This window comes from Melanerpes formicivorus, unplaced genomic scaffold (genome assembly GCF_026170545.1).
Source record: "Melanerpes formicivorus ecotype bairdi unplaced genomic scaffold, bMelFor1.0.p_v2 SCAF_19, whole genome shotgun sequence".
Taxonomy (NCBI): domain Eukaryota; kingdom Metazoa; phylum Chordata; class Aves; order Piciformes; family Picidae; genus Melanerpes; species Melanerpes formicivorus.
This window is the reverse complement of record NW_027142371.1, coordinates 14,320,981-14,531,233: the sequence shown is the minus strand read 5'-3', so window position 1 is coordinate 14,531,233 and position 210,253 is coordinate 14,320,981. Positions and strand designations below refer to the sequence as shown.

General features: G+C 62.0%; 9 protein-coding genes across 13 annotated transcripts; 7 read left to right on the top strand and 2 right to left on the bottom strand.

Annotated features, from left to right (window-relative positions):
• Nucleotides 1-954: 954 nt before the first annotated feature.
• Nucleotides 955-9,707, top strand: XKR7 (XK related 7). Its single transcript, XM_068150414.1, is given in 4 exon segments — nt 955-1,409; nt 7,827-8,026; nt 8,522-9,117; nt 9,119-9,707. Coding segments are annotated over 4 exon segments (1,620 nt in total). The 3' UTR covers nt 9,488-9,707.
• A 3,356-nt stretch (nt 9,708-13,063) lies between these two features.
• Nucleotides 13,064-18,413, top strand: CCM2L (CCM2 like scaffold protein). 2 transcript variants are annotated; one of them, XM_068150413.1, is made up of 10 exons: nt 13,064-13,250; nt 13,460-13,627; nt 14,001-14,084; nt 14,231-14,390; nt 14,960-15,414; nt 15,941-16,076; nt 16,204-16,267; nt 16,538-16,685; nt 17,104-17,242; nt 17,454-18,413. In XM_068150413.1, the coding sequence occupies exons 1-10, from the start codon at nt 13,221-13,223 to the stop codon at nt 17,726-17,728; spliced, it is 1,659 nt and encodes a 552-aa protein (XP_068006514.1). In that variant the 5' UTR covers nt 13,064-13,220; the 3' UTR covers nt 17,729-18,413. The 2 variants fall into 2 exon arrangements, with proteins under 2 accessions (XP_068006514.1, XP_068006513.1); XM_068150412.1 differs by having other exon boundaries at nt 14,207-14,390.
• A 1,308-nt stretch (nt 18,414-19,721) lies between these two features.
• On the top strand, nt 19,722-28,993 carry HCK (HCK proto-oncogene, Src family tyrosine kinase). Its single transcript, XM_068150208.1, has 13 exons — nt 19,722-19,792; nt 21,220-21,337; nt 21,446-21,488; nt 21,751-21,850; nt 21,985-22,083; nt 22,234-22,337; nt 22,627-22,776; nt 23,062-23,214; nt 23,612-23,794; nt 24,089-24,165; nt 26,239-26,392; nt 26,645-26,776; nt 27,542-28,993. The coding sequence occupies exons 2-13, from the start codon at nt 21,221-21,223 to the stop codon at nt 27,742-27,744; spliced, it is 1,515 nt and encodes a 504-aa protein (XP_068006309.1). The 5' UTR covers nt 19,722-19,792; nt 21,220; the 3' UTR covers nt 27,745-28,993.
• Nucleotides 28,994-29,880: 887 nt separating this feature from the next.
• On the top strand, nt 29,881-52,344 carry TM9SF4 (transmembrane 9 superfamily member 4). The gene is made up of 18 exons (XM_068150206.1): nt 29,881-29,903; nt 34,983-35,096; nt 37,586-37,685; nt 38,577-38,745; nt 40,083-40,212; nt 41,187-41,310; nt 42,694-42,812; nt 42,967-43,078; nt 43,563-43,633; nt 44,718-44,850; nt 45,371-45,452; nt 45,532-45,607; nt 46,533-46,616; nt 46,805-46,980; nt 47,199-47,262; nt 47,823-47,942; nt 48,646-48,735; nt 50,002-52,344. Exons 1-18 carry the CDS (start codon nt 29,889-29,891, stop codon nt 50,149-50,151), a joined length of 1,929 nt encoding a protein of 642 aa, XP_068006307.1. The 5' UTR covers nt 29,881-29,888; the 3' UTR covers nt 50,152-52,344.
• A 1,787-nt stretch (nt 52,345-54,131) lies between these two features.
• On the bottom strand, nt 54,132-63,529 carry PLAGL2 (PLAG1 like zinc finger 2). Of its 2 annotated transcripts, none has more exons than XM_068150204.1 (4): nt 63,447-63,529; nt 61,656-61,765; nt 59,031-59,426; nt 54,132-57,607 (listed from the first exon to the last, which is right to left on the bottom strand). In XM_068150204.1, the coding sequence occupies exons 3-4, from the start codon at nt 59,291-59,293 to the stop codon at nt 56,386-56,388; spliced, it is 1,485 nt and encodes a 494-aa protein (XP_068006305.1). In that variant the 5' UTR covers nt 59,294-59,426; nt 61,656-61,765; nt 63,447-63,529; the 3' UTR covers nt 54,132-56,385. The 2 variants fall into 2 exon arrangements, with proteins under 2 accessions (XP_068006305.1, XP_068006306.1); XM_068150205.1 differs by lacking the exon at nt 63,447-63,529 and adding an exon at nt 63,135-63,197.
• Nucleotides 63,530-63,577: 48 nt separating this feature from the next.
• POFUT1 (protein O-fucosyltransferase 1) lies at nt 63,578-69,710 on the top strand. Its single transcript, XM_068150203.1, has 7 exons — nt 63,578-63,735; nt 63,990-64,111; nt 64,275-64,457; nt 65,043-65,155; nt 65,794-65,986; nt 66,501-66,743; nt 67,902-69,710. Exons 1-7 carry the CDS (start codon nt 63,615-63,617, stop codon nt 68,088-68,090), a joined length of 1,164 nt encoding a protein of 387 aa, XP_068006304.1. The 5' UTR covers nt 63,578-63,614; the 3' UTR covers nt 68,091-69,710.
• A 334-nt stretch (nt 69,711-70,044) lies between these two features.
• Nucleotides 70,045-85,136, top strand: KIF3B (kinesin family member 3B). The gene is made up of 9 exons (XM_068150202.1): nt 70,045-70,097; nt 74,254-75,692; nt 76,879-76,980; nt 77,531-77,653; nt 77,764-77,882; nt 78,876-78,989; nt 79,919-80,024; nt 80,985-81,163; nt 81,585-85,136. The coding sequence occupies exons 2-9, from the start codon at nt 74,310-74,312 to the stop codon at nt 81,676-81,678; spliced, it is 2,220 nt and encodes a 739-aa protein (XP_068006303.1). The 5' UTR covers nt 70,045-70,097; nt 74,254-74,309; the 3' UTR covers nt 81,679-85,136.
• Nucleotides 85,137-85,990: 854 nt separating this feature from the next.
• On the top strand, nt 85,991-112,158 carry ASXL1 (ASXL transcriptional regulator 1). The gene is made up of 12 exons (XM_068150198.1): nt 85,991-86,260; nt 94,078-94,160; nt 99,670-99,778; nt 102,186-102,306; nt 102,381-102,478; nt 103,218-103,311; nt 103,598-103,750; nt 104,818-104,981; nt 105,068-105,164; nt 106,121-106,226; nt 106,636-107,239; nt 108,828-112,158. The coding sequence occupies exons 1-12, from the start codon at nt 86,201-86,203 to the stop codon at nt 111,669-111,671; spliced, it is 4,533 nt and encodes a 1,510-aa protein (XP_068006299.1). The 5' UTR covers nt 85,991-86,200; the 3' UTR covers nt 111,672-112,158.
• Nucleotides 112,159-116,585: 4,427 nt separating this feature from the next.
• NOL4L (nucleolar protein 4 like) lies at nt 116,586-188,219 on the bottom strand. Of its 3 annotated transcripts, XM_068150199.1 has the most exons (11): nt 187,699-188,219; nt 168,513-168,668; nt 164,092-164,203; nt 158,581-158,690; nt 140,508-140,649; nt 127,126-127,397; nt 126,362-126,547; nt 126,068-126,259; nt 125,836-125,958; nt 124,573-124,774; nt 116,586-122,034 (listed from the first exon to the last, which is right to left on the bottom strand). In XM_068150199.1, the coding sequence occupies exons 1-11, from the start codon at nt 188,005-188,007 to the stop codon at nt 121,835-121,837; spliced, it is 2,004 nt and encodes a 667-aa protein (XP_068006300.1). In that variant the 5' UTR covers nt 188,008-188,219; the 3' UTR covers nt 116,586-121,834. The 3 variants fall into 3 exon arrangements, with proteins under 3 accessions (XP_068006300.1, XP_068006301.1, XP_068006302.1); XM_068150200.1 differs by lacking the exons at nt 158,581-158,690; nt 164,092-164,203; nt 168,513-168,668; nt 187,699-188,219 and adding an exon at nt 146,538-146,816 and having other exon boundaries at nt 121,306-122,034; XM_068150201.1 differs by lacking the exons at nt 158,581-158,690; nt 164,092-164,203; nt 168,513-168,668; nt 187,699-188,219 and adding an exon at nt 140,931-140,942 and having other exon boundaries at nt 121,306-122,034.
• Between the last annotated feature and the right edge of the window lie 22,034 nt (nt 188,220-210,253).

The following is a 210,253-nucleotide window of genomic DNA, read 5'->3' as shown; positions in this document are numbered from 1 at the left end:
GCAGATTTGTCCTGGCACTTCGCCCGAGGTTGTGCGGCTCTTCAGGTCCATATGGACACCTTGGCAGCGGCTGTGTGGCTCCTCAGGGACTCCCCCAAGGCTGGGGCTCTCCCTCCAAAGCTGGGCTCAGGTCCAGCCCGGCAGGTCCTTGCTAGGACTTCCTCGGGCAGGAGCCTGGTGGCGCTTGGGAAGCTGGGCTCGGGGGGCGCCGCACCGCCCGGGCCCCGGGAGCGAGGTCTCGCCTGGGTTGAGACTCGGGGCTGGGGGAGCTGCGGTCCCTGGCGAGCTGCCCCGGGGGTGTCTGCCGGCACCCGGGTGGGCTGCAGGGAGCCATCGGCTGGCAGCGGGCGGGGACCGGGCGGGGAAGGCGCCGGTTGATCCTCCCGGTGGAGTGAGGCGCCCAGCGGCACCGTGCGCGTCCCTGGGACCCCCGCGGCGGCCGCTGGGGGGGATCGGGGCGGGGGGAGCTGCCCTTACTGGAAGGGCAGCAGCGTCGGGCGGGGCGGGGGCTAACGGGACCGGCCGAGGTGGGGTTCGGCCGGCGGGCGCCGGGCCGGGGAGCGGCGGGAGCGTGTTGGAGGCTCCCGGTACCGGTCGGAGGGGCGGTCTCGGCGGGTGCCGGGCCGGAGAACGGCAGGGGCGGGCCGGGAGCTCCCGGTGCCGGCCGGGAGTGCGTGTGTGTCGCGGGGGGGGGGAGGTCGGCGCGGACGGGCTAAGGGCTCTCGGGGGCAGGGAGGGTGGGGGGAGCTAGGTGGGTGCCGAGCCGGGGAGCGGCAGGGGCGGGCCGGGAGCTCCCGTAGCCGGCTCAGAGGGTGGGGGTCTCGTCCGGTGGCGACCGGCGGGCGGCGGGGCGAGGCCGACAGGGGCGGGCGCTGCCGGGGCGGTCTCGTCGGCTCCGTCCTCCCTCCGGAAGTCTCTCCCGCTCCCTCCTTTCTCCTCCTCTCCCCCGACAACATGGCCGCGAAGTCGGACGGCGGCGGCGGAGGCGGCGGCCCGGCCGTGCTGCTGGAGAGCCCGGAGGGGGGCGGCGGCGGCGGCGGCGGCGGGAGGCAGGCGGGCGGCGCTTCCCCCCCGGCTCGGCGTTACCGGCTGCGGGACGGTTGCTGGGTGCTCTGCGCCCTCCTGGTTTGTTTCGCGGACGGTGCCTCGGACCTGTGGCTGGCAGCCCATTACTACGTGCGGGGGCAGCGCTGGTGGTTCGGGCTGACGCTGCTCTTCGTGCTGCTGCCCTCGCTCGTGGTGCAGCTGCTCAGCTTCAGGTGGTTCGTCTACGACTTCGCCGCCGCCGGCACCAAGGACAGCGCCGGCAGCACCAAGGACAGCGCCCGAGGGCCCCGCGGCTGCTGCCGCCTCTGCGTCTGGCTGCTGCAGGGCCTGATCCACCTCCTGCAGCTGGGGCAGGTCTGGAGGTACGGGGGTGCGGGGTACGGGGTGGGTGGGGGCGTGTGTCAGAATGGGGCTGCAGGGCCTGAGCCGCCTCTTGCAGCCGGTGATGGTCTGGAGGTGCAGAGAGGCTGGGATGTGGGGCCACCAAGGGTCAGAAAGGGGCTGCAGGGCCTGATCCACCTCCTGCAGCTGGGGCAGGTCTGGAGGTGCAGAGAGGCTGGGATGTGGGGGCAGTGAGGGTCAGAAAGGGGCTGCAGGGCCTGATCCACCTCCTGCAGCTGGAGAAGGTCTGGAGGTGCAGAGAGGCTGGGATGTGGGGGCAGTGAGGGTCAGAAAGGGGCTGCAGGGCCTGATCCACCTCCTGCAGCTGGAGAAGGTCTGGAGGTGCAGAGAGGCTGGGATGTGGGGCCACCGAGGGTCAGAAAGTGGCTGCAGGGCCTGATCCACCTCCTGCAGCTGGGGCAGGTCTGGAGGTCTGAGGGAATGGGGGCACAGGGGGCAGGATGGGGCTGCAGCACCTGATCCACCTCCTGCAGCTGGGGCAGGTCTGGAGGTGCAAGGGAATGGGGAGACCAAGGGTCAGGATGGGGCTGCAGGGCCTGATCCACCTCCTGCAGCTGGAGTAGGTCTGGAGGTGCAAGGGAATGGGGAGACCAAGGGTCAGGATGGGGCTGCAGGGCTTCAACTGCCTCCCCTGGCTGGGGCAGGTCTGGGGGCACAGGGGCCATGGGGCCAGGTTGGGGCCATGGGGCCAGGTTGGGGCCGGTGGGAGGGTTCAGCAAGAACATGGTGGGGGGGAGGGGAGCTGGGTACAGCACAGAGGGCACAGAGATGGCAAGGGGGGTCTGGGTGGGGTGGACATGGGCACCAGTTCCTCTGGCACCACAGCAGGATGGGAGCTGGGGGTGAGAGTCCCCAGCAGGGCCCAGCTGTGGGAGTGGGTGGGTGTGGGCTGGAGATGTGGGTGAGTGCAGAAGCTGGCATGAGGATCCTGCAGCCCAGCTGGGTGGCACAGGCCTGCTGGGTGGCACAGGCCTGCTGGGTGGCACAGGCCTGCTGTCCACACAGTCAGGCAGGGCTGGGGGTGCTGCCTGGCCACAGCAGCCAGGTCCTGGGTGTGTGAAATGCTTTTCCCAGGCCCCAAACATCTTGGTCTCAGATCCTCCTCCCTTGCACCTCCCTGTGGTCCTGCTTGGAGCTCGCTGTAGACTGCAGGGTGGCAGAAGAAGAGGTGCCAGAGAGGCCTGGCCAGGGGCTGCTGCCTGTCCCTTTCTGGTCAGGCTGTGTGGGCAAGGGGTGGGTGGCAGCTTGGCAGGCTCAAGCTCAGGGCCCTTTTCACAGGGCCTCTGCAGACCCTCCAGGAGCCCCAGCTGATGGCTTACCGGCACCTTCCCACCCTGTGCTGTGGAACCAGCCCCACTCCCTCCCTGCTCCACCGAGAGCCATCCTTGGGATGAAGAGGGAAGGCCCCGGCGCCGACCCCGAGCTGGTGCCGGGAAGGGAGCGGAGACAATGGCAAATTCCGGGAACAATGCAGGGAGCAGGCAGCGTCTCGGGTTTCGGAGCTGTTTCCCTTCCCGAGCCGCTGGGTCCGGAGGCTCCTCCACTCCCTGCCGTTGTCTGCACGCCTCGGCCCTGCTGCTGCATTTCCCGGGCTGCTCCCGGGATGTCCAACTTTGTTTGCTGGTGCTGGAGGGGCTCTGCCTCTTCCCTGCCTGGCACAGCCATCCCCTGGCCCTCCCCCACGGCAGCTTTCGGGGTTCGCAGGGGGCGGGGGGTGGGTGCAAAGCCTGCCTTGGTGTGCTGGGGGAGCTGCTGAGGGAGAGGAGGACAGCTCCGGCCTGCCGGCTGCCGGGCCTTGGCCTCGGTGCCCAGGGGGCAATTACCTGATCCTGGGCTGAGCTGGGGCCGGGCTGCGACCGGGAGCTTTGCTCCGGGTGGTGTCAGCCACGTTCTGAGCTGCTGCACCGCGGCTGCTCTTAAGCCAATTAAAGCTGTAACTGCCAGCACTGACCCTCCAGGACATGCTGGGCTCAGGCTGCAGCTGAGGCTCGCTCTAATCTCGGGATTTGGATTAACTGGGGCGGCCACTTTAATGCAGTTTGCTAAGCCCATTAGCGCCGCTGGATCCGGTGCAGGTGGATGTGGCAGTTAAAGAAGGGTGGAAGGGAAGGCTTTGCCTTGGCCAGGGCAAACGTCTGCCCCTTGCCCCTGCTCCCTGGCCTGGCAATCCACCCCTGCAGGTCTCAGCCCCCGGCTCTGGCAGCGACCCCGGAGCGCAGGAAGGCAGCCAGAGCCCAGCTGTGGGGCAGCTCCCAGCTCCGGCCCTGGGGTTATCCCAAGTTCCAGCTGCTGGGATCAGCACACTGAGGGCTGTGCACACCTGCTGGAAATGGTGCCTGGGTGCATGGCCATGTGCTTGTGAGCAGCAGTGACACAGCCCTGTCCCTGTCCCCCAGCCAGGGCCGTGCCACCGCCGTGCCCAGGGGCTGCTGCCCAGGTGGGTTTGCAGCTCAGGGGTGGTTACAGCAGGGAGTCACCCCCGTGGGCTGGCAGCTGCTGGCATGTCTCTGCAGGTCCCACTTTGCTGGGGACAGCCCTGCCCTGTCACCATTGTGTCAGCTTTGGCCTGGGGCCTCACCTGGTTGGGCTGCCTGGGGGTCACCGGGGGCCAGACCTGAGGTTCTCTGTCCACCCCCAGAAGTCCCCCACCAGACCATGTTCCCCCATCTCTGTTGGCTTGGGGACCCAGTGCCACCCCTCAGCCCTGGTGCCAGTCTCTGGGTGAGTTCAGAAGGTTGGGGAGGAGTTGGGACCCACAAATTTTGCCCTCCTTGTGCCCCTCTGTGGCTTTTCTCTCTCTGCCCTGGGAGCAGCCAGACTGGGGGGTGAGCTCCCCCCATCCAAGTGCAGGGGTCCCTGCCTGGTCCTGGGGTGCAGGACAAGGAGCCAAGGCCAGAGCAAGCCTGAGCATGAGTGGCCTTGGCTGCTCCTGGCCACCCTGGGGACACAGGGCCTGCCACGATGTGGGGACAGGGAGGTGCAGCTCTCCCTGGGGACCTGCTGGGGCAGGATGTGTGAGGGAATAAAAAGGCTGCACCAGGGAAGTGATTTTCCCTTTGCTCAACAAAGGGATTAGGGAATGAGAGCCCCAATTGCCTTCTAGGAACATCACAGCCCTGGCACTTGCTCCTGGGCCAGGAGGGCCTCATCCCTCCCCAGCTGAGCACAGCAATGAGCAGCTTTGGTCAGAACCAAACTGTGCTGCTGCTGTCCCACCACTGAAAAGCCTGGGGTCAGGAGCTGGGATTTGAGTGCAAATGGTGACCCTGGTGGTGGATCTGACTGTGGCAGGGCTCTGGCAAACGTGACCATGGTGAGTCTCCTGCAAACCCAGCTATGGCAGAGGCTTGGCAAACCCTTCCATGGTGGGGGTCAGGCAAGGCTGGCTGTGCCAGGGCCCTGGTAGATCCAGCCATGGTGGGGCTCAGGCAAGGCTGGCTGTGCCAGGGCCCTGGTAGATCCAGCCATGGTGGGGCTCTGGCAGAAATGACTGTGGTGTGGCTCTGGTAGATCCATCTGTGGTGGAACTCTGGCAAACCTGGCTGTGGCAGAGCTGTGGTAAACCCATCCATGGTAGGGCTTTGGCAAAGCTGGCTGTGGCAGGGCTCTGGTAAATCCACTCATGGTGGGGCTCTGGCAAAATTGTCTGTGGCAGGGCCCTGGTAAACCCTTCCACGGTGGGGATCTGGCAGAACTGGCTGTGGCAGGGCCCTGGTAAACCCTTCCACAGTGGGGATCTGGCAGAACTGGCTGAGGTGTGGCTCTGACAAACCTGGCTGTGGCAGGGCCCTGGTAAACCCTTCCACGGTGGGGATCTGGCAGAACTGGCTGTGGCAGGGCTCTGGCAAACCCATCCTTGGCAGGGCTTTAGCAGACCCATCCACACTTGGGCTCTGGCACCACCTTCCTGCTGCAGGGCCTTGGTTGGATGGCTCTGTGCAACACAGCAGCAGCAGCAATTAGCCTGGAGAGCTCTTGCTGGCAGCTTCTGCCTCATCATCAGGGTTTGGTTTGTTGGGGATTTTTTTGGGTGAAAATTAAATGACTTTTTGTTTCTTTCCCCCTCCCCCCTCCCCCTCCCCCCAGTGATTGATTTGGTGCTTCCCCTGCAGCCTCGGCGGCGCTGGGTCGGCAGGCGCCGGCCGCAGGCTCTCAGCGCCGGGATGGTTCCCAGGGCTGGAGCCGCCTCGGGATGATCAAATGCAGAACAAACGAGAAGCAACCTCTCGTTCTGGAGATGAGATCTTGGGTTTAATGAGATCTGTGGAGCTGATGGGGAGACAGGAGGGGAGCTGCGTCCTGCTGGCAGCAGCTGGGGCAGGGTGCGAGCCGCTCGCCAAGGAGCTGGGAGGTGGTTTGAGGTCACTGCTGGCTGTGCCCTGGGGATGGGGAGCTCGGGGGTCTGGGGGTAGGGAGGGGGCTGCTGTGTGCTGATCCAGTACCTGGAGGAGCTACAGGAAAGCTGGGGAGGGGCTTTTGACAAGGGCTTGGACTGACAGCACGAGGGGCAATGGCTTAGAGCTGGAAGAGGGCAGAGACTGGAGATGAGGAAGAAATTCTTCACAGTGAGGGTGGGGAGAGGCTGGCACAGGCTGCCCAGGGAGGCTGTGGATGCCCCCTCCATGGAGCTGTTCAAGGCCAGGCTGGATGAGGCCTTGAGCAGCCTGGGCTGGTGGGGGACAGTGGCTGAGACAGTGCCACGATGGCAGCAGTGGTAGCCTGGTTGGTGCCACAATGGCAGCAGTGGTAGCCTGGCTGGTGCCACGATGGCAGCAGTGGTAGCCTGGCTGGTGCCACGATGGCAGCAGGGGTAGCCTGGCTGGTCACAAGCAGATGACAGCAGGGTGTGAATCTGTGGCAGGAGCTGGGTGGCAACAGCCTGTTCTCCCCAGCAGCCAGGGATGTGCCTTAGCCAAGGTTGCAGTCAGCTGCCCCCTGCCCCACGGGGGACATTCGGTCAGCATTGTGACAGCAGCACAAAGGAGCTGTTGGGGGCTGGGAGCTGGGCTGGCCATGGGGCCCTGGGCTGGTCCCCACAGCCACCAGCACCTCCTGAAACTGGGGCAGGACTTCTCCACTGGTGGTGTTTGCTGACAGCAGTGTCTTACCCGGCCACCAGCTCTTGGGCTCGGGGGGGGGGGGGTCTTGGGGGCTCCCAGTGAGGTGGTGGGAGGGGATGGGCAGGTGGCAGTGGGGCTGCTTGAAGTGGGAGCAGATGGCAGCAGAGTGGCACAGGGGCCGCGGTTGCTCCAGCTGATGGCCCCCACCGTGGTCTTGGGGCTGTGCAGCCCAGAGGTGGGAGCAGCCAGCTGTCCCCACAGTGGCAGCAGGGCTGGCTCCTGCCTCCTCCTGCTGATGGATGAGCTGAAAGTGCTGGGATCAGGCTTTCTGCGGCGCTCCCGGCTGCAGGGCCCGGCTGGCAGCGCCGGCTGGAGCTGACAGAGAGGCCACAGCTCAGCCTGGCGGTGCTGGGAGGAAGCTTCGTGGCCCAACATCCTCTTTTTTGCTCTCCGTGTTCTCCTCCTGGGGATCTCCTGCCCTTCTGGCCCCGGTGTCTCCTCCCATCGTGCCCGGATCTGGCCCCGTGCCGCAGGGAAGGGTCTCTGGTGGTGGTGACTCAGCTGCCGCCTGCGTTGGTGCTACGCACACCTCCGCTGACCCCCGGCCGACCACCAGATGGCCAGGGCCGGCCTGTGCCTGTGCCCACAGCTCTGCCAAGAGCCGCGGCAGCACCGGCACCAGCACCCCAGAGCTTCCCGCGGGCACCGCGGCAAGACCAGCTGGTGCCTCCCTTCTGGCCGGGCAGGGGCCGGCAGGGTGGGCTCTGTGCCGGCTGCAACCAAAATATCCCTCTGAGAAGCAGCCGGATGCGGGGCTGGGGTCTGGGGACCCCAAATCCCTGAGTGGCCAGAGAGTGAAGCTGTGGGATGAGATCCCAGGCTGTGGGGGAGAGCGAGGCAGGGGCCACGCTGGGTGGTGGAGGGATGGGGTTGATGCCTGGGTGGGCACCGTGGCTGCCAGGTGGACACTGTGATGGCCAAGTGAGCATCATCATGGCTGGGTGGGCACCGTCATGGCTGGGTGGGCACTGTGGTGGGCCAGGTGAGCACCACGATGGCCAGGTGGGCTCCAGGGCAGCAGAGGGCTGAAGTGGCTTTGCACAAAGCTGCCCCTTCCCGGTGTCCTGTGGCGGGACAGGGATGTGCTCAGCATCACCACTGCCCTCTGCCCCCAGCCTGAGGGGCTTCCTGCGGCCCCAGGTCAGCGGGGAGCTGCTGGCCTGGAGTGGGGGTGGCCATGGGACATGCCAGAGGGAGGTGAGCCCAGCTGCTGGGGTCGGTGGGGGCTGCTCTCACCCTGCCATCCCACCCCCGCAGGTACCTCCGCACGCTGTACCTGGGGCTGCAGAGCCGCTGGCAGGCTGAGCACCGCCGGCGCCACTTCTACTGGAGGATGATGTTTGAGAGCGCAGACATCAGCATGCTGAGGCTGCTGGAGACCTTCCTGAAGAGTGCCCCCCAGCTGGTGCTGCAGCTCAGCATCATGGTGCAGCAGAACAGCATCGAGCCCCTGCAGGGTAAGGCAGGGAATGCCCCAGGCCCAGCGTGGAGGGGTTGGAAGGGACCTCTGGAGCTCACCCAGGCCAAGCCCTGCCCCAGCAGGGCCCCCACAGAGCCTGCCCAGCAGCACAGTGCCCAGGGGCGGTTGGAAGCTCTCCACACCAGGAGACTCCACAACCTCTCTGGGCAGCCTGCCCCAGGGCTCTGCTCCCTCACACCAAACAACTTTCTCCTCAGGGAACTTCCTGGCTGCCACTCTGTGCCCATTGCTCCTTGGCCTGTCCCTGGGCACCACTGAGCAGAGCCTGGCCCCAGCCTCTTGCCCCCCACAGCTCCTTTAGCTCCCCTCTGGGGCTGCTCTGCTGCAGGCTCTCAGCCCCAGGGCTCTCAGCCTTGGCTCCTCCCAGAGCTGCTCCAAGCCCCTCAGCAGCCTTGTAGCTTCTGCTGGACTCCCTCCAGACCCCAGCCCGTCACAGGCTCTCACCGCCCCTTCCCCTGCTTGCCCCCCGCAGGGCTCTCCGCCTCGGCCTCGCTGGTGTCCCTGGCCTGGATGATCGCCTCCTACCAGAAGGTGCTGCGGGACTCCCGGGAGGACAAGCTGCCCATGTCCTACAAGGGGGCCGTGGTGCAGATCCTCTGGCACCTCTTCACCATCGCCGCCCGCGCCATCGCCTTCGCCCTCTTCGCCTCCGTGTTCCAGCTCTACTTCGGCATCTTCATCGTCACCCACTGGTGCGTCATGACCTTCTGGATCATCCAGGGCGAGACGGACTTCTGCATGTCCAAGTGGGAGGAGATCATCTACAACATGGTGGTGGGCATCATCTACATCTTCTGCTGGTTCAACGTCAAGGAGGGCCGCAGCCGCTACCGCATGTGCATCTACTACGTCATCACGCTGGGGGAGAACGCCGCCCTCACCGCCCTCTGGTTCCTCTACTACGACCGCCAGACCACCTCCGACTTCCAGGCCTTAATCCTCGTCTGCCTGCTCAGCTCCAGCTTCGCCCTCGGCATCTTCTTCATGTTCATCTACTACTGCCTCCTGCACCCCAACGGCCCCATCTTCAGCCCTCGCACCGGGGGCTGCATTTTCCGCCAGCCGCCTCCCCCCCCCCCACCCCGTGCCGGGGTCTCCCGCGGACGCCGCCGTCACCAGCCCCCCCCGCTCGCTGCCGCGGACTACAGGGGGGGAGCGGGAGGGGGCGCCGGGGGAGCGGGACAGCTGCGTGCCGGTCTTCCAGGTGAGACCCTGCGCCCCGCCGGCCCCAGCCGCCCGCGCCCCCCGGACAGAGGGCCCCGTCATCCGCATTGACCTGCCCAGGAAGAAGTACCCGGCCTGGGATGCTCACTTCATCGACCGGCGCCTGCGGAAAACCATCCTGGCGCTGGAGTACGCCTCGCCCACCACCCCGCGCCTGCAGTACCGCACCCCCGGGGCCCCCCAAGAGGTGCTGGAGTACGAGACCACCGTGTAGGGTAGTGGTGGTGGTGGGCACACCGCCGGGGTGGGGACCCTCCCGCCCCGTGCCATCCCGGCGTCTTCGCAGCTGTTTGCCTTTCTGTTGGGTTTGCCGGCGCCGCCGCCGCGCCGCCCCGCGGGCGGGGGACGGGGAGGTCTCTTGGTGCTATCCCCCCCTCCACCCTGCGCCACCCTCCCGCAGCCGAGACCCCCCCGTCCCACCCCAGGGTGGTCACCGCGGCTCCCCGCCCCGGGGCTTGTCCTTGCCAAAATACCTCACGGTGCCTGAGCCTGCAGTGGGGGTTTGCTGTGGCCCGACCATGCCGGTGGGGCAAGGGTGGGGACCAGGGACACCCCAGGCTGGGGGCTGGCAGATGTGAGGGGCACGGTGGGCAGCGCACGGGGGCATGGGTGCCTGTGCCATGGCAGGGCGGTGGGGCTGGAGTGTGGCTGCACCGGGGGGTGTGTGGGGCTTGTCACACCTGGGCAGGGGACAGCAGGGCTCCAGCCAGCCTCCCCCCACCCCATATCTCCTGCTTCCCCCATACTCTGCAGTGCTGGTCCCAGGGGAGCCCCTTCATCTCCACCCTCAGTGTCCCTGCCTCAGGGTCAAGCCATGTCCCCAGCCTCGTGGGGTCGCTGCTCACCTGCGGGGTGCCATTTGTGGGTGGGCACAGCCTCTGTTCCCCCCAGCTAGAGCTGAGCCGCGGCTCTGGCTGTGCCCCATCCCCCCGGCGCTGTTCCATCCCATTGGGCTTGTTTTCACCTGTGACATTTCGTGTGACATTTTCTACCTCCGCTGTGGCCGGGGGGGGGGCAGGGCAGGGCCTTGGCTGGCACTGGTGCAGGGCAGGGCCTTGGCTGGCACTGGTGCAGGGGGGTCATGTGGGGTCACCGCTGTTCCCAGGGCTTTTCAAAGTGGGATTCACCCCCCCACACCCACGCCCCCCCTTCTCCCCTTCTTGGTTGGGCATCTCTTCCCATCCAGGAGCGTTTCCATTCACCCCACCATGGGCATCATCCCCTTCCAGCTCCCCACTGTAAACCTGACTGGGATCCTGCCCTGCCTCCTTCCTGCCAGTCCCTGCCTGCTCCTGCCTGCCCCTGGGCTTCGGGTCTGAATGTGTCCCTGGTCCTGCCTGGACCCAAAGGGCTGTGCTGAATGTACCCTGTGCCCCCTGGTGCCAGGCGTGTCCCGTGGGGGGTGCCCTCTGTGTGTGTATGTGCAGGGGGCTGGCAGGGCTCTGTGGGGCAGGGGAGCTGTGGGGCGCCCCAGCCATGCACCCATGGCCCCTGTGCCTTCCCTGCACCCCCTGTGCCCCCCCAAGTTGCCCCACAGGGTGCCATGGTGCCAAGCCCTGCCCAGGGCTGAGGAGCCTGGGCAGAACCACCAGCCCCGGGTGCCGTGGGGGCACCACATGAGGCATGGCACAAGGCACCGTGCCAGCCGCCAGAAGGGCTCACGCCGGGGGGCTGCCCCTGGGAACGGCTCTTGCTGCTGCCCGCTGTGCCAGGGCGGGTGCCCAGCCCCGGGGCATGGCTGGGGTGAGCAGCGGGTGTGGCGTTGGTGGCATCGCGCTGGGTTTTTTCTTTCCCATTTCTCTGTAGCTAGAGCGCTGCGGCGGCGGCAGGCTGGGGGGGGGCGTTGCTGGGGTCACTGGTGCTAACTGGTGCTAACTGGAAGCCTCAGAAAGCCTTCTGGAGGAGGGTCCAGAGCGTGACTGGGGCTGGGCAGTGCCCCACGCCCCCCACTCCTTCCCTGGCAGTAACGGGCGGGCACCGGCGGTGGGTGCCAACCGCGCTGGGGGCAGTGCCAGGTGTGGGGTGGCTCCGGGGGAGGTCTCTGCTCTGCGAGGGGGAATCTTTTCCTCAGGGAAGGTCGCGGGGTAGCTGCTGGGGAAGCTGGGCTGGGCCCTCACTGAGTCCCACTCGTGGAGCTCTGAAGCCACTAGGGATGGGGAGAGGTCGTGTGGGGACCAGATGGCAGCAGGAGGTGGCTGCTCTGGGCTCCCCCTCTGTCCCCTCCCCGAGGGCAGGGACGAGCCATCAGTTGGGGTGATCTGCGCTCCCCCTGCTGCCCTTCACCCCCGGGGCTGGCGTGGGGACCCCGGGGACATGCCAGCGGGACAGAGGGACACTTTTCTATGCACTCAAGCCACGGTACCCTCAGCCCTGGGCTGCTCCGGGGCAGGGCTCCCCACACCATCCCCTGTCCCGCGGTGCTGCCCTGCTCGGTGTGGGGACCCCGGCCACGTGTGGGTCTGGGTGACAGCCATGGGCCCCCCGAGCACAGATTTAGCCACCCTGCTGCCACCCCCCCAGCCTGCGCCACAGGGGAAGCCGAACCCAGTGGCCCGATGCCAGCGGCAGCACCAGGATGGTGACACCTGACCACGGGGAGGGGGCACGACCGGGGGCCAAGCCGGGCACCGCGGCATGGGGGAGCTCTGGAGGCGCTCCGGCTCCCGGCGGGGAGGAGGGTCCTGGCCCCTGGGGATGCTGTGCCTGGGGTGGCAGCAGAGCTGCCCTGGCTTCAGGGAGTGAGGAGCGGTTTGGGCCGGGGCTGTTCCTTCCCGGGGGGAGGGGCTGCCCGGGGGGGGTGTATCAGCCACGTCCCTGGTCCCCCCCCTTTAGCGCCGGGAGCTAGCAGCCGCTGTCACGTACTGTAAATACTCTGTGTGCCACCTTCTTCTCCGGGACCCTCGGCGTGGGCGGGGGAGGGGCGAGCGGGGCCGGGGGCCGGACCGAGACTTTTTTGTATACCACAAACTTTTTGTATATTTTTAATTTTGCTGCAACATGAGATAATTAATTATTAAATTCATTTCAATAAGCTCTGCCCGCGGGGGTCCCTCCTTGCCCGGCTCACGCCCCGGCCCCTGGCCCCTCGTCCCCCTCCTCCCCCTCGTCCCTCTCTTCCTCTGTCCTGGCGGGACCGGAGATGCTGGGAGGCGGAGCGGGCTGGCTGCAGCAGGGCGGTGGTGGTGGCCCTGGCTGCTGCTGGCCCTGGTGCTGGTGGCCCTGGCAAGGAAAGGGTGTGCGGGCAGGATCTGTGCCAAGGAGGAAGCCGCTGGACCCGGCCGGACATGGCCGCTGCCGGGCCAGCCCCCACCCTGCCAGGAGCCTTGATTCGTGCCCAGACCCTTGGAGGGCTTGGGCTCCTTGGGTGGCCGTGGGGACGGGGTGCTTGGGTGCTGCTGCATGAGGTCCTGCCAGCGTCACCGCCCGTGCCGGGGCCTCAAGTGGGCAGGATAGGAGCAGTGAGGGTTGGAGACCCCAGTGCTGCTCAGGGAGGATGGGGCTGGTGTGGGGTCACGGTGGGGAGCATGGGGCAGTGAGGGGCAGGGGCTGGTGTGGGGTCATGGAGCCAGTGAGGGGCACTGGGGCAGTGAGGGGCAGGGGCTGGTGTGGGGTCATGGAGCCAATGAGGGGCAGGGGCTGCTCTGCAGCTGGGCCCTGTGGCCATCCCCAGTCCCATCCTGGTCTACTTCAGCCCCAGCTTCTGCCCAGCCTCAGCCCAAGCTCCTACCCCGCACCAATCCAGTCCCAGCCCAAGCTCCAGCTCAGCACCGATCTAGTCCCAGCCGAGCCCAGTCCCAGCACCCCCAGGAGCGGCAGGAACTCACATCCCAGCCCATCCTGGTGGAGTTTCCGACACAGGAAAAGGTCGCGGCGCCGAGCGGGTTGGTGGGGGTGGCCGCACTGGGAAGCAGCTGCACTGGGAGGCAGCTGTACTGGGGGCCCCCACCATGGACGACGAGGCCAAGAAGGGGAAGAAGGTGCGTGGGGCTGGGGCCGGTGTCCCGGGGGGGCTGGAGGGAAGGTGGGAGCGGGCGAGATGCGCGGGGACACCAGGACCCCACATCCCCTCCAGCTGCCCTCCCGCAGCCGGTGCAAAGCGGGGGTCAGGGAGCAGGGAGCTGCCTGCGGGGCCTGTGTGTGCGTGTGCCCGGCGCTGAGCTGCTCCCGTGCCCGTTCTGGCTGCCAGGGCTTCGTGTCGCCCATCAAGCGCCTGGTGTTCCCCAAGGCTGCGCGGCGGCCCGCCCCCCGCGGCAGCGTCTACCGGCGCCCGCTGCACTCCGTGCCCCTCTACCCCCCCGACTACCTGATCGACCCCCAGATCCTGCTGCACGACTACGTGGAGAAGGAGGTGAAGGTAAAGGGGGAGGGGGGCTCCTCCCTGATGCCCAAGGTCCCTGCTTGGCTTGGGGAGGGGGACCTGGAGCCACCACTCCATGCTGAGAGCCACCAACCATGGAGGTCAGGAGGGTCCTGGTCCCCTCTCTTCCAAAGCAGTCACCCACGGAGGGGGGTGGTGGGCTGGGGGTTCAGGGACCGTAGGCTGGGGGTGCAGGGACAATCCCCATTGCATGGACAGTGGGCTGGGGGTGCAGGGACAACCCCCACTGCAGGTTCTCCCTGCACAGCCAGGGAGGAGCATCCTGCCCTTGGGGATGTGGGTGCTCCAGGGAGGGCTCTGGGCCATAGGGCCAGCCCCTCCCAGCCACCCTGGGCTTGTCCCCTCTCAGTTTTTAGGCCACCTGACGTGGGTGACATCCTCCCTGAACCCCTCCAGCCGTGATGAGGTGCTGCAGCTGCTGGATACAGCCAGGGTAAGAGGGGTCCCCACTCCTTGAGGTTCCCCTGGGTTCTGTCCAAAGGGTGGTCACCAGATGTGCCACCCCTCCACTGCTGGGTGCCCCAAGTGCCTGGCACACGCTCTGTGTCCCTGCAGCAGCTGAAGGAGCTGCCCCTGCAGACGACACCCGAGCAGGACAGCATCCTCAGCCTCTCTGCCCGCTGCCTGCTGCTCACCTGGCGCGACAACGAGGAACTGATCCTGCGCATCCCCACCCATGAGATCGCCGCCGCCTCCTACCTGCGCGACGACGCCCTGCACCTCCTCATCCTCAAAACCGGTGTGGGCACCCGGGCAGGGTCACCAGCTAGGCTCACAGCCAGCCCCGAGCACCTCGGGACCCCCAGGGCATGAGGGGCTGGAGCCTGAAGGGTGCTGGGGGGGATGCTGTGCGTCCAGCTGGGGAGGCAGCAGGAGCTGGGCACAAAAGTTGGTGCTGCCTCCAGGGCTGGAGGGGAGCCGGAGGCAGGTCCCAGCTGTGCTCCCAGCCCAAATTGCCTTTAATGGCAGGAGGAGAGGCGCCTGGAGGTGACCCCCGTGCCTGTCCCCCCCCACCCCGCATGGATTCCCGGGGGGGTGCTGGGCTCTGGTGCTTTGATCAGCAAACTGGGGCTCAGCTGCCAGCTGCAGGCAGGGTCCCTGGGGAGGGAACTGCACCAGGCTGGGCTCCATCTGCACGTGGAGCAGGTTCCTAATCCCCTGCCCCACTGTCCCTCATCCCCCTGCCCCAGCCCCACTGCGTCCAACCCAGCGGGGCTGCCCCTTCCCCACCCCATCACCCCCACCGGCGGGCAGCCAGGGCAGGGGCTAGGCACCAGACTGATGCCTGGTCTCTTGTCGCTGCCCCAGGCCTGGGAGTGGACCCCGTGCCCGCCGGAGCGCACCCCGAGATGGCTCCACTTGGCCTGCCAGAAGCCTTCCCCGACAAGAAGCGTCCGGGGGGGTCGTGGCCGGAGGGCGGGCGGCTGGGGGGCGCCATGGAGCGGCGCCACACCATCTGCAGCCTGGACTGGAGGGTGGCTCGGGGCGGGCAGGAGGCCCGGCAGGGAGGCAGCCTGGAGCGGCGGCGGGGTGGCAGCTGGGAGAGGAGGCAGCGGGGGAGGCCCTCGGGCAGCTGGGAGCGGCGGCAGCCCTGCGGCGGCAGCTGGGAGAGGAGGAGAGCTGGCACCGCGGGTGGCAGCTGGGAGCGTGGCACCGGCTTCGGCAGCTGGGAGCGGCGGCACGCTGGCAGCAACCCTCTGGACCCCCAGGAGCCTTGTCCTGATGCCTACTCCAACCTCATCATCCTTGCCGTGCCCAACAGGGTGAGTGGACGTGGCATGTGCCCACCTGCTGGCACGTGGGTGCTTGAGAGGGTCCGGGGAAGGGTCATGAGGAGCAGCTGAGGGACCTGGGGGCCTTCAGCCTGGAGAAGAGGAGGCTGAGGGGAGACCTTCTGGCTTGGTGCAGCTCCCTGAAGGGAGGCTGGAGCCAGGAGAGGGTTGGGCACTTCTCCCTAGACAAGATGAGAAGAAATGGCCTCAGGGTGCCCCAGGGGAGGTTTAGGTTGGGCATTAGAAGGAGCTTCTACCTTGAAAGGGTTGTCAAAGCCTGGCACAGGCTGCCCAGGGGGGTGGCTGGATCCCCACCCCTGGAGGCACTTCAAAGGCAGGCAGATGTGGTGCTGAGGGGCATGGCACCAGCCTGGGCAGTCAGAGAAGGGTTGGACTGGGCGGGCTCAAAAGCCTCCTCCAACCAAAAGAGTTCTCTGATTCTTTGTGCCCCCCTGCTGGCTCACGGCCACCAAGCAGCAGCCACCCACCTGCCCACGCTCCCTCCTTGCCCCTGCAGGACGCTGGTGAGGAGTCCTGTGCCCTCATCTGCCAGGTCTTCCAGATCATCTACGGGGACCAGAGCATCGAGTGCGTGGACCGGGCCGGGTACCACTACACCTCCACACCCACCCGGCCCTGGCTCTCCAGCAGGAGTGAGTAGCCAGGGGCGGGCCTGGGGACACCGAGTGGGGTGGCATGGGGTGTGTGGGCACAGCGTGGGCATCAGGTGCCGTGGCAGAGCCTTGGCCCCGCTGGCAGACCTCATTCCTCCCTCCCCAGGCGACAGCTGCCGCACAGATGGGACCTATGGCTACGATGCAGACTTCAGCTGCTGCAGCTCCTTGTGAGTCTGGGCCCCTCAGGGTGCCCTTCACCCCACTGGGTGCCCTTCACCCCACTGGGTGCCCCTGCACTGGGGTGGGTGCCCCTGTCCCGAGGTGGATCACAGGGTAACTGCCACGGCTCTGGGGTGGGTGCCCCTGCACCCACATGGGTGCCCATCCCTGCTGCAGAGATGCCCTAGACCTGCCTAACAGTGGGTGCTGTGCGGCGGCAGGGGCCAGCCGGGCACACAGGGGCGTGCCAGGGCATGCTGACCCCCATCCTCCTGCAGCAATGGCTCCCATGAGACCTTCGAGGCTTATTACAGTGGCACCTCCTCGCCCTCCTTCCACCGGTCCCACCACAGCCTGGCCACTGCCTGCAGCGGCAGCGACCAGAGTGGCACAGGGCTGGAGCAGCTGCAGGAATACATGGTGACGGTGCGGGCACAGGGATGGTGTGGGCACAGGGATGGTGTGGGCGCAGGGATGGTGTGGGCACGGGGATGATGTGGGCACGGGGACGGTGTGGGCGCAGGGATGGTGTGGGCACGGGGATGATGTGGGCATAGTGACAGTGTGGGCATGGGGACAATGTGGGCATGGGAGTGCAGGCATGGTGGTGGTGTAGGCATGGAGATGGTGTGGGCATGGTGACAGTGCAGGCATGGGGACAGTGTGGGCATGGTGAGAGTGCAGCCATGGCGAAGGGCAGGGAGCCCTTCTCTGTGCCAATGGATGTGAATGGGGCACAGTGGGCAGGTCTGAGCTCCCCACCAGCTGGTAGGGCACAGAGCGGGGGGATGGGGCTGCGTGCCACCGATGCCCCCGAGCCTGAGCCGTCCCCGTGCCACCCCAGCTGCGCAACAAGCTGTCGCCGCAGGAGATCCAGCAGTTCGCCCTGCTGCTGCGCGAGTACCGCCTGGGCACGCCGGTGCAGGAGTACTGCGCGGAGCTGCTCCGCCTCTACGGGGACCGCAGGAAGTTCCTCCTGCTGGGTGAGTGTCTGGGTTCCCACACTGCCCACCCTCTGCCCCCGCGTCACCCTGGGCATGGGGTACCGCTGCCGGGGGACGCTGGGGGGTGGGTGGGGGTTCCGCAGCTCGGTGGGGACAGGATGAGATGCGCCCCCACGGAAGCGGCAGGTGGGGCTGGCAGTGCTGCCCACCCCGGCCGGGCTGACCCCACGGCTTGCGGTGCCCGTGGCAGGGATGAGGCCCTTCATCCCCGACCAAGACATTGGGTACTTCGAGACCTTCCTGGAGAGCATCGGGATCCGGGAGGGTGGGATCCTGACCGACAGCTTCGGCCGCATCAAGCGCAGCATGAGCAACACCTCGGCCTCGGCCGTGCGCAGCTACGACAGCGCCTCCCTGCGCTCCGAGGCGGAGTCCTTCAACCGCATCATCACCGACATCACCCACGACATCGAGGCGCTGGCCAGGGATGAAGAGGAGGAGGAGGAAGAAGACAACTACCTGTGAGAGAGCTCAGAAGCCCAGCAGTCCTCTCGCTGCTCACCAACATCGAACCATAGAACCGCTTGGGCTGGGAAAGCCTTCTGAGAGCATCCAGTCCCCAGGTGCCATGGCCACACTCTTCTTGAGCACCTCCAGGGCTGGGGACTCCACCACCTCCCTGGGCAGCCTGGGCCAGCCCCTGACCACTCTTGCAGCAAAGAAATCTTTCCTCATCTCCAACCTAAACCTTCCCTGGTGCAACTTGAGGCCATTTCCTCTCGTTATATCACCTGGTACTAAGGAGAAGAGACCAAGCCCCATCTGGCTCCAACCTCCTTTCAGGGAGTGGTAGAGAGCAGTGAGGTCTCCCTCAGCCTCCTCTTCTCTGGACTAAACGACCCCAGGTGCCTCCTCACCAGACCTCTTCTCCAGACCTTCTCTAGCTTTGGACATGCTCCAGCAGCTCAATGCCACGGTGGGCACCTCCGAGCTCAGACTCACCAGGTGCCCAGCTCTGCCCTGGTGCCTGGAAATGGGGAGGAATCCCCTCCTTTGGCACCACAGGAGGGGACAGGGGCTCTGCACTGTCCTGGCAGCTCTGGGCAGGGCTGATGGCATCGCAGGACAGCCATGGCTGGGGGGACCTCTCCGGCTGGCAGTGCCATGTGATGAATTTCTGTGGATTGCAATTAAATGCCAGTGCAGGGAGTGGAGCAGATCCTGGGGAAAGGAGGAGCCAGGGTGGGAGGGCTGCTGGGGTGGGGACAAGCTGGGCTGGGGACAAGCTGGGCTGGGGACAAGCTGGGCTGGGGAGGCTGCCTGCAGTCCTGCCAGGCGCTCTGTGCACCCTGTCCACCCCACTGCCACATGCAGGTCTCTCCCTGATTCAGGCTGGCCTCGGGGGGATGCTCCTGGCAGTGTGGCACCCCAGAGAGCTCAGAGTAATGCAGGGGAGCCACTGGTGTGGGGAGTGGGGGCTGGGGGCCACTGAGACACCAGCCACGCTGCTGTCAGAAGCCCCCAGTTCCCAGGAGTGATGTCCCTGGCTCCCCCCACTGCTCCCCAGCCAATGTCCCATGGCCAGGGTCCCCAGGCTGATGGCCTGCAGCAGCTCTCCTCTGGCCAGGGTCCCTTGCCTGGTGTCCCATGATGATGGCCACTGGCCAGTAGCCCCCAACCACTGTCCTCTTGCCAGTGTTCCCCAGCCACTGTCCTCTGGCCAGCCGGTTCCTGGCTGATGTCCCCCAGCCCCTGTCCCTTGGCAGGGGCCTGTGCATGGTTCTGCAGATGCTGGGGGCTGCCTGCAACAATTAATCTTTGCTTCATAAAAATTTGCATATGCAAATGCTCCCGGAGATGCTCACCACTTCCTGAGCCACTCCTGAGCCACCCATGGTGGCCAGTGTCAGGGAGGAGCCACAGGTCCCTTTGCCGGCCCCAGCCCCACTTCAGGAATGCTCTGAGTCAAAGCAGAGCAGAGGCTGAGTGGAGCAGGGAGGGGCTGGGAAAACGCCTGGGGGGGACACGTTAGGCACAGGAACACCAGGGCCAGGAGAGACACAGTGAAGCCCTCGGACCCCCAAGGCCCCTTCAAGCTGGGGGGACACCCCCCACGCCCTGCACCACCCACAGGGTTTCTTTTGCCTTCCCTGGGACACAGAGCCAGGCTCATGCCGTGGCCAGCCCAGGCTCACCCCGTGCCCAGCCCAGGCTCACCCCGTGCCCCTGACTGCCCCCCAAAGGAACCAGCCCGGGGGCCAGGATGACTCTGAGGGGGCACAGGAGCCCTCGGAAGCTGGTTCTGTCCATGGGGGTCCCGGTGAGACCGGAGGGGTCCTGCTCGGTGAGTGAGGGGGATCCCTGCTCCCATCCCCTTTCGGATCCTCCGGGATCGGTACCGGGAGGTCTCGGCCGTAGCCGCCCAGCCATGCAGCACCGGCGGGGGCGGAGCGGGGCCGGTACCGGGGGGCGGGGCCTTACCGGGAGGGCGTTACCGGGGCGGGGTGGCGGGAGTGAAGCCGGGTAGAGCGCAGCGACGGGAGCAGCTCCGGCGGCGGGACCGGGACGCGCCCCGGGACGGCGGAGAAGGTAAGAGCCGAGCCGGGCGCTGAGCCCCGAGGGCGGCGGGGGTCGGACGGGAGGAGCCCTGGTGCCCGTACCGGGCAGCCCCGGAGGTCCGTTTGTGCCTCGGGACAGCCGCCGCTGCCTCGGTCGGTCTCCGTGCCGGTCCCTCTCGGTGCGGCGGCTCCTGGGTGTCCCGGGGAGGTGGCGCCGGGGGCTCCCGGGAGTGCACGGTGCAGTTCAGGGGAGGTCGTCCCTGGCAGTGGCCTTGCAGGGGCTGTCGGGGACCTGCCACCACCTGCCCTGGCCGTGGGGGGACAGGGCAGAGAGAGGACAGGGCAGCGAAGCGGGGGGGCAACGAGGGGACAGGGCGACAAAGCCAGCGAAGGGATGGGGACCCAGGCAGCCCTGCTCTGGACCGATGAGCTTGCCCCATCCCACCTGGTCTCCATGGCTGGGGACAGCCACGGGGCTGTGGGACGTGGCTCTCCAAAGTGGGATGCTCCAGGACCGGCTGCTCCCACCGGTGTGCCCTGTGCCAGCTTGGATCAGCCCGGGGCTGAGCCTGGAGCCCCTAGAGGGGAACAAGTAGTCCAGGGCTGCTCCTGCTCTGCCCTGGGGACAGGCACTGACTGGCCCAGGGTTTGGCATGAGTGACCGTGGGGCGGCTGGGAGGCAACACTGGGGTCCCTCAAGGGCCATGGCAGTGGGGTAGGTGATGCTGCTGGTGCCTGGCTGCTTGCCTAATGAGGCCAGTGGTGCTGTGCACCTTGTGGGGCCTCACTCAGCCCTGAGCTTCCTCCTTCACTGTCACCACCTCCACCTTCTCCCTTCTCTGCACTGAGGTCTCACTCAGACATGGGAAGGGCTCTGAGGGGCTGTGGGGGGTGGGTTCCCCTGTGCCCACTGCTTCTTGCAGCTCATTTTCCTGCTGCTGTTTCTCCAGGGGCTGGAAAAAGCTGAGCATTTGCCCTGTGCCCCTGGCTGCTCCTGGGCAGCTCCACCCTGGCACAGAGCAGCTGGGGAGCCTGGAGAGCAGTGACCCATGGCAGCAGGGGGGCTCTGAGCTGCCAGGGAGCTCCTCAGGGATGGGAGTTCCCCTGAGCCGAGCTGCTCTCTCCCCCCACAATGCTCAGTGCCCCTCAGCCCCACCTGGGGAAGGCCTTTTGGGGCAGCTGCTCCATGGTAGCGGTTGCTGCCTGCCCAGAATTTTCCTCCTGTGACTTCTCCTTTCTCTGCAGCAGGAGAGGTTTTTCTCTCCATCGTGCACTTTGCTGGGCACCTGAGTGCCCTGCAGCTGCCACTCACCTTGTGCCAGTGCTGGGGTGGGCAGGAGCTGCTGGGAGTGGGGCTGGAGGGGGGTTAGGGAGGGACTGGAGTGGGGTTAGGGAGGGACTGGAGTGGGGCTTTCACCTCTGTTGCAACAGCCTCAACTTCCCCTCCTGTGGCTGCAGGATGGGTTGCATGAAGTCAAAGGAAGCTGGGGTCCAAGAGAAGGTGATAAAAGCTGACCCTGACCCCAACCTCCCCCAGGGCCACTACGTGAGGGACCCCACAGCCCCCAACAGCAAGGTGAGTGGGAGCTGCCAGGTGAGCTGGGCACCTGGGCCGTGGTGAGCCTGAGACCCCCACGGGGTAGGAGTCTCTGCCACCCCTGGCAGCACTCTCTGTCCTTTCCAGAGCAATCATGTCCCCAGCCTGGCTGTGTCCCCGCCTGAGGATGGTAGGTACAACAGGAGGGGAGGGGGGCTGCAAGTGAGTGCCCAGGGTGGGAGTGTGCAGGGGGAACGTTCCTGGGTCCTCTCCAACCTCCCTCCCATGGGATGTGACCTCTGGGCTGCCTCAGAGGCCAGACACGGCCATGGTGTGATGAAGATGGAGGCACCAGGTGCTGGAGGTGCCCTGGCTGGTGTTGCTGATGTGTGGCAGGGGTGTCTGGGCACCCCAGCATGGAGAGGGGTGCCCAGGGAGCTCTCTCACTGCAGGCTCAGGGGGCACCACGGTGCTGGCACTCTATGACTACGAGGGGATGCACGCTGGGGACCTGAGCTTCCAGAAGGGGGAGAGGATGAAGGTGCTGGAGGAGTAAGTGCTGCCAGCCTGGGGGGCTCCTGCAGGCTCACGAGGACCTGGCTGGTGGGAGGTTGTCTGGAATTTGCCGCAGGGGGAGCCAGCAGCGCCCGGTGCCAGAGGCTGAGCCAACTCCATCTGTGGCACAGGTCAGGGGAGTGGTGGCAAGCGCGGTCGCTGGTGACAGGGCGGGAAGGCTTCATCCCCAGCAACTACGTTGCCCGAGCTGACTCCCTGGAGACGGAGGAGTGAGTCCATCCCGGCTCCTGCCCCTCGCCCGGCCCCCCCGGGCTCCTGCCCCTCGCCCGGCCCCCCCGGGCTCCTGCCCCTCGCCCGGCCCCCCCGGGCTCCTGCCCCTCGCCCTCCCCAGCAGTGTTTTTCGGTGGCTCCTGCCGCAGGTGGTTTTTCAAGAGCATCAGCAGGAAGGACGCAGAGCGGCAGCTCCTCGGCCCCGGCAACCGCGTTGGCTCCTTCATGATTCGGGACAGTGAGACCACCAAAGGTCTGCGTGGGGTCTGTGGCGTGGGCTGGGGAGCAGCTGCCCGCTCTCGCCCGGCAGAGGAGCTCAGGAGGTGCTTCCCCAGCCTCCGCTTTGCTGTGGGGTAGCGGCTGGAGGTCCTGCGTTCAGGCCCAGCGAGGGGACAGGGATGTGCCCCTCCGAGGCTGCTTTTAGCGCTTGGGGTGGGGGGGCTGCCGGTGTGGTGCTGCTGGGTGGTGGCACTGCAGCTGGTTGGGCGCAGGGGGGTCGTGCCCTCGGAGTGGGGGCTGGCAGCTGACCCCTCCCTGGCCAGGCTGCTACTCGCTGTCGGTGCGGGACGGGGACACCGTGCAGGGGGGCTCCGTGAAGCACTACAGGATCCGGACCCTGGACAGCGGTGGCTTCTACATCTCCTCACGCTGCAGCTTCCAAACGCTGCAGGAGCTGGTGCAGCACTACCAGGGTAAGCCCCGGGGTGCCCGCTCCTCCCAGCCTCAGCAGGGCAGCTGGGGGCATGCAGAGGCCGAGGGGCTCCTGCCTGTCACTGCTGTAGGAGCAGTGGCTCCAGGACCTTCTCACAGCATGCCGGAGGGGTCAGTGTCCCCACATGCCCCCGGTGCCCAGGACTCCCCCTCCCGGGGCAGGCTGGTGCCCTGACATGCCCCACGGCCGTGGAGGCTGCCGTGGGCTCTGCTCTGAAGCACGGCAGGTGGGGCAGGCTGGCTGAGGGCCGTGGTGTTGCCCACAGGACAGGGGGATGGCCTGTGCCAGAGGCTCACCCAGCCCTGCTGCGTGCCCAGACCACAGCAGCCCTGGGAGAAGGATGCCTGGGAGATCCCTCGGGAATCGCTGAGGCTGGAGAGGAAGCTGGGAGCTGGGCAGTTTGGAGAAGTGTGGATGGGTGAGAGCCAGGGGAAGGCAGCTGGGAGGAAGAGGAAGGTGATGGTGAAGAAGGAAGGGTGAGGGCTGGTGGGGAGGAAGTGGAGGGAGTGACCTGTGGGAGAGGAGCACAGGGAAGGATTCAAAAGCTGTGGTGCTGAGGGCCATGGCTGGGTGGTGCCCTGGCAGCTCTGGGATAAGGGACTCCTCAGGCTCTCTTCCAACCCAAACCATTTCACGACCCCACGGGGTGGAGGTGACCCTGGCCTGCATGCCAGGACTGCTGAGGGCCTGGGCTGTGCCTGCTCTCCAGCCCTCATGCAGCAGCTCCACCTGCAGAACTGGGTGCTTTAGCTCCCGACCCCAGTGCCCCCTGGGGGCTGGGCAGGCTGGGCATGGCCTGTGGTGCCCCTCCCCAGCTACCTACAACAAGCACACCAAGGTGGCAGTGAAGACGATGAAGCCAGGCAGCATGTCCGTGGCTGCCTTCCTGGAGGAGGCAAACCTGATGAAGCTGCTGCAGCACGACAAGCTGGTGAAGCTGCACGCCGTGGTCACCAAGGAGGAGCCCATCTACATCATCACTGAGTTCATGGAGAAAGGTGCTGGTGGTCACTGCAGCTCAGGGAGGGCAGGATCCAGCCCTCCCTGCATCCCGGGGCTCAGCTGTGGGCCCTGTGCCAGCTGCTGGGAGCTGGGTTGGCTCCTGCCACCCAGGGGACAGGCAGCAAGGATCCCACCCCCAGCAGCCTCTCTGCCTGGCCCACACGAGTGGGGTCGGGGGTGGGGGGGTCGGGGGTGTTTCTTCGGTGCTGGGTGATGCTCAGCTCCCCAGAGCCCTGTGCCAGCCCGAGGGTGGGCACAGGCTCAGCCCTGGTGCCATTCCCTGCCCACAGGGAGTTTGCTGGATTTCCTCAAGAGTGGTGAAGGGAACAGGCAGCCACTCCCGAGGCTGATCGACTTCTCTGCCCAGGTGAGGAGGGAGACCACCTCCCCCAGCTCCCCCTTACCCTCAGGAAGCGTGAGAGGGGGAACTGAGGAGCCCAGGAACTGACCTGGGCAGTGCCAGTCAGGAGCCTGGCTTGACCTGGCTGACACTGGGAGTGATGCTGGGAAGGAGCCAGGTTCCCTGGGGCACTGTTCAGCAGCCCCATCCCACACAGCCCCCTGTGGGAGCAGCTCCCTGGGGAAGGAGAAGTGGTGGCTTCCTCCTCATTAGCACCTTATCAGGGGCATGCAGCCAGCTGGGCTGTGCCCAGGCAGTGCCCTGCTGGAGCTGCAGAGGGCCTGGTGGCAGGGAGAGGGTTAGCCAGGCTGAGCTCTCTGAGGAGCTGTGAACCCTGTGTCCTGCAAGGGTCACCACGGTTCTGTCCCACGGCTGCAGCCCCTGGCGCCGCTGTGCTCTGTGGGGTCCAGGGGCGAGGGTCAGAGCTTGGGTTTGCTGCTCGTGTTTGTGGATGTGCCTGTGGTGCTCCTGGCCTCCAAAGCTGCTGAGGGGCCTGGAGCAGCTCTGGGAGGAGCAAAGGCTGGGAGCCTGCAGAAGAGCAGCCCCAGGGGGGAGCTGAGCAATGCTCAGCAAGAGCTAAAGGAGCTGTGGGGGGCAGGAGGCTGGGCCCAGCCCAGGGACAGAACAAAGGGCACTGAGCACGAAGTGGAAACCAGGAGGTTCCATGAGGAGAAAGTTGTTTGGTGTGAGGGAGCAGAGCCCTGGAGCAGGCTGCCCAGGGAGGTGGTGGAGTCCCCATCCCTGGAGGTGTTCAAGAACCCTGTGGCCGTGGCACTTGGGGCCAGGGCTTGCTGCATGGTGGTGCTGGGCTGCTGGTTGGACTGGATGCTCTCAGGAGGCTTTCCCAACCCAAGCAGCTCAAGGATTTCCAGGAGTGGATGTGAGCAGGGCAGAGTGTGCTGATGCACAGCTGGCTTCATGTGTGCCTTGTCCCTGCTGCCTCTGACTGCCCCCAGATGCTGGCCAAACCCAGGCACCCTTTGAGCCAAGTTTGGTATGAAATAATTTCCAGAGCTACCTGAGCAACAGGAGACCCAGGATGGAGCCCAGCCCCTGGGGACTTAGCCCGGGCCACTTGCTGCTCATCCCAGCTGTGCCGATGGGCTGCTCCCTCACACACACCATCTGCTCCCTGCCTGCTGGCTTCTGCCGCCCTCGCCCCGCCGGGGCTGCTCCCTGCAACCCCTCAGTCTCGGCTGCGAGGGGCTGCTCCCTGCTTTCTGAGGAGCAGGGGCCGAGGGGCTTCCCTCGGCAAGCAGCAGGCAGGGAATGAGCTGTCCGCTGGGGCTCCTGCTGGGGCTGAGTCGCTTGGAGCCAAGCTGTGGCTATGGAGAGCATCCTGCTGCGTCCTGACCCCTTCAGCACGGGATTCCCTGCGTGGAGAGAGGATCCCACACAGGAGTCAGCCCTGTCTCCTGCTGTGACTCAGGCTCCTTTCACCCCTGTGCAAGCACTGCCCAGACTCATAGGATCACAGAATGGTGGAGGTTGGAAGGGACCTCTGGAGATCCTCCAGTCCAACCCTGCTGCCAGAGCAGGGGCACCAAGGGCAGCTCACACAGGAACACATCCAGGCAGGGCTGGAAAGTCTCCACAGGAGACTCCACAACCTCTCTGGGCAGCCTGCTCCAGGGTTCTGCTCCCTCACACCAAACAACTTTCTCCTCAGGGAACCTCCTGGCTGCCACTCTGTGCCCATTGCTCCTTGTGCTGTCCCTGGGCACCACTGAGCAGAGCCTGGCCCCAGCCTCTTGCCCCCCATAGCTCCTTCAGCTCTTGCTGAGCATTGCTCAGCTCCCCTCTGGGGCTGCTCTGCTGCAGGCTCTCAGCCTTTGCTCCTTCCAGAGCTGCTCCAGGCCCCTCAGCAGCTTTGCAGCCTCCTCTGGACTCTCTCCAGCAGTTCCCTGTCTCTCTTGAACTGAGGAGCCCAGAGCTGGACACAATACTGCAGAAGTGACCTCAGCAGGGCAGAGCAGAGGGGGAGGAGAACCTCCCCTGGCTGACAGGCTCTTTGCATGCCTCTCTTCCCCCTTTTTGCAGATTGCAGAAGGAATGGCTTTTCTTGAGAAGAGGAACTACATCCACAGAGACCTGAGAGCTGCCAACATCCTGGTGGCAGCAACCCTGGTCTGCAAGGTTGCAGACTTCGGGCTGGCTCGAGTCATTGAGGACGACGAGTACACGGCCCGGGAAGGTGGGGGACTGCTGGGGGCACCTGGATGCTTTCTGGGATGGTGAAGGGTGGTGGGGTCCCCTCAGAGCCACTTATCAATGCATGACTGTGGTGGCAGCGATGTGGGAACAGGCAGATGAGGGAAGCTGCCTTCATTTGCATCACTTCAGGCCTTCCTCTTCTGCTTGCTTGTCTCTCCTTCCCCGCACTGCACCGCCCACTTCTCAGCTGTTGGGCTGGAACTCACGTTTCCCACCGGCTCCCTTTGTCCAGGGGCCAAGTTTCCCATTAAATGGACAGCACCAGAAGCCATCAACTATGGATCATTCACTATCAAATCAGATGTCTGGTCCTTCGGGATCCTCCTGACCGAGATCATTACCTACGGGCGCATCCCCTACCCAGGTAAAGAGCTGCACTGCCTCCTCTGACCTGCTCCACCTTCCAGACCAGGGGATCTCCTTCTACATGACCTTTGGCCATCCCTCCCCACCCACACCATTCTATGAGCCTTTATTTCCCTGAGCAGGAGTTCCCTCCTTCCAACTCCTCTGACTGCCCTTCCCTCCCCAGTGACCCTGCCCAGAGGGTGGCTCCTTTGGGGGCTGGGTTTGTTTAGCCTTTAAATCATAGAACTGTCAGGGTTGGAAAGGACCTCAAGGCTCAGCCAGTTCCAACCCCCCTGCCATGGGCAGGGACACCTCACACCACAGCAGGTTGCAGCCAGGCTGGATGTGGCTGTGAGCAAACACCTCCAGGCAGGAGGCTTCCACCACCTCCCTGGGCAGCCTGTGCCAGGCTCTCACCACCCTCCTGGGGAACAACTTCTTCCTCACATCCAATCTCAATCTCCCCCCTTCTAGTTTTGCTCCATTCCCCCCAGTCCTATCCCTCCTTGACAGCCTAAAAAGTCCCTCCCCAGCTTTCTTGTAGCCCCCTTCAGACACTGGAAGGCCACAATTAGGTCTCCTGGGAGCCTTCTCCTCTCCATCCTGGACAGTCTGTCCTCACAGCAGAGCAGCTCCAGCCCTCTGCTCATCCTTGTGGCCCTTCTCTGGACACCTTCCAGCACCTCCGGATCCTTCCTGTAACAGGGGCTCCAGAACAGGGCTAAAGCCTCTAAACAAACCAGGGCTAAACCCTGGGCCATTCCCTGCCCTGCTCCTCCAGGGATGTCGAGTGCAGAGGTGATCAAGGCGCTGGAGCGTGGGTACCGGATGCCCCGCACGGAGAACTGCCCCGAGGAGCTCTATGCCATCATGCTGAGGTGCTGGAACACCAAACCAGAGGATCGACCAACCTTTGAGTCCACACAGAGCATTCTGGAGGACTTCTTCACTGCTACAGAGAGCCAGTACCAGCAGCAGCTGTGAGGCAGGGAGCTTGGCGCAGCCAGCGGGCACCTCGCTGGCACCCCTGCTCCTCCCCATCCTGCGCTCGCCTTCCTCTGCCAGCCTGGCCCGGGACTGAGCACTCCTGGTGCTGCTGGGCTGCAAGCAGGAGCAGGAGGAAGCCACACTCAGGCCAACCCCACTCTGGAGCCGGTGGAGGGAGAGAGAACCACCCTGGGACCAAACCTTGTGCCTTCCAGCGTGCCCAGGAGGCAGCCCTGCCGGCTGGAGGCTGCTTGCCCACACCAGCAGCACCCCCTGAGCGAGGGCAGAGCTGAGCCTCTTTCAGCTACAGTGGAAAGAACCCAGAGGACTCTTTTCAGTGCTCTGAGATCTTATCAGGGTCATTTGCAGAAGTAGGTGCTTTAGCTGGGATGGTGGTGGAGAAATACTTTTGTATGCCTGTGTTTCCCCCCAGTCCACGTTGGGGAAATCCCAGTGGCTTCCCAGCTGGGCCTGTGTTGGCTCATCCCTGCCAGGTGTTGGCTCATCCCTGCCACAGGAACCTGGGCTTTGAATGTCAGGTATGGCAAAAAACATCTCCCTCTCCTCACCCTCCTGGGTTTCCCTCCTCAGTACTCTTCCTGGTGCTGCATCACCTGGCTGGGTATGGACATGGTGCTTTACAAGGCAGCTCCTACAACCACAGCCTCATAGGCTCCTGAAGGCTGGAAGAAACCTCTGAGCTCATTCTCTCCAACACCACCATCTCCCACAGTGCTTTTTGGGAGGCTCCAGAGCTGGGGCCTCTACCCCTACCCTGGGCAGCCTCTTCCACTGCCTGACCACTCTTGCAGTAAACTGTTCCTCACCTCCAACCTCAGCCTCCCCTGCTGCAGCTTGAGACTGTTCCCTCCTCTCCTGCCATTTGTTCCTTGGGAGAAGAGCCCAACCCCACCTGGCTCCAGCCTCCTTTCAGGGAGCTGTAGGAAGCAGAAGGTCTCTGCTCAGCCTCCTTTTCGCTAGGCTGAACCCCAGCTCCCTCACCTGCTCCTCACCAGACTTTGTTCTCCAGCTTCGTTGCCCTTCTCTGGACGCACTCCAGCCCCTCACTACCCTTCTTGGAGTGAACTCGGAATGGGAGGTGTGACCTCACCAGCGCCCAGCACTGGGGGACAATCCCTGCCCTGGTCCTGGGTGCTTCCTTTCCCTCAGCCCCAGCCCAGGAAGCCCTCTCCCGCTGTGGCACAGCTCCGCTGCTGGGCCCAGAGGCAGGAGTGGGAGCCCGCAGGGGGGGGCTGCGCTGCAGGGGGGGCAGGGAGCAGGGCGCTGCGCTGCAGGGCGGGCAGGGAGCAGGGCGGGCAGGGAGCAGGGCGCTGCGCTGCAGGGCGGACAGGGAGCAGGGCGCTGCGCAGCAGGGCGGACAGGGAGCAGGGCGGGCAGGGAGCAGGGCGCTCCGTACCCTCGCTCGCCGCCGCCGCTCACCGCTGGCGTTTAACGCTGGGGCGGCGGCGGAGGAAGTCAGCTTGCGGTAAACCTCGCCTGCTGCCTCTTCTAGCTGCTGGGCCTGCCGTTCTGTTTCCCTCACCCAAAGAGACAAACCCAGTCGCTCCCGTGCTCTGGTGCCAGCTTTGGAGGCTTCTTTTTGTAATCAATAAAGAATTGATAAACCTCTCGGGTTTGGGGCGTTCCTCTCCACCCCCTGCCCCGGTGAGAGGGGAGGCGGATGGGGTGAGGCGGAGAGCCCGCAGCATCCCTCGGGCCAAGCAAAGCCCGCATGCCCGTGAAACGGAAAGGCAGGACCGAAGGGACCGGGCCGAGCCGTCCCGGGCTTCCCTGCCCCACCGCCTCACTGCCCGCACCAAACATGGCGGCCGCAGCATTCCCACCCATACCCCGCGCGACGGCAGCTGCCCTCAACAAACATGGCGGCGCCGGCTCCCCACCGCCCCTCCCCTGGCAGCCCTGCGGGGCCGGTGACTCTCTGAGGAGCGAAGCAGCGGCGAGCCGCGGCGCGCCCGGCAGCAGAGCAGGGCCGGGCCGGGCTGAGCTTGGTCCCGGCACCGCCAGCCCCGGCAGCGAGGAGCTGCGGGGCCGGCCCGTTCCCGGCGCGGTCGCTATGGCGATCACCCCGCAGCCAACCGGCGCCGCTTCCGGTGACGCGCGCCCCGACACGTGGATCCAAGATGGCGGCGGCGCTGGTGAGTTCTGCGGCCCCGGGCGCCCGCCGCGGCCCGCCCGCCTCCCGCGCAGCCCCGGCGCGCCCGGCCAGCCGGCCTGGCCCCGCTGGCGGCCAGCTGCGAGGGGGCCCCGCGTCGGGCCTGCCCCGCGCTGGGAAGGGTCGCGGCGCCCTGTCCGCAGCCCCCGGCGGCCTCCCCTCGCTCCGGTCTCTGGCTGGAGAAAGCTTCCCCCGGTTCTGCCTGGGGCCTTGGAGCCGTTCAGCGGCTCCCCGTGGGCGCCTCCGCGGCCCGGGCGGTGTCAGCGGAGGAGGGCAGGGCTCGGTGCCTGTGGGGTCCCTGCCCTGCCCGGCAGCGCAGCCGGCTCCGTGTCCGTGTGTGGGCAGGGGGGCCGCGGGGACTCTGCTGCCGAGGGAGGGGCACCGGGCAGCTCCTTCTGTCGGAGGGGGACGGCAGCCTGAGCGTGCTGCCTGTGCCCGGCCAGAGGCTGCTGCGTCCTGTGCGCTTTGCACAGGTGGTGAGGAGCGGGGAGCGAGCGGGCAGCGAGCGGGGGGCGAGCGAGGGGGCAGCGGGCGGCGAGCTGGGGGCGAGCGAGGGGGCAGCGGGCGGCGAGCTGGGGGCTTGCGGGCAGCTCCCCTGTGGCTGAGCTGTTACTGCCGGAGCAGGGCAGCAAAGCTGGGGAAGGCTCTGGAGAACAGACCTGGTGAGGAGCTGCTGAGGGACCTGGGGGTGTTCTGGAGGCTGAGGGGAGACCTCACCGCTCTCTGCAGCTCCCTGGAGGGTTTGAGCCAGCTGGGGGTTGTTCTGTTTTCCCAAGGAACAAGCAACGGGACAAGAGGAAACGGCCTCAAGTTGCTCCAGGGGAGGTTTAAGTTGCACAGGAAGAACAATTTCTGCCCCTTGAGGGTTGTCAAGGCCTGGCCCAGGCTGCCCAGGGCAGTGGTGGAGTCCCCATCCCTGGAGGGGTTTGGAAGCCATGGAGCTGTGCTGCTGAGGGCCATGGTTTGGTGGTGGCCATGGTTAGACTCCGTGATCTTGGAGGTCTCTTCCAGCCAAACCCATTCTGTGTTTGTCATTGAGTCAGTCCCTGGATCCCTGGAGGGCTGAAGGTGTTTCTGGGGGTGGCTTTGCTGGGGCAGGCAAGCATCAGCACCACCTCCCAGGGAAGAAGATGAGCTGGTGAGATGTTAGTTGTCTGCCTGAAGTCTTGTGGCAGACAGCTGGATTGTCCTGGGTGCTTTCAGCAGAGGCTGAGAGAGGAGCTGTGAGAAGCAGTGATGTGTGTGGAGGCAAAGGTCACTGCTGGCTGGGGAGGGGGGAGGTGACTCCTGTAGGCTGGCAGAAGCTGGAAGGGAGATTGTGAGGAGTGGAGGTTTGAATTGCCTTAAGCATCTTCACACTCTGCTGGCTTTCCCCCTGGCTGGGAGGAGAGAGCTCTGAGCTGGCTTTGAGGGCTGGAGCTGCTCCTGCTGGGAGTTTTCTTGCAGCCTGCTCCTCTTCTGAAAGGCAGAGAGGGCTGGGAGCAGCTCTGGGTCTCAAAGGAGCTCTCTGCAGTCAGTGTGAATGCAGCACTTGTCTCCTTGCTGAGGGCTGACTCCCCAGGCTGGGGGGGAGCTGGGCTGGAGGCCATAGAGATGAGCTTGTCCAGGCAGTCATGGGGAACACCCAAAGAGGCAGCCCTCAAAGAGGGGGACAGGCCTCAGGCTGGCAGCCTGGGGGTGAAGAGCAGCTCCTGTTGGCCCTCTTCGTGTGCCTGAGGCTAGAAGTGGTGCTCCACGTGGGAGAGAGTTTGTTTGATCTCTTGCACTTGGAGGCTGTTTGGCCTTTCCTCCCTTTCTGTCACCATATTTAGGCTGGAGGTGAGGGAGAAATTCTTCCCAGCAAGAGAGGTTGGCCCTGGGGATGTGCTGCCCAGGGAGGTGGTGGAGTCCCCAGCCCTGGAGATGTGTAAGAGGAGCCTGGATGAGGCACTTGGTGCCAGGGTTGAGTTGATCAGAGGGTGCTGGGTGAGAGGTTGGGCTGGATCATCTCTGAGGTCTTTTCCAACCTGGTTTATTCCACTCCACAAAGGTCTTCTTTAAAGTGGATCAGCTTTGTGAACCCTGCTGGCTAAAGGACCCTGCACAGGTTGGCTTTCCCCCTGCTGTTCAAAACAGCCTTTGGGGAGTTAAAATCTCTTGGTTGTGGCTGTTTGATGTCCCTCAGAAGACAGGAGATGCTGCCAGCCCTCTCATTCATGTGAGCTCCATCCTTGTCCCTTCCTCCTTCCCTTCCCTCTCCTCCTTGCCCTTTCTCCTTCCCTTTCCTCTCCTCCCTGTCCTTCCTCCTTCCCTTCCTCCTTCCTTTCCCTTTTCTCTCCTCCTTGTCCTTCCTCCTTCCTTTCCCTTTCCTCTCCTCCTTGTCCTTCCTCCTTCCTTTCCCTCTCCTCCTTCCTCCTTCCTTTCCCTCTCCTCCTTGTCCTTCCTCCCTGTCCTTCCTCCTTCCCTTGCCTCTCCTCCTTGTCCTTCCTCCTTCCCTTTCCTCTCCTCCCTCTAAGCAAACATGATCATGCTGAGTGGGTGATGAAGCTGTAGGGCTCAGCCCAGCCCAGGTTCAAGAGCAGCCCTGGGAGAGCACTCCCAGAGTGCCTGCAGCTGCTGTGAGTGGATGTCTGCCTGCAGCTGGGGTGGCTTTATGGCCCTGTGTGTTTGCTGTGCTCCTGGTTGCCTCCCTGCAGGATTTCCTGGCACCTCAGCTGCAAGATTCTCATCCCAGAGAGAGGTTTTCCTACTGTGCTGTGGTTTGGGTGCATGTGCCTTGAGATATCCCTGGTCCCAGAGGTGCCATCTGCTGTCTGCTGGAGTCCTGGGGGTCTGCCATGGGGGGGGACTGAAGCAGAGCTCTGTCCTGCAAGTTTGGAGCATGCAGAGGGGTGAATGTGGCTGGCAGGCAGCTCCCCCATGAGTTGGTTGCCTGGCCCATGAGTCCTGCAGAGGTTCTGGTGTGGCTGTGGGGGTGGTGGTGCTGAGCTGCTGCCTCCTCCTGGGGAGGATGAAGCCCCTCAGGCAATAGGAAAGCCAAGAGCCTGCTGAGGAGGGTCCCTCATGCTCTGTAGGCCTTAGGCTGCTGGGTTCAGGGCCTGTATTGGAGCAGTCTCCTCCAAGTGCCATGCCCCAAAGTTGCCTACCTGTTGCATGGCAGCTTGCCCAGCTCCTGCTCCCACCTCTCCTGTGTCCCTCCCTCTGCTGCTGCCTGAGTCATCCTCCTCTGGATGCACAGAGCCTCATGCCTGCCAAAGGGCTCATCAGGAATGCCATCCTCTGTGTCTTGCCTGGCTCCTGAGTGTGCTCCCCTTGGAGCTCCCCAGGGCAGGGTGGCACCAGGGTGGGTTGGGGTTCATTAGGTGGTGTTGTGCTCTGTGCCTGGCACTGCAGAGCCCAAGGGAGGCAACTGCTGCAGGCCCAGAGGGGAGTTCCCTTCCTTCCTTTCCTTCCCCTGCCCAGGAGACCTTTTCCCACTCACTCAGAGTGTCCCAGAGAGCTCCTGCAAGATGAATGAAGGCAAAAGCTGGTGAAGCACAGCAAGCAAGCCTCAGAGGGTTTTGAGGGAGGTCAGAGCTGAAGTGCAGGGTGAGGAGGGCTGCCCAGCTGCTTTCCTGCTGCAGCTGCAGGGAGCTGTGCTCAGAACAGCTCTGAAGGTCTCCCTTGGCAGCTGAAAGCTGGGGCTGGGAATTTGGTGTCAGTAGCTTCCTGCAGGTGCCTCACATCTGAGGCATCTTCAACCCATCTGGGGTTGAATATCCCCAGTGTTTGTGGCTGGGGTTTGAGCCCTGCTCAGCTCCAACCACTCTGGGTGCTCTCTTGGCCCTCCCTGGTGTCTGGGCCACATGTGGCCTCAGGCTGAGGCAAGGAGGTGGTGGTGAAGAGGAAGGGAGGTGGGGGCAATAACCACAGGCTGTGCTGGGTTTATCTCTGGGTTTCCTTTCCTCCCTGACCTGATGAAGGATCCTTGTGACAGAGCTGCTCTTGGTGCAGCCCTGCACACTGTGTGTGTGCTGACCATGCTCTGGTGCCATGAGGAGAAAGGCACAGGGGCTGCAGCAGCCTCTGCCCCTCCCAGGCAGGAGGAAGCTGTTTGTTGGCAGTGCCAGGAGCTTGTTTCAGCCCAAGCCCACCTCACTTGCTCACTGCATTCCTTCTCCCTCCTGCAGTTGTCCCTCACTCCTTGTTGCAGAGCTCTCCTGTGTGTGGGTGGACAGCCAGGAGGCCCCAGGGACCAGCCCTGCCAGCCCTGCTGAGGGCATGCAGGGGCAGGCAGCAGCTGGGTTCACCATCTCTGCAGCTCAGGAGCTGTCCCAGCCCAGACTCTCAGCCCTGTAGGCTTTCCAGCAGCAGGATGGGCTGGAGCTCAGCAGCACACCCAGCTCACACCAGGGCTGCCAGCCTCATCCAGCCAAGCAGCTGCTGCTGCTCTCTAAGGCTCTTTAGAGCTCCACTCCACAGCCTCCCTGGGCTACCTGAGGTGATGGCAGGGACGGGGAAGCAGCAGAGCCCAGCAGGTTCTGGCTCGGGTGGGAGCCTCCCGGGGCTGAGCGAAGCCTCCAGCCTCAGCTCCCTGCACAAGGAGTGAAAACCTTTGGCTGTGCTGTGGCATGGAGTGGGGAGGGAGGAGAAGAGGAGCAGGATGTGACCATCCCTCTGGAGGCAGCAGGTGGTTGGTTTGGTGTCAGACCTTGCTCTGCACTAACCACAGGGAGCAGGAGAGGCTGCAGGGTAGCTCCCGGTGCACGGAGCTGACAGGAAGGCAGTGCAGGCACCACAGCCCTCTTGGGTAATCCCTGGAGGGCTCCAAGGCAGGGCTGGGGGTGGGTGGGAGTAGCAGAGGCAGCTGTCAGCAGCCAGCTGAAGCTGCTGGAGAGGAGAAGTGCATTTTCCTGCTGGATGTTTCTCTAGTTGCAGCTGAGGAGCCAGAGCGGAAGTCACAAACCGAGAGCGGCTTCAGCCAGCTCCGTCCCCTGGCTCTGCAGCCTCCTGATGCCTGGGATGGACATTGCCTGCTCCTGGTGGCCTTCCCCCACCTTGCTTCCCTGTTTCTGGGGTGGTTCAATGCTGCTTCTCCTTGCAGGGGAGGCTGAGGGGCACGTTGGTGGTGCTGCTGGTGCTGCACGGCGCAGGCTCCTTCTACGTGCCTGGGGTGGCTCCTATCAACTTCCACCGCAATGACCCTGTGGAGATCAAGGTAGGATGGGCTTGGCTGAGGCCCTTGGCCTGCCTGGTTTGGGTTTCCTTCTCTTTGGGGGGTGTCCTGCTCTGTATCCCAGGAGCTGAGTGAGCCCTGAGGCAGGTTTGGGGATCCTGCTGCTCTCTCAGGGGTGAGCAGCCCTCAGCTGGGCACCACCCTGGCCTCGCCCTGCACTGCCATCAGGAGGCTTTCTCCCTCCCTTCTCTTCAGCCACATTCCTTCAGTGCCTGCACCAAAGCCCTCAGGATGCTTGGGAGAAGAGTTAGGGAGAGAGGGAGAAGGGTCTTCTCTCCCTGGAGTTCTGAAGTGAATTCAGGAGAGCTAAAGCACCTGCCCTGTGCAGACAGGCTGAGAGGGTTGGGGCTGTGCAGCCTGGAGGAGAGAAGGCTCCAGGGAGACCTCAGAGCAGCCTGCCAGGAGCTGAAGGGGCTGCAGGAGAGCTGGGGAGGGATTGTTACAAAGGCATGGAGTGACAGGGTGAGGGCTGATGGCTTCAGGCTGGAAGGAGCTGGGTTGGGATCAGACACTGGGGAGAGGAGGAGCGGTGAGGCTCTGGAGCAGGCTGCCCAGAGAAGCTGTGGAGGTTCCCAGCCCCAGGGCTGGCTTGGCTGAGGCCTTGAGCAGCCTGGCCCAGCAGGAGGTGTCCCTGTCCATGGCAGGGGTTGGGCCTGGGATATCTCTGAGCTCCCTTCCAGCTGGGGTTCTGTGTCAGAGTCTTTTCTGCAGCACTGCACTGACTCTCCCAAGTGCTTACAGAGGGTGGGCCTGGAGGTGGAGGGCAGACAAGGTTTGGCACAGACCTTCCCCACTCCCTCTCCTCCCCACTCTGCACATGTTGCCTCCTCAGGTGGAGTGAAAGGCAGGAGAAGCCCTTCCCAAGGGTAGCCTTTTGTCCTTGGGCTCCCTGGAGCTGCTCAGTGGGGCTGGTGGGGAACGATGGAGCTGCTTCCAGGAGGAAGCCAGGCTTTGTTTCCAGGCATCAGCAATTTATAGCCCATTTCATTTATGTTTCTGAAGCTGTGGCCTCTGCCTCAGCACAATCCAGCTCCCCTGGGGGTGCTGAGGTTGGCTGCTCCCACGTGGAGCCCTGCAGAGTCTTCTCTTTGGCCACAGCCTGCCAGACTGGGGCTATTTTTAAGCTAATGAGACTTTGCCTGTGGCTGCAGGCAGCTTCCCAGAAGGAGGAGGAGGAGGAGGAGAGGGTATTGGAGTGGCTGCCCTCAAAGGGATTTCAGCAGCCAAATGCTTCCTCAAGCCATCAGGCAAGTCAGCCTGCTGGCCAGAGCCCTTGCAGGCAAGCAGCTTGGCTCTCTGACAAAACCCTCCTGGGGTCCCTGGAGCACCCTTGGCTGTCCTGGTTGTGTTCCCTGCACTTCCCTTCTGCCTGGTGACCTGTGGGAGCCCTCCAGAAGCGTTTGGGGTTTGTCACCATCCTTTGGCTTCCCAGTCTGGCAGCCCTGGGCTTGCCCTGCAGAGAGGAAGTTGCTGAGCCCTGAGGTTCAGTGGGGCAGGAGGGCTGTGATGAAGAAATCCCCCCCAGGCTTGTCTGAAATGTGACCTTGGATCTCTTCTGAGCTCTCTGTTGTTTCTGAGAGCTCCACTGAGGCACAGAGTTCTGGAAGCAATCCACCACACTTCTGTCTTCCAAGGGCTGCTCTGGGGGTGAATGAGCAGCTACTAAAGCCCAGAGGAGGTAGAAGCAGGAGCTGTGCAGCAGGGGGGGAAGCTGGAGCCCTGCCAGCATCATCTGCCTCTCCACACCTTCCAGAAGTCAGCTTTGTGGGAGGTGTCTGGAAGGAAGCTTCAGCTCCTGGGTGGTGCAGGGAGGGTAGGAAACTCTCTGAGCTCTGCCTGGGGCTAAGCCCTCTGCCCTGCTCTGCATCAGAAGGGCTGTGGTGAGTTAGTCAGAGAGCTTCTCCTCCCCCCCTCCTCTGCCCTGCTGAGGCCACAGCTGGAATACTGTGTCCTGTTCTGGGTCCTTCAGTTCAAGAAGTGCTTCAGGGAGCTGCTGGAAAGAGTCCAGCAGAGAGCCACAGAGCTGCTGAGGGCAGTGGAACATCTCCCTGTGAGACCAGGCTGAGGGAGCTGGGGCTTGGAGCAGGGGAGCCTGGGGGCTGCCCTCAGGGCTGGGGATCAAGATGTGCAGGGCTGGAGGCAGGCTGTGCCCAGGGCTGGAGCCAGGCTGTGCCCAGGGCTGGAGCCAGGCTGTGCCCAGGGCTGGAGCCAGGCTGTGCCCAGGGCTGGCCAAGGGGCACTGGGGGCAAGCTGGAGCAGAGCAGCTGCCAGGGGAACAGGAGGGGAAACTTTGTCCCTGTGAGGGAGCAGAGCCCTGGAGCAGGCTGCCCAGAGAGGCTGTGGAGTCTTCTGCTCTGGAGAGCTTCCAAACCCTCCTGGATGTGCCCTGGGTGCTCCTGCTCTGGCAGGGGGGGTTGGGCTGAGCTCCAGAGGTCCCTTCCCCCCCTGACCTTGTGTGGTTGCTCCCCCAGGCTGTGAAGCTCACCAGCTCCCGCACCCAGCTGCCCTATGAGTACTACTCCCTGCCCTTCTGCCAGCCCACCAAGATAACCTACAAGGCTGAGAACCTGGGTAGGTGCCTGCTGAACACCACCCCCAGTGCCTGAGCAGGAGCTGGCCTGGCTGAGGGGATGTGCACAGGAGTGAAGGCTGCTGCCAGCTCTGCTGCTGCTGGAGAAGCTGCTTCCCCCAGCTGGCTCTGTGCTGGCCACCTGCAGGCTGGGATGTCCCTGCCCTGGGGAGAGGAAAGGCCTCTCCTGGAGGGAGGGCATGTCACCTGCTTCAGGAGTGGAGCTGGATGCTGCCAGCAAAAGAGTTCAACTCTCCTTGGAGCTTCTCTCTGTGGTCACAAGGAGGGTTTGCCATTGTCACTCCCCAGCTGCCAGCCCTGGGGCAGCAGCAGTGGTGAGAGGGCTGGGAGGCTTCACCTTGCCCTTGGGGTTTGGAGTCCTGGGTCCAGTTCTGGTGCCCTCAGCACAGGAGGGATGTGGAACTGATCAAGCAGGTCCAGAGGAGGCCACAAAGCTGATCAGAGGGCTGGAGAGCCTCCCTGTGGGGACAGCTTGGGAGAGTTGGGGTTGGTAAGCCTGGAGGAGGCTTCAGGGAGACCTCAGAGCAGCCTGCCAGGACCTGAAGGGGCTGCAGGAGAGCTGGGGAGGGACTCTGGACAAGGGCTGGGAGTGACAGCATGACAGACAATGGCTCTGGGCTGGGAGAGGGGAGACTGAGCCTGGAGATGAGGGAGAAATCCTTTCAGTGAGGGTGGGGAGAGCCTGGCACAGGCTGCCCGGGGAGGCTGTGGGCTCTCCTTCCCTGCAGGTGCTCAGGGCCAGGCTGGAGGAGGCCTGCAGCAGGCTGTGCTGGTGGGAGGGGTCCCTGCCCAGGGCAGGGGGCTGGAGCTGCTGTGGCAGGTTCCCTGGCTGTGGAAGGCTTCCCTGACTCCCTGCTCTTGCTTCCCGGCAGGGGAGGTGCTGCGTGGGGACCGCATCGTCAACACTCCCTTCCAGGTCTCCATGAACGTGGAGAAGAAGTGTGAGGTGCTGTGCCACCTGCCCAGCAAGCCCCTCACCCTCAGCCTGCAGCAGAGCAAGCTGATGGCAGAGCGCATCAGGGAGGACTACTACGTCCACCTGTGAGCAGGGCAGGGCTGGGCTGGGGCCGGGGCTGGGGGTGGGGCTGGGGCTGGGGCTGGGGCTGGGGCTGGGGCTGGGGCTGGGCTGGGGCTGGGGCTGGGGCTGGGGCTGGGGCTGGGGCTGGGGCTGGGGCTGGGGATGGGGATGGGCTGGGGCTGGGGATGGGCTGGGGCTGGGGCTGGGGATGGGCTGGGGCTGGGGATGGGCTGGGGCTGGGGCTGGGGATGGGCTGGGGCTGGGGATGGGCTGGGGCTGGGGATGGGCTGGGGCTGGGGCTGGGGCTGGGGCTGGGGCTGGGGCTGGGGATGGGCTGGGGCTGGGGATGGGCTGGGGCTGGGGTGAGGCTGGGGCTGGGGCTGGGGCTGGGGCTGGGATGGGGCTGGGGCCGGGGCTGGGGCTGGGATGGGGCTGGGGCCGGGGCTGGGGCTGGGATGGGGCTGGGGCCGGGGCTGGGATGGGGCTGGGGCCGGGGCTGGGGCTGGGCTGGGGCTGGGGCAGGGGCTGGGGCTGGGGGTGGGGCTGGGGCTGGGGCTGGGGATGGGCTGGGGCTGGGGATGGGATGGGGCTGGGGCCGGGGCTGGGGCTGGGCTGGGGCTGGGGCTGGGGCTGGGTTGGGGCTGGGGCTGGGGCAGGGGCTGGGGCTGGGGCTGGGGCTGGGGTGAGGCTGGGGCTGGGGCTGGGGCTGGGGCCGGGGCAGGGGCTGGGTTGGGGCTGGGGCTGGGGCTGGGGCAGGGGCTGGGGATGGGGCTGGGCTGGGGCTGGGGATGGGGCTGGGGCTGGGGTGAGGCTGGGGCTGAGCTGGGCTCTGTGTGTGTCTGGGGGGGCTGAGCTGGGCTCTGTGTGTGTCTGGGGGGGCTGAGCTGGGCTCTGTGTGTGTCTGGGGGGGCTGAGCTGGGCTCTGTGTGTGTCTGGGGGGCTGAGCTGGGCTCTGTGTGTGTCTGGGGGGCTGAGCTGGGCTCTGTGTGTGTCTGGGGGGCTGAGCTGGGCTCTGTGTGTGTCTGGGGGGGCTGAGCTGGGCTCTGTGTGTGTCTGGGGGGCTGAGCTGGGCTCTGTGTGTGTCTGGGGGGGCTGAGCTGGGCTCTGTGTGTGTCTGGGGGGCTGAGCTGGGCTCTGTGTGTGTCTGGGGGGCTGAGCTGGGCTCTGTGTGTGTCTGGGGGGCTGAGCTGGGCTCTGTGTGTGTCTGGGGGGGCTGAGCTGGGCTCTGTGTGTGTCTGGGGGGCTGAGCTGGGCTCTGTGTGTGTCTGGGGGGGCTGAGCTGGGCTCTGTGTGTGTCTGGGGGGGCTGAGCTGGGCTCTGTGTGTGTCTGGGGGGGCTGAGCTGGGCTCTCTCCTTGCAGCATTGCTGATAATCTGCCTGTGGCCACCCGGCTGGAGTTCTATTCCAACCGTGAGGAGGAGGAGAAGAAGAAGGAGAAGGATGTGCAGTTTGAGCATGGATACAGGCTTGGCTTTATGGATGGTAACAAGGTAGAGAGTCCCTGGGGGGGGGTGAGGCTCAAGTGTGAGCACCAAGTCCAACCCAGAGCCCTGCTCTGCAAGGCTCAGCCCTGAACCAGAGCCCCAAGCACCACATCCAGACCACCTTTCAACACCTCCAGGCCTGGGGACTCCACCACCCCCCTGGGCAGCACATCCCAGTCCCTGACCACTCTTGCTGGGCAAAATGTTTCCTGCTGTCCAGTCTGAAGCTCCCCAGTCCCAGCTTGAGGCCCTTCCCTCTTGTTCTGTCACTGATTGCCTGTGAGCAGAGAGCAGCAGCAGCCTCTCCACAGCCTCCTCTCAGGGAGCTGTAGGCAGCCAGGAGGTCTCCCCTCAGCCTCTTCTCTTCACACTAGCCATCCCCAGCTCCTTCAGCTGCTCCTCATCAGATGTATTCCCCAGGCCCTTCCCTGGCTCCAGCACCTCCACAGCTCTCTGGCACTCAGGAGCCCAAGCCTGGACCCAGCACTCCAGGTGTGGCCTCCCCAGAGCTGGGTCCCAGGGGACAGTCCCCTCCCTGCTCCTCTGGACACAGCAGTGCTGATGCCAGCCAGGAGGCCTTTGGCTTTCTCTGCCCCCTGGGCACACTGCTGGCTCCTCTTCAGCTGCTTGGCCATTAGAGCCCCCAGGTCCCCTTCTGCCAGCAGCCTCCCAGCCTGGAGTGCTGCTTGTGAGTGCTGTGACCCAGGTGCAGGACCTGGCAGTTGGCCTTGCTGAGACCAACCCCTGCTGCCTGCTGGGGCTGGGGGGTTGCCTTTTCCACAGCTCTGCTCTCCCTCCTCTCCCCCTTGAGGCCCTGGGCAGCACTGGGCTGACCTTGCCCTGCAGCATCTGGGGAGGGTTGGGAGGGAGCCTTTGGCTTTCTGCCCCCAAGCTGCTTTCTGCACTTGCTGCCTCTGCCCTGGGGGCTGTGCCTCCCCTTGGGGCTTGCTAACCTCTTGTTTGGTGTCCATCTGTTGTAGTTCTACCTGCACAACCACCTCTCCTTCATCCTTTACTACCACAGAGAGGATGTGGAAGAGAGCCAGGAGCCCACCTACAGGGTTGTGCGCTTCGAGGTCATCCCCCAGAGCATCAAACTGGAAGGTGAGAGAGAGACCCCTGGGGAGGGCTCAGGAACCTCCTCCTGCAGGGCCCAGGGGGTGCCCTGCAGTGCCCTGAGGCTCAGGGGTTGCCCTGCAGTGTCCTGGGGCCCAGGGGTTGCCCTGCAGTGCCCTGAGGCCCAGGGGGTGCCCTGCAGTGCCCTGGGGCCCAGGGGGTGCCCTGCAGTGCTCTGGGGCCCAGGGGCTGCCCTGCAGTGCTGTGGGGCCCAGGGGTTGCCCTGCAGTGCTGTGGGGCCCAGGGGTTGCCCTGCAGTGCTGTGGGGCCCAGGGGTTGCCCTGCAGTGCTGTGGGGCCCAGGGGTTGCCCTGCAGTGCCCTGGGGCCCAGGGGGTGCCCTGCAGTGCCCTGGGGCTCAGGGGGTGCCCTGCAGTGCCCTGGGGCTGAGAGCTGAACACCTCTGCTGGGGCAGGGTGCCAGCTGCTGCTTCCAGTGTGGTCTGAGGGCACAGGAGTGAGGGAGTCTGAGCTGTGAGGACAGGCAAGCTCTTTGTCACTGAGGGAGCACCCAGACTAGAGATCTCCTGGAAGTGCAGCCCATGGGGAGTGGGGGAATGGGAGGAGGTTGGAATTTGGGGCTTTGGAGGGTGGGGTTTGGGGTTTTCTTTGCACTGTGTTGTCCAGAACAAAGGCTGGGGCCTAGGCCTTGATGTGGCCCAGCTCTTGGGACACTGTGTGCCAGGCCAGGGAGCCACAGAGTGTTTGGAAGGGTGCAAGGGGGCCAATGAGTGTTAAAAATAATGGTTGAGGGCAAAACTGCCTCAGGGAGCCAAATGGAATGGGTGTTGTGAAGGGAAAGGCCTCGTGGTTTGAAATGAGAGCAGAGCAGACTGAGATTGGAGGTGAGGAGCAAGTTGTGCCCCAGGAGGCTGCTGGAACCCTGCAGCAGGTTGCCCAGGGAGGGAGCTGAGGCCCCAGGGCTGGAGCTGTGCAAGGTGAGGCTGGAGAAGGCTGTGAGCAAGCTGCTGCAGGGCAGGATGTCCCTGCTGAGGGCAGGGGGTTGGGCTGGGTGGCCTTTGGCAGCTCCCTTCCAACCCAACCCATTCCAGGATCCTTTGGTGTGTGTCCTCCCCTGCTGGCTGTAGGCTGGGCTGCAGAAGGCTCATTGCTCAGCATGGCCTCTTGAGGCAGAGGATTCATCCATGGCCTGGATCCTTGGCTTCAGAGCCTCTGGCTTTTACCCCCCCAGTTAAGGGAAGCCTTTAAAGTGTGTTAATGGTTCCCCACCTCTGATGGGAAGTGCACCAAGCAGAGGAGAAAGGACCAAGGAGCTGCTCCTGCAGTGCCAGGGTGCCTGTGCCAGGGTGGTCACTGGCAGAGGTGGTGCCTGGGGAAGGGCTGACCTCAGCTGTGCCCTGCTTTGCCTTCCAGACTTGAAGGCTGATGAGAAGAGCATGTGCACCCTGCCTGAGGCCACGGGCTCTGCCCCACAGGAGATTGACCCTTCCAAGGAGAACCAGCTGCTCTTCACCTACTCTGTGCACTGGGAGGTGAGGGAGTGCTGGGAAGCTGGCAGGCAGCTCACACACCCCCCACACCCCCCCTCCCCTCCTGCTGCCTGGCTGCTGCTCCCAAGTGTCCCAGGGGGGCTGTGGCAGGCCTTGGGACTGTGCTGGTGTGAGAGGAGCTTCCCTGCTCTTCCAGGAGAGTGACATTAAGTGGGCTTCCCGTTGGGACACCTACCTGACCATGAGTGATGTGCAGATCCACTGGTTCTCCATCATCAACTCCGTGGTGGTGGTCTTCTTCCTCTCAGGTGAGTGAGCTGTGGGCTGAAGGAGACCTTCACCCTTCTGCAGGCAGCTTGCTCTCAGCCCCAGCTGAAAGGGGGTGGCTGGAGGAGGAGGAGGCTGTGGCCACATCTGAGCCTGGGGGCAGGAGGGGGCAGGAAACCAAATGAGAGCAAAAGCCTCCAGGTTCAGCCAGTGCCTTGTGGGGGGGGTCAGGGAATTACCAGCTCTGCTCTCTGGCTGACTGGGGGAGCTGGGGGGGTGGATTGTGGTGGGCACCACCCCCAGATCCCCCCCAGGAAGCCCAGAGTGCCTCACTCCTGCTGGGGTTGTGCCCTCCCTGCTCCCAGGGGTTGTGCTTCTGTGCTGGGAGCTGGGGAAGGTGCTGAATGGCTCAGGGCCTCCTCTCTGAGCCGGGGCTGGGGGGTGGGGGCTGTGCAGATGCAGGGTGGGGGAGCAGCAGGGGCAGGGAGCAGGCAGGGAGCTGAGCCTGGCTGTGGCTGCTTGCAGGCATCCTCAGCATGATCATCATCCGCACCCTGCGCAAGGACATCGCCAACTACAACAAGGAGGACGACATCGTGAGGGCGGGGCTGGGCGGGGCTGCGGGGTGGGGCTGGGCTGCTGGGGGCCGGGCTGGGTGGGGAGAGGGGGTGGGGCTGGGCTGCGGGGCAGGGCCAGGCTGGGCCGGGCTGGGCTGCGGGGTGGGGCTGGGCTGTGCAGGGCGGCTGGGTGGGGCGGCTCGGCGGGGTGGGGGGGCTGGGCTGGGCTGCTGGGCTGAGCTGGGCTGTGGGGCTGAGCTGGGCAGGGCTGTGGGCCTGGGCTGGACTGCAGGGGGCCAGACTGGGCTGTGGGGCCGGGCTGGGCGGCTGGGCTGCAGGGGTGGGTGGGGCTAGGCTGTGGGCCTGGCCTGGGCTGCTGGGCTGGGGCGGGGCTGGGCTGTGGGGCTGAGCTGAGCTGAGCTGAGCTGCAGGGGGGCCGGACTGGGCTGGGCCGGACTGGGTTCGGGGGACTGGGCTGGGCTGGGCTGGGCTGGGCTCGGGGCAAGCAGGCCTGAGGAGGAGCCTGCCCCGTGGTGTCTCTCCCCCTTTTTGCCCTCCCCCCCGAGCATGGGAGTTGCAGCTCTGTCCCTCTGGGTACGGTGGCAGATCAGACTCAGGGCTGGCAGGGCTGGAAGGGAGCTCAGGGCTCAGCCAGCTCCAAGCCCCTGCCAGGGGCAGGGACACCTCACACCACAGCAGGTTGCTCACAGCCACCTCCAGCCTGGCTGCAAACACCTCCAGGCAGGAGGCTTCCACCACCTCCCTGGGCAGCCTGTGCCAGGCTCTCACCATCCCCCTGGGCAACAACTTCTTCCTCACAGCCAATCCCAATCTCCCCACCTCTAGTTTGGCTCCATCCCCCCCACTCCTATCACTACCTACTCCCTCCCCAGCCTTCTTGTAGGCCACCTTCAGATCAGATGTCCTCAGACCAAAGCAATGACTGCAGGGGGTGCCCTCACCCTGGCACTTCAGGTCTGAGCTGTTTGGAGCCCAAGGAGAAGAGAAGTTTGCTAAGTGGAGTGACAGAGTTCTGTAGAACTGAGTCCAGGGAGGGGAACCTCTTGGGCTGGCTGTGCCAGGGCCTCCCCTGTGCCTAAATAACCTTCCCTTGGGTTTGCAGGAAGATACCATGGAGGAGTCTGGCTGGAAGCTCGTGCATGGAGATGTCTTCAGGCCTCCTCAGTATCCTATGATCCTCAGCTCCCTCCTGGGTTCTGGAATTCAGCTCTTCTGTATGATCCTGATTGTCATCTGTAAGTGGCACCCCTTGGCATGGGCTGGTGTCCTGCTGGCAGCTGGGACAGGCAGAGCTCCTTGGAGCTCCTCTCTACCCCAAGAGGAGGAACAATGCTGGAGGGGCTTTGGGGCTCCTCTTGACTTCAGCCTGCGCTCGCCTGGGCTTGGGTGAGGTCACACAGGGCTGAGGCAGGGGCCAGGCCTGGCTTTCTAGAGAGCATCTCCCAGCTGAAGGCAGCTTCCTGTGCTGCTGTGTCCTGGGAGCAAGGTGCAGGCCCTGGGCTGGGGGGGAGGGGCTGAGGGCCCCCTGCAGATGTGGAGAAGCTTCTGAGCTGCACCTGACTGAATCTGAGGGGAAAGGGAGGCTGGACACGGTCTGTGGCTTGAGACCAAAGCTGAGCCTTCCTCTCCTGGCCAGTGCTGAGGGGTGTGGGAGTGTCTGGGCCTGGGAGGCCCTGGGGGGTGTGCAGGAGGCAGCTGTGGGCAGGCCCTGGCTCTCTGCCCCCCCCAGAGCTGCTCTTTGTCCTTCCCCTGCAGTCGTGGCCATGCTGGGGATGCTGTCGCCTTCCAGCCGGGGGGCCTTGATGACCACTGCCTGCTTTCTCTTCATGTTCATGGGGTAGGTGTCTCCACTGCTGCCCAGCCCTCCTCCTCCTCTCCCAGTGCTGAAAGCCTTTCCTTGGCCTCTTTCTCCCCAGGGTTTTCGGTGGCTTCTTTGCTGGCCGCCTGTACCGGACGCTGAAGGGACACCGGTGGAAGAAGGGAGCCTTCTGTGTGAGTGCTGCTGCCCTGGGCTGGGCTCCTCCCTCCAGGAAGGACACTGAGGGGCTGCAGTAGGTCCAGAGAAGGGCAAGGAAGCTGGGGAAGGGTCTGGAGAATAGCTCTGGTGGGGAGCAGTTGAAGGACCTGGGGTTGCTCAGTCCAGGGGAAGGGGAGGCTGGGGGGAGAGCTTCTGGCTCTCTGCAGCTGCCTGGAGGGAGGCTGGAGCCAGCTGGGGCCTGGGCTCTGCTCCCAAGGAACAAGGGACAGGACAAGAGGAAAGGGCCTCAGGTTGCCCCAGGGGAGGTTCAGGTTGGCCATGAGGAACAATTTCTTCCCCTTAAGGGTTGTCCAGGCCTGGCCCAGGCTGCCCAGGGCAGGGGTGGAGTCCCCACCCCAGAGGGGTTTCCAAGCCTTGGGGCTGTGGTGCTGAGGGCCATGGGCTGGTGGTGCCCTGGCAGTGCTGGGGGAAGGGTTGGGCTCCAGGATCTGAAAGGTCTTTTCCAGCCCAACTGATTCTGTGCTTCCATGATTCTCAGTTCCTGGTGATCACATCACTGACTTACTCTTTGCTCCTAAAAGGGAGAAGCAAAACCTCTGTGTCCTGCAAGGCACACAGTGCTGGGGCAAGGCTTGGGCTCCATGGCCTTAAAGGCTCCTTCCAGCCTGAAGAGTCTGTCACCCATCCAGGTCTGCTCATGGCAGGAGATGTGGAGGAGCTCAGCACAGCTGAATGCAGCCTGGCAGGGACTGGGTGTGGGTTGAGTCCCTGTGATGAGGGCAAACAGCAGAGCACCTCCTGGGGGTTGCCTGAGACCCTCCCCAGGGCCCCACCCCGTGGTGCATCAGTGCCCAGGAGGTGCCATGGGCAGCAGTGGCCTCAGCAGAGGAGGATCTGCTGGCTGCTGAGGCCTCTCTCCCCCTCTGCTTGCTCTTGCAGACAGCTACCCTGTACCCGGGGGTGGTCTTTGGGATCTGCTTCGTGCTGAACTGTTTCATCTGGGGGAAGCACTCCTCTGGAGCTGTGAGTAGCACCTTCACCTGGGCCTGCTGCTGGGGGGCTGGCAGGGCCTGCCCTGGGGGTCACAGGGTGTCCCCCTTCGGGGGGGGGTGGCAGAGCTGTGGCTGACCGGAGGAGCGTTGGGTGCAGCAGGTGAGAGCAGGGCAGCTGAGCAGGCAGAGCTGACTCTGGGGCTCTGGCTGTGCTTGCAGGTGCCTTTCCCTACCATGGTGGCCTTGCTCTGCATGTGGTTTGGCATCTCCCTGCCCTTGGTCTACCTGGGCTACTACTTCGGCTTCCGGAAGCAGCCCTACGACAACCCAGTGAGGACCAACCAGATCCCCAGGCAGATCCCAGAGCAGAGGTGGTACATGAACAAGTTTGTGGGGTGAGTGAAGCCCCCTCCCCACCCCTTCCTTGCCCTCCTCCCCTTGGCCTCCTGAGCATCCCCTGCTGCTGCTCTCTGCCCCTGGGGTGAGGTGGTGGCAGAGGCAGCCTGGGCAGTGCCCAGCACTGGGGGCAGCTGAGCCTTGCAGAGCTGCTGGGGTGCTGCCAGGGCACTGCTGGTGGCCAGGCAGCTGAGTTCTGCTGCTCTTCACTCCTCAGGATTCTGATGGCTGGGATCCTGCCTTTTGGAGCTATGTTCATTGAGCTCTTCTTCATTTTCAGTGTAAGCACCTCACCCTCCTTCCTCCTCAGGAGGCTGCTTCCTCTGCCAAAGCCCTTGGGAGGGGAGGGAGCTTCCTCCAGAGCAGTCTCCTCCTCCTGTACCCACTGAAGGGGCTGGAAGGGTCCTTCCAGGCTGCTCAGTGTTGGTTCCAGAGGCAGCTGGGCTGTGGGCCTCTGCAGTCTGTCCTTGTGCTGAAGGCTCCTGTGGGGCACTCCATGGTGCTGGAGAGGGAAGCTTGCAGCACTGTTGTGTCAGGGGGGTCCTGCTCTTGAGATGTTCACTGAGCCATTCCAGCTGCCTCCCATCTGTCACCTTCAGTGTGTGGGGAGGAATCTGCTGTCCCATTGCTGGGGGCATGGGGGTGGGATGACCAAACTACCTCAGAGCTGGCTCTGGACACCTCTTTGCAAGCAGGTTGCTCTGCAGGAAGGCTGTGAAAGGCAGCAGGTTTGTGGTTTCATCCCCACAAGGGGCTCCTTGTTGTCCTTTTGGGGCTGTCTTGTGCTTGCCTGGTGATGAGAGGAGCCTGGAGCCAGAGCTGTGCTGTGTCTTTGCTGCAGGCAATCTGGGAGAATCAGTTCTATTACCTCTTTGGCTTCCTCTTCCTGGTCTTCATCATCCTGGTGGTGTCCTGCTCCCAGATCAGCATTGTCATGGTCTACTTCCAGCTGTGTGCTGAGGTGAGAGGTGCCCAGAGGTCAGGAGCTCAGGGAAGCTTGCTGCTGGAAAAGCAGTGCTCCTGCTGCTGCTGTGGCCCAGCCTCAGAGTGTGGCTGCTCCCAGCACCTTCTGAGGGAGCATCTGAGGCTGTCTGCCAGCTGCTGGCCTGGGAGCTGTGGTTTCACAGCAGGAGGTTTTGAGCTGGCATTCTGATTCAGATTGGAGGTGAGGAAGAGATTCTTTCCAGTGAGGCTGGGGAGAGCCTGGCACAGGCTGCCCAGGGAGGCTGTGGCTGTCCCCTCCCTGGAGCTGTTCAGGGCCAGGCTGGATGAGGCCTGGAGCAGCCTGGGCTGGGGGGAGGTGTCCCTGCCCATGGCAGGGGGGTTGGAGCTGGCTGATCCTTGAGGTCTTTTCCAACCCAAAGCATTCCATGTGTCTCTGAGTCTCCTCACAAGGACACAGTTTCACTCCACCCATGCCCAAAACAGGAAGCAGGGCCCGGGGTGGGCTCTGCCCCTCAGCAGCAGGGGCTGGGCCTGGCTTGGCTTCGCCCTCAGCCCTTTGCCTTCTTTCTTTGGCAGCCTCTCCCCAGCCCCAGACTTGTGGCTGCCCTCTGAAGGGGAGTGGGTGGTGGTGTCCCTGCCCCAGCAGGGGCAGAGCTGCCCTGAGGCAGTGGCAGAGGAGCAGGGAGGCTGTGGGACGATGAAGCTTTTCGCCCCGGCAGGATTACCGCTGGTGGTGGAGAACCTTCCTGGTCTCTGGAGGATCTGCCTTCTATGTCCTCATCTATGCTGTCTTCTACTTTGTCAACAAGGTACTGCTGTTGCTGCCCCTGTCTGACACTGCTGCCCTGCTGGGGGGGTGGTTGGATCTGGGAAAGGAAAGGATGGGACCAGCTAGTCCTGGTCTGTGCCCCTGCTCCACCCAGGCAGCTCACCCCCAGCCCAGGTGAGCCTTGGGACCCTGCCCAGGGCCTTGGGACCCTGCCCAGATTACCTGAGTAGCATTCCTGAAGTCCTCCTTGGAATCCCAGCATGGGAGCCCTCTGGAGCTCACCCAGGCCAAGCCCTGCCCCAGCAGGGCCCCCCCAGCAGCCTGCCCAGGAGCACAGTGCCCAGGGGGGGTTGGAAGCTCTCCACACCAGGAGACTCCACAACCTCTCTGGGCAGCCTGCCCCAGGGCTCTGCTCCCTCACACCAAACAACTTTCTCCTCAGGGAACCTCCTGGCTGCCACTCTGTGCCCATTGCTCCTTGGCCTGTCCCTGGGCACCACTGAGCAGAGCCTGGCCCCAGCCTCTTGCCCCCCACAGCTCCTTTAGCTCTTGCTGAGCATTGCTCAGCTCCCCTCTGGGGCTGCTCTGCTGCAGGCTCTCAGCCCCAGGGCTCTCAGCCTTTGCTCCTCCCAGAGCTGCTCCAGGCCCCTCAGCAGCTTTGGAGCCTCCCCTGGACTCTCCCCAGCAGTTCCCTGTCTCTCTTGACCTGGGGAGCCCAGACCTGGACCCAGGATTGCAGATGTCACAACCCTGGGGCAGAGTAGAGGGGGAGGAGAACCTCCCTTGCCCTGCTGGCCACACTCTTCATGCCCCCCAGGGGACCATTGGCACTCTTGGTCACGAGGGCACAGTGCTGGGCAACTTGCTCTCCCCCAGCACCCCTGGGTCCTCCCCAGCAGCTGGGAGGGGATCTCCTGGGTCCTCCTTGGCAGCTGGGAGGGGATCTCCTGGATCCTCCTTGGCAGCTGGGAGGGGATCTCCTGGATCCTCCTTGGCAGCTGGGAGGGGATCTCCTGGGTCCTCCTTGGCAGCTGGGAGGGGATCTCCTGGGTCCTCCTTGGCAGCTGGGAGGGGATCTCCTGGGTCCTCCTTGGCAGCTGGGAGGGGATCTCCTGGATCCTCCTTGGCAGCTGGGAGGGGATCTCCTGGATCCTCCTTGGCAGCTGGGAGGGGATCTGCTTTCAGCTGGAGACCAGAAGTGGGAGGAGAGTTTGCTGCCTCGCCGGGGGCGCCGCCTGCTGCCAGGAGCTGCCTCTCCTTGGCCCTCTGCCTGATCCCTTTGTTTGCTCCTCCCCTCCTCTTCCAGCTGGACATTGTGGAATTCATCCCTTCCCTGCTGTACTTTGGCTACACTGCCCTCATGGTGCTGTCCTTCTGGCTCCTCACTGGCACCATTGGCTTCTATGCAGCCTACATGTTCGTCAGGAAGATCTACGCCGCCGTGAAGATCGACTGAGGCTGCAGGGAGCCCGGCAGGACTCTGGTGCCTCCCAGGGGGAATCCTCCCAGGCAGCCAAGGGCAAAGCTTCTCCCAGCTCCCTTGTTGGCTTTGGGTTGGTTGGTTTTTTCCCCCCCCCCTCTCTTTTTGGTTTGGTTTTTGTTTTCCCCAAGTCAACAACAATCCAATGGGAGAGCAGCAAGAGAAGCAAGCAGCGGAGCAGCAAACTCCTCCTGCGCAGCGGACTTGGCCTCTGGGCTCCTCCTGGGGGCAAAGGGGACTGCAGCTACCCCACCCCTGAACTTTCTTCTCCTCTTCCATGCTTGAGGGAGGTTGTTTTGGTTGTTTTCTCCTCAGCAGAGAACAATCTCAGTCCTCTGTATCCCTTCCAAAAGCCCTTTTGCTACTTCATCCTTTTTTGCCTTCGGGTTTGGGGTTTGGGTTTGGTTTTTCAAGGCTGATGCCCAATGGATTTGAGGCAGCAGCAGCAGCAACTCTCCTGGGGAAATGTTTCCTCCCAGCCCCTGGGGAGCTCCTGGGATTCAGGGAGAGACTCTTCAGACACATCCTGGACTGGGTTTCCTTCCTGCCTTCGGTGTCTGCACAGGAGAGGGAGCTTGGCTGTGGCAAAACCACAGCAGCCTGAAGGCTTCACCCAGCCGGATCCTGGAGCGCTCTGCCCGCAGAATTCCTGCCTTGGGCTCGTGTCCAGTGGGATGGAGCTGCCCTGTGGAGCCTGGGAAGTGCAATTCCCCCCCAAGAGCCTGAGGACTCCAACCTCCAGCATCACCTCTGCTCCCCCCCAGCCCTGGGGGCTGCTGCAGACGCCTGCTGTGGAAGGGGCTGAGGGAGGGTGGGATTCCCTCCCTTTGGGAGTGCTGCAGCAGGACGTGGCTGTGTGTGAGGTAACTGCCAGGGTGCTGTGTGTCCATGGCTCTGCTCAGGCTGCCTGAGGGAGCAGGGCAGGACTGCTCCTGGGAGCAGGGCAGGGACCGTGCGGAGCCCTGCGGGGGAGGCAGCGGCGCCGGTGCCAAGCGACCAGAGGCAGCCTTGGGCCTGGGCTGCCCTGGGCTGTGTGTGTGGGGCCTGCAGAAGGGGCTGGGGACAGAGGGAGCAGCCCCCAGGAGCTCCCCCACGGCCAGGAGCTCTGCTGCTCGTGCTGCTCTGCTCCTCCTCTGAGACTCTACCTCCAGGGAGCAGAGGTGGTTCACCCCCCAGGGCTCTTGGGTTCTTCCCCACAAAATGATCCAAGGCCCACCCCGGGGGGGGCTGCTGGGGGCTCTGCTGCAGCAGGTTCCCCTTCTGTGGCTCAATGCCTCCAGCAGCCCCCAGGAAGCTCTTTGTGAGAGGTCAAAGGGGCTTTTATCTCGGTCACTGACCCAGGAGGGAGGTTCCCTGCTGCAGGTAAGGCTCCCTGTGCCCCCACACCAGCTGGCTGCAGCCAGGGCTCCAGGGCAGGGCTTTGGCTTTGTGGTTCTCTCTCTGTTTTTTTCCCTGGTGACATCTGTGACATTTCTGCTCTTTGGGGGTTTTGTTTTGCTTCTTGCTGTGGTGAGCAGCAAGGTCTCCAAAGGACCAGCTGCCAGCATTCCAACCCAGCACTGGCCAAGGGCCTCCCCGGTACCAGCACTGATCTGCAGCCTCGGAGGGGCTTGGGAGGAGGGCTTGGGGCTTGGGGGTTGGCTTTGCATTAACTCCCAGTTGCCATAGAAGTTTCCACCAGGCCCTGTGTCTCTTCCCAGTGGCCTTGCACCTTCCTGGGGCTGGGGCTACCTGGGAGGCTCAGCCCTGGAGCCCTCCCAGCCTTGCCCCCAGCAGCTTTGGACACTTCCCACCCCTCCATCAAGCCAAAGTCTTCATCAGCCAGGAATGAAGGATGGCAAAGAGGAGCAGAGGCTGTGTGAGCCAAGCTGTGCAGTGGGGCCCTGGCAGTGCTGAGTTTTGAGGTCACTTTCTGACATTTTGGTTGATTTTTTTGTTGTTGTTGTTTGTTTCTTTGCTTTGCTTTGGTTGGTTTTTTTTCCCCCCTCCTCTCTTCTCTTTCTTGCCCCTGCCCCAGGGGAGAGGCTCAGCCAGCAGGGATTTCTCTCCCTCCTCCCCCTCCTCCCCCCCCCCAAGTGTTCTCTCTGTATCCTTTGTAATTTTTAATTAATGTATGTATCCTTTGTGTCCTACTGTAAATAAATCTGCCAATGTCCTCTTGTCCTGCTTCTCCTGCCTCCTCCCCAACCACCTCCTGGCTTTTTCTTCCCCTGCCCCTTCTGAGTGTCCTCAGCACCTCCCCAGCTGCTCTGTGCTGTGTGGCTCTATCAGCAGCAGAGCTTGGGCTGGGTTTCTCCTGGTGAACTGAGCTGGGCAGAGGCTTCCCCTCAGGGTGGTGTGGCCTGGGGGGGTTGTAGAGAGCTGGTTCTGCCACTTGGTTCTGGCCAAGTCCCCCTGTGGCTCCTCCCAGGTTCCAGACCCCCCCTGTGGCTCCTCCCAGGTTCCAGACCCCCCCTGTGGCTCCTCCCAGGCTCCAGACCCCCCCTGTGGCTCCTCCCAGGTTCCAGACCCCCCTGTGGCTCCTCCCAGGTTCCAGGCCCCCCCTGTGGCTCCTCCCAAACCTTCAGCAGATCATCTGCAAGCTGCTGAGTGTCCCACAGGCACCAGCCTGCCCTGCTGCCTCCTGTTCCCTACCCTGACTGAGCTTAGGACAGAAGGCAGCAGTGTGGGCTCAGCCCTCAACCTTGCTGTAAACCCAAGTCCCTCTCTGGGACAAACCCTGGGGGGTTTCCATCCCCTCACTGGGGCTCAGCTGCTGTCCCTTCATGCCCAAAGCTCCTGCACACACCCAGAGAACCACTTCCCAGGTTCATCCTCACCCTGTGGCAGGTTTAACACCAGCAGGAGCTTGGCCAGGCTGAGCTCTGAGGGTGTAGCTCCTAAGGAATGTGGGCTCCCAGGGGCTGGAGCTCAGATGCTCCAAGGGTTTTGCCTCTAAAGAGGTGAAATTGTTCACTGATTGGCTGCAGGGATGTGAGTTGTGACTGTGTGAGAAGAGCTCTGGGGAGGAGCAGCTGAGGGAGCTGGGGGTGCTCAGCCTGGAGGAGGCTGAGGGGAGAGCTCCTGGCTCTCTGCAGCTCCCTGAGAGGAGGCTGGAGCCAGGGGGGCCTTGGGCTCTGCTCCCCAGTCTCAGGTGAGAGAATGAGAGGAACTGGCCTGGAATTGCCCCAGGGGAGGCTGAGGTTGGAGATGAGGAAAGATTTCTTTGCTGCAAGAGTGGTCAGGGGCTGGCCCAGGCTGCCCAGGAAGGTGGTGGAGTCCCCAGCCCTGGAGGGGTTCAAGAACCCTGTGGCCATGGCTCCTGGGGCCAGGGTTTGGTTGGTGGCCATGGTGGTGCTGGGCTGCTGGCTGGGCTGGATGCTCTCAGAGGCCTTTCCCAACCCAAACAGTTCTGAGCTGTGTCCTTTCAAGCCTCAGCAGGTTGCTAGCTGCAGACAGAACACTTCCAGACTGAGCTCTGCTGGAGAAGGGGAAAGTGAATTCACTCCCCAGGGAGCAGCTGGCACTGGTTCCAGTTTGCTGCCCCTGAGCAGGGCTGAGACTGTGCAGCTCTGCTGGGGAGGAAGGCTGTGGGGAAGCAAATCACACGTGAGAGGCATAGCAAAATGAATCCATTTATTCTTTTGACTACTGGCAGGAGACAGAGGCCTGGCTCTACGTCCAGCTACTGCTGCTAAAGGGCTCCAGTGATGGCATCTGCTGGGGGGGGGAGGACAAGGCAGGCCAGAGAGGGGGGGCACAGTGTGGAGCAGGAGAGGTTGTGGGCTGGCATTGCATAAATCTGCTAATCCTACTTGCAAGGGACCAGTTCTGCCCCTTTTATTGCTCAGAAAGAGAGGGGAGGGAGGGGAGGGGAGGGGAGAGGGGAGAAAGGAAGGGAGAGAAAAATAGAAATCCTCTGAAGTGAAGGCAGGGATAAGGCTGCAGAGAGCTGACAGCAGTGTGAAACTCTTTCTCATTTGCACAGGGCACAGACCCAGAAGAGAAGGCTGAGGTATTCCATGGGGGTAGGAGGGGAGAGGGCAGAGGCCGAGCCGCCCCCAGCCCCTCTTCTACCTTTGCTGTGTTAGACGAAGGCACTCGTTGGAAGGTCAGAAGGCCACCACCACGTTTCACAGTGGAGAGGGAGGAAGTACTGCATCCAAAGTGGGGAGAGAGGAGGTCACTGCCGCAGGGCAGGGCTGAGGTAAATAAATCTTTATATTACATTTTGATACAAAAGTCTCTTCTGCAGCGCGGGCTGCCTGGCCCTGCCCCCGCTGATCCAGCCGCTGGAGAATCGACAGAGCTCTACAGACTCGTTCTGGGAGGAATCACTACGCCTACATTACCAACAAAAGGCAGCAGGGGCTGGGGGGGAGCGGGGGGGAGGCGAGCTGGGAGGGGGAGCAGCCTGGGAGCAGCCTGGGAGCAGCCGAGGCACAGCTCGGGGCACGCCGGGGGGCAGCGGCTCAGCAGGGGCTGAGGAGCGCTGGGCTGAGCTGGGGGAGCAGGCAGGGAGCTGGCTGGAGCTGGCAGACAGATCAGAGGTAGATTGGCATTCTCTGGCTCGGTGGGGTCCTGGCTGGGGGTCCTGGGTGGGGGTCCCGGGCTCTGCAGGCCCCGGGGTGGTTGCTCCAGGCTGAGGTACGAAGCGCTGCGTCCGGAGACAGGGCCAGATCGACCTCTGGCTGTGCCAGCACCCAGGGAGCAGAGCAGGAGCCAAGGCAGCTGCTGGGTGGTGCCACCTCCCAGTGCCACCTCCCAGTGCCACCCCTCTGCAGGCAGACAGTCCATGAGGGAGCTGGAGCAGGGCAGGGAGCAGGGGAAGCAGGACCTTAAGTGCAGGAGGCAAGGCTTGAGGAGGGGAGGCCAGCCAGGGCAGTGGGAGCGATCCTGAGTGGCTGGGTGGCTGCAGGCCCCAGGGCCTGCTGGAGCTGTTAGTGTTGGGGAAGAAGCTCCAGATGCCCTGCTGGAGAGCACAGGAAGCTGAGACCACTTCTTCCTCCCAAGTCCTGGATGTTACCCTCTTGGGACTGAGGTAAGAGCAATACCTTTTGAGACTGCTCCAAGGGTAAGCCAAAAAGGTACTGAGCTCCCCAGGCTCCTGTGGTAGGACATCCCCCAGGAACTCAGCCTCTGTGTCTCCTCTCAAGGGCAGCCACAGGGTGAGGCCTGCAGCCTGCTCTCAGCCCTCCCCAGCACAACAGGACCTGGTGCCACCAGCCCTGAGCTCCTAACCTTGCTTCCTCACATGCTTTGGTTTCCAGCACGGATGGAGAACCTGGGGGGAGATGGTTACCAGGGCTCCACCTGCACAGCACAAACCCAAGCAAAGCTGCAGGAGCTGCTCCTTCCCCTGGACATGTGGGGGGGAACCAGAGGGGAAAAGGGAGGAAGGAAGCTGCTGAAGTGGTCCAAGAGCAGAGCCATTTCCCCATGGGGGAAGATCATGGTGAGTGAGGAGAAATCAGTGCAACCTGACTTGGTTGTGTAAACAGTGTTCCAGCTGCACCAGCCAGCACCCCAGTGTCTGCTGGTGCCTCCTTGCTATTGTCGTGGCAGAGAGAGGTTTGGGTTGTGTAAACAATGAGGAAAACTGTGAGGAGGTTCACCTGGGGGAGAGGGAGGTGACCTCGCTGAGCTCCTGGTGTAAACGGTCTCCTTGTGTAACACTGACAAGTGGAGTAAGGGAGTACTCTGTGGAGTAAGTGGTGTGAGGTGCTGGGTGAGAGAGAGGTAGAGGGGAAGGCCTCAGCCTCTTCCCCGTTGGGCTTCCAGCGCAGCGGGGATCCAGGCTCCTCCCGTGGAGGTGTTGGCTGCTGGGCCACAGCTGCAGCCTGCTGAGGTGAAATGGGAGCTGGACTCTTCAGCAAAGTTTTAAGTAGCCCAAGGTGAGAGAGTCTCAGCTCCTTCTCAGGGACAGTCCCTTCCCAGGGGGGAGCACAGCTGCAGGCTCTGGGGGCAGGGCAGTGCTGAGCGTGGCTTCTGGTTCACAGACTGAAGAGTTGGCTTCGGCTCTCCCCGGGCTCGGCCGCGGCCTGCTGCCCGGGGCCGGGGGCTCGGCGTGGGGGCAGCTGCTGCTCCAGCCTCCCAGTGCTCTCCCTGCAGGGCTCAGGAACCTCCTGTTTGCAACAGCTTGGCAGAAGCTTTCCCCCCCCCGGGGCAGCTGTGGGTTTTCAGGGCTGTCCGGGGCGGGGGGGCGCTGCGCGGGGGCTGCCGGGCCGCGGCTCACTGGAAGGCCTGGTGGAAACGCGGCAGCGTGGTGGTGCCCAGCCCCGAGGTGAAGACGGGGGGCAGCGAGTGGAGGGGCCCAAAGTTCAGCGAGGCCCCGGCTCCAGGAGGCTCCTGAGGCTGATGTTGCAAAGTGGTGAGCAGGGGCTGCGTCTCCCCCTGCGAGTAGCCCATGACCAGGCCCCCCGAGGCCGCCGGCGGGGTGCAGGGAGGGAGGTTGAGGGGCAGGAAGCCCAGGAGGTGAGAGAAGTCCATGTTAGCAGCACAGAGCGCCTCCGAGAGGTTAGCAGGGCTCTTGGGCAGCAGAGCCTCGTCCAGGGGGGGCGGCTGAGGCGAGGAGGACTGAGGCTCGCCGGCCGAGAGGGACAGGCTGCCAGGGAAGTCTGACAAGAAGCTGTCCACCTCCACTTTGGGTAGCTTCTCAGGCAGGTATGAGGTAGATCCAAGCTGATACTTTGGAGGAGGCTGCGGCGGGGAGGAGATGGGAGAAGAGGACTCCAGGGGGTAGCTCATCCCCACGGGGAGGGAGTTGGGGACCAGGGAGTGGGGCACGGCCGAGCCGGGCACGCTCTGCAGCGGCGTGCCGTACATGCCCACGGGCAGCACGCCGGGGAAGCTCTTCCCGCCCAGCACGTCTCGGGACGCCACGCACAGCACCGGGCTCAGCTCCTCCTTCACCGCCACCGAGGAGCCGCAGCTCAGCAGCCCCAGCATGTCCACCGGCTCCGTCTTGATCTTCAGCAGCTCCTGGGAGTGGCTCTTCTTCATGTGCCGGGTGAGGTGGTCCTTCCTCCCGAAGCGCTGGGCGCAGTACTGGCACAGGAAGTCCTTCCTCCCGGTGTGCACCACCAGGTGCCGCCGCACGTCCTTGCGGGTGTAGAAGCGCCGGTCGCAGTGGTCGCAGGGATGCTTCTTCTCCTTGGCCCCCCCGGAGGCCCTCCTGGAGTGAGCCTTCAGGTGCTCCAGCAGCACCTGGGTGCTCTCGAAGGTCTGCAGGCAGACCTTGCAGCTGAGGTCCCCGCTGGCGGCGGCGTGCATGGCCAGGTGCCGGCGGAAGCCCAGCTTGGTGTTGTAGTTCTTGCCGCACTCGGGGCAGTGCAGCGCCTCCTTGTGGGGGTCGTGGGTCTGCAGGTGGTTGCGCAGGTGGTCCTTGCGGTGGAACATCTTCTCGCAGTACATGCACTGGTGGGGCTTCTGAGCAGAGTGTGTGGCCATGTGCCTTCGGGGGGAGGGAGGGGGGAAGGAAAGCAGCAAGTTGAGACCAGCAAGCAGCCCCCAGCCCAGCTCCCCAGCCAGGACAACGCTGGCTGCTGCTTCAGCCTCCTCCCTGTGCCCTACAGCCCTGGAGCTCCAGCAGCACAGATCACAGCAGGAAAGGTGTTTGGAGCCACAGAGCCTCTGCAGCTGGCTCTCTGCACAGCACAGCCTGCACTCTCTCCAGGGCACCACCTCCACAGCACTAACCTTGCTTGTCCCCTCACCTCCTGATCTCTCTGCTGGGGTTATTGAGGGGGGGAAATGAGAGAGACAACCCTGGGTGATGAGCTCAGCAGCAGGCACCAGCCTGTGGCAGTGCCTGTGGACAGCCACTGTGGCCTGAGCTCTCCTTGAAGATCTCCTTGGATCTTACACTCTCTGATGCTGTGGTTCATCCTGGCCTGGATCAGCAATGGTGGGGCCAGCAGGACCAAGGCAGAGGTTGTCCTGCTCTACTGAGCACTGATGAGGCCACACCTCCAACCCTGGGGTCAGTTTTGGGTCCCTCACTCCAAGAAGGGCATTGAAGGGTTGGAGCAGATCCAGTGAAGGGTAAAAAAGCTAAGGAAGGGTCTGGAGAACAGGGCTGGGGAGGAGCAGCTGAGGGAGCTGGGGGTGTTGAGCCTGAGGGAGACCTTCTGGCTCTCTGCAACTCCCTGAAAGGAGGTTGGAATCGGGTGGGGGTTGGTCTCTTCCCCCAAGGAACAAGAAGAGTTGCCCCAGGAGAAGTTTAGGTTGGCCATGAGGAACAATTTCTTCCCCTTAAGGGTTGTCAAGGCCTGGCCCAGGCTGCCCAGGGCAGTGGTGGAGTTCCCAACCCTGGAGGGGTTTCAAAGCCTTGGAGCTGTGGTGCTGAGGGCCATGGGCTGGTGGTGCCCTGGCAGGGTTGGGGGAAGGGTTGGGCTCCATGACCTTAAAGGTCTTTTCCAGCCCAACTGATTCTGTGGTTCCATGATTCTCAGTTCCTGGTGATCACATCACTGAGTTACTCTTTGCTCCATTTTAGTGCAGAAGCAAAACCTCTGTGTCCTGCAAGGACAAAGCTGCCATGGGAAAGCCTCCTGTGACTGGAGGCAGGGCTCAGGCCATGGCAGCTCTGCTCTGGCTTCTCATTCTGGTTTTCAATCTCTGACCTTCACTTTCTGCTTCCATTTCCTCCTTAGTAAAACAGAGAGCAGGCTGAGCTCAGGATAAAGCATGATCTGAGGCTCTCTAGAAGGTGCTCAGAGGGCTGCCAAGCCCTGGGAGCGAAGCTGCCGTGGGGCACTAGGGGCATTCCCCCTCCTCCAGCTTCTCAGAAGCTCAACTCAAAAACAGGAGGGAGGGGTTTTCCCCTCTGCCCTGGCAGGGAGCACCGTGGGCAGGGGCACTCAGCAGGTACCTACCTGTAGAGCTTGTACTTGGAGGCAAAGGCTTTGCCACAGTGCAGCTGGGGGCAGTTGTAAGGTCTCTGCTCGCCGTGGCCGAGCGCCTGGGCCCGCAGCTTGTCCACGCCGGCAAAGGAGGTCTCGGAGAGGTCACATTGGCATTTTCCCTGACTTTCAGCCTCTTCTCCTCTCTGTCTGGGGACTAATTTCCAGCCTGTCTCTTCCTCCTCCTGCTTTGCATCTTGAATCCAGTTGGGAACAGGGGGGAAGAATGCCGTCATGGCAGGCCTAGTGGAGCAGGGCCATGTCGAGCGGAACTGGAGCCTGCCGGCGCCTCGCCGCGGGGCCGTCCCGCCGCAGCTCTCTGCTGGAGACCTCCGGGGCCAAACTGCCTCAGGAGCAAAACATCTTCACCTGCAACCACAGGAGGCCTGGTGTTAAGACCTCCCCACCCTGCACCTTGCACCCAAGAGAGGTGAGCATCCAGGCAGAGTGGCAGGCGCACGCCGCCGCCTTCACAGGCACGGAAACTCCCCTCTGCAGAGCAGGGTTTGCTCTCCTCTGAGCTCTTCTCTGAACTGAAGGCTGGCCAACCTTCTCTGAATTGCAGGGTGGGGTTTTTTGGGCAGCTCTGAAGAGCCAGCATCCCTCCCTCCCCTGCATCTGCCCCTGAAATACTGCCACTGAGTGTCCCTCTGTGGCTCCAGACCCCTCACCTGCCCCGCCGTGTTCCGCGGCTCGCTTCTCGGCCCCTCTGCCACCTTCTTCCCAGCCTCTTCTCTCTTCCTCTCCATCCTTGCTCCCATGGAACTCCCTTCTAGTGCTCCCCAGAGAAGCTAAGGCTCTCTTGGGAGCTTTTTTCCACCCCCTCTGCTACCAGCCTGGTGCCACCAGCAAAGCCACCTCGCTGTAACCAGTCTGAGTTGTCGCAGACAGGTCAAGAGGGCCAGGAAAGAGAAGCTGCTGCTGTCAGCAACAGGAACCCTTGTTCTGGAAGGTGAGAGATGCTGCTGCTGCTCAGCAGGCTGTGGTTAGTCACTTGTCTACTCCAGGGTTAGACTCAGCCTCTCTGGATTAGCAAATTTTCTACAGCAATGAGCAATTTTGGGTTATTTTCTTCCTTCCCTGCTCTCCTCCAGTGAGAATGGAGGCTCAAACCATTTCCTGTTCACCCAAAGGCCCCTCCTGGGGGCTTGGCTGGCTCTCAGGGCAGTGAAAACCTGCCCTGAGCTCCCTTGGCAGGTTCCTGAGCCGTGTTTGTCTTGCTGGTAAGGTACCATGATTGGTCTCTGACTCCAAGGAGGACACTGAGGGCTGGAGTGGAGCCAGAGAACTGGGGAAGGGTCTGGAGAGCAGGGCTGGGGAGGAGCAGCTGAGGGAGCTGGGGGTGCTCAGCCTGGAGAAGAGGAGGCTGAGGGGAGACCCTGAGGCTCTATGCAGCTCCCTGAAAGGAGGCTGGAGCCAGGTGGGGCTTGGTCTCTTCTCCCAAAGGAGAAGGGACAGGACAAGAGGAAAGAGCCTCAAGTTGCCCCAGGGGAGGGTTAGGTTGGACACTGCAAGGAAACTCTTGCTTTAAGGTCCTCAAAGCCTGGCACAGGCTGCCCAGGGGGGTGGCTGAATCCTCCCCCCTGAAGGTGTTTCAGAGCCACAGAGGTGTGGTGCTGAGGGACACAGCACCAGCCTGGGCAGTCAGAGAAGGGCTGGACTGGACCCCAGAGGCCTTTTCTAACCAAGCTCACTCTGTGATTCCCTTGCTGGCTCCACCAGCACCTGAGCTGCTGAACAGCCACCTGGAGTGACACCCTCAGGAGAAAGCTCTTTCACTGAGCTCAGCTGCCTGAGAAACTCCTCTTAAAATAGCATCAAACCCTCAAGCTCTTTCTGCCTCCAGGATTGCTTCAGAGGGAGGAAGTTCCTGCCTGCACATCAACACTGAGTGCCAGTTGTGGGCAGGATGTGCAACCCTGAGGGGACCAAGCAGCCCTGCTGAACGTTGTGAGCAGCTCCAACGACAGGAACTGCAACCACAGCATGGCTCCCAGGGCCAGCTCGGGCTGGGAAGCACTGGGAACCAGGCCTGCTTCAACCCACTGTGGCACTGTGGGCTTTGGAATGCCCAGAAGGGGCAGAGTTCAGCCTTGGGGGGGTTGAATCAGAGCAGCAAAGGATTGATGTGCCACTGTGGCCCAGCCTGGGGTGGTGTGGTGGCTGCTGATGCCCTGGGTTGGAAGGAACCTGTGGAGAATGAGTCCAACCCCCCCTGCCATGGCAGAGTCACACAGGAACACATCCAGGTGGGTTTGGAATGGCTCCAGAGATGGAGACTCCACCAGGGCTCCAGCACCCCTGAGTTACAGAAGTTCCTCCTCATGTTTGGATGGAGCCTCTCATGCTCCACTTTGAGCCCCCTGCCCCTTGTCCTCTCACCAGGCACCACTGAGCAAAGCCTGCTGCCCTCCTCCTGCCACCCACCCTTGGAGCAGTGATGAGGGGTGATGAGTTCTCCCCTCAGGCTGCTCTCCTCTCAGCCTTTCCTCCTCACAGAGCTGTGCCAGTCCCCTAATTGTGCCTTGCAGGCATCTCAGACCGTGATCACCCCACCTCTGCCTGAGATGGGTGCTGCAAAAGATGAGTGGTGTCTACCTGCTGCCTCAGAGCTGCAGCTGTGTGCCAGGAGCCTCTGCCACCTTCACCAGGGAGCTGCTGCTTTCCCTCTGAACAAGCTCAGCCATCAGTGCCAGTTTCAGAGCTACCTGCAGGGAGAGAGAGTTGGAGTTGTGCTGCTGCTAACAGCAAGGTGCAGAGCAGAACCCCAGCTACAGCTGGGTGAAGCTATTGTAATCTCTGTGATCAGGATCAACTGTCATCAGTTTCCTTTCAAATCATAAAGGTGTGGCAAGCAAAACAGCTCTGCCTGTGGGGGTCTGGGTCTAAGTTCACCTCCTAGGTGGACCAAAAGAAGCTGAGGATCTTGCATGGGACCAGTGAAAGACAGCAGCTGTGGGAAGCCAACAGCACAGGATCCCAGAATGGTTTGGGCTGGAAGGGAGCTCCAAAGGTCACCCAGCCCCAAGCCCCTGCCCTCAGCAGGGACATCCTCCCCTGGTGCAGCTTGCTCACAGCCTTCACCTTGAACACCTCCAGCCATGAGGCCTCAGCTCCCTCCCTGGGCAACCTGTGGCCGTGTTCCAGCACCCTCCTGGTGCAGAACTTATCCTGGTAACTCAGCTCTTAATAACATTTCCCCCAGGAAGGTTTCCAAGGTGCTCCCTGCTCACTGTAACTCTGCAGTTACCAAAGGAAAGGTCACTGCTGTGTGTGGGAACCACCAGCACTTGTTCAGAGAACGCTCACCTCAGGGTGGAAAGCTGGGGAGCTGAGGAAGGTTTGTACTAGACCTGGAAATGTATCTCCAGCCCAGACAGCTCCAGAAATCTCAGTAAGTCACTCACAGAAACCACCACTGAGGAGGAATCTTCCTCTGCTTTAATTCTACAGAGGTTAAGAGGCTGGGAGGGGTGAATAAGCTGATGGGAAATGACACAACCCACCCTCTAAAGACAGAAAGGTGGACACCAGACCTGAATGCACAGCATCAGCCTTGCCAGTGCCAGGGCTGGGAGGTAAAAGTCACTCTCCCCTCTCCCTGCACCTCTCCTATTGACCCTTTCCCCCCAGTTTTCCTGCAGCCACAAACACAACTCTCATGGCACTGGAATGCCATTAGGGAAAGCAATCTTTTCCAGCACTAAAAACCTTTGTCTCCTCCTAGACACATGGGGTTTTGCACCCGAACTGACTCATTTCTCCAGCTGAGCTGCTCAAGCCTCAGCATCACTGTCTCCCCTTTGCTCACTTACAGATATTGGACAAGCCCTGCATAAACTTGGTGTTTACTTTCAGCCCCTCCTACCAACCCCCAAGCCCTCTGCACCTTTCCCATGAGGGTACAGCCACCCACCAGCTCCTCTTTCACCTCCTGTTTCCCTGACACGACAACAGAGAGGATTTTCCAAGCCCTGAGCTTCCGGGGAAGCCCCAAACGCGCCGCTATGATTTATCCATGATATAACCTCCCCCCCTTTCCCCCCTCCCCGGGACAGAGCGTAGAGTGCTGCTTACGAGCGACTTGCAAACATTGGGGCTAGCTGGGCGTCCCCGCCGTCTGCCCCGGGAAGGGCAGGGCAGGGCAGGGCAGCCCCGGTGGCTGCGATGCGGGGGGGACACACGTGCCCACCCCCACCTCCCCGTTCCCCGTTACCATGGCGCAGCCTGGAGGGGAGGGAAGGGCAGAGGCGGGCCCGGCCTACGCTCCCTCTTCCTCCTTCCCCCCCTCCCCCGCCCCCCTCTCGGCCGAGCGGGACGGTGACGCCGCCCCTCACACATTCCCCCTTCCCCCGGGGCCACCGCCCCTCCTCCCCGCCCCGCACTCACCCCGTTCCCCCGGGCCCCGCCAGGCGCGGCTCGGGCGCAGGCCGCGGCGGCCCCATTGTGCGGGGCATTGTGGGAGTGACGTCGCCCTCCCACTTCCGGTCCGGCCGTGGCCATTTCCGGGCCGCGGGGCAGGCCGGGAGGGGGTCGGCTCCGCTCCGCCGGGCGGCCATGGCGCGCTCCGCGGGCTCCGTTGTTCTCCTCGCCCTGCTCTCCGTCGCGCTGGCGGCGGGAGGCGGCGCTGCGCCGGCCTGGGACGCCGCTGGCTACCTGCTCTACTGCCCCTGCATGGGTGAGGCCCTCCCGCCGCGCCGGCACCGGGGCGAAGCGCTCGGTAGAGCCTCCGGTGGGGGGAGGCCCTGGTGGAGGAGCCCTCCCTGGGAGGATGCTTCGGCCTAGCCCCCGGTAGAGGCTGCCCTGGCAGAGTGCTCCGATGGAGCCCCCAGTGAGGCTCCCCGGAGCAGGTCCCGGTTGAGGTTGTGCTGGAGCCCACAGTCGGTGCCCGGTGGAGCCCCCGGTTCAGCCCTGCTCTCGCCTCTCTTGCAGGCCGGTTCGGGAACCAGGCTGAGCACTTCCTGGGAGCCCTCGCTTTCGCTCGAGCCCTCAACCGGACCTTAGCCGTGCCGCCGTGGATCGAGTACCGCCACCACCGCCCGCCCTACACCAACGTGAGCCCCGGGGCAGGGCGGGGAGGGGAGGGGATAGGAGGGGAGGGCACTGCGCTGGGCCCCGGACTGGCTCCGGGGGGCGAGGCTCGGTCCCGGGCAGGGGAGGCTTGGAACGCTGCCGGTGCTCCGTGAGTGAAGCTGCTCTGGTGGCTCTGGTTCTCAGCTGCACGTTCCCTACACGGAGCACTTCCAGCTGGAGCCACTGCGGCAGTACCACCGAGTTATCCCCTTGGAGGAGTTCATGGAGAAGCTGGCACCCCTGCACTGGCCCCCTGGCAAGAGAGTGGCTTACTGCTTCGAAGCAGCAGCCCAGAGGAGTGCAGACAAGAGCACCTGCCCCATGAAGGTGAGTTCCTTCTGTGTCCCCACAAGCACAGGTTAGTTCTGCTGCTGTTCCAGAAAAGAGTGACTGACCTGCTCAGGTTATAGCACTGATTGGATTTGTCAGGTTGGGAGTTATGCATCCCAAACCAGTCTGGGGGGCATCCCTCTTGCCCCTCACCAGCTGTGAGACCCCTTTTGCCCCTCATCATTGTGGCTTCCTGACCTTTATGCTGTTCCTTGTCAGCAGACCCTTGAGGTTCAGGAGGATTGTCTGTGTAAGGTTTGAACACTGAAGGCTTGGTCATGACTGTGAGGAGAGCAGACCTGTGGCTCCCCTCCTACAGCTCTGTGCTGCTTTCCCATCTGTGGTACAGTTGTCCACTTGCTTTTAAAGGAACCTCTTCTAAATGAGGTTTGTAGAGCTGGGGAGTTCCTGTTCTTTTAGTTCTCAGATAACTTTAACACCCTTCCCTCTCCCCATCCTGTCCAGCCCACATGCTGCTGTGTGCCCTCTGCTCTCCTCCTCAGCTGTGCACCCCAGGATCTTGCTGACTCAACCTTTCAGCTCACTTCATGCAGCAGATGAGCATTTGCCTTTCCTTTGCAGGATGGAAATCCCTTTGGACCCTTCTGGGATCAGTTCCAGGTGGATTTTGACAAGTCTGAGCTCTTCAAGGGAATCTCCTTCAATTCTGCATACAAAGACCACTGGATCCAAAGGTAGGGAGAAGATGGGAGGGTGTCAGCATGCTGCTGCAGAGTAACTCAGGGGTGTGCTGCTGACTGTGTAAAGCCTTTGGGGGCTTTTGGGGGAGTGTCTGAGGTGATTAATGAGCAAGGTCCTCAACACCTTAAAGCTTCTCCCATTCTCTGTTTGCTGGGCATGCCCTTCCTCTGGGCACTTTTGGCTGTGAGCTGTTGTTGGGCTGATTTCTGAGGCAGTGATGCTCAGTTGCAAGGTTTATTGATTGTGATGATTCAGGAGGAGTTTAAGGCCTCAGCTGCATTTTGCTGCTTGCCTTACAGCTTTGGATCCACTTCAGTCACCTGGGTGCCTGAATTGTTCCCAGTCTGGGGCAAAACCTCATCTCTCCTGCCTTGGTAGCTCAACTGCTGTGGGTGGGATTCTCCTCTTTCAGATAATCCCAGTTGATGTCTTGCCAGGTTTGAAGTCAAATGCTGTGCCTGAGTTTGGCTTTGATGTCCTGAGCAGATGGCAGAATGCTTAGGGCTCATCTTGAGCACATTTGGAGCAGCAGCTGCTGCCCAGTTCAGGTTGTTCAGAGTTCCCACTCTGTCCTGCAGGACATTTGTGCACAGGTGAGGTTGTGTCACTGTTTGGGTCTTTTCCTTTCTAGGTTCCCCCCCTCTGAGCACCCTGTGCTTGCCCTCCCTGGAGCTCCAGCCCAGTTTCCAGTCCTAGAGGAGCACCGGCCCCTCCATAAGTACATTGTGTGGTCTGAGGACATGGTGAAGAAAGGAGAAGCCTACATTGAGTCTCTGCTGGTCAGGCCCTATGTGGGAATTCATCTGAGGATTGGCTCAGACTGGGTATGGCTCCTGGGTGTGGCTGGTTGCTGGGGGCTGCTGGGTTAGTCCTTGCACTTGGTGATCTTAAAGGTCACTTCCAACCAAAGTGAGTCTGGAGAGGGACTTTTCCTCAGGGTGTCTGGCAACAGGACAAGAGGGAATGGTTTGAAGCTGAGGGAGAGTAGGTTCAGACTGGATTTTGGGAAGCTCTTCAGCATGAGGGTGGTGAGGCTCTGCAGTAGGCTGCCCAAGGAGGCTGTGGCTGCCTCCTTCCTGGAGGTGTTCAAAGCCAGGCTGGATGAAGCTTCAAGTAGCTGAGTCCAGTTGAGGTTGGTGTAGATGATCTCTGAGGTCCCTTCCAGCCCGAGCCCTTCTGTGCTTGTGACTGTGGATGAGGAGCTCTGCTTTGGAGGTGCCAGCCCAAACCCCGCTGGCATCCTGGGGGTGCCATGGGGATTCCTCAAGGGTGGGGGGCATCGTGGTGTTTTCTCACCCTGTTGGCCCTCAGACTTGGTATTGTCTCTTCTTCTGACAGAAAAATGCCTGCAATATGTTGAAGGATGGGACAGCTGGGCCCCACTTCATGGCATCCCCTCAGTGTGTGGGCTACGAGCGCAGCACCGCGGTGCCGCTCACCATGGACATGTGCCTGCCGGACCTCAGGGAGATCCAGCGTGCCCTCCAGCTCTGGGTGGAGAAGATAGAGGCTAAGTCTGTTTACATAGCTACTGATTCTGAGCCCTACACCAGAGAAATCCAGCAGCTCTTCCAAGGAAAGGTGAGTTTCAGGAAGTGGCTCTGGCAGGAAGGCTTCAATAAAGGCTTTCCTTGGACTGGGGCCCCTGGCTGGCACCGGCAGCAGGCAGCTCAGGGATTCACAGCCAGCCCTTGGCATCTCAGCAGGATTGTTCTTCAGAGCAAGAAGAAAACTGTAGTGTGAGCTTCTTCCTTTCCTAGAGGTTGAAGAGTGTTGTCCTGTGTGGTAGTAGTAAGTTTCTCCTTGAGAAGGGCTTCAATGAGCTAAACCAAAGAGCTCTCCCCAAAGGGTTTGACATTTATTGTCCATGAGTGAGTTACAGTCACCTAAGGCAGAATCCACTCCCTTTTTGTTGTGTACTCTCCCTTCTAATACTATTTGGGTTGTAATACCCATTGCCAGCCTTATGCCAAGGCATTTAAGTTATAATACAGGATTTTAGTGAAGGCTGGGTGAGGAGTGGCTGAGAGCAGCCATGAGGAGAAGGCCTTGGGGGTGTCAGTTGGTGACAAACTCCCCAGGAGCCAGCAATGGTCCCTGGCAGCCCAGCAGGCAGCTGTGTGCTGAGCTGCATCCAGAGCAGGGAGAGCAGCAGCACAGTGAGGGGATTCTGCCCCTCTGCTCTGCTCAGACCCCACCTGCAGCACTGCCTCCAGCTCTGGTGCCCCCAGCACAAGAAGGACCTGGAGCTGCTGGAGAGGCTCCAGAGGAGGCCACAAAGGTGATCAGAGGGCTGGAGAACCTTTCCTGTGGGAACAGGCTGAAAGAGGTGGGGTTGTTCAGCATGAAGAAGATAAAACTCTAAGGAGACCTTAAAGCAACCTTGCAGTACCTGCAGGGGCTCCAGGAGAGCTGGGGAGGGACTTGACATGGGCTGGGAGTGCCAGGACAAGGGACAATGGCTTCGAGCTGGAAGAGGGCAGATTGAGACTGAAGGTGTGGAAGAAATTCTTTCCAGTGAGGGTGGTGAGACACTGGAACAGGTTGCCCAGGGAGGTTGTGGATGCTCCTTCCCTGGAGGTGTTCAAGGCCAGGCTGGATGAGGCCTTGAGCAAGCTGTGCTGGTGGGAGGTGTCCCTGCCCGTGGCCAGCGGGTTTGGAGCTTTAAGGTCCCTTCCAAACCAAACTGTTCTGTCATTCTATGGTAACAGACAAGTGAATGAATTCCTTTCCCTGCAGGTGAAGGTTGTGAGCCTGCAGCCAGAAGTGCCTCAGGTGGATCTGTACATCCTGGGCCAGTCCGACCACTTCATCGGGAACTGCGTCTCCTCCTTCACCGCCTTCGTGAAGCGGGAGCGCGACGTGCGGGGCAAGCCCTCCTCCTTCTTCGGCATGGACCACCCCCCACGGCTGAGGGATGAGTTCTGAGCAGGCCAGGAGCAGGCTCCATGCTTCTCAGGGTGCTGAGCTCAGTCCCCTGCCCAAGGAGTGCTCAGGGTGTTGTGCACGCAGCGCTCGCCGCCGGGCTGCCCTGCGGTGCCCCCCACGGCCGCTTCCAGGCTGTCCTCTCTGACTTCTCCTCTGTTTCCAGGCTGAGGTCAGACAGAAAAGACATTTTAATCCTGTTTATAGGGAACTATAAACTCTGCTTAGTTTTGAAGCTGTAGTTTACACAGCTCTCCATTCTCCCTGGCTGGGCTTCAGCAGTGTGAGGGTGAAGCAGCTGCTCAGATTTCCACCTCTCCGTTACTGTGCTTTTGTTTCCGTTCAGTTTTCCATGGAGGCTCTGTGAAAGGTCCAAAACTTGACCAGGAGCTCTCTGGAAGTGCACAGTCTTGGCAGGAATAATCCCACTGCCTGGAAATGGAGCAGAAGGTGAAGGTCAGGACTTGGAAGGAGCTCTGGGTTCTCTCAATCGCTGCCATTGCCTTACCAGAGCCACCTTGGTGCCTCTGCTTCCATTCCCCTGTCAGAAGAGCCTGGGAAGCTCCTGGATCTCCTCAGCAGTGGTGGAGAGTCACAGCAGGGACATGTTTGAAGGTGGCAGTCTCTTCTTCAGCCCATCTTCCTGTGGAAGTGAGGAGGAGGAGGTGTTTGCAGGGCCACAGGCTCAGGAGCTCTTGTGGAGCCAGCTGTAGGGCTGGGAGCTGTGGATGTTGGGTTGGGGTCCGTGGTAGAAATGAAGCTGCTCTTGAGCTAAGACTTGGGGAAGTAGCTGTAGTGGGGTTGGTGTCATGCCTAGGTCTGTCTTAATGCTTTCTGCTTTTGGTGTGTTTGTACTTTGTAAAGTAACCTCTCTGACCACAGAGCCTTTTGCCTCTGGGGGGTGCTTCCTGCTGGAGGTAACTGTGGGAGGAGTTTGCTGCTGGTTGAAAGAGCAGCCCCCCCAAAAACCCTTTGTTTGGCCCAGTCCAGTTTAGTGTTGGGAGCACCACTGAGCTTGATGTGTTGAGTCTCAGCTTGACCAGTGCCTTTGGTATTCCTGTGACTTACATTTCACAGCTTTTGTCCCAAAACTACCCAGATCTCAACTGTTCCTCTTCTAAAAATGCCATTTAGGCAAGTCCATGGTTCCAGGGCTGGCTGCCTCCAGTGCTCCTCTGGTCTGAGCAAGTCTGGGTCCAAACCATGCTGTTTGTGGGGGTTTAGCTCTCAGTGTCATTTTGGTGCTGGGTTTTTTATTGCTTCTCAGAAATATTCCTCAGCTTTGAAGGAGTTTGGAGGCTCAAGGGAGTGAGGTAAATGTGAAGGTGCCCCAAGGGTCAGAGTGGCAAAGACTTGCTTCTGGTTTCTTTGGTGATGGCTTCCAGGCATTATGAGGTTTGGGGGCTTCTGGCCACCTCCCCATGGGGGCAGCCAGGTGCCTGCATACCTGCACTCCTTGGGCTCTCCCTGGGCTTTGTGATCTTGGGTGGTGCCATCAGGGCTGCCCCAGCCCAGAGCAAGGGCAACCTTTCCCCACAGCGTTGGGAACAGTATTCACAGACACAAAAATGGGGCTTTTGATATTAAAAAAAGAAGGTATTTTTTGTACTAATAAACCCCTGGTTTTTGTATGAGTTCCTGTTGCACCGAGCTTTCCTTCCTCGGCCGCAAGGGGCCCCAGCAGCGAAGCGGGGCCCAGCACCGCGGAGCGCCCCCCCGGCCTGCTCCGAGCTGCGCTTGGGGCAATCCCCGCCGGGGAGTTTGGCCCTTGGGGGGGGGACGAGCTTCGGCCGGGAGGAGGCCGCCGCGGCCCTCAGCTCCCGCGGAACGCGGCCGGGGCGGCGTCCCCTTTGTCCCGGCTCCATCCGGGGCCGGTCGCTAGGCCAATGGCGGCGTGGGGGCGGGCGCGCGCGTTGCCAAGGAAGTGCGTCACGGGCGGGGGCGGGGCCTCGGCGCCGCTTCCGGTGCCGCGGGAGGAGGCGGCCGGACGGCTCCATGGTGACGGCGCAGGTGAGTCCGACCCGGCCCGGCCCGCCTGGCCCGGAGCCCCCTTCGCGGCGTCCCCGCGGCCTCACCCTTCGCCCCGAGGAGCCGCCGCGGCCCGGGCCGCTCACCCCAGGGGCGGCCCAAGGGTGCCCGCCGGGTCCCGCCGCTCCCTCGGTGCCGCGCGGGTGTGACAGCCCGGGGCACCGGCTGCTGGGGCCAGGGGGGGTACCGGCTGCTGGGGGGGCGGGCACCGCCGTTTGGACGCCTGGGCGCGGCTAGGGCAGCGGGCGAGGGAGGCGGCAGGCAGGCGCGGCGGGTGTCCCCGTTTCGCCGAGCGGCCCCGTTCGGGCGAATGTCACCCCCGCTGTCGCCGCTCCCCGCCCGGGGCCGGCCCTCAGTCCCCGTCCCTCGAGCTGGGGCTCCAGGATTGCCCCGGGACCACCTCCCCCCCGCGCCCGGTTTCGGAGCCGCGGGGGCGGCGGGTGGCGCTCGGTGAAGCCGTGGGCAGGAGCGCGCTCGGGGGCCTGCCCGGGGCGGGGGTCCGCACCTGCTGCCTGCGCGGGGCGGGGGTCCGCACCTGCTGCCTGCCCGGGGCGGGGGTCCGCACCTGCTGCCTGCCCGGGGCGGGGGTCCGGCCCCTGCTGCCTGCCCGGGGCGGGGGTCCGCACCTGCTGCCTGCGCGGGGCCGGGGACGCTCGGGGTGCCGAGGGGACGCTGGTGGAGGTGACAGAGGTGACCGGGGGCGATAAGCGAAACGGGGGCAGGCCGGGACGGCGGTGGCAGCCGGGATGTCCTGCTGGGGCCGCGGTGCGTTGGGCGGGGAGGTAAGAGGAGACCGGCAGCCAGCGAGGCCTTGGCTGGTGAGGGATCAAAGGCAGGAGAGAGCGAGGCAGGACACGGCCAGCCCGCAGACACCTGGCGGGCCCAGACTGCAGGAGAGCGATGGAATGTCCTAAGTGGTAGCTGGGGATGTGCAGGGAGACGCAAGGGAAGGGTGAGGCAGCGTCCCAAGGAAAATCATCTTCAGATCTTTAACTCGAAGCAGGAGGTGGAGAGGCCTCAGGACTCAGTGGTGGTGGCTGCTGAGAGCCTGAAGTCCTCTGGGCAGGGCCAGAGCCAGCAGGTCCTGACTAAGGTTTCCACCTAGGCAGGAGGAGAAGCTTCTTTGGTGTGAGGGAGCAGAGCCCTGGGGCAGGCTGCCCAGAGAGGCTGTGGAGTCTCCTGGTGTGCAGAGCTTCCAACCCCCCCTGGGCACTGTGCTGCTGGGCAGGCTGCTGGGGGAGCCCTGCTGGGTGATCCCCAGGGACATTGAGGGTTCTGGACAATTTTAAACACGTTTCATTGTTGCTCTTGTGTGATTCTTTGCCTGGGTTTGGGGCTAGGAATATTCTGCCTCTTTTCTTAGTCCTCTAGCTCTGCTCCTGGAGCTCTGTCATCTTGTCTGAGAAGTTCCCCTCAGCCCTGCAGTGACTGAGTGGCAAAGCCACGGATGGGTTAGAGCAGGTCTTGGTGGGTAGTGGAACACAAAGAAGGTCCTGAAGAGGCCAAGCTGAACACAACCAACACTGCTGGGGGTTTCCAGCATGCATGAGGTTGATGTTTAGTTGCAGCTGGCAGCAGGAGCTTTGAAGCTCTTCCTAAGAGCTCTCTTTGAAAAGCAGCAGCTTGTTAGGAGCCTTCCATGAGCTGCTGCTGGGATCCTCCATGCGTGGCTGTGGCTGGAGCAGGCTCTTTCCATTCTGTGTGGGATGGCAGCTCACTGTGCTGCTGGCTGAGGCATGCAGCAGGAGACTGTCATGAAGGACTCAGGTCTGTGAGCTGGCTTTGAGAGTCCAGCTTGATGTGGATCTTATCAGCCTGCTTCAGCTAGAGACCAGAGCAGGAGCTGGAGTGTGCCACTGGGTTGGTGTGCTTGGGCAGAGCTGGTTCTGGGAAATCCCAGTGAAAGTATAATGCCAGAAGACAAAGTCATGCCTGAGTCTGTGTGGGGCTGCATGGAAGACAGCAAGGTGCTGGAGCTGGTCCAGAGAAGGGCACCCAAGGTGGGGAAGGGTTTAGAGCAGAAGCCTTGTGAGGATCAGCTGAAGGACCTGGGGTTGTTTAGCCTGCAGAAAAGGAGGCTGAGGGAAGACCTTCTGGCTCTCTACAGCTCCCTGGAAGGAGGTTGGAGCTTGGTCTCTTCTCCTAAGGAACAAGGGACAGGACAAGAGGAAATGGCCCCCCCCCAGCAGCCTGCCCAGGGGCACAGTGCCCAGGGGGGGTTGGAAGCTCTGCACACCAGGAGACTCCACAACCTCTCTGGGCAGCCTGCTCCAGGGCTCTGCTCCCTCACACCAAACAACTTTCTCCTCATGGAACCTCCTGGCTGCCACTCTGTGCCCATTGCTCCTTGTGCTGTCCCTGGGCACCACTGAGCAGAGCCTGGCCCCAGCCTCTTGCCCCCCACAGCTCCTTTAGCTCCTGCTGAGCATGGAGCAGATCCCCTCTCAAGCTGCTCAACACCCCCAGGGCTCTCAGCCTCTGCTCCTCCCAGAGCTGCTCCAGGCCCCTCAGCAGCTCTGCAGCCTCCCCTGGACTCTCTCCAGCAGCTCCCTGTCTCTCTTGACCTGGGGAGCCCAGAGCTGGGACACAATCCTCCAAGATGTGGCTTCAGCAGGGCAGAGTGGAGGGGAAGCAGAGCCTGCCTTGCCCTGCTGGGCACACTCTTGTGAATGGCCTCCAGCAGGACTTGGCTGGTGTTCTGGGAGCAGAGCTTGTGGCAGTGACCCACTTTGGTTCCAGGCTTTGGTCCAAGGACGCTGCCTCAGGGCAGGCCTTGTTCAGCTCCTCTGCTAGAGGATTGTTGTTGTTGTTCTTCCCCAGCCCTCCCCTCTCACACAGCTCAGGGAACACAAAACACAGCTCCAGCTGATGGCTCTGTGACAAATGGTCACCTGCAGACTTGTGACACTGGGAGCCATGGTTTGGTTAGCCAGGAGCTGTTGGGTGGCAGCTTGGGCTTGATGATCTCTCAGGTCTTTTCCAAGCTGATTGATGGATTCTGTGCTTCTGTGTGGTGCTGTGGCCTGGCCTCACAGCCTCACAGTCTCACAGTCTCACAGAATCACCAAGGTTGGAAGAGACCTCGAGGATCATCGAGTCCAACCTGTCACCACAGACCCATGACCAGACCATGGCACCAAGTGCCACATCCAGTCCCCTCTTGAACACCTCCAGGGATGGGGACTCCACCACCTCCCTGGGCAGCACATCCCAATGATGAATGACTCTCTCTGGGAAGAACTTTCTCCTCACCTCCAGCCTAAACTTCCCCTGGCACAGCTTGAGACTGTGTCCTCTTGTTCTGGCGCTGCTTGCCTGGGAGAAGAGACCAACCCCCACCTGGCTACAACCTCCCTTCAGGGAGTTGCAGAGAGCAATGAGGTCACCCCTGAGCCTCCTCTTCTCCAGGCTAAGCAACCCCAGCTCCCTCAGCCTCTCCTCACAGGGCTGTGCTCAAAGCCTCTCCCCAGCCTCGTTGCCCTTCTCTGGACACCTTCAAGTCTCTCAATGTCCTTCTTAAACTGAGGAGCCCAGAGCTGGACACAGGACTCAAGGTGTGGCCTAACCAGTGCTGAGCACAGGCCACAATGACCTCCCTGCTCCTGCTGGCCACACTGTTCCTGCTGCAGGCCAGGATGCCATTGGCCCTCTTGGCCCCCTGGGCACACTGCTGGCTCATGTTCAGGCAGCTGTCAATCAGCACCCCCAGGTCCCTCTCTGTTTGGCAGCTCTCAGCCACTCTGCCCCCAGCCTGTAGCTCTGCCTGGGGTTGCTGTGGCCAAAGTGCAGCCCCTGGCACTTGGACTTCATAGTATCAGTCAGGGTTGGAAGGGACCCCAAGGCTCAGCCAGCTCCAGCCCCCTGCCATGGGCAGGGACACCCCACACTAGATCAGGCTGCCCAGAGCCTCAGCCAGCCTGGGCTTAAACACCTCCAGGGCTGGGGCCTCAACCACCTCCCTGCACAACCCATCCCAGGGCTTCCCCACTCCCATGGGGAAGAGCTTCCTCCTCACTTGTTGAGTGCCATCCCGTTGGCCTCTGCCCATCTGTGCAGGCGGTGGAGGTCCCTCTGCAGAGCCCCTCTGCCCTCTCCCTGGCTAACATCTGCCCTCTCCCCCCTCTGCCTTGTGCCGCAGGCCGCGGGCCGGGGATCGTCCAGCAGCCAGGCCGCGGCCGCCCCAGCCCCGCCGCCATGTCCAAGGCCAAGAGCTCCGAGTCGGTGCGGGTGGTGGTGCGGTGCCGGCCCATGAACGGCAAGGAGAAGACGGCCTCCTACGAGCGGGTGGTCAACGTGGACGTCAAGCTGGGGCAGGTCTCGGTGAAGAACCCCCGGGGCACCCCCCACGAGCTGCCCAAGACCTTCACCTTCGACGCCGTGTACGACTGGAACTCCAAGCAGGTGGAGCTCTACGATGAGACCTTCCGGCCCCTGGTGGACTCGGTGCTGCAGGGCTTCAACGGCACCATCTTCGCCTACGGGCAGACCGGCACGGGCAAGACCTACACCATGGAGGGGGTGCGCGGGGACCCCGAGAAGCGGGGCGTCATCCCCAACTCCTTCGACCACATCTTCACCCACATCTCCCGCTCCCAGAACCAGCAGTACCTGGTCAGGGCCTCGTACCTGGAGATCTACCAAGAGGAGATCAGGGACTTGCTGGCCAAGGACCAGTCCAAGAGGCTGGAGCTGAAGGAGCGGCCGGACACGGGGGTCTACGTGAAGGACCTCTCCTCCTTCGTCACCAAGAGCGTCAAGGAGATCGAGCACGTGATGAACGTGGGCAACCAGAACCGCTCGGTGGGGGCCACCAACATGAACGAGCACAGCTCCCGCTCCCACGCCATCTTCGTCATCACCATCGAGTGCAGCGAGCTGGGGCTGGACGGGGAGAACCACATCCGCGTGGGCAAGCTCAACCTGGTCGACCTGGCGGGCAGCGAGCGGCAGGCCAAGACCGGGGCCCAGGGCGAGCGGCTGAAGGAGGCCACCAAGATCAACCTCTCCCTCTCGGCGCTGGGCAACGTCATCTCGGCCCTGGTGGACGGCAAGAGCACTCACATCCCCTACAGGGACTCCAAGCTCACCAGGCTGCTGCAGGACTCCCTGGGGGGCAACGCCAAGACGGTGATGGTGGCCAACATAGGCCCCGCCTCCTACAACGTGGAGGAGACCCTGACCACCCTGCGCTACGCCAACCGCGCCAAGAACATCAAGAACAAGCCCAGGGTCAACGAGGACCCCAAGGACGCCCTGCTGCGAGAGTTCCAGGAGGAGATCGCGCGGCTCAAGGCCCAGCTGGAGAAACGCTCCGTGGGGAAGAGGAAGAGGAGGGAGAGGAGGAGGGACGGTGGGGAGGAGGAGGAGGACACCGAAGAGGGGGAGGAGGAGGGAGATGACAAAGATGACTACTGGAGGGAGCAGCAGGAGAAGCTGGAGATCGAGAAGAGAGCCATAGTGGAGGATCACAGCCTGGTGGCGGAGGAGAAGATGCGGCTGCTGAAGGAGAAGGAGAAGAAAATGGAGGACCTGAGGAGGGAGAAGGAAGCCACAGAAACCCTGAGTGCTAAAATCAAGGTAGAGTTCCTCCTTCTCCTGCTGCCTGAAAGCAGCTTGCCTGGGCTGAAGGGGGATGGGAGAGGTTCACAGAATGGGTTGGGTTGGAAGGGACCTCAAAGCTCAGCCAGCTCCAGCCCCCTGCCATGGGCAGGGACACCTCCCACCGGCCCAGCCTCCTCAGGGCCTCATCCAGCCTGGCCTTGAGCACCTCCAGGGAGGAGGCAGCCACAGCCTCCCTGGGCAACCTGTGCCAGGCTCTCCCCAGCCTCACTGTGGAGATATTTCAGAGGACTTTCCAGGATAGTGATTGATGTTGAGCCTGGAAGCTTTCTAGACAGCAGGTGACATTCCCACCATTGAATGACAGAGTTTGATGTTGAGGAGTTCTGAGGTGCTGGGCTTGCAGAGGATCTTGAGCAATCAGCACAGCAAAATGTGGGTGATGCATCTCTGCCCAAGCTGTAGCACCGGAAATGCTTCACCCTCTGACAGATCACTGACAAGTGCTGCTCAGGAGAGCACAGCCTGGTTCTCCAGCTTTGCCACATGCTGCAGCAATCACAGGATGGGAGGGGTGGGAAGGGACCTCTGGAGCTCACCCAGCCCAAGCCCCCCTGCTAGAGCAGGGTCACCCAGGGCAGGGCACACACAACACACCCAGTGGGGGTTGGAAGCTCTCCAGAGCAGGAGACTCCACAGCCTCTCTGGACAGCCTGCTCCAGGGCTCTGCTCCCTCACAGGGACAAAGTTTTCCCTCCTGTTCCCCTGGCAGCTCCTCTGCTCCAGCTTGCCCCCAGTGCCCCTTGTGCTGTGCTTGGCCAGCCCTGAGCAGAGCCTGGCTCCAGCCCTGCACATCTTGATCCCCAGCACTGAGGGGAGCCCTCAGGCTCCTCTGCTCCAAGCCCCAGCTCCCTCAGCCTGTGCTCACAGGGAGATGTTCCACTGCCCTCAGCAGCTTTGTGGCTCTGCACTGGACTCTTCCAAGCAGCCCAATGCCTGATTCTAGGCAAGTTCCCATCCCTTGAATCCTACAGATTTGGAGGCACTTGAAGAAATGATCATCCCTGTAAGCAGCTGACTTGAAAGGCAACATGAGATAAGGGAGCAGCCAGGAGGCAATTGTGTGAACAGGAGGAAAAGTTACATTGTGAAGTCACTGAGAGAATCTTCTGACCTTGTTGGGGTTTGTTTTTCCACCTTCCAGGCCATGGAAAGCAAGCTGCTGGTGGGGGGCAAAAATATTGTGGACCACACAAATGAGCAGCAGAAAATCCTGGAGCAGAAACGGCAGGAAATTGCAGAGCAGGTACAGGGGGGGAGCAGTCCTTGTTCTGCACAACCAGCCATGGTGCAGAACCTTGGGAAGGTCTCCTTTACCATCCTAGAATGGGTTGGGTTGGAAGGGGCCTCCAAAGCTCATCCTCTCCAGCCCCCCTGCCCTCAGCAGGGACATCCTCCCCTGCAGCAGCTTGCTCACAGCCTTCTCCAGCCTCACCTTGCACAGCTCCAGCCATGGGGCCTCAGCTCCCTCCCTGGGCAACCTGCTGCAGGGTTCCAGCAGCCTTCTGGGGCACAACTTGTTCCTCACCTCCAATCTCAATCTGCTCTGCTCTCATTTCAAACCACTGCCCCTGGGGCTGTCCCTGCAGGCCTTTGGGAGCAGTCCCTCTGCAGCCTTCCTGCAGCCCCCTGCAGGTGCTGGGAGACTGCTCTGAGCTCTGTCTGGAGCCTTCTCTCCTCCAGGCTGAATAACCCCAGCTCCCTCAGCCTGGCCTTGCAGCAGAGGGGCTCTGGCCTCCTCTGGCCCCAGCCCCAGAGGTTCACTGTGGCCATGGGCACTGTGTCACCCTCTGCAGAAACGCCGTGAGCGAGAGATCCAGCAGCAGATGGAGAGCCGGGACGAGGAGACGCTGGAGCTGAAGGAGACCTACAGCTCTCTGCAGCAAGAGGTGGACATCAAGACCAAAAAACTCAAAAAGGTGAGATGACTCCAGGATGCCTGGTGGCTCAGGAATGCAATCAGCTTGTGCTGGGGGAGTGGAAGGAGCCTTGGCACGTTGTGACTTTGGCTCTTGTCTGCCTGCCACAGTTGTTTTCCAAGCTGCAAGCTGTGAAGGCAGAGATCCATGACCTCCAGGAGGAGCACATCAAGGAGCGCCAGGAGCTGGAGCAGACCCAGAATGAACTTACCAGGGAATTAAAGCTGAAGTAGGTCCCAGTGTTTCATCACCTGCCATTAGGAGAACTCATGGATGGCTCAGGTTGGAAGGGACCTCAGAGCTCATCTGCTCCAACCTCCCCACCACGGCCAGTGACACCTCTCACCTAGACTCAGCTGCCCAAGGCCTAACTGTGACCTAATTGTGGCCTTCCAGTGTCTAAAGGGGGCTACAAGAAGGCTGGGGAGGGACTCAGCTGCCCAAGGCCTAATTGTGACCTAATTGTGGCCTTCCAGTGTCTAAAGGGGGCTACAAGAAGGCTGGGGAGGGACTCAGCTGCCCAAGGCCTAATTGTGACCTAATTGTGGCCTTCCAGTGTCTAAAGGGGGCTACAAGAAGGCTGGGGAGGGACTCAGCTGCCCAAGGCCTAATTGTGACCTAATTGTGGCCTTCCAGTATCTGAAGGGGGTCTACAAGAAGGCTGGGGAGGGACCTCTTAGGGTCTCAGGGAGTGATAGGACCAGGGGGAATGGAATGAAGCTGGAGGTGGGGAGATTCAGGCTGGAGGTGAGGAGGAAGTTCTTCCCCCATGAGAGTGGTGAAGCCCTGGAATGGGTTGTCCAGGGAGGTGGTTGAGGCCTCAGCCCTGGAGGTGTTTAAGCCCAGGCTGGATGAGGCTCTGGGCAGCCTGCTCTGGTGTGGGGTGTCCCTGCCCATGGCAGGGGGGCTGGAACTAGATGGTCCTTGTGGTTCCTTCCAACCCTGACTGATACTATGAAGGCCTCATCCAACCTGGCCTTGAACAACCCCAGGGAGCCACAGCCTGCCTGAGCAGCCCATTCCAGAGTCCCAGAGTCCCTCTGGATAGGCACTGGAGGGGCTGCTTTGCATGTGCTTGGGGAACAAGATTGAAAGAGGAGAAAAGTGAAACCTTCCTCCTTTCCCAGAGCTGTTTGAGGTCAGAGGGAGAGGAGCTGGGGGGAAAAGTCATCTGCTCATTGTGTGTCTGATGTCTTGCTCATTTTTCTGTGGCTGCACCTAGGCACCTGATCATTGAGAATTTCATTCCCTTGGAAGAAAAGAATAAGATAATGAACAGATCATTCTTTGATGAAGAGGAAGATCAGTGGAAGCTGCACCCCATAAGCCGTCTGGAGTAAGCCTGCCCCTGAGATGTCCTTGGGGTGGGATTACAGAGGCAGGGAAAACCCTCTCCTAGGGACAAGAATCCCTCACAGAAGAGGGGACTGAAGGGGGCATTTAGAGCAGCCCTCCAGAGGTGGTGGCTCCTTGCTGCCCAAGAAATTAAAGCAAGCTCTTAGTGGGTTTGAGTGAAGCAGGGATGCACAGCCAGGGGGAGGCTGGGGGAGAGGAGGCTTGGCTTGTAGGGGAGCCAAATAATGAGGTGTAAAATGCACCTGATAGCATGGATTCCCCATGAAAATGGCAGCAAATCCCTGCCATGCTTCCCTCCTGTGAGGGGGCACAAACTGCAGCCCAGGAGGTTCCACCTGAACAGGAGGAGAAACTTCTTTGGTGTGAAGGTGCTGGAACCCTGCAGCAGGCTGCCCAGAGAGGTTGTGGAGTCTCCTTCTCAGGAGACACTCCAGCCCCAGCTGGCCATTGTGCTCCTGGGCAAGCTGCTGTGGGTGCCCTGCTGGAGCAGGGGGGTTGGATTGGGTGATGTCCAGAGGTCCCTCCTGGCCCAAAGCACGCTGGGATTCTGGGATCTTTCCTGCTCTGGGTCAGAAAGCTCTTGAAAATAATTATGGTGAGAGCTGTGGCTAGAGCCTGCCTCTCTACACAGAAAGGTCTCTGCAGCAGGTTTAGAAGGGTGGCTGCAGCTGTGGTCTGTAGAGTGAAAAGGTGCAGAAGTCCTTCCCTGTGTGCAGGGAAGAGGTGACACAGGGCCACTGCCTTCTCTGCTTGCCTCTGCCTGCAGAGAGCTCTTCCTGCCCGTGCAGCCGAGGTCCTTTCTGCTCCCTTGCAGCAGCTTTTCTCTGTGGAGTTTGCAGATAGTTTTAGCTCATAAATTCCAGGAGGAGTCTGCTTTTGGTGTGTAGTACCCCAAATAATTTTCTCTAGGAACCAGCAGATGATGAAGAGACCAGTATCTGCTGTGGGCTACAAGAGGCCCCTGAGCCAGCACGCCAGGACCTCCATGATGATCCGGCCAGAGACTCGGTACAGGGTAAGCCTGGATGGGGTTGCTCCCTTCATGTCCTCACCCTCACAACCTGGGCAGTGGAGTTCTGCAGGATTCTTTGTTCTCTGGCATGGGAATTGCTGGAAAGGCCCCAGAGGAGGCCACAAAGATGATCAGAGGGCTGGAGAACCTCCCCTGTAAGCACAGGCCTGGGAGAGTCGGGGCTGTGCGGCCCAGAGAAGAGAAAGTTTCAGGGAAACCTTACAGCAGCCTTCCAGGGCCTGAAGTGGGCTAAAAGAAAGCTGGGGAAGGACTCTTGACAAGGGCTTGGAGTGACAGGATGAGAGGGGATGGACTGAAGTTTGTGGAGAGGAGATTGAGACTGGAGGTGAGGAAGAAATTCTTTCCAGTGGGGCTGGGGAGACTCTGGCACAGGCTGTGCCCAGGGAGGCTGTGGATATCCCCTCAGTGAAGGGGTTCAGTGCCAGTTTGGATGGGGCCTTGAGCAGCCTGGGCTAGTGGAAGGGTTGAAACTAGATGATCTTCAAGGTCTTCCAACTAGATGATCTTTAGGGTCCCTTCCAACCCAACCCATCCTATGAGCCTATGAATCTGTGCTTTTTTGACAGGGCCCTGCATGCATTTGTGAGCTCTAGGAAGAGTGGAAATGGGACTCAAGTTGCCCCAGGAGAGGTTTAGGTTGGATATTAGGAACAATTTCTTCACTGCAAGTGTCATCAGGCTCTGGCCCAGGCTGTGCAGGGCAGTGGTGGAGTTCTCCATCCCTGGAGGTGTTTTAGAGCCCTGTGGATGAAGGGCTCAGGGACGTGGTCTAAGAGTGGGGTACAGGGAGGTGCCAGGTTATGGTTGGACTCTATGACCTTAAGGTCTTTTCCAACCAGGCCATTCTATGAGTCCATGATCACTTCAGACAGAGCTTCTGGAGGGAAAAGAAACAATTGTTCTGTAAATGAGCAGCCTTGGATCCTGCTTTTGCTGTCTCAGGCAGAGAACATTGTGCTGCTGGAGCTTGACATGCCCAGCCGAACGACGAGGGACTACGAGGGGCCAGCCATTGCTCCCAAAGTCCAGGCAGCTCTGGAGGCAGCTCTGCAGGATGAAGATGAGATCCAGGTGGATGCTTCAACCTTTGAGAGCACTTCCAATAAAAAATCCAAGCCCAGGTGAGTTGGACTTGGAGGGTAAACAGTCGAGGTGAGAGTAGAGCTGCTGCGTGGCAGCGCTGCTCACCGGCGACGTTAAGGGGAGCTGGGCTGTGAAGCAGAGACGTGAGGGAGAGAAGAGAAAGCTGAGAGTGGGCAGAGAATAAAGCCAGGCAAACCAGCTCAGCTCTTGGAAGGTGATTTTTGATGAGCCTCAGGTGACTTCAGACTGGGGATTAGGAAGAAATTCTTTCCAGTGAGGGTGGGGAGACACTGGAGCAGGTTGCCCAGGGAGGTTGTAGGTGCCCCTTGCCCAGAGGTGTTCAAGGTTGGATGAGGCCTTGAGCAAGAGCAGTCTTCAAGGTCCCTCCCAACCCCAACTATTCTGTGACTTTGTGAGGGGGGGTTGTTTAATTTTGTTTTCCCATTTCTACTTCTTCAGGCCTAAAACTGGAAGGAAATCAGGGGCTTCCTCTTCAGCAGGCACCCACAGTTCCCAGCTCTACCCACAGTCCCGAGGGCTGGTTCCAAAGTAAAGCCAGCAAGGTCCTCTCCGGGGCACGGACAACCTTTGCCTTCAGAGACAAGAACCAACCTGCAGAGCCAGCTCCCAGCCCCTTCCCTGGAGATGGCCCCTGCTCTTTGACTGCCCTGTGCTGGCCAGGCTGCAGCAGGCTCCTGCTCTGCCACTCAGCCTCTGTGGGAAACAGATTTTAGTTAGGAAATGAGAAATGCATGAGGTACGTTCAAGTGTGTTAGAAGCAACGGGAAGCATGGGGATCACCTCACACCATCACCACCCTCCTCCTGCACTGGCCCTCTTGCTGCACTGGGCTCTCCTTGCTGGTGGGCAATAAGAAGAGCTGGAAGTCATCTCAGCTGAGCTCCATGGTGAGAAGCCAGTGAGGCTAAAGCAAGCAGAGGACCTGCTCAAACTCGCCTGGGTGCTTAGCTTTGCCTCTTTCCCGCTCCAAAGCCTGGCGTCATCGCGTGGGGTGAAGAGGTGGACCTGACAGGCAGGCTCAGCAGTCAGTGTGCACTCCCAGCAGACAGCTGTGCCTCCCTCCAGAGCTGTGGGACACACAAAGGGTCTGGAAAGCAACTTTGTGCTCTCTAGAAAGGCAGCAGCAGAAGCTGAAGGCCTTTCTTTGTTTACAAGCATAAGGAAGAGCTTCTCTAAAGCGACCTCCTACAGACCTCATCTGCACCAACAGGTAGCACCTTGTCAAAGAACAGACCTGCACACCAGTGCCAGCTCCACCATTTCTTCTCCTCTCTTGCCTCCATCTTTACCCCTGGCATCTGAAACCAGTGGCCATGTGCAGCCTTTCAGCCATGGGCTGCTGCGTGGCTGTCTTCTCACCCCTCCCACTGCTCAAATGTAGCACTGGCTCAGAGCCTTCACCCTGGCAGGCTCCTGGGGCTGGCTCTGCTCCCCCCTGTGTGCTGGGCAGAGGGTAGAGCAGTGCCAGGGGGAGCTGCCTCTGAGTGCACTTGGCTGGTTCCTTCCCTTGCCTTCGAGGGAGGTTCAGCATTTGGTACCTTTTGTGCCTCACCCCTTCCACTTTGGGAGCTCTCCCTCAGCACCTCCCAGCCCGTGCAGAGCCTGCTGGGAGGGAAAGCTCAGGGGGCTGAGTCTGGGTGGTGGAATCTGGTATACATTCCAGGGGTTTCACTTGGAAAAACAAGGGAGGAGGAACTCCTGCTTTTGCCAGTCTCACTGCCAGGCTGCCCTAAGGCTCCAGCAGGCTCCTGGAAGGCTGGAGGCTCGTGGGGCAGGGTGGGGGGAGGTGGAACTGCCACACTGAGGTGTCCCTGTCTGGTGTCTCACAGCTCATTCCTTAAGTTTTAGTTCACTGTACATTGAGACCTGGGGTTTTACTTTTCCTGGTTGCTGTTGGCTGTCCCCCATGGAATTTTTTTTACCCATTTCCCTCCCTGCTGACTCCCTCCAGGCTGCCCTGGGCGAGTGAGCAAGGGCTTGGCCTGCTGTTAGAAATGCTCTCATGTGTGGACTCTGCCTTGTGAGCTCCCTGAAGTGAAGTCACCCAGGCTGGAGGATCCTGTCCTGGGTGAGCCCCACGAGCAGAAGGCACAGAACAGAAGGCTGGGCACAGCACAGCTCACCCCTGCACCCTGTGGGCACTGTGCCTTGGTGAGCTGGCTGGGCCTGCTGAAACCCTAAGCCAGCTGCTCAGCTGCTTCTCTGGACCACAAGATTAATATATATATATGTGTGTATTTTTACACACACACCTCTCCCTCTGTGTGTGTGTGTATATATATATTAGTTTTGGTGGAGGAAAGAGGAGTTTGCTTCTAATTGCAAGAGCAGGCAGCTGCCAACCTTCTTCCCCCCCCAAAGAAGGGACCCTGGCATCCCCTTCCTTTTTATAAAGCCCTCTTGGTGCACCAAGAGCCTTTTAACTGCTTCATGTTGCATAACCTAACGTCACCTTCTCTTCCCTTGCCTCCCTCCTCTCCCTAGCACATCACCTCCTGTCCTTGGCCATGTTTTAAATGATGATTGTATGGGGCTGAGTGCTCCAAGAATTGAAATGAAACAAGGGGGAGGGGTGGAGAAAGAGAGGGGCTGTGTCTAAAACCTGCAACAGCAACAATTTCCCCCACATCCACACCCAGGCAGCTGTGGTGTGGGTGAAGAATGCACAGGCAGAGAGCTCTGTGCCTGCACAGGCACACACTTCTCCTTCAGGCACTCCCAATTCATTCCCTAGGGAATTCTGGGTTGAAGTGACATGCTGGAAACTCCCTCCTCCAGGGCAGGGTTGGTGCAGTGGAAGTGGCTGTCCAAACCCACACTCCTCTCAGTTTAGTGCTGGGGAGCTAGGTGGTGACTGCCTGGGAGAGGAGCTGCTTCTAGTGCTGTTAGAAACTCCTTAGCAAGGTGAAAGAGATGTCCAGAGGAGTGGGGGTGTGGGGTGGGGGGTGGTGGAACGATTAAAGCTGCATCTTTAGTCGTTGTCTGTAAGGTGGAGATTGGGGTGGTGTGTCCTGGGCAGTCAGAGAAGCTTTGAGAGGTTCCTTCTGCTGGACTTGCACTGAGCCCCAAGGGGGGAAGATGTCTTAAGCTGCACAAAACGTGCTGAGCTCTGGGCTGAAGTTCTTTCGAGACAGCCCTGCCGCGTTTGCCACTCTCTGGGCTGTTATCTGACCCTGCAGCTTCCTGGCCGAAGGCAGGAAACCCAACTGCCTCCTGGAAGAGGCCCTGGGACACTCTGCGCCCTCACAGCCTCCTCCCGGGAATGCTTCGCGTCCTCCTCCTCTCTGCTCTGCTCCGTAGCACAGAGCTGCGTTTAGAGAGTGGCCTGGGGCAGGTGCTGGCCCTCGGCACCACGCTGAAGCAGAGAAATGAAAGCACTTTGTGAGCTCTGCCCGCGGATCCGGCGCCGCCTCCAAACGCATCTGCATGCTGCTTGAACCTCCTCAAAGCCAATACCTCTGCCACAGCACCTTGGGCTGCGCCGGCGCCTCACACGGAGCACGCCAGCCCCCTCTCCAGCAGGGTGCTGGTGCAGCAGAGCCTGCCCTCACTGCACACGCAGCGCTGCCCGAGCCTGGCTGTAAAGCTGGATCTGTCCTCTCCTCTCTGTGCCATCCGCACGCCCCACGCTGGGAGCAGATCAGCGCAACCCCTGCAGGGCTGGGAAAGGACAGCCCGCAAAAGCCATAGGGATGGAAGCGAGGGGAGGAGACAGCTCCAGGCACTTCCCACCCTCCTCAGGCCCCTCTCTGCCTGCCCAGGGCTCTCTCCCTCGGGCACAACCCGTCCAGATGAGACCCTGCAGCTCCTCCCAGCTACACCCCTCTCCACCTCCTCCCAGGTGATCTAGAGACAAAGGAACCTGTTGATAGTTCTGTCCATAGTTTTACAGCTTGTATTTATTTGTATCATCTCTTTTGTCTAGGAATGTAAAGTGAGCCTCAAATACAACGTGTTAATAAAGTCAATTAAGATTTATTGCATCTATCAAAAGTGGGCCTGGCCTTCGTTGTGGCTTTGTAAGCATGGGAGGGTTCAGCGACCTCAAGCTTTACAGAGCCCTACGAGCATTGTTCTTCCCAAAAAATGAATCTCTGGGCAAAGTGAATTATTATTAAGCAGTAAGAGGTAAGTAAGAGTTAAAAGTGCCGAACGTCGTGCAGCCAGGCGCCGGGCACATGGCACCTCGGAAGCTACAAGCGCCCTGCCCGGGCCCTGCAGGCCCTGGTGCTCCTCACTAGAGGGAGGCAGCGAGGGCAGCGGCGATAACGGAGCTCTGAGCTTAAGTCCAACAGCGGCGGCCTCGGCTCCGTGGGGGGAAGCACCTCCAGGGACATCACCCGGCTCTTGAGACGCCCAGAGCCGCAGCCCTCAGCCAGAGAGCGGCGAGAGAGCAGGGCCGACGCCTTCGCTTCCCGCAGCACCTGCCGGCACCGCGGGACCTCCCCGCAGGCTCTCCCGCTCGGCCAGAGCCGCGGACACCGGTCCCATAGCCACCTCCGGCCCGGCCGCAGCCACCTCTCCCGCCGCCGCCATGACGCGCAGCCCGCTCCCGGCATGCGCCGCGCCGCGCGCAATGCCCGCCGGGAGCTGCAGTGCGCCGGCCGCAGGGGGCCCCGCGCCGGGCCCGCCCGCCGGCACTACAACTCCCGGCAGCCCCCGCGCTTTGTTTTCCTTCAAACCGGCCTCGGGCCCCGCCCTGTCGCTGCCCGCGCGCGCGCGCGGGGTCCCGCCGTGTCCCGCCGCGGCCACCGTCGCCGAGCTCCGCCCACTTCCCCCCTCCCCCCCCCGCCCCGTGCTCCCGGCCCTTTGACCCCGTTGTTATGTCGGGCCCGAACTGCCGCCGCCGCCGCTTCCCGTAACGCTTCCCGGAGACGCCTCCTCCTTCCCCCCCCCGCCCCCACCCCACCCCGCCTCGCGCCCCGCCCGCCCCGCGCGCTCCCGCCCCGCCCCCGCCGCCGCCGCCGCCCTCCCGCCGCCCGCGCGCGCCTAACGGTCCGCGCCCGCCCGCCGCCGCCCCGCGCGGGAGGAGGAGGAGGAGGAGGAGGAGGAGGATGAAGGAGATGAAGCAGCGGAGGAAGAAGGAGCGCACGTGGGCCGAGGCCGCCCGCCTGGTGAGCGGGGCCCGGGGCGGGGCAGGGGGAGCCGGGCCCGGGCGCCTGGGGCGGGCCCCGGGAGGCGGCGCGGGGGCTCGGCTGGGCCCCGGGAGGCCTTCTCCCCCCCGGGGGGGCTCCGCTCGCCACCGCGGCCGGCCCCACCTCCAGCAACGGGGCCGCGGCGGGGACAGGCCCGGGGCCTGGGCTTCCTGGATGCGGGGCCGGTGCCGCCAGGTCCCCCCCGCCCGCGTCCCGGCGTCCCCTCCGCGGCTGTTTTCCTTCCCGGGCTGAGTGGGCAGGAGCAGAGCCCCGCCGGGGGGGTTGGGGCGGTTGAGGCGCAGCCCCCAGCCCGCCGGGAGGGCTCTGGAGGCAGCTGCCCGCTCCTGCGGGGGTCCCTGCGGCCGGCGCCTCCTTCCCCCGGCGTCCCGGGAGCGGCTCCGCCGCGCTCCCGCCCTGCCCCTCGCTGCCCTCGGCCGCGGCTCGCTGCGGGGAGGGGGGCTCCAGGCGGGGCAGGAGGCTGCGGCCTGGCCCCGGGGCAGGGCTCTGCCGCTGTCAAAACTTTCTGGGCTCTCCTCTGAGGCTTCCCTGGCTGCGGGCGGGGGGCAGGGGGGCGGCAGGGGCTGCCCGGGCCCCGGGGTCGGGACGGCTGTGAGCAGGCAGCGTTTGGTCCCTCGGGGCAGGGTTAGCAGAGGCAGCCGGGGGGACACTTCAATTCTTTGTTTGTCTTTGAGAAGCTACTTTGAAAGCTTCAACTCCCAGCCCCAGCTTTGTGCCAGGTCTGTTGGACACTGCTGCTGTTTGCCCGGGGCAGTGGGAGGAGGAGGAGGAGGAGGAGGGTGATGGTGATTGCTCTCCAGGAAGTGTCTGAGCCATGTCTGCCTTCAACCCCATTTATAAACTAGGAAATATCAACCCCCCCAAAACAGCTTGAGGGCTCCCAGGTGGTGAGTGGGAGCTGGGCAGAAGTTTTGGGTGGACTTGGGGGTGGTTGGGTTTGTTGCTTGGCACCCCCAGGTGCTGCTGGGCACTGCTGCTGCAGGGAGCTTGCTGCCTTCAGCCTCTGCCTGGGAGCTGGGCACTCCTGGGGGCACAGACCTGTGCTGGGGCTCAGGGTAAGGAAGGATCCCACAGCCTGTGAGCAGTGTGAGCAGATCCCTACAGTGTCCTCCTGCTGCTGGGCACTCCTGGGGGCACAGAGCTGTGCTGGGGCACAGGGTAAGGAAGGATCCCACAGCCTGTGGCCACTATGAGCAGATCCCTGCAGTGTCCTCCTGCTGCTGGGCACTCCTGGGGGCACAGAGCTGTGCTGGGGCACAGGATAAGGAAGGATCCCACAGCCTGTGTCCAGTGTGAGCAGATCCCTGCAGTGTCCTCCTGCTGCTGGGCACAGACCTGTGCTGGGGCACAGGGCAAGGAAGGATCCCAGAGCCTATGGCCACTGTGAGCAGATCCCTGCAGTGTCCTCCTGCTGCTGGGCACTCCTGGGGGCACTGATCTGTGCTGGGGCACAGGGCAAGGAAGGATCCCACAGCCTGTGAGCAGTGTGAGCAGATCCCTGCAGTGTCCTCCTGGAGCTGGGCACAGACCTGTGCTGGGGCAGAGGGTAAGGAAGGATCCCACAGCCTGTGGTCACTGTGAGCAGATCCCTGCAGTGTCCTCCTGCTGCTGGGCACAGACCTGTGCTGGGGCACAGGGCAAGGAAGGATCCCAGAGCCTATGGCCACTGTGAGCAGACCCCTGCAGTGTCCTCCTGCTGCTGGGCACAGACCTGTGCTAGGGCTCAGGGTAAGGAAGGATCCCACAGCCTGTGAGCAGTGTGAGCAGATCCCTGCAGTGTCCTCCTGGTGCTGGGCACAGATCTGTGCTGGGGCAGAGGGTAAGGAAGGATCCCACAGCCTGTGAGCAGTGTGAGCAGATCCCTGCAGTGTCCTCCTGGTGCTGGGCACAGATCTGTGCTGGGGCAGAGGGTAAGGAAGGATCCCACAGCCTGTGAGCAGTGTGAGCAGATCCCTGCAGTGTCCTCCTGCTGCTGGGCACAGATCTGTGCTGGGGCAGAGGGTAAGGAAGGATCCCACAGCCTGTGAACAGTGTGAGCAGATCCCTGCAGTGTCCTCCTGGAGCTGGGCACTCCTGGGGGCACAGAAGGATCCCACAGCCTGTGGCCAGTGTGAGCAGATCCCTGCAGTGTCCTCCCCCCAGCCCTGCCAGTGGCCCTGGCTGGGGCACAGGGCATGCTGCAGGGGCTGTGTGGCATGGGGACACCTGGAGCAGTGGATCTGAGCTCCTGGAGGCTGTCCTGGTCCCTTGGGCTTTTGCTTTTGGCTGTGCTGGGTTAGGTTTTGCCTGGCCAGGCTGTGCTGCTGGAGCACATAAACACTGCAGGGAGCCCTTGGGGGTGAGTCCAGCTGAGGCTTGTGTCTGGAGCTGGGGATCTTCAGGGGAGGTCTTGGTGCTCCTTCTGAGGGAGATTTGCTTGGCTGTCAGAGTGTTTTCCTAGGGCCTGCCAGGAGGAAACCTAAGCAGCCAAGCATCTCCCTTCCAGGGACTTGCATAATGCTTTGTGTGGCAGTGAGAGTGTTTCAGACCCACAGGGCTGAGCTGGAGGGGCTGGAGGAGGGCAGGGGCTGCCCACTGTGGGGCTCCCCTGCAGGAGCAGGTGGCCTCTGCCATGCTCTCTGCTCCTCTTGGAGCCCCCTGCCAGCCAAGCAGGTTGGCAGGGATGCTTCCCCCCAGCTGACCTGTGGGGCAGAGGCTGTGACCTGGCTCCAAATCACCTGATTGGAACCAGACCAAACAGCAGATGGAGAGAGGGGATCCTGCCCCTCTGCTCTGCTCAGGCCTCACCTGCAGGGCTGGGGCCAGCCCTGGGGCCCTCAGCACAGGAAGGACCTGGAGCTGATGGAGAGGGTGCAGAGGAGAGCCACAAAGATGCTCATGGGGCTGGAGCAGCTCTGCTAAGGGGACAGGCTGAGGGTGTTCAGCCTGGAGGAGAGAAGGCTCCAGGCAGAGCTCAGAGCAGCCTCCCAGGACCTGCAGGGGGCTGCAGGAAGGCTGCAGAGGGACTGCTCCCAAAGGCCTGCAGGGACAGCACCAGGGGCAGTGGTTTGAAATGAGAGCAGAGCAGATTGAGATTGGAGGTGAGGAGCAAGTTGTGCCCCAGGAGGCTGCTGGAACCCTGCAGCAGGTTGCCCAGGGAGGGAGCTGAGGCCTCATGGCTGGAGCTGTGCAAGGTGAGGCTGGAGAAGGCTGTGAGCAAGCTGCTGCAGGGGAGGATGTCCCTGCTGAGGGCAGGGGTTGGGCTGCCTTTGGGAGCTCCCTTCCAACCCAACCCATTCTGGGATTCTCTGAGTGGTCTCAGGTCTGGCAGGTGAGAGCCTCCCACTGTCTCTGGGCTGCCCAGAGCAGCACTCTGAAACAGCCTCCTCATCCAGCTCCTCAGCCTTGGGTGGTGGCAGGGGGACAGCTCCACACCTTTCCTATCACCTCTCTCGGGGCCAGAGCCTCAGGCAGAGTGGGTGCTCGAGGTGCCTAAGCCTGCACAGCACCTTAGGGCCGTGGATGAGCCAGAAATAGCCTCACCTCACAGCAGCTCATCCACTTAGAGAGCCCTGGGGCTGCGGAGCTGCCCCTGCAGGGGGTGTGGAGCTGCCCCTGCAGCTGGGGTGGAGCTGCCCCTGCAGTTGCCCCTGCAGCTGGTGTGGAGCTGCCCCTGCAGTTGCCCCTGCAGCTGGGGTGGAGCTGCCCCTGCAGGGGGTGTGGAGCTGCCCCTGCAGGGGGTGTGGAGCTGCCCCTGCAGCTCCCAGGCCCAGCTGTAAGTCCCCCAGAGCTAGCTCTGTAGTTCCCACTCCTCTTCCCTGTGCTCCCTGCCACAAATGCTTCCTGCCTTCCCTTCCTGCCACTCACCTCTGGGCTCTGTGTCCCCCTCAGCCTTTCTCAGCACCCCAGGCAGAAGTGGTTTGCAGTGTGGCTGCTCCTGCAGGGCTGAGGCTGTGCACAGGCCCTGAAATGAGCCTTTCAGGACCGCTTGGGACACCACTGTCAGAGCTGGGGGCTGGTAGAATGGAATAGAATTGACCAGGTTGGAAAAGACCTTTGGGATCCTTGAGTCCAACCTGGTGAATTCATAGAATCATTCAGGGTTGGAAGGGACCCCAAGGCTCAGCCAGCTCCAGCCCCCTGCCATGGGCAGGGACACCCCACACTAGATCAGGCTGCCCAGAGCCTCATCCAGCCTGGCCTTAAACACCTCCAGGGCTGGGGCCTCAACCACCTCCCTGCACAACCCATCCCAGGGCTTCACCACTCTCATGGGGAAGAACTTCCTCCTCCCCTCCAGCCTGAATCTCCCCATCTCCAGCTTCATTCCATTCCCCCTAGTCCTATCACTGCCTGAGATCCTGAGCAGTCCCTCCCCAGCCTTCCTGGAGCCCCCTGCAGCTACTGGAAGGCCACAGCTGGGGGAGTGATGCCAGCTGCCCCCACGGGGGTGCAGAAGCCCCTGGCTGTCAGTGTCACAAATGGGAGAGGCAGTGGGGGGGGGGGGGGGGAAGACTTTTCAGGGGGGTAAGGGGCAGCTAAGTGCTGAAGCTGTAGCTGCTGGAAGGCTGCTGTGGTGCTGGCAGTGCCAGGATGGAGGCTGGGCTGTGGGGGGGCCCTGCAGGATCATCTCTTCCCCCCCCCCTCAGGTCTCCCATGCAGCAGCCTCTCCACTTTTCCCCTGAGCAGGGATTCTTTTATCTCTATGTAAATGCTGCTGCAGGCTGAGTTCTGGGGCTGGCTGTGGCTGTCACTCCAGAGGGGCTGGCTGGGCTGGGGGAGGAATGCCTTTCTCTCTCCCAACATGTGGCTGCTCAGCTTGGGCAGGGAGGAGGTTCCCCCTGGCAGCTCCCTGCTCCCCTGAGTGGCAGGGGAGAGGTCGTGGGCAAGGCAGGAAGCAGCCCAGGCCCCAGGGCAGGGAGGTTGGATCCGTGGGGGGGGCCTGGGGGGGAGTGCTGGAGCTGGAGGGACTCAGAATGAGAACTGTTTGCTGCCTGGGAGGGAGGCTGAGTGCTGGCTTTGATCTCTGCTGTCCAGCCCTCGCTGGGCTCTCTCAGGGAGCTCCCACGCCTCTGGCCCCTGGCAGCCAGCTGGGAGCTCCAGGGGCTGGCTGCAGCTGGGCTAAGGAACTGCTCTGAGCAGAACACAGAGCTCACCAGGTTGGGAAAGGCCTTTGAGGTCACCAAGTCCAACCTCTCCCCCAGCACCCTCTGATCAGCTCAGCCATGGCCTCATCCAGGCCCTTCCCAAACACCTCCAGGGCTGGGGACTCCACCACCTCCCTGGGCAGCACATCCCCAGGGCCAATCTCTCTTGCTGGGAAGAATTTCTTCCTCACCTCCAGCCTGAACCTCCCCTGGCACAGCTTGAGACTGTGGCCTCTTGTTCTGGTGCTGGGTGCCTGGGAGAAGAGCCCAACCCCCACCTGGCTCCAACCTCCCTTCAGGGAGTTGCAGAGAGCAAGAAGGTCTCCCCTGAGCCTCCTCTTCTGCAGGCTAAGCAACCCCAACTCCCTCAGCCTCTCCTCCCAGGGCTGTGCCCCAGACCCCTCCCCAGCTCTGTTGCCCTTCTCTGGACACCTTCCAGCAGCTCAACCTCTTTCCTGACCTTAGGAGCCCAGAGCTGGCCACAGGACTGCAGGTGTGGCCTCAGCAGTGCTGAGCACAGGGCAGGATGAGCTCCCTGCTGCTGCTGGCCACACTGCTCCTGCTGCAGGCCAGGATTCCCTTGGCTTGCTGGGCACACTGCTGGCTCCTGTTCAGCTGCTGTCAGCCAGCACCCCCAGGTCCCTCTCTGCCTGGCTGCTCTCAGCCCCTCTGCCCCCAGCCTGCAGCTGAGGTGCAGCCCTGCAGTGGAGGCCTTGGCTGCCTCTCCCCTTGCAGAGCCTGGAAGTGGCCTGGAGGTGCAAATGGTTTCCTGCATCACCACTGGAGTTGGTTTTCCTCCTGCAAGTGGTCTGTGCCTGCCCCTCCAGAAGGCAGCCTGAGGCTCTGGGCCTCCCCACAGTGCTGCAGTGACTCAGGTCTGGATGGTGCTGGGGGGAGTGTGGCATCTGGGTTCCTCTGTGGGCTTCTGCCCCAGCTCAGAGCGAGAGCTGGCAGCCTGGCTGGCTCCTCTGCAGCTGGCTGCCAAAGGAGGTCAGGGCTCTGCAGCCCTGTGGCCTTGCAGCAGGGGAACCCAGGGCACAGCACCATCAGGAAGCTCCCAGGTGACCACCCCCTGGCTGCTGCTTGGCTGTCCCAGGCCATGTCCTGTGCCTTGGGGCTCAGCAGTTGTGCCCCCTCAGGCCCAGAGCCCTGCTGGGTTCCACCTCCCTGGCGTTCAGCAGGCAGCAGCCTGGCTGCCCTGGGAGGCAGCTGCAGGGGCACCTGGGGGCCCAGGGGGGTTTGCATCCACTGCAGCTTCTTTTGCTGCCTTGCTTCCTGCTGCTGTGGGAAAGCAGCAGCTCCACAGAGATGTCCTCTCCTCTCCTCTCCTCCACTCCCTGAGCTCCTGCTTTGGAGCAGGCAGCTGCACAGCCCTTGGTGGGAGGAAGGCCTCTTTGGTTTCCTCTCAGGGCCTGGGAAGGGATGAGCAGCTTCCTGCACTGCCTTTCTTTGTGCCTGCCTTCACTCCCTGGCTGTCAAGCAGCCCAAAGCTCTGCAGAGTGTCTCCAGCCATCATCCTTGCCCCATCCTTCACTGTCAGTGTGGCTCTGGGCAGGGGCAGGGCTGCAGCTGCTGCCTCAGGGGTGTGCTGATGCCTTTCCCTCCTCTTCCTCAGGCCTGAGAGCAATGAGGCCTTTGGGGATCTTTCCTCTGAAGCTCTCTAGTCTTGCCTGGCCAGCTGCTGTGGGTCCCCTCCATCCATTTCCACCCAGGGCCTGGAGCAGCTCTGGGAGGAGCAAAGGCTGAGAGCCCTGGGGCTGAGAGCCTGCAGCAGAGCAGCCCCAGAGGGGAGCTGAAGGAGCTGTGGGGGGCAAGAGGCTGGGGCCAGGCTCTGCTCAGTGGTGCCCAGGGACAGGCCAAGGAGCAATGGGCACAGAGTGGCAGCCAGGAGGTTCCCTGAGGAGAAAGTTGTTTGGTGTGAGGGAGCAGAGCCCTGGGGCAGGCTGCCCAGAGAGGTTGTGGAGTCTCCTGGTGTGGAGAGCTTCCAACCCCCCCTGGGCACTGTGCTCCTGGGCAGGCTGCTGGGGGAGCCCTGCTGGGGCAGGGGCTGGGTGAGCCCCACAGGTCCCTTCCACCCTCCCTGCTGAGGTTCTCTGAGCTCTGCCCTCCTCTGATCAGAACTCTGCCTCCTGCCCTTCCTGAGCTGCAGCCAAGCTGGATGCAGCAACCCAAGGCTGCAGCTGCTGCCCTGGGCAGTTGTTGTCCAGTAGCACTTCCATGGGCAGGGACAAAGCTGCTGGCTGCTTCTCCCCAGGGCAGGCAGGCCCAGGGCAGGGAGAGCATTCTGCATCAGCAGAGCTCCCACTGGCTGGGAGCCAGCCTGGGAGGCTGCCCTGTGGCAGCAGCTTGCTCTGAAACCTGGGGCAGAGCTTCTGCTGCTGCGGCCTCTGGGCTCCAGGCCGAGCCCTGCTGCTTTTCTCTCTCCTCCTTGTTCCATTAGGGGCAGGGTAAGGGCAGGGTAAGGAGCAGGGTAAGGGCAGGGCAAGGGCAGGTTTTGTGATGCTCAGCCTGCTGTGACCCTGAGGCAGTCTGAGGTTTGCAGGCTGCCTCCTGCAGTGGCTGACGCTGGGAGAGGGCTGGAGCACAGCGCCTGCAGCCCGGGAGCACAGGGGGAGCTCGCTGCTGACACCTGGCCCTGCCTTCTCTTTTCAGGTGCTGGAAAATTACTCTGATGCTCCTATGACCCCCAAACAGATCCTGCAGGTCATAGAGGCCGAAGGACTGAAGGAAATGAGGTTAGTACTGCTGGTGTGGCCTGGGGGAGGCTGCTCCTGGCCGGCCGCTCCGTGCGGCTGTGCCTCACCCCCAGCCTGCTGCTCCCCTCCTGCTGCTCCTCTCCTGCTGCTCCCCTCCTGCTGCTCCCCTTGCAGGCAGCTCAGATGAGGGGGGAGAGAGCTCTGCACAGCTTGTGGGCTGGGGCTTTGTGTTGGGTGCCTTTCTCTTTCTTGGGCAATAGCTGGGGGCTGCTCTTCAGGTTTGCTGCTGAGGGAGGGTCCCCTTCAGCCCCTCCCGTGGAAGCAGTGCCTGCTGCAGGCCAGGCTCCTGCCTTCTCTGGTGCCTCCCACCTCCTCCTGGGGGTCTCCCCTGAGTGGCTCCTTCCAGAACAGCTTTCTGCTGCTCTGACTCCAGTTTGGGCACAGTTGGATCACAGGCTCACAGCATGGCAGGGGTTGGAAGGGACCCAGAGAGGTCATCCAGGCCAAGCCCCCTGCCAGAGCAGGAGCAGAGAACCCAGCACAGGTCCCACAGGAACACATCCAGATGGGGCTGGGAAGGCTCCAGAGCAGGAGACTCCACAACCTCTCTGGGCAGCCTGCTCCAGGGCTCTGTGATACCCTTACAGTGAAGAACTTCCCCCAGGTGTTGGGCTGGAACCTCCTGTGCTGCAGTTGGAAGTTTTGTCTCCTGTGCTGCTTCCTTTCTGGAGCAGCCTTGGTGGCTTTAGGAGACTCCAGAAGGTTTTGTCTCTCTCTGCCAGCTTCTGCTCAGGGCTGTGAGCCCTGGGGCAGTGCAGCCCTGGGGCAGTGCAGCTGAGGGGGGTGATCCCTGGGGCAGTGCAGCTGAGGGGGGTGAGCCCTGGGGCAGTGCAGCTGAGGTGTGAGCCCTGGGGCAGTGCAGCTGAGGGTTGTGAGCCCTGGGGCAGTGCAGCTGAGGGTTGTGAGCCCTGGGGCAGTGCAGCTGAGGGGGGTGAGCCCTGGGGCAGTGCAGCTGAGGGGGGTGAGCCCTGGGGCAGTGCAGCTGAGGGGGGTGAGCCCTGGGGCAGTGCAGCTGAGGGGGGGTGAGCCCTGGGGCAGTGCAGCTCAGGGGGGTGAGCCCTGGGGCAGTGCAGCTGAGGGGGGTGAGCCCTGGGGCAGTGCAGCTGAGGGGGGTGAGCCCTGGGGCAGTGCAGCTCAGGGGGGTGAGCCCTGGGGCAGTGCAGCTCAGGGGGGTGAGCCCTGGGGCAGTGCAGCTCAGGGCAGTGCAGCTGAGGGGGGTGAGCCCTGGGGCAGTGCAGCTGAGGGGGGTGAGCCCTGGGGCAGTGCAGCTGAGGGGGGTGAGCCCTGGGGCAGTGCAGCTGAGGGGGGTGAGCCCTGGGGCAGTGCAGCTCAGGGCTGTGAGCCCTGGGTCAGTGCAGCTCAGGGCAGTGCAGCTCAGGGCAGTGAGCCCTGGGGCAGTGCAGCTCAGGGCAGTGCAGCTCAGGTGTGAGCCCTGGGGCAGTGCAGCTCAGGGCAGTGCAGCTCAGGTGTGAGCCCTGGGGCAGTGCAGCTGAGGGCAGTGCAGCTCAGGGCAGTGCAGCTCAGGTGTGAGCCCTGGGGCAGTGCAGCTCAGGGCAGTGCAGCTCAGGGCTGTGAGCCCTGGGGCAGTGCAGCTGAGGGCAGTGCAGCTCAGGGCAGTGCAGCTCAGGTGTGAGCCCTGGGGCAGTGCAGCTCAGGGGCAGTGCAGCTCAGGGCTGTGAGCCCTGGGGCAGTGCAGCTCAGGGCAGTGCAGCTCAGGGCAGTGCAGCTCAGGGGTGAGCCCTGGGGCAGTGCAGCTCAGGGCTGTGAGCCCTGGGGCAGTGCAGCTCAGGGCAGTGCAGCTCAGGGGCAGTGCAGCTCAGGGCAGTGCAGCTCAGGGGTGAGCCCTGGGGCAGTGCAGCTCAGGGCAGTGCAGCTCAGGGGCAGTGCAGCTCAGGGGCAGTGCAGCTCAGGGGCAGTGCAGCTCAGGGCAGTGCAGCTCAGGGCTGTGAGCCCTGGGGCAGTGCAGCTCAGGGCAGTGCAGCTCAGGGGTGAGCCCTGGGGCAGTGCAGCTCAGGGCAGTGCAGCTCAGGGGCAGTGCAGCTCAGGGCAGTGCAGCTCAGGGGTGAGCCCTGGGGCAGTGCAGCTCAGGGCAGTGAGCCCTGGGGCAGTGCAGCTCAGGGCAGTGAGCCCTGGGGCAGTGCAGCTCAGGGCAGTGCAGCTCAGGGGTGAGCCCTGGGGCAGTGCAGCTCAGGGGCAGTGCAGCTCAGGGGCAGTGCAGCTCAGGGGTGAGCCCTGGGGCAGTGCAGCTCAGGGGTGAGCCCTGGGGCAGTGCAGCTCAGGGGTGAGCCCTGGGGCAGTGCAGCTCAGGGGCAGTGCAGCTCAGGGGCAGTGCAGCTCAGGGCTGTGAGCCCTGGGGCAGTGCAGCTCAGGGCAGTGCAGCTCAGGGCAGTGCAGCTCAGGGGTGAGCCCTGGGGCAGTGCAGCTCAGGGCTGTGAGCCCTGGGGCAGTGCAGCTCAGGGCAGTGCAGCTCAGGGCAGTGAGCCCTGGGGCAGTGCAGCTCAGGGCTGTGAGCCCTGGGGCAGTGCAGCTCAGGGCAGTGCAGCTCAGGGCAGTGCAGCTCAGGGCAGTGCAGCTCAGGGCTGTGAGCCCTGGGGCAGTGCAGCTCAGGGCAGTGCAGCTCAGGGCAGTGAGCCCTGGGGCAGTGCAGCTCAGGGCAGTGCAGCTCAGGGCTGTGAGCCCTGGGGCAGTGCAGCTCAGGGCAGTGCAGCTCAGGGCTGTGAGCCCTGGGGCAGTGCAGCTCAGGGCAGTGCAGCTCAGGGGTGAGCCCTGGGGCAGTGCAGCTCAGGGCAGTGCAGCTCAGGGCAGTGAGCCCTGGGGCAGTGCAGCTCACACCCTCCTGGCATCATGGAGGAGATGCCCACCCCAGGGCTCCTTTCCTGGGCAGCAGGACCTGATGTGGAGCCTCAGACTCGGCAGGGGTGGGAGGCTGTGTCCCTTGGTGAAGCTGCTGTGAGCTTCCCTCTGCCCCTGGGGGAGCTGTGGCAGACACCCAGAGTGCACAAAGGAAGCAGGCAGCTGTGGTGCCCCAGGTGCCTGAGTGCCACATGGCCAGGAAGGGAAGGCTGAGCAGCAGGGGCAGGCAAAGCAACCTCTGCCTGCTGCCTGTGCTCTGCCTCTGCTCAGACCTCACCTGCAGCACTGCCTCCAGCTGTGGGGCCCCCAGCACGAGCAGGACCTGCAGCTGCTGGAGCAGGGCCAGAGCAGGCCACAGAGATGTTCAGAGGGCTGCAGAACCTCTCCTGTGGGGCCAGGCAGGGAGAGTTGGGGCTGTGCAGCCTGGAGAGGAGAAGGCTCCAGGGAGACCTTAGAGTAGCCAAAGGGGCTCCAGGGGAGCTGGGGAGGGGCTTTGGCCAGAGGCCTGGAGTGCCAGGATGGGGACAAGGGCTTTGAGCTGGGAGAGGAGACTGAGACTGGGGAGGAGGAAGAAATCCTTTGCAGTGAGGCTGGGGAGAGCCTGGCACAGGCTGCCCAGGGAGGCTGTGGCTGCCTCCTGCCTGGAGGTGTTCAGGGCCAGGCTGGATGAGGCCTGCAGCAGCCTGGGCTGGTGGGAGGGGTCCCTGCCCATGGCAGGGGACTGGAGGAGATGAGCTCTGAGGTCCCTTCCACCCTGAGCCAGCTTTGGGCTCTGGGATTTCGTTGGTGGGCTCCAGAGGCAGCTCAGGGAGATGCTGTCTGGTGCCAGAGCTTGTGAAGCAATGTGCAGAGCTGGGATGCTCCCAGGCTGGGGAAGGAGCTTGGGGTCAGCTTCCCATTTGAGAGGATCCTCTCTGGGAGGCTTTGGCTCCAGCCAGGCTTCACTTTCACTTGGGGCAAGGAGATCAGCCTGGCTTTAGTGTCCCCCTCCAGGTAGCTTTCTGCCTGTGGCTGGTTGGCAGACCCCAGGTGAGGGGACACCAAGTGTGGGAGGGGACACCAAGTGTGGGAGGGGACACCAAGTGTGGGAGGGGACACCAAGTGTGGGAGGGGACACCAAGTGTGGGAGGCCCTGCCAGCTGAGGGCATCAGAGCTTTTCTCTCTGCTAGGGCAGAGCCTGAGGCTTGCCAGGGAGGAGATCCCAGCAGCCCAGCCTGGTGGAGCTGGGAGCTGCTGCCACAGGGCAGCCTCCCAGGCTGGCTCTCAGCCAGTGGGAGCTCTGCTGGTGCAGAATGCTCTCCCTGCCCTGGGCCTGCCTGCCCTGGGGAGAAGCAGCCAGCAGCTTTGTCCCTGCCCATGGAAGTGCTACTGGACAACAACTGCCCAGGGCAGCAGCTGCAGCCTTGGGTTGCTGCATCCAGCTTGGCTGCAGCTCAGGGAGGGCAGGAGGCAGAGTTCTGATCAGAGGAGGGCAGAGCTCAGAGAACCTCAGCAGGGAGGGTGGAAGGGACCTGTGGGGCTCCCCCAGCCCAGCCCCTGCCCCAGCAGGGCTCCCCCAGCAGCCTGCCCAGCAGCACAGTGCCCAGGGGGGGTTGGAAGCTCTGCACACCAGGAGACTCCACAACCTCTCTGGGCAGCCTGCCCCAGGGCTCTGCTCCCTCACACCAAAGGAGCTTCTCCCCAGCACGGGTGGGGACCATGCTGCTGGGCTTGTCTTCACCTTTCTGCTGCTGAGTCAATCTGGGGGCTCTCTAAAATCAATCCAGCTCAAAGGTTCAGGCAGACAAAGGGAGGAAATGGGTCACAAGAGTCAGAAATGTCTGAAATGAGCTGAGAGCATCTCCTAAAGTGGTGTAGCATTTCCTGCCTGCTGCTGACTGCTTCACTCTGGGTCGAGGCTGATGCCAGGTCAGCAGGGAAGCAGCTCTGCTTGTCCCATAGAGCTGGTGAGCACTGCCACAGGCTGCCCAGGGAGGCTCTGGCTGCCCTCTCCCTGCAGGTGTTCAAGGCCAGGCTGGATGAGGCCTGGAGCAAGCTGTGCTGGTGGGAGGTGTCCCTGCCCAGGGCAGGGGTTGGAGCTGGCTGAGCTTTGAGCTCCCTTCCAACCCAACCCATGGATGGAAACTCCAGCACAGGAGCTTCCACCTCAACATGAGGAAGAACTTCTGGCTGTGAGGCTCCCAGAGGCCTGGAGCAGGCTGCCCAGAGAGGTTGGGGAGTCTCCTTCCCTGGAGCCTTCCCAGCCCTGTCTGGGTGTGTCCTGTGTGACCTGTGCTGGATTCTCTGCTCCTGCTCTGGCAGGGGCTTGGGCTGGAGGATCTCTGTGGGTCCCTTCCAACCCCTAACCTCCTGAGCTGGATTCTCTGCTCCTGCTCTGGCAGGGGCTTGGGCTGCAGGATCTCTGTGGGTCCCTTCCAACCCCTAACCTCCTGTGCTGGATTCTCTGCTCCTGCTCTGGCAGGGGCTTGGGCTGCAGGATCTGTGTGTGTCCCTTCCAACCCCTCGCATCCTGTGATCCTGCTCTGCTCAAACTGGAGTCAGAACAGCAGCAAGCAGTGGGAGGAGCCACTGTGGTCTCCTGCAGGCTGTGTCCCTGCTGAGGCCATGCCCTGAGGCTGGCTGTCTCTCTTGCAGTGGCACCTCTCCCCTGGCCTGCCTCAACGCCATGCTGCACTCCAACTCGCGGGGCGGCGATGGCCTCTTCTACAAGCTGCCTGGACGGATCAGCCTCTTCACACTCAAGGTAGGGGCTGGGCTCCTGCCCTCAGCTCAGCTGGGAGCTCTTGCTGTGCACCACTGGGTGCTTAAACTGGTCCCTGAGCAGCCTGGGAGCTGCCTGGGAGCTGATGGTGGCCGAGAGGGTCTGGCTGCCACTCCTCCGCCAGAGCTGCTGCCTCTCAGCTGCCTCCAGCCCCCTCCAGCCCCGGGGTCAGTTCCTGCTGCAGCAGCCCTGCTTGTCCTTGGAGTGCACAAGGGAGGGCAGAGAATCCTCCCATGGTTGGCATTGGAAGGGAGCTTAAAGATCACCAAGTTCCCACTAGCTCAAGGCCACATCCAGCCTGGCCTTGGAGACTGCCAGGCTTGGAGCCCCCACAGCCTCTCACAGCCTGTTCCAGAGCCTCAGCACCCTCCTGGGGAAGGGTTTCTCCCCCATGGCTGATCCAAATCCTGCTCCTCCCAGTCTGAAGCCATCAGCCCTCACCCTGTCACTCCATGCCCCTGTACAGAGTCCCTCTCCAGCCCTCCTGGAGCCTCCTTCAAACACTAGAAGCTGCTCTAAGGTCTCCCTGGAGCCTTCTCTTCTCCAGGCTGAGCAGCCCCAACCCTCTCAGCCTGGCCTCACAGCAGAGCCCTTCCAGCCCTCCCAGCATTGCTGTGGCCTCTTCTGGCCCCACTCCAGCAGGTCCCTGTCTGTGCTGAGGACTCCAGAGCTGCCCCAGCACTGCAGGGGGGGTCTCAGCAGAGGGGCAGAATCCCCTTCCTGCCCCTGCTGCCCACCCTGCTGGGGATCAGCCCAGGACATGGCTGGCTCTGGGCTATGAGGACCCAGTGACAGCTCATGGAGAGCTTCTCACCACCCAGCACCCCCAAGTCCCTCTCCTCAGCACTGCTCCTTAGCCATTCTTCACCCAGCCTGGGTTGCTGATTGGGAGCCAGCTGCAGCACCTCCTGAGACAAATCCTCTGGCTGCAGTACTTGGTGGCCAGTTCAGGTGGCTGCTTTATTGCTGCTGCTGCTTTAGTGCTGCTCCTTCCCTGCCAGGCAGGAGGCAACACAACCACCCAGCAGCTCAAACTGCTCTGAGGGCTTGGAGCTGCAAGGAAAGCCTTGCTAGGAAGGTTCCTCCTCCTGGCTGGTTGCTCTGTGTGCTGCAACTGCTGTCTGTCCAGCACCACCATCTCCCTCAGATCCTGCAGGCCTCTCTGGGCTCTTTATTTTGGGGTGGGTTTGGGGTTTGTTGTTTGCTTGGGGTTGGCTTTTGTGTTGTCCCAGCAATCAGAAAGGTTGACAATGTTCCTGGGCTGAGCTTTTTCTTCTGCTTTGTGTTGTGCTGCTGGCTTCCCTGCTGAACAGCAGCTCAGTGCAGCAGCTCAGTGCAGCAGCTCAGTGCAGCAGCTCAGTGCAGCAGCTCAGTGCAGCAGCTCAGTGCAGCAGCTCAGTGCAGCAGCTCAGTGCAGCAGCTCAGTGCAGCAGCTCAGTGCAGCAGCTCAGTGCAGCAGCTCAGCTACCTGCTTCCTCTTCACATCTCTGCTTTCCTGCTGTCAGAAGGGGCTGCTGAGTTGCAAACAGATGGAAATGAAATGGCTTTGAGTCCTACAAGTAGTAAACACATCTCCTAAGCTTACTACCTCAGCAGCTGGCTACTCAGATGCTGCTCTGCTCTTTCATAGTAAGGCTGAGGTGCTTCTCACAAGCACAGAATGGTGAAGGGTTGGAAGGGATCTCTGGGGACTGAGTCCAACCTCCCCCTGCCAGGGCAGGGGCACCCAGAGGAGGTCACCCAGAGCACAGCCAGGTGGGTCTGGAATCTCTGCAGAGATGGAGACTCCAGCACCTCTCTGGGCAGCCTGCTCCAGGCCTCCAGCAGCCTTCAGTGACAGAAGTTCCTCCTCATGCTCAGCTGGAGCTTCTCATGGCCCAGTCTGTGCCCCCTGGCCTGTCCCTGGGCACCCCTGAGCCAAGCCTGGTGCCACCCTCCTGCCACCCACCCTTGAAGTGTTGATCAGCCTTGAGGAGCTGCCCCTCAGGCTGCTCTTCCCCACACTGAACAGCCCAAATCCTCTCAGCCTTTCCCCTCACAGAGAGGCTCAGTCCCCTCAGCACCTCTGCAGCCCTTTGCTGTCCCCTCTCCAGCAGTTCCCTGAGGTCCTCCTTGAACTGTGGAGCTCAGGATAACTCCCTTCACCAGGAGCTGCTGATGTGTGGAGCAGTGCAGTCAGTACCTTGCTGAGCTGGGGTGTGTTGGGGTTCCTCAGCCAGGAGGTGCCTGGGAAGCACACTGGCAGCCCAGTGCAGTCCTGCTCCACCCTGAGCCCAACCAGGGCTAAGCCAGGGGGAGGTTAAAACCCAATTCACTTGACAAGCTCTGTGCACTCACCCTGTGGTGCAGGGGGGGGCTGCAGCCATCCCAGTTGTCTTTCCCCCCTCAGAAGGATGCCCTGCAGTGGTCCAGGAACCTCTCAGTGCCAGAAGGGGAGGAGCTGGAGGATGCAGCGGATGCAGAGAGCTGTGGCTCCAATGAAGCCAGCACTGTGAGTGGTGACAATGATGGTAAGTGTCTGCTGGCCTCCCCCTGCAGCCACAGGGCTGCCCCAAGGCTCTGCCTGACCTCTCCTCTCTTTCAGTGTCTCTCGATGAAACCTCCTCCAACGCCTCCTGTTCCACTGAGTCCCAGAGCAAGGCCCCTGCTGCTGCCAGGGAGAGCTACAGAGCTGCCTCCCAGGTAGGAGGAAGTGGGAGTGCTGGGGAGCACCAAGCCCCTGAGAGAGACCTTTCACTGCTGGGTGGTGGCAGGGAGCAGGATGGGTGCCTCAGGCAGTTACAGGGCCTGCTCCTCAGGTGGGGCTTGCAGTGTGGGCAGGGAGGTGATGCTGCATTCCCTGCTGGGCACAGAGGTGGCAGCTGAAGGGTGACTCCAGAGCCAGGCAGCTCTTCAGCCAAGCTGCTTAGAGGATGAGGGCCACAGAGATGATCAAAGGGCTGGGGAACCTGCCCTGTGCAGACAGGCTGAGAGAGTTGGGGCTGTGCAGCCTGGAGGAGAGAAGGGTCCAGGGGGACCTTAGAGCAGCCTGCCAGGAGCTGAAGGGGCTGCAGGAGAGCTGGGGAAGGGCTTCTGAGAAGGGCTGGGAGTGCCAGGCTGAGGACAATGGCTGTGAGCTGGGAGAGGGCAGATTGAGACTGGAGATGAGGAAGAAATTCTTTCCAATGAGGGTGGTGAGACACTGGCACAGGCTGCCCAGGGAGGCTGTGGCTGCCCTCTCCCTGAAGGTGTCCCAGGCCAGGCTGGATGAGGCCTGGAGCAAGCTGTGCTGGTGGGAGATGTCCCTGCCCAGGGCAGGGGGTTGGTACTGGATGATCTTTGAGCTCCCTTCCAAGCCAGACTGTTCTGTGAACCTCTGGTTTTACCCCTCCATAATGCCTTTGCTCCTCTGGTTTGTTCTTGGCTCCTTCCTGGGCTGCAGGCAAGCAAACAGAAGAAGAAGCCTGGGGTGATGCTGCCACGCGTGGTGCTGACACCGCTGAAAGTCAACGGAGCACACATGGAGTCTGCCTCGGGTGAGCCCTGCTCTTGGGGTGCTCCTCTCCCTAGTGACTGCACAGGCAGCTTTCCATCACTTCTCCCTAATTACCTGCTGAAGTTTGCCTCAGGATTGCCTTCACACTGGCTGAGAATGCCTGGGGCTGTGGGCAGTTGTGCTGAGCTCCATCAGAGCAGCAGCTCAGTGGGCGCCACCCTCTCAGGGTGCATCTGCTGCCAGCAGATCATTCTCGCCTCACACCTCGCTCCCAGCTGGGGTTCTGCTGCTCCTGGCATGGTTTTGTGAGGTTGGTTTGCTTTCAGGCTTCACAGGCAGGCATGCTGATGGGGAGAGCAGCAGCACCTCCAGCAGCAGCAGCAGCTCCTTGGCCCTCTGCAAGGCCTCCTTGCGCAGCAGGACGGAAATCAACAGGGATCCTCCGCAGCTGCTGAGGGGCATCCGGAAGCCCACAGCAGGTTGGTGCTCTGCCTGTGGTGCTTAGAGGGACAAATGGCCATGGGGAGGGCAGTGTTGAGGTCCCTCCATAGCTGAGACAAGAGCCAAGCTGCTTCTCCTTCTGAAGGCAGAGGATGATCTCGAGGCTCTCAAGCCAGACCTCCCTCCCTGAGCCAGCTGAAGTTTGTCTCCCCTGGCCTGTACCTGAACAGCATCAGGAACTGTACCTGAATGTGCCAGAGGTGTGCCCTCTTGGCAAAACTCTGCACAGCCCTTCATCAGTGTGCTGGAGAGTCAGCTTTCCTGGGGTCAGAGAATTGCCCTCTGAGAGCATCCAGTCCAACCAGCACCTCAGCCCCACGTGGCCACTAAGCTATGGCCCCAGTCCAGCCAGCAGCCCAGCACCACCATGGCCACCAAACCCTGGCCCCAGGTGCCATGGCCACAGGTTTCCTGAACCCCTCCAGGGCTGGGGACTCCACCACCTCCCTGGGCAGGCTTTCAGGAAAGAAATTCTTCCTCATCTCCAACCTAAGCCTCCCCTGGCACAACTTCAGACCATTTCCTCTCCTCACCTGAGACTAGGGAGAAAAGACCAAGAAGCCCCAGCTGGCTCCAGCCTCTTTCCAGGGAGTTGTAGAGAGCCAGAAGCTCTCCCCTCAGCCTCCTCTTCTTCAGGCTGAACACCCCCAGCTCTCTCAGCTGCTCCTCCCCAGCCCTGCTCTCCAGACCCTTCCCCAGCTTCCTTGCCCTTCTCTGGACCTGCTCCAACCTCTCAATGTCCTTAGAGTGAGGAGCCCAAAACTGATCCCAGGATTGAAGGTGTGGCCTCACCAGTGTGCAGCACTGGGCAATCCCTGCCCTGCTCCTGCTGGCCACACCACTGCTGATCCAGGCCAGGATGCTGGTGGCCTCCTTGGCCGCCTGGGCACGCTGCTGGCTCAGCTGCAGCCGGCTGTCAGCCAGCACCCCCACCTCACCCTCCACTCCTGCTCCTTTTGCTGTTGTACCTGGGCTTCTTGCCTCAGGTGCTGCAAAGCTTCCACAGCCCCAGTGTTCATTTTGTTTCCCTGCCCTTGAACTGCAGGGCAGATGAAGAGAAACCGTGGTGAGGACATCGACTTTGAAACCCCTGGGTCCATCCTGGTCAACACAAACCTGCGAGCCCTCATCAACTCCAGGACCTTCAACGCCCTCCCCTCCCACTTCCAGCAGCAGCTGCTCTACCTCCTCCCCGAGGTCGACAGACAGGTAGGAGGGGCTGCAGCTAGGGGGAGGTTTCCATTCCCTGCCTTGCCTCTGGAGGGCTGGAGGCCATGCTGGCTGTGTCCCATCAGGTGGGGGCCGACGGCTTGATGCGGCTCAGCGGCAGCGCCCTCAACAATGAGTTCTTCACCCACGCTGCCCAGAGCTGGAGGGAGAGGCTGGCTGATGGTGAGTGGCTTGGCTTCTCCTGGAGGAGAGCTCCTCATCTCATGGCATCTTTCTGGGGGGGTTCACAGGATCACAAGCTCACAGGATGTTAGGGGCTGGAAGGCACCTCCAGAGAGTGAGTCCAAGCCCCCTGCCAGAGCAGGAGCGGAGAGTCCAGCACAGGTCACACAGAACACATCCAGATGGGTCTTGAAAGCCTCCAGAGGAGACTCCACAACCCCTCTGGGGAGCCTGCTCCAGTGCTCTGGGACCCTCACAGTGAGGAAGTTCCTTCTCATGTTGAGGTGGAACCTCAGACAATGAGGAGGAGTGGCTGATGTGTTTTCATTTGGGAGCTACAGAGCCAAGCAGTGGAGATGTAGAGAGTGCCAGACTTAACCTTCCTGGAATGGTTTGGGTGGGAAAGGACCTTTCAAGGTCATCCAGTCCCATTCCCAGGGACATCACAGCCCCAAACAACCTGAGCTGCAGTGGTGCCAGGCATGGGGCAGCTCCCAGCTCCCTGGGCAGCCTGGGCCAGGCTCTCCCCACCCTCAGCACCAAACATTTCTCTCTTCTCTCCACTCCCAATCTCCCTCTTGGAGTTCAAACCATCCCCCCTTGGCCTGCCCCAACAGGCCCTGCTCAGAAGTCTGTCCCCAGCTTTCTGCTGAGCCCCTTGAAGCACTGCAAGGCCACCAGAAGGTCTCCCTGGAGCCTTCTCTTCTCCAGGCTGCACAACCTTGACTCTCTCAGCCTGGCTCACAGCAGAGGGCTCCCAGCCCTCAGTGGGCTGTGTCTTGCTTGAGGCTCTGTGAGCATTGCCTCTAAGGGGTTGCAGGCAGTGTGTGGATCTGTGGGGCACTGACAGGAAATGTGTGCTCTGTGCCTGTCCAGCTGCTGCAGAGTCACCAGCAGCTGCCTCTGAGAGCCAGGCCTGTGCAGAGGCTGAGCTTCCCCCTCTTGCTTCCACGCAGGTGAATTCACTCACGAGATGCAGGTTCGAATTCGGCAGGAGATGGAAAAGGAGAAGAGGGTGGAGCAGTGGAAGGAGAAGTTCTTTGAGGACTACTATGGACAAAAGTGAGACATTTTACCTCCTCTGTCCTGCTTTCTTGGGGGTTTTGTCTCCTGTGCAGGTAGCAAAGTGTTTGTGCTTGGCAGGTCCCTGAGAAGGCGAAGCTCAACCCCTGGCCAAGCCCAGCCTGTGGGGCTGCTGCAGCTCGGTGGAGCTGGCTGGCTGGCAGCAGGGTTTGTGTCCCAGGGAAGCTCACATCCCTGGTTCCCATCACACATCTTGGCCTCCCCTTGGTTTTGCTGGCTCCCTGTGGCAGTGGGGTGGGCTGGGAGGTGTGGAGGTCACCGCAGCGGCTGGGGGAGGGCTCAGCTTTGCCATCGCTGCGTTCCCGCCTGGCAGGCTGCCGGTGGGAAGCCCAAGGGGGGCGTTGGGTGGGCTTTAGCTTTTAGCTCCTTTCTCCCATTTGCCCCACAGGTTGGGCCTGACCCAGGAGGAATCCCAGGAGCAGAACTCGGCGCAGGAAGATGCGGAGAACAGGACGGGGCCGGCCGCCAAGGGGGAGGCTCGGGCGGCGCGCGGCCCCGCGGCCCGGCAGCGGGACGGACGCTTCCGCAAGCGCTCGCGGCCGGACCTGCGCTGCAGGGCCCGCAGGAGCCTCTACAAGCTGCGGGAGGCTGAGCAAGCAGAGGCCTCCAAGGAGGCTGCCCCTGCGGCCCCGGAGTCCTCCCTCCACAAGGAGGCCGAGCCCGAGGCAGAGCCGAGGAAGGACGATCCGCTGAGCCCTCCGCCCGCGGCGCCCAAGCCGGAGAGCTCCCAACCTCCTCTCTCTCCGGAGGCTTCCAAGCCCCAAGAGCCCTCCCTGGCAGCTGCCAGCAGGATTCCCACCTTGCCCCAGGAGAACTCTGCTCGGGATGCCAAGGAGCAGAAGAGGAAATGCTTTGAGGAGGCTGCCTCTGCGTCCTTCCCCGAAAAGAAGCCCCGGCTTGAAGATCGTCAGTCCTTTCGTAACACAATTGAAAGTGTTCACCCAGAGAAGCCACAGCCTACTAAAGAGGAGCCCAAAGTCCCACCCATCCGGGTAGGAAAGGCATCACTGATGCTCTGGGGAGGGCTTCTCGGGGCTCTCCTGCTCAGCAGCACCAAAACACGGTTAGGAAAGTGGCAGGGGGCTCCCTGGCAGAGCTGGGGAAGTGCCCTCTGCTCCCCACTCTGTCCTTCAGGCAGCACAGTTGGAAGTGTTCAGCCAGAAGAGCCCCAGCCTGCTAAAGAGGAGCCCAAAGTCCCACTCAGCTGGGTAGGAGAGGGATCATTGATGCTTTGGGGGTGCTCAGGGCTCTCCTGCTCAGCACCTTGTTAGAACGTGGAGTGCTGGCATCCTGAGAGAGGTGGCAAGGCTCTCCCTGGCAGAGCTGGGGAAGTGCCCTCTGCTCCCCACTGTGCCCTTTAGGCAGGCAAAGAAGGGAAAAATCACTCCCAGGTCTTTGCAGAAGAGCTCAGGGTGACCTTGGCTCTGTTAGGTCACAGTTGTGTGGGTGCAGAAACCACTTGTGCTGAGCCTGGTGCAGAAGAGACCTTCCTATGGTGGTCTTCATCCTGTGCAGCTTGGCAGTGCCTTGGGGGCAGAATCTTCTGACTTGCCCTATCCTGGCTGGAAGCATTCACCACCCCTGCAGGGGGGGGTCACCCCTGCTGTAAAGATTGAATGAGAGGAAATGGCCTGAGATTGGGCTGGGGGAGGTTTAGGTTGGAGACCAAGCAAAATTTCTTTGCTGCAGGAGTGGTCAGGGCCTGGCACAGGCTGCCCAGGGAGGTGCTGGAGCCCCCAGCCCTGTGGCCATGGCACTTGGGGGCTGTGGTGTGATGGCCATGGTGGGGTTGGGTTGCTGGTTGGATCTTGGAGGTCTTTGCCAACCCAAACAGTTCTCAGGTTTCTATGACTTTGGTTTCTGGAGGTCCAGATCCAAACTGCTCATTCTGGAACAGAGCCACAGAATTCTTTGGATTGGGAAAACCATCATCTCCCTGCCAAGTCTGGGGGGAGGGGGTGTCCCATGGGCTCTGGGCCAATCTCAGTGGAGCTTCACCTGTCCCATGACAGCACACACAGGCTGCAGGGACACAGGCTGCAGGGACACAGCCTTGCTGCTCCTCTGCCAGAATCAGGTTTGAAGTTGGAATTCTCATTTTTGTGGAAGCCTTTGAGGCTGACTGTGCTGAGCAGATGCCACTCAAACCTTTTGCCTGCAAGGGTTGGGGCTGTTCAGCCTGGAGAAGGCTCAGGAGGGACCTTAGAGCAGCCTTCCAGTACCTGAAGGGGCTGGGGAGAGCTGGGGGGGGGCACATTTGCCAAGGGCTGGGAATGACAGGGTGAGAGGCAATGGGTTGGAGCTTGAGAAGGGCAGATGGAGTCTGGAGATGAGGAAGAAATTGTTCACAGTGAGGGTGGGGAGACTCTGGCACAGGCTGCCCAGGGAGGCTGTGGCTGCCTCCTGCCTGGAGGTGTTCAGGGCCAGGCTGGATGAGGCCCTGAGCAGCCTGGGCTGGGGGGAGGTGTCCCTGCCCAGGGCAGGGGGTTGGGGCTGGCTGAGCCTTGAGGTCCCTTCCGACCCAAGGCATTGAGTGAGTCTCTCAGTGGCAGGGCTGATGTCCTCTCCCTCTCTCTGCAGATTCAACTTTCACGTATCAAACCCCCCTGGGTGGTTAAGGGTCAGCCCACTTACCAGATCTGCCCTCGCATCATCCCCAGCACGGAGCCCTCCGGCCGCGGCCGCGCCGGCGCCAGGACCCTCGCAGACATCAAAGCCAGGGCCCTGCAGGCCCGAGCCCAGCGAGAGGCTGCTGCAGCCGCTGCCATCGGAGGGGGGGGTGGCCCAGGTGGAGGGAGAAGCCCTGACGAAGGAGGAGGAGGAGGAGGAGGAGAAGGCGGCGGGCGGCCCGGGCACAGGAGATCCAAGAGGACTCACGGAAAGCGTTCGGCAGATCTGCAGCGAGCACAACTACTGTCGCCTCGGCAGCTGAGGGGGCAGCAGCTGCACCCCCAGCTGCCTGCCTGGGAGGATGACTCCAAGGCCTTCCTCTCTTCCAGACAAGGCTCCCTCTCCTCCGCCGGTGAGGGAAGCGGAGCTCCGCAGCACGGTGCGGGCGCTGGCTCGGGGCAGGCTCAGCCTGCTGCTGGGTCACCCAGGAGGGTCTCTGAGGATTTGACTGGGTCAGCAGCTTGTGAGAGACAGGAGGAGGGCCCTGAGCAGCTCCCCTCTGACCCAAGGACCAAAACCCCATCCTGTGGAGCAGCACAGGAGGGGCAGAGCAGGGAGCCAAGCAGCGTGGCTCCGGCGGTGAACGGCCTGTGGGGTGCTCAGGTGCAGGGAGCTGCTGTGCCCAGTCCTGGGGCAGGGGGGCTTGGGTCAGAACTCAGAGCTGGTGGTGGTGCTCCTGCTGTCCCGCTGGCTCAGCACTCCAGCCCGCAGGGAAATGCCTCCAGCTGTCCTGCTCTGCTGCCAGAGTTGCCACCAGCTGGTAAAGAATGCCACCAGCCAGAAAGGGTGCCTAGGTTTAGGTTGAATGGCTCTGAGGCACTGGTGGAGCAAGGTGGCCCTGGCAGTGGTGACTCCAAAGCAGTGGAGCAGGAGGTCCCTGCCCTGGGCAGCTTTGCAGAGCTGCAGGCAGAGAGGGCGAGCGAGGGCGAGGCGTGGCACGAGGAGCAGAAGATGGAGTCTGTGGTGGTCCCTCCCCACGATGGCCTTGTTGCTCAGAACAGGATCAATACCTCTGACAATCTGCAGCTGAGGGCCAGGTGCCCCAGAACAGGACCAGGAGATGCCCATCGGGGAGAGCCTGAGGAGCTGCAGCCAAAGGGAGATGCTGAGGTGCAGAGCACCCACAGCGAGACCACAGACACCGCTTCCGACCTGGAGGCCGAGGAGAGTGCGGAGCTGGCCGCCTGTGGCAGAGGTGGTGGCTGCAGGGAGGGGGCTGGGCAGGGCTCCTCCCGTGGCAGCAGCACCCGGGGCTGTGGCAGGATCGGCTCGGGGTCGCCTGTGGCAGCAGAGGGCCTGGCCTGTGCCGGGGGCTTCCCCGCAGCGCCCAGCAGCGCGGCTCAGAGGCGGGCACCGCACGCACCGCTGCCCCCGGCCGCTGAGGGAACAGCTCCTGCTCGGCCTGCCTCTGTGGAAACCAGCAACCCCCTGGTGGTGCAGCTGCTGAAGGGGAAGCTTCCTCTGGAAGAAGCCCTCCCAGCACCTCACAGCAGCGCCAAGCTGGATGCCGCGCAGCCGGCGCCGCCGTCGGAAGGCCTCTCCCTGCCGGTGGAGAGGGGCAGCGGTTGCTGTTTGGCCAAGGAATCTCCTCCAGGGGTGGGAATAAAGACAAGTGCCCTAAGCAGGAGTGATGACTTCCACTCGGTGAGAGCTTCTGGAGATCCCCAGGAGAAGCATGGGCCGGGGGCAGCATTGCCCAGAGCTGAGGGTGCGGAGGATCAGCCTGGTCGTGATCAACATTCCAAAGCTGGGTCAGCTTCAAGCTGCCAAGACCAAGTGGCAAATGTGGCAAGTGCCTCTCAGAAGCCTGAAGACCTGGGACCTCTGGGAAGAACATTTTCCTCCTGTAGCTTCGAGGAGCAGAAGGAGTTGCCCAAGGTCCCTCGGGTGCCACAGCACAACCCCTTAACAAGCAGCACCACGAATAAAAGCCCAGAGAAGCTGAAAGCATCTACAGGGCCTCAGTTTTTATCTCCAACTGTCCCTTCTCTTGGTCCAAATCTGACAGGGGGTGCATCAGGCAGTAAAAGTTACGTTGGGGTTCAAGGCAAGAAGCTGTTTGGGTCTGGCTTCCCTTGCGGCCCCAGCGTTCGCCTGCAGCCCCCCAGGGCTTTGGATCCTGCCTCATCGCCCAGGAAGCAGAGTCCTCTGGAGAAGAGCTGCGTGTCGGGAGAAGGCACGGCGCCTGCCAGGGATGGGTGGGCCTCAAAGCAGCACAGCACCCCCCCGGGGGCAGGCAAGACCGAGAAGGGCTCAGCGTGCAGCAGCCTGGCCAAGAGCAACGCCGAGAACAGGAGCGGCGCGGCCGGGACCGCCGCCGGCCCGCGGGAGGCGCCGCAGGGCGGTCCCCTGGCCAGGGACCTGCCCTTCCTCAAGCTTTCCAGGGAAGCAGGAAAGGCACAGAGTCAGCCCTTGGAGCCTTCCTCCATCCCCTCGCAGCTCAACATCAAGCAGGCGTTTTACGGGAAGCTGTCGAAGCTGCAGCTGAAGGCCGGCAGCCGGAGCTGCTCCCCGGGGGCTCCGGCGTTCCCCCGCAGCCTGGCCGGCAGCGTGGTGCAGCTCAGCCGCAGGGCCAGCCGCGGCGCCGCCCTCTCCGTCCAGATGTTCGCCGACAGCAGCAGCATGGAGGAGATCTCCTTCCAGTGCTCCTGCAGCCTGAAAGCCATGATCATGTGCAAAGGCTGCGGGGCCTTCTGCCACGACGACTGCATAGGACCCTCCAAGCTCTGTGTACTGTGCCTTGTGGTGAGATAATGGCTGCTGGCCCCGGGCCGCGCTGTGTGTTGTGTGGTGTCCTTTGGTAACGACCGACCCTGACCTCCTGTACACAAAACCCTCTCCCGTTTGTAGTAGAAACGCTGTCACGCCCTGGCTGGTGAGGAGAGCTGAGCTGAGCTGCCCTCCCGCCAGGCGGCAAAGCCCTTTCTTGCTCCCGGTGGAGGGATCTGGAGGGATCCTCCTGCTGCTGCTGCTGCTTCCTGCTCCGGTGGTAAATCCCGACCGTGCCCTGCTGCACGCCCCCCCGAGGGGGAGGCCTGAGGAGAGGCAGCTTTGCTGCGGCCGCCCGCGGAGCCTCTGCTGAGGGAGGTGTTGGCATCCAGAGGAACTGGAAGGAGGCGTTTTCTACTTCAGGGCTGCGCTAGGTGAGGCCCTTCAGTCTTCCACTCTCCCCTCCTGCCAGCTCCATCCCTGGCCTGCGTGGGAAGAGCCCCGAGCAGGGCAGCCTGTGGGCGAGGAGCTGCTGCGCAGGGATGGTTGGAGTGGCGCTCGGGGCGCCGCGGCAGGAGGCGGTGCCCAGCCGGCAGCGCTCGGCAGGGGCTGTGGAGCCGGCCCGCGGCTGCCCCGTGCTGGACAGAGCCCAGGCCGAGGACGCGAGGAGAGGAAGAAGCCAGGCAGGTGCCAACCCAATGGATGAGGAGGAGGAGGATGATACTGATGTGTGGCCCTGGCTGGACTCCCTGGCCAGCTGCTGGGACTGCCTCTTGGTGCTGGCTTCACAAACTGAGGTGAAACCTTGGGAGGTTCTCCTCCTCCCCCCCCCCCAGAAGCTCTTTCTGCACCGCAGCCCTGCCCACGGGGGGGGGCTCACCCTGCCACCCCCTGCCCACCTGCGAGCCCCTGGCTGTGCAGCTGTGTGACCAGCAGTGACCAGCAGCTGACAAAGATTTCAAGCAGTGTTTGTGGGGTTGGGGTTTTTTTTTTGTCCTCCCTTTTTTTTCTTTCCCCTTTGATTCTTTTTAATGATTTTTTTAAATGATTCTTTTTATTTCCTTTCCTTTTTTTTTTTACTTATTATTTCTTTCCTCTCTTTTCCCTTCTCTGGATGTACAAAGTGAATCCTTTGGCTCCTGTAAGTAGCCTCTCTGCATCTGTTGGGTCATGTATTTATATGTTGTACACAGTACTGGCCAACTCTGTAAATGGATGTGATGTACATAGGACATAAAGGGGGCTCTCCTCTCTCTCTCTCTCTTTTTCTCTCTCTCTCCCTCTCTTTCTTTTCCTTTTTCCCCCCCTTTTTTATTTGTTTTGGTTTCCCCCTGTTGTTGTTCCCCTCCTTGGCTTTCCAGGCTCTACAGCAGTATTGTATTAAAAGTGGTGGCAAAGAACCGACCTTGCACACCCACCCACCCCCCCCTGCCCCGGGCTGGAGCTGCTCTTCTGCCCTGCCCGGCTGTCAGGCTCAGCACCACCAAGGAGTCTCTTGGTGTCCGTGTGTGTGTCCCCCCGCGCCGGCCCGGGCAGAGGGTGAGCTGGGGGCGCTCCGGGGTGGGGTTGGTGGAAGCTGGGGGCGCTCCGGGGTGGGGTTGGTGGAAGCTGGGGGCGCTCCCACCGGTTGCTCCTCTGAGCTTGCCTTGCGAGCTGCTGAACGCGGCTGTGGATGGAGAGCGACGCCCTCGCTGCTGCTCTCCAGAGCAGTTGCCGAGCAGGAGGGGGATGGCTTCGGAGCTGGGGGGGTGGGAATCGGCTGGGTCGTTGCGGCGGCAGCGGCAGGAGCGGTGGGGGGTTGATGTTTCCTTCCTCTTCTCGTCCCTTCCCTAGCTCTATCCTACCTCCCTCGACCGTGCACTTTCGGGGTTTTGGTTTAACCGTACAAGTCCCTGTGGGAGGTGCAGCCTAAGGGATGCAACGAGCTGTAGTCTGCAATGGTTTATCCTGACCACGTCTGACAGCCCCCGAGTGTGGGGGGAGGAGAGAGGGACCAAGGCAGCCCGGGCTGGCCGCAGCCACGGCGCTGAGGGCAGAGCTGGGGGGTGTGGAACCTGCTTACCAAAGATAGGGGAGCGGAGCCAGGGGCTGGCTCCTGCCTCCTTTGGGGCCACTGTAGTGTGCAGCTGGAGCTGGGCTGGTCTGGGGGGCCCTGGGGGGGGCCCTGCTCTCATGTATGTCCCTTGTGGTATTGGAAAAATAAACACTCTGTAAAACCTGCAGCTGTGCTTTCAGTCCTTCCTGCAGCCCTCCTCGCTGCTCTGGGGGCACTGCTTTGCTCTTGTGCACCTCGGGGCGGGGGGGTTCAGAGCTCTGCTCGGGAGCAGGGCCAGAGGAGGACACAAAAATGAGCCCAGGGCTGGGGCAGCTCTGCTGTGAGCACAGGCTGGGGGAGCTGGGGGTGGGCAGGCTGAAGAAAAGCCTCCGGGGGACCTCAGAGCTGCTGCCAGGACCTGAAGGGGTCCTGCAGGAAGGCTGCAGAGAGACTTTTCATGAGGGTGCCAAGGGACAAGGCCAAGGCTCTGCTGGCTTCAGAGGTGGTGGGGAGAAGGCAGAGGGGCAAAGCTGGGTGTTGTGCTGTGAGGAAAGCTGTGTCCCTGGGAGCAGGCTTCTGGTTTCGACTCCACATGGCTCCTGCTGGGAGGGAAGGTTGAGCTCTGTGGCACCGTTGGTCCCTTCAGTGGTGGGGACTGACCCTCGGAGCCCTGCCAGCCCTGGGCACCTCCAGCAGCTGGAGGCACAAGGCATGGGGCAGCCCTGGCACAGGAGCTGGGCCTGGCTCCATCAGCTTTGGTGGAGGTTTTTGGTAGCTCCTTGGTGTTCTCCTGCCCTCTGGCAGGCTTCAGGGTGGTTAAAGCTCTCCAGAGAATCCAACTATGCTAAACGTGAGGGATGCAAGATAATTCCTGAGGTTGTTGCTACAGAGCTGCCAGGGTTTGTGTTCTGCTGGGGGCTGGGTGGTGATGGCAGGCTGGGTTGCTCTTGGAGCAGGGGAGCTTGGAGCTTCCAAGAGTCAAACCCAGTTAGAGGGAGGCTGTCACACAGAGCACACAGAAGTGGATGGGGCTCTCTGAGTGAGTTCATTTCCTCTCACGCAGACCATGCTGTTGGGGGCTGATTCTGATGCTCTGGAGTGTCCCAGCTGCAGACAGAGGGGACTGAGCCATTCTGTGATGACTTTCTGAGCTGCCCCAGAGCCCTGTGGAGCTGTGGAAGCAGCAGGAGCTGTGTGCCCAGGTACCAAAAGGTGGTTTGCACATTGGTGTGAGCCAGCACTGCCTCACCCCCACGGCTGCAGCCTTGGAAGTTCAGGAGCAGCTTAGCCAGGGGCTCAGTGTCACCAAACCTCTGTCAAGGAGATGCTTTGCCTGTGTGTTCTGCACACCCTGAGGTGAGCTCTCTGCACACTTTGACTGGGAGAATCACAGAATGGTTTTGGTTGGAAGAGATCTTGAAGAGATCATGGAGTCCAACCCTGAACCCAGCACAGCCAGGGCCCTCAGCACCACACCTCTGAAACCCCTCCAGGGATGGGGACTGCACCACTGCCCTGGGCAGCCTGGGCCAGACCTTGACAACCCTCAAAGGGAAGAAATTGTTCCTCATATCCAACCTAAACCTGCCCTGGGGCAACTTGAGGCTGTTTCCTCTTGTCCTGTCTCTTGTTCCTTGGGAGAAGAGGCCAAACCCCCCCTGGCTCCAGCCTCCTTCCAGGGAGTTGCTGTGGAAGGTCCAGCTGGGCCCTGCTGTCCCATCTACAGAGCCCAACGTTCAGGTAGGTGCTTGGCCAAAGTCCTGCCCTATGCATCCAGAAGTGAATCAAATCCAAGCCCTCCAGAGCTGCAGCTGCTGGCTCTCATCCTTCTGGGCCCTGCTGCCCAGCAGGCACTGAGGCAAAGGAGGAGCTCTGAGCTACACCACGCCTTGAGGCCAGCATCTGCTGGATGCAGAGATCATTCCACTGAGTGACTAAAGCTGGTAAGGGAAAAACCCAAGGAATTCCCAGGAGGGAGAGGGAGAACTTCCCACAGACCTCAGTGAAAACTCCCCTGGTGGCTGGCTGGGGCTTTGCTTTGGTTGGGTTTTTTCTTTTCACCAAACCCAAACACTTCACCAAATGAACAAATCCAAGGGAAGCATAAAGCTGGTGCCCAGCCCCCCCTGTGGGTGCTGCCAGCAGCCCTCTGAGGTACCCAGGGCTGTTGGGAAGGAATGGGAATCACAGCTGATGGCAAAAGGACCCAAAGGTGGGGGTGGGGGAGTGGAGTATTGGCATCTGAGCTTAGATCCTGCTCTGGTGACCACTGGGGTAAAGCTCTCACTCAAGGTGTGGGGCTCAGGAGGGGCTGGGAGGGGGTGAGGGGCAGGGGCTGGTGCTGGCTGTGGAAGGAAGAACCATGGCCAGAGATGGAGAGAGGGATCCTGCCCCTCTGCTCTGAGCCCTCACCTGCAGTGCTGGGGCCAGCTCTGGAGCCCTCAGCACAGGAAGGACCTGGAGCTGATGGAGAGGGTGCAGAGGAGAGCCACAAAGATGCTCATGGGGCTGGAGCAGCTCTGCTAAGGGGACAGGCTGGGGGTGTTCAGCCTGGAGGAGAGAAGGCTCCAGGCAGATCTCAGAGCAGCCTCCCAGCACCTGCAGGGGGCTGCAGGAAGGCTGCAGAGGGACTGCTCCCAAAGGCCTGCAGGGACAGCACCAGGGGCAGTGGTTTGAAATGAGAGCAGAGCAGATTGAGATTGGAGGTGAGGAACAAGTTGTGCCCCAGGAGGCTGCTGGAACCCTGCAGCAGGTTGCCCAGGGAGGGAGCTGAGGCCCCAGGGCTGGAGCTGTGCAAGGTGAGGCTGAAGGAGGCTGTGAGCAAGCTGCTGCAGGGGAGGATGTCCCTGCTGAGGGCAGGGGGGTTGGGCTGGGTGGCCTTTGGGGAGCTCCCTTCCAACCCAAACCATTCTAGGATCCCAGGCTTCTTGTTATACAGTGTTTATTAAGTAGATTCAGTCTTATATATGATATACAGATCCAAAAGGAAAACAAAACCCAACCAAAACCAAACAAAAGAAAGAGGAGGGGGGGGGAGGGAAGGAAGAAAAAGAAACCAAAACCAAAACTAACCCCAAAACAAAGAGAGAGACCAAAAAAAGGAGAGGGTTCCACATAAAAATCAGTGCATTTAGCAGTAATACCATGGAGAGAACAGCTCGATTAACAGCTCATTGGTCTTTGTTAAGTGAGGGGGAGGAGGGGAGTTGGCCTGTGCTAATCATTCCACAAAGAGAACAGAACTGGGGGTGCATCACAGAGAGGGGATCGACACAACTGTCCTAAGGGGCAAAAACCTTCAGCCACAGTTACTGGAGGAGTCCACAGGGGAGGACACAAAGAAGCTCTTCTCCAGCTCCTTGAGGAGGAAGTGCTCAGCTGCTTAAGAGCCACGGTTAAGTTGCATAGGTGCCTGGCTGCAAGGGAGGTCCTTTCCCAATCAATCCACCCAGTGAGCAGTGCAGTGTCACCTTCAGAGCTGGACCAAGGGAGCCAGAAGCTTGCTGTCTGGCCCTGGGGAAAGCACAGCATCCCAAGGGAGCCACTGCAGCTACCCAGGGAGTCACTGCAGCTTCCCAAGGGAGCCACTGCAGCTACCCAGGGAGTCACTGCAGCTTCCCAAGGAGCAACTGCAGCTTCCCAAAGGAGCCACTGCAGCTACCCAAGGGGCCACTGCAACTTCCCAAGGGAGCCAGAAGCTTGCTGCCTGGCCCTGGGGAAAGCACAGCATCCCAGGGAGCCACTGCAGCTTCCCAAGGGAGCCACTGCAGCTTCCCAGAGAACCACTGCAGCTTCCCAAGGGAGCCAGAAGCTTGCTGCCTGGCCCTGGGGATAGCACAGCATCCCAAGGGGCCACTGCAGCTTCCCAGGGAGCAACTGCAGCTTCCCAGGGACAACTACAGCTTCCCAAGGGGCCACTGCAGCTTCCCAGGGGCCACTGCAGCTTCCAAGGGGCCTCTTGCTCCCCAGGGAACGTGCTCCCACGCTCAGCCACAGCAGCAGGGGCCAGCCTGGGTGCTTCCATCCCGTTGGCTCCAGCAGGTTCCCAGGGAGGGAGCTGTTTCCCACCCTGCCCTCACAACCCCCCTGGCTCCAGTGCTCTCCTGCCTGGGTTGAACCTGCCCCACGCTCACCCTCCTCACCTCCTGAGGGGAACTCTGAGCTCCACCAGCCCTGGGGCTGAGCCTCAGCCCAGCCCTAAACCATCTCCTGGGGCAGGGGGGGAAACAAACCAAGAAACCCCAACCCCAAAAAAGCCCCAACCAACCAACCAACCACCAAAAAACTCCAACAGCTTGTGCAAAACCCAGAATTGCTTTGAAGGGCTCCTCAGCTTGGTGGGGGTCTTCCCGGGGGTGTGGGGAGGGGGTGTCAGGGGGTGAAGTGAAGCTGTGGCTCGGTTAAGCAGACGAAGCAGGTGAGGGTGGCAGCTTCCTCTTCAAGAGCAAGGTCTGGCAGAACACAGAGAGGGGAGGGAGGTTGTGGGGGGGGGGGGGCAGGAGGGGGTTGGGGGAGTTCTGTACATGTAAACAGTACACTTCCACTGAGTCCAAAATGAGGAGCAAAAAATACAAAGGTTCACATTGGTCTTAGGTAGATCAAACAGGCGAAGAACCGAGCTGGGCAGCTCCCAGACCACCGAAACCAAAGGTCCTCTAAAAGCACCACTAAATGATATAAAAAACCAGAGCATGGAAAGGGGAGAGGGGGAGGGGGCGGGGGGAGGGGTGGGGGGAGGCTCTGCTACCTTGTAAAAAGTCTTACAAAATAATTACAAAGCAAAAGTCTTGTTACACCTTCTGAGTTCGAAGCAGCAGTGCTGGGGTTGTGGTTCGCCCTGAACCCGACGGCCGCTGGCGGGGGGGGGGGGAGGGGGAAAGAGACCCTTTTGGGGGGGGCAGGGAGGTACAAGGTTGGGTCTGCTCACCAGCCCATGGAGGAACCACCATGGGAGCTGCACAGCCAGGCTCGGGGGGGAGTGTTTCCAAGGAGATACAATTAAATAAGGACAAAGCAAACTCTTCCCTTCTCAACCCAGGGCTCAGCTGCGTCCCAGCCGGACCCCGGCGCACCCCCAGCCCTGCGCCCTCCCTCCTCCTCCCCTCACAGCGCCCTGAGCAGCTGCTGCCGGCCTGCTCCTGCGCCTGCCCTCGGCTGGAGGAGCTGGGCAGGTGACCCCTGAGCCCCTCCTGAGCCGGGGCTGGGGCTGGGAGGCAGTCCTGGAGCACGGAGGCACCGCAGCCGAGCTGGTGCCAAGGAGAGCAGAAAGCTGCAGCTCAGCAGGGAGGAAGAAAAGGAAGGGAAGAAGAAGATCCCTGACAGAAACTTGCAGTCAGTCCCATTTGTCTCCTAATGGGTCACAGAGGTGCCTGTCCCCAGGGCTCTCAAGTCCTGTGGGGACCTTCCTACACAACCATGAGCCTGAGCTGTCTTCTACAGCAGTTAACCAAGAGAGAGAGCCACAGAACCTCAGCAGGTGCTAAGAGGAGCTCAGAGGTGACCTCTGGGCACAACTCCAACTAACCAAGCTGTGGCTGGTGCTCACCTGTCCCTGAGGCCCAAGGGCCACCTCTGTGCCAGCAAACTGGATGGCAAAGTATGGCTAAACCTTCTGGAGGGGCTCTGCCAGGGAGGGAGGCACTGCCCAGGCTGGGATGGTGCAGGGAGAGAGGAGCCCTGGGCAGGGATTGTCTCTGCCTCCCCTCCCTGAGCAGCAAAGGCCTCCCCCAGCCGGTCCCAGCTTTGCTCCTCCATGGTATCCACACAAAAATAACTATTTACAGGAATCCCCAGGAGGGGAGGAGGCAGGGGGCAAAGCAAGCAGGCTCCTGGAGTGCTGGGGGAAGCCTGAGGCTGAGCCCTGCCTCCAGGGGGAACCAGTGCCCCCCCAGCCCCAGAGGCTGCTGCAGGCAGTGAGGGGATGGGGGCTCAGCCCCCCATGATGCTGCCAGTGTCAGCATCAGCTGCACCTAAGGGCCAGGGGCCAGGTCCCTTTTCTCCAACTGCTATGGAAAGCTTCAGGTTTGGGGAAAGCAACCCAAAGGTGAAGGCCTTCTGCTGCTCCTCAGGGCTGAGGCTAAGGGCAGGGCAGAGCTTTTGCTTCTCTTCCAGTGGGTGGGGAGTGAAACAGGAGGGTAAAGGCTACTGAGGAAGCTGCCTGGGTCTGCTCCTGGCTGGCACCAGCTGCTGCCACTTCCCACAGCTCAGGCTCACACCAGCAGCATCAGCTCCAGGGAGCAGCAGCCCCCAGCCACCAGCTCAGAGAGCCCCCCCAAAAGAAAGGAGCTGGATCCAAAGAAGGGATCACTGTTTAAAAGGGCTGTACGGGGGGGCTGCACTTGGCAAGTCAAAACCTTGTGGTGAGGACTCCAGCCAGGGCAGGGGGGAGCTGTCAGGAGGAGCAGGGATCCCCAGCAGCTGGGCTCCAGGAGGAGAAAGGATTCCCAGCAGCCAAGCTCTGGGAGAAGCAGAACCCTCAGCAGCCAGGCTCCAGGAGGAGCAGGATCCCCAGTAGCCAGGCTCACAGGAGCAGGGATCCCAGCAGCTGGGCTCTGAGAGGAGTGGAAGCCCCAGCAGCTGGGCTCCAGGAGGAGCAGGACCCCAAAGCTAGGCTCCACATTGCATTGCCTGGCTCGGTCCCTGGTTTAGCAGCACTGGTAGCAGGTATTGCACTGAGCAAAGGGAAGTGCATTCTTGGGGGTGGGGAGGCGGGCAGGGCAGGACGGGTATCTCACTAGGGGGTTTCCACACTTTGGGGCTCGTTCCAGGACTGTCAGCAAGGAGGATCCTGGGCCCAAGAGGTCTGTGTCAGTTCTGCTGCCGACTGCTGCCCATCTCTGTGCTCTGCAGGGGAGGCAGCGGGGCCCCAGCCCTCGCTCGGGGGCACCCAAGCTGCTCCTCACCAGTTGATTCTCCTGGTGCTGGCCCAGGGCTTGTTCCACAGGGACTGGAGCGAGCTGGGGGCGGGGGGAAGGGGCGAGCTGCTGCCCAGCAGCAGGATCCCAGCGGATCCCCTGGATCTGCCGGGTGGGTTCCAGCCTCCTCGGCTCGATCCGCGCGTCTGCGACACTCACCCTGCCCCCCCCAGGGCCAGCTCGGCCGCTCCTGGAGGGAGCCCACAACGGAGCGTGAGGTAGAGTAGGGATGGTGACCACAAGACAGTGTTTCTCAGGTCCTTCCTTCCATCCTTCCTTCCTTCCTTTCTCTGCTCTGCGGGGGGGGGGGGGCTGAACCCAGCGTGAGGCTTCCTCCTGGCCGCAGGTCCTGCTGAGCTTCCTGCTGAGTCGCCGCCGCGGGGAGGGCTCAGAGCCTGCTGCTGCCTGGAGCCAAGGGCTGAGCAGGACACCGCCTGGGGCAGCTGCCACCGATGCTCACTGCGGGGGGTGAGGTGGGGGGGACAAGCAGCACCCTCCTCCCCCCAGGCTGGGGGCAGGGGGCTGGAGGGTGAATTCGCTCCCCGTGGGGCCGAGGGCTCCCCCTCCGAGGAGCAGGCAGAGCTCTGCCTGGGCGTTAGCAGCGTGGGGCTATGGAATGTGTGTGTGTGTGGGGAGGGGGGGTGGGGGTGCGGGGGGGGGTGGTTTGGTGGGTTGTTTCTTCACAGAGCAAAAAGCCTTCTGAGCAGACAGACACAAAACTGGCAACCTGTACAAACTCAACAGAATCCATTTCCAGAAAAATAAATTACTAAAGGGGGAGGGGGGAGGGGGAGGGGGGGTCCATTGTTTTTTCTCAATAAATATGTGATTCAGCTCACCTAAGACTTGGAAATCATATCCGGGGAGGGGGGAAGGGGAGGGGGGGGGGGGGGGGGGGAAGGACGAGGGGAATCTAACATTTGGGTCCACAAAGGTGATCCTAAATACATCTGCAGCCCCAAACCTCCCCAGGCTCCCTTCTGCCCTCGGCAGTCCCCACATCCTTCCAAGGGTTGGCTTCTGCTCGGGCAGTGGAAGGGGGCAGAACGTGTCCTCGTGCCTCAAGTCCCAGGTGCTTGGAGTGTAAAACAAAAGAGGTCTTTAGGGTTCCACCTTCTACAACTACGAGTGCCCGCCGCTGGACGGTCCTGAGCAGGATGGGGGTGGGAGCCTGGCTCGAGCAGGTACAAATTGTCTTCTGGAGAAAGGAGGAGGAGGAGGAGTTGGAGGAGGAGGAGGAGGGAGGCAGCCCCGGGGAGTCAGTTCTGCTGCAAAATGAGGTTTTCCAGTTCGTCTGCGGAGCGCAGCAGGAACGCCGCCGACTCTCGGTAGCCGGCGATCAGCTGCCGCACGGCGCTGATCTCCGTAGGGCTGAGCTGCGCAGCCTGCATCCCCCTGCTGGTGCTGTTGGAGGGAGCCGTGCTGGAGGCCCCACCTTTCATGCTGAGATCGGTTGGACCTGCCGAGGAAAAGCGAGAGGGAAAGGCTCAGGCAGGGCAGCTGCGGCCGTGGGCAGCCCGCTGGCTGGGCAGGGGAAGCAAAGGCAGGAGGCAGCCCCTGGGCAAGGAGAAGAAGAAGGGGAGAAGAGAAAGAGGGGGAGAAGAGAGAGAGAGAGAAGGGGAGAAGAGAGAGAGAAAGAAGGGGGAGAAGAGAGAGAGAAAGAAGGGGGAGAAGAGAGAGAGAAAGAAGGGGGAGAAGAGAGAGAGAAAGAAGGGGGAGAAGAGAGAGAGAAGGAAGGGGGAGAAGAGAGAGAGAAGGAGGGGGAGAAGAGAGAGAGAAGGAGGGGGAGAAGAGAGAGAGAAGGAGGGGGAGAAGAGAGAGAGAAAGAGGGGGAGAAGAGAGAGAGAAGGAGGGGGAGAAGAGAGAGAGAAAGAGGGGGAGAAGAGAGAGAGAAGGAGGGGGAGAAGAGAGAGAGAAGGAGGGGGAGAAGAGAGAGAGAAGGAGGGGGAGAAGAGAGAGAGAAAGAAGGGGAGAAGAGAGAAAGAGGGAGGAGAAAGGGAAGGAGAGAAGAAGAAGGCCCTGAGGTTGTTAATCAATGCAAGCTGCTGGAGCAGTTGGTGATGCTACAGGAAGGCTTCAGGAGAGCTGAGCTCCTGCTGGGTGCCCTGACAGGGCACCAGGGGCACCAAGCAGGGGACTGGGCACTGGCAGCAATTCCCAAAGCAGGAGAGGAGAGTGCAGCAGCACCCCCAGGCCAGATGGGTCCTGTGGGGCAGGGGCAGCTAGGAGAGGAGAGCATGGCCCCGGGGAGGGAAGGGTGAAGGAAAGGGTGAAGGAGAGAAATGCTGGAGCAGCCAATGCTGTGGGAGGAGTGGCACCAGCAGAGGACTTCCACCACAGGCTCATCAGGCTGTGAAGGAGGGGAGGAGGAGGAGGAGGAGGAGGAGGAGGAGGAGGAGGAGGAGGAGGAGGAGGAGGAGGAGGAGGCTGTCATGCGAAAGCAATTTCACTGGACAGAAAAGGCAGCGGAGCTGTTTCCTGGCTCACCGAGGGGGAAGGAGCTGGGAGTGGGTTTGAGCAAGAATTGCCTGAGGTGGGGGATGGAAGGAGAAGACACTTCTGGGCGGCAAACCCCTGCAGGCTTCTGCTCACAGAGGCAGCAGAAGGGACAGCTCCTTGCCGGCAGCTCACCCTTGCCGCTGAAGGAGTGGGCAAGAGCTTGGGCGAGGGAGGGGGTGGGGAAACGAAGGTGAAGCAGAGGCATGAAATGCATCAGCAAGGAGCCCAGCGCTGCTGTGGGCTACACACAGCACCTCCTGCTCCCCCCCGGGGCTGCTCTGAGCTGCTTCTGCCAAGGAGCCCTCGCTGGTGGCTGGCTGAGAGCAGGGTGCCAGGCAGCGCAGGGGCCCAGGGGTGCCGGTGCTGTGCTGGGGAGGAACCGGAGCTGCCTCCAGCATGGCTGCAAGGATTAGGCCTCGGCAGCTGGAGGCCAGGGCGGGATCTTTATTCAGGGTTAAGAAGCATTAGGAAGGGATGATAAGAGTTAATCCCAGACAGGCACTGCTCAGGGCTCCGGAAATCATCCTCCCAAATCCCACCTCCCCTCGGGGCGGGCAGGGACAGGCCAGGACTCCAGAGTGGACTGGGGCAAGCCAAGGCAGCCCACAGCCGAGGACCAGCCAAGGGCCAATGTGGTGGTCTCCAGCCCTTCCTGCCACCACTGCTGGGAGGACAAAGCCAGCAGGCTGTGGCCCAAGGGCAGAGCCTTTGCTCCATCCCACATCTCTTTTGTCTGGGTGCCAGGGAGTCACCAGGTACCACGATGGCATCTCCCCAGGTACCACGATGGCATCTCCCCAGGTACCACGATGGCATCTCCCCAGGCACCCTGCTTGTCCCCAGGCCACTCTGCCTGGTCACTTGCTCCTAACTCAGCCAACCCCTCAAGACCTCAGTTCTGCTCTTCTCTGCTCTATTCTATTCTACTCTTTCTTCTTCTGCCTTCCCACCCTGTACCCTCAGTCCTCCTCCCCTGGACACTTCTCACAGGCAATCGCCAGTCCCTCACCACCCTCCCAACCTGTGCCAGGAGCTTGGCTGTGCCCTGGGTGCTGCTGCAGGGCCCCTGAACTTCACCAGCCCTGTCCCCATCCCTGTGTCCCTGTCTCCAAGAGCAGCCAGCACGGGAGAGGAAGGACTGAGAGCAGCCAGGAGCTGAGGGCAGCGACAGGCGCCCGCCCCTGTTAATAATTAATGGCTGCTAGAGAGTCTCTTCTTCCCTCAGTGACACTCCTTCCCTCCACCAGTGCCACCCAAACAGGCCTCCCCACTTCAGTTCAACAATTAACCACCTCACTGAGGAGGCTGGGCAGAGGCTGCAGGGGGAGAAGGGGTTTGGAGCAGCCCTGCGCAGCGGTGGCAGAGGCTCTGCCGTGCCCAAGCTTGGCACGAGCCATGGGAGCAGCCAGTGCCCAGGCTGCTGGGGAGCTCTCAGAACGGGCAGAGGGCAGAGCTGATGGCTGGGGAGGGGGTGGGGGCCCAGGGGGTGGGCACTCACCGTTACTGTGGTTGCCTGTCTGGAGGGAGGCAGGGGGCTGCAGGCTGCCCCCCAGGGACCCGTAGCCACGGTAGCTGTAGTTGAGGCTGCCGTTGATGTAGACTGGGTCTTGGGAGTAGGATGAAGCTGGCAGTGAGTAGGAGGAGTGGGTGATGGCTGTGGAGTCTCTGGAGTGCTGCTTGTCCAGAGCAATCGGCTCGTCCTGCACAGGGCAGACACAGACTGGCTCCAGCCTGGGGCCCAGCTGGCAGGGAGGCAGCAGCCCAAAGCAGTGTGCCCCCACCCCGCCAGAGTGAGGCTCATGGGGCACCGTGGGGCCCTGGCCTGCAGCCCCCCCCAGTTTTACAAAGGCTTCACAAAATGCTTCCCCAGTTAGAATCCTGGAATCACAGCACAGGTCTGCGTGGAAGAGATCTTTGAGATCATGGAGCCCAAGCCTTCCCCCAGCACTGCCAGGGCACCCCCAAACCATGGCCCTCAGCACCACAGCTCTGAAACCCCTCCAGGGATGGGGACTCCACCACTGCCCTGGGCAGCCTGGGCCAGGCCTGGACAAGAAATTGTTCCTCATGTCCAGCCTAAACCTCCCCTGGGGCAACTTGAGGCCATTCCCTCTTGTCCTGCCACTTGCTCCTTGGGAGAAGAGCCCAACCCCCACCTGGCTTCAGCCTCCTTTGAGGGAGCTGTGGAGAGCCAGGAGGTCTCCCCTCAGCCTCCTCTTCATAGAATCAATAAGGTTGGAAAAGACCTGAGAGATCATCAAGTCCAACCTGTCACCCAACACCTCATGGCTAACTAACTGACCTCATTGTGGCCTTCCAGTATCTGAAGGGGGCTACAAGAAGGCTGGGGAGGGACTGCTCAGGATCTCAGGTAGTGATAGGACCAGGGGGAATGGAATGAAGCTGGAGGTGGGGAGATTCAGGCTGGAGGTGAGGAGGAAGTTCTTCCCCATGAGAGTGGTGAAGCCCTGGAATGGGTTGTGCAGGGAGGTGGTTGAGGCCCTGTCCCTGGAGGTGTTTAAGCCCAGGCTGGCTGAGGCTCTGGGCAGCCTGATCTAGTGTGGGGTGTCCCTGCCCGTGGCAGGGGGGTTGGAGCTAGCTGATCCTTTTGGTCCCTTCCAACCCTGACTGATACTGTGATACTAAACCCTGGCTCCCCCAGCTCCCTCAGCTGCTCAGAGGGGTCTCTCTTCTTTCCTCCAGCCCAGCCCAGGCTGCTGCTGGCTCCATCCCTCAGCAGCTGCAGCCAGCAGCACCGTACCTGGGACGTTTGGTAGATCTCCAGCCGCATCCTCTTGGCTGCTTTCCGCGTTTCGCTCTCGCAGGCGGCAGCCAGGATGTTCTCCGCCATGGCTGAGGTCAGGTGTGGTGGCGTGGGCCTGGTCTGGGGGGACACGAGCAGGGGGAGGTGCTCAGGGGTCCCTGCTGGCCCTGGGGGCGGTGGGCAGCAGCAGGGCAGCCGGGGGGTGGGGAGGGGGTGGGCGGCAGCTCACCATCTCCATGCCGTTCTTCTTCATGCGGCGGCAGGACTTGAGGTAGGTGCGGATGCGCTTCCGTGCCCGCTCCTGGAACTCGGGGAACTGCCTGCTGCAGGACTCGATGATGGCCTGGATCTTCTCCTTGGGCTGCTTGGAGATGGGAACCATCCTGTCCAGGTTCTCATCCACGAAGAGGCGCACGAACATCTGCCGGGGGCGGGGGGGAGGGCACAGGCGGTGAACACCCAGGCGGGAGGTGGGGATCACCCTTCCCCCCTGCCCCCTCCCCCCAGGTGCTACCCTCCCTACATTGAAGGCTTTTAGCCTCTCGGGGTCCATCCCCTCCGAGTCGTTTATCTTGTCGTTGTCCTCGTGGTCATCGTGGTCGTCGTCATCCTCGTCGGCCGTGGGGGCCCTGCCCACGGTCAGGTCCTCGGGGCAGCCGCTGACCTCTGTCTTGATGGAGTCGTAGCTTCCAGAGCTGTATGGGGGGGACTGAGAGGAGATGGAGAGTTACCACCAGCAGCCCTCACCTGCCTGCCCCTGCCCAGGTCACGGGGAAGGAGCCCTCGGTCCTTGGCTCAATGCTTCTTGGTGTCCCCCTGGGAGAGGAACCCAGGGCTGGGCTGCCCTGAGTGCAGAGAAGGCTCCAGGGAGACCTCAGAGCAGCCTGCCAGTGCCTGAAGGGCTCCAGGACAGCTGGGGAGGGACTCTGGACAAGGGCTGGGAGTGCCAGGATGAGGGACAATGGCTTGGAGCTGGGAGAGGGGAGACTGAGACTGGAGATGAGGAAGAAATTCTTTCCAGTGCGGGTGGGGAGACACTGGCACAGGCTGCCCAGGGAGGCTGTGGATGCCCCCTGCCTGCAGGTGTCCAAGGCCAGGTTGGATGAAGCCTTGAGCCACCTGGGGCTGGTGGGAGGTGTCCCTGCCCAGGGCAGGGGGGGTGGGAACTGGGTGATCTTAAAAGGCCCCTTCCAGCCCAGCCCAGCCCCTGCCCGCGATTGCCCGCCCCGTGCCAGGCTGGGTGCCCGCCCCGCGCCAGGCTGGGTGCCCGCCCCGCGCCTGCCGTACCTCGGCCGTGCTCTTCACGGCGTACTTGACCCTGCTGCGCAGGCCGTCGGCGCCGCAGCCGTCCGGGGGGTAGGAGGGGGTGGCGTGGGCGGGGGCCAGCTTGTCGCAGAGGTTGATTGGCTGCTCGTCGGCCGCCGCCGTGAAGTCCATGGGGGCCGCGGGGCCATTGCCGTTCATCTCGGGGAAGCTGCTGTCGCCCTGCGTGCTGCTGGAGGTGGAGGGGTTCAGGGTGGAGGAACCATTCCCGCTGCAGCTCTCTGACGAGGAGTCGTCTGCGAGGAAGGACACACGGACACACGGTCACACCCCTGCCACCCTGGGGTCACACCCCTGCCACCCTGGGGTCACACCCCCGGCACTTTACAGCCACCCCCACTGGCACGCTGCTGCCACCCCCGTGGCACCCAGTGGCCATCCCCATGGCATCCTGTGGTCACCCCCTTGGCACCTTGCAGCCACCCCATGGCACACTGTGGCCACCCCCATGGCACCCTGCAGCCATCCTCTATGGCAGCCTGTGGTCACCCCCATGACACCCTGTGGCCGTCCCCACTGGCATCTTGTGGCCACCCCAATGGCATCCTGCAGCCACCCCATGGCACACTGTGGCCATCCCCATGGCATCCTCTGGTCACCCCCCTGGCACCTTGCAGCCACCCCATGGCACACTGTGGCCACCACTGTGGCACCCTGCAGCCACCCCATGGCACATTGTGGCCACCCCCCCAAGCCACACTGCAGGCCCTGGGTCATTGCCATGGCTCCCCTCTCTCATCCCTCCAAGCCCCCCGGGTGCTGCCGTGCCCTGGGTGCTGCCATGCCCCGGGTGCTGCCATGCCCCGGTGCCCAGGGCCACTTGTCCCCGTGGCAGGTGACAGTGCCCACGCCTCCGCCCCGGGGCTTGAATAAGAACTTTGGAATTTGGTCCTTTTGGGTTTCTGTTTGCATTGCAGGGAGGAGAAGAGGCACTGCCCCTCCCCGCCGTGCCCCTCGCCTCCTGGCACCCTTCTCCCAGCCCCACTGTGGGTGGCAGCCCCAAAGCTGGCAGCCTGGGGACTGCAGCGGCCTGGGGGGTGGGGACAGCACACGAGGACACCTGGGTGGGAAAACTCTGAGTCTGTGCTGCCTGGGAGCAGCCTCAGGAGCTCTGGGCACAGTGGGCACACTGCCTGGCAAGACTGCTACCTGAGGGGACAGGGGACGCACCACTGTCCTGCTCAACCCCCCAGTGCCCTCCTCCACCCTCTGTGGGCACTGCTGTGCCTGTTCCACACACCCCAGAGTACCCCCGCCCCCCCCTCACTGCCACCCCTTTCCTCCACCACCCTAACAGGCAGAGCCCACAGCCCACGGGCAATGCCCGCCCCCCCCCAGCCTAGCTCCTACTTGGTGCCAGTTCCATTCACACCCCCGGGCTCCTGGCACCATCCCCTGCCCGTGCCCTGCTCCCACCAACCTCCCCAGCCTCACGCTGCTCCAAAGACCCAGCCTGGCAGCGGCACACCGCCTGGCCCTGCCCGTCCCCATGCCCGGCGCCGCCAACACCCGGCCGTGCCCGTGGCCAGCTGAGCAGCCGCGGCCCCGGGGCCGGGCAGGACATTCGGGGAGCCGCCGAGGCCGTCGCCTTCCCTCCCCCTGGCCGCAGCATCGCCTTTCTCTCGGGAGGTGCCTCCGCGGGAGGGCAAGGGCGCCGCAGCACGTGGGGAGCTCCCTGCGCCAGGCTGCACCGAACAAAGAAGCTGCCGGCGGCCGGGAGCAGATGGCAGGTCCCCACCGGCCGCCGCGCCGCGGGACAATGGGGTCGGCCCGAGAGGTGCCCTCGGCACCCCGACAGCGCCTGCCGGCTGCCGGGGAGCTGCCAGCTCCAGAGGTGTGCGGGCCGCGGGGTGGAGGGATGGTGCCACCCATCCTCCTCCTCCTCTCCCCCTCCTCACGCTGGCACCCACGGGGGGAGCTTTAATGAGAGGCTGGGCGAGCGCTGCCCTGACCCTGCGGCAGCCCAGGACTTTGTATCCCTTCGAGCAAACAGCCCTGAGGGCCCCCGGGCTGGCCACGGGGCACAGCCGGCGTGTGCCCAGCCGCCCTGCTCGCTGCCTGGCCTCACACCTGTGCCAAGGCTGCTGCCAGCCCCCTAAATTCCGAGCTGCCCGCTGCAGCTCCCTGCTCGGCCGAGCTGCCTGCCCCTCCTCTCCCTGGCACTGATCCCCTCCCTGTCTGAGCCGTGACCAGAGCTGGCCTAATCTCTGGCCTTGGGGTTTATGTGCCAGGGGGTCCAGCTTGGTGGCAGGTGGCATCTCCCTGGCATGGGGCTGGCTCCAAGCAGAAGGGCAGGGGCTGAGTGCTGGCCTCATGTGCCAGGGATTTTAGGGCTTCTGGGGGAGCTCAGCAGCCATCACCACCCTGGGACACCCTCTGAGCCACCTCCTGGGACCAGCACTTATCTCCTGCCCCTGTGCCACAGCAACGGGGACTGGGCAAGTGGCTGCTGCCCAGACCATGGCAGCAGGGCTTCTGCTGCTGGCTCAGCCCTACCTAGAGGACCAGGATGCCAATGGCACTGCCACCTCCTGCCCCACACCTGGGGGTTCACCAGAGGCTGGCGCTCTTGGGCCCCCTTGGGTTTTGCTCCAGTGCCTGCTCTGTGGGATTCTCTGCTCCACACATGCCTTGCCAAGAGGTGCAGCCAGCACCCTGGTTTGGGCACAGCCAGACCCAGCACCCTCGGTTTGGGCACAGCCAGACCCAGCACCCTCGGTTTGGGCACTGCAGAGGTGCTGGCAGCGTGCAGGGGGCTGGGGGCCCTGCCAGTGGGACGGCAGCAGCCATCCTTGGTCCTTCCCTCCCCCTGCTCTGCTCTCCACGCCAGGCGAGATGGGGCTCCCAGAGGGAGGCTCCTGCCTCATCCAGAGATGCCTCTCAGAAGGATTAAGGAGAATTATTCCCCTGCACAGAGGCAGGAGGCACATGCCAGGCCCTGCCGGCAGCCTGGGCACAAGCACAGCAACAGCGGCGCAGCACCAATCAGCACTCGGCCCCAGGCCAATGGCAGCCACCCCCTGCCACCTCCTTGGGGCACAGGCAGCCCCCTGCACGGCTGCCTGTGCAGAGTGGGGGCTGGGGGAATCTCCACACCACAAACCTGCTGCCAGGCAAGGGGCACCGAAAGGGATGTCACCTGGGAGCAGATTGTACCAGTGCCTGTTCTGAGCATCCCCACCCTGCCCTGGGCATCCCTGCACTGCTCTGAGCATCCTCAACCTGCCCTGGGCATCCCCACCCTGCCCTGGGCATCCCTGCACTGCTCTGAGCATCCTCAACCTGCCCTGGGCATCCCTGCACTGCTCTGAGCATCCTCAACCTGCCCTGAGCATCCCTGCACTGCTCTGAGCATCCCCACCCTGCCCTGGGCATCCCTGCACTGCTCTGAGCATCCTCAACCTGCCCTGGGCATCCCTGCACTGCTCTGAGCATCCTCAACCTGCCCTGAGCATCCCTGCACTGCTCTGAGCATCCCCACCCTGCCCTGGGCATCCCTGCACTGCTCTGAGCATCCCCACCCTGCCCTGGGCATCCCTGCACTGCTCTGAGCATCCCCAACCTGTTCTGAGCATTCCCACCCTGCCCTGGGCATCCCTGCACTGCTCTGAGCATCCTCAACCTGCCCTGGGCACCCCTGCACTGCTCTGAGCATCCCCACCCTGCCCTGAGCATCCCTGCACTGCTCTGAGTATCCCCAACCTGTTCTGAGCATCCCTACCCTGCCCTGGGCATCCCTGCACTGCTCTGAGCATCCTCAACCTGCCCTGGGCATCCCTGCACTGCTCTGAGCATCCTCAACCTGCCCTGGGCACCCCTGCACTGCTCTGAGCATCCCCACCCTGCCCTGAGCATCCCTGCACTGCTCTGAGTATCCCCAACCTGTTCTGAGCATCCCTACCCTGCCCTGGGCATCCCTGCACTGCTCTGAGCATCCTAAACCTGCCTCAGACAGCCCCAATCTGCCCTGGACATCCCTGCCTTGCTCTGAGCATCTTCAACACACTCTTAAGCATCCTCAATCTGCCTCAGACATCATCAACCAGCCCTGGACATCCCTACATTGCTCTGAGCATCCTCAGCCTGCCCTGGACACCTCCACCCCTCCCTGGGTATCCTGCTCTGCCCTGGCCCAACCACCTCCAGCCTCCCCCCAGCCCCCCGCTCTGCCCTGGTCCCTGCAGCTCCCATCACCATTGGCAGTGCCACTCCTGCCCTGCCTGCTCACATCACACAAGATCCTGGGGGTGAGGTCTGGGCCTCCCCCACCCTCACAATGTCTCAGGTTTTGGGGTTGTTTTGGTTTTGCTGCACAAAACACCGAGGGCAGCTGCAAACCAGGATCTTACCCAACCCCTCTGCATTGGGGTTGCTACAGCCAAGAGGTAATGAAAGCAAAGGGGAGGAGGTGTGCTCAGAAACCTGTCCAGGTGGAATGGGAACATGAGACTGGAACCCAACAGAAGGGATCAGCACCTACTGCAAGAGCAACTGAAGCCAAGGATGAAGAGAGGCAAGTAACAAGGTCTGAAAGCCACTGGGTGCAGGTAATTGTCTGTCTTCTACCTTTTCAGAGGTGCTGCTCCCCCAGCAGCTCAGCACAGAAAGCAAAGGGTTACTCTCACTCTCGTGGGCAGAGAAACAGCCACAAATTTGCAGTGCCAAGGTCCTTGGTCTGCAAGGGAATGGCCTCAGCCAGCCTGAACAGGCAGAGGGGCTCAGCTGGGAGCACTGCACTCTCCTGGTCGCTGTGGATGGGATGGTGCCCATGCTGCTGCTGCTGCTGCTCCCCACACAGCTGCAGCAGGACACCTCCAGCCCACAGCAAGCCCTGTGCAGTGCAGCAGGACGCTGGGGGAGAAGCAGCAGAAGCTGCCTGGGTGGCAGGAGCAAGGTTTAGGCTCCCACTCAGCAGGACAGCGAGCTGCGCTGGCCACGCTCCCAGAGAGCCACAGCTTTGGTAACAAACCCTCCAAAACTTGTGAGCCTGGAGAGGTTTGGTGCCAGAGGGTGCCCAAAGCACCCCTGGGGAGCAGGGCTCAGCAGCAGCAGGTGAGCCAGGCCATGAATTTATTCATCATCATCATCATCACCTAGCAGCAGGAGCCCAGTGAGCTCCCCGCTCGCGGCTGGAGCTGGGCTGCACGAGGAGCCCCTCTAATGAGGATAATTGGGAGCCCCCCTGCTCCACCCCCAGGCCCTAATTGAAGCAGATGGAACTGGAAAAACAATGTCACTTGGAACTGGCTTGATCCTCCAGTTGGAATACTTCATTCCCCAGCCCAATCCTCCACGGGACAGAGATGGAGGAGACCCCAGCCCTGAGCAGGGGATGCTGGCGAGCCCCACGGAGGCTGCCCAGCCCTGAGCCACCACCCCCCTCCCCTCCCCAGAGCTCTGCCCTCCTCATCCCCACGGTGGTGGCCAAGCCAGCGAGGAGGAGGCCACCAGGAAGCTGCCTGCTGCCTGTGCTGCAGCCTCAGCATCATCTCCCCAGCGGTGGCCCAGCCCAGGAGAGCGAGAAGCAAAATGGCTCCTTGGGCCGCGGCGCTGGGGGGGAGGAAGAGGAGGGGTGGTGGTGGGGGGGGGGGGATCAGTCACTTATTAAATGAATTAATCAGGGCTCAGCGTTTTCATTTTGAAGAGGCTGCTGGATTATCCTTGATTTCTGTGGGGCTGGATTTGCAGGGATCAGGAGGGGAAGGGGCGATTCCCAACACCTGCTCCCGGGGAGGGGCTTTCATGGCGGGGCAGCGGTTCGGGCTCCAGCGTCTCTGCCAGCGCAGGCCACCGCGCCGCTCGCCAAAGGCAGGGCCCAAGATGAATGGGGCAAATTGTTCCTCCTCCTGTCACATCTCCAGAGTGGAGACAAAACCTCTTTTGACTCAGGAAACAATGAGCTTATGCAAGAGCCAGCGGCCCACGGAAACCTCGCCGCAGCCCCGCGCCGCCCGGTGGGCTGGGGGCTGCCCGGCCTGCCCCTGCCCCGGCCACAGCCCACGGGGCAGCGCTGGGGACAGGCTCCCTCAGCTGCTTCCCACCTGCCTGCGTGGCCTCAGGCACCACAGTTACCACCAGGTCCCACCAGTGACCCTTGGATACCCTGGGGACCGCCACTCAGCCGCCGCCAGCCCTGGCCCTCGCCCGCTCCGCTTGCCCACAGCCAGCGGGGCAGAGGCAGAGGCTGAGGCTGAGGCTGCTGCTCCCACACCTGAGGCTTCCCACGGCTGATGGGAGGGGAGTGGTCCAGCCCCAGCCCCAGCCCCAGCCCCAGCCCCAGCCCCAGCCAGCCTGGCCCCAGCAGCGGGGGCTGGAGCTGCACAGCCAGCCCCGCAGCGGCCGCAGGGAGGGCGCAGAGCATCCCACCGCTGCCTGCCTGCAACAACAGCCAGGAGGATGAAAAGTGCCATAAATTATTCACTCACAAAAGAGACCGGGGGGGGGGGAAGGGGGGGGAGGGAGGGAAGGAAGGAGGGAGCAGGGGAGGAGGAGGAGAGCTGCGAGGAAGGGACCCTGCTACAAATTACAGAGCCCTAGTGGCAAGAGGGGCCCCGCGGGGCAGCACGGCTGGGGGGGCAGCACCACCTTTGTTAGGCACAAGTGAGCAGCACCCCAGCACTCGTGGCCAGGGGTCCTGCCCCCCACCACCAAGAGCTTCTGGGACGTGGTTTAAAGGCCACAGTGGTCCTAGGCTGCCAGCTGGACTCGGGGAAGTCTTTTCCAGCCCAAAGGATTCTGCGATCCTGCACCCAGGACCCCACGCCCCGGATCAGGGCTCCTGCAGCTACAGCTGGGCAGGGAGTGGCAGGAGAGCCATGGCCACCCTGCAAGAGCTGCTGGGGCTGGAGCATGCAGCCCGTTTCCTCCAGGCCCTGCCCAGCTGATGGCCTCCAAGATGTGCAAGGAAGAAGAAAAGGAATGTTGCTGGGGGCCACGGAGCGGCGGGACTGGCCAGGGTCCAGTCCGAGCTCTCCACTTCCTGCCTGCATGGTTAACGCAAACCTCCTCCTGTCCCACACAGGGTGTCCACCGCTCCCTCCCTGGGCTCTGCCCTCGCCCACAGCCCTCCACCAGCCAGACATCTGGCAGGGCCGGGCACAAGGCAGCGCTGTGCAGCCAGCTTCCCCCTCCCTCGCCATCAAAGGTGCCCCTCGGTGCCATCTCCCCCCAGCTCCACTGCCCAGCAGCTCCCTCTGGCACCAGCACCCCACCCCGCCGGCCCCACGGCGCTCGCTGCCACGCACCCAAGCTTGGCAGCTGCCAGGGAGGACAGCAGCCTTGCCACCCCTGCTCTGGGCCAACCCTTCTCCTCCCCACGCAGCAGGGAAGGAGGTGGCACAGACCAAGCCTCTCCTTGTGCCACCACTGCTGGCAGCCGCCCCGGGCCCGCCGCAGGGAGGGGGCACGCCGTGGCCCAGCACTGCCTGGGCACTGCCTCTCCCCATGCCAAACAAACAAACAGGTTTGGTGGCTTTGGGCAGGCTCAGTGCTGAGCTGCTGCCTCCAGAGCTGCCCTGCCGCCGGCACAGACCCTGCTGCTCACCCCCAGAGCAGGGACAGTGCCCAAGCCACCCCTCCCAGGCAAGGGACACCCCGTGGGGCTCACCCTGCTGACCCCTTCGAGTGTGTGTGGGGGGCAGATGGGGGCACAGGCAGCACTGCCTGCCCAGCAGCCTGCAGATCCTCTGTTCCACACCAAGGAAGAGCTCCTCCACACAGCAAAACCTCTGCTCCATGCACCAGCAGCATCCAACCCAGCAGAGCCTGGACCAGCCCCAAGCCCAGCCCAGAAGCCACCACAGCCCCCCAGTGTCCCTGCTGCACTCCTCAGCCCTGCTCTCCAAAGGGCACCAAAGGGAGGCCCCTGCAAGAGGTGACAGGGGACACAGCCACCAGCCCAGACCCAGCCAGGGCAGGGTCATGCTGGCTGACTTCTGCCACCAGGACAGCACAGCATGGGGACATCCAGAGGCAATTTGTGGCTGAGGAAGGCAAGTTAAGGTCACATCCAGCTGCTGTAGAGGCTGGATGCTGGCCCTAGGCTTTGCTCAGGCTCTGAGCTGGGGCTTCCAGGAGGGTCAAACCCAGCACTAGGGCAAGAACCATCAAAAGCTGTGAGGATTCCACCCAAAAAGCAAGCAGCTTGCAGGCCACCCTTGGCAGTGGCCATCAGACTGTGCCCAGGTGCCTGCTGGACCTTCCCTGGGGCTGGCAAAGGGGTGCCTGTGGTCACCTGGAGCAGGAATGAGAAGAGAGGAGGAAAGCCCCAGGGGTGGAAGGGAACTGGGATCTGTGACACCTGATGCTGCCCATGGTGAGACACCCTGCTTGGGGGCAGCCAGGAGGGTGCCAAGGCTCCATGGGCAGATGCCAGCTGCCAGGGAGCTGCAGGTGTGGAGCGAGGCTGCCCTGGGGATGGAGCCTGGCAGGAGGCTGGGGAGGTCCTGCAGGTCCTGGCTGTGCCAGCACCAGCCTGGTTTCTGGACCATGCCTGCTAAGGGGCTGCTCTCCTCCCCAGGAAGCCCTCTGCCAGGTCAGTGGTGTGGGGAACCTGGTGCTGTGCAGCACAGAGTGGGCATCTCACAAAGGAGAACCACAGAACCCTTGTGGTTGGAAGAGGTCTTTAAGATGATGGAGTCCAAGCCTTACCCCAGGGCACCACCAAACCATGGCCCTCAGCACCACAGCTTTGAAACCCCTCCAGGGATGGGGACTCCACCACTGCCCTGAGCAGCCTGGGCCAGGCCTGGACAACTCAAAGGACAGAAATTGTTCCTCATGACCAACCTAAACCTCTCCTGGGGCAAACATTTCTTCTTGTCCCATCACTTTCCCTGGGAGAAGAAACCAATCCCCACCTGGCTCCAACCTCCCTTCAGGGAGCCAGAAGGTCTCCCCTCAGCCTCCTTTTCTCCAGGTCTAACACAGATGTGGCCCAGAGCTGCAGAACAAGTGCCACCAAGAGCCTGCTGTGCTGGGAACCCTTCAGCTCTGTCCCAGCCAGACCCAGGACAGGCTGTCCAGAAGAACAACGTGCCCTAGCTACTCCCAGGACAGCATCCCAGAGCAATTCCTGCCTGCATGTCCTCCTTGGAACACTCCCTGAGGGGTGTCCCCAGCACCCAGGATCCTTCCCAGCCAGCTGCCTCCAGGGATGCCCCTGAGCAGTGTGTGCCTCCCCTGCTAAGTAGGTTATGAAAGTCCTTTCTCCAAGGTCTGGATTAGCCACTGCTGCTCCGGGCAGAGCAGGCTCAGCAGGGACACTGCCACTCAAGCCAGGACCTCAGCTGGAAGGGGACCTGTCCCAACACAGTCCCATGAAGCAGCCCCATGCTCCTCATGCCAGGGGAAGCAGATCCCACAGCCAGGAGCTGCTCTTCAGGGGGATGAGGTAGGATGGGTGAGGAGCAGCAGCTCCTGCCTGCAGGCAGGATGGGTGATGGAGCAGGGGGCATGGCCAGGGAGGAAGCAAGATATGTCCTACTAGAGGACACCATGGAGATGTCTTCCTCATGAGCTCAGAGCTTTGCCAAGTCACTTCCACCAGGGCTCTGGGGCTCTGCTCCCTGCTTGCTTCCTAAGGGCACTGCACCCACCAGCAGGTCACAGCCTGCCCGTGGGGGGAATCCTCACTCAGCCCCACACACCAGACCCAGCTGGGAGGTTCTGGAGCTCTGAGCTGCCCCCTGGGTGCAGACAAGCTCTGCAGATGGACAGACTCCACCTGGGACCCCCTGCAGCCAGCCCAGGGCAGGCAGCAGGCTGCTGTGCTCTGCTGGGAGCGGGCACAGGACACCTCCAGGGGCACAGGGGCCAGCGAGACGTGGCAGCTCTCAGGGTGGCTCCGCTCCAGACGTGTGCTGGCTCCCACAGATGTGTCCTTCCAGGATGTCCTGCACAATAGCTCCACTCCAGCAGCAGAGAGCTGCTGCTGCTGCCCCTGCTGCTGCTTCCTGCGGGCAGGGACGCGGTGAGCAACATCCGACGGGGAAGGGCCGGAGCGGGGAGCTGCACGTGGCCCCTGCCGGGCCCGGGGCATGAGCAACAAAGGAAAATGGAAGGGGCCAGGGAGTGTGTGGGAGTCACTGCTCTGAACTGGCACTGTGTCCCGTGTCCTGTGTCCCACCATGGGCCCTCCAGCCCTGCAGGAAGCCGGCTCTGCTGCGGGACGCTGCCTTCTGTGTCCCCCTCCCACCACAGTCCCTCAGGATCACAGCACCACAGAACTGTTTGGGGTGGAAAAGGCCTCTGAGAGCATCCAGCCCAGTCAGCAGCCCAGCACCACCATGGCCACCAAACCCTGGCCCCAAGTGCCATCATAGCCACAGGTTTCTAGAACCCCTCCAGGGCTGAGGACTCCACCACCTCCCTGGGCCAGCCCCTGACCACTCTTCAGCAAAGACATTTTGCCTCCTCTCCAACCTAAGCCTCCTAACCCTGGCACAGCTTCAGGCCATTTCCTCTCACCCTATCACCTGAGACTAGGGAGAAGAGACCTATTAGGTCTAATTTCTTCTCCTGCTGGCCCAAGGGCTGACACTGTGTGGCTATTCTGGGCCAAGGCTTGTGGGCACGGTGCTGGCTTTCACCTGAGCTGCTCTGTAGCAGAGCCCTGAGGATCAGAGCATGGGATGGTGGCTCCCTGCTCTCCCACCTCTGCTCTGCTCAGAGAACCCCAGACCTGGAGCTGCTGCTGGGGTGCTTTAAGGGCAGTTTTCACCCAGCCTGTCAGATGACACCACTCGCCCTCCCACCAGGCAGCTCTTCATTAAAGCTTTATACTTTAGGAAGCCTTTCACAGAAGAACCACCCCAAGCATCCTGTCCATCCCCAGCAGCAGGCAGCAACAACTTAGGAAGTCAAAAGGATCTCCAGAGGGAGGAGAGTCCTGAGCAAGCTCCTGACTGAAGAACTCAGTGTGCAACCTGCCCCCCCTGTGCTGGGACACCTGGAGCTGAGTCCAGCTTTCTGCATCCCTGGCTGCACCTCCCACAGCTGGTGGAAGAAGGCTGGAGCTCTGTGGGGCTGCTGTGGGGCATGGTGGCCAGCTGGGTGCAAGAGACAAGGCTGAACATCCAGTTTGGACCTGGAGTTCATCAAGCAGAGCCCTTGGCTGCCAGGTTCTCTGTGCAGGGCACCTTGGCTGGCTGGGCTGTGAGGAGCAGCAGCTCACACAGGCTGGCTCCTCACATTTAGGTGATTCCTTGGGCAAGTCTCATGAGCACAGCCTCAGCAAGCCAGTGGCAACCTGGTAAAACATATCTGCTTCCAAACCAAAAGGCTTTCCTGGCTGAAGAGGAGAAGCTGAAGAGTGCTCAACACTTTGGTTCATGCACACTCCCTTCCTTGCCTTCCCTGAGCTCCATGCTCCTTCTCCACTCCCTGCTCCTCATCTCTGACCACTCACTGTCCTCCTGGGTTGCTCCATCCTCCTCCTTCCCTTCTCATCCCCCTCCTTCCCACTCACTCCTGAGTGGGAGTGTTGGTCTGGCAGAGGGACTGACCCAGGGCTTTCACCCCAGCAGCATTAACCTGTGTTTCAGAGCTCCACTGCAGCACATGGACCTTCCCCAGAGGGACAACCACCCCTTTCAGGCCCATGAAATGCCTCCTGAAGAAGGACAGCCTGATGGAAATCCTAATCCAGGCCTTTTTCCTGATGGCTCTTGTTGGCAACCCTGGGCTTGGCTCACTTACCCTTTCACTCCATCACTTCTGACCTGCCAAACCCACCTGGCTGAGCCTCCTGCCCACCCTGGGACGCTGGCATCCCACACACAACAGGAAGGGACTATTTGTGCCTTAACTGCTCACCACTGAACCATAGAGAAGAAAGGAAAGGAGCCAAGCAGGGCCTCAAAGAGGACACCTGTCCCAAAGGAAAGGAAAAAAACAACCACAGGGCATGGGAATGGAAAACATTCCCTGAGAGGGCAGAGAGAGAGGATTCAGCTGGAGTGAGGACACCTTGATTTGCCTACACACACCAGGGCCTCATTAAATCACTCTCCTGTGGAGTAACAGTGTCCAGAGAAGGGATCCAGACCAGGCCACCCGAGATGGGAGTGAGGGATGAGCCCCCAGCCCAAAACTTCCCAATGGGAGAATGGCAAAGTTCAGGGAGGGGATGGAGAGGCCTGGCCAGGTGGTGGGTGTGAGGCAGGGCATGCCCAGGGCCAGGGCTGCAGCCTGGTCCTGAAGACCTGAACACTTCAGATGGATTCCCACCAAAACACCTTCCCTCCTGCCACAGCCTGCACCCTGCACCAGCAGGGCTGCCACCCCCTGGCCCACCAGACAGGGTCATGGTGCAGCTGGCTCAGGTTTCACATCCTCCCCAAGGCTGCCTGGTCCCAGGGCTGGTCCCAGGGCTGGTCCCAGTTAGCTCAAACCAGCAGTTCAGAGAAACTTGCAGGCACTGAAGTGCCACAGGGCAAGGGGCTGAAGGGAGCAGTGTCCCTGCTGTCTCTGCTGGCCCTGCTGCTGACCACACAAGCAGCTGAAAGCCACCCCAGGGAGACCTGCCAGCACAAAAGCCCTTTCTTTCCTCCAGGGTGGTTCTCCAGTCCCCTTCCTTAAAGCAGCACCAACCCAGCCCATGTTGTCCCTCGACTCCTCCGCTCCCTTCCCACTCTCCCAGCAGCAGCAGCAGCTGGGCTGGGGACAATGAGGGACTCAACCTCTTGAGCAAAAGCCAGCAACAGTCCAACCACCGAACCCTTCCAAGCATCATGGAGATGAACCCTGACCCCAGCTCCTACTTCTGCAGCATTTATTTACTTGCTCTTTTATGTTAACCCAGTGTGCCTCACACAAACAACACAGCAGCTCCCTCCAAGCTCTTCCACCCAGCCCATCTGTGCCACCTCCAGCCCCTTCCAACCACCTGCCCCCGCAGCGGGGAGATGTCCTCCCATCACTCCTGGCTCCTGGAGGTGACACACTTCTTGCCTGGGGGGGCTCCCAGCCACCATCTAAGGAGCAGCTTTCGCTCCTTGGCACCCTTCCTGCACCCAGCTCACGGCTCAGGACCAGCAGGGCTCTCCTCCTTACACCCAGACACCAACAACCTGCAGCCTTAGGAGGAGGCTTTGGCGACCGCTTGCCAGAGGAGCTGGGAGTCAGACCCCCCCCACGTGAGGACCACCAGCTCCCAGCAGGGACCCAAAAGCTGCAGGGCAAAGCCTGGGAGGCAGTGCTGCTTCCACGCTGAGATGAAATCCACCCCACAGGTGGGACACCTGAGCAGAGGGCGCTGGTTAATGTTTAACGAGGCGGCGAGGCAGGGCGGGCAGGGGCGGCGGGGGGAGCGGGGGTGGGGGCGGCGGCGGGCGGGGGGCACTCACCGTCCTCATGGCCGGGCAGGGGCTGAGGGCTGCGCATGCTCTCGTCCTGGCTGGGGCTCAGGCTGGAGTTCAGGTGCTGGTCAGCTGAGATCCATGTGGAGTCGTTCATATCAAAGTCCTCGCTGCTCACCGAGGTCTCATCCTGCAGGCAAGCAGGAAAGGGTTAAGCGGCTGAGCTGTTTTCTTTCCTCCTTTCTCCGGCGGCTTTGGACATCTCCCTCTGCAGCTCTCCTTCCTAAAAACAATCGAGCGGCTCCTGCCTCCCCCAAGAGCGCTGCTGCTGGCCCCTCGGAGCTCGCCAAGGCCACGGGCCGGGCTCTGCTTCCTGCCTGAAGAGCCTGAGCAATGGCACTGTCTCTAATTGAGGACAATTAGAAAGAGCTCGCATCCTGTAGGAGCGGATGGCTGAGCCCTGCAGTTTACCCTTTAATCTCCATCCACCCCAGCCTGCTCCTGGCAAGGCAGCAGCGCGCAGGAGCTGAGGGCGGGGGGCGGGGAGGGAGCTCCATCAGACAGCCCCCAGCACACCTCAGGTTATTCGGAGGCAGCTGCTGCGGGAGGCATCGCCCAGAGGAGGGGCACCGGTGGGGAGAGGGCAGTGGGGCAGATCTGGACAGCAGCACTGGGCCTGTGCTGCCTGATCACAGAATCAGAGAACTCTTTGGGCTGGAAAAGCCTTCTGAGAGCATCCAGTCCAACCTTCAGCCCAGCACCACCACGGCCACCAAACCCTGGCCCCAGGTGCCATGGCCACAGGTTTCTGGAACCCCTCCAGGGCTGGGGACTCCACCACCTCCCTGGGCAGCCTGTGCCAGGCCCTGACCACTCTTGCAGCAAAGAATTTTTTCCTCCTCTCCAGCCTAAGCCTCCCCTGGCACAATTTCAGACCACTTCCTCTCACCCTATCACCTGGTACTAGGGAGAAGAGACCAACCCCCACCTCACTCCACCCTCCTTTCAAGGAGTTGTAGAGAGCAACGAGGTCTCTTCTCCCCCGATGCTGCAGAGGCTGTGCTCCAGCATAGCCCCCAGGGACTGCTCCTCCAAAGGGATATCACTCCTGTGCCCTGATCGAAGCTGACAGCACACACCTTGGCAGGGGGCAGGGGGAGTGAGGATCCCAGCGAGCCAAGGACACCCAGCTGGGGCTCCTGGCCTGCTCCCTGGTGGCATAGATGACATTCCTCTCTCCCACTCCCGCGGCTGGAAGGACGTTTTCCCCTTTCCCTCTCTCTCTCCCTCTCTCTCTCCCTCCTCACTAACCTTTACAGTACTTCAAGACACAGCCCTTGGATGGCTTCCAGCGCCGGAAAGGTCAGCCACAGGATTTCAAAACCATCATCAGAGAGGCAGCAGTGAGCTCCTGAATGAGAGGAGGGGCTGCAGGACCTCCCTGGGCTGAACTCTCCGCCAGGCAGCTTGGGAGGAAGCAGATACGTGTTCCATGGGCCCGCTGCTGATCCTTTTATCTCCTTCCTCTCCCTGCTCTCATCCCTCAGCGAGGGGCAGAGACCTCACCCAGAGCCCTGGGGTGCAGGGGAGCACCAAAAACGTTTCCAGAACCACTTCCAACCGCACTGTCCTCCCACTAGAAACATTTCCAAGGCTTCCAACCTCTCTCCTCTGAGGATTTTTTCCCCTGGTGCGTCCTTGGTTCTCAGATAAAACAGAGCCCCCTGCTCCTTTTCCATGTAAGAAGCAACTCAGGCACCCTTCAACCTGCTCTGTGCCTCATAAAGTGCCCTGCCTGCCCACTGCTGGCTGACAGCTTTTATTGTCAACAAACAAATGTCTTTCAAGGCAGGTTTGTGCTTCTCCTCCCTGCTCCTCATCCCTGCAGCCACATCTGCTGGCTCCAGGCTCATGCCCGCCCCCAGCCCGGGGAGTTTCCTGGAATTTACAGCTTGTGAAACCTCTCAGGCACCAAGGGACAGACAGAGGGACAGAGAGGGCTGGCTCAGCAGCCCCATGCACACCCATCAATGGAATGGGGACACAGTGACAGCCCCCACCCACCCCCAAGACCTGCTGCCAGCCTGCTGCCCAGGTCAAGCAGAGCAGCAGAGGCAGGGGGACAGCACTGCTGCCACTGCAGCCATGAAGCCAGCCCGCCCCTCCAGGAACTCCATCTTGCACCCAGAGGAGCAGGACTGCAAAGGTCTCCCTGTTGCAAACTATAAATAGTCTCTTCATGGCAAGCATTTGCAGGAGGCAGCCACCCTACTATCTGCCCTTCTTCCCAAGGCTTACTCCAGATTACTGTCAGAGCTTAAGAGACAAATGCAAATGCCAAGGCCCTTGCTGCCCACAGTCTCTCACCTGGCCAGGGAAGGAGGCCTGGGAGTGGTGTTTTTGGAAAGCCCCTGGCTCAGGCACGGGGGCTGAGGGGCTCAGCTGCAGAGGACACCCAAGCCTGGCAGCCAAACCGCAGCCCAGGAGGCATCAGGCTGCCCGTGCAGTGCTGGGCAGCGGGGACAGGGTGCCACGCAGGATGCCTGGCACACACATGCTCTGTGGAGTGCCTGACAAACCTGTGCACCAGCACTGGCCTATTATTAGAAAGACTCTGGGTATCAAAGCAGAAACTGATAAGCTATAAATGACTCAAGTCAAACAAGGCCATTGCATGTTCACCACTCCAGGATCCAGCCACCAGCAGAGCCTGCTGCTGCTGTGGGACCTCTCCCCACACCCCCACTGTCACTCCCTGCTTCTCAGCTGAGCTTTTGCTTCCCAGCACCACTATCCTTGGTCAAAATGCCAATGGGGCAAGCTCCCCAGAAACACACAGCTCCCCCAGCACAGCCCACCCTACCCCAAGGCAATGCAGAGCTGATCATGCTGGATGAACCCTTCACAAAGTCAGTGGTGGGAACTGCTCTGGGGAAGTCCCCATAGCTCTGCCCACGTCAGGGTGCCCCAAGAGCCCCTCACACCTTTGTGCCCCTTCCCTAAAGCAAGAGAAAGGCCCTGACCTCGAGCATGACCCTGGCCACACTCATCCCTGTGGCTCTGCCATCCTCCACTGCATCCCTCGCAGCTCGCTGGGACCAGAGGCCACCAGCAAGATCCCTCCTGAGGTCACCCCTCAGAGGCACCACAGGGTGAGCACTGTGACCTCTTCATGCTGCCCCTCAGTGCCAGTGGCAGCTGCTGTCACTGTCCCACTCACCCCAGGGCCAATCCCAGGGACAGGAGGCCCCAGAACAGCCCAGGAGCAGCCCCGCTTCAGCCAGCCGGCGCAGCGGGCCAGCAGCACAGCACACATCCCATCAGCAAAGCACAGGACAGCAGAGCAGGAGCGAAAGTCCTGCCTGGGTGGGCAGCTCTGCTCCCCCCCCGAGTGCCAGGCACCTGGCTGAAGGCTGAGCCTCCAACCACCCTGCCAAAGGAGGACACATTTCTCACAGCAACACCAGCCAGGACTCGGAGCAATACGGTAAATCTAATCTACCCTTCCACCCTCTTTTGGCTTGCAAGTCAGGCAGCTCATTCTTTTTCCTCTCTGGGTCCTCAGGAGAATTCTCTCTGCTAATTTCTTCTTTCCTGTAAACAAACTTCAAATGAAACTTTCATTAGAAAACAGAAGGCAATCCATTACCAGCCCCTGTCTCAGGACCCGCTGCCTCTTCCTTCTGTTCCACCCCACTCGTGGCACAGATGGCAGCGGCAGTGGCTGCCCCGAGCTGCCGGCCCAGGGCTGAACCCCGCAGCCTGGCACTGCCGCCCTCCTCCTTCCTGCCTTGCCCAGCTCTCCACAGGATCTCCTCGCCCCGCAGTAAAGTCCCATCGCTTTGTTTCCAACGTTCACGGCGCGGAGCGATCAAGGGTCAGGCGATCCGTGAGCAGCTCCTCTCCTGCCAGGGGAAGTCAGGTCCTGATGGTGCATTCTCAGACCACACCCAAACATCGGAGCAGGGCTCCCGGCACCGCGCAGAGTTTGGAGCACCACCACCCCTGGCTCCCCTCCTTATCGCCAGCCCAAGCTCCGCAGCTGCTCCGCAGGCACCGGCAGCCGCCGGCCCCACGCAGCCCAGGCAGCCACTCATGCGTGCGGGGCTCCCGCTCCGTGTTTCTGCCCCACTTCCCTCTCCCCACTCCCCGAGCTTCCAGCACCACGCGTGCAGGCGGCTGCTGAGCCTCTCTCCACTTCCCTCCTGAGTTAGGAAACTTCTCCCTCCCATCACAGAGCTGGGAACCCCACGGCCTGGCAGCCTCCCTGGCGGGCCCAAGGACACAGCAAGTCGCTGGCAGATCCAGGAACAGCACCAGGACCTCTGGACCGTGAGGCTTTAACTGCTTGAACCCATCAGCGACGTGTCTCCTTCCTGGAGAACAGCCTCCCACGGCGTGGGCTGGTGTGGGGCCGGGGGGGTGGGGGGTCAGCTGCTCCTCTGACCAACTGTGCCTGGTAAATGTATGCCAGGCTATCAGTGACCTCCTTCTTTTACACCCAGGCTCAGTTTCCCGGGGACTGCCTTGCAAAGTCTCTCTCTCTCTCTCTCTCTCTCCTTCTCCCTCCAGTCATTTACATGCTGTGCCTCACGCTTCGTATTCCCAGCTCCCAGTCTCAGGATGGTTTATTTTTCTCTTCTCTTTGAGTCCTTTCATTTTAAAAACGTGTCCTTTCATGCCACAGCCCAGCCATCCCGAAGGGATTTCCTTCCGCGGAGCAGGAACCTGTGTGTGCCGTGCGACCTCCCCGGCGCAGCCACGCTCAGCTTCCCACCAGAAGCAGCCTTGTTTTTAGAGTCAACAAAAGGCAACGCGTGACTGGCAACCCCCGGAGCCGCTCCGGTGCCGTGCCAGCCGCAACCTGCCCGGCACAGGCATCCCCCCAGCCCTGCCAAACCTGGCCGGGGCACAGCAGCTCCCCCGCCGTGACCCTCGGCGACGAGCTTTGGGGAAGGGCTGCCTCATCTCCTTCTCAGCCACTGTTTAAACTCGGCCCTCTGAGCATGCCAAGAAGGTATTGAACCAGATTTGACCCTAACTTAACCAGTTCAGGCGCAGAGAAAGGCTGGCTAATGGAAGATAAAACACCCCGGGTCAAAGATTGATGCCGCAGCCACAAACGCCGCCGTGCCCACCGCTTCCAGGAGCCCCCGAAAGCCTTGGTGCGCAAGGGTGGATGGAGGCTGGCCCTGAGCCGGGGGCTGCGCTGCCAGCTTGGCTGTGCGGTGCCCCCCGAGAGAGAACATCCCCCCCAGCGCTCTTTGTCAGGTCCCTTAACGTCCCTTCGCTGACGTTTCTGCCAATTTCCACAGGACGCGGCAAAAGAAAACCCACCCGAACCGAAAGCCACCTCCAAAACAACAACAAAAACCCCGCCGAGCATTCGCCAGTTCGCAAAACCGGGCAAAAAGAGTTAATTGCAAAGACGAACGGCAAATGGGAGAGGAAGGGAGGCTCGTCACCCCCTCCCCCTTCTCCAAGAGCTCTTCTTATGGCAACCCCTCCCCAGGAGTGTTCCCACCGCCCCAAAGTGGAGGGATGCTGCGCAGGGAGGGGGGGGAGCCGGCAGCCCCTTCCCCCGCGCTCCTGCTGTTCAGCGGGAAGGTGCTGAACCGGAGCGCCCCGGCCCCGGCTATGTGCCCCCCACTCCTTCCTTCCCCCCCCCCCCGCCCCCAAATCCCGGTACCCCGCAGCCCCCTCCCCTGAACTTGCTCCCAGGCGTTTGCTTCTCCACAGGCGGGGCTGGGGTCGCGATGCCCGGGAACGGCGCGGTGTGAGAGGGCACTTTGCCCTCACCGGGAAGGGGGGGTGTCAAGGAACGGGGAGGGGGGAACCGGTTTGGGAAGAAGGGACCGAGCGGAGCAGCCCTGAGCAGCCGGGGATCCCCCACCCCCAAGGGGACGCGGTTCCCAGGCGGGTCTCCCCACGGCAGCGAGGTGGCGGGAGCCGGGCGAACATCCATCCCCGCTCCCCTGTCCCGCCCCCCACCCCCTTTCCCGGTAAATAAATAAATACAGCGGCGATGGAGCCGGGGCTCAGCGTGCGGCGGGGATTGACACGTAAGTAGGGCTTTACCTCCAGGGAGGCGGCTATTTCCAGCACAATCCCCGCCCGGGGCCGGGGCTGCTTCGACGATGGCGGCGGCAGCGGCGGTGCGGGGCCGGTACCCGGGAATCGCTGGGGCCGGAGCTCTCCCGCCGCCGCCTCCTCCCACTTTCTTCCTCGCTTTTGTGCTCTTCCGGGGAAGGGGGAGCCGCGCCGGGCGCCGGGAAGGACGCGCCAACCTCTCCCCCCCCCCACCCCCCCCTTCCCCGTCCCTTCCCCTCCCCGCCACCGGCCAGGCGACCCGCAACTTCCCGGGGCAGCGGGGGCGGGCCGGCCGCTCCCCCCCGGAGTTGGGGCCGGGCCCCGCGGCCACCCCCCGCTCCCGCCCCGCCCCGCCCCGCCCGCCGATGCCTCCCCCCCCTTCTCCCCTCCCCTCCCCGTTTCCCTCCCGGTTTTCTCCCGGTCCCCTCCCCGCGGCACCGCGTGGAGCCTCCCGTGTATCGCATCACCTTCCCCATCCCCCTCCTCGCCCCCCATCATTAACCCAGCCCCGGTTCCACCACCGGGAGCCGGTCCCGGAGCCCCACCGGGCGGGCGCGTACCTGGAGCGGAGCCCGGGGCCTGCCGGCCTGCGCCAGCCCGGCGGCGCGGCGGGGAGCGCGGGGCGGGGGGACGAAGGCAGGGCGGGGGGGCGGGGGGGGGCCCGGGCTGGCGGCGCTCGGGAGAGGCTGACAACCAGCTGCTGCCCGGGGAGAGGGGCCGGGCTGCGGAGCGCGTCACTCCCGGCTCCCGGGGGTGGGGGTGGGAGGGGGGGGCCGGGAAAGGCGGAGGGGGGGTGAGCGGGGGCCCGGCGGAGGGGGGCGGGGGGAAGGGGAGCGGGGCCGCGGGGGGCGGGAGCACCGGGCGGGGGGCGCGGGGAGCCGCGCCTGGAAGAGCACATTGTGGAGGGGGCCGGGGAGGGCCCTTCCTCCGGGAGCAGCAGACAATGTCCAGGGCCGGGCGCCTGCTGGAGAGCCTGAGAATGCACGGCTCGGCTCGGCTCGGCACGGCACGGTACCGCTCGGTACGGCGCGGCTCGGCACCGGGCGCGCTGCAACCCGCCCGGGCATCCTCCGCTCCGTACGGCACAGGCGGCCGCAACCTGCTCGGGGACCCTCAGCTCGCTACAGCACGGCGGGGCTGCAAGCCTCAAGCACCCTCAAGCTCGGCACGGCTCGGCACGGCACGGGGTGCTGCAATCCGTCCGGGGACACCCGGCTCGGCACGGCCCGGTGACCCTCAGCCCGGCCCCGGGAGCTCCCGGCTTTGGCTGTGCCAGGTTGCAGGACCCCGGCGGTGGGTCCCCGGGAGCGGGCTGAGCCCCCCCGCAGCCCCCATCCCCTGTGCCCAGACGGTGCAACGGTGCCCAGGCCCCGCGCTGCCTCCCCTGCTGAATCCTTTTGTTTCCCTGCTTCTCCCGGCGCTGGCAGCCGAACAGGACCGGGCTCTGCCGGCAGCAGCCTCCACGCCAGCCGCTCCCGACGCTGCCTCTGGGCTGTTGTTAAATCAGCAGCTCCCTGACATCGAGGATGCCACCGAGCCTGGCAGTGCCCCCAGCACGGCACCCTGCCCCAGGTCCCCGGGAGGGATGGGGATGCCGTGGTGCCTGACACTGCCCAGGTCTGCACCCTGGCATCCCTCAGGCTGGTATTCTGGCACCTCCCAGGTCAGCACCTTGGTGCCCCCCCCCCCCAGGTCAGCACCTTGGTACCATCCCCCCCCCCCCCCCCCCCCCCCAGGTCGGCATCTTAGCATCCCACAGGCTGGTTCCCACTCCTTGGCAGGACCCCAAGGCCAGTGGGTTGGTGACCTTCTGCTCAGATGGGAACCAGCGCCCTGGTCCCCCTCTTGCCCTGCCCATCGATGCCCCTTGCTGTTCAACGGTTCTGAAGCCAATTTGTCCAAACAACTCCAGTGCCAGGGATTTGGAAGCAGGGCTGTGGTAAGCCAGTGCCAGAGACCAGGATGGGCACTGCCACGCTGGAGCTCAGGGCTTGTCAGTGGGGCTATCCAGTCCTGATGGTCTCTACTCCAGCGTGAAGCACTCCATTGCCAGAGGATGTGTGTGGGGAGGAGGGGAAGCTCGGGAAAATCCTATCCCGGAGGTGTAAATGGGCATCACTCCATGTGGAGCTTCCATCTCCTCCAGGCTGATCTCTGGAGCTGGAGGCTGAGGAATGAGGGCAGAGCCACGGGGGAACCCCATGGGAAGCAGCCAAGACAAGAGGGCAGTGGGCTGCGAACCCCCAGCGTGGGGGCCTGCTCTGTGCTCACTTCCAGCTCAATGGCTGCCGCTCCTCCCCGCAGCTAAAATAAAATCCTGACCATTTAAGGTGAACAGGAGACTCCCCGGACCTCGGTGGAGCAGCTTTTAACCCCTTCCCATTGCTGGGCTTTGTTCAGTCCTTGTGCTCCCTTCCCTCCCAAGCCAGACCCAACCTCAAGCTACCGCGGAGAGCACATCCCCCCGGGAGCGAGGTGCAGGCTCCCCCCCGGTTCGAAGAGCTCACAGGGGACCCAGAGCTGCCAGCCTGAAGCCCAGGGGCTGCTCTGCTCTGCTCTGCCTCACCATGTGGACACTCTTATTTTATACTAAGTGCCTTTGTGTGGGTTAGGTTAATCCACTTTGGAAACGGATTAACCTAAATTTCACATCGGCAAACTTAAAGTGTCCAACGGCCACACCGGGAGGGAGCCGGGGAGAGGAGCAGCGAGGCAGCCAGGAGCTGTTCCCCGTGCTGGGGAGGGGTCCTGACCCCAAGGAGGGGGTCACCACCGTTACAAGTGGGGTCATGAGCCCGACAGAAACTCGATTGTTTGTGCCAGCGCTCGGGGTCAGGGGGCTGGCAGAAGTGGGGCTCGCCGGAGGAAGAGCCAAGGAAATGGCTCACCAGGCTCCCCAAGCCTGCTTTTGGGGGGATTCAAATTAACCAGGGGGGGGTGGAAATAACTGGCAATTAGGTTTAGAATTGGTAATAACAATTTATCAGGCTGTCAGGAAGAGAGAGAAGTGCCTGATGGGGCTGCACGTTAGAACCCCCCCTCAAGAAACCAGCCCTGCTGTTACTACGTGAGCTGCACAGAACACACAGCAGATGCATCATTTAGAAGTCACTTCCCTCTCCTCACAACTCCTTCCCTACCTCTGCCCCCTGCAAACCCCTTCACACAGACCTGCCCCAGCAGAACCTGAGCTCCCTGCCAGGCTCTTGCTGCCCAGACAAAGCCTCCTTAGCTGCTGCAGGTCCAGAGGAGATCCATGCCCTGGTTGTCACGGCCCCACACCACCCAGCCCGCCTGCGTACCAGGCAGTGACGCTTCCAAGGGCATCACAGCGATGCCCTGACCTCATCTGTCATCATTTCCTAAAGGCAGGGCTCTGCTGGAATAGCAGGGCTGCTGTCAGAGCCAGGAATAAGCCACATTTACAGCACTGTAGGAGCTTAATTGAATAGTTGTGCTGTTGGGGAGTGTGGGCACAGGGATCTAGCGGTGAGAGCAGGGGACTGCAGGACAGCAGGATCCAGCCGTGGTGCCAGAGGAGCCACTGACTCATGGGCGACCTTGTGCCAGTCACTTGATGTTCTTGTGCCTCTGAAAAGTAGGTTAAACAGCAAATGGGACCTCCTGGATTGGGTCCTCCGTGACCACCAAACCCTTCTGGGTAATGAGCATTAAAAATGTGAATCTCTCACGGGCTGAGGCCAGGCAGGAAAGGGAAGGGCATGAGAAGAGCTGCTGGAGGAGGTCCCAGCTGCATGGCACCAGGGGGACACACAGCTCTCACCAGCAACGTGTTTCAACTTATCTGGCAGCCAGAGCACAGCCAGGGAAGAAAGGAGAGTGAAAAGGAAAGGGAATTTTATGGCAGAGCAGATTGGCTGGGGGCTGGGGGCTGGGTTCTCACTGCCTCTTGCTCTCTCCATCTGCAGCTGTTAGCATCTGCCACAGGCTGGAGCGGGGCTTTACCCAGGGGCGAAGACTGAGAGGTGGGAAGGAGACAGAGCTCCATACTTCATGGGCTACACCAGGCTGCCAAGGAAAGGAGCAGCAAAGGAGTTTCTGTGGATGGAATCTGCCTTCCTCTGGAGCACAGGGAAGGGGCTGATTGAAGGGATGAGTCAATCCCAGCCAAACATCCCTGGATGCTTCTTGCCAAAGCCTGAACCCACAGCACCAGCTGCCCAGGGAGGTTGTGGCTGTCCCCTCCCTGGAGGTGTTCAAGGCCAGCCTGGATGAGGCTGTGAGCAACTTGCTCTAGTAGGGGGGTTGGAAGTGGATGATCTTTGAGGTCCCTTCCCACCCAAACCATTCCATGAAGCTACAAATCTATTGGCCAGCCAAACCAGAGTGAAGTCCACTCCAACAGCACTACCACCAAACCCGCTCTGGGCCTTCCTCAAGCCACACCACAGGCTGCCGAACCCACCCCTGCGAGTCAGAACAGACTCCCTCCGAGACACCACAGCCCTGTTTGGTGTGCACAGAGAGAGAGAGAGAGGGACAGAGAGCCTCTGCCACGGGCCCTGTGCCACCAGGCAAGGTGCAGACCTGCCCCTGCAGGCTGAACGGCAGCGGAAACAAAAGGGAGCGGAGGACTCAAGGTTAAAAAGCTGAACCACAGAGCTTCATCTGCCCTAGGAACGGAAATCATTAATAACAGTTCACGCTCTCAGAGTGGCTGCCATCCACGCTCCTGAAGAGCTTTATTAGTGAGCAAGACCTCAGAAGTCTCTCCAAGGTATTATCCCCTTTTTAACGGGGGAAGGCAATTAAGCAGCAGCCATTTGTGTGACTTGATCAAAGCAGCAGCAGCAGCAGCAGCAGCGCCCGGCCTGGGGGAGCCGTGGGGGGCAACCTCACCACGGGCCACAGGACAGGGTGGTGTCACTGCTTGCAGCAGGTTAGTCCATGGATCTCGAAGGGCTTCCAGCAACGTGCAGCACGGGTCCTCACATTTTTGTTCCCCCGGGAACGTTTCCTGGCCCCACCTCACAGCAGCTGAACCAAAGCTTTGCTGCCGGTTCTGCTGGGAGCCTCTGCGCTTAGTGCTGGTTAGCTCCCCGGGAACGGGCAGCATCTCTCCTCACCAAACCCAGGAGGCACTGGGGAGAAATGATGAACTGAAGGCAGGTGTGGCCCCCTCCCAGTCTGCCACACCCTGCCTCTGCTCGGTGGCACCCAGCATGCCAGCCACAGCTCCACCAGGAGCGAGATAAACCTCTCTCAACACCCCCCCAGCCACTGCTCCAGCACCTTAGCTAAGCTGCACAACACCACTGGGAAAGGTGGGAAGGGGACGGAAGGTGGGAAGGGGACGGAAGGTGGGAAGGGGACGGAAGGTGGGAAGGGGACAGAAGGTGGGAAGGGGACAGAAGGTGGGAAGGGGACCACTTCTCCATCAACACACAGCTACCTGTGAGAAAACCAGAGTGGAGCAGTTGCATGCAGCAAGTGACTCCCCCTGAGCAGGCTGGGAGGAGGAAGGGCTCCAGGCATGGCTGGACCTGGGCAGTGCCACCTGATTTAATTAACACCTGATTGCTCACAGGGGATAAGACCATTCCCCACACCCCAAACTGAGGAGTCAGGGCTTGGGCATCACACTTCAGCTGAAGATGAAGCTGCAGGGGCAGGATTTCTCCCAGCCAGCCTGAGTGGGGGTCTCAGGCTGTTTGCTTGCACTGAGCACTGCCTCAATTGAGCCAAGACAGAGCTCACCTGGAGAGAGACTGAAAGGTCCCCAGGAAAGGAGCCAAAAGCTCTGAAGTTTTCACCATCTGGGCACCTCAGAGTTAACTCCACTGACAAAACCGAGCTGACCTTCACTGAAAGCAAACCATTCACACCAGCCTGAGAGGGGGTTAAGTGGTTTCATCATCTGACCTCCTGCATCTCATGAGCCATTAAGGCCAAGGATGAAAGTCTGGCTGAACTATCTTCGCTAGGACGAGTCAGTGGCAGGACTGCTGGACTTTCCTCCCGGGCTCTGCCGGGACAAAGTCCCTCCTTTCCAGCTCATTTCAATGTCCCAGCCAAGCCCACTGCTGTGTCCCCACTAGAGGGCTGTGCCGGCGCGGATCTCCCAGCCAGCCTCCGTCGCAGGGATCACATCCACCTCGCCCAGCCCACGGGGCACAGCCAGCGGTCCATTTCCTTCTGCCTGGAAGGAACCTTCAGGGATCCTCTGCAGTGCTCCAAAAGCATCTTAAAAAATCAACAGCAGGAAACGAGATCTTCCCGAGCCAAAGGAAGGCTGAGAGTTATCTCATCAAGCTGATGGAGATGGTATTTATTCCTGGAGAGGTTTAACACCCTCTCTAATGGACTGGGAAGTAGCTTATCATCCTCATGTGATGCAAACACATCATCCCACTTCCTTCCAAACACTGCCTGCGTTGCTCCTGCCTTCTCTGCACATCCATCAACACACAGAGCATTTCTCCAGGATCCCTTCACTAAGCACTCCAACAGCTACACCCAGGGCCAAGACCTCCCCCAGCAGCTGCCAGCTCTGCCGGCGGTTTTTTGTCTGCTCCCTTAGCACTGCACGGAGCGAGACGTCTGCAGCTCTCCCAGTGAACTGAAAGGAGGAGAATGAAAACCCAGCCTGTCCTCTTCTGCAGCTGCTCACTCCCCTCCCTGGCTCCCCAGTGCCAGCTCTGCACCCCCAGGACCAGCCTGCAGATGGATCTGAAGCAGAAAGAAGCAAACATGCTGCCAGGGGAAGATGCATCTGAGCTGTTCTGGTAATGCTGGAGCCTTCTGAGAAACTGAAGCCAGCAAGCACAAGAAGGGGTGGACCAAGGAGAAGGAGAGTGCAAGGAGGAGGACTTAATATTGCAGATCAACCTTTGGTTATGAGGCTGAGAGCTCCCAGATCCCACAGAGGAGGCTCAAATCACACCACCCCCCTGTACCTCCATGGGATGTGAATCTTTCCATCCCCCCTTCCAGGATGTCCTGCTCTTTGGCTTAAAACCTGACCTGAAGTCATCCTCTGAAGCCCACTCCACACCCATGCCCATCACATGCTGCCAGGTTTGCAGGGAACTGCTGGGGGGGGAGCATGTTGGGGTGCAGGACAAGGCTCTGTCCCACTCCAACACTCCCAAGTCAGCCTGGCAGAGCCCCAGCAACCAAATAAAGGCTTCTGTTACTGCCCATCCCAGAGCAGCTCCTGCCATTACTGTCTGCATGACCTTCAGCCAGCAAGGCACTGAAGCAACCTTCCCAAAGGTTTCTGAATCCTTTAAAGCCAATTCCCCAGCCTGGGATGGTGTCTGACAAGGAAGCAGCAAAGAGGGAGTGAGGCTGGGCAGGATTTTGTCTGTTTCAAGCCTAACTTTGCCACCAGTGCAAATCACACCCCACAGCGTGGCCTGAAAAGGAATCAAACCAGGGCTGAGTTTGCACAAGACAGGGAAGGTTGTCTGGGCAATGATGGCAATGACCTCCCCAAAGCAATCATTTCAAAGTGTTAATATTTAGTGTTTGAAAAAGGGAGCTGAAAGGATCATTAGGGAGAGATCTCCAATCTCTTCTACTCCTTCCTTTGCTGCTGCTAGATTGGGAAGGTCAGAAGCTGAGAGATGCTCTAATGCCTCAGTAGATACCCTGAAAGGGGGCTAGTGCAGCACTCAGGGAGGGTGAGGGGCCTGATTTCCCTCAGGGGGGTGAGAACTGGTGTAAAATGGGAAGGGAGGGAAGCTCCCAGCCCAGCAGCTCCCTCCCTGCCCTACTGAACCCAGTTTAAGCCACGCAGGTCCCAGCTGGTTTCCATCATGCCAGCTCCAACTGATACTCAAGAACTGTCCCCAGGAACTCCTCATTTCATGGGCAGCCACATACAGAGCTCCTCTCCTGCCTGTCCCCCAGCAAAGACAAAACCCTTTCTCCACAGCTCTTCTGGCTGTGCTTCCTTCTGGGGACATCACTGCCCCAGCACCCTCCTGCAGCCCCTGCAGGTACTGGAAGCTGCTCTAAGGTCTCCCCAGAGCCTTCTCTTCTCCAGGCTGAACAACCCCACCTCTCTCAGCCCTCTGATCATCTCTGTGGCCTCCTCTGGACCCCCTCCAGCAGCTCCAGGTCCTTCTTGTGCTTGGGGCACCAGAGCTGGAGGCAGTGCTGCAGGTGGGGTCTGAGAAGAGCAGAGGGGCAGAGTGCTGCTGTTCTCCCTGCTCTGGATGCAGCTCAGCACACAGCTGCCTGCTGGGCTGCCAGGGACCAGTGCTGGCTCCTGGGGAGTTTGTCACCAATTGACACAACCTCTTTGTGCCCTTTTCCAAGGGCTGGGAGTGCCAGGGTGAGAGGCAATGGCTTTGAGCTGGAAGAGGGGAGATTGAGACTGGAGATGAGGAAGAATTCTTTCCAATCAAGGTGGGGAGACCCTGGCCCAGGTTGCCCAGGGAGGCTGTGTCTGCCTTCTCCCTGGAGGTGTTCAAGGCCAGGCTGGATGAGGCTTTGAGCAACCTGGGCTGGTGGGAGGTGTCCCTGCCCATGGCAGGGGGGTTGGCACTGGCTGATCTTGCAGGTCCCTTCCAACCCAACCCATTCCATGAATCCATGAAGCACTGAGGTGCTCAGCAGCACTCAGGAATGGCAGTCACATCCACACCTGAATAAGGCAGTTAGAAGGGCACTTTGGCATAAATTCTGTCACCCTCACCCCAAGTGAGGCAAGCTCCTCCTGGTGCTGCTGCACACAGGCAGCTTTGGCAAAAGCCAAATGAATCCTGAGTCTGGTGCTTGATTTGTTCCTGCTGTCCCCCTCAGGTGTCAGTGAGCATGAGGTGGGGACAGCCAGGTGGGCAAGAGAGGGAGCAGGAGCCTTTGGTAGGTGTGGGTAGATAAACCCCTGCAGCCTGCCTCTGGGCAGTGCAAACTCTGCAGCCTTGGTTGTGTTTGCTTCCTGCTTTGCATCTGCAGCAAAGTCCAAACTCTTCCTATCATCTTCAGAGGACCTGGAACCCAAATAACTCCAAGTTGAGCCTAAAGCTCTCACTCTGGGGAGTGGGAGAGCAGCAGCCCAGATTCCACAGCCCCTGCCCCACAAAGACAGCCAAGGTCCTGCAGGGAAAAGGTTTGGCACTGCTGTGTGAAGGATAAAAGAGGACTAAAGCAGCAGGGGAGTGTGTGGGGGAAGGCACTGCTGGGGAGGTTATTCCACCCCTTCTCCTCACACAGAACCAGTGCTGGCAGCTCAGGTGTGGGCACAGCTTGCCTTAGGAGCATGGCATCTGTTTCCCCCAGGGGAATCACACAGTGGCTTGGCTTGGGAGGGGTCTTCGAAGACCATCTCACCCCCCTCTAAGGGCCAGGGATTGTCCTGGCTCATGGAGCTGACAGCACCCAACTCCTGTTGCATCTCCTCCTCCAGACTACTGTGGTTCCCTCCAGATCTGATGGAAGGCTCAGTGCCTCAGAAGCCTGAGCAATGGAACTGCTCTGCTGCTGTTCTGCTCTTGGGAGTCAGCTTCAGCTTCACCCTGAGCAGCAAACTTTACTCCTTCCGACTGCCGCAGCTCCAAAAGCTTTTGAAAGCTGCACTGCAACATCCTGAGGAGAGCTCAGGAAAAGGAAAACTTTAGAGGCAGGGAACATCATCAACCCCTGTGACTGATGATCTAAACCAACAACTGCTGGCTGCCTCATCTGCTCCCCTTTTTGTTGTTGTTCCTGTATGACAACTGCTGCTGCTCCAATCTCTGTGAGCCTCAGGAGCCTCCCTGGCAGCAGCAGCGGCTCAGATCTGTCCATCCAGTGACAGCTCCAGCACAAACCTCACCCAAATTCCAGGCTGTGAGCTTCTCAAAGCTCTAAACTACCAGCCCAAGCTCTCCAAACAAGCATCCCTCAGCCTGCAGCCTTAAGGCTCAGGATTCAGGTGCCCCCCAATGCAGGAGGGGCATGGAGCTGATGGAGCAGGTCCAGAGGAGGCCACAAAGATGCTCAGGGGGCTGGAGAAGCTCTGCTGTGGGGACAGGCTGAGGGAGCTGGGGGTGTGCAGCCTGGAGAAGGCTCCAGGGAGACCTCAGAGCAGCATTTCAATATCTGAAGGGGACTACAGGAAGGCTGGGGAGGGACTGTTCAGAAGGGCTTGGAGTGACAGGGTGAGGGCAATGGCTTGAAACTGGAGCAGGGGAGACTTAGGCTGGACAGCAGGAGGAAGTTCTGCACAATGTAGACTGAGACCTCATTCATCCAAAAGTGGTCCTGAAGCAGCCATCAGCTGCCACACAGTGGCACAGACATTCACTTCCACATCCCCAGCTCAGCCCAACACTGCTTAGCCCAGCCCAGGTTAGTCCAACACAGCCCAGCCCAGGCCAACCCAGCCCAGGCCAACCCAGCCTGTTTAAGTCCAGCCCAGCCCAGTTTAGTCCAGCCCAGCCCCGGAGCTGTCCATAGTTCCACCATCCAGCCCAGCCCAGCCCTGGCACAGGCCCTGGCACACCACATCTCAGCAGCTCTTACACAACCTATAGCAAACGAAGCCTTAAACCCCCTCAAGCCTCCAACAGAGGCAAAGGAGAGGCAGCTCCCCAAAGCCCCAGAGCCTCCTGCCAGCTGCCATTTTGTCCTCCAGCAGGAAGCTTTCTCCACCTCCTGCCAGCAAACCCACATCTGGCATCTCACAGCCTGGCATGAGATGCTCTGAAGCAGGTCCCTTCAGGGTGCCAGGAGATAAACTCTGCCACCAGGTGCCAGCCCAAGCTCCCAGCAACGTTCCCCCAGCACTGCACAGTGCAAACTCTCCCCCTCCCTGCAGCTGGCAGTGATGCCTCAGAGCAGAGTCAGGTTTCAGAGTGCTGGAAAGGAAACCCAGCACTGCCTTCCAGTGCAGATTGTGGGGAGCAAGTAAAACATACTTGGCTTTTTATAGCCTGTTTCCATGGTGCAGAGGTTCCCACAGCTCATCCTGCAGCTGCAGAACCTCAGAGAGCTGCACAGCCTTGGGGGTGATCCTCTGGCAGGCTGCCCCACCCATTCCCAACCCAAAATCCAGTGGTTCAACACCCCCCATGCAGCCACAGAGCCTTCTGCCCCTTGCACACCAGAGCAGAGTGGCTGTGGTTGAGCTGCCTCAAGTTGTTGATGAGTTGGAGAGGGCAACCAAGAGCTAGGTCTGGCTTTCAGAGCCTGCCTGCTGAAGCTCCCAGGCAGCTGGGAGGAGGCAAAGGAGCAGATTCCCATTTGCTTCTGGCAGATTCTTCTGAAGAGAGTTTCTTAGTGTGTCTAAGGCACAAGCAGGCTGCCAGAAGCAAGGACTGCAGCCCCTCCAGCTCTGCTGCTTCCACCACCATGACAGAACGAGAGGAACTGGCCTGAAATTGGGCTAGAAGAGCTTTGGGTTGGGGAGGAGGAAGAAATTAGGTCCTGCAAGAGTGGTCAGGGACTGGCACAGGCTGCCCAGGGAGGTGAACAGGCTGCCCAGGGAGGTGAACAGGCTGCCCAGGGAGGTGGTGGAGCCCCCATCCCTGGAGGGGTTCAAGAAACCTGTGGCCATGGCACCTGGGGACAGGGTTTGATGGCCATGGTGGTGCTGGGCTGCTGGTTGGACTCCATGGTCTTGGAGATCTTCTCCAAGCCAAACAATTCTCTGATTCTGTGATTTTGGGAGGGTGATGGTGTGTCAGAGGGGCACTGGGATGCAGACAAACAGAGCTTTGGACTCCCTGCCTGGCTGCTCCTTGGCAGAAACTCCTCTGGACCTCTCCTCAGAGCCTGGGAAGCAGCAGGCTAGGAAGGTGCGGAAGCAAAGGAGGGAGGAGGGTCTGCTCCCTGTTTGCATTGCTGATTGCCACCACAGCAGCTCTGTGACTCTGCAGTCTCCCTGCTTGCTTCCCCTGAGCCAGCAGAGCAGAGGTGCTGCCCTCCCAACCTCCACACACCAGCACTGGCCGTGCCCAGAGCCTCTCCTGCCTGGACAAAGCAAACCAAACCGTTTCCAGAAGCATCCTCCCACCCTGGACCTGCCAAGCACCTCCACTCCCTCCAGCCCACACTGCCCCAGGCCCCAAGCACAACTCACCTGCTCCTGAGAGTTCATCACCCGCAGCTTCATCTGCTTCAGGTAGGTGGAGGTGAGGGGCATGTTGTAGTCAATGATCCCAGACACCAAGGAGGAAGGTGGTTCACTCTCTGAGGGGGAGAGGGGAAAAAAGCCTGATGTAGACACAGGGATGTGGAAGCACAAACCCACCAAGTGTCCCCAGAGGCAGCCCAAAGCCCTGGGCAGAGCTGCTGCCTGCTGGAGCTGAGGCTCCTCCACCAACAGGACCCCACCAAGGCCATGGTGACACAGCAGAGCAGCCACAGCACTGCTGTCACCTGCAGGGAAGGCTGCACAGAATCCCAGAGCCCTGGAAGAGGCTGGGATGGAAGGGACCTCAAAGATCATCCAGTTCCAACCCTCCCCTGCCAGGGACAGGGACACCTCCCACCAGAAGAAATCAAAGTTGTTCTTGGTAGCTTCCAACAAACACAGAGCAGACATCAGGTCCCTCAGCTGCTGGGGGACAGGGCTTGGGGGTGCCCTGGCAGTGCTGGGTTCATGGTTGGACTCCAGCATCTTCAAGGTCCCTTCCAACCCAACCCATGCTGTGCTTCCATGATTCCTTCTGTGACTCTTCTCAGGTGGAGGTAACCCCAGAGCCTGCCCCATGGGGTTGGGATTCTTCTCTCCCCCACACAAACCCAAGGAGACTGAGAGCTGGTGACTGCAAGACCTCTGAGATGCTCAGCTGGAGGCATCAGAGCAGCTCAGGTGGGGAGGGAGCTGAGGAGGAGGCAAGGCTGCAGAGGTGACATGGGGCACAGGATGGGTTGGAGGGGACCTCTCAAAGCTCAGCCAGTTCCAAGTTCCCTGCTATGGGGCAGGGACCCCTCCCACCAGCACAGGTTGCTCAAGGCCTCGAACACCTCCAGGGAGAAGGCAGCCACAGCCTCCCTGGGCAGCCTGGGCCAGGGTCTCCCCAGCCTCCCTGGCAAGAATGTCTTCCTGGAGCAGCAGAGTGGACTCTACTTGTCCAGCCTACCAAGCTGGCAGGCAGCAGAGCAAGAACCCAAGTGGTGCTGCTGCCTGAGAAGCTCCTCCATGCCAAGGGGACTCCTGCAGAGGCTGCTGAGCAGGCACAGGACTGCAGCTTGCCTCAGCACTGCAAAGCCTGGCCAATCGTGCTGGGATTCCCTCAGGTAGGACTTCACACCAAGGCAACTTATTAAGTCTCTCTACCTGGTGCTGCAGATTATTTTTAACACTCTCATTAAACCACAAACTTCATTTAAGAGATCTTTAATCTAAATGGTTCCTGTTGCTTCCTTTGGCTGCAGCAGGCTGAGCCCTGGAGATCACTCTGCCTTCAGCCTGCTCCTGCAGATCCTTCTGCCTAGCTGGGCCAGGAGAGACCCCCAAGGAGGTGAATCCTTGGCTTTGCAGGGCTGCAGCCAGCCAGCTCCAGCTAACTCAGACAGCTAACATCCTTCCCCAGGCTGAGGGAGCTGGGGCTGCTTAGCCTGGAGAAGAGGAGGCTCAGGGGAGACCTTCTTGCTCTCTGCAACTCCCTGCAGGGAGGTTGGAGCCAGGTGGGGGTTGGGCTCTTCTCCCAGGCACCCAGCACCAGAACAAGAGGACACAGTCTCAAGCTGTGCCAGGGGATGTTCAGGCTGGATGCTAAGAAGAAATTCTTCCCAGGAAGAGAGATTGGCCCTGGGGATGTGCTGCCCAGGGAGGTGGTGGAGTCCCCAGCCCTGGAGGTGTTTAGGAAGAGCCTGGCTGAGGCCCTTGGTGCCATGGCTGAGCTGATCAGAGGGTGCTGGGTGAGAGGTTGGACTTGATGATCTCAAAGGTCATTTCCAGCCTGGTTCATTCTAATTCTAACTCACCCCTGGGCAGCTGAAACATTCCTGCTGTGGGGGCTGGGAAGGGTGAGCAGAGCTCCTCAGGCCATCAGCTTGCTCAGATCAGAGGGTGCAAAGCTTGGAGGAGCTCTGCACAGCCCCCCCCGAGCCCCCGCAGGAGCCCCGCGCAGCCCCCCCGACCCCCCGCAGGAGCCCTCCGCAGCCCCCCCCGAGCCCCCCCCGCAGGAGCCCCGCGCAGCCCCCCCCGCGCCCCCGCAGGGAGCCCCCCGCGCCCCCGCAGGAGCCCCGCGCAGCCCCCCCCCGACCCCCCGCAGGCCCCCCGAGCCCCCGCAGGAGCCCCGCGCAGCCCCCCGAGCCCCCGCAGGAGCCCCGCGCAGCCGCCCCCCGCAGGGAGCCCCGCGCAGCCGCCCCCCGCAGGGAGCCCCCGCAGGAGCCCCGCGCAGGGAGCCCCCGCAGGAGCCCCGCGCAGCCCCCCGAGCCCCCGCAGGAGCCCCGCGCAGCCGCCCCCCGCAGGGAGCCCCGCGCAGCCGCCCCCCGCAGGGAGCCCCCGCAGGAGCCCCGCGCAGGGAGCCCCCGCAGGAGCCCCGCGCAGCCCCCCCCCGAGCCCCCGCAGGGAGCCCCGCGCAGCCCCCCCCCCGAGCCCCCGCAGGGAGCCCCGCGCAGGGAGCCCCGCACAGCCCCCCGACCCCCGCAGGAGCCCCGCACAGCCCCCCCCGAGCCCCTCCCGCAGGAGCCCCGCGCAGCCCCCGCAGGAGCCCCCCCCGAGCCCCCGCAGGGAGCCCCGCGCAGCCCCCCCCGAGCCCCCGCAGGAGCTCCGCGCAGCCCCCGCAGGAGCCCCCCCCGAGCCCCCGCAGGAGCCCCGTAATCTACTCCCCCCTTCTTTCCCCATGGCTCTGTGTCCCTGCTCTCTGCCATGCCTCGATTAACTAAGGGCACTTCTCCATCTCTCCAGATGAGGCACCCAAAAGAAGCCCAAGCGTTCTGCTGGGCAAGGAGGTCACTTGGTGACGGCAAGCAGCCAAACCCCAGCGCAAGAGGTGCTTTGGGGGCTCCTGTTGCTGCCTGCTTCTGCAGAGCAAGGGGAAACAGCTCCAGGACCAACATCTGCCTCCCAGCTAGGCAGCGTGGGAGCCTTCAAGCACAGCTTAGGACACTCTCTCAGCATTTGCTAACAGTGACCAGGGCAGAGATGCTCTTCCCTCGAAGGAGAGGCATGGGTGACACCTCTAGAGGCTTTCCAGACCTTTCAGCCCTCTTAGGATGATGATTTGCTCCTCTCCTGCCATCCCCCTCCTTATGGTGCAGCGCTGCAGAAACCAGGGAGGCCTCACAGCAGCCTCACGTGGGGAGGAAGAGGAAGGTAGATGGCCTTCAGTGCTGGGAGTCTGCCTGCAGCCATCCTGAGGGGAGGCTGGAGTGATGCCACCAGCAGCCTCAGTTGTGGATTTGTTTCACTGCAACAGATAAGAGCCTCAAGAACCCAGAACCCTTCCTCCTCTCTGAAGCTAACTGGGGAAGGAAGAGAAGCTCTGTCTGCAAGGGCCTGAGAGGCTCCAGGGCCACATCCTCACCTCCTGTGTCACAGGAGGGGGCTGCTGGGAGCCTTCAGCTTCACCCCTCAAGAAGTCATCTCCACCTCACCGTGCCCCACGTGCTGGGCAGGCAGCTGGAAGAGGCAGGCTGGTTCCAAGGGGGATGATCCCAGCTCCACACTTGCCTCATTCCACTGGAATTAGCCCTAATTCGATAACGGTGTGAGGGACTGAGAGGGAAGCCCAGGGGTGGTTCAGAGCTTCCCCAGGAGCAGGACAATTTGCTCTTCTGAATGCCCTGCAGGGGATCTCTGGTGGCAGAGATGTGTAATGAGGGATTTTTGTAATCACAGCTGGAATGTGATGAGATTTAATGGACAAGAGGAGGAGGAGGAGAGGGTGGGAACAGCTCAATTTCATCTCCCTGAGTTTAACTTCACCTGTGCCCTGCTGAGGCCACATCTGGAATACTGTGTCCTGTTCTGGGCCCCACAGTTCAAGAAGGACTTGAGGGAGCTGCTGGAAAGAGTCCAGCACAGAGCCACAAAGCTGCTGAGGGCAGTGGAACATCTCCCTGTGAGCACAGGCTGAGGGAGCTGGGGCTTGGAGCAGAGGAGACTGAGGGCTGCCCTCAGGGCTGGGGATGAAGATGTGCAGGGCAGTGTGGGGAGGATGGAGCCAAGCACAGCACAAGGGGCACTGGGGGCAAGCTGGAGCAGAGCAGCTGCCAGGGGAACAGGAGGGGAAACTTTGTCCCTGTGAGGGAGCAGAGCCCTGGAGCAGGCTGCCCAGAGAGGCTGTGGAGTCTCCTGCTCTGGAGAGCTTCCAAACCCTCCTGGATGTGTCCTGTGTGCCCTGCCCTGGGTGACCCTGCTGGAGGAGCTCTGGCAGTCCCTTCCCACCTCTGTGACTCTGTGCTTGGAAAGAGCCCTTTAACACCCTGGGGTCCACCCATGGCTGTGCCTGCATGGGTGTGCAGTGCCTCCAGGACCTGGATGGGGTTTAGGTGATTTGCTCCTGATGAATTCCTGAGCACACAGCAGTGAAACCAGACACTCCTCCCCAGGAGAAGTTACCTTATCTAATCTACTCCACACATTTTTACAGGCACTTAGTCACTCTTTAGGTACTACAGGGAGCAGAAGGGCATTCCTGCTCCTTCCAGGCCTGCTGGCTGAGAACCTGGACTTCTGTGTGAGATGGTTTTAAGAGAGCTGCTGGGGTGGGGGGGTGAAAAAGCCTTGAGAAATGGAATTGCCCGTTGGTATTAATCTATAAAGGTGCTAAGGACAGAGAGATCTCAGCCCAGATGATGGACTCCACAGCTAGGACCACTCGGGGAGGATGATCAGCACCTGGTGTTCTCTGAGCTGGGATGGTGCCAGGGCTGGGGGGGATGTGGGGGTGGTGAGGAGGGAGCCCCTGAAGGAAGGAACAATGACCCTTTTCATCAGCTGCCTCCTGAAAAGGGATCCCAAGCTCCGGGGCAGATGGCTCAGAGAGTGCCAGGCTTTGAGTCAAGTGTCCTGCTTTGAGTCAAGCCAATGGGTGACATCCTGAGCACAGGAAGGGCAGGGACCTGATGGAGAGGGTCCAGAGGAGGCCATGAATATGCTCAGGAGCAGCTCTGCTAGCAGGACAGCCTGAGGGAGCTGGGGGTGTTCAGCCTGGAGGAGAGAAGGCTCCAGGCAGACCTCAGACCTCCCTTGCAGGGGGCTGCAGGAAGGCTGCAGAGGGACTGCTCCCAAAGGCCTGCAGGGACAGCACCAGGGGCAGAGGTTTGAAATGAGAGCAGAGCAGATTGAGCTTGGAGGTGAGGAGCAAGTTGTGCCCCAGGAGGCTGCTGGAACACTGCAGCAGGTTGCCCAGGGAGGGAGCTGAGGCCCCAGGGCTGGAGCTGTGCAAGGTGAGGCTGGAGAAGGCTGTGAGCAAGCTGCTGCAGGGGAGGATGTCCCTGCTGAGGACAGGGGTTGGGCTGGGTGGCCTTTGGGAGCTCCCTTCCATCCCAGCCCGTTCTATGATTCCATAAATAACCTAGGCTGGGAAACCCATGTGGTGAAGAAGCTTCCCACTGGCAGGGCAGCTACCAGGGACACCCTGCTGGGAGGAAATGCTGCATCAGCCCTGCTGGCAGAACTCATCCCCCTTACCTTTGGGCTCCAGGCCATTGGAGTTGAAGTGCATCCTCTTCTGGCACTCGGTGCAGCTCATCAGGAACCTGGTCACAGCCTCCCTGGGCAGGAAAGCGTAGGTCTCTGCGATCTGGGGAGACAAGGACAGGGCTGCACATCCAGGGGAATGCCTCTGGAGAGCTGGGCAGAGGGTGCAGGAGGCCACCAGCACCATCCCACCTCACCTGCTCAGCCTGGCCCTGAACATCAACCCCTCACAGCAATGCACTCTGCCCTCCAGGCTGGTCCTGGGGGCACTGAGTCCCTCCCTGTGGAGCAGCTCTTGATGGAGGAGCAGCTGAGGGAGCTAACAGTGTTCAGCCTGGAGAAAATGAGGCTGAGGAGAGACCTCCTGGCTCTTTATAGCTCCCTGAGAGGAGGGTGGAGCCAGGTGGGGTTGGGCTCTTCTCCCTAGGGTCAGGTGATAGGAAATGGTCTGAAACTGTGCCAGGGGAGGCTGAGGTTGGAGATCAGGAAAATTGTCTTTCCTGCAAGAGTGGTCAGGGACTGGCACAGGCTGCCCAGGGAGGTGGTGGAGTCTCTGGAGACTTTCAAGACTCATCTGGATGCATTCCTGTGTGACCTGTGCTGGATTCTCTGCTCCTGCTCTGGCAGGGGGGTTGGACTCCATGATCTCTGGAGGTCCCTTCCAAACCCTCATGTCCTGGGATCCTGATCCTGTGCTGGAGTCCTCATCCCTGGAGGTGTTCAAGAAACTTGTGGCCATGGCACCTGGGGACAGGGATTGATGGCCATGGTGGTGCTGGGCTGCTGGTTGGACTCCATGGTCTTGGAGATCTTCTCCAAGCCAAACAATGCTGTGATTTTGGGAGGGTGATGGTGTGTCAGAGGGGCACTGGGATGGGTTAGAAGAGCTTTGGGAGGGTGATGGTGTGTCAGAGGGGCACTGGGATGCAGACAAACAGCTTTGGGAGGGTGATGGTGTGTCAGAGGGGCACTGGGATGCAGACAAACAGAGCTTTGGACTCCCTGCCCGGCTGCTCCTTGGCAGAAACTCCTCTGGACCTCTCCCCAGAGCCTGGGAAGAAGCAGACTAGGAAGGTGAGGAAGCAAAGGAGGGAGGAGGGTCTGCTCCCTGTTTGCATTGCTGATTGCCACCACAGCAGCAACCTGAGGCATCCATTCATCTCTGCTGAGGGCAGGTCACTTCTCCCCACAATGCCAATCAATTGCTGTTCATCACACACTGGGCCCTCCTGTGACATATTTTAGCCAGGGAATTCAGAAACCCTTTGTGACAAAGTGTAATGAATGGAAGTCTCTTGACCCTTGGTGGGATGGTTGGGTTTTACAGCCGAGGAGAAGCTAAGGATAAACATTGAAGAGTTGGCTGGCTGGAGGGGGAAACATCCCGGCCAGACCCCAGCCCCCCCACGCCCCCCACGGTGGGTTCCTGGCTGTCAGGGTCCTGTTGCTCCAATTTTATCCCTGCCAGCAGCAACCTGGCAGCGTTTCTGAGATCAAGAGCAGGTTATGTGCAGAAGGGGAGGAGGCCATCTGAATGGAAGAGCTCTTTAAGGGCATAAAAGACCATCCAGCTGTGGGGTCTGACCTTCTGTGTGCAGCTCAAGTCGGGAGCTTCACCCAGGTCCTCCGGCTGCCTGTGGTTTGCCTGAACCATCTTCCAGGAAGACATCTGGTCTTAATTGGAAGGCATTAAGAGGTGGAAAGCCCACCTCTGGTAGGCTGGGCTTGGTTTCCCTCTGGTTAATCGCCCATCCTGTTTGCTGCCAGTGACTTGTCCCGGCACGGCGGTTCCCAAACCAGGGGCTGTGACCCCTGCCGGGGTCACAGCACTTACAAGTGGGGTCATAAAGCAGACAGCAATTCAATTGTTCGTGCCAGTCCTCGGGGCTCAAGTGGGGCTGGGGACGGGAAGCCAGGCTGCAACAAGACACCTCGGTGGTGACAGGGGAGGGGGCTGAGCCGGGAGGACAGCCCAGGACGTCCTCATCCCCACCCCCCCAGCGGGCATCGCCCTCCCACCTCGGCTGGTGACTAAAGCTAAGGAGCCCTACATTCCAAGCGGGTTTCTGCCCTCCAGGAAAGGGCGATGCAGGAGCTCGGGATGGATGGGGGTGGCAGCAGCAGTGGGATGGGGCAGAGGCTGGCGGGCGGGCGGGCGGGTGGCTGCTGCAGCCCATGACCCGTTGTGATGGCAGGGAAGAGACATTCATCTCCACTGAGCGGCAGCAGAGCCCGAGCTTTTCCATACCCGCTAATGCCAGATGGGTGGAAAGTTCAGGCAGGGACCTTGTCCCAGCCCTTCAAATGGAGGATGCAGCGCCTGGTCCTCATGGGATTCTCCTCCTACTTAGCTACCAAGCCCCAGCGAGCTGCGCTGTGCCTGAGCCGCTCGGCGCAGCCTTTTGCCTCTGCGCGGTGTTCAGCAGCACACAGGCACTAGGGAGGCCCCCAGAAACGTCAAGGGGGCACGCCGAAAATTACTGGTGCCAAACGTGGGCTGCTGGGGCGGGCAGGGACTGTCCCCTAGGGCTGCCCGCGGGGCTGAGCCTGCTTCCCCCCTGCCGCTCTTGCTCCAGCCAGCCCACGGTGTCTGCTGCAAATGTTGGGCTAATTTTAGTGATCCAGTTGTTATTTCTCAGCTGATTTGATGCTCTGCAGAGCAGGCAGCTTCCCTGATGAGTTATCTCCCATCCGAACTCCCTTTCTGATTGCCTCCCTCCGGAGGTCATGGACAAGGGCAAACTCTCCAGCGCCTCTAATCAGAAACGGTGGGGAAAAGGGAGAGGGAGAGGGAGAGGCACGGCAGGAGAGCCAGCCCAGCCTCCCAAGCTGGCCGTCCAGCAGTGCCCCTCTGTGCCCCTGAGCCGCGGCACTGGGTGCTCGGTGCAAGCATTTCACCCTCCGGCCCCGGCTGCGGGGAGGCAGGGCAGGAGCGAGGGCAGGCAGCCCAGGCAGCAGCGTCCTGCCAGGTCAGGAGGGGATACAGGCAGCTAATGTGATGATCTCAGCTCAAGAGGGAGACGAGGGGTGGAGCGTGGAGCTCTCTCTGACTGATGTGAGCAGGCCTGGGAAAACAGACGGATCCAGCCTGCTCCCCCGGGGCTGTGCAGGGCACGGATTAGTCCTCCAGGGACCTGAATTGAAGGAATTAGGGGAGGGTCAGGGTGGTCTGCTGGGGAAATGAGTGGGAAGGGTTTGAATTGTGGTCATGCTGGTGGGGCTGTCGTCCCCTCCCTGCTCCTGGACCATAAAGAGGTCACCCAGCCCTGGTCAGGGAGGGTCAGCATGTGCCCTGGCCAGCAGCCTCACGTTCGATGGGGGCAGGAACTGAGCGTGCAGGGTGCTGAGCGGTGCCAGGAGCTGTGAGCACAGAGCCCAGCTCACTGAGCAGGGGGGGAGCAGGGGGGGTGGTCCTGGTGTGCGTGGGGGGAGGGATGTAGGGCACTGGGCAGCTCCTCCAGCATGAGCAGCCGTGGATGGAGCCAGGGGACATATGCAGGACAGGCAGGGCAGCAGGACAGACTCCACCCCTGAGCCGGCTCTGGCAGCACACTGAGCCCTGCATAATCTCAGGCATCATCCCAGAGCCCAGGGCAGCCTGCACAGACCTCTCTGAGATGATGAATACACCAGAGACCCGAGCTGCCAGCCAGCCTCTCTTGTCTCTAAGCGACCTGGGTCCTTAGGGCTGTGGGATTCAAGGGAGCAGCTCGGGTTTGGACAGTAAATTCAGCTCTTCTTGTAAAAGGAAAGCCCCAAATGTTTGCATGGCAGGGCTGTGCAGAGTCAGGAGAAACAGCAAGCTCCCTGGAGAAGCACACTTCAAGCTAAATTATTCCTGACCTAACTAGAGTGGTTTCAGGATGGATAGAGCTGGTTCTCAGCATCCGAGGAGCACCTGATGAGACTTAGCTCAGTGCCTGCCTCCATTTTGTAAGGGAGGAAGCCCAGCCAAGGGCTGGCAAGAGCAGAGCATCCACCCAGCCGGGGAAGAGGAGTGGGCTGTGGCCGTGCCCCTTTCTGGCTGCTCCTGCCCTTCAAGGCCCATGTGAGCCATTTCCCTCCGGCCAAGGGAGGCAGGGAGGCAGATGGCAGGGAGCAGAGTGCGAAGGGACTGGGCAAACATCCCCTTGCCCATCAGGAACACTGAGCATTTCTCTCCCCCCATCCTCCCCCCCCCCAGACACTTGTCTTTGTATGATTCACTTGGTCTCCTCTCCCGGCAGCCGTCCCCGCTGCGCAGCCGCTGCCGCTCACTCCCCAGCACAGCTGCTCTGCCTTCCAACACCTCCCCGAGCAGGCAAAACTGGGACTCTCCCTCTCCCCTGCCTCCCCCCAACCACTCCTCTTCCACCTGCCCTGCCTCCCAGCCCTGTCCCTGTCCCTGTCCCCTGGCTGCCCGGGGCTCTCACCGCTCGGTAGGTTTTCTTCTGCCCCGCATGCTTGGGTGCTTTGCCCGGCTCCGACGAGCTCTCCACATGCATGGAGTAGATGATGTCAAAGAAATCTTCCACCACTGCCACGCGTTTCAGAGAGATGCCCTCGGGCTCTGACAGTCCATCTGCCCCCTACAACAGCGCAGGCAACTCGAGTTAGTGTCAGTGATGGGTGACAGGGGTGACGAGATGGGCCGGGGGCTAACTGCGGTTGAAGGGGGCAGAGCTGCGGTGCTCCAGCCCCGGGCTGCCTTGGGCATGGGGGATGTGGGGGATAAATTAAGACAGTGCTCCAGGGAGGATCCTGCTGGAGCCAGGGCAGTGGTGGCTGCTGCTGTTGCTGCTGCTGCTGCTGTCGTGCTGCTAAAGCTGACAGTGAAATTGGGCCAGGAACCAAGAGAAAGAAAAAGAAAGGAAGAAAGAAAATGAACCAACAACGAAACAAACTAACAACCAACCAAGGGAAGAGTCCAGAGTGGAGTCACAACCAAACAAGAAACTCCATTTTCACTATTTGGGGTGGGTGTTTTTGCCACGGGCAGGGAACGGGCAGGGGAAGCTCTTTGGACCCGCACATGGTACCAAACCATCCTGGGAAGCCCTACAACGTGAGACGCCCTGGCTGGCTGCAGTCCTTCAGCACTCGGTCTGCAGGACAAGGTCGCAGTGCGATGCCAGGATACGGCCCTGAAAGGAAGGAACCAGCGTCGCCCTCCTTCCCTGCACTGACCTTTGCGGGGCCCCCTCCCTCTCCCTCTCCCGCAGACGCAGAGCAGCTGAGCGCTGGCAGCAGCAGCGGCGGCGGCAGCGGCAGCAGCGCAGCTCTTTGTGTGTTAGGATGTGCCGGGGAGCAGGAGGCTGTAATTCTGCCACACGGCAGTGGTGACAGACTGGTGGGAGTGGGAAGTGTGGGGAGCAGTGCTCCTCTGAGCTGGCTGGCACCGGCGGTGTCAGCTCCCGCTGGCAGGGTGTGCCAGGGGAAGGGGAGGCTGCCTTCGGTACCCGGCTGCCAGCCGCGCTCCGGCACAAAGCACCGGGGTGGGGAGGGCTCATGGGAGGTGGTGGGTGGCTACCGGGAGGGCAGGGCAGGGCGGGGGGGCCCAAAGAAAGGGCCAGGCTTGGGGAGGTCGCTGTGTTAGCTCCTTGGAAAAATGCCGTGCTGCACTGGATGGATACCAAAGGATAGAATCTACACACCCACACGTGTCCCTCAGGCCTGCCTCTCCAACTGGCACGCAGGGATGCCCTCCAGCTGGCACACACAGCCACCTGCCCACCTCGGTGACCTGCAAGCCAGCCTCCTCAGGTGCACTCCGGGCACCTGTGAGTGAGGGCAGAGGCTGGCAGATGTCTGCAGGCAACGGGAACACCCAGGCTCCTACCCTCTGGGTTTTGTTGCTGCTGGTGGCCAGGCTCTGTGTTATCTTCCACGGTCTATAGATTGAATAAATGCTGCTCCTGAGCCACCAGCCAAGGGACTCTCAAAAATCAATCATTTAGAGGGACCGCCCCCCAGACTAGCCAGCATCTCGGGAAGCACACTGCAAAGGCTGCCTGCTCAAGTTGGCACCTCGCCCCAGTTTCACAGCAGGCACTGCCCATACCGGGCACAGAGCACGGTGGGACAGCTCTGTGTGCCCACCCCGGCCACAGACACCACCCCAACCCCCTTCCTGCCCTGCCTCGGGGAGCCCGGAGCTGTCTCTGAAGGTGGCTGTAACAAAGAGAATCTGGAGAGCGAACACAAGGGGCAGGGTGGCAGCGCTGCCGTGGTGGGGGTCGGGAAACTTTGCCCCGGGGGAGCATCTTTGAGGAGTATGGATCTAATTCCTTCTGTCACCGTTCAGGGAGTTTCACTCTAATCGAGGGCATGGGTATTCCCCTGCCAAGGAGGAGCGGGCATTAGGAGGCTTCCTACTGACCAATAATCCTCAGAGCAGGGTTGAAATGAGGATAATTACAGAAACAGGACAAAGGAAAATGCATCAGGAGAAATGCACAGTCAGATGCCACAAGCAGAGCCCTCAAATTAAGGCTGCAGCCAACCCTCCACACAAATCACCATTTCCAGGGCCATCCCAAACAACTGACGCCCTCCTCCCTGCTCCATCAGCGGGTCCCTATTTCCTCCTCGGTTTCAGAATGGCTGTAGTTAAGCCTCTCTGCTTTCCTCTCTGCCCCAGCTGGATGCCAGAGCTGCCTCCTCGACATCCCATCCCCTGCAGCAACCCTCTCCTGACTCCTTGCATCTCTCCATCCCCTCATCAAGCCTTGTGACTTCTCTCCCCGTGATGACTATTTAGCTCTGGGAAGCAGGTGAGATGCAAGCTGAATCAAAGCCACTGGATGGAAGGAGCAGGGTGCAGGAGCCAGTGCTTCTAGAATTACAGAGGTTTATACCTGGCAAACGCTGACCCGGGATTCAAGGGGACACAAGTGCTCTGGATTACCTCCGAGAGGGCCCACACCCCTCCAGTTCCTCCTTCCACACCCAGTATTGCTCACGAGTGTTCAAGGCATGAGTCAGAGCCCATAATATCTCAGAACAGCTTTAAAACCCCTTAGGTTTAAAAAGCAATACAAATCCTGTTGGGAAGAAGGGTGGGAATAAAGGATGCTTTCACCCCCTGGAATCACCTGCTCCCAAAAGGAGGAGAAGATTTCAGCAGCAAAGCTCAGCCTCGACCACAAGTGCTTGGAATCAGGCAGCATTTCAGGTGCCAGCGGGGAGGAAGCCTCTTTGCCCCCTCACAGCATCCTCTTTTCCCCTGTATTTGCCCAGCGTTAGTTTGTCTCCCCCCTTTCCATCCCTGCGTACCCCACCCCACAGGTCTCTTTCTCCCTCCTGCCTCCTCCCCAGCACCACCACCGCTCTCCCTCCTCTGCTCCAGGTTCCCATCCTGTCCTTCCCCTCCCCAGCAGCCTTTGTTTTCGGTCCCACGTTTCTTTGCTCGCCAGTCCTCACATCCCCCTGCCTCCCACATCCCGCTCCCAGCTGCCGCTGCCCAGCGCTTCGCTCCCTCCTCTGCCCTCCCCGTCCCCCTGCCCCACCTCTCCGAGCTCTCCCCGCCAGCCACCCTCAGCTCCTCCGCCTCCCCCTCGCCCATCCCAACCGCCTCCCGCTGCCGGGCTCCGTTCACCGCCCGGAGCGGTGCCGGGAGCTGCCTGCGTGGGGCCGTGGCCTCCCCCACCGGCGGGGCGCCGGTGCCCGCCGCGGCTGCCGGGGCGCAGCGGGAGCCGACAGCCATTGCAGGCAGCGCCGTCCCGGGGCACGCCGAGCCCCTGCCCCGGCACCTTTGTTCTCGGCAGCTGCCCCAGCGCTGCCCTGCCCTGCCCGACCCCCGTGCCCTGCCCGCCCCGCTGCGGGCTGCCCCTTGCTGCCCGCCGCCGCCCCTGCGCTCGGCTGTGCCGGGCTCTCCGGGGGGTGGTGACCCGGCCCGGGGGAGGGGGGCAGGCAGCGCCCGGCCAGCCCCGGGCCCCGCAGCCGGGCGGTGACATCTGCCGCGGCGGCGGGGAGCGAGGGAGGGCCCGGGCCGGGCTGGGCTGAGGCCCGCCGGCAGGTAGCGGGTAACCATGGCAACCGCTGCCGGCGGTAATCCGCTCCCCGGGGCCGGCCCGGGCCCGCCGCCACCGCCTCCTCACCCCCGGCACGGCCGCGCCGCGGCCAGGGCCCCCGGGGCGAGGGCAGGACCCGGCGGCGGGCAGGGTCCCCCCCCGTGTTGGGGCCTCAAGCTGCAGGCAGGGGCCAGACGAGTCCGGCCCCCGGGATGCAGAAACACGGGAGGGGGTTGGGGGGGCTGCAGCAAGACGGGGGGCTGCAGCCCACAGACACCCAGGGGTGCACCCTGCAGACCCAGGGTCCTGCACCCCACTAGCACCTACGGCTTTGCACCCACGTCCCACACCCCACAGGCATTCAAGGTCCTGCAGCCCACAGGCACCAAGCATGCTGCACGTCACAGGCACCCAGACTCCTGCACCCTGAAGGCACACAGAGTTCTGCACCCTGCAGACAATTAGGGTCCTGCACCCCACAGACAGCCAGGGTCCTGCACCCTAAAGGCACACAGAGTTCTGCACCCTGCAGACAATTAGGGTCCTGCACCCCACAGACACTCAGGGTCCTGCACCCTAAAGGCACACAGAGCTCTGTACCCTGCAGACAATTAGGGTCCTGCACCCCACAGCCCCTGTATGTGGGCAGACCCCCAGGGACAGCCACCTGCCACCCCCATTCCCAGCCATCCTGCCCGCTCCCTGCTGCTCCCCTCACCACCATGGCATCCCTGTCCTGCCTCAAAGCCTGACAGCAGCACCCACACTCCACGGTTGCCCTCCTCCACCGGGCCATCTCCAGAAGGTGACCCACTGGGTGTCTCCCAGCAGGCTCCTGCAGCCATCCCCCAGCTGCCCAGCCTGTGTGCAAAGGTCTTTTGCCACCCAGACGGTTCCCTGGCTCTCTGAAAGCTGGCATCGCTGGAGGGAGGCGCAGCTCAGCTGCAGCACTGAGGAGCGATCTGGGTTTTCTGCAGCAGGGCAGCAGGTCTAAGGCCAGCAGCTGCCATCCGATCCCCTCCACGCTGCCCCGCCGTGACCTCTAGCCCGAGCCCCTGCGAGCTGCCACCGCCCTGCAAGAAACCAGACTCCCAGCCCAGGGCAGCTCCTCCGAGAGGCCAAGGGACGAGCGGCAGGCTCCGTGCGAAGCGCTGCCTGCCAGCCTCCGTGCAGGCTCGGCGCCAGGCGCTACCTGCAAGCAAGCCCTTCCCCATCTTGGATTTTGATTTGGGAGAATCTGAGCAGCGAGCCAGGGAGCCAGCTCGCCGAAGCCTGAGCACTCCCAGCTCTTCTTCAGGCCACCTGGAGTGGCTAGGCTGGAGGACCTCAACAGCCTGGAGGGGTCCTGGCTCTTCCCCAGCACCAGCTGGCAAGGGGCAATTTCTGCCTCCTCCAGCCAGGCTGGAGCTCTCCTGGGGCCCAGGAAGCTGCCCTCACCTCGCTGCTCCACAGGGAGCCTCCCTTTTCAGAGGGGGGGCACGCTGGAGGGCTGTGGGGCAGGGGTGGTAGAGCAGCAGTGGGACGAGCTGGAGCACCGACTGCTTCCCCATCTGCTGCCTTCAACGGCAGATAAAGAGCTGCCCTGGCCTGGGAGCGAGGGGCTGATACCAGCCCAGTTCAGCTTCCTGTGACTCAAAAGCCTCTTCCTGCCAGCAGCCTGATAATGGCTGTGCTCTGTTCTGTGCCCAGGGAGCAGACCCTCTGCCCTCGCCCCTCCTCACCCTTCCCACATGAAAGCCTTCATCTCTCTATCTCCCAACCACAGCATGTGTTCCCCCCCCCATCCCAGGACAGAGGATCTCAGCACATTAAACCCCCAATTTCCTGCTGCCTTCTGGAAGGGTCACTGTCACCTCCATCCTGGGACACCCAGATGGGAAGGTTTGAGGCCAGCTGCATCGAGCTGCCCCTCAAGGTCACCTCCCTTACACACAGCATCGTTGGCTCTGCCTGAGTCCTCGCTGCCCAACAGCTCTGGGGCATGGCCACTGTCCCCAAGCCGGGTCAGGATCTGGGTTGCCCAGTGCCAGGCTGGAGGCAGCTGCCCCACGGCATGGCCGCAGGTTCCCCAGGCTGGCAGCGTGAGCCCTGCGGCAAGCGGCCGTCCCGTGAGCCCTCGGCGGTTTGCTCGGGGTTGTTTTATCTGAGCACTCTCCTCTGCTGCTCTTTGCTCTTGCAGCTGCCTAATTTCCTGCAAGTTGTGCCTTTGTTCTAAGGCAATTTCTGTTCTCCTGGGGGGAAAAAAAAAATCATCACCAGGGAGTGGATGTGCAGAGGAAAAAGAAGTTGGACAGAAACTAAGACATACAGCAAGGGATGAAATCCCACTGTGCTGCCAGGGATATCCTCACCAGGGGCCCTAGAGATGATACCTCAAGTCCACCTCCCAGGTGCTCCAGAGGTGATAACCTCAAGTCCACCTCCCAGGTGCTCCAGAGGTGATAACCTGAAGTCCACCTCCCAGGTGCTCTAGAGGTGATACCTCAAATCCACTTCCCAGGTGCTCCAGAGGTGATAACCTCAAGCCCACCTCCCAGGTGCCCTAGAGGTGATACCTCAAGTCCACCTCCCAGGTACTTTAGAGGTGATAACCTCAAGCCCACCTCCCAGATGCCCTAGATGTGATACCTCAAGTCCACCTCCCAGGTGCTCCAGAGGTGATAACCTCAAGTCCACCTCCCAGGTACTTTAGAGGTGATAACCTCAAGTCCACCTCCCTGAGCATCCCACCACCTCCTGGCTGCCTTCCTGTGCCTGGCACCGTGGGCACCTCAGCCCACCTCAGCACTGCCTCCTTGGGCACAGGCTGCAGAGCCGCCACAGACGTTTCATTCCAATATGGACTCTTACAACTTTTGATCAAGAGAACTGTTTGCTGGGTACTTCTCATCTCTGGGAAGCCAGCCCTTGATTGGCTTCTATATTTAGACTTCTCCAGGGCTTTAGGAAGTTCACTCCTCTTGGTATTTAGGTGTAGGATGAAAGCAGCTTTTGCGGGGGATATGTTAAACCACAGCAGGCTCCCTCTGCTAATGCTGAGAGGAGAAAGAGGAGCTCAGTTCCTCGAACTTCCCTCTTCCCCTGGTCCCTCACGCCAGGGGCACAGTGCACACCTTGGGAATGGGCACTGGGGAGCTGCTGGGCTGAGGAGAAGATCAGCTGTCCTGCTCCTGATAGGCAGAACCCAGCAGCAGAGCATGGGGAAATGCTCTCCCTTACAGATTTGGTTGTTTTGGGGGGTTAGATGTTGTTATTGTTTGGGGGCTTTTTTGTTTGGCTGGTTGGCTGGCTAGGTTTGGTTGTTATTGTTGTTGTTGTTGTTGTTTTCCTGGAAATATTTTGCTGGGGAATGTTTCTGATTATTTCTGGATGAAGAAAACAAACCCAAGAGGAGAAGTGGCTGCTAGAACCTCGACGCCGTTTCTCCCTGCTCAGCAGTTCTCTTGTCGTCTTGCACGAACCACCAAGCACACAGCAAGCCCCATCCCGCTCTCAACAGCCACAGTCCTACTTACTGCAGCAGCCCCAGCCTCTGCTCATCAGCTGAGCCTCACTCCAGCCCCGGAGGAAGGAGAAGTCCTCCCCCTTCTCCGGGGGACGCCCAGGCACAAAGAACCAGCCCTTGGTGCAAAGCGATGCCTTGATCCCCAGGAGCCAGGGGCTGGCCCCGGTCCCCAGCCTGCCCTGGGTGCTCTGCCATTGTTTCTCTCCCCAGGACTGCACACAGGACTTTCAGTGTGTGTGTGCAAAGTAAACACTTCCCTGGGAGGGGGAGCTGGGCGCTGTGTTTTTAGAGGGCAAACAAAGCTGAGGTGTGTGTGCGTGGTTCAGTGGGAGACAGGCTCCTCTTAGGAAGGAGCCACAGCTGAGCCATCGAGATGGGGATAGGCCTTATATTTTTTTGCTCTGACCTCATCTTATTCCTCTCCTGGATCCCAAGCCTGGGGAATAAAACCGCAGCAGCCTGGGAGGGGCGAGCCTGGAAGTGGCAGCGGCTGCCGAGAAGGCCCAGGTGGGCTGTGGGCACCTTGCCCAGGGGAGGTGGGTGGCTGCCGGGGCCGGGGGATGGCTGCTCCCTCGGGAACGGGGCTGCCCTCCACACAGGAACTGCATGGGGGAGGGAGGAGAAGCCAGGCAGGCAGGGGCTTGCTGGGGTGCTGGCTCAGAGGCTTGCTGGGATCCCTGCTCAGAAGCTGGCTCGGATGCTGCTCTGCCCAGCAGGCAGAGGACATTTTGCACCGCGCAGGAGAGCAGAGCTGCCTCCTGGCCAGGAAGCAGAGGAGCAGCTGGATCTGGCAGGCAGATACACCCCGACAAACATGACCCCACCACACCTGCCTGCTGGGAAGGAGTGGGGAGCTGGTGCTGTGCCTGCAGGCAGGGTGGCAGGGTGGGGAGCAGCCTGTTCCAAAGGTCACAAACCCTTGGGTGCCGCAGGGCAGCTGCTGGAGCACCACTTCTCACCCTTTCTGGTGAAAGAGCCTTCTGTAACCTCCTGAGCAGGACACCTGAGTGAGCTGCCTGGGGAAATGACCTCCCCTGGGGCCACCCATCAGCTGGGCACTGCTGGGCTCTGCAGCAAGCTGGGGCCTGCGTGGGACAAGGGCCAGGCCACATCTGGCTACCAGGGCTGGCATCACTGACGCTGTTACTTGGGGATCGTTGTAACACTGCAGCATTTCTGACTGGTTTGAAACGAGCAGGGTGACAGTGGGGGGAGTTTGGAGGTGTTTCTTCAATAACCCTGCAAAGATGGGCAGCAATTGCCTCATGTCACTTGCCTCTTGCTTTGAGGGAGCACGTTACCTGGGGTGGGGGGAAGAGGGGAAGATGGTAGAGTGGCTTTCTAGTTAGAAGAGTGTTTATGTTCCATAGCATCCTGAGGGAAATCTAAGGCTAGAAACCTAAAAACTAGGGACAATAGAGAGCTGTGACTCGGAACACGCTGGGAGCTGCCTCTCCCTTGAAGTAACTTAGCACCGAGAGCATCTCCCCAGCACCCCGGCACTGATCTCGTGAAGATCACCACCAAAGCAAAACCTTGCGAGTGAGAGGGGGCCAAGGCACTCTGGAGAAGTGATGAGGTCACCTGTCCCTGTCCCAGCAAGGTGACCCCTGTCTCCCTGGGAACAGACCCAGCAGCGCTAGGGCAGCCGGGTGACATCGTCACACCTCCAGCGGGGACTCGCTGGTGTCAAAGTGAAAGTGGAGGAGGAGGAGGAGGAGGCTGGGAGCAGCCCTGGCAGCTCAGCTCAGCTCAGCTCGTCAGTGGCAAGCAAAAATTATGTAAAAGAATTTCCAAATGATGCACCAGTGAATCAAGGTCAGGCTGGGCTGAGAGGCTGAGCCCTGGGTGCTGGCAGCCTGGTGTCAGCTCCCTGCTCCCTGGCTATGTGGGCCACAGTCGGAGACTCCCGGAGGAACAGCAAGATGTGCCTCCAGGAAACACACTGACAGCTCAGCAGCCCTTCCATGGGGGGGGTCAAAGACCTGTGTGCCCTCCCCTGCCAGCCCCAGCCCCTGTGCCAGGTAAGGGCACTGCAGGACCTGAGCTGTGTCACCCCACCATATGGCTTTCCATACAGCTCGTTCCTGATGTCAGAGCCTGGAGATGCTGCTCTGCTCCACACCCAAGCACCATCACCTCCCTGGCTGCTGCTCCCCATGAGCAAGAACATTGCACCTTAGCTGTGGATGGTCTTGGGCCATGCATGATGCTCCTGCCAGACTCCAGCACCCCCTTCCCGACATGGGAACCCAGCAAAGCCCACAGTGAGAGCAGGAGCTCTGAAAGGGGGTGGGGGGTCCTGCACACCAGTTTGGGGGGGTGGGGACACGGGGGAGAGATGCTGATGGAAATCTCTTTGGTTTCTCCCTGCCTTCAGGTAAAGCCTCTCTGTGTTCTGGCTCTCTTCCATCAAAACCACACTAGGTGGACCTCAACTCTTGCAAAAGCCAAGTCCTGACTTGTGAATAAGGCCCAGGAAGGATTCTCCATTCATCTGGGATCACCAAGTGGGTTTTGGTTTTGAGCTCCTGACTGAGACTAAATGTGGTAGGGCAGGGGGGGACACCACACACAAGTCAAGCAGGTTGAAAGCTTTGTCAGGGGTAATCCATCCACTGACACCCCACCTGGAGTACTGCCTCCAGTCCTGGAGCCCCTATTACAAGAGGGATCTGGAGGTGCAGGAAGGTGTCCAGAGCAGGGCCAGGAGGATGAGCAGAGGGCTGGAGCTGCTCTGCTGTGAGGACAGACTGAAGGAGTTGGGGCTGTTCAGTCTGGAGAAGAGAAGGCTCCCAGGTGACCTCATTGTGGCCTTCCAGTATCTGAAGGGGGCTACAGGAAGGCTGGGGAGGGACTGCTCAGGATCTCAGGTAGTGATAGGCCTAGGGGGAATGGAATGAAGCTGGAGGTGGGGAGATTGAGGCTGGAGGTGAGGAGGAAGTTCTTCCCCATGAGAGTGGTGAAGCCCTGGAATGGGTTGTGCAGGGAGGTGGTTGGGGCCCTGTCCCTGGAGGTGTTTAAGCCCAGACTGGATGAGGCTCTGGGCAGCCTGATCTAGTGTGGGGTGTTCCTGCCCATGGCAGGGGGGTTGGAGCTAGCTGATCCTTGTGGCCCCTTCCAACCCTGACTGATTCTATGATCCTATTCTATGATCCACTGAGACCCCCCCTCTCCCAGGTCTGACACAGGCCAGTGACATCCCATCGACATCTGGTCCAGCTGCCACACCACTGCAGGTTGGACACGTGGGCCATGCAGAGCAGCCACACAGCTGGGTCCTCCTGCTTTGCTGGGAGCCTCTCTCTCCAAACGGGGCTGCTCCCGGGAGCAGAAGGGAGGGAGGGAGGGAGGGCAAAGCAAAGGGGGCAGGGAAGGCAGACAATTAATATAACCTGCCCTCTGCGTGAGGAATAAATTGGCAGCTGACAGGTTATAATCTGTGCAAGCAGGAGCTTCACGGGAGAGGTGAAGGCTCCATCGGGGGCCAATTGGATGGTTAATTAGGAGGACAAAGCAGAGGATTCGCGAAAATGTTTATGAAGCAGCACTTGGCGAGGGAGCCCCTGAGAAATGCTCACCAGAGAGGAGCTGCTTTTGGTGAGGAGGAGGAGGAGGAAACACGAGGGTGAAACAGCAGAAGCCAGCACCGGGCAGGGGGCGGGGGGTGGGGGGAGGTGGGGAGGGGAGAAACCGGCAGTGCACGGACCGGGGATTCCCGAGTGCGGTGCAGAGGAGTTCAGGGAAGGACCTGGGGACATCTCGTTTTTCTAGAAATACACGGGCCCCGTCCTCTCTCTCTTCCTCCTCCCTCCTCGGTCTCCACCCCTGTGCCCAAAAGAAAAACCAAACCCCTGCGGGGCAGAGCAGAGCGGAGCGGAGCAGCCTCGGAGGGAGCTGGCAGGCGGCCGCCGCGCCAGCCGATCCCTCTGCCATCGCCGTGCCGAGCAGGGCACGAGGAAAGCAATTAAAGCCCAGCTTTGATTAGGACTCACAGATGACTGCTTGTGTTAGAAATGCCTGAGCTTCTCTAAGCGTCTTGGCGGTGGCTGGAGCCGGGCTGATCCCCCCCCACGCCCCCCCGGGCCCTCCCCATCCCCTCCTCGGCGCGTTGCTGCTGCAGCAGGAGCGTGACTGATGCTCCTTGTCCCACACACGGCTCCGAGAGCTCAGAGGTAGGAACCAGTTGCTAAGAGACAGGACTGTACTTTCCAGCCCACATCCAGACCTTTGTCACCAGCTCAAGGGCTTTCTGCTGGATCCCAGCGCCCGGCGCAGGTGCGCGGGAAGCAGGGAGGCCTCCTCCCAGCCAGCACAGTGCCAGGGGCTCGGCATCCAAGCCATAGATGGGGGATGACAAATCCCAAAGCATCCCCGAGGGACCAGCTCCTCTGGGCTGGCTGCTTGTCCCAGGGCTGGGAGGCTGCAGACGGGGAACGCCCTGCTGGCCGCCGGGCAGCAGCCTGGACGTGGATGGTCCTCGCAGCACCAAAACCCAGAAGGTTTTGCGTGTCTCGGCAGCAGGGATGACTCAGGGTTTGCTTTGAGATCCCTCTGCCATGCCAGGAATCCCAAACTTTATTCTCCTCTTTCTTTTTTATTGGGGGGGTGTGGGGGTGGGCAGGGTGCCTGCTGACTCCGAGTTCATTTCTAACCCACAGCACAGACCCAGCACTGCAGCCAGCAAGTGCAAAGCTCAGCCTCTGAGCTGCAGACTGGATTACCCTGTCCCCCTCAGAACATCCAGCAGGGAATGGACCCATCACTGTGCCTGGCAAGTGGAAAACCCCAACTCTAAGCCACAGGCAGCGAGTGACCCCCACCTTCCCCAGGACACCCCCCGCCCCCAGCCAGGAACAGACCCATCTGAGCCACGAAGCAGGAGGGAAAGGCATCCTCCCGGGCTGCCGAGCCAAAGCAGAGCGAGGACAGAGAGAAACCACTCACACAACAGCTCAGTCCTCAGCTCTCAGCCTGTGAGAGGCCCAGGGCCACATTGCTAAGACACAGGCAGCCTCCACTTCACTTCCAGTGACCGCTGCCCTAATCTCAGGCAGGCAGGAAAGGAACCGTTACACCAAACCTCTGCTCCTGCATCACACCCAGCAGCTGCAGCCTTCTCCTCAGAGGAAATGCTGCTCCTTGGCGCTGGCCACAACAGTGGGAAGTCAGCAGCATTCCCACAGAGCCCCCAGCTTTGGCCAACAGGTACCTGCCCTGCCTACAATCAGCTAATGAAAGCAGACCCCAAAGCTCGCTGGTGGCTTTGGCCCATCTTGAGGCAGCTCTTTGTAGAGGTGGGCACAGATAATGTGAGAGCTGGGGAAGGTAACTGCTGACTTGCACCAGAGGAGGAGATAGGAATCTGCATTCCTCTGCCACAGCAGTGCAGACAAGGGGTTGTGAAGCCAGAGCACCGGGGAGGGGTGGACACCCCATCGATGCTCCTGCACACCACGGTGGTTCCCCTGATGTCTGTTTGTCTGCAGGGTGAGTTCGCAGCCTGCTCATAGCAGTAACAGCAAACCCAAAGCTGAAGAAATGATATTAGCAGGAGATTATGGCTGAGAATGGTTTGGACAAAGAGGTTGTAGAGGAAGCCCTCACTGAAAGGAGTATGGCCACCTCTATGGAGCCCTGCTGCTGCCCCTGCTCAGTGACTGAATTCTGCTTGTGGTCAAAACCAGCCACTCTGAGTCACAGCCTGCGAGGAGGGGTGAGAACAACCTCCCCATCACTGCTACAGACAGTCCTCAGCTCCTCCTCAACTCAGAACCCCAGGTGCTTGAAGCCCTTCCCATAGGTGGGACATCACCTGAGGAGCTGGACCCACGGCCCCTCCTCAGACCTAGGTTCCTTCCCTTCCACTTCAGCTCCATTCAACAAGGCCCTGCAGAGCTGTGCTTTGCTTCTCTGCTTGTTTTTTACCTTCTGCAGAGCAATGCCCACCACGAACCACAGATCTGAGAGCAGTGGTGGGGTGAGGGAGAGAACTGTCAGATGAAAGGTAGCCCCAAAAATGCTGCTGTGGATGCTTCTGGAATCATGTGGGATGGGACAGGGGAGATGGCAGAGAGATTATTCTTTATAAACTCTTCAGCTGGACACGTAACCCAGTCCCAGCTGGCACCAGGAGGAGCAGGGGGATGTGGGACCTTGGCTGATGCAACTCCAGGTCTCAAAGCCAGTCCCAGAGGCTGAGCCTGCTGGGCCTGCACCATGTGTGCCGTTGCCAAAATGCTACAACCGTGGTGGGGCTGCCTTAAAGTCAGGCTTGCAGCCTTGGCAGAAACCAGGCAAGGGCTGAATTAGATGCTGGTTCCCTCCCTTATCCCTAGAAGCTGCTTCAGCAGGCTGTCCCAGAGGGGTGGGAGTGGGCAGGAGCTGGAAATGGGCTCTGCTGCCAGATCTCCTGCTTGGCAAGGAACTTCACTGTGCCAGGCTGCATAACTGCAGATGGCCAGAGCTCTTTAGATTCACCTTGCAAAGGTACTGGAGGCTTCTGCTGCTGCTTGGTGAGCCCCAGGCAGCTCCCCAGACCCAGAGCACGGAGTGTCACAGCTGTGACTTTACCACAAGCAGCTTCAGAAGCAAAAACTGCAGCTGAGGTTGTGTAAAGTGGGAGCTGAACCTGGAAGGGAGGCTTTTGAAGCTTTTTCCCTCGAGTGGAAGCGGGCTGGGACCACACACCCAGGGGCAGCACCACACCAGCCTCCTAACTGCAGGCTGGAATGCAAACCTGCCATGGATTCAGCTCCTTGGGAAGCCAGCGCTGCCCTGTGGCTTGGGGTTGGCTGTTCCATGGCAGGTGAAGGCTCTGCCTGCTGCAGGAGAGGTTTGTGTGATAGAAGTAAGAGACAATTTCCCAGATCATCCCCTCAGGCAGATTTGCCTCCTCAAAGGCTCTTCTGAATGGCCTCGATTTATTCTTTTTTATCACTTGGAAGTCCACAGAAAGTCTAAGTGGTTATTCACAGAGTGAAAACCTTCTGTTGCCTGATGTTCTCAGAGGTTATAGATGTGCAGCTTTTTTGGGGGCTCTGAATATGAGCATTGAAGGGTACTTGTGCAGGAAAAATGTGGCCTCTATTAGCCGTGGGAGCAGCATCTTTCCAGCATGCCTGGCTCCTCAGCTCCAGCCCTGCCACTGCTGGGCTGCCCCCAGCCCTGCCACTGCAGCTCCCACAGCACAATGCCTCCTGTCTCCAAAGCTAGAAAGTGCTTAGGGATGAGCTGAGCTCTGGGGTTTATCTGGTGTCCTGTGTGAGGCTGCTCCTCACTGTCACCGAGCAGCTTCCTCCATCCATGTTGCTTTGTGCTGCCATCCACTCCCTTCACAGCATCCCCCTGACCCCAGCACCTCTCCTGGGGTGGGTGTCACCAGGCACAACTGTGAAATCACTCCAAGCACCTGGCTCTGGGGAGCCAGCACAGGGAAGCTGTGTGTGCGCTACGGCAACCCACCTGCACACACCTCCTCAGCCTCCAGCAGCGCCTGCAAGAACCTCAGCACCTTGTGTTCTCTGCGGGCACAGGGAGAGCACAGGAAAGCAAACCCCACCGTGGCCACTCTCAACCCTCCAGCAATGCCTGCATGAGCCCCAGCACCTCGTGTCAGCAATGTGGGGACACAGCAGCAGAAAGCAAACCCCACCAGGGACACCCTCAGCCCTCCAGCAAAGCCTGCAAGAAGCCCAGCACCTCGTGTCAGCTCTGCAGGGGCAGGGAGAACACAGAAAAGCAAATCCTTGCATGGGCAGTGCTGCCAAGCCAATGCCCAAGCCCCCACACAGCCCCCAGGGGCCAGGCTGGCTCCAGGCCCACCCTGCCTCACCCTGCAGCCTGCACCACAGGCTGCCAGGATGAATCTGTCCTGCCAGGCTGGCCAGCGCTCGGGAGCTGTGACAAGCTCCCACCAGGCATGGCGAGGTACAGCAGGGCTGGAGAGCTTGCAACTGCTCCTGCAGCTCATGCCCGAGCTCGGGTCGGAGCCTAACCCTCCCCTGCACACCCCGAGCCACAGCCAAGCCCATCTGCATCGCTGGTTGTCACCCAAGCGCTGTCACCACCGGGCTGTCCCTTTCCCCGCGCCGCGGTGGCCTCTCCCTCTCACTCTGCATTTGCAGGAGAAAGACTGTCTAAATGATGCTAAATGCTTGGGACAAGAGGGACACGGGATTATAACGAACCACATCTTAGCACCTTGTCACCAACAAATCCTCCCACAGTCCTCAGCAGATCTCGGGGAGAAGGGAGAGCGCCCAGCAGCTGGCACCGGGGTTCAGTCCAGGGGCGTTCCACGCCCCAGCACGCCTCAAGCCACGGGAAGGAAGGGCAGATCTGGGCACTTTGGGCTGGAGCCATTGTCTGTGCTGCAGCAGCACACAAAGATACCCTCCTCCTCCTCCTCCTTCTCCTCCTCTTCGGTACAGCCCAAACGCCTTTTTTTTCCCCCCTGTTTTGCCTTTCCCACCCCGCTAACTCCCTGACCTAAAGGCTACAGCATCCAGCCCCAGCGTGAAGGGGGCTGGCAGACAACAGCCTCCCGGCGCTGCCCAGCCTCCCGTGCTGCTGATCCGCTCAGGGCTGTTGGTTCGGGGTTTTGGTTGGTTGGTTGGTTGGTTTTGGTTGGGTTTGTTGGGTTTTCGGGGGGGGGGGGGGGGGGGACAGGGAGGGGTTTAAATCGTATGTGTTAAATGCCCAGCATCTCTGGGACGTTCAGCTGGGAAAAGGAAACGTGAAGCAGCCTCCGTGCCAGACATCCGTCCGCGCTGCTGCTCCTATTCCCAGTGCATTCTTTGAGAAGACCACCATCTGCTCTGACCACCAAGCCCAGGCAGATGCCCCCTTCTCACTGCACAGCCCCAGCTCTCGAGCCACCCAAATCTGATTAGGCCTGTGCTGATGAGAGGCCTGGAGGAGGGAGGGCAAGGGAAAGTTGCTCGGGAGGGAAAATAATCAGCGCGCGTTAATTTCCCTCCTCGCCAGGGACGCACAGGGAGATGCCCGAACCGGCTCGGGGTGCCGGAGCCAAAAGGAGCAGCTCTGCCGGGGGTTATTATTTTTGGGGGGGATTGGGGCTCATTATAGCATATTTTCTTATGTATTTTTTTTTCCTCCAGAGGAGGAGTGGCCTCAGCCCTGTCAGGGGGAGGAAAGATCTTATCCTTATCCCCGCTGCTGCCCTCTACACGCTCTGTAACACCTCTCGTCCAGCTTTCCCTCCAAGTACCTCGGATTTCCTGCAGCGACCTGCAGATAGAGCCCAGCAGCTCCCCCCTCCGCCCCCCCCCCCCCCCCCCCCCCCGCTCCCCTCCTCCCAGCCTCCCCTCTGCCTGCTCTCCCTGTCCTGCCCCTGCAGCCATGGGACGGTCCCAAGCGTGCTCCTTCCCCAGCTGATGTGCTGTGTGTGAGGAGGACGAGCGGCCGGGACCGGCCAGCTCTGGCTGCTGAGGAGCACGGCCAGGAGAAAGCCACCGAAAGGCTGCTCCAGAAGTATTTGGGGAGAAGCAGCTGAAGAGGCACTGAACCAGAATATTGGCTCCACTGCCGAGCAAAAGGCTCAGATCTGCTTCCTGAATTATTTGACTGCCTGCTTGAGAGAAATGAAATCCACCCACGAAGCCAGCCCGAGCCACCGAGGATGGGGAGAGCACTGAATTGTGAGGAGAGGAAGAAAATCCCTGTCAAGTTCTCTCTAAATTTGGGAGAGCCTCTGTAGGCATAACCAGAAGGCAGCGACTGCACTCGTCTGAAATGGGATTCCCAGCAGAGAAAGGGCTGGGGAGGGCTGGGATGGAGGAACTGGGAGGCACCAACTTCCACGGGGACAGCACTGGGAGATTTTTGGGGACCTGGTGAGGGGTTCCCCCCAACGGTCGGCGGCTCTGTGAGCCATTCCCCGCCCCAGTGTCCGGCAGCTGGGACAGAAGTGGGATTGCCCCTTGGAAAAACTCAGCTGTCCCCGGGGGCATGGCTGCTTTTTGTTTGCCTGTTCCAGGAGCCTGGGTGTATCTCCTGTCTGCAGCCTGCAGGGACTCTGCCACGGAAGATGCTGGGGGCCTAGACACGCTCCTGGCTGAAACTTCATCTGTGCAGGAGCCCTTGGGGAATCTGCGGGCTTACGCCGGCCTCGTTGAGCTGCTGACCCCAGGGACTCCCTCCCGGACAAAGGGGAGGGGGCGTCTAGCGAGCAGCAGGGTCGAGGGAGTCTGGCTCGGCCTCTCAGGGGTACCATGACTCTGCAGCATTTGGAAGATCTGGGATAGAGTCTCTAGCTGGATGGAGAGGAGGACCCGGGGGAAGCGCCTCGGGGTACCGCTGCCCACCCACCTTCGGCAGGGCGATTTGGGGCTAGGGGGCCAGGGGGAGAAGGGGGCTGGGGAAAGGTCTCTACAAACCAACCCAAAAGCCAACAAAAAAATTGCCGAGAATTTTTTGTGGGGGCATGGCATGGGGGAGGGGGGGCTGCAAGGGGAGAAAGAAAGGAGCCTCTGAGCACCACGAAGGGAAAGGGAGAAATAATGACCCTTCCCCCTCCCCCCAATAATCAGGCAGACCAGATGGGAGGTAAATAGTGCGTTTAGAAGCATTTGCCACAGATGGGCTGCCCTCAATGGAAGCATCCTCCAGCCACATCAATGCTGGAGTCTGTGCACAGAAAACACTGCACCCTTTAGAGCAGCGGCAGCAGCAGCAGCAGCAGCGGGGAGAGGAGGGGAGGGACAGGGAGCGGGGGGGGGGGGGGGGGTGAGAAAAAAAAAGAGAAATCCCTCCCGGAGCCCTTCTGTGCCCGCCGGCCCGCAGCGGGCCCGGGCGCGGCAGCGGACGGTACCCCCCCCCCCCCCCCTTCTCCCCCCTCCCACCACCACCACGGGCAGAGGGGGGCGGCGGTGGGGCCCGGGGAGAAGCAGGCGCGGAGCCCCCTGAGCGCAGGGGAGCGGGACTGGAGGGGGGGGACGACCGCGAAAGTTGCGCGTTCGCCTCCGCGCCGGGGGAGCGCAGCGCGCTTGGGACGGGAACAATGGGGCGGCGGGGCAGAGCCCCGGGCGGCGGCGGGGCGGGGAGCGGGCAGGGACAGGCAGGGAGCGGGCAGGGACAGGCAGGGAGCGGGCAGGGAGGGAGGCGGCCGGTGCGCCCCTTGCTGCCGGCCCGGCGGGGCACCGAACAATGAGGCTCCGGCGGGGGAGTTTCCCGGGACGGCGGCCGGCGGGCGGGCAGGCGCGGAGAGGGGAGGGGAGGAGAGAGAAGGGAGGCGGAGGGGGGGGGGGGCCTGCCCTAATCCGGGCTCTGCCGCTGCCCGCACCCCCGCGGGGCACCGGCTGCAGCGGCCGCGCCGGGGCGGGCAGAGCCGCGGGACGCCGGGGCCGGGCTCGCCGCAGCGGGCCGGGCTAGCTCCGCTCCGCTCGGTGCGGCGGGCAGGGCGCGGCGGCGGCGGGGGCGGGGGGTACCGGCGCCCCCTCCCCGCCGCTCTCTGCCCTTGACTGCAGCCCCGTCCCCGGCCGTGGGGCGGATGGGAAATGCCGGGCGAACGTGATCGGACGGGGCGGGGGGAAGAAGGGAGGGGGGGTCAGCGGGGCCCGCACCGGGCGGCGGCGCGGCCCCCCCGCGGGGGCAGGTGCACAGTGGCCGGGCACAGCCGCCCCCCTCCCTCAGCCCCCCCGCCCGCCGGCAGCGGCCGCACCGGATGGGACAGGGACAGGGATGGAGCGGGGGGGGGGGGGGCACACGGGGCGGCGGAAGGTGCGAGGCTCCGGGCGGGCGCCTCTCCTCATCCGCATCCCGGGCGGGCCGGGGCGGCGGGGGCGCGGCGGCTGCCCCGGGAGCGGCAAGGGCTGCGGGAGCGGCCGGGCCCCGCGTCGCGCCCCGCATGGGGCATGCGCGCTCCCGGCGGCCGGCGGCGCGGCGGGGCTGGGCCGCCCGGTGCTGACGGGACAGGGCCGGCGCGCAGTGGCGGGGACAGGGGGGCCCCGAGGGTGCCCGTTCTCCCGCCCCGGGCAACCCACCCACCCCTCCCTCCCGCACCCCCGGGAAGGACAGACAGACACGGACAGGCAGGCAGACAGACAGACACAGAGCCCCCGGGGCACGGAGCGCACTAACCGTTCCCGTTTTCACCGGCACATATACCACCACTTGACCCATCTTCGTCGCCTCCCTGGTGCCGTTTCCCAGGCGGAAGCCCTTGGACCGGACCCAGAACTGGAACTTGCCTTTCTCCCCCCCGCCGGAGCCGCCACCGGAGCCGGATCCCCCCTGCAGCACCTCGGCGATTCGTTGATACTTGCTCCGGGTCACCGTCTTGGTTTTGGCCGAGTCCCCGTAGGTGCGCAAACACCAGTCCCGGAACTGCCGCCCCAGCTCGCTGTCCCCGGGGCGGCTCCCCCGCAGCAGCAACGGCGGCTTCGGCATCGCCCGGTCGGCGGCGGCGGCGGCGGTAACGGTGGCGGTGGCAGCAGCAGTAACGGCAGCGGTAGCAGCTCCCGGTCCCGCTCCCTGTCCCGGAGGGGCAACCGGGGCGGCTCGGTGAACCCGGCCAGCGGCCCGGGACGGGGTTTGCAGAGGCGACGACCGGGATGGAGCTGGGATAAGGGAGCGGGATGAGGAGCTGGGATAAGGGATGAGGGGGGGCGGGCTGTGAGCCGCGGTAAGGAGCCGGGATGAGGAGTAAGGAGGGAAAGGGGGATAGGGGGGGGTGTCTCTGGTGCTCGGACAGCAAAACCGGGCGGAGGGAGGCACCGGCGGCTCCAGCAGCAGCAGCAGCCGCTCCTGTCACAGGATCACAGGCGGCTCCGGCTCGTCCCCCTCCCTCCCTCCCTCCTCCCGCCCGCCCGCCCGTTCCTGCCTCCTCCGCCCCCTCTCCGGTCGCCTCCTCCTCTCAGCGGGATCCCACCTGTTAGAGCAACCGCACCGACACCACCGGGACACCCCCCCTCTCATTCCATCCCTGGTTCACCGTTTCATCAACCAGACCACCCCGGGGATGCTCTTCCTCCCCCTCCCAGTTTGTCGGTGGGATGCGCGACAACCGGGGCTCGGTCGGTTCTTTCCTCCTCCCTCTCCCTCCCAGTTCCCCGGCTCCGGACGGGGCTGGGGAATGGGGACAGGGCGAGGAGGAGGGTAGGAGCCCACCGAGCCGGGGTTAGGATGTCGGAGGTGCCGGTCCCAGACAAAGGACCGGCGGGGCTCGGGCGCACGTGTGCGGCGGGACGGGCCGGCGGAGGCGGGCACCTGCCGAGCTGCCGCCGCAGAGCCGGGGAGGAGCCGCGGGGAAGGGGTTTGGGGGGTTGGAAGGGTGATTAGACACCCACCGATAACGGAGCCTCAAAGCAGCGGGACTAAAACCCGGCATTATCCCGTAGCGCCCTCAGTAGGGTCTAGCCGGAGAGGTTTGTCCCGGGTTGAAACGGGAGAACGGAATTCCCCCCCTCCTCCCCCCCCAACCCCGCACCGGCCCCCTGGGAGACAAAGGCTGGGGCCCCGCTCCTGGTGTGTGCCCCCTGTGCCCTCCGTGCCTGGTCCTTGGGAGCACGGAGAGCATCCTCCGGGGGCGGGGGGGAGATGTCCCGCGGTGTGACCGGCGGCGGGGGAGGGGGGGAGGGGGAGGGTGGTGTTCGGGACATTGTCCTGCTGCTACACCTCCGAGGGCCCCCGGTCACGGCTGGCCCCGCGGGGGCTGAGACGGGCAGCTGTGGGTTGGCACAGGCTGCTGCTGGTGGCACATGTGTGGTCCTGGCCTGTCCCTGGGTGCCACATGTTCTCCATGCCCACCCAGCAGAGCCATGCTGATCTGTCCATGGGTGCCCCATGTGCTACCTGCTTGTCCATCAACGTCACACACGTGGTCCCAGTCTGTCCATCGGTCCCATGTGTGTGCTCCTTGTCCATCAGTGCCATCTGTGCCCCTAGCCTGTCCATCTGTGCCATGTGTGTGCTCTGTGCCCACCCAGCAGTGCCACACATGCTCCTGATCTGTCCACCAATGCCATGCACGTTGTCCCACTCTGCCCATCGGTCCCATGCTGTGCTCCCCATCCCTCAGTGCCATGTATGCTCCCAGTCTGCCCATCAGTGCCACACATACGGTGCCAGTCTGCCCACCAGAGCTATAGGTGTGCTCCACTCCCACTCAGCAGTGCCACACGTGTGCTCCTCCTCTGCCCATTGGTGCCACATGAGTGAGTGCCCATCAATGCCACACATCTGCTCCCTCTCCAGCAGTGCCATGTGTGCTCCCAGTCTGCCCACCCATGCCATACCTGTGCTGCCTGCCTGGCCATCAGTGTCACACACGTGCTGCTGGTCTGTCCAGCTGTGCCACACATGTGCTCCATTGCCAGACTCAGTGTCCAGAACCAGCTGGCACCGGTTGGGCTCTCCTGTGAGAACTCTATGGAGAGGCCTTGGAGGAGGTGTGGTGGCAGCTGGCTGTCCAGCAGGGCCAGGGAAGCAGCCAGTGCTGGAGTCCAGCTGCTTTGCAGGAGCTGCTGAGTGAGAAGCAGAGCAAAAGGACACTTGGCTCCTGCTGAAGGAGGTGCTCTAGCCAGGGCTGGTTCTGCTTTCATCACCATGCTCAGAGCTCCTGGCTGAGATGATCATTGGGTTCCCCCTCTTGCAGTTCAACCCCTTGGGAGCCAAGAGAAGGAGGAATGTTCTCTTGCACCACTGTAGGTGTGGGCAGGAGTCTTCCCCTGCCAATGCCCAGCCATTAGAAGCTGATGTAGGAGATCAGAGGCCCACTGGACCTGGGCTCTTGCACATCACAGCACCAGGCTGAGTTGTGTCACTGCCAGATCATGGTGACCATCAGCTGTTAGCTCCATCAAAGCAGGGTGATAAGGATGATATTGGTTTGGATGATTAATTGACACCCCCTCCTTGGCATGAAGGACACTCTGCTGAGTAAGACCTTGGCCGAGGGGCCTGAGTCTGTCCCAGGAGAGGGAGAGGAACCGGTGGAGGGAGGCTCTGGAATGAGCAAGGGGCCCTCCATGGTGGTCTGTTGGTCACAGGCTCCAGTGTGTTTGGGTGGCCACGTGTTTGGCAAGAGCTGAGCCAGCTGCCCCAGGCATGGTGGGCATGGCTGATGGAAGGGAAGGACTTCAGTGGTCTTCTCTCCAGCAGTGACCATCCCTGGTAGGAGATGGAGTGGAACCTGCAACATTTCCAGTGGATGACCTTGGCCTGGGGTGCAGCAGCGCAGGCAGGGTCTGATGTCTTTGCTTCTTGGTCCCTCTAGAAGTGGTGAGCTGTGTCCTGCTACTCTTTCCTTTGCCCAGGGCTCTGGCCTGGCTCCCATCTGCCTTGGTTGTTGACAGTGGTGGTTTCATGTCTCACCTTCTCTTTGAGGTGAGTGACTGAGCCTGTCCAGTGCTTCTGTCCAGAAGGTCTGGGGGAGCCTCCTAGAATGCACCACGGAGAGTCAGTGGCTGGAGAGCAGGGACAGGACTTGCCCCAGCTGGGGAAGGCAAGGCCAGCCGACCAGGAGGTGTTGCCCTCTTAATGGGGGCTTTGGGAGACCACTCCCACACATGGCCCAAGTGTTCAGATCGTTATTGATGTCCCAATCCAGCATGGAGCCAGCAGGGGTCCATCAGGAGCAGTCTGGTGGCGTGTGGGGTTGTGGCCTGTGATGCTGGAGCCACCCTTGCCCTTAAAGACAAGGAGTGGAAGAGTTTGGTGGAGCTGGACCTCGAAGAGTGCCTCCTGTGGCACAGATTCTAGGTGGTGGTCAGCACAGGGGCATCTGCTCCAGGCTTATTCATAGGTGAATATGGGATGGCTTCAGGTCTGATGCTGTTTATATCACAGAATGGGTTGGGTTGGAAGGGACCTCAAAGATCATCCAGTTCCAACCCTCCCCTGCCAGGGACAGGGACACCTCCCACCAGAAGAAATCGAAGTTGTTCTTGGTAGCTTCCATCAAACACAGAGCAGACATCAGGTCCCTCAGCTGCTGGGGGACAGGGCTTGGGGATGCCCTGGCAGTGCTGGGTTCATGGTTGGACTCCAGCATTTTCAAGGTCCCTTCCAACCCAACCCATGCTGTGCTTCCATGATTCCTTCTGTGACACTTTTCAGGTGGAGGTAACCCCAGAGCCTGCCCCATGGGGTTGGGTTGGGATTCTTCTCTCCCCCACACAAACCCAAGGAGACTGGGAGCTGGTGACTGCAAGACCTCTGAGATGCTCAGCTGGAGGCATCAGAGCAGCTCAGGTGGGGAGGGAGCTGAGGAGGAGGCAAGGCTGCAGTGGGGTCTGGAGAAGGTACATGGAGTGTGTGTGTAGAGGTCTCTGCTCAAGGTGCAAGGGAAAGGAATGATCCACTCCTCCAGACTGAGAAAAGCAGAACATTTTGCCCCTCTGATAGCCAGGGGCTGGAATTCATCCCTTTTGTGCTTGCAAAATGACCAGGCACCTCTTTGGAGGAGAAACACCTGGGGAGGTGCAGGTTTGGGAGAGAGAAGGGTGAGATGAGAACCTCAGGTATGATCCACCAGCAGGAGAGCTGGGGTCCACCAACAGGAGAGCTGGGATCCACCAGCAGGAGAGCTGGGGTACACCAACAGGAGAGCTGGGATCCACCAGCAGGAGAGCTGGGGTACACCAACAGGGGAGCTGGGATCCACCAGCAGGAGAGCTGGGGTACACCAACAGGGGAGCTGGGATCCACCAGCAGGAGAGCTGGGATCCACCAGCAGGAGAGCTGGGGTACACCAACAGGAGAGCTGGGATCCACCAGCAGGAGAGCTGGGATCCACCAGCAGGGGAGCTGGGATCCATCATGGGACAGTTGAGATCCACCAAAGAGAGGCACTTGAGAATAACAGGGACTGATCCCGGTTTGTCTCAGGGAGGGACAGAGAGGGACAAGGGCTTGGTGCAGCTCCAGCTGCTCTCTGGTCCTGGTTGGCCATAGTGGGAGAATTTCACCTGAAGTTTCACCTGAAGTTGCTGGGTGGAGGTGAGGAGAGAGGAGAATGGCTGCCAGGGGTGGGACTGAGCTGAGCAAAGACAGTGCTGAGAGGAGATGTGTTGGTGGACAGTCGAGAGAGAGACAGCAGGGAGGACACAGACCAAACTCCAGCACCACCTTGGCACAGGAACCAGGAGGAAACCCACACTTGAAGTGAGGAATGGGTAGGACAAAAGGCACCATGTGTAAAGCCAGGCTTGGAATGGGGAGGGGACCCTGATCAAGCCCTGGAGCCAGCAGCCTCTGCAGGAGGGACCTTGGAGGAGGAAAGAGAGAAGCCAGCTGCTGTGAGAGCAGAGGGAGCTGGGGCTGTGCAGGCTGGAGAGGAGAAGGCTCTGAGGAGACCTCATTGTGGCCTTCCAGGATCTGCAGGGGGCTACAGGAAAGCTGGGGAGGGACTTTTTGGGGGTGTCAGGGAGGGATAGGACTGGGGGGGATGGAGCAAAACTAGAAGTGGGGAGATTGAGATTGGATGTGAGGAAGAAGTTGTTCCCCAGGGGGATGGTGAGAGCCTGGCACAGGCTGCCCAGGGAGGTGGTGGAAGCCTCCTGCCTGGAGGTGTTTGCAGCCAGGCTGGAGGTGGCTGTGAGCAACCTGCTGTGGTGTGAGGTGTCCCTGCCCATGGCAGGGGGTTGGGAGTGGCTGAGCCTTGAGCTCCCTTCCACCCCTGACAGTTCTATGGTTCTGACCTGGTACCATGTGGCTGCTCTCACAGTGGGGCCCTGGGACCCTCTAAGGTCCCTGTTGAGGTCTCTGTCCCAGAGTCAGAAACTTGGTCTCATTCTCCTGCAGGCTTTGCTCACTCTTGCACCTGAGCACGAGGAGATTGTCCCAAGCAGAATCATTCCTGACTTCAACCACAACCTAATTCAGATCCAGGTCAGATGAGGAGCCAGAGCAGCCAAGGGTAGTCAGCAAGGAGCAGGGATTCCTTCCAGAGCCTGCTGGGTTTCTGTCCCTGCCACAGCACCAGGGCATCACTTGGTGTGGCTCCTGCTTGGGGAGAGGCCTGGGGGAGCAGCAGCAGCGCAGGAGCTGGAGGTACAAATTGAAGAGGGAGTTGGGGAAATCAGGGATATTTCCCTCACCACCACCTCCTGTCTCCAGAGTGGCTTGCAGAGGGCTGGGAATGGAACCACGTGGACATGGAATTGATGTTCATGGAAGGGGGGGGGGGGGAAGCACAGAAGGAGTGCAGGAGCCTGAGCGGTGTGAGGACCGAAATACCTACCAGCTGCCAGGGCTGAGTGGGAGCCTGGGCCAGGAACAGCCAGGGAGCTGCAGATCAGGGCTGAGCTCCATTTCCAGAGCTGCGTGGGGAAGGCTGATGGCACCTGCCCACATCCTCTGTGACTGCACATGATGCCACATCTCCCTCACTCTCAAGATCAGCAAATTTACCCTGCTCTGCTGGGGTGGGGGGGGGGGGGGTTTGTGGTGGTGGTGTTGGGTTTGGGGTTTTTCTTCCCCCCCCCCCCCCTCTTCCCCTTCAGGAGAAGGAAGGAAGGAAAAACCCAACTGGGAGAGCCCAGATGGAAGCTCTGGGCTCTGCTGCCACGGCAGGAGCTGTCACCAGGCAAGCTGGAGGAGCTGGGATGCCCTCTGTGAGCTGGAGCTCTCATTGTCTGTGTGGCAGAGGACGAGAAGGGAACTCATCTGAACCAAAACCAGCCCTTGGGGGTTGGGAAGTGAAGCTCTGCTCCTGTGACCTCTCACGCTGGTGCTGATGTGCAGGGCAGAGCCGTTTGGCTCCCGGTGGGGAAGGTTCTCTCCTCCTTCCCTCCAGGCTCATCTTCTGGGGCTGGCCTCCCACCCCCCTGCTGTGGAATCCTCGCCATGGGTGCGCTCCAGGAGCCCCTGCAGCTGCAAACATCTGCCTGGGGCTTTCCTGTCAGCCTGTCTACGCTGTCAGGGGATTGCTCAGGGCTCTGAGGAATCCCCACTGCCTCCCTGGGACCTCTGGGCACAGCTGGCAGGGAGGGGGGGTGGGCAGCTTGGAACTGCGAGGTGGGAGCCTGACCTTCAGCACAGAACCTTGAAGTGCTGGTGGCTGAGGCAGGGCTGGTGGTGGGGAAGGGAGGAGGCAGCGGAGGGGAGGGAGGGCTGCCTGCTCCCCAGGGCCTCTAGGTGAAGCTGGGCTTCCATTTTTGGGGTGCTGGGGGGCACGAGGGTCCTTGTGGTGATATTTCTGGCTGGGATTTCATGGGCTCAGGCTGAACCCTGGGAATGGGCGCAGCAGTGGGATGACAAAACGCTGCCTCCTCTTTTGTCCTGGCTGCATCTCACCTCCAAACACGTTAACTGCCCTGACACTGCTGTTGTGTTAGCCATGGATGCTCATCCATGTGGCTCATCCATCCTCTTGCCTGCCCAGGTGGGTGCTCAGCATGGTCTCTGGATGCTCAGTGAGGTGGCTGAGTGCCCAGTGTAGCCTCTGGATGCTCAGCCTGGTCTCTGGATGCTCAGTGAGGAGTCTGAATGCCCAGTGTAGCCTCTGGATGCCCAGTGTAGTCCCTGGATGCTCAGTGTGGTCTCTGGATTCTCAGCCTGGTCTCTGGATGCTCAGTGAGGAGTCTGAGTGCCCAGTGTAACCTCTGGATGCTCAGTGAGGTCTCAGGATGCTCAGCATGGTCTCTGGATGCTCAGTGAGGTCTCAGGATGCTCAGCATGGTCTCTGGATGCTCAGTGAGGTCTCAGGATCCTCAGCATGGTCTCTGGGTGCCCAAGGTGGTCTCTAGGAACTGACCACAAGGAAGATGCTGCTAGTGGCCATCCCTGAACTGGCTTCCCAGTGCCATAAGTCTCCAGAAGCTCATCACCACCAGCCTTGGGGGGCCTCATCTGCAGCATGGTCCCAGCAGAGGCTGGGGACAAGCAGAGCTCCTTCCCAAGGACGGCATGAGGGGCTCCAGGGGCTCTGGGGCGCTCAGCAGGGCCTGGCCACCCTCCCGTGGGATGCTGCTGCTTCCAGTCAACTTCTGTGGCAGGCAGTGGCTGCCCGGGGAGCAGGGCAGTCTCTGTGGGTGGCATTTGGGAGGTGAGTGGTTGGGGGGAGGTCTGCCCAGTTCCCTGGGATCCTCTCGCGGGGTGCCGAAGCCTGTTCTGGTCCCGGAATGAAGCTGATTCTGCGTCATGCTGGGGCCGAAGGGGTTAATTTTTGTGCTTCTCTCCCCAGCTCTGCGGACTCTGGCTGGGACAGCACATCTGTCTGTTGCTATGGCTGCGGTACCCTGGCAGGGATGGCTGGAGAATCACCGCCAGCCTCCCCTCCTGCCCGACCTGCTCCCGGGCTCCCCCCCGCCGCTGCCCGGGGCCGGCCCCTTCCCAGCCCAACTCCGGGCCCCGGGATCCTATCTCGGGATGCCGCCTTGGCAACACCTTTTCATTTGCATAATTAATGAGGCCGCGGCTGCGGGGCTCCTGGGAAATGCGACGCAGAGCAGCAGGAGATGGCACGGAGGGCTCCAGCCTTCCCGCTGGCTGCTCCCAGCCGCTCCCAGCTCCAGGGGGGTTGTTCTCCCCTCTCCCTCAATTCGCCACCCACCTCCCTCTGAGCAGATTGCTCTGGGCACAATCCTGCCGCCCCCCTCCCCCCGCCGGGCCTGCCTGTGCCAAGCAGGATCTGGCTGGGGTGGTGCTGGTGGGGCACAGACATCCGCTGGTGCCAGCCCCGGAGGCCAGCTGCACCACTCGGGGCCGGGGAAGCTGGAAGGTGCTGGGTCATGGTGCGGACCACAGGCTTCTCCCTGCTGGGTGGGCTGCTGCCAGCAGCGCTGCCAGGACCCCCTGCCCACGCCGCCACCGCCTGCAGCTCCCTGACTTGCTGCATCAAGCTGTGTGTGCTGCTTGCCCCTGCAGTGCCCAGGCACCATCCTGTGCCTGCAGCCACGGTGCCAGCGCTGTGACTGTGCTACCAGAGCCGTGAGTGTGGTGACAGCAGCATGGCTGCAGTGCCATGACAAGCTGGTACATCCCCAGGGAGAGGCACTGCCAGGGAAGGGTGGGTGGTTGATCCACAGGATGAGCCTCCTGACTGGTCCCTGGTGCCAGCTGCTGCCTGGTGATCCAGCCAGGATCCCTGGCATGTGCTTTGCCAGCAGTGCCCTTCTCCTGGGGCATGGCACCTCCCAGGAGCTCCTTCCTCTGCTCCTGGGAGCCAGCCTGCCCCTTGGCCTGTCTGAGCCACCCATGTTTCCTTTGTTCCTGGTGTTGCTGCTGCCCTTTTGCCTACTGGCACCGAGCCCTGCCCTGAATCCAGGCCTGGAGTGGGGGTGGGTGCTGAAAATCCAAAGCCAGAGCAGTGTCCCGTGGGATGTCCCTGTTCCAGCAGGTCCCACCTTGGACTCCAAAGACCAAAAACTAATGCAGAAGTTCTGTCTCCACCCAGACCCTGCTGAGCTGTGCTGAGGAATGACCTTCAGTGCAGCCATGGGACCTTTTCTTCTGCTTGTCACAGCGGTGGGGTGGGAAGTCTGAGTGGAGCTGGGACCACAGACCACCAGCCAGGACCCTCCAGCAGTGCTGCAGGTGTCAGGGCAGGCTGTGCAGGACAGGGCTGCCCCTGGCTTTTTCCCCCTTCTCTCTAAAACAGGCAACAAAACAGAAGATTCTCCTACAGCCCTGGGCCTCTGCAGAGCACCCCAGGAGCTGCAGCTGGTGGGAGCAGCTCCAGAGTCATGATGCTCACGCTGGAGGCTGTGGGCTGGGCTGGTGGGACTCTCCTTCAGGCACTGCTGCCTCTTTAAAGGAGGATGGCAGGGAGAGAGAGAGAGAGAGGGAGAGCTGTGGGCTGCTCCCAGGTCCTGCTTGATTCTTATCGTCCCTGCATTTTTGTGTAGGATTCAATAAACTTTGCTTGCTCAACCTGCTCGATTCTCATCGGCATGACTCAGGTGCAAACGTTCTGCCCACAGCACTGAGCGGCAGAGTTGAGCCCCATGGCTACCAAACCTTCAGGAGATCCCAGCCTGGGTTCCATCAGCCTGGAGGGCAGGCCCAAGGGCTTCCCTCTTCGAGACACTTGCAGGGGGAACAGGGCAAATGAGGCTGGGTTAGGGGGGTTAGGGGGGTAAGAGGCCACAGTGGCTCTGCCCCAGGTCCTCTCAAGCATGGCTGAGGCTGGCATCTGTGTGAAGCCTACAGAAGGTTCAGGTGGCTTTGGGACCTCCTCTTCCCCCAGGAGCTCATCACATCCAGCTGTCCTGGATGCCTGGTGGGATGCTCGTTGCTGCCCAGAGCTGGCTACAGGATGTTGGTGGCTGCTCAGCACCTCTGAGAGTCCAGTGTGAGGATGCCCAGCTCTGCCAGGAGGTTGCTCACTCTGGGTGCCTGAAAATGCAGGGGGCATCTGTGAGTTGCAGGGGTTTGGGAGGATCCAAGCAGGAGGTTTGCCAGGCAGGAACACCATGCCACTTTCTGCTCACAGGAGGGTCCTGTGTCCATGGCATCCTGGACTGCAGGGAAGCTTCTCCTCTGGCCCCAGGGCTGCAGGGCTTTAGGGGACAAGCAGTCTGCACCTGCCCCTCCTCGTCTTAATTCTGGGGAGGGGTAGCAGGGCAGGCTCTGCCCAGTGGAAGGGTGCAGGTTGTTATTTCCTGACTGTATCCCAGCACTGGTCTGGTGGTGACTCGTGTGTCCCTAGCCCTCAGAGGGTTCCTGAGGACAGCTTTGGTTTCCCTCCTCCCCAAGACTGCAGGCAGGGAGGAGGGCAAGTGAGTCACATCCACAGCTGAACCGTGGAGCCGTGCCCGGCAGCCTGGGCAGCGGGGCAGTAGCTGCAGCGGGAGGAGGGGGAGCGGGTGCCGTGCTCCCCCCACGGCAGGCACGGAGCTCGAGGTGGGGACTGGGGTGAGGATGGAGGTCTGCCATCTCCCCTACCTCCTGGGCTTGGCCCCGTTTCCAACGTGTCTTGGCACCATATGGCGCTCGCTTTATTTGTTCTGCTGCGACTTGGGAAGGAGGGCAGTGTTTCATTGTCTGGCAGAGGAGGTGGGACGCAGGCACAGGAACATGCCCGTGTCCCGCGGGAGCCCCGCGGGAGCCAGGCGCTCCGCGGCTCGCCCCAGCTGCGGCAGGTCACTGTCCTCGTCCCTGCAGCCCTTCGCTCCAGAGGGGCCGCGCTGGAGCCCAAGGAGCTTCACCCACCCACGACGCTCCGGAGCCCAACCGGCACCGCCTGTGCGGGAGCATCCCGGTGCCGAGCACGACCCACCCGCGACGGGACACGCTGCCGGGTAGGAGGGAAACGTGGCAGTGCTGCTCCTGACTCATCAGAGCACAGGCAGCGATTCTGCGACAGCGATGCCGGGCTTGCCCAGCACCAAAAAAGTGACAGCACGCTCCACCCACCCTGCTTGCGGGGCGCAGGAGCCTTCTCCGCATGCCCGCTGCCTGGAGCAGCCTCTGCCCCACGCACACCTCCCCGTCCTGCCCCCTGCCAGCCCAAAGCTCAGCCTGCAGCCTCCCCACGCTCCCCCCGGCCCTGCCTTCCCCTTCCCTCCACGCTCAGGGCTCAGCTCGCCCCACGGCAGCGCAGAGCTCGGGGGGGTGGAGGGTGGGGGGGAACTGCGGTAGAGGCTCAGAGGCCCAGCCCTGCTACATTTGCATGCATTTTACTGGCCCCTACACCAGCCGTTTCCAGAGGGAGGGAATCCATCAGCTCCTGGCCCCCGGGACTCTGCGTGCTGGGACAGCAGCCGCTGCCCGCGGAGGGGTCCCAGCACCCACCCGGCCCCGCTCTGCACGAAGAGCTTTTTTCTTGGTGGTTTAAAAATTCATGGGCTCCTGACCCGGGACCAGGTTCTGTCCCTCCTCTCTCGCAGGGGCTCCTGGGGGTGCTGGGGCTGCCCAGACCCCCAGGTTTTGACGTTCTCGCTACATTTTCCAGCGCGTCCCTCCCCTCGCCCTGTGGTTTAAGTCGCATTGAGAAGCCGTGCGAGGAGGGGAGAGGATGGGGAAACTTGCAAAGTCAGCCATGGAGAGGGAATCTGTGTCAGAAAGCATTACAAAGGGAGCTGGGGGGATTGGCTCCAGTTGCTTCCAGTTGCTGTTTGTTTGTGCCAACCCCTCAGGAGCTTGCCCAGCGCAACGCGCGGCTCTTTCTTTCCCCGCTGCCTCTCTCCCTGCGCTGCAGGCTGGGCTGGGACAGCCTCCTCGCCGTTGCCATGGCTGCGGTGTGCGGGGAGCCTTCGGCCGGATAATCACCGCCGGGGAAGCGGCTCCCTCCTTCCTCTGCCCTGCGCTTCCCGGCCCCGCCGACCGGCCCCGGGAACGGCTGCGAGCCTTCCCCCGGCCAAAGCCGCAGAGTGGATTTTATACCCCGCGGGATTAGACAGGGCAGTGCCCGCGCCCGGCTGCGGGAGGAGGAGGAGGAGGAGGAGAGCAGGGCAGCTCCGGGCTGGGCGGCAGCCAGCGGCCCCGGGGAGGGCCGGGAGGGGCGGCGGGCAGGTAGGGCGGGCAGCTCCGGGGCCCGGCAGCCTCGGGCGGGAGGTGCCCGGGGAGGGGATCAACTGGGGGGCAGGGGGAGGATGGTGGTGCCCGGCGCCACCGCCCCTCCCCGGGGAGCGGCGGGCGAGGGGGGTGGGGGCCCGGAGCGGAGTGCAGCTGATCCCCGGTCTCAGCGAGCAGCTGATCCGCCCCCCGCCAGCTGCCGCAGCGTGGGCAGCGCAGCCGCGGTCCCGGGTGTCCCCGCCGGCACCGGGCAGCCCGGCCCAGCCGGGAGCAGAGGCACCGGGGCGGGGATGAGGATGGGGACGGGGCCGGGACAGGCAGGGCCCCGCCGCGGGGAGGGGAGAAGGAGCAGCAGGGAAGGGGGAGGGAGTGCGCAGTGGGCAGGACGGTGCCTGGCTCCCCCCCGGGACGGAGGAAAGCGCCCGGTCCCTGCCCGCTGCGGGGGGCGGGAAGAGGGGAGAGAGAGCGGCGGTACCGGGCGCTGCCTCCCCCCCGCAGCCCGGGACCGGAGCACAGCGGGGAGGGGCGAGGCGGGGGCTGGCTCGGGGGGGTGCGGGGGGAGCTCTGCCAGCTGCCCGCTCCCTGCCAGGCTGTGCCCGCCTGCACAGGGGCTGCTCTGCAGCAGGACACAAAGGCAGCAGCCGGGCACCGGAGAAGTCCCGGGCTGCGGGGCTAGGAAGGGAGGGTGGCAGAGCACGCTAAGCCCTGTCCCGCGAGGGTTCGGTCCAGTCCTTCCCTGGCAGCCATCCCTGGCACACTCTCGTGGCTGCCAAGGACTGCAGCTCGCCAGGCTGTGGCTGAGCCACGGTGCCATGCTCTGCCACGAGTGTCCTGCGCCCACCGGGTTCCTCCTCTGTACCTGCCCAGGGACATGACAGCAAGGTCCTTCCAGGGCTGGCATCTGGACCAGGGGCAAAGTCCAGGGCAGCTCCTGCACACTCAAGGCTCAGTGAGCCCCTGTGCTATGTGGGGTTGGGGTGACAACCTGACCATCACTCACATGGGACCCCGATAGTCCTAGAGCAAGGGTCATGGCCTCAGTAGTGCCACCAGGCCAGACCTCTGCCACCCTGCAGCACCCGCGGTGTGGGCACAGTGCCTCCCCACTACCACCGCCTTTGGAGCCAAGGCAGCTGTAATTCGATGCTCTCGGAGTTGGTGTTTACAAGGGACAAGGCAGCCATCAGAGAGCTCTTCTTGTTCTCCCAGTGAAAGGATATTCCACTCTCCATGGCGTGTGGCTGCTCCGTGTGCCAAGCACCGCCCGGGTGACACCGAGCATCTCGCAGAAGCACCTTACGGGGTCACCGCGTCCGGAGCCACTGCGCCGCCCGGGCTGTGGGCTTCCCAACCCCACGGCGGGGCGCTGGGTGGCACAGCGGGGGCGGCCTCTGTGTCTGCGGGGTGCCAGCCTGCTGTCAGTGCCCGTGGCTGGCAGGAGGCCGCCCAGCAGGCAAGGAGATGCTGGGAGGCGGGCGGGCTGGCAGCCCCGTGGGACTCATCAGCTCCCTGTTGACAAATCCTTTCACTGGCGAGCGAGCGGAGCGAGACGGAGCCCGGCACGGCACTTCCCAGCACCGCTCCAGCCCTGCCACTGCCGTGCCCTCGCTGGGGCACGCTGGTGTTCCCATCGCCGCTGGCACCCCACAAGGCAGCCACCATCCTGACCTGCGGCTGGGCTGCTGAGCTGCCCCCAGCCAGAGCCTCAGCACCGTCCCAGGCTGCCCCCACAGCCCCACCCCGCAGGGCTCTGCTACACAGCCGGGGAGGGTGCCGCTGGCATCTGTGCCCTCCTCTTTCCCCCGGGGCTGAAAATCGCTTCGGTGACCGCCCTCAAACCCCGGATCCCGTGCGGATGCCCCAGCGGGGTCCGGGCACTTTGGCATCGCTCCTGCCGCACAGCATGACACGGGGCTGTGCCTGCTGAACAGATGGCACCAGCGCAGCCAGCGCTGCCGTAGCCGGTCTCGGTGACAGAGGGGTGGGTACCTGCTGCCCTCCGGCCGCCCTGTCACCGCCGGGAGCGGGGAGATGCACCCCTCGGGAGGGCTGGCAGCAAGAATGGCAGCTCCAAGGGCAGACTCTGCTCCAGGCAGCTCTGGGGCAGCAGTGCAGGGAGCAGCAGCAGCAGCAGCAGCTCTGTGAGCCCTTTGTGCTGCACCGTGCTCAGGCAGCGCTGTCACAGGGCAGCAGATCCCTCATTCGGGTTGTGGTTTTTTGTGTTCGCTTGTTTGTTTGTGCCCCCAGCTCCAGGGAGTCCTGCTGGGAGGAGAGTGAGAGAGAAAAGCCAAACCAGCTGCAGGAGGGAGAAAGCCTTAATGGGGCAGCCCTTGGGTGGAGGGATTGGGGATTGCAGGCACCTGAGCCTGGGCGGGAGGCTATAAGGCAGGCTGGAAATCAGGGCACAGCGTGGCAGGGAGCAGCTTCGGGAGGGGATGAAGCTGGAGGCAGAGCCAGAGCATGCAGCCGGCTGGGAGGTTGCGGTGAGTGAGCTGCAGCTGGTCACGGCACCATTGCCACAGCCCCCGCCCCGTTCCTGACACCCTGGTGAGGTGGGAGCACAATGTGCTCCGGGAAAACGTGGCTGCTGGGTCCTGCCCCTTGGCCCGCTGCTCGCCCTGCTGTGCGCATGGAGCTGGCACAGCCTCTGCCTCGCTGCCTGGAGGGCGAGCGAGATGGCGGAGGGGAGGCAGGAGTCGTTCTCCTGCTGATGGGGAGAGGAGAGGCAGCTCCTGGGCTGGCTGCAGCGCCTGCCCTCCCTCCTTCCCTCCCTGCCTGCCCGCCCTGCTCCAGCCAGGATGTACTTCCCCCCCTCCTTCTCGGGGTGGAAGCGGTGCTGGGCTGTGCCACCTGCGAGGGAATGGATGTGCCACCCTCTAGCTGCTCTGGTCAGCGGTGCTGTGCCTGGGTCCAGGTTTCTCCCAACCTCCTCTGTGGGGTCTGGGGCTGGCCTGGCTCTTCCCTCCCACCTCTCTGCTCCTGGCTGTAAGGTTGGTTTCTAGGCAGAGCCTTAACCCCCTCCCCGTGCATGGAAGTACTAAAAAAAGCATAATTGTATTGAATAACTCATTGTGTGCTCACAGTTTGCTCCAATGGGAGATGGAGCAGGGAGGGAAGCTGGAGGAAAGGTGTCTGCTCCCCCTCCCTACACCCTGCTCTGGCTCTGCCAGAGGGGTTCCAGCTCTGTGGGCTCAGCACCACGGGCCCTGTGTCCCTCCCCAGGCAGTGGGCTCGTGGCTGGGCCAGCCCAGCAGGATTTGCCTGACCCTGGAAGTCAGACCCTGCTCTGCACTGAGGGTGGCTGTGAGGAGCCCAGCACCCTGCAAGCACCCAGCTGTGCCCTTGTCCCATGCTCCTGTGGCCTGGCCCTGCAGCTGGGGAGCCACCAGTGTCCCACACCCCCCCACAGAGATGCTGGCTGGGTGACTTCTGTAGAAGCACAGAACCACAGGCTGCTCTGGGTAGGAAGGGACCTTTAAAGGTCACCTAGTCCAGCCTCCCTGCAGCCAGCAGGGACATCTGCAACCACAGCAGGTTGCTCAGAGTCCCAAACAACCTGACCTGGAATGATTCCAAGGGATGGGGCAGCTCCCACCTCTCTGGGTGACCTGGGCCAGGCTCTCCCCACCCTCAAGGGTAAAAAGAAATCTCTTCCTTCTCTCCAGCCTGAACCTCTCTGAGTTCAGGCCCTGTACATGCACACATCTGCATGTGGCAGCTAAAAATACCAGCCTGGCTGGTGACCAGGTGCTGTGGGGGTGGCCCCCAGCATGTTTCTCCCTCTTATTATTTCATTATCATCATTTTCAATCTGCTGTTAGCCAAATCTACCTGAGTGATTCACTGACCCAGCACAGCGTAGGGGAGGACAGGGAGGGACAGCTCAGGGTGGTGGCAGGGGATGGGCACACTTTGGCTTCAGTTTGATTGCCTTTGGAGTAAGTCTAGGAGGAGGTTGGGGGGGGCTGTGCTGCCAGGTCGTGGTTCCTGGGAGTGGTAAGTGCTGGTGGGAGCCTGGGGTAGGACGATCCAGCCAGGTGGGGTCGTGGGGTGACACTCGGCTTTGGGAAGGGAAGGCACAGGGTGGTGCTGGCGCTCCCGGGTGGCAAAGCGCTTGTGGGGACTGCGGGTGAAATGGTGCCGCTGGGGGCGGGACGGAGGGGTCCTGCCTGCTGGGAGGGATGGGGCAGGGGAGGGAGGGAGGGAGGGGGATGGCGCATTGGGGCACGGGAGGGGTGAAAGGAGGGATGCTCGGAGGGAAGGGGGTTGGCCAATGGAGGGAGAGAAGAGGAGGAGGAGGAGGGATAACCTAGAGATGGAGGGCTAGATCCCGAGGGATGGAGGGCGGGATGCCCCGGGAAGCGATGGAGGCTGGGAAAGGTGGATGCAGGGAGGGGTGCCCGGGCGACTGGGCGTCCTGGGGACGAATTGATGCGGAGAGCGATGCCCGGCGGGTGGAGGACTTGGGATGCCCCGGGAAGGGAGGGAGGACAGGACAGGATGGAGGACGGGAGGGGTGGATGCAGGGAGGGAGGGCGGGCGAGAGTGATAGATGCAGGGAGGGAGGGAGGACAGAAGCGATGGATGGAGGATGCCTGGGGGTGGAGGATGAAGGGCGGGACGGCCCGCGGATGGAGGAGGCAGGGATGGAGGCTGCTGGAGCGGGGTGGGTACAGTGGGGTGACTGGCGGGGGAGGGGAGCAGAGGATGGGCGTGGCCGAGGCGTGGCCGCGGGGTGCGGGCTGCGCGGTGCTCTGGCGCCCCCTGCTGCTCGCAGCTGCGCACTGCGCGGGGGCGGGGCCCGGGCCCGGCTCTCTGCAGTGCCCTGAGTTTGCGAGGGCTCAGCTGGGGTCTGATGGGGATGGATAGATCAATAGATGGAGGAAACTGGAGGGGTCCTGCCTGGGGACCCTCGTAGCAGACTTCTGCCGGCAGATCCCCAACCCATCCTTATTTGGGGACCCCAACCCTTCCCTGGAGACCCACACTCCAAATCCTTGTCTGGGGGCCCCAGCTCTTGTCTGTGGACTCCTGCCTGCAGACCTGCACCCCAAACCTTGTCTGGGGAGCCTGACCCTTGCCTGGGATCCTCAACCCCTGTCCCAGGGGGATGCTGAGCTGGGAAAAGGATGCTGGTGCTCCCCAGGGAGTGCTGCCTGCACTCACCTCTTATCCCACCCAGGAGCCACAGCCAGCCCTGCCTGGAGCTGTGGAGTGATTCCCTGGGCACAGGCCCCATGCCAGGGGCTCAGCAGGTCTGGCCAGCCTGGCAGTGGAGGGAAGCAGGGTCCCAGCAAGGGAAAGGCCTTTGACTGTTTCTGCAGCCCCCAGATTTTGATGTAGATGCAGAGGCAGTGCCATGGTGCCTGTGAGGAGTGATGCACCCCCCTGCCTTGGGCAGGCCATGGCTCTTGTTCCCCAGCTGGCTGCATCCCCCTTACCCTTCCCCATCCCACCCACTCCTGTGGAACAAAGCTGGGGGAAGAACTTGGACTCAGCTGCCATGGGAGGCGCACACAGAGTGCTTCCTGGGGTTGCTGCCCCACAACCCCTCCTCGATGCCCCCAAACCCTGCCTGAGGGTGCCGTGCACAAGGGCTGGGGCTGTCTCGGGGCTCCGAGGTGGGGCGGGGGGGATGCTGCAGTTCTGGGGCCGGCAGGAGGGCTCCTCGCCTGGTGTTTTGCAGCAGCAGAGCACCGCTGGGGCTCGTTAAGAGCCTGCTGTCAAACAAAGCTATTCCCCGGTGCCTGCAGCAGAAGGGTTAAGCGCTGCGTCCCTCTTCCCACGGAGAACTGGGTGGCTGGTGGGGGATAACCTCGTTAGCAGCTACAGCAGCCATGCCCCTGGGACAGAGCAGCCCTTTAAAATGGAGCTGAGTGCTGCGGGAGCGCCGGGGAACGGGAGCCGAGCTGCCGGGTGGGCAGCTGCCGGGGTGCTCCCCGTACCGCGCAGGAGCCGGGGGCTGCTCGGGGGCAGCGCAGAGGGCAGCAGCTGGAGCTGGCTCTGGTGGGGGCGCGGTGGGTTTGTCACAGAGGCTCTGTGTGCTGGTCGTGAAGCTGTGCCTGCGAGGGAAGCAAATCACAGCCGGTCCAGGCTAGGGCTGCCCCGGGCGTGTGGGGTGCGCTGAGGAGCTAAGCCCAGCCCTGACCCTGCACTCGGGGGGGATCCTCTCTGATCCCTGACACTCGTGGTCCTCCTCGAGTGGTCCTCAAGGCTGGCCACGTGGATGCAGGCAGGGACCTCACCCCCAGCCATCAGGGCGCCAGTGCTGACCCCAGCCCCAGCAATCCTTTCCCGTGTCCCATTCTGGTGACCTTCCCCCCCCCCCAGCCTCCTCGGGGCTGGTCCTGGTGCTGGCACCCGGGAATTGTTTGCTGCCTGCGCTGTTTGTGCCACAGGTCCTGGTTCTGGTGGCCACCTCCCCGTGCCGGGGGAGAAGATGTGTTCCTTATGCCTGAGCATTCATTGCCGCTGCTGATCGACAGCCTGCGGTCTGGCTGAGCAGCCCCAATTGTTCCCCAGTGTGCCTGGACAAAGAAGTGCCTAGAGAGATGGCAAAGGCTTAGGAGGAGAGGACATGCTAGGAATATTTCCACTGCCTTGGACACCACCGGGATGGTTCCCCCCGCCCCGGCAAGAATGGGAGGCAGCAGCCCCAGTCCGGCAGGCAGGGTGGATGCTCTGCTGGCTTCCCCTGCGTGGTGTTCAGCTGCTGGCTGGGCTAAACCCACCACGGATGCCTCCCTGCCTGTCCTGAGCAGGGAAAGGGGAGGAGAAACATGTCCCAGGGCATGCTGTGAGGAGCCCTTCCCGGGGAGTGTGTCCTCAGCAAGGGCGCAGTGCTGCACCAGCACAGAGCTCACCCTTCTCCCTCCAGTAAGGGAGGGAGATGCTGAGGGCCTCTCCCCACAGGAGCCCCATGGGCCCTACAGGGCCCTGTCCCCGGGGATGCACAGGGCACTGCAGAGTGGTGGCGCTGCCCTGGGGCCTCCTGTGAGCTGGGGACTGCAGTTCCCCAGCAGACAAAGCCCTTCAGGGAGCTGCAGCTCTTAGCTGCTGTTTTTGCTGGGTGACAGCCTGGGTGCTGCATGGCTGGGGAGGAGAATGGCAGAGGGTGAGGAGAGGGAGGGCTGATGCTGCAGGATTAGCTCTGTGATGGGGGCAACACCTTTTCCTTGCCCCAGGGATGGATATCAGCCAGGCCAGGCAGGACTCTGCACCCTCACCGCATGCTCTGGGCTTTGCCTGGCACTGGGCTGTGCTCTGGCAGCTGCTGGTGGTTCTCCCAGCCTGTCTCACCCTGCCAGGGCTCCTTCCCAGCTCCTGGCCAGCGCTGAGGTTTTTGTCCCCTGTTTTGCAAAGGGCAGAGCTTGCACAGAGAGAAGGATGGAGGTTCCGAAGCCCTCAGCACGGAGCAGCTCCTGGCAGGGTCTGTGAGAGGGAGGAGATCCCACGGGAGCTCCCTGCTGGTTCCTGCACGACCTGCTCAAGGTCAGGCAGAGCCGGCAGCGAGCCCTGGTTCCTTCCTTCCCCCTGGCTTCGGGCGGGAGCGGAAGCGGAGCCCAAGCCTGCTCTGCTGCCCCGGAGCAGGGGGAGGAGGGCAGGGGGAGCTGCTTTTGTTCTGGGGCTTGGAGGGTCCTGCACGTGGACCGGGAAGGGCATCGGCATCTCCAGGAGGGAGGAGCCGCTGCCTCCGGAGCCACCCCGGCTGCCTCGGCCGCTGGCGGCTGGCATGGCTGCCACTGCCGCGGCGCTGAGGCGGTGTGGGCAGTGCCAGACCCTGCGAGTGCAGCCCCTGACTCCCAGCCGCTCCCGTGCAGCTTCGTGGGAGGCTGGCAGGGTTGAGTGCGGGGTGCTGGGGAGCAGCCTGGCTCCGGGGAGCGCTCTGCCATCTCCAGCTGGCAGTCGGTCTGTCCCTGAGCTGGCAAAGGGTCCCCGCTGTGGCGAGCAGGGCTGCAGGAGCAGCTCTGCGTGCAGAGGGGGCGACTGAGCTGCTGCAGGGGGGGCGGCGACTGTGCTGTGGCCTTGGCTCGGCTGAGCTGCTGCTGCTGCAGCCCCCCCCTCCCCGTACTCAGGGCCAGGCTGCAGCTGGGAGGCTCCACGTGTCCTCTCCCTCCCACCCCTTTAGCGGGAACCGGGGGGCTGCAGCACAGCCGCCCCCAGGGGAAATGGGCCCAGAGAGCCCTGGAGGAGGGCAAACCACTGCCGAGAGCAGTTGGCTCCCCCCCGGGGCAGGCGGGAGGCCCCCGTTTCCCCCCGCGCCCGCTGGCCCCTGCAGATTAGCTCTCGGCTGGCTGCGCCGGGCGGGCAGGCGGAAGGGGCTGTGCACACCCAGCGCCCCGGGGGAAACGGGCACCGGGGCAGCCCCTTCCCTGCCCCCAGGCCCCCCGCGCTCAGCCCTCCCCGCGGCTGTGCCAGGCTGCGCTCACCCTGCCGCGGGGGGCTGGGTGTTTGCCGTCTCCCAGCGGCTGGGGGCGATGGGGCAAAGCTGGGGCCGTGCCCTGCCGGCGAGACGTGGCCCTCGTGGGGCACTTCCCGGCCCTGCTGGTCCCTGGCCAGCCCGGTCTGCAGGGTGACCTGGTTCCCCCCGCGGCTGGCATCGCCCGCTGCCGGTGCTGCCAGAGACGGCTCCCTCCCCGTGCCCCTTCCCTGCCGGGGCTGCCAGCTCAGCTCATGCTCAGCCAAGGGGATGAAAGGGCTCTTCCCGGGATCCCAGGGAGAGCTGGTGGCGGTATGAAGGTCATGCCACATCCTGGCTGCTCAGAAGTGCCCCTGGGGGCTGCAGGAGCAGCATGGGGGTGACCTCTGCGCTTGGGGTCAGTGAGCCACGGCCCGCAGCAGCCCTGAGCAGCTTCATCCGGGCAGGGGGAGGAAAGGAAGGTGGATTCCTGACCCAGAGCTCAGCCTGGCATCTTCTCAGCATTGCTATGGTCCAAGCTCCTGCTGTAACCAGGTGTAGCTGAGTGGTGCTGCCCTGGCAGTGCAGGGAGAGGAGGAATGCCAGGAGCAGGCAGCAGAAAACCAGGTGCTGGGTGAGGAGAAGCTCACCATGAGCTGGCAGTGTGTCCTCACAGCCCAGAGCCAACCATGGGCATGGGCAGCAGGGGCAGGGAGGGGCTTCTGCCCCTCTGCACTGCTGAGAACCCCTCTGCAGTGCTGGGGCAGCTCTGGAGCCCTCAGCAGGGCAGGGACTTGCTGGGCTAGGGCCAGAGGAGCACACAGCAATGCTGGGAAGCCCTCTGCTCTGAGGCCAGGCTGAGAGAGTTGGGCTGCTCAGCCTGGAGAAGGCTCCAGGGAGACCTTAGGGCAACCTTCTACGGTTTGAAGGAGGCTCCAGGAGAGCTGGAAAGGGACTTTGCACAGGGGCATGGAGTGACAGGGTGAGGGCTGATGGCTTCCAAGTGGAAGGAGCTGGATTGGGATCAGACACTGGGGAGAAACTCTTCCCCAGGAGGGTGCTGAGGCTCTGGAACAGGTTGCCCAGAGAATTTGTGGAGGCTCCAAGCCTGGGAGTGCTCAGAGCCAGGTTGGATGAGGCCTTGAGCAAGCTGCTGTAGTGGGAGGTGTCCCTGCCCATGGCAGGGGGGCTGGGACTGGCTGATCTTTAAGCTCCCTTCCAATCCAGAGCCCTCTGTGATGATTCAGTGAAAATGCAAAGCCAAAGAAGATTCCTTTTGTCTTGCAGGATGCCCTCAGACTGCTGCTTCCTCCCTGAAGCAGCTTCCCCCCTGCCACCCCAAAAGCAGATGGAACATTCTGCAGGGCATTATTTCAGGGGACTTTATTTTTAACAGGTTTTATTTTTACCCCTCATCATCTGACAAGGCTCCAAGTGCCTGTGAATGGCCTGAGAGGTAGGAAAGCAAACAGGCAAATCCTGCTCCCCTGCAGGGTTTGCCAGCAGCAATCCCAGAGCTGCTTCCCAAGCACAGCTCTCTGCCTGCTGGCTGCAGCCCCTGGCCCAGCACCAGGTGGAAGGCAGCACAGAGCAGTGCTCAGGACCTGCAGGTCCAGCTGTGAACTGAGCTGTGGGCAGCTCTGTGGGGCCCTTCCCACAGATTCCAGCTTGCTGTGCACAGCTTTAACTGGCAGCAGACAGGGAAGGAGCTGCAGCACTGCTTGTCCCACAGCAGGGTGCTCCAGGCAGTGAAGGGCTTTCAGCTCAGGCTGGAAAAGGAGAGGATCTTAGCCCCAGCCCTGCAGTTCAGTGCCTCCAGCATGACCACTGAGTGTG

Excerpts from the sequence above, each read along its gene's own strand:
- CCM2L (XM_068150412.1), top strand. The coding sequence starts at position 13,221 with ATGGACGACGAGGCCAAGAAGGGGAAGAAG. Across the intron at positions 13,251-13,459 it reads AGGCCAAGAAGGGGAAGAAG|GGCTTCGTGTCGCCCATCAA; the intron begins GTGCGTGGGGCT and ends TCTGGCTGCCAG. Across the intron at positions 16,077-16,203 it reads GCCCTGGCTCTCCAGCAGGA|GCGACAGCTGCCGCACAGAT; the intron begins GTGAGTAGCCAG and ends CTCCCTCCCCAG.
- HCK (XM_068150208.1), top strand. The coding sequence starts at position 21,221 with ATGGGTTGCATGAAGTCAAAGGAAGCTGGGGTCCAAGAGAAGGTGATA. Across the intron at positions 22,084-22,233 it reads GACTCCCTGGAGACGGAGGA|GTGGTTTTTCAAGAGCATCA; the intron begins GTGAGTCCATCC and ends CTCCTGCCGCAG. Across the intron at positions 23,215-23,611 it reads GTTTGGAGAAGTGTGGATGG|CTACCTACAACAAGCACACC; the intron begins GTGAGAGCCAGG and ends GCCCCTCCCCAG.
- TM9SF4 (XM_068150206.1), top strand. Across the intron at positions 45,608-46,532 it reads GGAAGAAGGGAGCCTTCTGT|ACAGCTACCCTGTACCCGGG; the intron begins GTGAGTGCTGCT and ends TTGCTCTTGCAG. Across the intron at positions 46,981-47,198 it reads TACATGAACAAGTTTGTGGG|GATTCTGATGGCTGGGATCC; the intron begins GTGAGTGAAGCC and ends TTCACTCCTCAG.
- PLAGL2 (XM_068150204.1), bottom strand. The coding sequence starts at position 59,293 with ATGACGGCATTCTTCCCCCCTGTTCCCAACTGGATTCAAGATGCAAAG. Across the intron at positions 57,608-59,030 it reads TCCAAGTACAAGCTCTACAG|GCACATGGCCACACACTCTG; the intron begins GTAGGTACCTGC and ends CTCCCCCCGAAG.
- POFUT1 (XM_068150203.1), top strand. The coding sequence starts at position 63,615 with ATGGCGCGCTCCGCGGGCTCCGTTGTTCTCCTCGCCCTGCTCTCCGTC. Across the intron at positions 63,736-63,989 it reads GCTCTACTGCCCCTGCATGG|GCCGGTTCGGGAACCAGGCT; the intron begins GTGAGGCCCTCC and ends CCTCTCTTGCAG. Across the intron at positions 65,987-66,500 it reads TGAGGATTGGCTCAGACTGG|AAAAATGCCTGCAATATGTT; the intron begins GTATGGCTCCTG and ends TTCTTCTGACAG.
- KIF3B (XM_068150202.1), top strand. The coding sequence starts at position 74,310 with ATGTCCAAGGCCAAGAGCTCCGAGTCGGTGCGGGTGGTGGTGCGGTGC. Across the intron at positions 75,693-76,878 it reads CCCTGAGTGCTAAAATCAAG|GCCATGGAAAGCAAGCTGCT; the intron begins GTAGAGTTCCTC and ends TCCACCTTCCAG. Across the intron at positions 80,025-80,984 it reads GGCCAGAGACTCGGTACAGG|GCAGAGAACATTGTGCTGCT; the intron begins GTAAGCCTGGAT and ends TTGCTGTCTCAG.
- ASXL1 (XM_068150198.1), top strand. The coding sequence starts at position 86,201 with ATGAAGGAGATGAAGCAGCGGAGGAAGAAGGAGCGCACGTGGGCCGAG. Across the intron at positions 94,161-99,669 it reads GAAGGACTGAAGGAAATGAG|TGGCACCTCTCCCCTGGCCT; the intron begins GTTAGTACTGCT and ends TCTCTCTTGCAG. Across the intron at positions 106,227-106,635 it reads GAGGACTACTATGGACAAAA|GTTGGGCCTGACCCAGGAGG; the intron begins GTGAGACATTTT and ends TTTGCCCCACAG.
- NOL4L (XM_068150199.1), bottom strand. The coding sequence starts at position 188,007 with ATGCCGAAGCCGCCGTTGCTGCTGCGGGGGAGCCGCCCCGGGGACAGC. Across the intron at positions 164,204-168,512 it reads AGAAGAAAACCTACCGAGCG|ATCGCAGAGACCTACGCTTT; the intron begins GTGAGAGCCCCG and ends TTGTCTCCCCAG. Across the intron at positions 124,775-125,835 it reads AGATCTACCAAACGTCCCAG|GACGAGCCGATTGCTCTGGA; the intron begins GTACGGTGCTGC and ends TGCCCTGTGCAG.